The sequence below is a fragment of the Pongo pygmaeus genome, chromosome 19 (genome assembly GCF_028885625.2).
Source record: "Pongo pygmaeus isolate AG05252 chromosome 19, NHGRI_mPonPyg2-v2.0_pri, whole genome shotgun sequence".
Lineage (NCBI taxonomy): Eukaryota > Metazoa > Chordata > Mammalia > Primates > Hominidae > Pongo > Pongo pygmaeus.
The window spans coordinates 73206533-73464605 of record NC_072392.2 but is presented as its reverse complement, the minus strand read 5'-3'; the positions used below and the strand labels follow the sequence as shown (position 1 = coordinate 73464605).

The following is a 258073-nucleotide window of genomic DNA, read 5'->3' as shown; positions in this document are numbered from 1 at the left end:
CTGACCCTTTTTGTTTTTAAGATACAGTGCATCCCACTGTTTCTGCTGCAATGGACTTTTTTTTAATGATTTCTAGCCATTTTTCCTGAAACCCAAACAGAAAAATTTAATTCATTAACTTTTTATTCTTGAGTAATGGATACCTGTTCTTGCCTGTCCAGTAGCCTTTCCTCAGTAATTTAGCTGTGGAAAAATATGTTAAAGTCCAAATGAAAACATTTAAGTCCAAAAGCATTCATTGAAGCATTATTTACACTGGTGAGAAATTGGGAACAACATAGATGTCTCACAATAGAAGAACTGGTTAAACTGGGCCTGGCACAGTGGCTCACGCCTGTAATCCCAGCACTTTGGGAGGCCTAGGCAGGCAGATTGCCTGAGCTTAGGAGACCAGCCTAGGCAACATGTCGAAACCCTGTCTCTACTGAAAATACAAAAATTACCTGAGTGTGGTGGTGCACACCTGTAATCTCAGCTACTTGGGAGGCTGAGACACAAGAATCGCTTGAACCCAGGAAGTGGAGGTTGCAGTGAGCCAAGACTGCGCCACTATATAGTCCAGCCTGGGCGACGGCAAGAGACTCCGTCTCAAAAATAAATAAATAAATAAAAGAAGAATTGGTTAAACTGGAACATCCTTACCTACAATGTATTGTACAGCCATTAGAAGTCATGTTTTTCCAAAACATCTAATACTACAGGAAAGTCCTCATTATGTTGGGTAGAGAGACAAAAGGATGTAAAACTATTTAGTATCATTTTGTCAAAACTCATCAAATTATACATTATAAAATGATGCACTATGGTAAATTCTACCACAATATGGTGGGGGGAGTAACTGTTATATACTATGAGGCTTAAAATATAAACCAATCCTTCTCAAACCTGTGCTTAAAATTTGTTTGTTTGTTTGTTTGTTTTTTGAGATGGAATCTCGCTCTGTCACCTAGGTTGGAATACGGTGGTGCGATCTCGGCTAACTGCAACCTCTGCCTCCCAGGTTCAAGCAGTTCTCTGCCTCAGCCTCCCGAGTAGCTGGGATTACAGGCACCCACCACCACACCTGGCTAATTTTTGTATTTTTAGTAGAGACGGGGTTTTACCATCTTGGCCAGGCTGGTCTTGAACTCCTGACCTCATGATCCACCCGCCTTGGCCTCCCAAAGTGCTGGGATTACAGGCATGAGCCACCGTGCCTGGTGCTTAAAAATTTTTTAGGGATCTTATTAAATTACAGATTATGATTCAGTAGGTCTGGGCTGGGGCCTGAGATTCTGCATTACAAGTTCCCAAAATGATGTCAATGCCTCTGGTTGCAGACCCTACTTGGAACAGCCAAGGTGCACATATCCAGTGTTTCTCAATGTATGATACCTGGACCAACAGTGTCAGGGACACCTGGGAGCTTCTTAGAAATTCAAATTATCAGCTGGATGTGGTGGCTCGTGCCTGTAATCCCAGCACTTTAGGAGGCTGAGATGGGTGGATTGCCTGAGGTCAGGAGTTCAAGACCAGCCTGGCCAACAGTGAAACCCTGTCTCTACTAGAAATACAAAAAAATTAGCTGGGCATGGTGGCGGACACCTGTAATCCCAGCTACTCGAGAGGCTGAGGCAGGAGAATTGCTTGAACCTGGGAGGTGGAGGTTGCAGTGAGCCAAGATTGTGCCATTGCACTCCAGCCTGGGAAACAAGAGCGAAACTCTGTCTCAAAAAGAAAGAAAGAAAGAAAGATTCAAATTATCAGCTCCACTCCAAAACTTCTGACTCAGAAGCACTGTTTTAACAAGCCCTCCAGTTAATTCTGATGCACCCTAAAGTTTCAGAACCACTGTTATCTGAATCCAAAGGCATTTTGCAAGTCGCAGCAAAATGTCAGCTGCTTTTATCTGGAGAATTAGATTTCGATGATTTTTGTTTTCTTCGTGCTTTCCTATAGTTTATAAAAATAAATAGGTGTTTTCTTGGCTGGGTGCGGTAGTTCACACCTGTAATCCCAACATTTTGGGAGGCCAAGACAGGTGGAACACTTGAGGTCAAGAGTTCGAGACCAGCCTGGCCAACGTGGTTAAACCCCGTCTCCACTAAAAATACAAAAATTAGTTGGGTGTGGTGGCACATGGCTGTAATACCAGCTACTCGGGCAGCTGAGACAGGAGAATCATTTGAACCCAGGAGGTGGAGGTTGCAGTGAGCCGAGATCGCACCACTGTACTCCAGCCTGGGTGACAGACAGCGAAACTCCGTCTTAAAAAAAAAAAAAAGTTAATAGGGCATGGTGGCTTGCACCTGTGGTCCCAGCTACTCAGGAGGCTGAGGTGGGAGAATCCCTTAAACCCATGAGGTCCAGGCTGCAATGAGCCATGATCGTGCCACTGCACATCAGCCTGGGTGATAGGGCAAGACCTTGTCTCAAAAATACATAATAAATACAGAGAATTGTTGAGTTTTGCCAGTCTCTTCTGTTGTGAGGAATTAAAATGCTAAAAAATTAGTGGGCACAAACTCACTTCTGGGTACCCGCAGGAAGGCCTCACAAAGCTGCTCTCTGACCTACTGATAGGTGTCCTCAGTAGGACAAGTCATCTGTGGGAAATCAGGACAGTTTGCAAAACAACTGAGCTGCATGGCTAGAGGTCAACACAGAGTTACACCTTCACAATATTTAACTTGAGTTCCCAACCACATCAAACTGATGCTCTTGGGGTGACTAAGAAATGATGATTTTCATTAAAGCATCTTCGGAAGAGCCTTGTTTTTTGTTTTGAGACAGTCTCACTCTGTCGCCCAGGGTGGAGTGCAGTGGCACAATCTCAGCTCACTGCAACCTCCACCTCCCAGGTTCAAGCAATTCTGTCTCAGCCTCCCAAGTAGCTGGGACTACAGGCGAGTGCCACCATGCCCAGCTAATTTTTGTATTTTAGTACAGACGGGGTTTCACCATGCTGGCCATGCTGGTCTCGAACTCCTGGTTTCAAGTGATCCTCCCACCTTGACCTCCCAAAGTGCTGGGATTACAGGCATGAGCGGCCATGCCTGGCCCAACCCTTGTATTCTTTATTTTTCTGTTTGTACAACCCCCAGTGCAAAAAGTTCACAAGCTTTGCAGCCCACCAGCCAATTTGCATAAGATTGGATAATTGTAACTCCTGATAACACTTCTAGAGCTGGTGATCAAGCAGCTCTTTCTGAAAAACACAAATAGGAATCAGTAAAAATAAGCCAAAGTCAAGCTGTCTTCAGATCTGGAATTACTTTTACTGGTCCAATGCACAGCAAAATTTCCAAAGACCCAGATGCTTCTTGTCCACTGGTTTGCTGTTAAGGCTACAACTATCACCTGGAGGAGAGTGTAGGCAGAGAACTCAATCAGAAGACAGCAGAAAGGTATGACACTGAGGAGGGTGAATAGACTGCTTGTGCTCAGCAGTTGCTGGTCCACACTGCAGTTATGTGATAACACTGAGCCTCGTATCACTTTCCAAAGTCTGAAGCGGTGGCCATGAGGCAGATTAGCAGGTCCTTTACTTGGGTTGCAGCTTTTGGTAGTAACACCTTGTACAGTGCATAAGACTCCCTTCTGACACAGTAGATATGGTCTTCAATAATCAAAAAATAACAGTGTGAAGAAAGAAGACTGGCCAGGTGTGGTGGCTCACGCCTGTAATCCCAGCACTTTGGGAGGTAGAGGCGGGCAGATCACGATGTCAAGAGATCGAGACCACCCTGGCTAACATGGTGAAATCCCGTCTCTACTAAAAATACAAAACTTAGCCGGGCATGGTGGCGGGCGCCTGTAGTCCCAGCTATTCAGGAGGCTGAAGCAGCAGAATGGTGTGAAGCCAGGAGGCGGAGCTTGCAGTGAGCTGAGATCACATCACTGCACTCCAGCCTGGACGATAGAGCGAGACTCTGCCTCAAAAAAAAAGAAAGAAAAAAAAAAGAAAGACTGGGAAATGATGGCCAATATTCCTACTAAGTGATACTCTGGCCAGAGGCAGTGGCTCACACCTGTAATCCCAGCACTTTGGGAGGTAGAGGTGGGCAGATCACGAGGTCAGGAGATTGAGACCACCCTGGCTAACATGGTGAAACCTCGTCTCTACTAAAAATACAAAAGTTAGCTGGGCATGGTGGCGCACACCTATAATCCCAGCTACTGGGGAGGCTGAGGCAGAAGAATCGCTTGAACCCAGGAGGCGGAAGTTGCAGTGAGCTGAGATTACGCCACTGCACTCCACTCCAGCCTGGGCAGCAGAGCGAGACTCCATCTCAAAAAAAAAAGAAAAAAGAAAAGAAAAAGGAGTTTTGGCCAGGCACAGTGGTTTACGCCTGTAATCCCAGCACTTTGGAAGGCCAAGGCGGGCGGATCACTTGAGGTCAAAAGTTGGAAACCAGCCTGGCCAAGATGGTGAAACCCTGTCTCTACTAAACATACAAAAACCACCAATGTGACGGGCGCGGTGGCTCACGCCTGTAATCCCAGCACTTCGGGAGGCTGAGGTGGGCAGATCACGAGGTCAGGAGCTCAAGACCAGCCTGGCCAATATGGTGAAACCCCGTCTCTACTAAAAATACAAAAATTAGCCGGGCATGGTGGCACATGCCTGTAGTCCCAGCTACTTGGGAGGCTGAGGCAGAAGAATCGCTTGGACCCGGGAGGTGGAAGTTGCAGTGAGCTGAGATTGCGCCACTGCACTTGAGCCTAGGCAACAGAGGGAGACTCCGTCTCAAAAAAAAAAAAAGAAAGAAAGAAAACCACTAATGTATCTTTTCTTGCTGGATGAAACAGAGGAGTTTGAGCTGGATGGAAAAATGGTTGCCTTACCATCTGTGTGGTTGTAGAATCCAGGGAGTGCAAACTCAAATTATGTGCTTCATAATTGTCTCTGTTAGACAAGAGAGTCTATGAAAAGACTAAAAATGAGAACATAAAAACTCATCTTTGATAAATTACAAAGCGAAAAGGTGGAGCGCTCTGGCAGACACCACATTAACTAAGTGATCAAACTTGGCACACCAGTATTGAGACCAAATGCCATAATGTGCTCCTGATGTGATGCAATGGGAAGCGTACATCATCACTCATGGAGTATCCTTGCCAAAAAGACTTAACTTGAACCTAATCATGAGCGAACAATTAGACAAAGTGACTTATAAAACAAATTCCCACTGAAAGGGGTGAACTTAGGGACTGCTGCTGATAAAACAGACAGGCTCAACTACAAGAAAAGCAGCAACCTGGGCCGGGTGCGGTGGCTCACACCTGTAATCCCAGTGCTTTAGGAGGCTGAGGTGGGCGGATCACGAGGTCAGGAGTCCAAGACCAGCCTGGCCAATATGGTGAAAACTCATCTCTACTGAAAAAAAAATTAGCCAGCCGTGGTGGCGCGCGCCTGTAATCCCAGTTACTCAGGAGGCTGAGGCAGGAGAATCACTTGAACCCAAGAAGCGGAGGTTGCAGTGAACCAAGATCGCACCATTGCACTCCAGCCTGGGCAACAGAGCAAGACTCTTGTCTCAAAAAAAAAAAAAAGCAGCAACCTGGTCCCAAATCTCAGCCTTGAATCACTAACCCTAAATCTCAATCTTCATTTATTTTTCATGTAGAAATCCTCAGTCCACCTGACATGGTCAAACTGTTCAGAGTGGGGTAGATGACTTTACATCCTTGAGGATAAAGAAATAATATGGAAATGATAAGGTAATCAAACCCATAGTATTTATAATTTAGTGTTAAAAGTCATCCGGATAATGTGTCTGTATTGCATATTTTAAATGTCTCTAATGTTTAAGAGAATGTAACATTCTTTCAACCTGTCACATTAGAGAATCTTTCAGATTTGCCTTGTAATTTCAATTTTTTTTTAACAGACAGAGTCTTGCTCTGTCACCCGGGCTGGAATGCAATGGCATGACTATGGCTCACTGCAGCCTCTACTACCTGGGCTCAAATGATCCTCTCATCTAGGCCTCTTGTGTAGCTGGGACTACAGACACTTGCCACCACGCCTACACCCAGCTGTTTGTTTTGGTTTTGGTTTTTACTCTCCCTCAAATCTTGGAACCCAGCTGTTTTTTTCAATTTAAATGCACAATATTTTAGGTATGATTTTACATTGAAAGGCTTAAGGAACTTGATTAAATTTGTAAACATTATAACATTACTGTAAAATTTAAAAGAACCTGAATTAGGGCTGGGTGCGGAGGCTCACGCCTGTAATTCCAGCAGTTCGGGAGGCCAAGGTGGGAGGATTACTTGAGGTCAGGAGTTCGAGACCAGCCTCACCAATACGATGAAACCCTGTCTCTACCAAAATTACAAAAATTAGCTGGGCATGTTGGCACAAGCCTGTAGTCCCAGCTACTCGGGACAATGAGGCAGGAGAACCACTTGAACCTGGGTGGTGGAGGTTGCAGTGAGCTGAGATCATGCCACTGGACTCCAGCCTGGACGACAGAGCAAGACTACTCCAACCCCAAAAAAAAAAAAAAAAAAAAAGCAGCACATGAATTACCACATTTGTAAATTTGGTTTATGCTTACAAGAGTTGTTTTAATGCATAGGAAGATACTATTTTGTTAGAGTTTGTCTGCCCCAGAAGGCATTAGAAGTGTTTAGAAATGTAATCACGTAGGTGTTCATTGCTTAGGCAAATTTGACTTCCCAAAAGTGTGAGATAATTAAAGATCAATACGTGAAAGTGATTATTCTTGTTATTTATTAATATTATTTTGTTGGGAGACAGTCTTGCTCTGTTGCCCAGGCTGGAGCGCAGGGGCACAATCTCAGTTCACTACAACCTCTGCCTCCCCGGTTCAAGCAATTCTCCCACCTCAGCCTCCACCGTAGTTGGGATTACAGGTGGAGGCCGCCATTCCCCGCTAACTTTTTGTATTTTATCAGAGACATGATTTCACCATGTTACCCACGCTGGTCTCGAACTCCTGAGCTCAGGCAATCCGCTGGCTTCGGCTTCCCAAAGTGCTGGTGTGTCCGGAATTGGTGGGTTCTTGGTCTCACTGACTTAAAGAATGAAGCCATGGACCCTCACAGTGAGTGTCACAATTCTTAAATGCGGTGTGTCCGGAGTTCATTCCTTCTGATGTTTGGATGTGTCGGGAGTTTCTTTCTTCTGGTGGGTTCGTGGTCTCGCTGGCTCAGGAATAAAACTACGGACCTTTGCGGTAAATGTTACAGCTTTTAAGGGAGCGCGTGTGGAGTTGTTCATTCCTCCTGGTCAGTTCAAGGTCTCACTGGCTTCAAGAGTGAAGCTGCAAACCTTGGCTGTGAGTGTTACAGCTCATAAACGCAGTGTGGACCCAAACACACACAGCACCAAAACTTACTATAAAGAGTGAAAAAAAACAAATGTCCCACAGCATAGAAACTGACCTGAACGGGTTACCACTGCTGCTTCAGGCAGACTGCTTTTATTCTCTTCTCTGGCCCCACCCACATCCTGCTGATTGGTCCATTTTACAGAGAGCCGATTGGTCCATTTTACAGAGAGCTGATTGGTCCGTTTTTGACAGGGTGCTGATTGGTGCGTTTACAATCCCTGAGCTAGACACAAAAGTTCTCCACGTCCCCACTAGATTAGCTAGATACAGAGTGTCCACACAAAGGTTCTCCAAGTCCCCAGCAGAGTAGCTAGATACAAAGTGTCAATTGGTGCATTCACAAACCCTGAGCTAGACACAGGGTGCTGATTGGTGTGTTTACAAACCTTGAGCTAGATACAGAGTGCCGATTGGTGTATTTACAATCCCTTAGCTAGACATAAAGGTTCTCCAAGTCCCCACCAGAGTAGCTAGATACAGAGTGTTGATTGGTGCATTCACAAACCCTGAGCTAGATACAGAGTGCCGACTGGTGTATTTACAATCCCCTAGCCTAGACATAAAGGTTCTCCAAGTCCCCACCAGACTCAAGAGCCCAGCTGGCTTCACCCAGTGGATACAGCACCGAGGCTGCAGGTGGAGCTGCCTGCCAGTCCTGCACCGTACGCCCGCACTCCTCGGCCCTTGGTTGGTCGATGGGACTGGGCGCCATGGAGCAGGGGGCAGCGCTCGTCGGGGAGGCTCCAGCTGCACAGGAGCCCACAGGAAGGGAGGCTCAGGCATGGTGGGCTGCAGGTCCCGAGCCCTGCCCCGTGGGGAGGCAGCTAAGGCCTGGCGAGAAATCGAGCGCAGTGCCAGTGGGCTGGCACTGCTGGGGGACCCAGCACACCCTCCGCAGCCGCTGGCCCGGGTGCTAAGCCCCTCATTGCCCGGGGCCGGCAGGGCCGGCCGGCCGCTCCCGAGTGTGAGTGCAGGACCTGCCAAGTCCACGCCCACCCGGAACTCCAGCTGGCCCGCAAGCGCCGCACGTGCAGCCCCGGTTCCCGCTCGCGCCTCTCCCTCCACACCTCTCTGCAAGCTGAGGGAGCCGGCTCCGACCTTGGCCAGCCCATAAAGGGGCTCCCACAGTACAGCGGTTGGCTGAAGGGCTCCTCAAGTGCCGCCAAAGTGGGAGCCCAGGCAGAGGAGGCGCCGAGAGCCAGCGAGGGCTGCCAGCACACTGTCACCTCTCACTGGGATTACAGGCGTGAGCCACCGCGCCCAGCCCCAAATTATTAAATGTATAACTAGAATAACAAACTGTGTAAGTTGGACCTGAAGGCTTAAAAGGAAAAAATTAGATTTTTTAAAATTTAAAGTTTTAATCAACTGTAAAAAATTCAAACCCAAGGATACTGATTTTGAGTACAAAATCCCTTTCAAACATTAGAAACTCGCCGGGTGCTGTGGCTCACGCCTGGAATCCCAGTTCTTAGAGAGGCAGAGGCGGGTAGATATCTTGAGCCCAGAAGTTCAGACCTGCCTGGGCAGTATAGCTAGAACCTATTCTCCACAAAAAGGGGGGGAAAATGTGTAACTCAAACATTAGAAACTCAAACTGATAGTAAGGTAGGAGGCGGGACTCGACTCTGCCGGCGGGCCTCGGACACCGGACAAAATTGAGGACTAGCTAAAACAGGGATGAGTGGAAGCAGCTTTCCATCAGCGCCCACCAGGGGGCCCTGTCAGTGTCCCGTTGCCATGGCAACACCCAGGGGCGTTACCGCCCCTTTCCATGGCAACAACCTGACCACCGGGAAGTTACCATCCTTTTCCTAAAAATTTCTGCATAAACCTCCACTTAATTTGCATATAACTAAAAGTGGGTATCATGTGACTGCAGACCTGCCTCTGAGCTGCTTCTCTGGGCACATTGCCTGTGGGGTAGCCCCGCTCCGCATGGAGCAGCACCTCTGCGGCTGCTGTGCACCGGTGCGTCAATAAAAATTGCTAACACCACCAGCTCACCCTTAAATTCTTTCCTGGGCAAAGCCAAAAACTCTCTTGGGCGAGGCCTCACTTTTGGTGCTTGCCTGTCCTGCATCATCAGGAGCAAGCCAGATTACTCTATTTCATAAAGAATAGGGAAAAGACAGGCAACAAAAGAGGAAAGGGTGACCAGTGTGGAGTGTAGGAGGACAAAAAGGAGGAGGAGGGGGAGAAGAAGGAAAGAAGTCCACCGGAGAGGTGAGAGAGAGATGTGTAATGATGACTTAGAGAAAGCCTTACTCTCTGTTTTCATTGTCGCCTCAATGATTTTCAGCACAGATGATATGCGTTGCTTTTTTCTTTTTAATCAACTTTGAGTTGTAATTTACGTACATAAAATGCACCCATTCTTTTTTTTTTTTTTCAGACAGAGTCTCACTCTGTCACCCAGGCTGGAGTGAAGTGGTGCGATCTCGGCTCACTGCAATCTCTGCCTCCTGGGTTGAAGCAATTCTCCTGCTTCAGCCTCCCGAGTAGCTCGGACCACAGGCACCCACCACCACACCTGGCTAATTTTTGTATTTTCAATGGAGATGGGGTTTCACCATGTTGGCCAGGCTGGTCTTGAACTCCTTACCTCAGGTGATTCACCCAATTCAGCCTCCCAAAGTGCTGGGATTACAGGCATGAGCCACCGCGCCCAGCCATAAAATGCACTCATTCCAAGTGTAAAGATTGATGACTTTTTGATAAAGGTAAACTCCTCCCTTCCAAGTGCTAACCAGGCCCAACCCTGCTTAGCTTCCAAGTTCAGGGTGGTATGGCTGTAAATGGTAAATGTATCCACTTGAACAACCACAATCACAATCAAGATATAAAGCATTTCTATCACCCCAAAAAGTTCTTCCGTGCCTCTTCAACCCCTAGCCCCAGAAAAACCCTAATTTGATTTCCAGCATTACAGATTACAGTCACCTATTCTAGAACTTCATATACATGAAATCACAATACGTATGCTTTTGTGTCTGGCTTCTTTCATTCAGCATGTTTTAGAAATGCATCCATGTTGGCCAGGCGCGGTGGCTCATGCCTGTAATCCCAGCACTTTGGGAGGCCGAGGCGGGCGGATGACGAGGTCAGGAGATCAAGACCAAGGGCCCCGGCCCTTGTTTTTTTTAATTGCTGAATATTTTTCCATGGTATCATCTTGTTTCTCCATTCACCTGTTGATGGACATCTGGGCTGTTTCCAGTTTGGGCTCATTATGAATAAAGCTATAATAAGCTTTAGAGTACATATCCTTTTCTAGACATAACTTGTCATTTCTCTTGGGTAGATACGTAGGAGTGGAATTGTCGAGTCACATGTTAAGTGTATGTTTAACTTCATAAGAAACCGAGGAGCTGGTTTTCAAGGCAGTTGCATCATGGTACATTCCCTCTTACTTGCTCTGTACTTTCAGGAGTCAGATTTGTGTTCTCTTGGGTAAGATAATGTATTAGTCACGGTTCTCTAGAGGGACAGAACTAATGGAATAGATATATATAAAGGGAAGTTTATTAAGTATTTACTCACATGATCACAAGTTCTCACAATAGGCCATATCTGCAGGCTGAGGAGCAAGGAGAGCCAGTTCAAGTTCCAAAACTGAAGAATTTGGAGTTGGGGGACAGGAAGCATCCAGCATGGGAGAAAGATGTAGGCTGGGAGGCTAGGCCAATTGCTCTTTTCACATTTTTCTGCCTGCTGATATTCTAGCCGTGCTGGCAGCTAATTAGATTGTGCCCACCCAGATTAAGGGTGGGTCTGCCTTTCCCAGCCCACTGACTCAAATGTTAACCTCCTTTGGCAACACCCTCACAGACACACCCAGGATTGTATCCTTCAATCCAATCAAGTTGACACTCAGTATTAACCATTACAGACGATATCTTCATTGGGCTCAATGAAGGCACGGTGGCTCACCCCTATAATCCCAGCACTCTGGGGGGCCTAGGCAGGTGGATTATTTGAGGTCAGGAGTTCCAGACCAGCCTGGCCAACATGGTGAAACCTCGTCACTACTAAAAATACAAAAATCAGCCAGGCGTGGTGGGTGCCTGTAATCCCAGCTACTCGGGAGGCTGAGGCAGAACTGCCTGAACCTGGGAGGCGGAGGTTGCAGTGAACTGAGATCGTGCCATTGCACTCCAGCTTGGGTGACAGAGCGAGACTCCGTCTCTCTCTCTCTCTCTCTCTCTCTATATATATATATAATATGTGTGTGTGTGTGTGTGTGTGTGTGTGTGTGTGTGTGTGTGTGTGTATAGTTATGTAGTAGTCAATACAAAGGAAATACAGCTGAGAAGGGACAGGAAACAGAGGGGTAAATTTCTGCTAGGGCAGCTGGGGAAACCCTCACGAAAAGACAGCATTTCTGTAAGGGCTTTTTAAAATGTTAGCAGGGCACAGGAGACAAAACAGCAGTGTGATGGCTCAAGGATGTCATTAAATAGAATAAATAAATAAATAACAATAAAAAATAAGTGGCCAGGCGCGGTGGCTCACACTTGTGATCCTAGCACTTTCAGAGGCCAAGGCTGGCGGATCAACTGAGCCCAGGAGTTCCAGGCCAGCCTGGGCAACATGGCAAGACCCTCATCTCTATAAATAATTTTTTTTTCTGAGACAGAGTCTCCCTCTGTCGCCCAGGTTGGCGTGCAGTGGCGCGATCTTGGCTCACTGCAACCTCCACCTCCTGAGTTCAAGCGATTCTCCTGAATAGCTGGGAATACAGGCATGTGCCACCATGCCCAGCTAATTTTTGTATTTTTTAGTAGAGATGGGATTTCACCATGTTGGCCAGGCTGGTCTCGAACTCCTGACCTCAGGTGATCCGCCCACCTCAGCCTCCCAAAGTGCTGGGATTACAGGCATGCGCCACCATGCCAGGCCTTACAAATAATTTATTTTTATTTAGTTAGTTAGTTTTTATTTCATAATCACAAGTTTAATTCTGCAATCCAGTTAGGCATGGAAAGGAACAAGGAAAACAGGGAACTCAAAGGGAACTGAGCGAGAGCACAGAGATTCTAGGATACTGCGAGCAAATGGGGTGGAGGGTGCTCTCCTGAGCTACAGAAGGAATGGGCTGGTGGTTAAGATAAAACACAAGTCAAACTCATTAGAGTCGTCCACAGTCAGCAATGGTGATCTTGCTGGTCTTGCCATTCCTGGACCCAAAGCGCTCCCCGGCCTCTGCAATATTCATGCCTTCTTTCACCTTGCCAAAGACCACACGCTTGCCATCCAATCACTCAGTCTTGGCAATGCAGATGAAAAACTGGGAACCGTTTGCGTTGGGTCCAGTATTTGCCATGGACAAGATGCCAGGACTGTATGCTTCAGGAAGAAGTTCTCATCATCAGATTTCTCCCTGCAGATGGACTTGCCACCAGTGCCATTATGACGTGTGAAGCCACCACCCTGACACATAAACCCTGGAATAATTCTGTGAAAGCAGGAACTCTTATAACCAAACCCTTTCTCTCCAGTGCTCAGAGCACCAAAGTTTTCTGCTGTCTTTGGAAACTTGTCTGCAAACAGCTCGAAGGCGACACAGCCCAAGGGCTCGCTGTCAGTGGCGATGTTGAAGAACATGGTGGGGTTGACCATGGCTGATAGTTACTGGGTACAAACACATACGTGCACCCATGTGTGTCTTACGTGAGCAGTGGCCCCACAATCCGATGGCCAGGGAGAGGTGTCTGGAACAGAGACTGGAGCAAGACAGGATTGTCCTCTCAGCCCAGCCCCAGTTTTTTTTTTGTTTGTTTGTTTTTTTTGAGATGGAGTCTTGCTCTGTTGCCCAGGCTGGAGTGCAGTGGCGCCATCTCGGCTCACTGCAAGCTCCACCTCCCAGGTTCACGCCATTCTCCTGCCTCAGCCTCCCGCATAGCTGGGACTACAGGCACCCGCCACAACGCCCGGCTAATTTTTTGTATTTTTTAGTAGAGACGGGGTTTCACCGTGTTAGCCAGGATGGTCTCGATCTCCTGACCTTGTGATCTGCCTGCCTTGGCCTCCCAAAGTGCTGGAATTACAGGCGTGAGCCACTGCGCCCGGCCCCCGGCCGCCCCCGGCCCCAGTCTTTAAGCATGGCCAAGAATGGGGCCACCAGCTGCCAGATCTAGGCAGCGTCAGCAACACCTCCTCTCAGGCTGGATGGCGCTATCAGGGAAGGAGGACCAGGCCTGAGGTTGTAGAGTCTCTGGGTCTGGCCCTGTGGCATCACAGGCTGCAGACAGCACAGGGTGACCGTGGGCTCTCCACTTCCTGCCCCACCCTGGCCCACTGCCTCAGCTGCTTTCCATTCCCGCAGGTCTGATGGGCTTTTTCCAGGTGGCGCCAATGCCCTGACCCAGCAGGAGCCACGGGACAGGACAGGGTGGGGACCATTCCTGGACAGTCAAGGGAGATGAGGTGTGACCCTGAGCCCCTGTGGCTGGGGGCAGGGGGCCGGTAGCAGCTTTGCCGAGGGCAGAGGGAGGTCGGGAGGGGGAGGCCAGCAGCACCCCCAACCCACATCCTGTTTTCAGAATCTGGGGCTCCAGCATGTGCTTTTTCCCTTGGACTTTCTCCAGGGCAGCATCCCCCACCCAGGCCCACTCCCAAGGGAAGCCTGCACGAGAGCAGGAGGGTTCCCCAACACACACAAGCAGGAGTTCACCTAGAGTTTTTCTGGCGGGGGCTGGGCCCCTGAGCTGGAGGGAGTGGTGGGTAAAGGGTACATGCCTTCCCCTTCCTGAAAGTGGACCTGGGGGTCTGCATCAGCAGATGGAAAACCACACAGGCACCCATGGCTGACAGGGAGAGGAACTGTGGCCAAGGAGGTGAGTCCTGCTACCCTTCCTCAGAGGGACAGGCATGACCTCCCTCCAGTGCCTGCACCCACCAGCCCCACACAAGGCTGGCACAGAGGCAACCCCTGCTGGGGACTGTCAGGCCCTGGGACACCACCTGAGAAGCCCAGCCAGGCTGGATGGAGGACAGTTCCATGAAAGGCTGAAGAACTTGGGCTCAAGAACTAGTTGGGCCTCGCATAGGCCTGGATCTGCTATTTACCGGCTGCACGACAGCAGGCGAGTGGCTTAGACCCTCTGAGTCTCAGTTTCCCCTGGTGTAAATAGTGCCCTCATGCTGCCATTGACAGAGAGTCGAATGAGTTCGTGGCATATGGAGCTAATGGGGTTCCACACGGGGACTGGCCCAGCAGGTGCATAGGTGAAGAGGGTTTTGCTATGCACGCAGGCGGGCCCCTAGGAAGACAAAGCAGACAACCAAACATCTCAGCCTGGAGTGTCCCCTCCCTGACCACTCAGATCACCGTCGGTCACCCTTACTCCCTTCTCTATAAAACGGCTTCCCCCGCCACCCAGGGCAGTAGGAGGGAACTCTCAATTCAGAGCCTTCTGGGGGGAAAGAAGTCTTCTATTTTTCCCATTATAAAATAACATGAGGCCGGGCGCGGTGACTCAAGCCTGTAATCCCAGCACTTTGGGAGGCCGAGGCAGGCGGATCACCTGAGGTCAGGATTTCGAAACCAGCCTAACCAACATGGAGAAATCCCATCTCTACTAAAAATACAAAATTAGCTGGGTGTGGTGGCACATGCCTGTAATCCCAGCTACTCAGGAGGCTGAGGCAGGAGAATCGCTTGAACCCGGGAGGCGGAGGTTGCGGTGAGCTGAGATCACGCCACTGCACTCCAGCCTGGGCAACAAGAGCAAAACTCTGTCTCAATAAATAAATAAATAAATAAATAAATAACATGTTAGGCCGGGCCCAGTAGCTCACGCCTGTAATCCCAGCACTTTGGGAGGCTGAGGTGGGCGGATTGTTTGAGGTCAGGAGCTCGAGATCAGCCTGGCCAACATAGCGAAACCCCACCTCTACTAAAAATACAAAAATTAGCCAGGCTTGGTGGTGCACGCCTGTAATCCCAGCTACTGGGGAGACTGAGGCAGGAGAATCGCTTGAACCTGGGAGGCGGAGGTTGCATTCAGCCAAGATCGTGCCACTGCACTCCAGCCTGGGCGACAGAGCGAGACTCCATCTCAAAACAAACAAATAAATAAAATAAATAAATAAATAACATGTTCATTATAGTAAAGCTGGAAATTACGGAAAAGTGGGAAGGAAACCAAAGATTTTATTTAACTACCAAAGCCAGGCACTTGGGATATTTTATTTAATGGTTTTCCATATGGGATTTTTTTTTTTTTTTTTTTTTTTTGCAGGCACGAGGGTTTTTTTTGGTTCTCTGTAATATGGTTGGGAACTCAATATTAAGAAGTAGAGAATCCCAGCTACTCAGGAGGCTAAGGTGTGAGGATCACTTGAAGCCAGGAGTTCAAGATCAACCTGGGCTACGTAGAGAGACCCCGTTCCAAAAAAGATGTAAAGCTGGAAGGAAACTTGGGGTCAGCTGGACTGGCCGCCTTTGTTGACAAGGCAGGAAAGCCTGGCTCAGTACCGCCGAATGATTTGTCCAAGGTGAGCGGTGGCAGAGCTGGAACCAGAAGCTGTTAGATGTTTGCTGCCCCTTAAACTCCAGCAGCAAACCTCCCTCTGTCCCCGAAGACCATCTTCACAGGGCATGGTTAGTGCATAGTGGATCTAGGCTCCAGACTGAGGGTCTATCTGGGAAGGGCTTCTAGGAAACCCCCAGCTTCCTCGATAAAGGATGTGGCTCTGGTTACACCCCTCCCCCATTTCCAGATGGAAATTTAGCTAAAAAGTGAGGGCCACAGAGCCCAGCAAGGGGCGTGGTCCGTGCCTGTTCCCAAGGGCGGAGCCAGCCAGCAGGGTCACCCTGTTCCTTTAAGAGAAGGGGGAGCGCTAGCCCCTCTCAGCCATCCTGTCCTGTCTTCCATCCCGGCCAAATCCGAAAGGGAAAATGAAAGAGGGAGCAGGAGGCGCCGGTCCCAGCCACCTCCCAAGGTCCCTGGCTCAGCTCTGACACCCCAGTCCCGGCCCCAGGGTGAGTGGGGTTGGGTGGCGGTTTAGGGGCTCCAGGGGCGTGTGGGGACCTGTGTAAGTGTGGGGTGGGGAGGCTCTCAGGAGATGTGGAGGCTGGAAGCACAGGAGGCCGGGGAGGAGGGAGAGGCCTGGCCTCGCATTCCCACCACGCTGGGGTAGGAGGGCAGGGACACCTCCGACAAAGGACCCTGTGACAGTTATGAAAGCGGAGTTGCCTCTGTACCAGCCCCCCACCCTGAGAGGAGTTCACTGCAGTAAAAATGGTGAGAGAAATGGTGGGCCAAGAAAGGAGTGGTCTCGCTGCCTCTGCCACTCCCACTCGTCCCAGGGGCACCAAATTGGGTCTAGAGGCTCGGGTTCGAGGCTCCACTCTTCCCACAGCATCCTTGACAGCTAAGGGCACCACTGGGTTTCCGCTTCCGAAACCAGGCAAGTCAGGGGCTGGCCCAGCTGATCTCCAAGATCCTTCCTAAGAATCTGGGATCTGGAGGATCCCAGGGTCGAACGGAGACGGCTCAGGGGGTGCGGCTAAAATGCAAATGGGGGATCCTCCCCAGCACCCATCGGCCCCAAAGAGAAGGGAACCCATAGCTGAGCGTCGCCTGCTCCCCTCGGGCCCTCCCATGGCCCTCCATTTCATACTGGTTTCATCGCTAAACGCGGGCCTCTCCTACCTCACGACTCACCCTGAAGTCAGAGAAGGTCCAACGGACCCCACCCCGATAGGCTTGGAAAGGGCGGGGGTCCCTGACCTGCCCCATCCCCTGACTCCCCGCCCCGCGTCCCCAGCGCCATGGGGGAGTGGGCGTTCCTGGGCTCGCTGCTGGACGCCGTGCAGCTGCAGTCGCCGCTCGTGGGCCGCCTCTGGCTGGTGGTCATGCTGATCTTCCGCATCCTGGTGCTGGCCACGGTGGGCGGCGCCGTGTTCGAGGACGAGCAAGAGGAGTTCGTGTGCAACACGCTGCAGCCGGGCTGTCGCCAGACCTGCTATGACCGCGCCTTCCCGGTCTCCCACTACCGTTTCTGGCTCTTCCACATCCTGCTGCTCTCAGCGCCCCCGGTGCTGTTCGTCGTCTACTCCATGCACCGGGCAGGCAAGGAGGCGGGCGGCGCTGAGGCGGCGGCGCAGTGCGCCCCCGGACTGCCCGAGGCCCAGTGCGCGCCGTGCGCCCTGCGCGCCCGCCGCGCGCGCCGCTGCTACCTGCTGAGCGTGGCGCTGCGCCTGCTGGCCGAGCTGACCTTCCTGGGAGGCCAGGCGCTGCTCTACGGCTTCCGCGTGGCCCCCCACTTCGCGTGCGCCGGTCCGCCCTGCCCGCACACGGTCGACTGCTTCGTGAGCCGGCCCACCGAGAAGACAGTCTTCGTGCTCTTCTACTTCGCGGTGGGGCTGCTATCCGCGCTGCTCAGCGTAGCCGAGCTGGGCCACCTGCTCTGGAAGGGCCGCCCGCGCGCCGGGGAGTGTGACAACCGCTGCAACCGAGCACACGAAGAGGCGCAGAAGCTGCTCCCGCCGCCGCCGCCGCCACCTCCGCCGCCGGCCCTGCCCTCCCGGCGCTCCGGCCCCGAGCCCTGCGACCCGCCCGCCTATGCGCACCGGGCGCCGGCCAGCCTCCGCGAGGGCGGCAGCGGCCGCGGCAAGGCGTCACCGGCCACCGGCCGCCGAGATCTGGCCATCTAGGGGCGGGCCCCGCCTCGCGTGGGCTGGACAGCGAGGGCTGGACCCCGCCACCTCCGCACGCACCGCAGAAGCCGGAAGCTGCTTCCACCAGAGCTGTCGCGGGACCTGCCCCGGCAGGAGACGCTTTGTGGGGACGGCCCGCGGGCTGCATCGCACTTGCCTCGTACTGCCTCCCAGTGGCTGCCGGCGGCACCTGGGGCAGGCCGGGCTGGGGGCGGAGAATGAACTCAGGCAGGTCCTGGATGCCACCACCCAAGTGGAAAGGAAGGAGACCAGGGCCCTGAGAGAGAGTGGATCCGAGGGGGAGAGCAGAGAGGAAGGTGGAGAGTGGTTGTTTTACTGGGGACAAAAACAACTGTGATGCCAGCATTCTCAGGCACTCTCTGTGTTCAGAGAGAGAGTGGTCCCCGTGTGGGCCCTCTGCGAGTGTGCATACACGGACACATAAGCACTGTGAGCTGTGTGCACGCGCACCTGTACACTCTGTGTGAGCGCTGTGCATGTGCGCGCATGTGTACACCCTGCGTGAGGCCCACTTGTGCACACAGACACACGTAACCCTCCCAGGTGAGCTGTGTGCACATGCACGCAGACACATGTATGCCCCGTGAGAGCTGTGTACTCACATCTTTGTGAGCTTTGTATGAGTGCATTGTGCACACACGCACATGTCCATTCTGCGTGGGCTGCGTGTGCACACCTGTACACAGAAACATCCTTGTGCGGTGTGTGTGCATGTGTACATCCTGCGTGACCTCCGTGTGTGCACGCGTGTGTGCGTGATCTCTGATATGCACTGCGGTGGTGGCCAGGATCCGATGCCAGCAGCAGCCACAGTGGCTCCCTCCCCACCACCCTAACCCAGCCCACCTGCCAGGGCATCACAGGAGGTCTGTCCCCCCTCACATGAGACCCCGCCCAGGGAGGGAAGAGGAGGAGAGGCTCCGTTTTCCCGGGCAGGCCTCAATCCTCGGGAGCCTATGAGCACATCCTCACTGTACGCCTTGTGGCGAGGCGGGGGCTGGGCCCGTTCATGGAGGTGGGGTGGGGGTGGGCGGCGGGCCGGAGGGCAACCCAGTCGTGTGTTATGCCTCCCTCCTCCATCTTCATCCTCCCCGCCGCTACTGCTCCCCCAGGCTATAAACGGGAAAATCCCTTCTGTCCTCAGGAGAAAGCTCCCAAAACACACGCGCTCCCGGCCCTGCCTTCCCTTCCAACCACCCCCTTCTTCCTACTTGCGGGCATTCGAAGAGCTGCTGCCTATGCAGCTCATCCCCCTCCTGTGTCTCCCCTCCCGTCTGCCCTCCCCCTTCACCAGCCAGTGGGCTGCTCTCCATAAGATCACCCAGGACCTAAGTGACAAATCCAGGGGCCGTCATCGGGCTGCACCTTGAGGGCCTCACCGCATCCTGCCTACTAGGCTGTGCGTTCCCCGCCGTCACCCCACCCTGTCCTTCTGAGTTCCTGGCGTCTTTCTCAGCTCTCCTGTGCCCCACACAGCAGTGGGAGGTCTTTCTGAATAACCCCCCTCCCCCCACTTAAACCCGGGGCTGAGGGCAGCACCCCTGCCCTCAGGGTGAGTCAAGTGCCTTCACAAAGCTTCCTTCTGAAGCCCTGCCCCTGTCAGGCCTCCCACCCCACAGCACCGGCTTCCAGGTGTGCTCAGAACCATAGGGATTTTCTGTTCTAACAAGCACCAGACCCGCTTGCTGCCAAGCATTTGAACGTGCTGTTCCTTTGCCCAGAGTAGCCGCTGCTTCCTGCAGCCTTCTCCTCCCCTAGCTAATGCCCACCCACCTATTGTTGTCACTTGGGAAGAAAACAGACACCTTCAAGGAGAGGGCTCCCCTGGTAGCCCCCACCCCAAGACAGAGCTGGATGCCCCTCCCTTCCCTAGGGAGAGCACTTCTCCTGCAGGGTGGCATTGCTGTCTCCCCTTCCATGGCACGTAGTATGTGCTCAGTAAATATGTGTTGGATGAGAAACTGAAGGTGTCCCCAGGCCTACACCACTGCCATGCCCGAACACTATCCATGCTATGGTGGGCACCATCTCTCTGATGACAGTTCTGTGTCCACAACCCAGACCCCTCCACACAAACCCAGATGGGGCTGTGCCACTGTTTTCCAGATGTATTCATTCAACAAATATTTGTAGGGTACCTGCTGTGTGTCAGGTGATGTTCAAGATCAGCATCATCCAATGGAAATAGCATGTGAGCCATGTATGTAGTTTCAAGTTTTTCATTAGCCACATTAAAAAAGTAAAAGGAAACAAGTGAAATTAATTCTAGTCATGTATTTTATTTAACCTAGTATATCCAAAATATTTTCATCTTAATGCCTCATTGATATTAAAAAGTATTAAGGAAATAGTTTACATTCTTTTTTTCATACTAAGTCTTCCAAATCTGCACCCACCTGGCCAATTCTTTCCTCTAGAGATTTAGCAATGAGCCGAGAGAGCGCCCCTGCACTCCAGCCTCGGCTACAGCGGGAGACTCCGTCTCAAAATAAATAAAATTAAATTAAAAAGAGATTTAGCTGAGAGGGCCACCTCTTCCAGAAAGGCTTCTGAGCCGTGCCCCAGGCCTGATTCAGTGCCTCTGCCCTGCACTCCCGTAGGCCTGTCAAGCCTGTTGCAGCTCTGCCCAGGTGGCATCCCGGTCACCTTCCTCTGGCTCAGTCTCCCTGCGGAGGATGGGCCCTGGCTCAGTGCAAAGCACATCAGCCCTGGAGGACCACACTCCACAGCAGTGGATCTCACCTGGGGGTGATTTTGCCCCCCAGGGAGACGTTTAGCAGTGTCTGGAGACATATTTGGTTGTTACAGCTGGGGTGGGGGAGAAGCATCACTAGGGTTTCATGGGCAGAAGGTTGGAGATGTTGCTTAGCATCCTACAATGCACAGGACAGCCCCCACAACCTGGCTCAGATCTTCACATTGGTGCTGAAGCTGAGCAACTCTGCTCGACAGCAGTGAACTGTCGACCACTGAGGACAACCCCAAGACCAGAGGTTCCCAACAGCAAAGGCACTACCCCAAGGGGCACTTTGTAAATGTGGGGGCCACTGCTTTGTTTTCACAATGATGGAGGACCCCGTTGGCATTTAGTGGGCAAGGGCTATGGACGTCAAGATATCCTCCTGAAATAAAAACCTGCTTGGCACAACTTTTTTGTTTTTATTTTTATTATTTGAGACAGGGTCTCCATCTGTTGCCCAGACTAGAGTGCAGTGGTGTTATCACAGCTCACTGGAGCCTCAGCCTCCAGGGATCCAGCAACTCTCCCACCTGAGCCCCCCGCCAAGTAGCTGAGACCACAGATGCACGCTACAAGGCTAGGCTAATTTTTGTATTTTTTTTGTAGAGGCAGGGTTTCACCATGTTGCCCAGGCTGGTCTTGAACTCCTGGACTCAAGTGATCGTTCAGCCTCTGCCTCCCAAAGTTCTGGGATTACAGGCGTGAGCCACCACGCCCGGCCTCAGGCAAAACTTTAGAATGTCCAGCTGGACATTGGCATAAGTGAAAACCCTAGGCCCAAACCCTGTTCTACATATAAAATATTAAGGGTTTTGAGGCCGGGCACGGTGGCTCACACCTGTAATCCCAGCACTTTGGGAGGCCGAGGCGGGCGGATCATGAGGTCAGGAGATCGAGACCATCCTGGCCAACACGGTGAAACCCCGTCTCTACTAAAAATACAAAAATTAGCCGGGCGTGGCGACTTGTGCCTGTAGTCCCAGCTGCTGGGGAGGCTGAGGCAGGAGAATGGCGAGAACCTGGGAGGCGGAGCTTGCAGTGAACCGAGATTGCGCCACTGCCCTCCAGCCTGGGTGACACAGCAAGACTCTGTCTCAAAAAAAAAAAGAAAAAAAGAAAAGAAAAAGAAAAAATCATTAAGGGTTTTGTTTGGGCTTTTTTTGCATAGTTTTATTATAGATCAAACATGCCGATTTTTATTCCAACATCCACCCATGCTCTTTAATGTTCCTGAGCTTCTTGTACAGAATGGCTTCCAACCTTCTTCTTTTAAATCCAAAGGTATTCATTCAAAAGAGGGGCAAGCATTAATGTATTGAAACACATAGCACTGCCCCTCAATTTATCCTTTATAATACGGTTGTGACAACATATTGATCTGTGAAATCACGTGTACAGGTACAGTATGTTAGATTTCATTTCAGACTCGTAAAGATGTTACAAAATATTTACTGGAGGAATAGCGCCTCGGTCCCCACGGTTGCCTCCAGCCTAGCGCGGCCGGTGAGTCAAGCAAGGCGCTGCCGCCACCTGGTGGTTAACGTAGAAATGGCAGGCAGCCTCTAGCAGAAGGAACCCTTTGCCTTACTCCCTCCCAGCTAGGCCCCCACACCACTTGGAGGCAGAGGGCTGAGCTCCTAAGCTTCCATCCCAATCCTGTGCTCTTGTTAAGTTTCTTTCTTCTTTCTTTCTTTCTCTCTTTCTTCCTTTCCTTTCCCTTTCCTTTCTCCTTCTTTCTTTCCTTCCTTCCTTCTTTCTTTTTCTTTCTTTCTTTCTTTTTTGAGACGGAGTCCTGCTCCGTCGCCCAGGCTGGAGTGCAATGGCGCGATCTCGACTCGCTGCAAGCTCCGGCTCCCAGGTTCAAGCGATTCTCTTGCCTCAGCCTCCCTGATAGCTGGGATTACAAGCGCCTGCCACCATGCCCAGCTAATTTTTTTGTATTTTTAGTAGAGACGGGGTTTCACCATGATGGCCAGGCTGGTTTTGAGCTCCTGACCTCAAGTGATCCGCCCACCTCAGCCTCCCAAAGTGCTGGAATTACAGGCGTGAGCCACTGCACCAGGCCTCTTGTTAGGTTTCTATGAGTCCCTGACCCCAGCTCCTGTGCCATCTGTCATTCCTGCTGTGATGGTGAAGGCTGGACCCAGCCTCTGGCTTCCCAAGGACCAGAAATGTCTAGGGGTGGGTCCGGCTTCCTCCCTCAGACTGGGGGTTCCCTGAAGGTGGGCACAGCTTTCCTCCTCTCCTCCCCCACTCCCAGACTGGGGCTCCTTGACATGTACAGTGTGGATCCCCAGACTGAGGGCTTCCCAAGGGGCAGGACTTTCTCCTTCTCAGTATCTCCAAAGACCCCAGAACAAGGTAAGCCTCAGAAGGCAGCTTGGAAGGGTGCCCTGGCCAGCCCCTTGGCCCCAGTGCTCATTCCTGCCCATCACAGGCCCAGAGCACATGATGAAACCCATCCCAAGCCCCCAGCCCAGACGCCAAGAGGGGGTGGAGGCAGCGAGGCTGGAGGCATGTGTAGAATAAATAGAACTTTATTCTTTATCCAGTAGATCTCAGTGGAAAGCCCAACAGTAACAGGTGCACCCACGGGCTCCAGGGGAAGGGGCCCCAACCCCTGGTGGAGGAGGTCAGGGCAGAGCCAGCTCCCCCAGCTGGGGGTGCAGGGGTGAGGGGAGACCCCCCTAGGCCCGTCCTGCGGGGTAAGGAGGGGGCACGGGGGTGGGACAGGTTGGGGGTGGGGGGCAGGCCAGGGAAATGGAGGAACTCAGGCCAAGTGTGTGTCGGCCCATCTACTGTCCAGTGTGTGTGTGTGTGTATGTGTGTGTGTACGTGCGCACGCGCATGTGTGTGGTGTCTGGGGGCCCTATGGGGGTGCTGGTGGCTGAGGCCGGGGGTGGGGGCAGCTCGAGCCCCTGGCCAGCCCCTTCACAGTGGGGGCTGGGGAGCCTAGATGATGTGGGCCCTGACGGGAGGCAGCTCTGCCAAGGAGCCAGGTCTGGGAAAACTCTGTGTCCCGGGGCCCCTGCTCTGCCCCTGCTCCATGCCTCATGGTGGGTGCAGGCAAGTGCCAAGGCCAGGAGCCTGTCCTTTCAGGGGTGCCCCACACCGTCCACACCCAGTGGTCAGGCAGAGGGAGAAAGGGGCTGGCGGCTTCTCCAGTGCGAGGGAGGGGAAGGCAGGCCTTGGAAAGTTAGTACTTCACAGTTTTAAAGAGAAAACTGAGGAGGAAAAGGCTGAGGAGAACTGGGGGGCACAGGGACATGAAAGGAGAGTGGGGGCCCCTTCCGAGCCACTCCCTCCCCCGGACCCACCCCCTCCAGCTCTGGATCCAGCTCCCCCCAATACACAGCACAAATTCCTTCAGTATAAATGTGCTTAAAATGAAAATTCTTATTAAAAAAAAAATCAAAACAAAAAAATTAAAATAAAAACAAAACCAGCGAGAATTAATACCTGGGGTTGGTACGGCAGGGTATGTACAGGGGGAACCCCCGCCCCTGTCCCACCCCCTCTGTCACCAACCAAGGCAGGGGGGAGGTTGAGGTTCCCCAGCTGGGGAGCAATGGCTTGTGAGTTCTGAGGATGGGGGAGCCAAGTCCTGGCGTTTGCTGGTGATGAAGATGTGGTGAGCTGGGCAGAGGGGTGTCTTGATGAACACGAGGCCCCCAGGACCCATCCTGAGACCCAGGACCAGGGGCCTCACTCAGTTCCCGGCCTCGGCCTCTGACGTCAGCCCAGGCTGTGGGAGCAGGCAGTCCACTGAGGGCCCAGGCCTCTGTCCAAGGAGTCGCTGCCTCCTCCCTCCCCGTCCCCCAGGGAAGGTCCCCAGTACTGCCCAGGAGGACAGGTGGGGGCAGGGCTGGTGCGGGGTCACATGGTCGGTAGAAAGGCAGAGAAAAGCCGGGGCGGAGGGCGAGGGCTGTGTCCATATGGCGTGGGCGGTCACGGGGAGTGGGTGGCCGGGCTGCTTCTGTTGGAGCTGGGGCTGAGGCTGGGGCTACAGCTGCCTGGCGGGGGGGCCAGGCCACCCCCGTCCCGCCCCCCACCCCCCGGCTGTCCGCTCAGAGTGTCCAGGCCCTCTGAGTTCTCCAGCATTTCCTGGATGAGAGGCGGCATGGAGCCCGGGATCTCCATCTTCAGCGTGATCACCCGCTCAGCCCCTGCAGGAAAGGAGGGGGCAGAGGTCAGCACGCTGGGCCAGCCCTCCCACCCCCAGCCCCAGCGAGCCTGGCTCGAGGTGGGAAGATCAATACCACTGAATTAGCATCTTTCTTGGGATTCAGTTCTTTGACACGAGCCAGCTCACTTAAGCCCCCAAGTCCAGAGGCTGGGGGCAATGGGGCAAAGTGGTCCCGAACTCTGGCTCCAGGGCCAGACTGCCGGCCTGGGCTTGACACCAAGCCCTTCCTTCCTCTATGCTGTGCGCTAGGGATTATCCTGACTCCTCTGTAAACACTAATGTTATCCCCGCCCCTCAGAAGGGAAACTGCAGCTCGGAGCTGTTAAGTGACCCACACAAGGACACACACCCACGTGTCTGGTTCCAGAGCCACGATCTGAACTACCACACAAAGGTGACACAGGCAGGCCACCTCGGCAAAGTGGAGTCACTAGGGGACCTCGGCCTAGACACAGATGGGGACAGGTGTCGTATTGTCCTGGCACAAAGACACGGGGTGCTGGCTTGGATATGGGGGCCTGGGCCAGGTGTCGGGGGCCGGCACCCCTCCAGGTCTGTGAGCCTCACCCTTGGCACTGATGCTTCGCAGGTCAGTGATCTTCATTAGCATCTTGGGGAACATGTGGGGGCGGCTGGGCCTCCGCTTCCGTACGTAGACCTTTAGCGCCTCCAGCAGCGGCTCCTGCAGCATGTCCACCCGGTCCGGCTGCTCCAGGTCCTGGCGGTCTGAGGAAGCAGAGCCACCCCGTGAGCAGCTGGGAACACAGCTGCACCCCCAGCCTCGGCCACCGGGAGGCGTGCCTGCCCAGGCCATGGAGGACGGCAGCTCGCAGGCACCTCAGGGCATGGGGTCTCTGCTGCTGCAGGGAACAGAGACCCTTAAAAGGGAGCAACGGGGGCTGAGGTTGAGGAGGTGCCCCAAACCCTCCCTGAGCCCAGTTCGTGGGATGGGACCCCAAATGGGCAGTGCCATCCCCAAGCAGGGAGAGGGTTCCCAGGCAGGCTCCCACTCCCACCTGTTATTCTGGAAACCAGATGAAATGGCGGAAATCACAACAATAAAACAGCAACTAACAAGCACTGGAGCTCGCTCTGGGCACCTGCACAGTATCTGTTACCACCGTAATCCTCCCATCAGCCTCATGAGCTAGAGACCGTTACTGCCCCCACTGTATAGAAACGGAGGCCCAGAGAAGTTCAGCAACCTGCTCAGGGTCATGCATCGGCCAGGAGGTGACCCTGGTTGGTCCGACCCTCAAACCCTCACTCTTAACCTCCCTAGAAGGGGTGTTGCCCGGAAATCGGGAACAGGAGTCCAGGCCCCACATGGCCCCCTTGCTGTGTAGTTGCAGACCAGACCCTGCCCTCTAGAGAGGCCTGACAGAGGCGGCCTGAAAGAGCTCCCTGGAAGAGACTCTGGGGCTGCACTCCCATCCCAGCCCAGCCCCCAGACCCAGGCCCCCTGCCCACCTCCGCAGATGAGGCAGATGGCGCTGAGCAACCCCGTCTCCGCATCATCCATCTCCAGGGGCAGCAGCTGGTTGGCGAAGGCAAAGACCAGGTCGGTGAGGGGGCCGAAGCCAGCGTTGTGCATCTGGGTCCGGTTCAGGGTCAGCCCGTCCGAGAAGGTCATGGTGTCCTGCTCGGGCGTGTACCGCGTGCAGATCCGCAGGATCTGGGTGCAGAGGATGCATGGGTTCAGGGACTGAACCCGAACCCACTCTGAGCACTCGGCACCAGCGCTCCCGGAGGACCACCTGGCAGGCGGCCAGAGCAATGCTGTCTGATAGAATTTTCTACAATGATGGAAAGGTTCTACGTCTGCACCATCCAATACCTCAGCCACCAGCCACATGCGTCTATTGAGTACTTGAAATGTTGCTAATGCAACTGAGGAACTGAATTGAGTTTAATTTTAATTAATTTAAATTTAAATAGTCACATGTGGCGAGCAGCTACTGTAATGGACAGTGCAGGTGCAGGTCATCCTGCCTGCATGCAGACAATGTAGAGGGGACCTAGAATTTCTAGGAGCTAAGGAACACTGGGCTGCTGCCTACAGCTCCCAGGATGAGGCACACAACAGGCGCTCAGTAAATGTGTATTGGCTTGAACTCTGTTGCAGGAACCCAGACCGTGCCTCCTGCATCCACGGCGTGGGGATGGAAGCCCCTGCAGGCAGCACAATCTAAACCTCCCACCCATCACCCGCCTCAACATTCAGAGGCACCCATGGAGAAATGACAGTCTGCTGGCTCATGCGGGAGGATCACCTGAGGTCAGGAGTTCGAGACCAGCCTGGCCAACATGGTGAAACCCCGTCTCTACAAAAATACAAAAATTAGCCGGGTGTGGTAGTGGGTGCCTGTAATCCCAGCTACTCAGGAGGCTGAGGCAGGAGAATCGCTTGAACCCGGGAGGCAGCAGTTGCAGGCTGCAGTGAGCCAAAATCATACTACTGCACTCCAGCCTGGGTGACAAGAGTGAAACTCCGTCTCAAAAAAGAAAAAAACAAAAGGAAATTACAGCCTCGTCAAATCCCAGGTTCCCCACCCTGGAGGTGACCAAGAGTTAACAGGTGGACTGAGCCCTTGTCAGGGACAGCAGGAAGGAGAGTGCTCCCTCCAGCCTAGGCTTTGGCAGTTCCCACCGCCTCTTCCTGCCCCCACCCCCTGCATCCAGCCTCCAGCCCAGTCTACCCTCGGGCTCGGCTCCGGCTCACCGAGTGCCCGGCAGTCCCGAGCTCAGCATGGCCTCGCAGCAGCAAGTCTTTCACTTCCTGCTCCTGAGTTAGGGCTACCTTCTCACCACCCCCTCTACAAACCCCTAGATGTCACCTCCTCTGAGACATCATCCTTCAGGCCCAAGCAGTCACAAGCCCTCCCCCAATCTCCAGGAAGCGTTGATCACAGTTTTGCAACTTCTGTTGACTTATCTCTTGCCTCACATGGAAGGTTTTCAAGAGAGAGGATGGTGGTGCATTCACTGCTGGGTTCCTGACACCCAGCTCGAACACTGGCCAGAGGATCCTAGGTGAGTCTTTTTAGTTTTTTGCAGAAATAAGGTCTCACTATGTTGCCCAGGGTGGTCTTGAACTTCCAGCCTCAAGTGATCCTCCTGCCTCGCTCGGCCTCCCAAAGTGCTGGGATTACAGGTATGAGCCACTGCACCTGGCTCCTACGTGAATCTTTATTACTGGCTAAATGGATGGATGGCTGGGTGGCTGGATATGTGTATGGGTGAACAGGTGAGCTCCTGCACATCTGGCTGCTAGGTGGCTGAGTGGACAGGGAGACAAGTGGACAGGTGGACATATGGGGAGAGGAAGGGCAGACATTTGGGCGGTGGACATTTGGACAGGTTGATTGCAGACAGACATTTAGGAGGGTGGCTGTCTGGCTGGAAGGACATCTACCCAGGACACAGGGGCAGTGCCTGGGGGGCAGGGTGCAGACCCTCACCAGGATGTCCAGGCAGGCAGCCTTGAGGAGGGTGATCTGGTCGGCGATGGTGAGGGTGGTGAAGCCGGGCAGCTGCTTGGCGAACTCCACAGTCTTAATGATGCACTTGGTGGAGAGTTCACTGAACTTGTCCCAAAGGTCAATGTCCAGAGAGACACGTTGTTCTGAGCTGTTGTTCTGGGGGAGGAGGGAGAGTGAGGGCCTTCTTCTCCATGGCACCCCTTCTCGGCCTGGCTCCAGCCCCCACAGGCCTGCCCTCTACCCAGCCTTCACTTCCTGGGAGCTCCTTGGGAAGCAGCAGCAGGAGGAGGGGGAAGAGAGGGGAAGGGAAGGACGCAGAGATCCAGCCGGGGGGAGGAGGAAATGCCTGGCACAAGAAGGGGTGCCTGACAGGGGCCCGTCCTGGTCCTGTGGCCCTGGGCACATCCCACCCTTCAGGCTGGGGGAAAGCCATACCGTAGTGTATTTGCCCAGCTGGCAGAGGGCAGGGAAGGTTTCTTGGTGCGCTTTGCGCACCTTCTCAATGAGCTCCCCCACCTCCGGCGTCAGCGTGTAGCTCTCAGAGCACTCGGGCTTGGGCACCTCCTTCTTCTTCTTGTTTCGGTCGTTTCTCACAGCTGTGGAGGGCAGAGGGGGTTAGAGGGCAGCTGCAGGCTGCTCAGGGCCTCGTCCACCCCCAGCCTGACAGAGAGCTGCCAGCTGCTGAGGAGGTCACCCAGGCTTGTAAGCACGCACACACAGCACGCGTTCACGGGCAGGCAAGGCATTGGCACGCACTCCAGCCCTCCATGCCCACCCATCCCACACATCAAGTTCTGCCCCAGAAGCCCCATGAGCACAGCTGTGGCCCTGCACACCGCCCCCCCCCCACCCGCAGCCAGCCGTGTGCTGTCCCCCACGCGTCTACTCCAGCTCACACTCCAGGCGACGGCACCTCCCTCCTAGGTGCTCTGCCTCCTCTTTCCCCAGGAAGGTCCTTCTCCCGCCTCCACTCACCCAGCCCTCCCAGCTGCAGTCTCCCTGGGGGTCCCTTGGGACTGGCTCTGAGCAGCTCCTGGGGCAAGTGGGGAGTAGGGCTCCCCAGCCGGAGAGTGAGGGGCCTGGCGGGGAGAATCTCTTGGCCCATTAGCTGGGGAGCTGACAAATCACCAGGGGCGCTGAGCCGCACACACCACTCGGCTTTAAAGAAGCGATGGGGTCGTTACCAGCCGATTATCCAGACACACAATCACTCACAGGGCTGGTGGTGGTGGCTGCTGACACGGGAGGAAGGGATGGTGGGGGAGGGGCTCAGGGAGGGGGTAGCGAGGTGGGGGTAGCTGGCATAATTTGGAGATCACTCATGTCGATTCTGCAAATTCAATAAAGTGCAGGGGAGAGAAGGGAGAGGGAGAGGGAGAGCGGGGGGATAATTTGGGAAGAGAAAATTGCAGCTGTGACAAGACGTTTATCATTCGGAAGCTTTAATTCTATTGAAATGGCAGCTGCTCAGCTCCGGGGCACAGAGCAGCCGGGAGAGGGGGAGTTGGCCGTGGGAGGGAGAAGGGGAGTTGGCGGTGGGAGGGAGAGGGGGTCCCCTCCCTGGTCCTTCTGCCATGAAAAGAGCAGAAGGTGGCACAAACAGAGAGGAGGAGGTGACAGCCCTTAAGCGAAGGGTTCCAGGCTTGTGGGTCTCGAGTTGTCACCCACTCTTGCAGTGGGACCCACCACTTCCTGGGCTCAGGACAAGGCACCCCCAGCCTCCTGTGGCAGGACACTCCAGTCCCCTCCATTCCTGTCTGGGGCTCTTCGTGCAACAGTCAGAACCATCTCACCCATGCCCCCTCCCCACTACCCTCCCCACAAAGGGCTAGGGGGTCCTGCAGCCCCCTCCCCCATCCCATCCCCCAAGGCTCAGGCTCCATGGCAACGGCCACGCAGACAAGGAGGCGTCTGTCAGCGTCATTTATCTCTGACATCATCAATCACCGGTCACCACGGCAACACCCATGATTCAACACAAGAGGGTCTCCCTGTCCAGCCTTTCCCTCCCTCCCTCCATCAGGCCTCAGCTGAGCCAAAGTGGAAACCCCGTTTCCTCTGGGATCTGAGAAGTCCCAATTCTTTCTTCCAACTCTGGATCCCAGGCTTAACTAGACAATGGCTTTTGGATCCTTGTGCCAGCCCTTCCACCCCTCCATACACACATAAGTCCAGTCAAGCACCCCTCAGAATTCAAGCCCCTCCCCTAAGACTCACAATCAGAAGGGACTGACTATGCCTCTGAGCCCCACCCTAAAGCCAAGCAAGGCCTGGAAGAAAGCCATCCTGGAGCAAGCACACATGCACACATACGCAAGCACACACAGCCAGACATGCAGAAACAGGAACGGTTACACATACACGGTCCCGGAGCACAGACCTGCCCGTGGACACACAGCCAGCCAGACTCGCAAACAGGTCCTTGCAGCTACCCTCAAACCATCCTCAACCGTGAGCCCACACACCACGGCATGTGTGTTCATGGATGTGCACAAACATCCACAGAGCCCTGCTCCCTTGGTCTTTAGGAGCATCTGAGACCCCAGCTCAGGCGGGACTCGGCCCCTGCCCTATGGCACTCACACTCCTTGGACATGCCCACTTCGAAGCACTTCTGCAGTCGGCAGTACTGGCAGCGGTTCCGGGTCACCTTGTTGATGATGCAGTTCTTGTCCCGGTGACACGTGTACACCATGTTCTTCTGGATGCTGCGGCGGAAGAAGCCCTGGGTATGGAGGGGAGGGAGTCAGGTTGTCCACACCCACAGTGGGAGCAGTGCCTGGCTATGGTCTCAGTCTAGGGGAGGAGGGCCAGGCCAGCTGCTGCCCCCAAGCGTTTGCCCATCGCCTACCTGAGCAGGCCAGAAAAGCTGGGGAGAATGATTCACCTAAAAGGATCCTCCTCGGGAGAATCCCAGTACCTGCCTCAACACTGCAGGATGGCCAGAAGTCTTCCCCCAACCCACAGCACACACCTGACTCCTCCCTTCCAGGGAAAAGACCTCAGGGCTGCTGGTGAGTCAGAAATAGGAAGACATGGGGCTAACCGGGCAACAGCCAGGGATCTGGAACCCACACCCCTGAACTCAGAACACAGGAAAAGAAGACGAGCCCGAAGAGGCCAGGAGACAGATACACGGGCTGGCCAGAGAAATGGAGGCGAACACACACATGCACTCAGGAGCAAGGCAGAAAGACGCGAGTTCACCAAGACAGGTGTGCACCGACCCATCACGGACACAGACCCAGGCTGGCCAGGGGCTCCACATACAGGCTGACCAGAGGGACAGGCGGACAGAGGAAGAACAGACCAGGAACAACCAGACACGACAGGCAGACACACAGCCTGAGGCCTTGTGCTTTGCCCTTGACCTCCGTCCCACACCTGGGGATAGCTACTCCAGGCTGAAGAGCAGCCCAGAGCTTCAAGGCCCAAAGCTGTGCAGATTCTGAGCCCCAATCTCTGGAGGAAGAAATGCACACAGAGGCTCAGGCCCCGGGGAAAGGAGGAGAAGCCGGGCGCAAGGCTGCTAAGGACCGGGTATACCTGCACCCTGGCACCTAACATGAGGGTGGGGAAATCCAGCCAGACACTGGGGAGCCCACAGCCCGGGCACCTGAAGCGGAAGCTAAGGCAGGGTGCCTGCTCCTAACTGCCTCTTGCCAGGCTGCCATGGTGAGGTTCAGGCAGGGCCGCCGGGGGAGGCCTCCTGGGTCCCTAGCCAAGAGCCAGTCGGCAGCCAGCTCACCATGGCAACCTGGGCAGCGGTGGCAGAGCAGGCGTACACGCTGCCAGCTGGAGGATGGAGACAGGGAAAGGAGCTGAGGCAGGAGGGGACCTCTGGTTTGAGGGAGCCCTGCACATTTATGGGGGAGGACCTGTGGGGGACCTGTGGTAGGTGTCCCTGCTTGCTGCCAACTTCCACAGAGAAAGAAGAGCAGCAACTTCGGGGACACCCCCCAACTGCACACTCCCAGGACACGGAAGTGGGGACATCCCATTGGCCTCATCAAGCTGTCCTTCCCAATGACCCCTTCAACTCACCTTGCAGCCCTCACAGGCGCTGACCCCATAGTGGTAGCCTGAGGACTTGTCCTGACAGACAAAGCAAGGCTTGTAGATGCGGGGTAGAGGGGGCGGCGAGGGAGGGCTGGGCACTATCTCTTCAGAACTGCTGCTCTGGGTCTCAATGGCTAGAGAGAGAAGAGGGGAGGGGCAGTTAGAGACCTAGGTCACCATCCTTAGTACCAAGCTCCACCCTGCCTCACCGTCCCTCCTAAGAGCCTCTCCCAGCCTCACCACTGCTGGCAGCATTCAAGTCTTAAGAAAACTGGGACTCCCCAGCCAGACTCGGGGAAGGAGGCTGCCAATGAAGCCTCCAGCGCCCCATCACTCCTCTGGACTCCTAGGACCCCCACCTTCAAAACCACAAAGATACAATGATAAACCATCACATTTGTATGTGTGCCGTGACTGTGCTTGGGGAGTAGGGGTGGGGGGTCACCCTGATTCTAAAGCTCTTGCCCCTGGGCGGCCTGGCCCCGTTCTCCCCCCGAGTTAGGAAGGAGTTAAGGCTTGAAGAGGAGGGAGGGAAGAGGACATAAGCTGGGGGCAGAGGAAACTGGGGTCAACAGGATATTCAAAGCCGGCCACTCCCCCGCCCCCTCTGCTTCCGCTCCCCCCTCCACCCCATTCTGCCAGCAGCCACAGCCCCTCCTCCACCCAAACAATCCCAGGGCCAGGGACCCAAGGCAGGGGGTGCAAAGAAAAGTCACAAATGCTGGGCACAGTAGGAGGTGTCTCCCTGAGATAGGCAGGGAGACACCCTGAATACAGGAAGAAGAGTCCCCAGGGCCCCAAAAGCCCATCATTCTGGGTACCCCCCATCTGAGGAGAGATGGCATGACAAAAGGGGTCTGTTCCCATCAATGCTCTGTCTGTCTGGCCTCAATACTATGTCCGGGTTACTAACCCCTCCCCTTCTGTTATTCAGCTCCAAGAGGGCAGCCAGGAAGGGTGACCCAGACAGCAGGGGCAGCCCTCACTGGCCAAATCCTCCCCAGTGTCTGGCTCCATGCCCATCACTGTAGGCAGAACAGGGCTGGGTTAGGTAGGGGCTATCCATGTCCAAAGCCTGGGCAGCTAAGGGTGTTGGGTGCAAGATAAGAACTATGACCAAGACAATCCCAGATTCCCAAGGGGCCACCAGGCATCGTCCTGAGGCCCCTACCACATTCAAGTGCTCTTGTCCAGGGCCAAGGATGGATGAGGATGCCTCCCTAAGAAGACAGATCCCTGCCTCCTCCCATATTTCACAATCCTACCTAGCCCTACCCCAAACTCCGGCACATGAGACTGGCTGGCATTTAAAGGTGCCCACAGCTCCTGGCCCAAGCACCTTACAGACATGAGTCACATAGCCCCAAATCACATGGCCCTAAAATTGGGGCACAGAGGAAGGAAGCATGGGAACACCAGGGGCTGACTATGTGCTACCACCCTCCCCCCTTACCTGCAGACACAGTGGGGGCTGCTAGGTGGCTGATGACACGGAACTAGGCCAACAACCTTGGCAGGGCTTTCCTGGCTCTTAGTAGTGCCTGGGCACCACTCCCCTGGCCAGCCTGGCTGACCAGTACTGCTATGGCCCCCCATCCCCTTCCCTGCCCCGAGACCAGCCTGCAGCAACGGGACAGTTGATGCCCACACCGTCCCCGGCCCAGCAGATTCTCTCCAGACCTCCCCCCGCCGTCTGCTCCTCACTCCAACACCAACTGCCCTGGCCTGGTTTTCTCCCACCTCATTCTCCCCAGGCCAGACAAGCAAATCAGACAGGCTGAGAGGCCTGAGAACAGCTGCTGGGGGGGCGGGGTTGGGGGGCCTGGGTGAGGCCAGGAGGCAGAGGGGGTGAGCCACAAAGGAGCCCTTTGTTGTGCTAACTTTTTCCAAGACGTAAAAGCAGTAACAATAGACAATCCAGACTGGTGGGGGGAGGGGAGATCAAGGGCAAGGGGGTATGTGGAGGGTTGGGGGGGACCATGGCCTAGAATCTTGGTCAGCATTCCGACAAACAGAGGAAGAAGGCACTGACCTCCCCACCCCTCCTAATCCACCGTTTGCCCTGGGCCCCGCCTCTCCCAAGGCCCCACTTCTAAAATGAACCAGACTGGAGAGGGAAAAAGGACTAAGGGAGCTTTGGGGTACAGAGCGGGATGTCACTAGAGGACCTAGGGTATGGGGAGTCATGGGGGATACCAGGATGAGGGGTAAACAGCTCTAAGGCCTGGGACAGACTAGAGGGCAAAGAGCCATAAAAACATGGAGCTAAAGCAAAGTCCAACAGAGGGTGTTTACGGAACTGAGAGAATGTGCTTTTTAAAATTATTTTTTGGCAGAATGGGAGAGATGACCAGAGGCCAGGACTGCAGTTTAGGCTGGGCAAGGCCTCCTTTTAGCCCACCTAACGGCAGCTTGACTGCCTTGGAGGCTGTAACATAGCCTGCCCCCTACCTCCAGCACATCCCCACCTGTCACCCAGGTAACCCAGCTCTGAGGTTTCCCTGCTCTGCCCTTTGAACCCAGAGCTCGAGGCCCCACCTCCCCAGGCCTCCAGCCAGCAGTCCAAGGAGGTGAGGTACAAGGACCAAGGCGGAGGTGTGGGGAACTCCAGAATCCTCACAGCCTCTGCAAGAGTTAGGACACGGCCATAACTCCCTGCACACACAGGTGGAGGCGGGAGGAACACCAATGGGGGAGGGATTGCCCGGGCCTGGCCCCTGCCTGCTAACCTCCCTCCCCAGAGGCCCAGCCCACCAATCTCTCCTCTTCCTGCAGAAGGACTCAGGCTAGAGAAGGACCACACCTTCTCAGCTCAAAGTTCCAGCGCCCAACAGAGGACTGGAACTGACCCAGGAAGCCAGGCGTCCCCTCCCGCCGACGCTGCCAGGCTGCCCCTCTCTCGCTCCCCATCCTGGTAGGGCGGGCGGCGCAGAGCGCTCCACTCCGGATTCCCCACGCCCCCGAGCCGTTCGCAGGCTCGCACAAGGGGCCGGTTTCCTGGAGGAGATCAGCAGGAAATCAGCCGGGCCCCCGGCCAGCGGCTCCCCTCCCAATCCAGCTGGCGCCCGCTCCTCCGCAGCTCCCCTCGCAGCCCCTGGGGACGGTTGGGGAGGGGGCGTAGGGCCCTCTGTACCGCCCTTCCTCCTCCCGGGGAGAGGCGGGGGTAGCTCTGGGTGTACCGCGGCAGCGGAAGAAGGCCCCTAGCCCAGCGGCCGCCTGATAAGCATCTCCCCCTCCCCCAACTACGGGCATCCACGTGCTTCACATTCTTGGACGTCTGGGAGCGGGCGGAGGTGTGAGTGGCGGAGATTGGTGGGAGACAGATGGGGAGCCACATCCTGTGCACCCCCCTTGTCCTCTAATGCACCGAAATGAGGGCTCTGGGGAGGGAGGCAAGGTCCCTAGGGCCCTGCAGAACCCAGGAGGCCACCTCCTCCCACAGCCAACCTGCTCTTCCCACCTTCAGTGGCAGTAAAGGGGAGAGTGGAGAATTCCCCAAGAGGGGGCTGGAGGCGGCTCCAGTCACCAGCGGACTTCCACACACCCAAGGGGTCCCTTCCAAGGTGGTGGCATTGGCCCCACATATTCTAGACTGAGTCTAGTTGCCACCCTCAGACTCCGGGTCCTTCCCGTGCCTCAAGGCAAGCCCCCAACCCCCATCACTCCCAACCTCACAGCCTCAGGACCCGAGTCCATTGATACCTCAACTCACTTCACTTATATGCACACCCACGCTCAGACTACGGGAACTGGAAGCCCAGGCCTCTAGGTTTACTACCCCACCCCAGAATGGGTGTGGGGACAGGTCTCCACTTCCCCATGTCCAGTGGTTTAGGGGAAGGGCTCACCAATACACTGCCTGTCCTACTCTCTGTGATCCTCCTCCCTCTCCAGTTCTGGGCCAGGAAGAGCTGAGCTGTCCCCATTGGCTAAGAAGAGACAGGGGCTGGAGACCAAGGTCTCAGATCCCAGCTTCTCTCCAGCCCTCTGGAGAAGGTGGCCAAGGCAGTGGAAGGGGTCACTCTGGCAGCCCTGCTCCAACTATCCCCCTAGGGGAGGGGGGTCTTGCTCCAGCACTGGGAGAACGAGAAAAAGGGTCCTAGAGTCATCCTCTCACTCTCTCTTCTTCCAACGTCAACGGTGATACCTTCCCTCTTGGGTCTACAGTCACACAGCAGATTCGGCCCTGGAGGGAAAAGGTCAGGGGCAGGACAATAGGAAAAGCTGGGATAGAAGTGGCTCTGGGAAGGCAGAGGTGGGCTGTCTGTCCATCTCAGGTCTCTCTTCTCCCAGCAAGAGGGGTGGGGTAAGTCCTTTGCCCTTCAACCTTCTCCAATCTGCCAGGGCCCTGGCAGGCAGGAGGGAGGCAGCAGGTCCGGGAAGGTGGGAGATCCACCAGGGAAGAGCTTCCCCTCCAGCAAAGAGCCCAAAGCCCAGGAGGGGAAAAAACCTGAGCCATCTAACAATAACCCCCTTGCGCCTGCTCCCGCCCACCCAGTGTACACTGCCTCACAGCTGCGCAGGAAAATGCCCAGGTGTACACCCTGGTGCTCCGAGCTCCTGAGTGTGCACAGAGCCCTTCCTCCCAGAGGAGCTTGCACCCAGGCAGGGGGCAACAAGGAGAGAAAGAAGGTGACCAGGCTGCCAGGATGCTAGGATTCTCATCAGTGCCTCTCTTAGGAAGGCACAGCCCAGGACCTGGCCCTATCCCCAAGTGAAGTCAGGGTAACAAAAGGACTCGGTGGCGGAGGTGGGAAGCGATGCAGTCCTCATTTCCAGAGCAGCCCCAGACCCACAAAAACAAACTCATTCCCCAGAGAACAAACCAGATTAGGATTAGGGGGAGAGGGATTCTTCTCACCAGAGCAGCTTCTCCCCTCCACTCCTGGGGATGAAAGCCTCAAAGATGACAGCCAAGTGTCTGGGGTCAGGACAACACCCCCATAAGGACCCAGTGTTCCTTGCCAAGATGGAAGGTTAGGATGGCAGACGGGTGTCTGATGAAGTTGCCCCTTTCGGCCACACCCCACTGTCAATACCAAAGACACAGTGCTCCCCTGACACCCACTCTAATGACGCAAGAGCAAGGGCTGGGGGCAGCAGCTGTGGAACAGGAAGGGACTCTCCCTCGGGCTTTGGCAAGTGGGATCTGGGGGGGCCTTCCCCCGGGAGCAGACAAACCCACACAGACAGGACCTTTACCCCACCCTCCAGCCTGCTGTGAAGCTGTTGGATTCCAGGCAAGAAGATATAAACTGGGGGCAAGGGGCTTGGGCTTCATTTCTCCTGGAAGAAGTGAAACAAGAGATGAAGGAATGTTTCTTGAAAGAAGGAACCCTCAAAGTTCCTCAGCCCTAATCTAACAGAAATTGCACTCAGGGTTACTGGGGGGAGGGTGCGGCCGGGAGGGTTCAATTGTCCAGCAAGGGCAACACGGGTTAAGTGAAAGGTAGAGACAGGACCTCCACTACACCCCGGGACTCTCACCCCCGAGTAGTAGTGGAAGCCCTACCGCCCACTCCCACCCCCTACAACAGCAGACTGAGAGGCCGGTACGTACAGTGGTTTGAGCCATTCCAAAGCGGAGTCCGGAGCGGGGTGGAGTACGGACCCGGGGCGGGGAGCCCCTTCTCTGGGAGCAAACAGGCCCGGTTCTGGTTATAAAAATCCACCACTAGGAAGGGGTTAGGGGTGGGACCCCCCACTTCTACACTCTCGTACATCTTTCCCCTCGAAGGCAAGAGGTCCGAGATGGGAAGTCCTGCGCGCCGCCCCCGTCACTCAGCCGGCGGCGCCATCCCAGCAGAGCAACTGGGGGCGAGGAGACGTCCCCTCGCCCCGACTGGTGACCCGGGCAGGGGGCGCCCCCTGCCCTGAAGTCCCCGCGTCTAAGTCCGCTGGCCGCTCCGCCAGTCCCGGTGAAAAGCAGGGAAGTTGTGTGTGCTGGGAGCGGGGGGTCCGTCGGCTCCCCCAGGGGAGCCTGGCGGGGCCCAGGAACTCAGCGGCTTCACCTCGAGGGGACTCCCGTGTAGAGTCTCGTGGCGTCCGAGGCAGAGTACCGCGGCTCCCCAAGTCCGCAGGCCGGGGGCGGGATCAGCGCGGGGCGGGGGGTCAACGAGTACTTCCTCCTCCCCGCAGGGGATCCGGGACTTCTCCAGGGATTCTCCGTGGCAAGGATTCCGGGTGGGGGTGGGGATCCCGCGCGGTTCCGCCTCCGCCAGGCCAGGGGCAGCCGGCGACTCGCTCGGTCTCCGGTGGTGCGCGCCACGGCCCCCCAACCCTAGCTCTGCGTGCCCCCTCCCCTCCAGGTACCACCCCCTTTCCGCCGCCCCGCCCCGTCCAGGCACCGCCCCTGGCTTAACCCATTCCCGGCGGGTCCGGCTGCAGCGGGAGAAACGCAGGGAACCGAGAGGGAGAGGCGGCATGTGGACAGGCAAGTGGGGGCAGCCTGGGAAGGGGGAGGAGAGGAAAGGAGAAGGAAGGTGGAAAGGCTCCAGAGGAGGAGTACACAGAGTACAGAGGGAGGCCGAGTACAGGGAGAGGAGGGGGCTGCGAGGGGACAAGGACGGAAGAGGGGCGGGCGTCTTCCCTTGTACCAGTTCCGGCTCCCAGGCTCCCCCAAGGTTTGGTCAGTCCCTGGCCGAGCGAAGCCGTGGTGGAGGAGGTGGTGGGGCGGGGAAGAGGGGGGTGGTCCCGGTGTCCTCCCCTTAACACACACCCCCACCCAGGCCGGGCCTCATTTGCCTAATGCAATGCGGCTGAACTCTCGCTGAACTCGCCTGGCGGCGCCTCACCTCCGAGTGACCCACCCACCGCTGCCCGTGACATCACCCGCTCGCCAGCCCGCCCGTGGGGGCTCGCCCGCCAGCCCCCTGCCCGGCCGAACCGGGCCACCTCCCCCGGAGACGCGGAGAGCGGCGGCGGCAGGAGGCGTAGGGCCGGGGCGCGCGGGGCCAAGTGTTTGGCACCCGGGTGTGACATTGTGCAGCTCGGACGCTGTGTCGGAATGAGACACCGGCTTGTGTCATTGTCTGTGACATCACGTGTGACTCCGGCCGCCAGAACCCGACGCGGCAGCGCGGGTGCCGTTGGCACAAACACAGGCAGAGGGGGCTCTCCTCCCCACGCTCTGCGTGCTTCCGGCGAGCAAAGCCCCGCCCAAGGTGTCTCCCAGCTGGGGAACCAGTATCGGCCCCTGGTGCACTGTCCAGCTCTGGAGAGATAAGAGGAGGAGCTGGTGCCTTCCAGTTGACTACTTCATCCTAGAGGCCCTCGGGATGCACGTTTCACTGGAAGAAAGGCCTAGCTTGGGTAGGTCCCTAGAAAGGGGATACCCCTGGAGGAGGGGGTATCCTATTACCCCCACTCTCTAAAAGGAAGCATGGAAATATACATGCTACCCAAGGATATTCGTCTAGAAGAAGCCTGGCTCTTTATATATGTTGTCATTTTATCCTCACAGCAACTCCAAGAGATGTTTTACAAATAAAACAGGTCTCAGCAAGGCTATGTGGGTTGTCCAAGATCACATTGCTAATAATAAAGAGTAGAGCAGGCATTTGAACTTCCTGCTACCAAAGCCCATGTTCTTACCAAGCTAGGCCGATTCAAGGTATTTTTCTGAGCACCTTCTATGTGGACGCCCTGGGGAACCTACCCTTGTAGACCTTAGGGAGCAACAGCCATTAAGCAAATAATCACTATACACACACACGATTGCAAACTGAGATAAATGGTATTATGCTCTGAAGAATTAACATAGGTACCTAATTTAGGTTTAACTAAATTAGGGAAGAACTCAAATAAAACAGACCTACCATAAGAGAAAGTTTATAAGTTAATCAGGCAAAGAGTAGAAAGGAGTGTAGTTCCAGTTAAAGGGCGAGTCTGTGCAAAGGCCCTGGGGTTACAGAAGTTGGTGAGTTCATTGAAGGAACTGGCAGAAGGCTAGAATGATGGAGCACAAAATTCAAAAGGAAAAGGTACACAAGACCAGGCTGGAGAGGTGGGCTCAGGCCAGACCAGGGGGGCTTATAGGCCTCAATAAGGCTTTTGGATTTTATCCTAAATGCAAGGAAAAGCCATAGAAAGGTTCCAAGCAAAGGAAAGTGTGAAAAGATTTTTCCAGCAGTTGTGTGAAGAATGGATTATAGGAGGGCAAGAGAGACCAGGTAAAAGCTACTGAGCAGTCCAGGCAGCAGACAAGGGTGGCTTGGCCTAGGAAACTGGAAGTGCTGATGGACGGAGGAAGGTGGATTCAATAGATATTTTAAAGGTACAAATAACGGGGGGTGGGAGGGTAAGGGGTACGGGAAAAGAGGTAGCAAAGAGACTTGTGTGTGACTTATGCATCAGTGAAGTTCCTGAGACTGCAAAGCAGAGAAGTCCATTGGGCTGCTGGACAGGTGGATGTGGGGCCCTGAAGTGCAGTCAGGGCTGCAGATGGAATGCTGGGGTCTGGGGGCAGGTATGCAAATCTTGACAGTGGATGAGACTAATGGGGAAGAGGACAGAGTGCTTCCATGCCCTCGGGATCTTTCAAATGATGGAGCAAGGCTCTGTGCTCACAGCTGCAAGGCGCTAAGGGACCTGAGACTCTGTCCCTGCCATCAAAGACCTTGTGGTCAGGAAAAGATGTCCCAAATGGTTACAGCTCACGGCAGGAACAGGGGAGAAGCAACTTCATGGTAGCGAGATGAGTGTTGTTAAAAAATAAATAAGGACCCACAGGCATTCTAAGTAGGGAGGCAGAGTGTGGCAAGGAAGGGGGAACATCTGTGAAGATTTCTGGGAAGAGGCGGCATTCAAGATGTTCCTTGAAGGATAGATAGGATTTCCGGAGCTGGAGAGGAGAAGCTAGGGCAAGAGGCCCGTTCTGGGCAACAGCAAGGTCATGGGGCAGGTCAGAGCAGAACACAGTGTCCTGGGGCAGTGGGAGAAGTGGGAAACAAGGAAGGCTCTGGCCCGCAGCTGGGGCTGGGGGGCCTCCAGTGGCAGCTGTCTGCAGGCCTGGGGCCCCATCCTGCTCAGCCTTATGCCGCCCTCAGCTCCTTCTCAGGGCTTTGCGTTTAGTAAGCCCTCAGCAGGTGTGGGCCGAACTGGCCCCCACTTGTGCCAGGCAGGGCCCCCTCCTGTCCCCAACCCCATCTGGAGGGGACAACAAACAGGAAATCATGAGGCCCAGTGCCAGGTGGACACTGGCTCCCAGTACAGAGTGGCGCCATCCCCCAAGACAGTGCCCAGCGCTACCCTGCCGCTCACTATCACAGCCTTGCTGGGTATGTGAAACTCACCAAGGACCTCAGCAGGAAGCGGGCGACCATGGCCTAACAGCAACTCGCCCAGCCAAGGACAGATTAGAAGTTTTGCTTTATTTTTTTATTTTTATTTATTTATTTGAGACAGAGTCTCGTTCTGTCATCCAGGCTAGAGTGCAGTGGTGTGATCTCAGCCCACTGCAGCCTCCACCTCCCGGATTCAAGCAATTCTCATGCTTCAGCCTCCCAAGTAGCTGGGATTACAGGTGTGCACCAGCATGCCCAGCTAATTTTTGTATATTCTGTAGAGATGGGGTTTCGCTATGTTGCCAAGGCTGGTCTCGAACTCCTGAGGTCAAGCAATCCTCCCACCTCGGCCTCCCAAAGTGCTGGGATTATAGGCATGAGCCACCGTGCCCACCCTTTTTTTTTTTGAGTCCAAATCTTGCTCTGTTACCCGGGCTGGAGTGCAATGGCGCGATCTCGGCTCACTACAACCTCCACCTCTGGGTTCAAGTGATTCTCTTGCCTCAGCCTCCCGAGTAGCTGGGATTATAGGTGTGAGCCGCCGTGCCCAGCCAGAAGTCTTGCTTTAAGGAGGAGGAAACAGATTTGGAGAGAGTGTGACCTGCCCAAGGCCACACAGGAAGAACTGTCCTTTAAGACTCCTGCCCATGGAAGGCCCTTGGTCTGTGGGCTGGTTGAGGTTTCCAGCAACCCAGAAGTCAAAATGGGGAGGGGAGCACCTCTATTTCTGACAGCCAAAGGTTGAGTGGCCTCCAGTCAACCCTGGGGGAGGCCCAATCCCTGGCTGTGCCCCAACTCCACAGAGGAGGAGGAGGAAGAAGGCACTGCCCCAAAATGACTTAGAGATGGAAACCACTTCCTCTTCCCACAGACACTACTCTCTCAAAGGGCAGGCAGGCCTGCACTGGTACAGCCCCATAAGCAACACATCCCTTGGCATGGAGTAGACACAATACCTCGGCCCTGACCTACCTAAAAGGAAGACGGGCGTCCTTCCCTGAGTCCCCTCCCCACGTCCATGCTGGCATCTTGTCCAGAGGGAACCTGTGCATTATCCTTGCTGGGAGATAAAAGGTGAGGGACCCCATTTTCATTAAAAACTCCATGTCATGTTCTTTTGTCTGACTTTACATTTTGGACTCCAAAAAAGGCATTGCTAGGCAGCACTCCCTCCGCCTGGGCTGTCCCTCCACCTGGGCTGTCCCTCCTATTGTCCAGGGAAAGAGTGGGAAGCAGGGAAGGAGGCAGTATGCACAGACTGCAACAGGGAGGAAGTGGCAGAGGATAGGAAGAAGGGAAGGACACAACCTCCTCCTTTCTGCCTTCTGCTGGGGCTCACCCAGACCCTCAGGCATTCCCCAGTCTCTAGGCACACGAAGCAAACATGCAACCACCCTTTTGGGGCTCCCATCCCCGGCTCCTCTGTTGATGGCTTGCAACTTCTTTGCCTCCATCCACAAATTGAAACAAATTAAGAATAAGAACTGTGGCTTTTACACTCTGTTCCTTCAGTGTCTGGAGATCAGAGGGAGGGTGCCCGCTGAGTTCTGCAAACTCCCGTGGGCTACAGCGGGCAGATTTGGGGGTGGGGATGGTGTGAACAGATTGTATCCACAGCTTCCAGGACAGGATGGAGATCTGGCCCAGGCCCCTTATCTTTCTTTCTCTCCAGCCTTCAGGATCCAAAACAGAGAGGAGGGGGTATGGCTTGGGCCTTCCCTACGCCCCCTACCGGGGAAAGGTAGGTTCTAAGGCAGAGAAAGGGCCTCCACAGTGGGGAAGGGGGTTTCAGTCAGCACTAAGCCCCACCCCCCACACTTCCCACACCCAAGAGTGTGCCCCACAATCCCCTCTCAAAGCTGCCTATCTAGATGGTGGAAAACAGCCCAGCTTTACAATCCTACAGTCATGATTCTGCAGTACTTTAACCTCCCCCAGCACTGTGTCCTCTGTGTAAGTGGGGATAATGTCCCTCTTCCAGGATTGCAGGGATTAAAATTTGTAAAACACAGACAAAGCCCCTGACACACAGTAGGTGCTCTATAGATGTTAGCATCCCATTCTCTCCAGCTCCCACCTACAAAGGGTCTGGGTCCCGGCCAGGCACAGTGGCTGATGCCTGTAATCCCAGCACTTTAGGAGGCCGAGGCAGGCGGATCACAAGGTCAAGAGATTGAGACCATCCTGGCCAACCAACATGGTGAAACCCCGCCTCTACTAAAAATACAAAAATTAGCTGGGCGTAGTGGCACACACCTGTAGTCCCAGCTACTTGGGAGGCTGAGGCAGGAGAATCGCTTGAACCCGGGAGGCAAAGGTTGCAGTGAACCGAGATCGAGCCACTGCACTCCAGCCCAGGTGACAGAATGAGACTCCATCTCAAAAACAAAACAAAGAAACAACAACAACAAGCCAGGCGCGGTGGCTCACGCCTGTAATCCCAGCACTTTGGAGGCCAAGGCAGGCGGATTGGGAGGTCAGGAGATCGGGACCATCCTGGTTAACATGGTGAAACCCCATCTCTACTAAAAATACAAAAAATTAGCCGGGCATGGTGGCGGGCTCCTGTAGTTGCAGCTACTTGGGAGGCTGAGGCAGGAGAATGGCATGAAACCGGAGGCGGAGCTTGCAGTGAGCCGAGATCGTGCCACTGCACTCCACCCTGGGCAACAGAGTGAGACTCCGTCTCAAAAAAAAAAAAAAAATTAAACAACAACAACAACAAAAATAAACAAAGGGCCTGGGTCCCATGGCACCAGGTCACATGCAAGGCACAGAGCTAGGGGTATTAGTCGATGATCTTGCCTAATTCACAGCCCTCTGAGGTAGGTTCTGGTAATATTCCTGTTTTACAGATGAAGAAACACGCTCAGGCCAGGCACGGTGGCTCACGCCTGTAGTCCCAGCACTTTGGGAGGTCAAGGAAGGCAGATCCCTTGAGCTCAGGAATTTGGGACCAGCTTAGGCAAATAGGCCACATTTTGAGGCCCTGTCTCAAAAAAAAAAAAAAAAAGGCCAGGCACGATGGCTGATGCCTGTAATCCCAGCACTTTGGGAGGCCAAGGCAGGCGGATCACCTGAGGTCAGGAGTTTGAGACCAGCCTGGCCAATATGGTGAAACCCCGTCTCTACTAAAAATACAAAAAAATTAGTCCAGCGTAGTGGCGGGCGCCTGTAATCCCAGCTACTCAGGAGGCTGTGGCAAGAGGATCGCTTGAACCTGGGAGGCGGAGGGTTTCAGTGAGCTGAGAGATTGCGCCACTGTACTCCAGCCTGGGCAACAGAGCAGGACTCCATCTCAAAACAAACAAACAACAACAACAACAAAGAAACATGCTCAGAGAGGTTATCAGCAAGTCGTACGTGACATAAATGTCCAAGTTGTTGTTGTTTTTGAGACAGGGTCTTGCTCTGTCACCCACCAGGCTGGAGTGTAGTGGTATGATCATAACTCACTGCAGCCTCAACCTCTCAGGCTCCTGCGATCCTCCCACCTCAGCCTCCCGAGTAGCTGAGACTACAGGCACGCGCTACCACACCTGGCTAATTTCTTCTCTTTGGTAGAGGCAGGGTCTCACTATGTTGTCCAGGCTTGTCTCAAATTCCTGGGCTCAAGTCCCTACCTCGGCCTCCGAAAGTGCTGGGATTACAGGCACATGCCACTGCACACAGCCAGTGTCTTAAGTTTTATTTTATTATCTTTTTTTTCGGAGACAGAGGCTCGCTCTGTCCCCCAGGCTGGAGTGCAGTGGCATGATCTCGGTTTACTGCAACCTCTGCCTCCTGGGTTCAAGCGATTATCTAGCCTCAGCCTCCCGAGTAGCTGGGATTACAGACACTAGCCACCTCGCCCGGCTAATTTTTGTATGTTTAGTAGAGATGGGGTTTCACCATGTTGGCCAGGCTGGTCTCAAACTCCTAACCTCAGGTCATCCGCCCGCCTTGGCCTCCCAAAGTGCTAGGATTACAGGCATGAGTCACCACGCCCAGCCCAGTGTCCAAGTTTGAAGCTCAGCACTAAATGCCTACTCCACAGCCCCCAGTCAGACCCCTTTGCCCATGGAATTCCCAGGGTGAACAAAAAGGGCAGATCAGTTCTCCCCTCCGGCCAAGAAAGGTTAAGAACCCAAACTAAAGACCACTCCTCTTTAAACACTCTGTGCCCTAAGTCACGCCCCCTCCCAGCCCCAACACCAACACACAGGCTGACTCTCCCTCCTCAGCTCTGGATTTAATTCTCCCAAAACACACTCAGCTCTCTAACCCTCTCACCCAATACACACAAGTCATTAATCCCCTTCCCAACACACACCCAACCGTGACCCCACCCCCAAAACACACACAGCCCTGACCCGTAGTGCACACAGAATCCCAAACCTCCACAGTAAACACCAGTCTTCAGAGACCAAGCCCCAGGGGCCAGTTTAGGGGGTGGGGAGAATCGCTGGACCATCTCTAGGGCTCCCACGCTGGCTGTAGCATGACAAATACACAGCCCTCCCCACAGTGACCTGGAGAGAATTTCTACTGGTCCCACAGGCTACTAAGTCTCCGAAGGGCACACCCAGGCCACCTAATGTGCTGCCTCCTCCCCACCTGGGGAAAGGGATGAGGGGGAGGAGGGACCCAACACCTTTGTTTGGTGGGGAATGGGAGGAGGAAGCCTCATCAGCAAGAATTCCTACAAAAAGGGTGTGGGCGGACTGGGGCATACCACTGCTCCTGCAGGAATGGAGGACCATGGATTGCCACCTCTCCTGGGAACTGCCTCACCCTCAGCACCAGCCCTAAGGCCAGGCGAGCAGGAAAGGCTAAACTGCCTCCATCTCTGAGGACAGGCATGTGATAATTTTATCTGCCACGCTTTCCTACCCAGAGCTCAGGAGCTCTGTCCACCAGGCAGCCCTGGCTCTGCAGAAGGAGGGAGATGCCAGGCTCCCTCAGACCCATGGCCACACCTTGTCCCAGAGAAGAGGAAGGTCAGCGAGAAGCTCAGAAGCTAAGGGTCTGGGCAGGGAGAGAAGTTGTTGTTGTTTACTAGGGAGAGGGGAGGGGCAGGGAAACCAAAAGGCTCACAGAGGGAGGGGGCAGGAAGGGGCATTGCCTAACCTGGGTGGAGAAAGCCGAAGAAGGCTACACTTGCCTGAAATGTGGGCACCCCACCCACATTTGGGGAGAAGGTTACCAGGATGGGAAGCCTTCCCCACCCACCTCTAAGAAAGAGGAAGAAGCTTGCAACATTGAGGGGAGGGGAGGGCAAAGCATTTGCTCCCTCTGGCCAGGATGGACAAGGATGGGGCCAGGCCCCAGCCCCCACCTCCAACCCTCCAATGAGCCCAGGCTCCAGATGGACAGAGTGTCTGGGAACTCTGTTGCCGTCACCTGGGTTAAGACAAGTTGTCCACAGGCACCAGGTCGCAGGTCCCCAACTCCTCCTCCCTCAAAAATCCTACCCTGAGCTGGGTGCAGTGGTACATGCCCGTATCTCCAGCACTTTGGGAGGCCAAGACAGGAGGACTGCTTGAGCTCAGGAGTTTGAGACCAGCCTGGGCAACATGGTAAGACCTTGTCTCTATGAAAAAATCAAAAAATCAGCCTGGTGTGGTGGCATGCACCTGTAGTCCCAGCTACTCAAGAGGCTGAGGCAGGAGGATGCCGTGAGCCCAAGAGTTCAAGCCTGCAGTGAGCTATGATCATGCCACTGCACTCCAGCCTGGGAGACAGAATGAGACCCTATGAGAAAAAAAAAAAAGAAAGCAAGCCAGGCACAGTGGCTCATGCCTGTAATCCCAACACTTTGGGAGGCTGAGGCGGGCAGATGACTTGAGGCCAGGAGTCCAAGACTGGCCTGGCCAACATGGCAAAACCCCATCTCTACTAAAAATCAAAAAAAATTAGCTAGGTATGGTGACACGCACCTGTAATCACAGCTACTTGGGATGAGGCCTGAGAATCGCTGGGAGGCAGAGACTGCATTAAGCCAAGATGGTGCCACTGCACTCCAGCCTGGGCGGCAGAGGAAGATCCTGTCTTAAAACATAAAAATGGCCAGGCGCGTTGGCTCATGCCTATAATCCTAGCACTTTGGGAGGCCGAGGCGGGCGGATCATGAGGTCAGGAGTTCAAGACCACCCTGGCCAATATGGAGAAACCCCGTCTCTCCTAAAAATACCAAAAGTAGCTGGGCATGGTGGCGTACGCCTGTAGTCCCAGCTACTTGGGAGGCCGAAGTGGGAGAGCTGCTTGATCCCGGAAGGTGGAAGTTGCAGTGAGCCGAGATCACACCACTGCACTCCAGCCTCGGTGACAGAGCAAGACTCTGTCTCAAAAAAATAAATAAATAAATAAAAATAAAACCCTACCCTGTCAGGAAGCAGACACTCTTCTAGTTCCAGTGATCCAAGTCCAGAATATAAATCACAGTCCTTTTAAATGCAGTGAATATTCTACAAAGATACACCAACGCATTCCCTAGTAGCCTCAAACCCCAGAGGCTGGCCTCTCCCCATCACTAACACAGACTATAGGACCAGACCAGAATCAGAGTCCCCAGACTCCATCCATCCCACACTCCTATATGAGGTGGAGAGAAGAGACAGCAGAAACAGAAGACGAAGGTTTGATAAGGGGTGGCAGGAGAAACTGAGGCAGCACCTGCCTGCCCCCTGGCCCCAGGGCATAAAGGGTGGGGAACATAAAGAAACATAGACATAGAGTCCCTGCTCCTGGTGGCTGGTGGAGCCTGGGAGGGAGGGGGCCACAGCTAAGCCAGAGGAGGCGATCTAGGAAGCAGTGGTGGTGGTGGGCACCCAGCCAGTGCGGGCAGTGAGGCGCCCAGCCAGGGCCTGCCCCAGGGACAAAGAGACTCCCTGGCTCCGGGGAGAGAGCGCTGCCCCCACACTGAGAAGGGGGCACTGACCCAGCCCAGCCAGGCACATAGGGCAGTGGTGCCAGGCAGCTTGCCAGCAGCCGTGAGAGGGGTGGTGGGTGCCCAGGGCAGGGTGTGCAGTCCCTGCTGGCCAGGAGGGGTGGGGACACGTTTCCCAGGTCAGCAGCTGACTGGCCAGCCAGCCAGCAGCCGATGGCCCATTCTGCTGCTTCCACCCCCTCCCGTCCCAGGCCAGGCCCCAGCTCCCTCCTCCCCCCAGCCCTGGCCTGGCGCCCAGCTGGGCCCTGGGGGCCAGAGTTACTGTAAGCGGCCTGGCAGGCCCCAGCCCTGGACTCTGCCAGCTGGCCAGAGCTGCCGCCACCTCCCACTACCTGGCTCGGCCAGCCGGCGAAGGGTACTGAGACCCCTGCCCAGCCAACGAGTGACCTCCATGGCAGAGGGTGGAGGCAGAGAAAACACAGGCTCTGCCAAGACCATGCATGCGTCCGAGGCCAGAGTCCAGGCCAAGTGTCCCCTCCTGGGACACTCAGCCTATCCACCCAGCTAGACCGTGGGCCCCTCCCTCTCATCCTCCCCACAAAGGGAAGCACATCCTAGCATGGCCGGGGGTGGAGCTGGCAGGGGGAGAGGTGGGGTTCCAGCCAGCCTTCCTCGGTCTGCTCCTTCAAGCCCTTTCCCTCAGAGGCACTGAGTGGGGGTGGGGCGTAGGTGGTGTGCTGCTCTCACTCTAGGTAGAGCTGCCATTTCCATCAAATGTCAAGAGGTTTGTTTACCCACCTCCAGCCTGTGTGTCCAGTCCTTGGCGCTATTTATAAGGCCCCAACAGCAGAGCACAGAAGAGGGGTGCGAGAGTCACTGCAGGCCCGAACAGCATGGTTTCATCTCCCCCTCTGCCACCCCCAACTTCAAACACAACCACCATGATCAGCCTAGAGGCCATAGGGCTTTCATTTTTAAGACCTCAAATGATGGTCACCCCAACTGGAGAAGACCTTGCCGCTCACCGTGCCTTCCACTCACAGCAGAACAGATGTGCCCAGAGCCCAAGCTCTGAGGCCTGCCACCCTCCACAGTCCCCTCCCACCCCACCCCCAACACCCAGACTTACTGGCTGGGGATGGTGTGCTATATCCACTAACTGGAAGCTGGTGCTGGAGAGTGGTCAGAGCGCCTGGCGGGGAGAGTCCACCCAGCATAGGGGGGAAGAAGAAGGCGTAGGGAGGCACCGGGTACCCATTGAGGTGCCCGCCCCCAGGTGTCGGGCAGGAGCTGCTGTTGCTGGCCATGCCAAGCGGCCACAGTCAGAAGGGAGGCAGACAGTCTAGCAGGGGGCTCTGGTGGGCTTCAGACCACCCCTCCTCGGGGCATGGGGCCTGGGCCCAGATGGGGTTTGGGTGGTCAGCCCACCCACCCTGTCCTGGAGCTGCTGTCCAAAGAGGGCAGGCTAATCTCAGTCTCCTGGAGCCCCCACCCTAGCTGGGGGCCAGGCGGGTTGGGGGTTGTCTCAAGAGCCGGTCCTTTGGTCAAGCAGTTCTGTGAGCTGGCACTTTTCCTGGGAAGGTCCAGAGCTGGCCTTCAGGGCACCAAAAAGATGCCACTCCTAGATGGGCCCCAGCTAGGTGGCTGAGGGGGCCATGTCCTGTGATGCTGCAGAAAAAAGAAAGACAGGTGAGTGGGCACTGAAGAACAGGCACACAGGCATTCCCCATGGAGCTCCCCAACCTGGGCTGCCGGAGATTCTCCCATGGCACCCAGCTGAGCAGACAGCTGGCACCATGCCTGGCTGGCAGAGATGACCTGGAAGCAAGGCCCAGACACCGCTGGGGGTGGCAGATAGCACAGCCAGGCTGGGGAGACAGGGACAGAGCCCAGAGCCTTGGAGGGCCTCTCACCCACAATCCTGAGGGGAAAGGGTCCACAGTGCCACCTCAAGGGATCACTGCAGCAGAAGCGGGCAGCTGGCCCTCCTTCCCCCAGTGAGGGTTACCTGAGGTCAAGATGCAGAGAACGTGTGCTGGGGGGGAAGAGGGAGGGGGAGGAAAAGCCGCTTCCCTAAAGCATTGGCACTTCTCAGAAAAATGACTCCTAAGCCAGGGGGCCCCTCTTACACCACTTCCCCCCCAGATCCAAGCCCCAGCACCCCAGACGGGTTTGTCCCACAGGCCCTGGGAGGAGGCCCATTTACATACACACTAATAGGAAAATGGGAACCAAGGACTCCTAGGTATCACCTCCAATGCTTAACAGCATGGATGGTCCAGGGGTAGGCGATGTGTAGGAGGGCAAGGACTGCCCAGGAAGCCTCCTACCCCCAGGCAATGAAGGAGAGATTGATCTCAAGGTTCACCCACATACTTCTGTCTGCAAAAGCAAAACACATGAAGTGGGGTGGGAGGTGGGCAGAAGATGAAAGGCCAGATGCCCCCTTCACCAGTGTGAATACAGATCCACACCCTGTTTGAACAGCTGGCACCAGAGAATATGCACAGATAATACCATGGGGTAGAGACAGAGACAGAGATGAACCCAGAGATTCCATAACACAGTGAGACAGATAGGCAGCAACAAGAGCAAAGACAGAGAACACGAAGAACATATCCATACAAGGACAAGAGGATGTTTCAAATCCATTTTGGGTACAGGTTATACATAAATACATATGCATGTATTTATATATGAAAAATACATATATGAAAGACAAAAGAAAAGAGACAGACAAAAAGAAACATGGCCAATCAAAAGCACAATGAGGCTGGGGGCGGTGGCTCACGCCTGTAATCCCACCACTTTGGGAGGCTGAGGCAGGTAGATCACCTAAGTCAGGAGTTCAAGACCAGCCTGGCCAACATGGCAAAATCCTGTCTCTACTAAAAATACGAAAGACAGCCGGGTGCGGTGGCTCACACCTATAATCCCAACACTTTGGGAGGCTGAGGCAGGTGGATCACCTGAGGTCAAGAGTTTGAGACCAGCCTGACCAACATGGTGAAACCCCATCTCTACTAAAAAATACAAAAATCTACTAAAAAATTAGCTGGGCATGGTGGCAGGTGCCTGTAATCCCAGCTACTTGGGAGGCTGAGGCAGGAGAATCGCTTGAACCAGGGAGGTGGAGGTTGCAGTGAGCTGAGATCACACCATTGCACTCCAGTATGGGTAACAGAGCAAGACTACGTCTCAAAAAAAAAAAAAAAAAAAAACACAAATACAAAAGTTATCCAGGCGTGGTGGCACATGCCTGTAATCCCAGCTACTCAGGAGGCTGATGCACGAGAATTGCTTGAACCTGGGAGACAGTGAGCCAAGATTGCGCCACTGCACTTCAGCCTGGGCAACAGAGTGAGACTCCATCTCAAAAAAAAAAAAAGCACAATGAGATACCACTTCATACCCACTAGGCTAGCTCTAATAAGAAAGACAGATAATAACAAGTACTGGCGAGGATGTGGAGAAATTGGAATCCTCATATATTGCTGGTGGGAATGTAAAATAGAATAGCTGTTTTGGAAAACAGGTTGGCAGTTCCTCAAAAGGTTAAACACAGCGGTAGCATATGACCCAGCAATTCTACTCCTAGGTATCTACCCAAGAGATATGACAACGTAAGTCCACAGAAAGACTATAAGTGAACATTCACAGCAGCGTTATTCCTAATAGTCAAAAAGTGGAACCAACCCAAAAGTCCTTCAACTGACGAATAAATAAAATGTTGTATGTCCCTACAATGGAATGTTATTCTGCCAAAAAAAAAATGAAGTACTGATACTACGATATGGATATTCCTTGAAAACATTATACCAGTTACAAAGACCATATATTGTAGGATTCCATTTATATGAAATATCCAGGATAGGCACATTTATAGAGACAGAAAGCAGACTTGTGGTTACCAGGAGCTGGGGTGTGGATTTGAGGAAGATGGGAAGTGACTGTTGCTGGGTATGGGGGCTCTTTTTGGGGTGATGAAAATGTTCTAAAATTGATTGTGGTGGTAGTTGCACAACTCTGAATATACTAAAACCACTGAATTGTACACTTTAATGGGTAAATTTTATGGTATGTGAATTATATCTCAATAAAGCTGTTTTAAAAAGAAGAGGAAAGAAAGAAAAGAAACGGCCACAGAGACTCAAAATAAGGACTGTCCCTTTCCAACACCCCCTATACCTTGCCACTCCACCCCAAGCTCAGGCTACACTAGGTTCCAAGCTCTGAACTCCAGACTCTAGCCTCAAACCTGGAGTCCAGGGGACAAGCACATGGCCAGCATTTGGTTGAAGACCAGGCCTGGGAAGGGGGAGTTCCTGCCAAGGCCACGGTGGAAGAGGCCAGGAATTCTGGCCCAGCTGAGCCAGCCAGCCTGTGTGGAACTGAGGGAGAGAGGGTGGGAGGGGACAGGTACTGGGCTAGGGAGGGAAGGCTGCCCCAGGAGTAAAATCTGGACCATGATTTTTACTGTTACTCATTATGACAATCACAGGGCCTCTCTCCTCACTCCTGAATAAAGAGCCCCCTTCCTACCCGAGGTCCCTGCCAATTCCCTCCTAGGCTGAGAGGGCTGATGTCAGAGGAACAGGGGCCCCACCCACTGGACCAGCTGCCGCCCTGGCCCCCTCCCAACTCCTGTGGGGCCCCACACAACGGGAACTGGAGCTAGGGGAGCCATGCAAGGGAAGAAGAGGCTGGCGGAACCTCATCAGTTCCTACAGTTGGACCCTCACACACAAATACACATACAAACTCATGCATGCAGGTCTACAGAAAACATCTGGGTGGGCAAGAGCACGCCTGCAGCCCCAGCCTGTGTGTGTGAGGAGAGGGAACCTGGAGATACCATCTCTCCACACCTGGGCTCCACCACACAATGAACACAGCTCAGAAACTGCATGCATGGGCCCCAGTACACAGCTCCCCAAAGACACAACCACAGCCCCACAGTCTCCCAAACTATACATTCTCCGGACCTCACACAGCCAGGGTGGCCCTTGTACCTGCTGCTTCTGCCAGAAGATGCTCTGAGGTCCTCCCTGTGGGCCCAGCCCATGCACTGGGTCCACAAACACTCAGGTGAATTCACATCCACAGAGGCCTGCCTCTCTCAAGGTGAGGCCCAAGGGGCAGCTAACCCAAAGTGAGGCCTCCGTAACCCAGGCTGAGGCCCAGAAAGCCATCACTCCAGACCCCAGGCATCCTGACCCAGCCTTTGGGGGTTGGGAGGCCAGTTTTCTCAGTCCAGCCTGGACCCTCTGGAACCCACCCTTGCTCCCAGAGAAGAGAAAACCACAGCCACCTCAACTCTGCCCCGGAGGAGTTTGAAATTGAATCAAACTTCAATCCCCACTGCCCCCACCTCACCCCCAGCCCACCACCCACACACACTACAGGGCAAGGCTGGAAGGCCTCCCCAGACCCCTATCAGAGCCTCCAAAAAGCCTAACCCAGCTCTGCCTGCAAATTTCAGTGCAAATTTACTCAGCTCCCTGGGGAGGGCCTTGAGCCGCAGGAGGGGCTAAAGGTCACAGAAATAGGCCAAGGGCCAGAAAGACCAGAGAACAGGGATGGGCAAGGGCAGGGATGACCAGGGTGGGCCTGAAAGGGCACAGACTCTGCCTCAGAAGGTCCATCAGAAGCTATGACCCTCAGAGAGACACCTGAGCCCCAGCCCCCTACCCCCCAGGGGTGGAGAAGTCCTCGGCAGAGAATCGAAACCAGTACCAAAGAGAGGGAAAACAAACTACCCACATCCAACCTCCACCCTATGCCAGCCACCTCCACTGCCCACGGGCACCCTCCCCTGAGAGAGAGAAAACCACAGGCCCATACCTCCAATATACCGAGCCTAGCCTAAGCACAGCAGAAAAAGGGGTAGGGGGCTGGAGCACCTGCAACCAGCCCCATACCCCTGCCCACTGGAGCTGCTCTCACCCTCAGAAGGTGCCAGGATCCCTTCCCCAGCATCAGCGTCCCTGGCTGCCCACGCGTTACACCCCAGAGTCACACACCTAGAGAAAAAGGTGAGAGCTTTCTGAGCCACGAAGATGCGAGAAAGAACCAGAAGTCGGAAGGGTCAAATCTCAGCTCTGCCACTCTGGGTGACCTTACGCAAGTCACTTAACCTCTCTAAGCATCTGTTTACTCGCCTGTGAACTGCCTACCTCAACAACGAGCTGTGCGATTTCAGACAGGAAGTCCTGGAAAGCACCCAGACCAGAGCTTGGCACAGGGGAGGCCCGGGCAACTGGAGCCCTCCATCCCCACGCCTCTTGCCACCACCTTGGTGCCCCTCAGCAGTCGGCCTGCTTTCCCTTGCCTCACCCCACCCAGGGCAACATCTGTTGACAGGGCCGGGAGGGAGAATTAGCCATTTCCCAGGGTCTGCTTCCCTCAGACGGAGGAGAGGGATGTGGGGAAAGGGATATTCGGGGTGTGGGTGGAGGCCTGACCACAATCCATTCCCAAATTCCCTTCTTTCATTTCACAAACCAAAAAAGGGAAACCTTTGGATTTAGGGAGGGGAGAAGGGGAAGAGAAATAGACCGTTTCCTCCCGTATACTCAAGACAGAAGAGCAGGGGACCCCAAACCCAGCCGGGCCTGGCCCCAACCTCCCTTCCTCATTCACTCTCTCTGTTGTCCAGTCTCCCCCAAAACAATGGTTCCCAAGAAACAGAGGTCAGGTAGTCTCAGAGGGGCTGAGAGAAGGGGAAAAGGATTGGGGAGCTTAAAAGAAGGGGAGACTGGGGGTTTCCTAAGCATTCTAGACAGTGAATCATATGCAAATGACACCCAGAGCTCAAGCTCAACTTGGGCAGCAGGGACTCTAGCCCTGGCAGAAACAAAGCCCTGCCGCCTTTGGACCCCTATCCCACCAGGAGCTGGCCAAGCAAGGCAGAACAGAGTAGATTCAAAACTAGAACCATTTACAAACTTTCCAGGAAAACACACTCCCATACATACAAAGCCACAACCTCTCCCCTCCCCAGCGCCCCTCATATCTGCAGACAGGGGTTGGGGAGCAGCAATGACTACTCCCCGCTTTTTCAAGGGTCCCCTCTGGCCAAGGCTCTCACCCCTCTCCTCCCTGGCAAGCCTACAATCCGGCCACTCGGGTCCTCTGTTTCCTGTCTGTTCACCAGGGTCTGGGCTGCAGGAAGCCAAGTTAGCCCAGCCTCTTTTTTTTTATTTATTTATTTATTTTTTATTTGTTTTTGAGATGGAGTCTCACCCTGTCACCCAGGCTGGAGTGCAATGGTGCAATCTTGGCTCACTGCAACCTCAGCCTCCCGGGTTCAAGCGATTCTCCTGCCTCATCCTCCCGAGTAGCTGGGGTTACAGGCACCTGCCACCACGCCCAGCTAATTTTTGTATTTTTAGTAGAGACGGGGTTTCACCATGTTCGCCAGGCTGGTCTCAAACTCCTGATATTGTGATCTGCTCGCCTCGGCCTCCCAAAGTGCTGGGATTACAGGCATGAGCCACCATGCCCGGCCAGCCCAGCCTCATTTTAAAAGAGGCTACCCTAGGAGGGCTGGAAAAGGATCACCTGAGGGTGGCTGGGATAGCTGGAGGGTGCCTCTTCCCCACCAACCCCACAGAACCCCAGGCCAGCCTTGCTAGAGCTAGGACTGGTTTGAAAATCTGCCCTAGTCGGTGCAGGACATAAGCATGTCCTCTTGGGAGTCAGGGGAAGGAGGAAGCCTAGTGTCTCACTTCCGGGTGCTACCACTGCCCATTGCCTCAAGACACAGTGCCTTGTCCCAAAAGAATAGGTCCAATGTCTCCACAGCTTGTACTCCACTCAGCCCAGGGTTTTTCCCCAGCTACACAGAGCTGCAGGACCCCCACACACCATAATCTCACCAGTGACTGGATACCAGGCAGAAAGGGTGACTGGACAACCCAAGCTCGCGGCAGTCCAGGTTCTAGGAGGAGGAAGTGGGGGTCTCTGCTGGTCAGGGCTGTGCTCCCAACTCCTCCATCCCCAGATCCCCCGGGGGACATGCTCAGGACCTCTGAAGCCCAGGGTGTCTGAGAGGTCCACCTAGAACCAGAACTGAAGCCTCCCTACTCCAAGCAGCGAGTAGGTGAAAGGGCAGGGGGTAATTCAGGCCTCAAGAGAGGGACCAACCCACAGGGAAGGAAAAAAAAAATGGGAAGAGGAAGAGATGAGCCTACTGAGGCCGCAGCCAGACCACAGAAATGTGTGGACCATACACAGGCAGCTCTGTTGGGTGAGGGACCAAACGTGCACAGACAAAAAGGGACCCCCTAGCTTGGAAACCACCGACCTCACATCCAGCCTGGCACGGGGCTTTCCCCACCCTCACCTTGGCAGCTGTCCCCCTCACCACTACCTCCCCTCCATGCTACCAAGCAGGAAGCGCAGCTCTCTCACAATGAGGGGACAGCTGACAGCGATACAGGCAGGGCCAGGGTGGGGAGATAGGCTGCAGCAGCCCTCACCCCTCCCCTCAGCTCAGCCCAACCCTGCATATGCCATATTCTGAGTCCCAGGGAAAACTGCCAGCAGGACTAGATGGTACCAGCCCCCTCTCAGCATCCCACCCTGGGGACCCACGCTGCAGGGAATCCAGGAATACACCCCCCGCCCAAGTCCTGCCTCAGGATATCCTTTTGGCTCTGACCCCAGACCAGGCCTGAGTCAGACTGTGCCCTGCCCCATACCCCCGCTCCGACCCATTGACCCCCCCCAGCAACTTCCTACTCCACACCCGCCTACTCAGTTAGGGCTAGAACTAGGGGGAATCTCTTTCCCTCACCATCCCCAGCTGAACAGGGAAGCCCACAGGGGGGTAGGGATAATAGGTCACAGAGCCCCATGGCCTTCCCCTTAGAGAAGAGGGCCTGCCGGAAAAGGGAGAAGCAGGTGCAGGTTGTGTGTGCAGGGGAAGGCATAGTCTGCAGAGCCCCCACCTCCCCAGCCCCAAACACATGCAACCAGGGACGCTGCCCCACAGCCCCTTGACACTCCAGCCTGGAGTCCAGGAAGCCTCAGAAACTCCCTGGGGAAGGTGGTTTCCATCAGAACACAGGATGGGAGCAGGCTCCAGAACTGTATATGAGGACAGATAGGGAGCACAGAGGTTCCCTGAATGGGCATCTCTATGAGCGAGAGGAACCCCGGCCAGTGGGGACAAGGGCTGCAAAATCAGTCAGACTCACAAAGTCACAGCCACAGTCAGGCACAGCCAGATGCGGTCACAGTCTCCCCAGCACTCAGTCTGAGTAGGTGGCAGTGACTCCTCCCCACAGACAGAAGTCTGGGGGGTCCTGGAGAATCTGGGGCATCAGAGACCACACACACTCAGCCTGAAAGGACCCCCTAGTCAAGTCCCCCAAGTACCCCCCCAGCCTGGTGGGGAGGGGTAGCTCCTTCCCCACAAGAACCAGGGGTAGTGCCCACGGCAGACATCACCATGGCAACCAACAACAAACATCCCAGGAACCACAGTGGGACAGGAAGTGACAGCCACGTGACAGGAAGACATTTTTTTTCTTAGTGTTGGGGGGGTGATGAAGATTGTTTGCAGCCCCTGGGGAATCAGCTGTCCCCCAGGTTTCTCCTACCTGGAGCTGGAGGGAAGGGAGACCACTAGGAAGGGGGCCAACCCCCACCTTGCTCTGCACAATGGGTCACAGGACTGACAGGGCTCTCCCTCCCTGCCTGCCACTCATGGGTCCCCCCCTTAACCCCCCTCTTTTCCACTTCCTGCCGTGACTGGAGATCAGAGAACTCCCCACCGCAGCTTCCCCTTCTCAAGTCTCGATTCCTGGGCTGAAGGTTTCACTGTGGGGCGAGGGACAGAGGGAAGGAGGGCTGAGGACCTGCGGTAGGACCCAGGGGACAGAGGCTCTGGGGGGAGGGCCAGGATAAAACCACTCCAAGGTAGGTGTGTACACACAGACACACAGTGAGTGGGTCACGGTGACACTGCCTGCAGGGTACAGTGACACATGGAGACTGCCTGTCCTCAAGTAACTCTGTGGGGAGAGGGAACAGCCAGAGGACCCAGCCCCGGCGTGCCCCACTCTTGCCCTGTCCTGAGCCTCCAGGTTCATCTCCGGCATCTACTGGCCTCCAGGCAAGCAAGGTCCCAACTGTGCCTAGCCCCTGCCACCTCTCCCCTGCCACCTCTCCCCTGCCTTTTGTGCTGAGGAATCCCCCTCACTGCTCCAAGGTGCCCGCCCAGATGAGGGCACCTTGGCTGAAGGTGGGGGAATGGAACCTCCCTCCACCCCCCTCCCCTTCTCTGCAGATGTCCCAGACTATATTTAGCTCAAACCGGGCGGCCAGCCAGACCCAGACTCCCCACTGGCCCAGAGCTGAGCTCCCAGTTTTTAGGCAATTAAAACATTAACAGAGAACCACCCCCATCTACACACCCCCACACCCCCAGCCCTGCCAGGGCAGCACAGCTCTGAAAACTTGAAGGAGGGCAGCCCAGCTCTGCAGCCAGGGATGGGGGTGGGGCTCATCAGGCAGGACAGGGGCATCATCCATAAGATCAGGTTGACACTTGGAGTGGCGAAGGGGAAGTCTTTCCTTGTTCCGGCAGAAGGGAAAGGCATATCCAGCTGGGGGGGTGGAGTTGACTAGCTGCAGAAATTACACCTGTCATTCTGCAGCCCCCTCCCTAGCAAGCTCCAGTTATAGGGCTGGGGTTGGCAACAGGTGCGGGCCAGCCTGGCAGCAGCCTAATCCCCCCAACGGCTCCCCAGGCTGACAGTGGTGCCTGGAGGTCCAGCAGGGGCCCTTTGGGGCAGGATGTTAAGTAGAAGGAGATGTCACTGGCCAGAGGGGTGGACAGCCCATGGCCTTTCCATAAGAGCTGGCCCCTGGCCCTCATGATGTGTGCTGGAGGGTCTAGGGAAGCCAGGGAAAATGTAGTTCCATAGCACCTATTTCATTTCCCCATGATGCCAGGTGGGCGGGCTAGAGTGTGGGAGGTCTGTCTGCCTGCCTCTTCCTCCTCCTCCTCCTCTCCAAATTCCAGGAACAGGCAAGGGAGGCTCCAGTTGTGGGGAGAGAGGGAGAGCAAGCAGGCGGTCCCAGCTAGCGGGGAGTGAGGGGAGGGCGGGACTGGAGCGGGAGGCAAGATCCAGACGAAGCAAGAGACACCCACACCCGAGACACCCACACCCGAGCCAGACTGGGGACAGACACACCAACGCTGACACATTCTCACACTAGGCCAGGTCCCCACATGCTGCCCACCCTGCGGGGACACCCAGACACCCTCAGCCAATCCTGCCAATTCCGAGAATACTCCCTGGACACACACGGAGATCCAGGCCCTGCCCCCCACCGCGCATCCCCCCACAAACCGTGTGGGCTCCAGACAGCAGCCAGAGGGTGGAGAGGGGAGTAGAGGGAGGAAAGACAGCAGGCGTCAGAGAGAATGTTCAGCCAAAGCCCTGGGAGCCGGGGTATCAGTTGCCATACTCCTTTCCCGAAACCCAGTAAGTCAAGACAACCCTGGTCATCTTGCCAGGGGCCCTGCCAGCTTCCCACACTCCCAAAACTACCGACACAAGATGGGTGTGGGTACTGAGCAAGCAGAGATTACCCCGCTTATTTGTCGCAGGGACAGGATTACCATCCCCAGACGCCTATCACCCCAGATACCAGGCAGTGCTCCCAAATATTAATAGACCCCACAGAGGTCAAAACATACCTACCCCTCCAGCCTAGCCTAAGTCCTGTCCTGCCCATGCTTCCAAAAGGACGGGAAACTGGGCATTGGGGTTTGTATTTTGGGACAGGCCGCACCCTCACATCACACGCTTCTGAGGACCATCCCACCTGAGACTGGAGTCTGAGCAAGGAGTGGCCTGGGAGGAAAGGTCCCAGAGGGCAGAGTCAGCTTCCAAGACTAAATGGTTTAGGGGAAGGGGCACTCATTAGCTGGGGTCTGGGTGAATGTCCCCAAAACAGACCTGAGGGGCCACTCAGACAATGTCCTCTCCCCCATACTTAGACGGGGTGGCAGGAACCACGTCATGGCATGTGTGGGTGACTGTGCCCAGCGGGGGAGGCACATGGGCGATCAGGATGGGGCTGCCCACAGCTGGCTTCCTGCCAGGCTGCCTCAAGGTTGGGAGTAGAAAGGGGACTAAAAAGGTGTCCCAGGGTGGCAGCCGGGGCATTTAGGGTCAGACTGAAGGGATAGAGATTTAGGGGCTATAGGAAGGAGGAGGTGGCCAGGATTAAGCCATTTCAACCCCAGGATCTTCTCAGAACTGCCACTGCGTCTGTGCCACCGTCGCCAGTCTGATGGTGAAACCCCTGCAGTGACACCTCATATACACTCAATCACACCCTCAAAATCCTTGCAAATCCAAGATCCTCAGCTCCCAAGAGCCTACTCCAGTCTGACCCTCCTGACCTCTCTTTCAGGACACCACATGGTCCAGACTCCCAGGCAGTACTGATGTCCCAGCTCCCTCCAGCATACCATCTTTCACAGCCACAAACTCCCTGACTCCACAACCACCCCCTCTTATTCCTCCAGGAAGAAGCATCATACAACCAACTCCAAATATTTTTTCTCTTGTTCCTTCCCCCAGCCTCATCTCCACCCGCCCCCCCGCCCCCTCCAGGGGAAGCCCCAAGGCTCCAAGCCACCCCCACTCCAACCTGGGGCTTCCCCGGCACAGCCTCTTCATAGAGCCCTGTAGGAGAGTTTGGGGCCTGAGGTCCAATTTCCTAGGAAGACCTGGAAGGTCCTTGCAGAACCACTTCCCCCAAAACAATCTTGCCCTATGAAGACTGCAACCAGGGAAGGGTATAAGAGACATCCCAGAATGTCCTGGCCAGGAAACTGAGGAGGGGGAGTGTCAGGGGCAGAAGTGATCCTTGGGGTAAGCAGCAGGGGGTGGCGAGGTCGGGGGGTGTTCTCAGAAACAATCCTTTCCAAGAATATCTACATACACATATGTGCACACAGCCATCAGACAGAAGGCAACCTGGTTACAGAAGACAGAGCCAGAGGGGGCAGGAGGTACCCTTCCAGGCCATCACACTGGGCATCTGATCCAAGACAGGATGGAGGGTGCGGAAACATCTCCAAGGCTGGGGAGCTCTTCTGTCTGGTTTCCGGGTTAGTTGGTCCCCATCCCCACCCTAGCACACTGGAGGCCTGTCTTTCCTTTCGCAAGGAGCAGCCTGACAATAGGGCAGTGCCCAGAGAGGAGACGAGGGGACATAGCCAAGCTCATTTCCCAGCCGTCCCCCCAACCCCACAACAGGCTCACACACACACATCTGGCCAGCAGCTTCCAAGCCTCGTGGGTGGCACCAGGTCCCAGACACCCTCAGCAGAGCAAAGTCGACAAGTCAGTCTATTCCGTCTTCCCCTCACCCCAAAAAGTTCCCACACCCCATGGTGGCACAAGACCCAGGAACACCCCTACACACATACTGCATTGGCTCCCGCACCCAATTCTGACGGTTCCCCTAATTCCACGGGGGACACCAGCTGAACGGGCCCCGCCCCCGGCCGGCTCCCTCTGGTGGGAGTGGGCCCCCTGGCTGATTCTCCCCAAACCACAGGGCAGCTCAGATAACAGGAGGGAAAAAGAGAGGGGGCTAGTCCGTTGAGCATCCGATCTCTCCCCAAACAGGTTTGAATTCAAGTCTTTTTGTTTTGCTTGTTATTAAAGAGAAAAAGAACAGAAGTTCCCAGCGGCGGTTCTGCAACAGCTCGAGCGCGGGGGACACGCGCAGCAGACGGCCCCAGACGCCTCAAGGCTGCGCGCGAAGACACGGCGCAGGCAGACTCACAGACGGGGCTCCCCCACCCTGGACACGGCGGCAGCGAGATGGGAAGCCCAGGAAACCCCGGGTTCCCGTCGGAAGCCTCCTGGTACCCAGTCCCCTCCCGCAGCGCCAATCTGGGGCAGGACATGGGGCCCCGACGCCTGCAGGAACCAGGGGCTCCCCAAAATCCCCGGGGGAGGAATTACCTCGCAGCGGGGGACGCAACCCGTTCAGGGTGCCCGCGAGCACAGCGTCTGCCCTAACCCGGCGCCCTGGTGCTGCTCGGCATCAGGGTGCGGGGTCCCGGGAGAGGAGCCGTCCGGGGGGCCGCGGCTCAGGGGCGCGGGGCGACGGCAGCGGCCATAGCGAGTCACGTGCGGAGGCTGAAACTTTACCCGGAGCCCCAGACTGAAGGGGCGGAGGGTACGGAGCAGAGGTGGGGGGAGGCCCTGTCCCTCAGGCCCGCCCTGCCCGCCCACCGACCAATCACCAGTCAGGGGCGGATCTACAGGATCACGCCCGCCCCCGCCTCTCCTTAATAGACCCCGGGAAGGGCGAGTCTTAAAGGAGCCGCTCCTAGTTGAAGACTGGACCGTGGGAATCTGGGAGAATCCCTCCCTCAGACCCAGAACCGAAGATTCAGAGCAAGAAGGGGGTGAGGTTCTGCGGAAAGAATGAAAATAGCGCTCGGTGGAGAAGACCGCAGCGTGTGGTATCCTACACTCCTTTCCCCTCAACCACACACACACCCACACCTAAACCTGAGAAGTGAGGCGGCGGCATAATATGGAAGTGAGTGCGGTGACTCCTGCCCTAGCTGTCAAGCCCCTGAATCCTATAATTATAATCCTCTTCTAGGGACCAGCTGGAACTGAGAGCTGTGTGACCTTGACCAAGTCACTTCCCTTCCCTGGATCTTAATTATCTCAGCTGCAAGGGGAAAAAAAAAAAAAAAAAAAAAAAAGTCCAGGAGTAGATCTCCCGCAAGTATATCTCTTCTTTCCCCAAACACCTCTCCAGCTCCAGTAGGTCCTAGGAACTCTGGCTCAACCCAACCCTCCCAGCCCCCTTAAAGTACTTTCCTCCTCAAAGGGCAAGACTTTTGGATCTTCCAGTAGGGGCGCCCAGGAGCACCCTTTCGTGCTCAAAGACAACGACTCAAGCTTCTCTCTCTCGAACAAGTCTGGAGAAGCCAGGAAAGCTCTTGTTCATGTTCCAGCTGGACAGGATCTAAATCACCCTCCATCTGAGAGACCCCCAGTCCCCAATACAGTCATGACCCCCCTCCCAGCCTGCTTCTCTGTTTGGGAGGATCCTGTCCCCATCGCTAGCAGTCCACTGGCGGGCTTAGGGGGAAGCAGAATTGCTTAGAATACTCCCCTCTCGCCCTGTTCCCAGGCAGAGAAGTGGCCACAAGTGCCCCCACAGAACTTCCCACTGGAAGGGGAAGTGCTGCACTCCCAGGCCTCCAGCCCAGTGAGGAGAATCTCAGCGTGACCGGGTGGCAGAGCTCTCAGACCCACTGGTCCGACGGACCCCGCTTTACAGACGAGGAAAGAGAGTCCAAGAGCAGGCACTGGGTTTTGTGCACGGTCGCACCGGTTGCAGAGCCGGGTCTAGAACTGAAGTATCTGATTGTCCCTGACTTTAGCCCAAGAGCCATGGTAAGGTAGGACAAGCCAGGATGGCGGGACGCTTTGCTCTGAGGGCCGGCGCACGGGAAACTGCCCCAGCAGTGCTGGGCCGCGCTTCCCCAGGCCCCTTCCCGCCCGCTGGGCCGGAGCTGTCTCCCGCTCCCGTCTGGATTTCCGTCCGCCGGTGCGAACCTCCCGCCCAGCCCCTCCCGCCCTGTCCTGTCCAGATTCATCCGCAAACATGCGCTCAGCCGGCAGGAATGCGCCAATGGCTCCCAGATGTGGACGCCACCGCTTAACCCCTTACCCCCCAGCCGCGCTCCCCCAAGAGCCTTCCAGCCTGAGCCCCGCCAACAGCAGGGAGCTCTGCCCAGGTGAGAACCAGCCCAGGACTGGAGTCAGCGCCAGCCCACCCCCAGTGCCCACAGACACCTCCCAACCTAGATCCTACCGGTCTTCCTTCCTTGAGGCTGGAGGGGAAGGCTCATGGACACAAGAATGCAAGCATGCATGCACACAGCTACACTGCCTCCCAAGTGGGACGACCTTCAGGTACACCTGCCATCATAGGGTCAGGCATCCTGGTACAAATGCATTTCCACGTGCACATTCAGGGCAGGGATGTGTACATCCCCGACGCATGTATGCACATCCATGCATGAACAAGTACATCCAAACACATTTGTGCGCAGACAAGGGCATGAAGCAGAGGGTGGGGCACACTTCTGCACAGACACAGAAGTAGCCCCATGTGTGGATGAGGGAAAAATTCATACACACAAACCCACCCCCAGCAGGGGTCAGACACTCAAACAAGACCAGCACCCGTGTGTACAAACACATAGCATGCACATCTTTGGGGCATTTCCTTCCTGTCCAGGGCAACCAGTACCACCTGTCCAAGGCCCAAGCTTGACTGCAGAAGGCAGGAGAGGTCCCCAGGTGGGGGACCAGGAGTCTTCAATCTGCAGCAGCAGCTGAACTCCAGCTGTGTTGGGCTCATAACAGGGCTTCCACCACCCCCTCCCACCAGGGACCCTGATGCAGGAGGAAAGAAGGGTACCCAGGGAGCAGCAGGAAACTAGCAGAGAGAGAAAAGCCACAGGCTCGGGGCGCCTCACTCTTTAGGAAGGACACTCCTTGGGGCCTACTGTTTCCCTGCACACAGGAGATAGGCTGGGGGAGGAGTCTGAGCCCCATCCCTCTTCAAACTAGAGGAAGTGAAGGAAGAGAGTCTGGACAGGTACCAGGGCCAGTGGCAGTTCTCAGTAATCGAAAGAGATAAAATATAGCTCTGAGACACCCTAGGAGGGCCCACACTTCTAGTACAACAAGGCTGTCTTCTCACGGCCTGTGGAAACTCCTGAAAAACAGCATTAAGTGATAGTCCGAAGAGGATGAGAAGCAATTGGCCCTCCAAGACCATGGTGCAGGAGTTTGTTGGAACCAGCTCCAGCTGACTCCTCTTCCCCTCCCAAGCCTCCTAGCTCATCCCAACAGGAGCTCCTCCCACAAGTACCTTAATAGTCCCACTCCATTTGATTCTCACAGTCCTGAAGGGGCAGGCTCCTGTTGCCATTGTACAGATGAGAAAACTGGGGCTCAGAAAGAAAATTGCCTTCCCCAACGTCATACAGCTTGTCAATGGCAGGGCTGAGATTCAAATCCAGGCCAGGTATGTGGCTCACACCTTTAATTCTAGCACTTTGGGAGGCCAAGATGGGACTCCAGGAGTTGCTTGACTCCAGGAGTTCAAGACCTGTCTGGGCAACATAGCAAGACCCTGTCTCTTTTTTGTTAAAATAAATAAATATATATATGTGTGTGTGTGTATATATATGTATATATATATATAATCCAATCAATGTTCCCTCCTCAACTCTCTCCTCCCTTACTTACTCCAAATCAAACATGTATCACTCCACTCTGTGCCCTGCTACCTCTTCCTTCACCCCTTAGTGGATCACAAGGGAGAAGCGCCATCCTTGCCTGGCTCTGCAGGTTTATGGGTAGGGCCAGGACATGCCAGAGAGAGATCAGAGAAGACACTGGGGGCTGCACACATAGCCCTCCACCCCCACCACAAGCATGGTGCCCACCTGCCTAGCAGGCATGGCTGGGTGACTCAGCTGCATCCGGGGGAGATGCCAGGGCAGTGACTCACCTACCGAGAAGAGCTGAGCCTGGCACCTTGCCAGCCCCAGGACAGAAGTGACTTAGTCACCACCAAGACTGTGATGCCCAGCAGGCACGGCCCAAGGATTGGAGACAGGGGCAGACTGTCCCTCCATGGTTACATGCGCCCCCTGGCGAAGAATGGGCCTCAGCATTCTGGGGCCAGCAATGTCTGTGCCAGCTCCTGCCCCCTCACCACTGCCCACCCCCACCACACCAGGCCCCGCTCCAGTGCCAACAAGTTTTGTGAGACCCCTGGGCTGCCCTGCCCCCACTGCAGCCTGCCCATCACTCACCACCCACTCTCCCACCTGCCCCACCTCCTCATGCCACCCAAGTTGTACCCAGGCTGTGAGTCTCCTTTAACATGTCCTGGCAGCACTCCCTGCCCCCACAGCCCCTCTCACCCTCTCCCCCCATACACACATGCACTCATACACACTTCTGCCAGCCTTGCTTCTGCCAGCAGCTGCTGAAGTTGTTGAGCAGGAGGGAAATTGGGAGGGTGGGGTGCAGGGATTGAGTTACCAGAGCTGATGGGGTGGGCTGTCACCCAATCCCTTCCCCAGCTAGTCCCCACCCCCACCCCACCCCTCTACCCGCCGTATCCCTCACCCACCTGCCTCCCTCCCTACCTCTGGCTGGCAGCCTACTGCCCTTTAAGCCCCTCCACCCAAACTAGAAAATAAGTGTTCAAGAGTATTTGTCATGCTAAGACCAGCCCAGTATATGAGAGAGAGAGAATGAGACAGAGACGAACAGAAAGAATAATTCCTGTGCTCAGTGCTCTGGCTACAACCACTAAATATGCGTATGTTGAGCCAGAAGGGGACTGAGCAACTCCACAAGTCTCAGAAGAGTTGGTGGGGCCCAAGGGGAGGTGACAGGCTAAACAGCCTCAATCCATTTGCACTATTGATTTCTCACACACTGCAGTAGGCCTGATGGGGGGGCATGATAAATCAGACCCCAAGAGACACAGAAACTGAGTGGAGAGAAGGGAAGGGGCTCCTGCACCACAACTGGTGGTGCACCATGACTTGCTTGGTGTGTTGGGGGTGGGCAGCAGAGGAATAGGAGATGTTGAGTGGCATTAGGCAGGGTAGGGGAGAGGGTGTTGGATTAAGGCCTGTCTGGAACACCTCCTTCCAGGTGGGTCTGAACTAATTTGGACAAAGAAGGTGGGAGACAGATGTACCACGTGTGGCTACACAGGCAGGGCCTTGAACAACCCCAGGGGGTGCCATTCACATCATAGTCTATGGAATGGTTCCCCTTGCAGCTGTGCAACATGGTGGCCCGTGGGGAGAGCCTGAGGCAGAAGACAGAAAGCAGACTGAATTCTGAGGGACCACAATTCTCCATTGAGTTTTCTCCCTATACACACCCCAACTTGCCCCAACTTTCCCTGCCTCCAGGCCTCAGAGGGGGCCTCCTTCTGACTAGCGATCAGAAGCCAGTGGTAATCTCCCCACTCCTCAGCCCTGCTCCCTTCTTTTGTTGGGGAGATTGGCAAACAACCACCAAGACCCACAGGTCCTGGGCAGGGCAGGAGGAGGGCTCACAAAAGGCTCTGGGGAGTCTAGATGTCCCTTCTGTAAGGTGTCTCCTAGCCCCACAGCTCACCAGCCTGTGAGCCTGCTGGAGCCTGTCCAGCACCTCCATTCACACCAGTGGCCACAGGCCACCCAAACAAACCCAACTCTGACCTCCTTCCAGCCTGGACACAGACTCTCTCCACATGGAGACTTATAAACAAACCAAGCTGGGATTTTCAGAGACCCTGCACAAACAAGCAGACGGGAAAATGGACCAGGTGTGCCTGGCTCGTGGTCCTCCTTGCTGCAGTAGGGGAGGGAAGCACATTGAGGTGTGGTGAGGAACCATGACAACAGAAAAATGGTGCAAAGGGAGGGCCTGGGTTCAGGTCTCAACACAGCCAATGACTGATTGAGTGTTCTCTCTAGGCCTCAGTTTCCTTCTCTGCAAGCGGAAGGGATTGCCTAGGTAGCCTCTAAAACCCCTTCCAGCTCTGAGTCCAGCTGAATAAAGAAAACCCTGAAGGGTGCCAGGACTCTTCCACCCAGTCCAGCCTGGCCCATCTACCTGGGTCAGGCCCCTCTGGGTAAGATCCTGCCCCTGCTCCCCATGCCTCCTTGCTCTGTCTTCTGCTCCTCTGGCCCTTCCTCACTCCTCTGCCTGCCTGCTTACCCTCACCTTGGCCAGCCCCTCTGCCTGCCCCGTGCTTTTCTGCACGTCCCTCCTGCCAGGGGACTGACCAACTAAAAATAGTCCCTGCAGCCTTTCTCGCCCACAGCTGCCCAAAGAGCAGGAAATGAGGGGGGCAGGGAGGCCCATGCCCTGCCTTACCCCCACTAACTCCCAGGTCAGAATCATGTCCAGCACTCCAGCCTGGGGCTAGTGCCAACTTGGCCATCCTGGGGGCATCCCACACCCCTTCCCTAGGGGGAGGCCTGCCCATAAGTGCCTGCAATCACAGAGCTGCCCCTACCCTGCGGGAGGAGGAGAAAGGAGGCAAGCGGTCTAGAGGGAAACCTTCCCAATTTCTGACAAATCAGTGCCAACCACATTGTGGGCACCCAGAGAGCAGGGCCTGGCTCCACTGACTGGTCTTTTGAGGGCAGAAGGAATTGTCTTGGGGAAGTTTGTGATAGTCTCCTTCATCCTGGCCCAACTGGAGGGAAGACAAAATAGTACCCCAGCCTCAATTATGTTAGTCCCTTGCTCCCCAAAACCAGGGATTTCGACAGCCACCCCCAGATATCATGGGGAAAAAAGCTAAAAAATGAGAGCAGGAGATGTAGGCTTCTGTAAAGACAGAAGCCTGGAGGCAAGAATAGGCCATGCCTGCCAGGCTGGGCATGTGCTGCCCCCAAGCTGAGTCAGAGGCTAGGAGGGAGAAGCTGGGGTGCTACAGTGCCAGAGGCTACTGTGCCCCCACCCCTGTCCCACCTGGGATTCCTGACACCTCCCAGCCCTAGGGGAAGGCCCTCCCCACACGGGAGGAAGGAAACCAGCTAAGCGACTCTCTGGAGCCCTGCAGGGGAGCCCTGCACCACAGGCAGGCGGGAAACCCAGGAGTCCTGGCGCCCAGCCCAGAGAGAGTGAAATACTTTGGAGGGGAGGAAACAATCCAGATTGAGGCAGACATGTGGCACCCCCAGAAGCTCCCAGATGTGACCCACAAGGAGGTACTGGCCAAAGGGGCTAGATGAGGCAAAGTGAACACATTTCTGAACAAGAAGAGAGAAGAAAGCGGGGCTATGGGAATGGGGTGGCGGGGGTCAGCCTGGCTCATCGCTGTCCTTTCCTCCTTGTCAGAGTCAGAGACACTGACATTAAGGTCATCAAATATCAACCAGGTCCTGAGGACCTTGGTGTGTTTCCTGCTCTCCTAGTCTCCAGACCCCAGCCTGTTCATTCCTGAGCTTCCTCTGGCACCCCTTCCTTGGGGCCAAGCCAAGTAAGAAATCAGCAGGCCCAAGGTGGTGCTTGGGAGGCCGGGGCAGTGCCAGGGGCAGTCCTCATACCATCCTCCCACTGGCTTCCCTCCCGCCTGCTCTTAGCCGCCACACATATCTCAGCTGTCGAATCCGATTAGGGCTCCTGCCCAGTGAGCCGGACAAGGAGGCCACTGGGCAGGGGAGAGAGAGACAAGGACGCCAAGCAGGGATGGCAGAAGGAAGGTGGAGACATGGCTCAGGGGAGCAAGTATGGGGCCCCAGAGGAAGAAATGCCTGGTGGAGAGATCTGTACTCTGTGACCACAGGTGCTCTGGTAACAGTTACAACCTGCATTAGCGGAATTCTGCAGTAACCGAGGCAATAGCCCTGCCTAGTTCCTCCATCCCCCAGATGGGCAAAGGATGGGGGAAGAAAACTAAAGGCAGAGAGATTGACCTAGATTTAGGAAGAGGATTCCATCCTAGATCCCCCCAGCCATTACTACCGTTTGCAGTGAGCTTTATGATACATTATCTGTGTGGTTTTAGTGGCAATGTCCCTGCTTGCTACTGATAGCCATTTTTACAAATGGAGAAACTGAGGCTTAGCGAAGGGGAAGACCTATATAAACACACATAGTTAAGTAACCAGGCTAAGTCTCCAGTTCAGGCCTCTGATTCCCAGTCCGCTGCTCACAGTCAGAATCTCTACTTTCCTTGTTGGATCAAGACCAGAACGAAGTCTGAAGCCACTCCATTATCCACCCTGTCCTCCAAAACCAACCTTTAGGGGACCCGGGGAGCCATGGAAGAATGCAGAGCACACCCCACACCTAGACAGAGCTACCAGATGGGGACATGCCACCCACTCCTATTATACATTGAGAGCTAGAGGAGTTCCCTCAGTGTGACCAGTCTCTTCTATCACCCCCCTCCCCAGTCTACTACCCCCAGAAGCAAGACACACACTCACACATGGTAACTCAAAGTGTACACCCTTCCTGTAAACCCACCAAACCAGAATGACATGCCCTAGATCTTCAGAGAGCAGGGCCTTTCTGCCCACCACAGGAGAGAAAAATAAGCCACTGTAAACAGTAGGTGCCATCTAGCCCTCTCCCAGAGAGCCTGTAGTGGGGCAGAAGCTTGGGGACCTTGTAGCTCTAGAGAAACACCAGGAGCCTGAGATTCTGAAAGCCAAGGAGCTCAGGGAGCTGGCAAGGCTGGGTGACCTCCTCAATCTGGTCCACACCCCCTTCCCTAGCCATCTGGACTGAGCCTGTTCTGGCCTGGGCCACACTCTGGTATCCCTCCCCTTCAATGCATGCAGCCACCTCTATCCAAAGCTTCTAGATCTTACAATCACATTGTCCCTACACACACACACACACACACACAGGGGTGGGGTGGGGGCTTCTGCAGCAGGTGTTGAGATGTTGACAGGGATGGGGGCTCTAAGCTGAAAGAACTTTCCTAGAAGAAAAGCTCACCAAAATGCTCACAACCTCCACTACCCTCTAGCAAAGCCTTTAGCCACCCAAGTGTGAGATGAACCTGGAAGGGGACATTAGTTCCCCTACAAGGTGTGTAGGGAGTAGGGGCAAAGTCCTGAGCTCTTTGGGTGAGGAAGCAAGAAAGAAATCCCTCGGGAAAGCTCAGGTCCCTCTCTGGCTCTCTCCTCTCTCTGTTACCTCAGCACTTGCCAATTCTCCAGTCTAGGTGAGGTGGGGGAAGGGGTATTAGGCAATACTGCAAAGGAGGGTGCAAGGGCGTGGGGCCTGGGCAGACCTTCCCCCTACTCCCCACTCTTAGCTAGAGAATGGGAACTGCCTCAGAAGAAATGCAGGAAGGGTGTTGGAGGGTGCAGAGGGCTCTAAGCTTTCAGACACCCCACTGTTCCCAGGCTCCCACCTCCCAGGACTACAGTGAGCGACGGGAGAGGAGGGATGGGGAAAGCCAGAACTGGCGAGAAGGAAACGGCTAGATCAGAAGCAGAGGCCGGGGTCAAAGGCGGCCAAAGAATTGGGAAGGGGTGTGCATGGTCCTACCTGCTCAGGTGTGTGCTGGCAGGGGGGCGATGGGGTTCCCAGGAGAACCGGGGAAGCCCTCTCAGCTCGATTTAGGATTCCCCCCTGCTTCTGGGTTAGGCTGCTGCAAGAGGCACGGGTTCCCGTTGGGTCCTAAAGCCCACTCGCCAAGCAGAAGGCTCTCCCCGCCCTCTTCCACCAGCCCCGACTGGGTCAGCGGGCGCAGAGAGGAGGACTAATGGGGGAGAAATAACCCACTGGAAGAAAGATGGGCGTCTGGTCATCGGCTGGGGACAGGAAGAGTTCCCTGTCTCAAATACACAGCATATGGATAACTCGAGGATAGGATGACCTGAAACAGGAGAAAATGGACATTTCTTCCTGCCTGCCCTGAGCAGATGGATTTAGGTTTTGGTGCTGGAGGTGGGGTTAAGATCGCTTTCCCTGCCACTCCTGCTAAGGCATTCAGCTAGAGATTTTGGAAAGGGAGCATTCATTTTGGTTGGGCGCTCACTTCTGTCCTCTTCCTCATGGACTGCAAGACTCCCTTCATCCCTCCCAATTATTCCCAAGTGCCTAGGAGGCCATCGAGGGTGAAAAAAGATTTTCAGCATGTAAAAAGTGCAGGCTCACTTAGATGGCAGCTGGAAACAGGGGAAACATGTAAGACCAATGCATGTGTATCTGGGAACGTGTGGGGTCTGCAAATATACATATATAGGCAAGAGTATAAACAGGTGGGGTTAGGGAAGGAGAAAAAAACAAAAAAGAACTTTGGGTTACATCTATTACTGGAAATGGTAATTGTCAGTGGAAGAACCGGATGTAGAACCTAGAGGTCAACTGGTGCCCCTACCCAGCCCTCAGTGATGTCCCGAATCTTTATGACCAGAATAAACAAGTTAAAGAGAGAATATTTTCCTAGATACCATTTAGGATAAATATAGGGGCAGAGGGACCTCAATACAACAGATCAACTTCAAGGTCACTGATTCAGTTTAGTATAGCCAGTCTTCTCAGTAGCTCAAAAGGGAGAATTCAGGTTTGGTGGGCTAGATGGGCAAGAGAAAGCTGGATAAGAATTCTGAAGTTGTGGATTGAGAACATTTTGCAAGGAGAGTTGCACATATCTCTAGCAGCAGAGCAGGGAAAACGTCATGAGGGGAAGGGCCAGAGGAAGTCAGGGACAGACTTGAGGGGAGAGGGCATGGCCTCTCCCTAGAAGGGGAGAAGACACCAGCAATGCCTCCACCTCTTTCTGTCTTGCAGGAAGAACTGAGTAAAGGAGCTGGACTAAGGATGGAAGGCCCCAGGGTGGAGTCCATGGGGTGAGTTTAGGTCAAACCTTTCACCCTAATGTGCCTCAGTTCTCTCCCAGCTGTTAAACAGGGCTCTTCGTTCTTCCCAGGCAGTTAATGAGTGTTTACAAAAGGGTTTGGAGATCCTCAGATCTCAGCTGGGCCACCACTACAGTTATAAAGTTCAATAAGAGCTGAGTGTTATTTGGGGAGGAGAGGAGTAGGGGAAGAAGCAAACAGACTACTCTCTTATAAACTAAGGATAAAACTAAGCTCAGAGAGCACAAGGCTAGCTGCCACAGGATATCCTTGTGCCCATGGATGGAGGTCACCCCACCCCCATCAACCACCACCAAAGGCTGGCCTCCAGCTAGCTGTAGGCAGAACCCAGACTAGCAGCTGGTCTTCATTAACTCCAGCTTTTTCACCCCCCACTGTGAACCCACAGCTTCTACAGGCCTAGGCTAGAGGGGGCTGCCCTAGCCCGACCTTGCAGCTGACACTGGGGTGGGGGGCACTGCACCAAAGGCCAAGTTACCAGCTGAAAAGAAAGTTGAAGCAGGAGTCCTTTTTCCCATTGGGAGCAAGAAGAAAGCAGTGTGGGGGTGAGAGGGTGGAGGTGGGGGAATTTAGGGCAAACAGCAGGCAGTGAAGTCAGCTGGATTGAGGCCCAGAAACCCCCACACCCTGGGGCCAAGTCTTACTCTAGCTTTGCTTTCAGCTTAAGTCTTGGCGAGGCCCCAAACTAGGGAAGGCCCTGGTTGCCCCTTTCCGCCGCCCTACCCCCACCCTTATTAAATACACATTTTATCTCTCAGCATCTTCATTATCTTAACTGAAGGAGACAAGCAGTGGATGGCGGCAGCAGAGAGCGTCAGGAGAGGGGGGCGGTGCGGGGAGCAGGCGCACCCTTGTTATAAAGTGCTGATCTAGCTCTTTTAGGCAGTGTGGGAAACAGAGGAGGGATCAAAGGGAGTGAGGCTGATTCAGAACTCAATTAGAGCTTTTTAAAAAACGAAGCTGGCTCTCTCCTTTCACCAGTCTTCAGGCTTTACCCAAGCCCCTTGCACCCAATTAACTTCCACTGCCAGTGCCTTGGGGCTGGGGTTGAAAATCAAGGGGAAGCCAGAGGGCACACCTTCTCCCCTTATGGAACACACCTCTTCTAAGAGGAAGACCTGCACTGTTTGTAGCTTAAGAGAAGGTATCTTAGAAGGTACCTTATCTTTTCAGGAAGAACCTGAGATCACAACTTGCCCCAAGTTAAAAAGTGGGACATCAAAGGTGGGCTCCTCCCTAAACTCTTGCCTAGAGACCCAGCTTCTGGCCAATCTAGCCACACTGAGTAACATCCAGACAGGCAGCCCTCTTCACAGCCTGTAGATAAGACTCTTCCCCTCATAGCCAAAGCGTCCCACCAGCAACATGGAAGTTGCCTCAAGCAAAATGCCACTACATCAGAGGGAGTGATTGGAATGCATCTGTGAGGCTAATAAATGCTCCAAAACTGTGCCAAGACACATTTTGTAAGACAGAGCACCCTTCTTATGCAGGGGCCTGCTCCACCTCTGTGCAAAAGTACCACTAACGTTTACCTTCAGCTTAGAACTGTTCTTACCATGGAGGGAAAGGCAGCATCTTATTTGGCTCATGTATCTGTTAAACAACTATTGAGTACCTACCAGGTATTAGGCACTATACTAATTGCTAGGGACAGATACAAATGTAAATAAAATTTCAATCTTGGCTCTCTTTTGTCCTCCCTCAGCAGTCAAGGTAACACGTCTCAAGATATTTAAAAAATACATAACCGGCCAGGCATGGTGGCTCAAGCCTCTAATCCCAGCACTTTGGGAGGCCGAGGCGGGCGGATCATGAGGTCAAGAGATCGAGATCATCCTGGCTAACACAGTGAAACCCCGTCTTTACTAAAAATACAAAAAAATTAGCTGGGCATGGTGGCGGGTGCCTGTAATCCCAGCTACTCAGGAGGATGAGGCAGGAGAATATGGCGTGAACCCGGGAGGCGGAGCTTGCAATGAGCAGAGATCGCGCCACTGCTCCAGCCTGGGTGACAGAGCGAGACTACATCTAAAAAAAAAAAAAAAAAATCACAACTTATTCCCAACTTCTCATTCTTATTGGTGTATCTGCTTTCTGTCTTTTATTTTTAGAGACAGGGTCTCGCTCTGTCACCCAGGATGTAATGCAGTGGTGTGATCATAGCCCATGCTAAGTTGAACTCCTGGGCTCAAAGCATCCTCCCATCTCAGCTTCCCAAGTAGCTAGGACTACAGGTGCACGCCACCATGCCCAGCTAATTTTTAAGATTTTTTTGGTAGAGAAGGGTAAGGGGGTCTCACTATGTTGCCCAAGCTGGTCTCAAGCTCCTGACTTCAAGTAATCCTTCCGCTGCTGCCTCCTCCCAAAGTGTTGGCATTACAGGCATGAGCCACCACACCTGGCTTGATGTATATTCAAAGAGACACTTAGTAAAGGTAGGGAGCAATGCAAAAGGGGGGGCGCAGAGAGAATAAGGCCCTGCCAACTTTTTGATCTCTGAGTAGCTTAGACCTCACACATTTTTTTTTTTTTTAGACAGAGTCTCACTCTGTCACCCAGGCTGGAGTACAGTGGCATGATCTCATCTCACTACAACCTCCACCTCCCAGGCTCAAGCAATTCTCCTGTCTCAGCCTCCCAAGTAGCTGTGATTATAGGTGTGTACCATGGCACCTGGTGAATTTGTGTACTTTTAGTAGAGATGGGGTTTCGCCATGTTGGCCAGACTGGTCTCGAACTCCTGACCCTTAAGTGATCCGCCCGCCTTGGCCCCACAAAGTGCTGGGATTACAGGTGTGAGCCACCACACCTGGCATTTTTTTTTTTGAAACAGTCTCATTCTGTCGCCAAGCTGGAGTGCAATGGCGCGATCTCGGTTCACTGCAACCTCTGCCTCCCAGTAGCTGGAATTACAGGAACACACCACAATGCCTAGCTAATTTATTTTAGTAGAGACAGGGTTTCGCCATGTTGGCCAGACTGGTCTCAAACTCCTGACCTCAGGTGATCCGCCCGCCTCGGCCTCCCAAAGTGCTGGATTACAGGCGTGAGCCACCACGCCCAGCCTGGACCTCACACATTCTTGCAGAGTTAGCTAGCCACAGGCAAGTCTCCATTGAGCCAGAAATGTCTGTGGCAGCTCTGGGGTTGAAACACACACCAACTTATTTTGTCTATGCTCTTTCCATGGCAATACCCGACACTCTATGGAAGCTTAATCAGCTTCCTTGGGGTGAGGGGGAGAGATAAACCAGGATATAGACACACACTCCATCACCTTCAAAAGGAAGAATGTAGGTCAGCATCTTTGCCACTACTCTAAGTGAAGCAGCCTATGATCCTGGCAAAAACTGCTAACCACAAGCCCATCCCATCCCATCCCACTAAAACTCCTACCACCTTCCTGAAGCTCTCAGCTTCAGGGAGAAAAGCCAGCAAGGAAAGGGCTTTCTTCCTCAGCAGTCTGAATTACACTTAAGACTTTACTGACAAACATACATCAGCTTTTGCTCCCACAAGGGCAGCGGAAGCCAAGCAGGGACACTAAGTCTGCTTCACGCATCACTGACAGAACCAACCCTGTTCCAATTGCTAAAGTCCTAAGAGCAGCAATGACCTAGAAATTGACAGTGAGGGGAGAAGTAAAGAAAAGGAAACTAACAAATCAGTAGACAGAAAACCCTATTTCCAAAACCAGGGGAAAGGGAGAGAAAGATAGAGGGGAAAGAAATTTGGCCCCTTTGAATCTACCAATGTGATTTTGGCTGGAAGCCAGGGAGGATACATAGCAGCCCCACTGCGAGTCAAGCCATGTTCCTGACTCAAGCCCTACAGTTAAGAGGAAGGCGCCAAGCCTCAAACACAACGAGGTGGGGAGGCTGCTCCTTATTGGGCAGGATCCTACTGTGGACACAGAACAGACAGCAGCTGCCCACAGTGTGGAAACAAACTGTAAAGCAGTCACGTCTCTTAAGGCTGCAGCATCCAATAAAATGTAATTTAAATCAAGCTTCGCATCTGTTCTCAATCCCATTCAGTCTCTGCTTTCCATCAGCCTTCGGACAATCTTTGCAATTATGCCTGTTAACCCTTATAGTCCCAGACACTTTCCAACCTTCTAGGTATAGAACTGTGTTTCCATGTTCAAACTACCTTCAGAGGGAACGAATACTCTAGTAAAGGAGTGTAAGAGTGACATTCAGACTCATGCCTACAGACTATCTTGTGCTACACACACCAGTGGGTAGTGTTCATTTCAGAGGGCTCTCTCTGCTTTCCTTGCCTCTATCCCATACCACCTGTTGTAGCTCAGATCACATTACAAGGATACAGTGGTCAGGATGAATGAAACAGTGGCCAACAGATCACTTGTACACATATCAAGTTCCCAAATGGAAGGCCATGTCAGAAAGGTAGAGGCGGCAGCAGGAGAGCTTAGGGAAAAGCAAACTTGGTCACTGGCTCTCAGATCATTCATATCACACATGGTTTACATTTCAAGCATCTGCTTCAGTTATGAAAGGACAGCAATCTCCCAAACAAATCAAAATAGAACTTCCCCCTTTCCCTCAAAACTACCTCAGCCTCAAGCATCCCCTTTCAAAGCAGTCAATGTTATAAGGGTGCCCTCTGGTGTCTCCGTCACAAATTGCCATTTAATGCCACCAAACCAAACCCAGAAGACTCTTGATTAACGAACCATATGGACTAATTTATCTAATAAGACTGGAAAAATGTGTTTAGATGAAAACCCAACCCCAAAATAGTCATCTTAAAACAAGTAGCTTCATCTAAGGGCAGCAAAGACTGTGGGACAGCCTAGGAAGGAATTTTCACATTGACTTCTGAAAGCTTGAGCTCTCTTGAAATCTGATTGCTTAAAAAGACAAAGAATGCAACTTGAAAATAAATATATTCACAATCTGTAGAGTTATAGTCTCCTTATGACCCCAACGCCCTTGGGAGTGCCCAAGAAACTCAGTGAGTCTAAAATGCCACAATGTCGTAGTATCTGCACCATGAACATAGTATACTATAAAAAGAAATAAATTCTTTAACCAGTGTCCTCCAAATCTCCATGTGGACTTGCTTGCATTTTTCTGGATCGTTTTCATTCTTCTTACCCTAACCTTAAAGTTCTTAACAAAATACCTTAATGGCTGGGCATGGTGGCTCACGCCTATAATCCCAGCACTCTGGGAGGCCGAGGTGGGCGGATCACTTGAGGGTCAGGAGTTCAAGACCAGCCTGGCCAACATGGTAAAACCCTGTCTCTACTAAAAATTAAAAAATTAGCTGGGCGCAGTGGTGGGCACCTGTAATCCCAGCTACTCGGGAGGCTGAGGCAAGAGAATCACTTCAACCTGGGAAGTGGGTGCTGTAGTGAGCAGAGAACGCACCATTGCTCTCCAGCCTGGGCAACAGGGTGAGACGCGGCCTCAAAAACAACAACAAAAAAAAACAAACAAAAAAATACCCACTCATGTTTGAGCAAACAAAGAGGTAAATATACACACATTCCACTACACAGATCTGTACACTTGTAAGCACATTGGCTAGAGATACACAAGTGGTAGAAGTAGTGAATGTAATTAAAAAGGGTCTACCTGGTCACTTTTATGGGTAAAAATAGTAAGAACCAAAGATATTATTCTGTGCTAATATTAAAGAATCTATAGATTAAAATTCATTGGCTTCAAGTAAAAAAGGTCATATTTGTTTTCAGGCCCAAATGTGTAAAGCACTAAAATGAAGACTGTAGCTCTCTAAATGCCAGCTGAATACTTTCGGATGGGGTGTAAGAGAATTTAAGGCAATCCAGTAGCTAAGATATTTCCAATTAAAGCTTTATCTTTCAGAGCATGTTCTATTTCTTTCTCTTCAATCTTGAAAAACACCTGGAAAGAAGAGAAAAGGATTTTTCACACTGGAGAACTCACAAAAGCAAAGTTGTCAGTACACAAACTTCTACCATATTAAACTTTTTCTCACAAAAGGCAAGCAAGTTAAACACTTTTTTTTCCAATGGCCTGAAAAAATATTCATATCACACTCCCATCTTTACACACCTTAAACCCTACCTAACAAAAAACGACTTGTTTAACTAATTGTGGTCATCTTGTTTAACAATAAACCTTTACTTTAGCATCACTCTACAAAACAGGACAATTAAAAACAGTCACAAAAAAGCAGTTGTACCTTTGTCAAACGGGTTTCCTTGTTTCTCTTTAATCCTAAAATGCCCCTGGCTTCCAAGAGCCCTGAAAGTGACAAACACTCTGACTGGTCCATAGCCGCCACCTGCTGTTTGCGACAGACTTTACTGTAGGCTTCATATAACTGGTAGGAAACAAGGGAGAACAAATGCTGCTTAAAAGTCACATTGCTTATAGACTTTAATCATTTAAGAAGCCTGAGTCTGGGTTTGAAAAAACTTATCTGAATACCCTATTTCTTCCTCTTTTCAATAAAATCCTTGAACAGGATTCTGTAGATATTCCCGAAAACCTATACAGTAATGTAGGAAAGGGGCTTTAAATATTTCCTAGAGAGATGCAGAAATGAAGGGGAGGATGGGGAAAAAATTAATGGTAAACTCTCAACCACAACCCAAGGGAAATAGGTGCCTTTTATATAGTACCAGTATTAATTCTTACTGTTAAAATCCATTTTAAATTCATTATCAGCTGAAGTATCATAGGCCTTTTGGAAAATACCTGCTCTGCAAAGCAGATTCTGATCTCTACCTCCGTTCCATCTGCTCCATCCCAACTTACCTTCCCCAGAGTGACCTCTTTGATTTTCAACTGCCTGATCAAGAGCATCAAAGAGCAGACCAAGATCTTCTGCTGAAGAGGGAAGAAATCTTGTGCTCCTTCTTGGCTCAAGGTCATCCTGTTACCATCAACTTCTGAGATGACTTGGGATATGTGAATAAGACCAACCCTCTTAGGAATCAGAGGCTCAGAAGGTGATTTACCTATAAAGTAAATAAGCCAAGCTTAATTCGATTTCTAAAATACTGTGTGTGTGTATGTATGATGAGACAGATGATACTAAGTTTGAGCTAAAGGAAATTTAAGTACAGTCACATGGTGGCAAAGCAGAGGTTTTAAATCTCTAACCAGAGGCCAAAGGATGAGAGATAACGCTATTCTCTTAAAGATGTCAAAATAATGTGGGATGACTTGAAAAGTACGGTTACCCTTTCTCTGGGCCAAATAGTGAGCTATTTTGTCCTATGGAATGTAATTTAACGTCAGAGGAACAAAACTCACCTCATGAAAGGACCAGAGAACTACTGTATTTTTTTTGGGACAGGATCTCTGTCACTCAGGCTGGAGTGCAGTGGCACTAGCATGGCTCATTGCAGCCTTGGCTTCCTGGGTTCAAGTGATCCTCCTGCCTCAGCCTCCTGTGTAACTAGGATTACAGGTACGTGCCACCACGCCAGGCTAGTTCCTAGTATCTCAGAGGTATAGAATAACAGAACCTTGAAGCAAAGATGGTGACTGTAATTGGTAATTAAGAAAGGAAAAAAAAGGCCAGGCGCAGTGGCTCATGCCTGTAATCCCAGCAGTTTGGGAGATCAAGGCGGGCAGATCACCTGAGGTCAGGAGTTTGAGACCAGCCTGCCCAACACGGCGAAACTCCGTCTCTACTAAAAATACTAAAAATTAGCTGGGTGTGGAGGCAGGTGCCTGTAATCCCAGCTACTTGGGAGGTTGAGGCAGAAGAATCACTTGAACCCAGGAGGCAGAGGTGCAGTGAGCCAAGATCATGCCACTGCACTCCAGCCTGGGCGACAAGAGTGAAACTCCGTATCCAAAAAAAAAAGAAAGTAAAAAAAAAGTTGGAAAATTACCTAATATTTTGGATCAAATGAGTGGCTAAATGTGGACAGTGAAGTCGCTGCCATATCAGCCCTTCAGATGGCTTCCCCAAATGACCTTTGAGGTTTGGTTCACTTGCCCAAGCTGATTAGCAGTAGAGCAACACTTGAGAAAATGTCATTGGATATGCTAGCAGATAGCACCATCTTTTTTTTTTTTTTTTTTTTTTTTGGTATTTTTTGTAGAGATGGGGTTTCATCATGTTGCCCAGGCTGGTCTTGAACTCCTTAGCTCAAAGCAATCTGCCCTCCTCGGCCTCCCAAAGCGCTGGGATTATGGGCATAAGCCACCATGCCTGGCCAGATATCATCATCTTAATAAAAGCCAGGGGTTGGGAAACTGCCAATAAGCTGCATAAGACTATATCCTTAGCAAACTACTGTAGGAACAGAAAACCAAATACCACATGTTCTCACTTCTAAGTGGGAGCTAAATGATGAGAACACATAGACACATAGTGGGGACAACACACACTGGGGCCTATAGGAGGGTGGAGGGAGAGGATCAGGAAAAATAACTAATGGCTTGAGCTCAGGAATTCATTGACCAGCCTGTGCAACAAGGCGAAACCCCATCGCTACTAAAAATACAAAAAAACAGCCGGGTATGGTGGTGTGTGCCTGTGGTCCCAGCTACTCAGGAGGCTGGGGTGGGAGGATGGCTTGAGCCTGGGAGGAGGAGGTTGCATTGAGCCAAGATCACGCCACTGCACTCCAGCCTGGGTGACAGAGCGAGACCCTGTCTCAAAAAAAAAAAAAAAGACTATGGCCTTATCGTTTGGAGATGCATGAATTCCAAGACAGAGAAATGTGTTCTGTAACAACCTTTGCCTGAAGTTACTTCCTGAAATCACTTGCAGTTGCCCCACAACAATTTACTTCTATAATATTACATTACCACAAAGGGATGCTGCAGAGGACTAATGGAGAAATCGGAGATCACAGATCAAGTAAAAGAATCTTAAAATTGAAAGGAATTTAGAAGTCTATTTTTACTCCCTATCCAGTGGCTGAGTCCTCTCTAAAACAATCTCAAAAAGTGGCATCTATCCAGCTTTTGTCTGAATATCTTCAATGCTGGAGAACCCACTATGTTTCAAGGAAGCCCAGTTAGTTCTAGTTATTATAAATTTTCTTCTTATATTTAGTTGAAGTCATTCTCCCTATAGCTTTCTGGAGCCATTGAAAGCCAATCTCAACCTGGTATGGTGGCTCATGCCTGTAATTCCAAAGCTATGGGAAGCTGAGGCAGGAGAATCACTTTATCCCAGGAGTTTGAGACCAGCCTGGGCAACATAAGGAGACTCCTCCACCCACTGACTCTACAAAAATTTTAAAATTAGCAGTAGCTGGAGCTGGGGAAGCTGAGGTGAGAGGACTGCTTGGGCCTGGGAGTTTGCAGCTGCAGTGAGCCATGATCGCACCAGCCATAATTGCACCACTGGACTCCGGCCTGGGAGACAGAACAAGACCTTGTTTCACACAAAAAGAAAAAAAAAAAAGAAATAAAAAAGCCAATCCCACACAAACCAGAAGTCAAAAGACAGAACTTACAACCTCTTTACCTTTTTGAATTATGTTTGTGTTAGTGGTGCTCACAGGGGCCAGTGACAAGCCTAAATGTTACTGGTGGGGAAAAAGGAGGAAAAGGGGATAATCTGAAAAGCTGAAAAGGAGGAAGAAACCAGTATCTAAGTCTACACATTGGTATATATTGCCTACTATTAGCCTAAGCACTATTTTTGGCTACTTCTGAAATATTTTTAATTATTTTATTTTAGCAAATTGATGAAAAAAAGAATTTCATGCAGAACTATAACGCCAGAAACAATTTTACTAACTCCCAGCCAGTGTAGGAGTGAAAAAGAAACAATCAAATCTTACTATTCTGTTCATAAAGACTAACACTGGATATCAAATACTGTAAGACATGTAGTTCATGGCCATTTTACATTTGCCACAACCAAAACAAGGCTGAGGGAATGGAAAATTAATTTTGTCATTTGTGATAGCATGCAGCTTACTGTAGCAGTATGATCTTTTTACCTCTACCCTCTAGACTTGTTTAAAAGCTTGAGATATCCCAAGTTGAACTTATAATTCTTCTTATTATTATTCTTTTGGGACAGAGTCTCGCTCTGTTGCCCAGGCTGGCAGTGCAGTGGCACCACCTCGGCTCACTGCAACCTCTGCCTCTCCAGCTCAAGTGATTCTCCTGCCTCAGCCTGCCAAGTAGCTAGGACTACAGGCGCACACCATGCTTGTCTAATTTTTTTTAAGTTCTGGGATACATGTGCAGAACATGCAGGTTTGTTACATAGGTATACATGTGCCATGGTGGCTTGCTGCACTCATCAACCCGTCATTTAGGTTTTAAGTCCCTCATGCTCTCCCTCCCTTTGGCCCCCACCCCCAACAGCCTCCGGTGTGTGATGTTCCCCTCCCTGTGTCCATGTGTTCTCATTGTTCAACTCCCACTTGAGTGAGAACATGTGGTGTTTGGTTTTCTGTTCCTGTGTTACTTTGCTGAGAATGATGGTTTCCAGCTTCATCCATGTCCCTAAAAAGGATATGAACTCATATTTTTAATGCTGCAAAATTTTTAAAATTTTTTGTAGAAACAAGGTCTCACTATATTGCCCAGGCTGGTCTCACAATCCTGGGCTCAAGCGATCCTCCCGCCTTGGCCTCCCAAAGTGCTGGGATTACAGGGGTGAACCACCGCACCTGGCTTCACAATTCTTTTACCCAATTCTCCCTTATTTATCAGGCTTTGCTTTCACCTATATTGAGACCTAAAGTGCACACAACAGAAGCACCCAGAGAGCTGATCCAACCTCATTGTCTACAAGTTTCATTTCTAGAGCTTGGAAAGAAAACTTACTCTGTCCCAGCCATTTACGCAATCAATACCCTGGGAACTCATTTCCAGTAATGCATGAACTATAGTACTGGCAGGCAAGATTGAAATAAAGTAGATGAAACGGACTAAAAACACAGACACACATAAAAATGGGTGAGTTTGGATTTAACTATGTTCATTTCATCTTTCTACCTCTTTCCTCAGAAAAGCTAAGCTTCCAGTTACAAAGGAAGACAGGAAGGAGATAAACTACTTACATTCAGACAGTGGTTTGAGAATAGTCTGGCTTTTGACATCTGACTCTACAATTTCAATAGCTCTCCTATAAAAAAAATTTCTAAAATTAATTCAGTCTGAGCCAAACCAAACACACCAAACCACCAGCCTCAAAAGCAGGCACATTAATGACCATTGCTCAAAGACTGCAACTATGAACAATGGTAATGTAGGCTAACATGGTTTAGCCTACACATATCCTATGTGTAACTTTAAAATTATGATGTTTTATAATTTTAAAGCCCCCAAACAAAACTGGGTTATTTCTCAGATAAGGGGACTTAATTGCTTTGAAATAATTCATGGACGTCAGATTTGAGAAACTTCAATGGTTTCCTCCTAACAGATGCCAAGTAGGTCATCATACATTAAGCCAATGATAACATTTTGGATGAGGAGAAAATGTCATGGGTAGGAGAGAGGATATGTAGTGTGGGTGACTGACTAAAGGGAGCCAGCACCACCCATACACACCAAACCTAAAAGGGATATCTTCAGTTATATATACATAGGATATGTGTAGGCTAAACCACGCTAGCCTACATGACTATTGCTCATAGTTGCAGTCTTTACCCAAGTAGTTTGCTGATTAGGGGAAACTTTCAAATTCAGGAACATGCAATCTAGCAATAGGAAGAGCTTACTCTCCCACTGCTCTCTCCAAAGTACTTTGCCCACAGGAAGCCATAAGCCAGACCTGGGTCTTCTGCATGGCAATAGGGGGAGGTTGGACCAGCAGGCCAGCACAGCAAGTATCATTTTAATGGACCCAGTGTCCCTACTGGGAAGGAAGAAATTTCATCAGTCAGCACAGAGGCTTTCCCCAGCAGGAGGGGCAGGAGGATGGGAAGGGAGAAAGAGGTCTGGAGTACAACTGTGGGGGACCACCAACTGGAGGAAAGAAGGGGTGCTCACAAAAGGAAAGGAAGGGGAAAAAGTCTAAAGGCAAAGATGGTTCAGGTCCATAAATAAACCTGCTTGAGACCAGCTAATGGAAAAGTAAACTGGAGTCTTTTTTAATACAAATGTAATTAACCAATCTATAATCACCACAGGGAGTGCCAGCAACATCTCATTTGTTTCTCCCTCTGTAGGTAATGGACTGATAATGTTTCAGACATTAACACGGTGGAAATCCAGAGCTCCCCACTGAGAAACAAGTCCTCCTTTCTGAGCGTAAAAACGTAGCAGAACAGAGCCTCTTAAGCCACATTCACTTGAGTTACATGAGACAATTAACAGCATTTCTTTTTTTTTTTTAATAAAAGAATGCAACAGAGCCGTAACTCACCTGCAAACATCTAGTGCTTTGCGAACATCTCCTGAAACAGCAGAGACTTTGCGGGCACAGAATTGAATTGCAACATTGTCCAGAACCTGATCTCTAGATACCTTCAGACAAGACATAGAAGATGACAGTTTGAACCATAAGATTCTCCCTCTGTAATTTAGGTCCCAAGCATAAATATCTTCACATTTAACCCTAAACTTGATTGGCAACTCTTTAGGGTTAAAAAGATGCCTTTTCTTCTCATAAATAATGGAGACGTTTGAGAGTTTTCACACATTTAAGCATTTTGTACGGATGCGGTAGAAGTTCATAAATGGAAAAAAGCAATCAGAACTGAAATTAGCAAAAATAAAAAATCTATTTAGTCACTTTCAACAGAAAAAGTTTTTCCATAGGCCCTATTTTTTAAAGGGCATTAAAGAAAGCACTTGAGGCCGGGTGCGATGGCTCATGCCTGTAATCCCAGCACTTTGAGAGGCCGAGACAGGCATATCACCTGAGGTTAGGAGTTCGAGACCAGCCTGGCCAACACGGTGAAAGCCCAGCTCTACTAAAAATACAACAATTAGCTAGGCGTGGTGGCAGATGCCTGTAGTCCTAGCTACTCGGGTGGCTGAGGCAGGTGAATCGCTTGAACCCATGAGGCAGAGGCTGTAGAGAGCCGAGATCACGCCATTGCACTCCAGCCTGGGCAACAAGAGCAAAACTCAAAAAAAAAAAAAAAAAAGCACTTGGGTGATTCCTCTAACTGCTGCTTTTATTTCAACACTGAGACACCCAGTAAATGAATGAAGCAGAAATTCACATAAAAATGTTCTCACTGTGGTCCACAGGAACTCCTTGCTCCGTTAATAAAGCAATCAAGGCAAAAATATTTTAGAACTATTGTTAAATTTTCGTAGCACAGGTGATCCAAGGAACACATAATTTGGCAAAATAGTTGGCACTGACCTGATTAAGTCGATCTTGCAAAATAGTGACTATCTGATTTCTGGTATAAGGTGGGAAGTTCAACAGCTGTGGCTTACATTTTTCTCTAGCTTGAAGCCTAGGCAGAATTCTATCTGTGAGATCCAGGGTATTGGCAATACCTAAGGAGGAGATCAACAACATTGATCATTGGTCAAATTATCCTAAAGGGAAAACTAAATCCTCTGAAAGCTAAATAAATTTCCATTTATAGAATCTAGCATTCTAATTGTTGCTTCCCACTTGTCTCCTACCCCATCCCAATAGATAAGATGTATCTATTAGGTAAGATGTACATAGTCATTTAACTTTCTTATTTTGACACGGCAGAAAGCTGGTTTAAGATAAAATAGCTGATAAATAAGCTGAATATATATTTAAAAAAATACTTTAGAAACACCATGTAACATTAACAATTGAGGACTAACCAATCAGCACCAAGCGAGAATTGCTTAGCCATGGCCATTCAAATAGCGTGTACAATACATCTTGGCCTTTGCTGTCCAGTTGATCCATCTCGTCCAATACCAACACACTATAAAAAGAGAAACAGTTAGTATCCATATTCACCTTCTTAACCCTCTAATGTTTGATATAGGCTGACTTCAGGTCACTTTCCTAAAGCTGAGACCAGTTTAAAGATCATAATCTATCCTATCTCTAGTTACTGCTACAAGGATACCCCACATCATCTACAAGTAATCCAATTTAAAATTAGGTGTATCTTCCTTCTCTTCTTTCCCTTTAAGTTTATGTAACTATCCTTCAGAGAGCAAATATACAAAATGTACTTTTTATGGGCAACAGACCTTGCAGATTTTCACAGAGCAACATGAAGCAGAACAATACTTACATCATGGGGCCTTTCTCTGCAGTCATATGTTTTTCCAATTTCCTCACCATGTCCTTCCCAGCTGGCCTGGATACCTCTTCCTGACAAATCTCCTGAGCAATAGCTGGGAATACAGCCTGGGCACTCCTCAAGGACATGCAATTCAGCATGATAGTTTTAAAGCCTTTCAGTTCCTTCTGGAAAAAAAATGCAAATATGGGAGTTATTTTGGCCTCAGAAAATAAAGATCTGATAGAGCCTAAAATGTCTTTGAAGAGCTAACAGCACGTAAGGAAGCTCTACTTTCATTTGGAAAGATTTAAACAATGAAATTACAAATGTTTTATTTTGAAGAAACCCTCAATCTTCTAAACTTCTACTCTTTCTTTCTTTCTTTTTTTTTTCCTTTGAGACGGAGTCTCACTCTGTTGCCCAGGCTGAAATGCAATGCCACAATCTCAACTCATTGCAACCTCTGCCTCCCAGGTTCAAGTGATTCTCCTGCCTCAGCCTCCCAAGTAGCTGTGATTACAAGGATGCACCACCACACCCAGCTAATTTTTGTATTTTTAGTAGAGACGGGGTTTCACCACATTGGCCAAGCTGGTCTTGAACCCCTGACCTCAGGTGATCCACTCACCTCAGCCTTCCAAAGTGTTGGAATTACAGGTATGAGCCACCACACCAGGCCTACTCTTTCTTAACTCTTTTTTTTTTTTTTTTTTTGAGATGGAGTCTTGCTCTGTCGCCCAGGCTGCAGTACAGTGGCGCGATCTCAGCTCACTGCAACCTCTGCTTCCTGAGTTCAAGTGATCCTCCTGCCTCAGCCTCCCGTAGCTGGGATTATAGGCACCTGCCACCATGCCCAGCTAATTTTTTTTTTGTATTATTAGTAGAGACAGGGTTTCACCATGTTGACCAGGGTGGTCTCAAACTCTTGACCTTAGGTGATCCACTCACCTTGGCCTCCCAAAGTGCTGGGATTACAGGTGTGAGCCACTGTGCCTAGCCCTTTCTTAACTAAGTGCCGGCCGGGCACAGTGGCTTACACCTGTAATTCCAGCACTTTGGGAGGCTGAAGCAGGCAGACTGCTTGAGCTCAGGAGTTCAGGACAAGTCTGGGCAACATGGTGAAACCCTGTCTCTACAAAAAATTAGCTGGGTGTAGTGGTGAGTGCCAGTATTCCCAGCTATCCAGGAGGTCGAGGTGGGAGGATCACCTGAGCCCAAGAGGTCAAGGCTGCAGTGAGCTGAGATCACACCACTGCACTCCAGCCTGGACAACAGAGTGAGACTGTTTCAAAAACAAAACAGGCCAGGTGCGGTGGCTCACGCCTGTAATCCCAACACTTTGGGAGGCCAACACGGGCGGATCACGAGGTCAGGAGATCGAGACCATCCTAGCTAACACAGTGAAATCCCGTCTCTACTAAAAATGCAAAAAACATTAGCTGGGCATGGTGGCGGGCGCCTGTAGTCCCAGCTACTCGGGAGGCTGAGGCAGGAGAATGGCGTGAACCTGGGAGGCAGAGCTTGCAGTGAGCCAAGATCACGCCACTGCACTCCAGCCTGGGCGACAGAGCGAGACTCGGTCTCAAAAAACAAAACAAACCAAACCAAACAAACAAACACCCAAGTATCATTTTACCAAGAGTATCATAATTCAGACTCTCAATGTACCTTGAGGTCTTGCAGAATCCGGCTTAAGCAGGCAGTTTTTCCAGTTCCAGGAGCACCAGAAAGGTAAAGGCTTCCAGCTTTTTTCCCACAGATGTGTTCCCTCAGGAAATTCCTGATGACATCCATCTCCCTTTCCCTGGCAGGCAGCCGATCTGGGACAGCTGTGTTCAGGACCAGCTTTGCTTGCTGGTAGCAAGTGCCTGTGCCAGACATAAGAGGTCAATTAGACACAACAGAAGGTGAATGAGAAGACCCACTGGGTGGTTTCATTTGGAGTCATCAGCCTTGGTTACAATGGCTGCACTAAGAGTTGCCATGTAAGAACAAACCTTCTTGCTTGAATAGTCTCACACATGCAGATTCTTTCTCCAGTGGACATCTCTGCTCAGAATTTGTTGTGATCTCTTGACTTTTTCTAACTGAAGAAAGTATTTTGTTTTGGTGAACTTTGGCTAGTTCTCTTTTGCTAGGAGACTTAATTGTCAGCTGATTGTCAAATACCAATCTTCGTCCCTTAAGTGTATGTGAGTGAGGGGGACCATTCTCCTTCTTGCCTTGCTTTGGTGGAGAACAAGGAGGTAAATGGGGAGTGTTGCATAGGTTGTCATCACCTGAAACATAATAAAAATGTAGTCACTCATAGCATTGGATAGTAAAAGGATGTGCAAGACCTCTGCCTCTCCCAGAAAGAGGTGAATTTCTACCTTAGTCAGAACCACCAAAATAAAATGCCTTCTTACTTAGCAGCAAATATTGGCCACCAGATGGCACCACTGATCTTACTACAGTAGTCCCTTTATCCACCGTTCTAGTTACCCTCAGTCTGAAAATACTAAATGGAAAATTCCAGAAATAAACAATTGACAAGTTTTAAATTGCATGCTGTTGAATACCATGATGAAATCCCGCACCATCCTACCCGAGACATGAATCATCCCTTCAGCCAGCATATCCACACTGTATATGCTATCCACCCACTAGTCACTTAGTAGCTGACTTGGTTATCAAATCAAAAACACAGTATATGTAGGGTTTGGTACTATCCTCGATTGCAGGCATCCACTGGGGGTCTTGGAATGTATCCCCCATGGATAAGTGGGGACTACTGCATTTAGTAGAAACCAAATGGGTTTTAGTAGGATGAAACTGTAAAGCTATTTTGAAACAGGTTTTCTCAACCTTGGCACCACTGACATCTTGGACCAAATAATTCTTCATTGTCAAGGAGCTGTCCTGTGCATTGTAATGTCTAGCAGTATCCCTGGCCTCTACCCACTATGCCAGTAGTAACCCCCAGCTGTAACAACCAAAAATGTCTCCAGAAACAACCAAATCACCCCCTATTTAAAAACAAATGTTCCAAAACAAGAAAGAATTACCAATCACTGTCCTAAAGGATGGAAAATATTCATCATGTCACGTTTTTGTTTCTTTTAATTTCACAAATATTGAGGTAAGTTTCATAATACCATGTAACTACAAGGCAACTTAAAACATTGACAGAACTAAGTTCAGTATTAAGGAGTTGAAGATCAGACCTATTAAGTAGTTCAGAAGTGACCTCAGTAAGTGGCTTAACTCTGGAGTTCGGTAAGCACTTAGCAACCATTCTGAAAATAACTAAAATGAAGAGTAGTCTTAGGCCAGGAGCAGTAGCTCATGCCTATAATCCTAGCACTTTGGGAGGCCAAGGCAGCTGGATCACCTGAGGTCAGGAGTTCAGAGACCAGATCGGCCAGTATGGCGAAACCCCGTCTCAACTAAAAAAAAAAAAAATTAGCCGGGCTTGGTGGTGGGCGCCTGTAATCCCAGCTACTTGGGAGGCTGAGGCAGGAGAATGGCTTGAACCCAAGAGGCGGAGGTTGCAGTGAGCCGAGATCGCACTATTGCACTCCAGCCTGGGAGATGGAGCGAGACTCTGTCTCAAAAAAAAAAAAAAGTCTTAACTGAACTTAGAAAGCTCCTTCAAAGGACACACATCTTACCAAGAAAAGAAAGATCACAAGCTGCTAGTGAAAAAGTGATATAATGGATGGTTTACCCAGACGTTTCCTGGGGCTGAGAGGCAGGGCTTTTACACGAGGAGAACCGGTTACAGCTTGGACATTTGTTGATTCTAGTTTGGCATCACTGGAGTTTTTAGTTTTGTTCAATGCCCGAGACAGCTTCTTTTTTGGAAAACTGATTGTAGCCTGTGCCTGGGATCGCGTTTGAGGCATGATGACAGCACAGCTAGATAAAAAAAATAAGAGGACAACTAGTCAATATGTGAAAATGAAGAGAAAATAACTAACATTGAAGTTATTTATGCTGATGATTAACACTTATTTCCTAAGTAAATTATGTTATCACACTTATTTTAGCATTCATTTTTGCTTCACATCCAAATCTATGCAAGAACAGCTGAAATTTGTTGTCTACCTACTACGTGGAAGGCGCTGTTATAAACACCTTAGGTACCAACTCGTTTAACAACGATCTTAGAGGTAGGTACTATTATTAGCCTTTATTTTACACATGAGAAAACTGAGATAAACAGTGGCCCAAAGTCACAGAAAAACAGGAATGTAACCCCAGGCATCTGGTGCCAGAGCCCAAGTTCTTAACCGATTGAGCGATGCAATAACAAGTTACCTGAAATGGGCCGGGCGCGGTGGCTCACGCCTGTAATCCCAGCACTTTGGGAGGCCGAGGCAGGCGGATCACCTGAGGTCAGGAGTTCGAGACCAGCCTGACCAACATGGAGAAACCCCGTCTCTACTAAAAATACAAAAAACGGCCAAGCGCGGTGGCTCACGCCTGTAATCCCAACACTTTGGGAGGCCGAGACGGGCCAAGACCATCCTGGCTAACACGGTGAAACCCTGTCTCTACTAAAAATGCAAAAAATTAGCCGGGCGTGGTGGCGGGAGCCTGTAGTCCCAGCTACTTGGGAGGCTGAGGCAGGAGAATGGCGTGAACCCAGGAGGCGGAGCTTGCAGTGAGCCGAGATCGCGCCAGTGCACTCCAGCCCGGGAGACTGAGCGAGACTCCGTCTCAAAAAAAAAAAAAAAATTAGCCGGACGTGGTGGCGGGCGCCTGTAGTCCCAGCTACATGAAGAGGCTGAGGCAGGAGAATGGCTTGAACCCGGCAGGCAGAGGTTGCAGTGAGCCGAGATCGCGCCACTGCACTCCAGCCTGGGCGACAAGAGCGAGACTCCGTCTCAAAAAAAAAAAAAAAGTTACATGAATTGATTTATATTTAGAACTTCTAGTTTCCTCCCTCCAGACACGCGGGGTGTCTTTATCACCAGTTCAGCCCAGCACCCGCCACATTTAGTCTCTTCTCTCCCAAGCCCTCACACTGCAGCTCAGTCTTCCTTCAGTTCTTTCCGCCCCTGCACTCAGTCCTCATTTTAGGCAGCTCTCAACTCACCCCAGAATATTTCCTTCCTACAACTTGCAGATCCTTCACACCACGCACAACTGCTAGAACTACCCCGAGGGCACCTGCCCTTTCCCTGATCCCGCCCTCAGACCTCCAGCGAGCTCAGCTCTTTTCCCTTCACTTCACCTCGGGCCTCGCCGGAACCCGCAGCCTTCACCCAGCTCCGCTGCCTCACAGACCCCAGGCCTCCTCGAGCAATCCTCTCCTTTCCACCTCCTCAGTGCAGGATCCTTCTCACGTCTCTCACACGCAGTCTCACGGACTCACCACCACAAGCCCCTGAACAAACTGCACAGCTGCAGCAGCAAACTCCAGCCGCGCTCGCGCCAAATCCAAATGGCCACAGCGTTCCCACCTCCCGCCAAAGCCCGGCCTCGACTCTGATTGGCTGTAGTCACAGAGCCTTTCGCCTTGAGCACCGCCTCTTTTTTTGCTACCAATCCAGTGGAAGAGTTACAGCCAATGAGAGAGCCCCAAGTCTTAAGAGTCGCGTGAGGCCACGACCACCGAACGGGGGAGGGAATCTACATCCGGGGCCTCGGTGGAAAGACGCGCGATTGCTGCAGGGCGACTCTGGGTAAGTCGGGCCGGCCCCGCCGCAAAGCACGCTGGGAGGCGTAGTCTTTGCTGCCGCGCAGTCGCGCCCTGCCTTCGACTGGAAGTGTCAAGATGTGGTTCCCCTTCTCACTACCCATTTGCATCATCCTGATGGGCTAGATTTTCAGAACTGCTACATGATACCTACAGTTTTGAGTTCTGTGCTCCAGGTATGATGCTAGGCACTTTCCTTACCTCTCTAATGCTCAACCTCGCAAGATACAAAGCAAACCCATATACAAGGTTAGAGGTCTACAGCATCTTGGTGACAGTGAAGAGCCTAGGATCCAGATCTCCTGATGACTGAACTAGTGATTTTTATGGTAAAGTTCTACACACCTATATAAAGAAAAACTATGCTTCATCATAGTATCTCTTGATTTGTGCTTCAAAGATGAGAAAGAGCCAATTCTTTGCTTTTATTTCGTTCAACGTAAGAATATTATGTTCTGTGTATCTTCTTACCATTAGTCCACACATCCTGGGGAGAGAATTATGACCACTTAATTTTAAAATCTTTTATGGCGAAACAATAGGGTTTCAGGCCAGGGAATACAGCTATATAGAAGAGGCAAGCTGAGTTTTTAATGAAAAATATAAATTAGCGCAGTAATCTGAAGGCCAGCTTCCAAAGCCAATAACTCATCTAAGCCTCAGGTTCCTTTAGAGGCCAGAACCCAATTCTAGGTGATGGTAAACATTTATCTTTTAGCCCTCAGTAACAAACAAAATAGAGCCATAAAGCCTAGAAAGAGGGAAGCAACAATATTACGATCATCAGTGAATTGGTCCTAGTTCATGAAGAGAGCCAATATTGAGTGCTTAAGTGTATGCCAGGGGCTGTGCTCAGTATTTTACCTACATCACCTTATTAATAATCTTCACAAGCACCCCCACGAAGCTGGTGTTATTTCATTTTACAAATGAGGGAACTACAGTAGAGGGGAGTTGAGTAAACTTGCCCAAGGTCACACAACTAGTAAGTGAAGAGCTAGAATTTGAACTCTGAACTCTGACAGAAAATCAAACTCTTGACCACTTTATTATAGGGGGGTGATTAGACAGATTCAGGTTCTAAATAGGAAGAGATGGTGGAGTACATTTCGTGAAGGCTTTTTAGCAGCTGAAAACTACAAAAGTGAAGAGAATGGGCTGCCATGAATGGAGAAGGTTACCACACAATGGAAGCTTTCTTTTCTTTTTTTTTTTTTTTTTGAGACAAGTCTCATTCTATCACCCAGGCTTGAGTGCAGTGGCATGATCTCAGCTCACTGCAATCTCCACCTCCTGGGTTCAAGCCATTCTCCTGCCTCAGCCTCCTGAGTAGCCGGGACTACAGGCACGCGCTACCACGCCTGGCTAATTTTTGAATTTTTAGTAGAGGGGGTTTCACCATGTTGGCCAGGTTGGTCTCAAACTCCTGACTTCGTGATCCACCCACCTCAGCCTCCCACAGTGCTGGGATTACAGGCATGAGCCACCACTCCTGGCCACAACGGAAGCTTTTAAAAGGACTAGATGGTATTTCTGATGTCTTAGGACAGTAGAACTCAGGATGCAACCTTCACTGTTCATATTTTTATAACATGGGCACCTAAGAATTGCCCTTAATAACCTGAAATGGTAACGTGTGCCCAGCCAGCTGTAAGGGGTGGTTATGGTAAACAACCTACCTCGGTTACAAGAAGACAGCAGACGAAGCTATGAGTACTTAGCATGCATATTGGAACCTATGAAAACACCAGGAAATGGCTGGGTGCAGTGGCTCACACCTGTAATCCCAGCACTTTGGGAGGCTGAGGCGGGTGGATCACGAGGTCAGGAAATCGAGACCATCCTGGCTAACACGGTGAAACCCGTCTACTAAAATACAAAAAAATTAGCCAGGCATGGTGGCGGGTGCCTGTAGTCCCAGCTACTTAGGAGGCTGCGGCGGGAGAATGGTGTGAACCCGGGAGGTGGAGCTTGCAGTGAGGGGAGATCATGCCACGCCACTGCACTCTGGCCTGGGCCACAAAGCGAGACTCCCTCTCAAAAAAAAAAAAAAAAAAGAAAAGAAAGAAAACACCAGGAAACATAGCAGTGGCCCAAGAAAAGCCTACAGGTGTAAATGACCACTGTGGAAGCAGGCAAATAATCACAGAATGTCAGGACTGAAAGGTTATCTACTTGAAGCTCTTCCTTTGCACTAATAATGATCCTCCAGTAACGTGATGCGTACACATCATATTGTTACTTGCTTCTGTGCCTTTGTTTTTGCTGTTTCCTCTGTCTGGAATGCCACTAACCATCCATCTTCCCTGGCTAACTCCCATAAAGCCTTTTAATACCCTGCATAGGTTTCTCCTGGTAGCTATCCTGAAGTCTACTAAACTGAGTTCCTCGGAGTCAAAGACAATGTCTTAGCCTTGCACAGTGGCATGCATCTGTAATTCCAGCTACTCAGGAGGCTGAGGTGGGAGGATCCCTTGAGCCCAGTTCGAGGACAGCCTGGACAACATAGGGAGACCCCATTTCCAAGTTGGAAAAAAAAAAAAAAGACTTTTTTTTTTATATGGAGTCTCGCTCTGTCGCCCAGGCGGGAGTGCAGTGGTGCAATCTCAGCTCACTGCAACCTCCACCCCACCGGGTTCAAGCAACTCTCCTGCCTCAGCCTCCTGAGTAGCTGGGATTACAGGCGCCCATAATTTCAGTAGACAGGGTTTCACCATATTGGTAAGGCTGGTCTCAAACTCTTGACCTCAGGTGATCCACCTGCCTCAGCCTCCCAAAGTGCTGGGATTACAGGCGTGAGCCACCGCGCCCGGCAAAAACAGACTTTTCATCTTCATATTGTAGATGCCTGGTACAGAGTAAAGTGTACAATAAGTGCTTGCTGAATGAAGGAATGGAAAGTACATTCTTGCCAAGTGGACATCCACCCTTTGCATAAACACTTGTGGCTGGAGAGCATATACTCCTTTAAGTCTCACACCCCTAAGCCTAGGAATGGAGAATGAATTCAATTATGCGTGAAAATGATCCAGACTGGGCTCCAGTGATGTCAGAGGCAAAGCATTTCCCCAGTTATCCTCTGCGGCGGTCAGAATCCTGAGGTTGACATATTTCTAGTTCTAATTCGTTTTCCATAGCTCCTTTACCTCTCTTTGCAGAGTACTAGGAAGTTGGAGACAGGCAGCTTTCTTCCAGTGGGTCATTTAGTTCATGGTTAGACTGGGTGGGGAAATACTTCAGAGGTACATTCACGGCAAGCAGCTCTGCCTCAGTAATGGAAGGAAAACTAGTGTCCTTATCACCTGCTAACTCATACACAGTATCATGGAGAAGGAATCAAATCACACTGGAAGAACCTGTCTGGTATCCTTTTGTGTGAGTGTAGACACACATACACACACACACATACTAGCAATACCATCACAGTAAGACAGAATGAATTATAGGGTTAGGAAGTCGAAGGTCATTTAGGCAAGCTCCATTTGCAGGCTATTTCAAGTCAGGAGGAACAATTCAATCAATAAATACATAGTTTATTAACCATATTAATAACAATGATGGGTCAAATAATCAGATTCAGCCCATCTGGGAAGTACGGATGAAAATGAAAGGAGTCCTTTTTTTTTTTTCCCCTCCCTCCCTCATCCTCATAGGTTTTTATATCTAAATTATGTGAGAGTGATTCATACACACACCCATTATGAATCAGTAAGAGAAATAACTTCAAGACCTTTGCTAGTGATGAAAGTGCAAGTTAAGCTCATTAAGCCTTAGTGGTTATGATGTCAGCTGACCACGGTAAGGAGAGAATGTCTGGTTGAATTTTTACACCTAAAGTCAAAGTTCAAGAAAACCAGCTAAGATTCAGCTTAAAAAGCAGTGACGAAAAACAGCCAACACCCACATAAAAACAGATACACACGTTCTGTATGCTTTGTCCCCACCCTTCTTTTCTTTAGCCTCAATTTGAGAATCTTCCATGCAACACAGGGAGAAAGAATTATAAGAGATTCAAGGAAAAGGTCACAAGGCCAGGAAGCCTCCTAGGTTCCCTGAAATCGTGGGCAAAGGGGAGTTAGGTGGAAATATAAAATAAGGACTGGCTGGGTGCGGTGGCTCATGCCTGTAATCCCAGCACTTTGAGAAGCTGAGGTGGGACAATCACTTGAGCCCAGGAATTTGAGACCAGTCTGGGCAACATAGGGAGACCCTGTCTTTACAAAAAAATTTTCAAAATTAGCGGGGCATAGTGGTACACACCTGTGGTCCCAGCTACACAGAAGGCTGAGGTGGGAGGATCACTTGAGCTTGAGAGTTGGAGGCTGCGGTGAGCTATGATCACACCACTGCACTCCAGCCTGGACGACAGCAAGATCCTGTCTCAAAAAAAAAGAAATTAAATAATAAAATAAGGACCATCAGAATCTCCCAAGAAGGGTAACTAGAACTCTAGAACTGTAATTTTTTTTTTTTTTTTTTTTTTTTTTTTGAGTGCAGTGGTATCATTTCAGCTCAGTGCAACCTCCGCCTCCTGGGTTCAAGTGATTTTCCTGCCTCAGCCTCCCGAGTAGCTGGGACTATAGGCATGCGCCATGACACCGGTTAATTTTTGTATTTTCAGTAGAGACGGGGTTTTACCATGTTGGCCAAGCTGGTCTTGAACTCCTGACCTCAAATGATCCACCTGCCTTGGCCTCCCAAAGTGCTGGGATTACAGGCGTGAGCCATTGCGCCCGGCCAACTAGAACTGTAATTTTCAAAATACAGCTGGAGAGGAGGAGAGAAGACCCTCAGAAAGCTATAGATGAGTCTGCCCAATTCAGTAGATCTACTTTTTCAAGGGACCTGGAATCAAACCACTACACTTACCCAAATTATGAGGCAAAGGTTTTCTCCCCTCTCTGTGCCACCACTTGAGGCGGTATTCCAGACAAGAGTACACAATTTTCACTTTTTGTTTTTAAGCAAGGTTTAATTAAGCTGCACGGCATCCAGAAGAAAGAAATGTACCAAAGAATCCAACCTGAGACCAGATTATACATTTTAGAGGGGGGAAAAAATCAATGCTATTTGGGAGAGGGAGCACTGCAATCAGAATATAACTCCAAAATAAATCATACAATAAATTATTTTCTAAAAATTGATCCACATGCAGACAGATGAACACACACACGCGCGCACACGCACACGTGTCATTCTAGTCATTTATTCAGTGTTGACTGTGACTTCCATGGAGGGCACCATGAGAAAGGACAAAGATTAGACATGAGAAAAGAAGGCTAGGCCCCATCTTGCCACCAGTGGAATGAGATTTAAGACAACTAGAGAAGGAACCCACTAAATTGCCAGAAACAAGAGTAGAAAGAAACAGCAGTTATCAAGGAAGATTTTAATTGCTTCAAAGAGGGAGAGGAAGAAAGCACAGAAATCTAACGCAAGTAAAGGCACAATGAATGTGGAGTTGAATGGAACCAAACCCTTCCTTCGGTTAAAGTTATCTTTTTTTTTTTTTTTGGCGTGTGGTTTTGATGGTGGTTGTAGTTTTGTTTCGTTTTGTTTTTAAGAGACGAGTCTTGAAGGCAGAATTGTAATGGCCCTCCTCTCTCCCCTCCCATTCCCGAAATTAGGGTAGCTTAACAGAAAGCCACCTTGACCACATGGCCAGGGACTGAGTTTCAATGGGGAAAGAAAGACCATAGCTGGAATGTGAAGAATTTGATTTGCAATTGATTGCAGGTTGGGTTCGTGGAAGGGCAGACAGCTCAGTGTAGTGCCATCATAGGGCCTCAAGATGCCCACACTCCATGCCCAGAGCTTCACAAAAGGGAAGGACCCTGGAGTCACCCTTCTCCCCCACCCCCATAAGCACTCAGCCTACAGATTATTTCAAGTGATCAGGAGAATTAAAACACACCCCTACCCTGAGTTGCTCTTTAGCAAGTCTATTTACAATTTTTTTCTCACCTCTCCCTGGAGGTAAATCTGGGTTTCAAGTTGGGAAGCCATGGGGTGAGGGAGTTCCCCAGTGCAATGGCCGATGACGAGTATCCTTGCCACTGCCAGTTAGCAGGGCTGGGACGAGCTCCTGGAGACAGCAGCCTCACATCCATCAGCTAGGGTAGCCCTAGGTTCTCACTCTGTTGGCCTACGCTGTGAAAATGATGGGGCTCTGCAGTGGAGCAAATCCCATGACAGAGAAAATCACACCTGGAATATCAAAGTGCTTTGGTCCAGGTTCAGTGACCAGAGAAGGGGAAGAGGGGCATCTAGCTCATTTAAAAACCTGGAGGCCACCGCCCTGCTTCCCAGACAGGGCAGTAAGAAACAACTATAAAGTTTTTCCCATTAGGGAAAAACATCACAAAACCAAACCCATACAAGGGCTTTTAACACAGCTTTCTGATGCTTAGCTGGGCAATGTCTCTTCCTTCTGTGGGGGGACAAGGGAGTTAATGGGACTGGGCAACAGCCTCAACATGAGACCACCCAATCTTCCACGAAAGAGACGACATTCCCACAAGCAGATAAAAAGAACAGTTTAAAAGGTGAGGAGTTTTAGTGCTCTTGTAGCCAGCCCACCTTAAACCTAAATTAGAAGCTTTTTACAACATACAAAATAGACTGATAACTATGCAGATCACATTCCCATCTTCAATAGTAAATATACATGATAATAAATCTATTATTAACAGCGGGACCAAATAACATATAAGGCAAAGACATTTAAACAGGTGTTGTATCATCAACATGCTCTGAAAAAAACTCATCTGACTAGATCTAGACCCAGGCCTTTTTGCATGAGGCCAAGACAACAAGTATACAATCAATACCCATGTGACACAGTCCAAGTGCTGGGGAATATGAGGGGGCAGTGGGCCATGGAGAGGAAGATACCAGCCCCAGTGAAAAGCTGGGGTTTGGCTTTACTCGTGATATTCTGATGCTCTATGTCTGAGTAAAGGAGAAAAAAACAACAACAAAAAAAAACACTTTGATAACGTTGTACAAAAGGCATCGACTCCCATTTCAAAAATAAATGGGAAGACTTCACAGTCAAAGTTCAGTCACTTGTCAGTATCTGCCCTGGAACTCTGCTGCAGTATCAACCCTTGTACTCTCTCCTTTTCCCTCCACTAGCATCCCCTCTCTCAGTTGTGTTTGGTTTGTTTGTTTTCTGAGACGGAGTTTCACTCTGTCACCCCGGCTGGAGTGCAGTGGCGCCATCTCCACTCACTGCAACCTCCACCTCCTGGGTTCAAGCGATTCTCCTGCCTCAGCCTCCCCAGTAGCTGGGACTACAGGCACATGCCACCACGCCCAGATAATTTTTGTGTTTTTAGTGGAGACGGGGTTTTGCCATGTTGGACAGGCTGGTCTCGAACTTCTGACCTCAGGTGATCCGCCCGCCTTGGCCTCCCAAATTGCTGAGATTACAGGCGTAAGCCACAGCGCCCGGCAGTTCTGTTTGCTTCAGGATGCTAGGGATACTTCTGGGAGATAACTGCTAACAGATTAGAAAGAAGAATGATACATAAAAAATGATTAGGAATAGTTTGGTGACAGACCTAATCATGGTCTGTCCCAGAGTTAATATGGTCCAGGGGATGGCAAAGGACAGCAGACCCCATACACATTACCCCCGTTGAGCCCTCCCTCACCTAGCACTGGGGGGAGTTGGGTTTCACCTGGCACCATGCACAGATCCCTAGCCTGTGATCCAATCAACTGGAAAGGTCCCTAAGACAGTTTAAGCCTGTGATGTGTGTGATTAAATTTTTAAGCTAATTTTCCCCAACCATTTCAAAGAGTAGCCATGGTCTCCTTGCTCTCATGCCACGCTCTGAGCAGCCTCTACACGTAGCAACAGTTGTAGAAAACCAAAGCATCTGGTGTGTGGAGCCCAAGAGCCCCATCCTGCTGTCGGAAAAAAAGAAGTCCTCGTCCAATCAGCTTCCTACCTAGACTGGGGACCTCCATTTTCTCTGTGCTCTTTAGGACCTGGAAGACAAAGAAACAACCTATGGCTGGCTGCCAAGGAAGATCTACTGAACTGAGGCAAATCTCAACAAAATCTTTGTGCTTCCTGGCATAGAAGAGTATCTGAATATCTTCATAAGCCTCTGCTCACTTCTTCACCCTTCTGTACTCTGCTGTGTTAAACCGTGCAGTCCTGGGAAGGCAAGGGTGGTAGAGAAAGGAACAGGAAGAGTCTGCTCAGTTAGGTGGGCTGTGAACTTCAGTACAGGCAGGACTTAAAAGTCCTTTGCAGCCCCACAAAGCCAGCTCCTTCCACGAGGGGCTTCAACCTGCCCTTCTTTGTTATCCTGGAGCACCTTCCAGGGGCTGAAGGACAGAAAGAGCCACTGACAACTTCAGGGCCAGTCAGAAAAGACTGAGGCAGACTCAAGATTGAGGTTAAGGCCCAGGCCCACGCCCTATCTTCCTATCTCCCACCAGAGGTTTTTGGGGTTTGTGAATCAGGAATGAATGATGCCCTCCACAAAAAGTGACTTTTCTTTCAAGGGCACGGGCAGTAAGGGGGAGGAAAAACATCCCTCAGCCTAGCACCCTGAAGCAGTAGGGTGAGGGGTCCCAGAGGGTTCAAATGGCTCCTGGTCCCTTTGCTGCAGAGAACTGACTAGTTCTAAAACGGTCTTCAGTTTATTTCACCCTTTCTTTTTATTAAATGTTAAGTTCAACTGATTAGTATTTAGTGTTTATATCCAATTTATCCCTGGGGTGGTGGTGGGGGGGGCAGCAGGTGAGAACAAAAACAAAATACCCCTAAAAATAAAGCAGACCCAATTCCTTGCCCTTTCTCCAAATATGACCTTTAAAACAGATCACTTCTTGGCAAACTCCTTTCTTGCTTCACTAAAAATGCTCCCCTCCCACCCATAAGTCCTGGTCATGCCAGCCTCCTAAATGATGAAATATACCTGCCAAGCTTCCCCCACAGTGGACAGGAGAAGGAAGGAGTACCATTCTCCACCCTGCCCTAACAGTGAGTTAATTCATCACAACAAGGCACCTTTCCCCAAGAGGAAAGCAGAAGACACGGAAACTTGTTCCTCATGTGGCTAGCAGGGCTTGCTGGAGGAAGGATGGATGCAGGGTTTGAGATCCTACTGTCAATATAGAGTCTGATCACCAAATCCAGAGATGAGATGCATAGATGGAGGTGAGCTGGGAGGACACTTGGAGTCTAAGGGTTGATTGCATTGGAGAAACATGTTAGGAGCTCTCATGCAGGTTTCAGGGGAATGGAAGGGACCATCTGAGAAGAAGAGAAGGACCATCCTTTTCCTGAGGAACAGGACCAAGCCAGGCTTCACCTGAGAATGGGTGGCAGAGGTGGGGCTCCACGGGCAGCTGAAAAAAAAACAAAATAAAAACCACACACATACAGGTCACCCACCAGAATCTGAACAACCCACACATTCCTAAAATGAGAGATAGGCTCTTTAAGCTAGCCTTTAAAATCTGGGGACTATGTGTTATTATTGTTTTGCCTAAGAAAATGAAGATGAGAGGCCAGGCAAGGTGGCTTACGCCTGTAATCCCAGCACTTTGGGAGGCCAAGGCGGGCGGATCACCTGAGATCAGGAGTTTCAGACCAGCCTGGCCAACCAGGCAAAACCCAGTCTCTACTAAAATTACAAAAATAATCCGGGCATGGTGGCACACGCCTATAATCCTAGATACTTGGGAGGCTTAGGCAGGAGAATCACTTGAACCTGGGAGGCGGAGGTTTGGGGTGAGTCGAGATGGCGCCACTGCACTCCAGCCTGGGTGACGATAGGGAGACCCTATCTCAAAAAAAAAAAAGACAATGAAGATGATGAGAAGCAATTTTTTTTCTTTTTTTTTTTTTTTGAGACGGAGTCTCCCTCTGTCACCCAGGCTGGAGTACAGTAGCGTGATCTTGGCTCACTGCAACCTCCGCCTCCTGGGTTTAAACAGTTCTCCTGCCTCAGCCTCCCGAGTAGCTGGGACTACAGGCACGTGCCACCAAGCCCAGCTAATCTTCTGTATTTTTAGTAGAGACGGGGTTTCACCGTGTTAGCTAGGATGGTCTTGATCTCCTGACCTCATGATCCACCCACCTCAGCCTCCCAAAATGCTGGGATTACAGGTGTGAGCCACCGCGCCCAGCCTAATTTTGTATTTTTAGTAGAGACAGGGTTTCACTATGTTGGTCAGGCTGGTCTCGAACTCCTGACCTCGTGATCCACCCACCTCGGCCGCCCAAAGTGCTGGGATTATAGGTATGAGCCACTGTGCCCGGCAAGAAGCAAATTTTAACCTAAGAAAATGCACAAATTCTACATTCTATGCAATTATGGAAAAACCTTTTTATTATTATTCTCACCTCGGTTTGTTTTGCTGGGATATATCCTCTGAAAGTGTTTATATTCTTCTGGAGCAGGAAAGTCTTCTACTGGATGGAAGGAATACTTGGACTCAAAATCATCTGCGAAAAGAATAGAATATTAATTCCTATCACCCTTGCTTATGCTCCCACAGGCCTCTGATCGCTTCGACCCTCCCCACTTACTAATCTCTCAGGCATTCTGAGGTACTGTGAGGACCTACTGCCCCACCAAACCAACCACCCTGAGAACAGCAGCAGCATCACCCCACGTGCCTTGCATGCACAGAGCATGTATTCAAAACCTCTCTGTACTAAGTAGTGCATCTTTGAGCTCATTCTTTTTTTTTTTTTTTTTGACGGTCTCGCTCTGTCACCCAGGCTGGAGTGCAGTGGTGCCCACCACCTCGCCCAGCTAGTTTTCTGTATTTTTAGTAGAGATGGGGTTTCGCCATCTTGGCCAGGCTAGTCTCAAACTCCTGAGCTCAGGCAATCTGCCCACCTGGCTTCCCAAAGTGCTGGGATTACAGGTATGAGCCACCACGCCTAGCCTGAGCTGATTCTTTAAACCTTTCCACCAAGTCAGGCATAGAACAGGAAAGGAGCCCAGTTGTTTGCATGGTAGCAGAAAGAAATATAATTCTTTTTTTTTTTTTGAGACGGAGTCTCACTCTGTTGCCCAGGCTGGGGTGCGGTGGCATGATCTTGGCTCACTGCAACCTCCACCTCCCAAGTTCAAGCGATTCTCCTGCTCCAGCATCCCTGGGATTATAGGCATGCACCACCACACCTGGCTAATTTTTGTATTTTTAGTAGAGACAGGGTTTCACCACGTTGGCCAGGCTGGTCTTGAACTCCTGACCTCAGGTGATCCACCTGCCTCGGCCTCCCAAAGCGCTGGGATTACAGGCATGAGCCACCAGGCCTAGCCAGTTCTGGGTTTTAATAACATCTTACAGACTGTTACCACGGGAAAACAACTGATCTAAATCCAGAAATTGGTAGGAATTAATTTAAAATGGGACTATTTGTCTATGGCTAGTGAGAGATTTGACCAGATAATTCCCTTTCAGTCCATGTTCCCTTCACTTACATAGTTGGGACAGCCATCTCATGGCTTCTACTCCTACTTTCTACGGCCCTCCATCAGAAGGCTCAAATTTTCTGTAACGGCGGCTTGATCACATCCCAAAGGTTTCTACAGTAAGGATATATCTTTAAAGCAAAAACCCTGGCATACCTACTAGGAATAGACTAGAACATGGAGGACGGGGTAGGTAAGGACAGCAACCATTAAAGAATCTAGAAGCTGGGCATGGTGGCTCATGCCTGTAATCCCAGCACTTTGGGAAGCCAAGGTGGGTGGGTAGCTTGAGCCCAGGAGTTCGAGACCAGTCTGGGCAACATGGCGAAACCTCATCTCTACAAAAAAAATACAAAATTAGCCAGGCATGGTGGTGCACACCTGTGGTCCCAGCTACTTGGAAGGCTGAGAGATGGGAGGATTGCTTGAGCTTGGGAGGTTGAGACTGCAGTGAGCCGCGATTGTGCTACTGCAACTCCAGCCTGGATGACAAAGCAAGACGCCATCTCAAAAAAAAATCTAGAGTGTTAGGGCTGCACGGGACGTTTCAGAGATTTCTTCCAGGGGTCCTCAACAGACGGGTCTAACAATAGCCTATGGACAACCTTTACTTAGGGTTACATCCCAGAACCAAGGAATCAGAATCTCTTAGATAGAGCCCCCCCAACATTTATAATCTTGGAAAAGTTAATCTGATACACTTCTGATCTAGTCAACCTAATTTTACAAATAAGGGAAGTGAGGCCCAGAGAAGTAACATGACTTCCTCAAAATAACACTGCTAGTTAGTGGCTTTGGATTAATGTGTGTAATGTTTTGGGTTTTGGTTTTTTTTTTTTTTTTTTTGAGACAGAGTCTTGCTCTGTCACCCAGGCTGGAGTGCAGTGGCACAATCTTGGCTCACTGCAACCTCCACCTCCTGGGTTCAAGAGATTCTCCTGCCTCAGCCTTCTGAGTAGCTGGGATTATGGCTGCGTGCCACCATGCCCAGCTAATTTTTTTATATTTTTAGTAGAGACGCGGTTTCACTATGTTGGCCAGGCTGGTCTCAAACTCCTGACCTCAGGTGATCTGCCTGCCTCGGCCTCCCAAAGTGCTGCGATTACAGGCACCCAGCCAATTTTTTCTTTTTTCTTTTTTTTTTTTTTTGAGACAGAGTCTCTCTCTGTTGCCCAGGCTGGGGTGCAGTGATGTGATCAATGGTTTGCTGCAGCCTCAACCTCCCTGGACTTAGGCAATCTTCCTGAGTAGCTGGAACCACAGGCGTGTGCCACCACACCCAGTTAATTTTTGTATTTTTTAGAGAGATGAAGTTCCACCATGTTGCCCACGCTGGTCTTGAGTTCCTGGGCTAAAAGCAATCCTCCCACCTTGGCCTCCCAAAGTGCTGGGATTACAGGCACGAGCCATCGCGCCCAATCCTTCTTTAATATTTTTTGTCATTCTTTCTTCTTTTTTCTTTCCAGGCAATGTGTCATGGGACTTTTTTTTTTTTTTTTTTTTTTCCAAGAATTCCAAGGAAAGGCTGGGTGTGATGGCTCACATGTATAATCCCAGCACTTTGGGAGGCCGAGGTTGGAGGACTGCTTGAGACCAGGAGTTTGACAGCAGCCTGGGCAACAGAGACACCAAGTCTCTATAAAAAATAATTAAAAAATAATAATTCCAAGAACAATCAAGTGTTTTGTTTTTGAAGAGCTAGAAAGGAACACTCCTTCCTAGGAGAATACGTAAGTCCTGTCTGAATAATCCTAAAGAAGATACAGAGTCTCTGACCTAAAAGCTAACTACAAAAACTGATCTTTGGAGTGGATTTAGAGTTAGCACAACACTTGCTGATTTTACTTCAATCTATTCCAAAGCATCCATGCTTAGAATTCACATCAAGATAAGGAAGTCAATGAACACAGCCCATACCTCTGAGGATGAAGTCAGGAGGAGAACTACTGTGAACAAAGGATCCCATGTGGCCATTCCCACTCCATGGTGGTCATCTGGCAGCCACCGCACTGGGGTGGGTGAAGTCACCGCAGGAACCATGGGACTACAGATAGCTAGCTACTCACCCAAGAAAGACCGGACAGTGGTGATAGAATCTCTGTGGCCATTCCTCAGGGGCGGCGGCGGAGGAGGGGGTGGCCCAGCTGGCGTCCTTGAGGGGGGAGGTGGGGGCTTTCCTCGGCTCGGGGGTTCTGACCCATGCATTCGGTACGGTGGTGGGGGAGGGGGAGCATCCCTGGCACCATTTCGGATCACAGGTGGTGGGGGTGGAGGAGCTGCAATTAAAATCCAAAGTACTTAGGTTTGGATGTGGAGACGGCAAGGGGTAGAATGACTCGAAACACATGAGCTAAAAGAGTAACACACCCCACAGAGGCTCACAGTGCCTGGTTCCCCTTTGTCCTTATTACTTGAACAGCATCACCATTCTTCCAGATACCAACATTCAGAATAAATGTATGGCCTTTCTACATTTCCTACCAGTCAGTCAAGAACCCTATCTGTTCTTGATTTTTTTTCTGCTTTTCCATGCCTTCCTCCACAATTCTAATTCAGGTCTTCCTTATATTTAGCCTGTTCTACTGCAAAAGCCTTCCGAATGTTCTCCTTGCTTCGTCTCTTACCCCTCCAAATTCATTTTGCATAACACCAGCTCACCAACCTCCCTAAAAACTTGATCCCGTTTTTTCAAAGGCTTTGCACTGCCTAAATCATAAAGTCTCAAACCGTGGCTGGGTGTGATGGCTCATGTCTATAATCCTAGCACTTTGGGAGGCTGAGGCGGGAGGATTGCCTGAGCTCAGCAGTTGGAGACCAGCCTGGGCAACATGATGAAACCCCATCTCTACTAAAAATACAAAAAATTAGCCCAGTGTAGTGGCGTGTGCCTGTAGTCCCAGCTCCTCAGGAGGCTGAGGCACAAGAATCACTTGAACCTGGGAGGTGGAGGTTGCAGTGAGCCCAGATTGTGCCACTGCACTCCAGCCTGGGCAACAGAGAGAGACTCCATCTCAAATACATAAATAAGTAAAAAAATAAAGTCTCAAAGCCTTTGCTTACATAGTAACCTACCACACCAATCAGCCTGAGCTTGGCTTCTCCTCTTCCCTTCTTATTGCTAGGCTAGGTTAGGAGCCCTTCTCTGCACTTCCACTGCAGTTTGTGCGTACCTACCACTTGAATAGACTATTATAATTATTTCTTCTGTGTGCTCTTCCCCCAGTATACTGTGTACCCCTTGATGTCAGAGCAGTTCCTCCTTCTGGGTTCCCAAGTTCAGCCAAATGTACAGCACACAGCAGGTGCTCAATCAATGTTTGCTGAATAAACCGAATTATATGCTTTGCTCTTGTGACTCCCCTCACAATATTCTGATATCCCCCCTTCCCTTACTACCAAATCCTCCCTATCCTTCAAGGTTCAATCCAAGTCCCATCTTCTCAAGGCTTTCCCAAAGCAGTCCATTTTCTTCTGAGTCCCTCCACCTCTGCTCTCCCACAGCATATACAGGCTATGTCACTTAACTCTTAACATCAATGAGCGATTTTCAAAATATATACAGCAGATTCATTGTGGGAAGTTACATATGTCCAGTAACAGTCTCATTGCTCAAACACTGCAAACACCTCTTTTGGAATTGCCTCCAAAGCAAGTTTATCAGTCAGAGCTATAAACACTATTATATGATGGTCACATTTCATTTCTGAGGTTGCCCCACCACCACCACCAATGAAAATATTCATACCTATGCCAGGCGCAGTGGCTCACACCTGTAATCCCAGCACTTTGGGAGGCCGAGGCGGGAGGATCACCTGAGGTCAGGAGTTCGAGACCAGCCTGATCAACATGGAGAAACCCAGTCTCTACTAAAAATACAAAAATTAGCCATATGTGGTGGTGCGCGCCTGTAATCCTAGCTACTCAGAAGGCTGAGGCAGGAGAATTGCTTGAACCCAAGAGGCGGAGGTTGCGGTGATCCAAGATCGTGCCATTGCACTCTAGCTTGGGCAACAAGAACAAAACTCTGCCTCAAAAAAAAAAGAAAATATTCATACCTATGTCTGAATCTGCTTTTTGGTGATTTCCAAAAATCAAATTCACTCTTAGATGAAAATTTGCCACCAAGTAGAAGGTAACGTCAAAAGCATGTGTGAAGAAATGGCAATATGACTGGAATATAACAGATTCTAATGTGTTTAAGTTGTCTTACTCCTATGCTCTGTATTAACTAACAATAATAGCAGCTACCATTTATTGGGTATCTATTATGTTCCCGGCATTTTCAGTGTATTAAATCTTTAAAAAGTCTTATAGCCACACATGCAAAGTATGTAATATTATCCCCATTTCACAAATGAGAAAACTGGGACTCAGGTTATTTGTTTAAGGTCGCAGATCAAATAAAAATAGGCAAGGCACATATCTGCTCTTTCTACTCTCCCACACTGCTTTTTGTAACTCCCAGTATTCTGCATAGTATCTTCCCAACCAGATTTACAATCCAGTGGCTTGGAAGTGCATCTTTTGGTATCTAGGCCATGTTCAATTTTTTTAAGAGACAGGGTCTCACTCTGTCACCCAGGTTAAAGCGCAGCGGTGGGATCATAGCTCAGTGCAGCTTCAAACTCCTGGGCTCAAGCAATGCTCCCGCCTCAGCAAAGGACTGGGATTATAGGCATGTGCCATAGCACATGGCCCAATAAATAGTTGTTACCTAAATAGTACGTGAAAAGACTACTCAGCTTAACAGACAAAACTGTTTTTAGTAGTAAAACGGTATCTTGGCCGGGCATAGTGGCTCACATCTGTAATCCCAACACTCTGGGAGGCTGAGGCAGGCAGATCGCTTGATGCCAGGAGTTCGAGATCAGCCTGGGCAACATGATGAAACCTCACCTCGAATTTAAAAAAAGTACAAAAATGAGCCAAGCGTGGTGGCACACGCCTGCAATCCCAGATATTCTGGAGCCTGAGGTAGGAGGAGCTTGAACCTGGGAGGTGGAGGCTGCAATAAGCCAACATCGCGCCACTGCACTCCAGCCTGGTGACAGAGAAGACTGTCTCAAAGAAAAGAGTATCTTATTATTCCTCCTGATTACTATCAGAATTGCTGTAGTGACTATAGTTAAGCATGTAACACAGTAATAGAATAACGTACACACACACACACACACACACACAATGTGGCACAGTAAGCCCAATAAATGTTTTTGCTTCCCATACGACACACTCAGAATGTCAACTCTTCCTGTTTTCAAGCTTTGTTCAAGTAGAAACAGGGGACACTAGATGCAATAATTAAAGAGAAATCTTGTAACTCCCAGCAGATCTCTGAGCCTTGTTTTGATTCCAAACCTACTCAAACTAAAGCTCTTTAAGAACAGAAGCTTCTTTAAGCCCTCAAAAATATTCCCTAAAACCCAGATTCCTCAAGGCCCTGAGAATTTGTATCTACTCCTAGGCCAGGGCAGCAAGGTAGACAGGGTTAGCCAGGTTCACAACGACACCGACACCAGCTAGACACCAGGCAGGTGACAGCGATGAGACGACCTGGAATGGCAAAATAGAGCAGGGTAAGAGTGATCTGTTTGGCTTCTCCAGCTCCCTCCCTCATCCCAGCCAGGTTCTGCTGTCTCCAATAAGCTTCTGGGCTCTTTGTCAGATCCAGTTATTTTTCATTTTTTTTTTTTTTTTTGAGACGGAGTCTCGCTCTGTCCCCAAGGCTGGAGTACAGTGGCGTGATCTCGGCTTACTGCAAGCTCCGCCTCCCGGGTTCATGCCACTCTCCTGCCTCAGCCTCCCAAGTAGCTGGGACTACAGGCACCCGCCACCACGCCTGGCTCATTTTTGTATTTTTAGTAGAGAGAAGGGTTTCACCGTGTTAGCCAGGATGGTCTCAATCTCCTGACCTCATGATCTGCCCGCCTCAGCCTCCCAAAGTGCTGGGATTACAGGCATGAGCCACCGCGCCCGGCCCCAGATCCAGTTTTAAGACTGTTTCAAGTGACAGAGCCAGAACTCCAGTCCCTAAAAAACAATTTGCAAAAGAAGTCCTGGGATGGGAGACAGGCTCTTGTAATCCAAGATTAACCCTAATTTTGAGAAAAGTATGATGGTTTCAATTTTAAAATTCCCTTAAAAATGGACAGTGTTGGCGGGAGCGGTGGCTCACGCCTGTAATCCCAGCACTTTGGGAGGCCAAGGCGGGCGGATCACAAGGTCAGGAGATCGAGACCATCCTGGCTAACATGGTGAAACTCCATCTCTACTAAAGATACAAAAAAATTAGTCGGGTATGGTAGCGGGTGCCTGTAGTCCCAGCTACTCGGGAGGCTGAGGCAGGAGAATGGCGTGAACCTGGGAGGTGGAGCTTGCAGTGAGCCGAGATCACGCCACTGCACTCCAGCCTGGGCGACAGAGCGAGACTCCATCTCAAAAAAAACACAAAAGGACAGTGTTTTACTCTGCAAAGAAAAAATTCTTGAAACAAACTCTATGAACCAATAATGCTAGTTTTTGGATTTTGGGGGGTGTTTTTTGAGGCAGGGTCTTGCTCTGCTGCCTAGGCTGGAGTGCAGTGGCGTGATCTCAACTCTCTGTAGCCTCTGCCTCCTGGGCTCAAGTAATCCTCCCATCCTAGCCTCCCAAGTAGCTGGGACCACAGGCACACGCTACCACGCCTGGCTAGGTTTTTTAAATTTATTTTTATTTTTTTATTTATTTTTTGAGACAGAGTCTCGCTCAGTCACCCATGCTGGAGTGCAGTGGTGCAATCTCAGCTCACTGCAACCACGATCTCCCAGGTTCAAGCAATTCTCCCGTCTCAGCCTCCCGAGTAGCTGGGATTACAGGCACCTGCCATCATGCCTGGCTAATTTTTGTATTTTAGTAGAGAGACGTGGTTTCACCATGTTGGCCAGGTTGGTCTTGAACTCCTGACCTCAGGTGATCTGCGTGTCTCAGCCTCCTAAAGTGCTAGAATTACAGGCGTGAGCCACTGCACCCAGCCTAGTTTTTTTATTTTTTGTAGAAATGGGGTTTCACCATGTTGCCCAGTCTGGTCTCGAACTCCCTGTCTCAAGCGATCCTCCTGCCTCAGCCTCCCAAAGCACTAGGATTACAGGTGTGAGCCTCTGTCCCTGACCCCCACTGTACTTTTCAAATGTACATTTTACAGGTGAGAAAAGAGAATCAGTGATCTGTCCAAGGTCACACAACAAATCGAGGCAATACTCAAATGATCTCTGACTAAAATATCTCAATTTTTTTCCGGTTTATCACTCTTAAGAATTGCTGCTCTAGCCAGGTACAATTGCTCACATCTGTAATCCTAGGGCTTCGGGAGGCCAAAGTGGGAGGATGGCTTGAGTCAAGAGTTTGAGTCCAGCCTGGGCAACACAGACCTCATCTTAAAAAATAAAAATAAAAAAAAAATTTCATGAGCCAGACATGGTGGCAACATCCCTGTAGTCCTAGCTACCACAGAGAAAGAATGGAAAAATGGGAAGCAAGAAAGCCTGCAGACATTTAAAAGTGCTCAGCTCAACCCACGGAAATTGCATTTTTCTCTTCTTCTATTCCTGGATGAGGTCAGAAAGATATGAGCTTTGCTCAGACAAACAGTCTTTTGTAAAATCCCTAAGTTAAAAAAAAAAAGTCAAACCTGAACTTTACAGAATCAAGGGCCACCTTAGGACCACCTCATTATGGCTAAAGCTAGGGAGATATGGGATCAGGAATGCAGTAGGCCACTGTTTGGCTGCCCTATGTTAGATGGCCAGCTGCTAGAGTACAAATCTGTATGTACCGAACAAAGCTGTCGCACACAGGTTAATGGACTTTTAATGCCTTGCTACTTAATGATATAACCTTTACCTTTTTTTTTGGGACAAGGTCTTGCTGTGTTGCCCAGGCTGAAATGCAGTGGCACTATCACAGCTCACTGCAACCTCCACCTCCCAGGCTCAAGTGGTCTTCCCACCTCAGCCTCTCGAGTAGCTGAGACTATAGGCATGCACCGCCATGCCAGGCTAATTTTTTTAAATTATTTTTTGTAGAGACAGGGTTTTGCCATGTTGCCCAGGCTGGTCTCGAACTCCTGGGCTTAAATGATCTGCTGGCCTCAACCTTCCAAAGTGCTGGGATTAAGGCGTGAGCCATCATGCCCAGACTCCATGACATAACTCCTTAATCAATGTTCTATACCTGTAGAAACTGACTTTAAAATAAAAGCTAAGGGCTGGGCACAGTGGCTCACTTGAGGTCAGGAGTTTGAGACCAGCTTGGCCAACATGACGAAAACCCGTTTCTACTAAAAATACAAAAATTAGCCAGGTGTGGTGGCACGTGCCTGTTAATTCCAGCTAGTCAGGAGGCTGAGACACAACAATCACTTGAACCTGGGAGGAAGAGGTTGCAATGAGCAGAGATTGCACCACTGCACTCCAGCCTAGGCGACAGAGCAAGGCTCTGTCTCAAAACACAAACAAACAAATAAATAAATGAAGGCCAAGAAGCTGTTTGTGGAGGGTATGTCTCAAAGTCTAATGATATAAGGATATGGGAGCCAAAATTCCCACATCCAATAAGGCCCCACAGAGCTGTCATGGTCTCCCTCACTCTAAAATTTCAGTTATGTTAATTATAAGGAGATTACACAACCTCTTCTTTTTCCAGGGTTCCTAAATTCCCTCCTCACCCAGCTTAGGCTCCATTATTGCAATCACTCCCTCACATACACCCTTTCCTTCCTGCCCCACTCTCCCTTAGAGTCGCACATGCCTAAAACATGCTAACGCTGGTTAAATACAGCTCTACTCTTATTTTGTACCTGCAAATCACAACTGAACACACGAGACTAATTAATCTCACATGAAATGTATGGCCCATAATCTCAAGTGGGCCCTTCGCGTGGTTGCCTATCTGAGCACATTTCCCTAGTCCACCCACACTCCCACGCTCCAGATGACCATTTCATGCCTCTTCTCTCTCCTCAACTCTCCTTCTCCTTCTCTCGCCTCAATCACAGCTGATGCTCTTGCTTTCCATTTCACTGAGAAAACAGAAGCAAATTAGAATAAACTTTCCACATGCTTCTACCACTATACCCACCTACCCACTTGCTTCTAAGCCTATATGCTCTGCCTCCCCTCTTGTTACTATGGAAGAACTATGTTCCTATCTAAGGCCAACCCTTTATCTATCGATCACATTCTCTCTCCTCTGGCCTCCTCCAGGTCATTATTCAGGCAATCTGTTCCCTCTTTTCTGATTCAGTTTTTTCCCTCTCTCCTAAGTTTCATGCTACTCATTCCATCAGCATACAAATAGGTCTCCCATCTTGGGACAGGAAAAAAACAACTCTCAACCCCACATCTTCCTCCAACAATCACTTCACTTATCTTCACCCCTCTCTCCTGGACTTTACAGCGAACTCTTTCAGAGATTTCTATATTGCTATCTCCAATTTCTCTCCTCCTATTCCTGCATTCTTGAACCCACTCCAATTAAGCTTTCACTTTCACCCTCCACTACTCCACTGAAACTACTCAAAAGGGTCCCATGATACTAAGACCAATGCCAGTTCTTGGTCTTTAACTTACCTGACCCATCTGCAGCACTGGGCACAGCTGACCACTTACTCTACCTTGGAGTTTTTCTATCACATTCTTGGTTTTTCTCCTTCCATCCTCACTAGAAGCTTTTCTGTTTCCTCTGCTGGGTATTCTTCATCTCTTTTGCCTCTAATGTAGGAGGGCGAGGGCTCAGCCCTCATTTTTTTTTTTTTTTTTTTTTTTTTTTGAGATGGACTGTCACTCTGTCGCCCAGGCTGGAGTGCAGTGGCGTGATCTCGGCTCACTGCAACCTCTGCCTCCTGAGTTCAAGCGATTCTCCTGCCTCAGCCTCCTAGGCCTCTTCTTATCTATACTCACTCCTTAGGTGACTTCATCCAGCATGTGGTTTTCAATACCATTCAAATGTATCTCTCTAGCCGAAACCTCTCCCCTCAACTTTGGAGTCTGATAGCCAATTACCAATTCATTGTCTCTTCCTGAGTACCTAACAGGCATCTCAAACTTGTCTCAAACTGAACACATATCTTCCCACAAATTCACAGTAGTCCTAACCATCTGGCCATTTACTGCAACAGTCCAGTAACTAGTCTCCTTTTGTCACCTTTGTCCTCCTGCAGTCTGTTCTCAACATAGGAGTTAATGATCTTTTTAAAAGGTGAATCAAATCATACTACTTCTCTGTTTAAAACTCTCCAGTGGCTTCCCATCTCACACAGTTAAATCCAAGGTCTTTGCAAAATCCTGCAGTGCTCTCCCCTGCAGCTCTAGCTTTCCAGCCTCCAAGTCCTACCACTCTTCCCTCCCCTCACTCTTTCTAGTCTTGCCACAATGGCCCCCTTGCTGTCCCCAAAATGTTTCAAGAATATTTCTGCCTTATGGCCTCTGCATTTGTTGTTCCACTGCCTGCAACAGCTGTTCTCCTAGATAACTACTAAGCTTACTCGTCACTTTCTTCAGGTCTTTGTCAAATTTTCACTGTATCAGTAAGGACTGTCCTGACTCTCTCCCCACTCCTCCAATTTAAGATATCATCATCCGACCTCCGCCCCAGTATATCTTATTCCTCTCCTCTGCTTTGTAATTCTCTAAAGCATACTGCATACTATGTCTTTATATATTTTCTAGTTTGACTGTCGAATTTTTTTGTCTTTTCTATTTATTGCTATTTGCCTACCAACAGACCTGACACATAAAAAGGTACTCAATAAACCCACTGAATGAATAAACGAATTACTGTCTTCAAGGAGTGCTCTGGGGAAAGATAAAATCAAGTCACAGCATGATAGGGAAAAAGGTGCTTCCAAGCACTTACCTGCTCCCCGACTGGGAGGGTCTCGGGCTGGGGGAGGTGGCCTATTACTCAGTAAAGAGGGGGAGGCTGACGTGGGTGGAGGAGGTGCTAGGCCTCTGACAGGCCCTGGTGTCTTCCTATGCAAAGAATTGTGTCTCTGTGGCAGCTCAGGGGCTGACTCATTAGTGGGGCTAGAGGGTCCATTGGGGACTCCAGGAGGCTGGCGGTAAGGCGGAGGAGGAGGAGCCAGAGACTGGCCACTTGGTCCTGTTCTGATATTCACAGGGGAAGGAGGTGGTTTAACTGGGGGTGGAGCAGGAGGTCCCTCTCGACCAGGGAGAAGCCTTTGTCCAGGCGTCGGTGGCAAGGGTTTCTCTCTGTTGTAGGCAGGGGCTTTGTTGCTGTGTATAGGCAGAGGTGTGGGGGGTGCATTGGCACGCCGCCCTGGGGGTGGCGGGGGAGGGGCAGAGGAGCTGTGCTTCATGCCCGTACTGCTGGTGGTATTAGGCCGAGAAAGGTCCGGTAAAGAGGGTCTCTGCATCCGGGGCAGTTCTGGGAGTGAGGCCCGGCTGCTGTCTGTATCATCCTGAGGACGCCCGCTGGCGGCAGATACTGGAGGCCTTGGGGCAGCAGCTCGAGAACTGGGGACTTGCAGGGCTGGCTTACCAGCTAGGTTCTCTACAAATACATAGACAACACAGGGTCAACAGAGCTGGACAGATATTGGTCAGTATCCCTACTTCACTCAGCTCCTTAGTGCAACCTGCATGGCAGCAGGGAAAGGAGTTGAATAGTTCTGGGTTTTTTGTTTTTTGAGATGAAGTTTCGCTGTTGTTGCCTAGGCTGGAGTGCAATGGTGCGATCTCAGCTCACCGCAACCTCTGCCTCCTGGATTCAAGTGATTCTCCTGCCTCAGCCTCCCAAGCAGCTGGGATTACAGGTGTGCACCACCACACCTGGCTAATTTTTGTATTTTTAGTAGAGATGGGGTTTCACCATGTTGGACAGGCTGGTCTCGAAATCCTAACCTCAGGTGATCCGCCCACCTCGGCTTCCCAAAGTGCTGGGATTACAGGCGTGAGCCACCACGTCCGGCCTAGTTCTGGGTTTTAATACGGTTTCAGGCTCAGGATACATTGTTATTTATTTTTAAATGTTACTTTATTTTTGACAAGTAATAATTTTATGTATTTATCGGGTACAATGTCTTGTTATATGTATACATTGTGGAATGATTAAATCAAACTAACATATCCATCACCTCACATATTTTTTTTTAATGGTGAAAACACTTAAAATCTACTCTACAACAGGCGCAGTGGCTCACGCCTGTAATCCCAGCACTTTGGGAGGCCAAGGTGGACGGATCACTTGAGGTCAGAAGTTTGAGACCAGCCTGGCCAACATGGTGAAACCTGGTCTCTACTAAAACTACAAAATTAGCCAGGTGTGGTGGCCTGTGCCTGTAATCCCAGCTACTTGGGAGGCTAAGGCAGGAGGCTTGAACCCGGGAGGCGGAAGTTGCAGCGAGCCAAGATGGCGCCACTGCACTCCAGCCTCGGCGACAGAGCAAGACTCCATCTCGGGGTTGGCGGCGTGGGGGAAGAATAAAAAAATAAAATAAAATATACTCTTTTAGCAATTTTGAAATATACATTAAGTATAATCAGGGGGTCGCCAATCCCTGGGGGCATGCACCTGTACAGGTCAGTGGCCTGCTAGGAACAGGGCACACAGAAGGTGAGCGAGCAAGCATTACTGCCTGAGCTCCGCCTCCTGTCAGACCAGCAGCAGCATTAGATTCTCATAGGAGGGCAAACCTCATTGTGAACCGTGCATGTGAGGGATCTAGGTAGCATGCCCCTTATGAGAATCTAACTAATGCCTGATGATATAAGGTGAAACAGTTTCATCCTGAAACCATCCCCCGCCCACCATCTATGGAAAAATTGTCTTCCACGAAACCAGTCCCTGGTGCCAAAAAGACTGGGGACTGCTGCAATAGATCACTAAAACTTACCCCTCCTGTCTAACTGAAACTTTGTACCCTTTGACCAACATCTCCCCTTTCCCCATCCCAACGCCTACTGCCCCCAGCCTCTAGTAACCAACATTTCACTCTCTACTTCTATGAGTGAGTTCAACTGTTTCAGATCCCACATATAAATGAGATCATGCAGTATTTGTGTTTTTGTGCCTGGCTTATTTCATTTAGTATAATGTCCTCCAAGTTCATCCGTATTATCAGAAATGACAGAATTTTCCTTCTTGTCTAAGGCTGAATAGTATTCTAGTGTATATATGCCACATTTTCTTTATCCAAGTGCATCCACTTTCATTTAATCCCTCAGCTTTTGCTGTATTCTACTCTTTAACTCCTCCCCTGCTCCCAAGTTTTTCTTCCCCCCACCTCTACCATACTCCTCAACCTGAGATGGCCCACTTGGGACATCAGAAATTAACACACCAGGGAAATACCCTGGGAAAGTACTCATCAGATACCTGAACCATCCTTGGCTCCCACAGGTCGAAGCTTCGGCACTCCTCCTTGGAAGAGACCTCCCTTGGGCTGCAGGGCAGCTCCTCCAGAGCCATAGCCACCACTGCTTCCTTTGGGCTCTGGAAAGCATACCAGTAGGGTTTTCATTTCACATGCTCTCAGCTGGTGACCAAGTCAATCATGAGGGGAAACCACTCCTCTATCTGGGCTATCGCTTGCAAACAAACCAGTCTTGTTTTTGCCCTTTTATTTAAAAAAGCAGGCCTGGTACAGTAGCTTATGCTGCTAATCCCAGCATTTTGGGAGGCCAAGATGGGAGGATCACTTAAGCTCAGGAGTTTGAGAGCAGCCTAGGCAATATAGTAGGACCTGTCTCTACAAAAAATTTCAAAAATTACCCAGGCATGGTGATGCATGCCTATATAGTCCCAGCTACTCGGGAGGCTGAGATGGAAGGCTTGATTGAGCCTGGGAGGTCGAGGCTGCAGTGAACTGTGATCGTACCACTGCACTCCAGCCTGAGCAACAGACAGAGCAAGACCTTGTTTCCAAAAAAAAAAAAAAAAGAGAGAGAGAGCGAAAAGAAAAGAAAGGAAAGCTAGGCCTCTCTGCTCCACAGCTTTGTGTAGGGATGAAACTCTGTTGTGATGAAAGAGAAAGAACAAGTGAAGCCGGGCGCGGTGGCTCACGCCTGTAATCCCAGCACTTTGGGAGGCAGAGGCAGGCAGATCACGAGATCAGGAGATGGAGACCACGGTGAAACCCCGTCTCTACTAAAAATGCAAAAAATTAGCCGGGTGTGGTGGCGGGTGCCTGTAGTCCCAGCTACTTGGCAGGCTGAGGCATGAGAACCACCTGAACCCAGGAGGCGGAGGTTGCAGTGAGTGAGCTGAGACTGTGCCACTGCACTCCAGCCTGGGCAACAAGAGCGAAACTCAGTCTTTAAAAAAAAAAAAAAAAAGAAATGTTCAACATAGTTATCTGGGCTCTTCTCTCCACATCTCAGATGATAGAAGGCTAAAGGATCAGGGACCAATACGTGAGCACTCTCCAGAGGCCTACAGGAATGGACACTTGTAGCAATCATAAAATCAACCTTGGTTTCAGTCAAGAGGATTCCAGGAATGTGACAGTGTCCTCAAAGGACAGTCAAGGATGTGCCCTGATGAGCATTAGTTACAATAAGAGATAGCAGCCTTTTTTTTTCCCCCTTTTTGAGAGACAGGGTCTTGCTCTGTTGCCCAGGCTGGAGTGCAGTGGCGCAGTGACATGATCACAGCTCACTGCAGCCTCGAACTTCTAGGCTCATGCAATCTTTCCACCTTGACCTCCCAAAGTGCTGGGCTTACAGGCATGAGCCACCACGCCCGGTGAGATGGTAACCTTAATCCTGAGATGCTCTCAAGAGTCAAGAAGAAACTTCTAAGGTTCAGAAGAATGAATGAGAAGAGAGCCAAAGCACATCCCAGGACAAAACTCTCCCACTCAAGCCCCAGTAAAAATAACAACCCAGCCAAGTCTCCAAGTCACTCCTGGGATCCTGCCAGTTCACTAGGAAATGAAGCTCAGACTCACTCTCGAGGATGGGAGCACTCCGATCATTAATGTTGGTCACCTTCTTCAGCTTGGTCCCTTTGCAAATGTCCTGTAAGAGGGCACCTCGACCCCGCTGCTCATCTCTATTCAGCTTGGGCTGCTCTGTGTTTGCCTGGAGGATAAAAGAAATATAAGTTCACCCTAAAGAGTTCCCTTTATCGGCCAGGTGCGGTGGCTCACACCTGTAATCCCAACACTTTGGGAGGCCAAGGCAGGTGGATCACTTGAGGTCAGGAGTTCAAGACCATCCTGGCCAACATAGTGAAACCCCATCTCTACTAAAAATACAAAAACTTAGCCAGGCATGGTGGCACATGCTGTAATCCCAGCTACTCAGGAGGCTGAGACAGGAGAATCGCTTGAACCCAGGAGTTGGAGGTTGCAGTGAGCCGAGATCACACCACTGCACTGCAGCCTGGGCAACAGGGAGAGAATGAGCCTGCAAAAAAAAAAAAAAAAAAAAAAAGTTCCCTTTATCACAAGCTTGGGATAAATGACTTAAAGCAAACCGTATTCCATGAGATGTCTGTCTAACCTCATTAGATATACATGCCAAAGAGCAATATCAATGTGCATTATCCTTCTCAGTTTTTTCCCTCCTGTTCTATCTTCTGTGAAGGAACTCCATTTCCTTCTTATTCAGAAGCTTCTGATGGGAGGCCTGCAGTAATACGTAGTTATCTTTGTGCTAGTCTGCATGTTAGACACTATGTATGTTAGACACTTAATGTGTATCATCACCATCAAGGCAAACATTTAGTGAGTCCCTACTATGACTTAGGCACTGTGGTAAGCACAATATTTGCCTTAGCTCATTTAAATCTCGAAACCTTCCCATGAGAAAGGTATTATTATCATTGTCGCCATTTGGAAAGGGTGGGCCAGAAGCTGAATAGCTATCTAAGGTCATGCAACTAGTAAACAATAAAACAAGAGTCCAAACTCCAACAGTGACACTAAAAACTCATATCCTATCTCAACTAACATACCCTACTGTCTCCCTATTACTTCAATTTAACCTCTAAATAAAGTTATAAAGTAAACTATATTATTCCCATTCCAAAGATGAGGAAACAAAGGTTTAGGATAGTTAATATCACATCATTCATAAACAAACAGCCAAGATTTGAATGCTCTGATTGTCTCAAAGCCCCAGGCCTTTTCCACTCTCTGATTGCTTTTTTTGCTTTTTGCTTTTTTTTTTTTAAGACAGAGTCTTAGATTCTATCATCCAGGCTGGAGTACAGTGGTGCGATCTCAGCTCACTGCAAACTCCACCTCCTGGGTTCCCGCCATTCTCCTGCCTCAGCCTCCCCAGTAGCTGGGAAATATTTCAACAACTCCTCATGATCGCCAGAAGAAAAATTTAAACCCTCAGCTTACATCTCCAGCTGCATCTGCTACCACATCCCCTCAAGCAATAATCTAAACCTCTATATGCTTTCTTACAAATCAGCAGGAGGCCGGCACAGTGGCTCACACCTGTAATCCCAGCACTTTGGGAGGCCCAGGCAAGAGGATCACTTGAAGCCAGGAGTTCAAGACCAGTCTAGGCAACAAAGTGAGACTCTGCCTTTACAAAAAAAAAAAAACCAACTTTTTTTTTGAGACAGAGTTTCAAGTGCTGGAATTACAGGTGTGAGCCACTGCACCCGGCCTAAAAAAATTTTTTTTTTTAATTAGCTATATGCAGTGTCATGCACATGTAGTCCCCTCTACTTAGGAGGCTGAGGCAAGCGGATCACTTGATCCCAGGAATTAGAGGCTGCAGTGAGTTATGATCACAACCATTGCACTCCAGCCTGGGTAACAGAGTGAGACCCTGTCTCATTAATTAATTAATTAATACCAAATCAGTATCTTTCCACATTCTGCTTCCTCAACTTCAAGTGCCCTCCCTCCCTCCTCTCTTTCTGGCTAAACTCTACTCATGGCTTAAGACTCAGCTCAAGTATCACCACCTACCTAAAAGTCTTCATTGACTGCCTCCTCTTTCTACCCCCAACATCACCATACAAGCTCTGCTTTATTTTTTTGAGACGGAGTCTCGCTCTGTCATCCAGGCTGGAATGCAGTGGCGTGATCTCGGCTCACTGCAACCTCTGACTCCCTGGTTCAAGCGATTCTCCTGCCTCAGCCTCTCGAGTAGCTGGGATTACAAGCAAGCGCCACCACGCACAGCTAATTTTTGTATTTTTAATAGAGACGGGGTTTCACCATGTTGGCCAGGATGGTCTCAATCTCCTGACCTCATGATCTGCCCTCCTCGGCCTCCCAAAGTGCTGGGTGCAATCTCTGCCTCTGGGGTTCAAGCAATTCACTTGCCTCGGCCTCCCAAGCAGCTGGGATTACTGGCGCTCAACTACCACACCCAGCTAATTTTTGTATTTTTAGTAGAGATGGGGTTTTGCCATGTTGGCCAGACTGGTCTCAAACGCCTGACCTCAGGTGATCCGCCAGCCTCAGCCTCCCAAAGTGCTGGGATTCCAGGCGTGAGCCACCGTGCCCGGCCAAGCTCTGCTTTTATCTACTTCATTTATTGGGCTTCCACACAAAACTTCATCTAAAAGGCAGTTCATACATACTCTTAAAACAAAATGTCTAAAAACTACAGGTTATGAAAACAAACAGAAGTGGGTAGACCTGAACTCTAGTCCTAGTTCTGAAACAAATTAGATAGGCAAGTCACTTTTCCTCTTCAGGGTACAATTTCTCAACTGTTAAACACTTAACATATACATATAAGCACACATACACACCTATGCGCGTACACATACACACACCCATGGCCTATTCTTCTCTGAAGTCACTTTTACTTCCAAATTTTACAAAAATAGAATGCATACAGGTTCCTTTTTTTTTTTTTTTTGAGATGGAGTCTCGCTCTGTCACCCAGGCTGGAGTGTGGCATGATCTCAGCTCACTGCAACCTCGGCTTCCTGGGTTCAAGCAATTCTCCCGCTTCAGCCTCCTGAGTGGCTGGGATTACAGGCGCCTGCCACCACACCTGGCCTCAAGCAATCCGCCCACCTCAGCCTCCCAAAGTGTTGGGATTACAGGCGTGAGCCACCGCGCCTGGCCTCAGGTTCCTTCTTTCTCATGTGACACTAGGTATCACAATCCAGGTATGGCTAAAGTAGCTTCCTCCTTGGTTCAAAAATCACATTGCTTTTTTTCCTATTATTGAATCTTTCAGTCTTCGAACCAATACATTTCAAAAACTCCTTTCCTTCTTGATAAGGTGTTCAACTTGATGGACTTGGCTTTAAAATGAACTGATTTTGAATAGAAGAGATGACGAAGTGGTAGCAAGAAACAACCACTAAGAATCCTCAAGCCGGGCGCGGTGGCTCACGCCTGTAATCCCAGCACTTTGGGAGGCCAAGGCAGGAGGATCACAAGGTCAGGAGTTCAAGACCAGCCTGGCCAACACGGTGAAACCCCAACTCTACTAAAAATATAAAAATTAGCCAGGCGTGGTGGCGCGTGCCTGTAATCCCAGCTACTTGGGAAGCTGAGGCAGGAGAATCGCTTGAACCCAGGAGGCAGAGGTTGCAGTGAGCCAAGACCGTGCCACTGCACTCTAGCCTGGGCAACAGAGTGAGACTCTGTTTCAAAAAAAAAAAAGGAATCCTCACCACTTTTCTCAAAAATGCCAAAGAAACAACATGCTAACTTTTATACAGCAAATAGTTTTAGGGGAAAACACTAGCTCCAACTCCAATGCCACCTGTCCAAATCTCCATTTAGAGTGAACCAGGACAAGGAAACCAGACATGCCATTATAGTCCTCAGAGGACCTCTCAGGAATCAGAACCAGCTGAAAAAGATGGACTTGTTTATCCTCCACCTTCCTATACCACATGTCATTGATTATACACTATGTCTTGTACAAGGAAGCCCTAAGTATCCTTTAATACTAGGAATAACAATCTGGAATGTTAAAAACAGAATTAAAGAATAGGAATGCTACGGGTAGGAAAATCTAGAAATTTTAACCAAAAGGAGTTAAAAAAAAAAGTATGTGAGGACCATCAACCTATTTACTCAAAGGTTTTGAGATAGACTAATGGAAGGACTACCTACCTGATGAAATGTGGGAGGTGGAGGAGGACCAGGTGGGGGTGGCGGGGGAGGAGGAATTGGCATTCTTGCCCTGCTCCCAGTTGGCACTGTTCTCTCTCCGTCTTTATTTGTAGCTTTAGGTCATTCATATACCTGCAAATGAAACAGAAACTCATTAAGAACAGCTTTACCATTAGATACAAGTGCCAAGGAGAACGAGAGAACTGGGCATGGTAACCGAAAGAGACTGAACACCTTATCTTCTAGTTCCACTGTGATACAGTCCAGGGCTTGGTAAATCTGTTTAAATCAATTGTTTTAATTTGCAATTTCCTAATGACTTATGATGCTGAACATCTTTATCTTTTCATATGCTTACTTGTCATCTGTTTATCTTCTCTGGTAAGGTGTCTATTTAGGCCTTGTGTCCTTTTTTTTTTTTTTTTTTTTTTTTTTTTTTTTTTTTTTAAAGAGACTGGGGGTCTCTCTCCATTGCCCAGGCTGGAGCACAGTGGTGCAATCATGGCTCACTGCAGCCTAGAACTCCTGAGCTCCAGCGATCCTCCCACCTCAGCCTCTCGAGTAGCCAGGACTACAGGCACGCATGCCATTACGCCCAGCTAATTTAAAAACAATTTTCGGGCCAGGCGCGGTGGCTCATGCCTGTAATCCCAGCATTTTGGGAGGCCGAGGCAGATGGATCACGAAGTCAGGAGATCGAGACCATCCTGGCTAACATGGTGAAAGCCCGTCTCTACTAAAAATACAAAAAAGTAGCCCGGTGTGGTGGTGGGCACCTGTAGTCCCAGCTACTCGGGAGGCTGAGGCAGGAGAATGGCGTGAAACCGGGAGGTGGAGCTTGCAGTGAGCCAAGATGGCGCCACTGCACTCCAGCCTGGGCGACAGAGTGAGACTCCGTCTCAAAAAAAAAAAAAAAAAAAAAAAAAAAATTTAGGCCGGGCACGGTGGCTCACACCTGTAATCCCAGCATTTTGGGAGGCCAAAGCGAGTGGATCACCTGAGATTGGGAGTTCAAGGCCAGCCTGACCAACATGGAGAAACCCTGTTTCTACTAAAAACACAAAATTAACTGGGCATGGTGGTGCATGCCTGTAATCCCAGCTACTCGGGGGGCTAAGACAGGAGAATCGCTTGAACCTGGGAGGTGGAGGTTGTTGGGGCGAGCCGAGGTCGCACCATTGCACTCCAGCCTGGGCAACAAGAGAGAAATTCTGTCTCAAAAAAAAAAAAAAAAAAAAATTTAAAGATGGGTGCTCACTATATTGCTCAGGCTTGTCTCCAACTCCTGGCCTCAAGCAATCATCTCACTTCAGCCTCACAGCTGGGATTACAGGTGTGAGCCACCATGCCTGGCTGGCCCATATTTTTAATTGGGTTGTTTTTGCTTTTTTATTGTTGAGTTTTAAGAGCTCTTTGTATATTCTGGGTAACAGTCCTTTAACAGATGTCTTCTGCAAGTATTTTTTCCCAGTCTGAGGCTTATCTTCTCATTTTCTTGATTTTTATAACCTCTTAAAAACGCAAAAATCAGGCCGAGCACGGTGGCTCACGCCTGTAATCCTAGCACTTTGGGAGGCCAAGGAGGGCAGGTGAATCACCTGAGGTCAGGAGTTCGAGACCAGCCTGACCAATATGGTGAAACCCCGTGTCTATTAAAAATGCAAAAATTAGCCAGGCGTGATGATGTGTGCCTGTAGTCCCAGCTACTCGGGAGGCTCAGACAGGAGAATTGCTTGAACCCGGGAGGTGGAGGTGCAGTGAGCCGAGAGAGTGCTACTGCCCTCTAGCCTGGGCAACAGAGCGAAACTCTGTCTCAAAAAAAAAAAAAAAAAAGGAAAAATCATTCTTAGTTTATGGGCCATACAAAAACAGGCTGTAGACCAGATCTGACTTATGGGCCACAGTTTACCAACATCTGGTATAGTCACATCCCTGGAATTGGACAGCCATTTATCAGGTCACCAAACACTTAAAACTCAAAAACTATATAGTTGTCCCTCTATTATAGTCTGCAAGTAATCCTCATTTTAAAGATCAGACTAAAACCAGAACTCAAGAACAATACCCTCACAAAGCCATTTTAAGGAAATCCCATTTTTGACCCCCTCCCCCCAAAAAATGGAAGCCAAAATAACATGGCCACCATGAGTACAACTTACAGATGACAAGAAAGGTTCAAGAGGGTAACCAATCTCACCAATCAATCCATGGAAGAACTGCTTCTAAGCAAGGTGATTAATAAGATTAGGAGGCCAGGCATGGTGGCTCATGCCTGTAATCCCAACACTTTGGGAGGCAGAGACAGGAAGATGGCTTGAGCCCAGGAGTTCAAGACCAGTCTGGGCAACATGGTGAAATCCCATCTCTACCAAAAATACAAAAATTAGCCTGGCATGGTTGTGCATGCCTGTAATCCCAGTTACTTGGAAGGCTCAGGCAGGAGAGTTGCTTGAACCCGGGAGGCAGAGGTTGCAGTGAGCCCAGAACGCACCACTGCACTCCAACCTGGATGACAGAGTGAGACTCTGTCTCAAAAAAAAAAAAATCAAACCAGCATGGCAGCCCACTGGGAAGGCCTGGTTCTGAACTCCTTACATGGGTGACCAAAACCTCTCTGTCAATAACGGAGTAATTTAATACTTCTTTCAATGTTCTGGGAATGATGAAAGGAAAGGGAAATTTTTCCAAAAGTTCTATAAAACCAAAAACCACTGCAGGAGAGTAGAATTTGATCAGAAATGAGACAGTAAAAGTCTCCAAAATCCCAACTCCTGCCAGTGTGATGCCACTATAGGCTGGCTGCCCAATAGAGCTATTTCCTCTAACCACAAAAAAATGGACAGTACTCGGGCTAAGTGGTTCCTGTGAGGAATGGAGTCTGTACGCACTTCAAGAAATAAGCCGACAAATTCCCTCCAAGGGACATACCTTTTTATTTCTGCTTTCAAAACTAAGGGCAGTCTTTCTTTGCCAGGCGTTTAACATACGAGGCTTTAAAAATTGATCGAAACAGTAAATCATAAGCAGAGCATCTATCACCAGGTGGGGGAAAGGAATTTAAAATAAAGAAAACACAAGAAGTAGAAAAACAAACAAACAAAACCTTTCTTTTCTTTGAATCCCCTGGGTTTACTGTGACCATTCCACTCTAAAGTGCCCACAGCATTAGCAAAGAAAGCTAGTAGGAAACAAAAGGGAAAACAGGCCGGGCGCGGTGGCTCACGCCTATAATCCCAGCACTTTGGGAGGCCGAGGCGGGCAGATCATGAGGTCAGGAGCTGGAGACCATCCTGGCTAACACGGTAAAACCCTGTCTCTACTAAAAATACAAAAACTTAGCTGGGTGTGGTGGCAGACGCATGTAGTCCCAGCTACTTGGGAGGCTGAGGCAGGAGAATGGCGTGAACCTGGCAGGCGGAGCTTGCAGCGAGCCAAGATCACGCCACTGCACTCCAGCCTGGGCGACAGAGCGAGACTCCGTCTCAAAAAAACAAAAAAAAAAAAAAAAAAAATTCCAGGCACAGTGGCTCATGCCTGTAATCCCAGCCAGCACTTTGGGAGGCTGAGGCAGGCGATCACCTGAGGTCAGGAGTTCGAGACCAGCCTGACCAACATGGAGAAACCCCATCTCTACTAAAAATACAAAATTAGCCGGGCATGGTGGCACATGCCTGTAATCCCAGCTACTAGGGAGGCTGAGGCAGGAGAATCGCTTGAACCTGGGAGGCAGAGGTTGTGGTGAGCCGAGATCATGCCATTGCACTCCAGCCTGGGCAACAAGAGCGAAACTCCGTCTCAAAAAAAAAAACCAGGGAAAATAACAGTTGATTCAGAAACAAACATTTTCAACTAATTCCAGTCACCAGAGGTCCTGCCTTTTTGAGGAGGTTTCTAGTTTTTTGTTTGTTGTTTTTTTTTTTTTTTGTGAGACAGAGTTTCACTCTGTTGCCTAGGCTGGAGTATGGCACCATCTCGGCTCACTGCAACCTCTTCCTCCCAGGTTCAAGCAATTCTCCTGCCTCAGCCTCCCAGATAGCTGGGACTACAGGCACATGCCACCACACCCAGCTAATTTTTGTATTTTTAGTAGAGACGGGGTTTCACCAAGTTAGCCAGTCTGGTCTCAAACTCCTGACCTCAAGTGATCCTCTTGCCTCGGCCTCCCAAAGTGCTGGGATTACAGGCGTGAGCCACCGTGCCCGGCCTGGGTTTCTAGTTCTATCAGCCATTGGTCATTGCCATAATTGAAAGGATCTCCTAGAATGACCCAAAAAAGATTCAGACAAGTCCTTTACTCTTTCCATGACCATAGGTGATCCAATCTACGTGCTACAAGGTGAATAATGACCTAAAGGAACAGTCTTATGCCTGTCAGTGTGCTCCACTTACTTAAGCAAAGCAGGAATTCTCTAGCACGGCAATTTTTTTTTTAAGCAATATATTACACAGTTAAAGATGCCTTCCTAAAATAGACTCAATTCAAACTCTAATTGAAAAATAGATTAATCAGTGGCGCTTGCCTATAATTGCAGCTATTCAGGGAGCCAAGAAGGGAGGATCACTTGAGCCTTTGTTTTTGGATCCAGCCTGGGCAACACAGCAAGACCCCTTAAAAAATTAAGTACATAAAAAAAGTTAAATCAAAGAAACACCACCTTTATCAAGTGACTGACTTTAGTGCTGACTACCAACAGTGGCTCTCAAGCTTTCTTCTGGCTCCACAGGGATTGTATGCATGACACACTCCTATCAATGACATTTATTACATAATGATGTATTATCCTCCCCATTTTATGGTGAGGACACTGAAGTCCCAGGAGTGGGAGTGCCCACATGTACATGAGAAAAACTGACTCATCAAAGGGCAACTGCCCAAGATCACTCAGGAATAAAGTGCAGAGTTAGGCCTCATATCCAGGCCTCCTGACTTCTTCCTTTTCACTAATCACTATGGAGAAAACAAACAAAAAACTCCCCTGGAAATTAGTGTGGTTTAGCAATTTTCTATTTTTCCCCAAATGAAATTTAACTCATTCCAAATTTCTTAGTTATAGAATACAAACAGTTCTCTATATGTTTCCAAGAACAGCCCCATTTAGGTGAATTCAAATTAAAACAACTTTCCTTTCCCTGAAAAATTCCCAAAAGACGCTTTTTGTTTACATCAAATTAGGATTGATACTTATAATCGCTAATCCAATGCAGAGGGTCTGTTTTGAGAACTACTTTGAGTTAAAAAAAAAAAAATGAACCAGAACAATTCATAACATTTGACAACAGAAAGACAAATTTCACTAACCAACTGTGATTAATCAACGGACAAATTTGAGCCTTCTGGAAGCACTGTCTACTGCAATACTAAGAATCTAATAGGCTGGACACAGTGGCTCACGCCTGTAATCCCAGCACTTTGGGAAGCCGAGGAGGGCGGATCACAAGGTCAGGAGACTGAGACCATCCTGGGTAACGCAGTGAAACCCCATCTCTACTAAAAAACACAAAAAATTAGCCAGGCGTGGTGGCGGGCGCCTGTGGTCCCAGCTACTCGGGAGGCTGAGGCAGGAGAATGGCATGAACCCAGGAGGCGGAGCTTGCAGTGAGCTGAGATTGCGGCACTGCACTCCAGGCCTAGGTGACAGAGCGAGACTCCGTCTCAGGAAAAAAAAAAGAATCTAATAGCGTTTTTTGTTTTTTTTTTTTGAGTCAGGGTCTCATTCTGTCTCCCAGGCTAACGTGCACTGGCACCATCATAGCTCACTGTAACCTCAAACTCCTGGGCTCCAGTGATCCTTCTGCCTCAGCCTCCCGAGAAGATAGGACTACAAGTGAGCACCACCATATGCAGCTAAGAATCTAATGGTCTTGAGGTTAAACCTGAGATTAAATTTAGAAAAGAACAAAGAAGGTTCTCTACAGAATTTTAAGTATTTCCTTTCTGATCTATTAAATTAGAACTACAAACCTCACCATCTGTGCTCTTCAGAGACCTTGACTTTCAGAAACATCTTGAGGCTGCCTCAAGTTCGGAAACACAGTAATTCTCATTCCTTTCTTAAGCCCTTCCATCTCAAAAACCAAGATAAAGGCCAGGTGCGGTGACTCACGCCTGGAATCCCAGCACTTTGGGAGGCTGAGGCAGGCGGATCACGAGGTCAGGAGATCGAGACCATCCTGGCCAACACGGTGAAACCCTGTCTCTACTAAAAAAAAAAAAAAAAAAAAAACTAGCCGGGCGTGGCAGCGGGTACTTGTAGTCCCAGCTACTCAGGAGGCTGAGGCAGGAGAATGGCGTGAACCCAGGAGGCAGAGCTTGCAGTGAGCCAAGATTGCGCCACTGCACTCCAGCCTGGGTTGACAGAGCGAGACTCTGTCTCAAAAAAAAAAACAAAGCCATGATAAAATAAGCTTTGCACATCGTCAGGAGTCAATACCTTAAAAATAAACACCAGAGAGTATTATTTAAAATCTTCCTGATGTCCGGCCCAGCAGGGTGGCTTAGGCCTGTAATCCCAGCACTCTGGGGGGCTGAGGCGGGCAGATCACAAGGTCAGGAGATCGAGACCAGCCTGGGCAACATGGTGAAACGCTGTCTCTAGTAAAAATACAAAAAATTAGCCGGGCGTGGTAGCAGGTGCCTGTAGTCCCAGCTACTCCGGAGGCTGAGGCAGGAGAATCGCTTGAACCCGGGAGGCGGAGGCTGCAGTTAGCCAAGGTCACGTCACCGTACTCCAGCCCAGGCGACAGTGCGAGACTCCATCTCAAAAAAAAAAAAAAAAAAAATCTTCCTGATGTCAAATTCATCACGGAATTCAGAAATAAGTCTTGATAAAACTCAAGTAATGCACTTTTAAAAACTGCTTCCTGGCAGGGTGCGGTGGCTCACACCTGTAATCCCAGCACTTTGGGAGGCCGAGGCAGGCGGATCACCCGAGGTCAGGAGTTCAAGACCAGCCTGACCAACATAGAGAAACCCTGTCTCTACTAAACATACAAAATTAGCCGGGCATGGTGATGCATGCCTGTAATCCCAGCTACTCGGGAGGCTGAGGCAGGAGAACCGCTTGAACCCAGGAGGCAGACAGAGGTTGTAGTGAGCCAAGATTGCGCCATTGCACTCTAGCCTGGGCAGCAAGAGCGAAGATCCATCTCAAAAAAACACAAAAAACAAAAAAAACTGCTTCCTTCTATCCATCTTTAAAAAGACAAATCCTATTTTTCTACTCAATTTCCTAATGTTTCACTCCAAGTATTCCTACATTTTAAAAACAGGAGACTTCCTTAATACAAAGACACCAACTACTACCTTTTACATGTGATAAATGAAGAATCCAGTTTAGTTGTTGCTTTTCTCGTACACTTAAAATTATCTAAGAGGTATCCTAGTTACCACTACAATCTGGGGCCTTTATTCAAATGGCATTCTGCTGCTCTAAAACTTAGGTTTCAATTGCAAGTTATTTTAAAAAGACACGAAAATCAAGAAAAATTCTAAATCTTAATGATATCTTCTATTTTCATTCCTCAGGTAACAGTACTTTCCTTTGATCTCAGTTTTGACTACAAAGTAAATTACAGTTTTTGTATCAAAGCACTGAACAAAATCCCACAAGGGAAAAAACTGACCTTAAAAAAGCAGGCCACCTCCCTCATTCAGCAAAATCTTAAGGTCCCAGTCCTTCCTTACAAGAATCAGTCATATGAATAGGAATCTGAGACAACAAAAAGAAAATCATCTTTATTTCTTAAATATATGTTTAATTATTTAATATACTAATAAACCATTTCTCAATACAAAGAAACAGAGATAGGTAAAACAAATTTCAGGATCCTCTCTGAAAAAACCACAATAGCTTTGTCTACTCTATCTCCCAGATAATCCAAGGAGAAGACAGTTGTGTCTTCAAAAGAAAAAGATTCCAGACACTCCTCCCTAATGGAATTCTTCTGATCCCATAGTTCAAATCAAATGAAATCTCTCTAACAGTATCAGAGATGAAACATAAATGTTTGGTAGAAAGACAGTCAGGCAGGGCATTATGGCTCAAGCCTGCAATCCCAGCACTTTGAGAGACTGAGGCAGGAGGATCACCTGTGCTTAGAGACCAGCCTGGGTAACAAAGTGAGACCTTGTCTCTATTTAATAAGAAATATTGTTTAGGCCAGGCACAGTGGCTTACGCCTATAATCCCAGCACTTTGGGAGGCCGAGGCGGACGGATCTCTTGAAGTCAGGAGTTCGAGACCAGCCTGGTCAACATGGCAGAACCCCCATCTCTACTAAAATTATAAAAAAAATTAGCCAGGCACGGTGGCAGGTGCTTATAATCCCAGCTATTCGGGAAGCTGAAGTGCGAGAATCACTCGAACCCGGGAGGCGGAAGTTGCAGTGAGCCAAGATTGTGCAACAGCACTCCAGCCTGGGCAACAGAGAGTCTCAAAAAAAAAAAAAAGAAATAATTTTTAAATTTTTATTTAAAAAAAAAAACTGATGTATCAGCTTTTCACAACCTTTCAATACAACAACCAACCCCAAGAATATTCACATCAAACGAGAAGTTCAAAATGACCAAGTCCACTTTGTATATTTTTCAACCAGGTTTTAGACAAAAACAGAATTAACAGCAAGAAACCAAAGACAATTGCAACAAATGAAAATAAGCAAAAATTGAATGGGTAGGTTTTGTTAAAATTGGATTCTAAATTCGACAGCAATTTCACCCATTCTGATAAGTATTTAACAATCACTAACTCAACCCTGTGCTGGCCCATTAGTATCAATTTAAACATGATCCTGAGGCCGGGTGCACTGGCTCACGCTTGTAATCCCAGCACTTTGGGAGGCCAAGGGGGGTGGATTGCTTGAGGTCAGGAGTTTGAGACCAGCCTGGTCAAGTTGGTGAAACCCCATCTCTATTAAAAATACAAAAATTAGCCAGGCATGGTGGCAAACACCTGTAACTCCAGCTACTCGGGAGGCTGAGGCACGAGAATCACTTGAACCCAGGAGGTGGAGGTTGCAGTGAGCTGAGATTGCACCACTGCACTCCAGCCTGGGTGAAGGAGTGAGACTCTGTCTCAAAAAAAGTAAAAAAAGGCCAGGCGCGTTGGCTCACGCCTGTAATCCCAGCGCTTTGGGAGGCTGAGGCAGGTGGATCACTTGAGGTCAGGAGTTCGAGACTAGCCTGGCCAACATGATGAAACCCCATCTCTACTAAAAATACAAAAATTAGCCATGCTTGGTGGCACGCACCTGTAATCCTAGCTACCTTGGGAGGCTGAAGCAGGAGAATCACTTGAACCCGGGAGCTAGAGGTTGCAGTGAGCTAAGATTGTGCCACTGCACTCTAGCTTGGGCGACAGAGCAAGATCCTGTCTCAAAAAAAAAAAAATAAATAAATAAATAAATAAAATAAAAACCCTGAAATAAGAATTAAATTTTGGAGGAATATTTCATACATCTATGTCCATTTTAACAAGTGAGTTGTTTTTGTTTTTTTGTTTGTTTGTTTTGAGACGGAGTATTGCACTGTCACCCAGGCTGGAGTGCAATGGCACCATCTCAGCTCACTGCAACCTCTACCTCCCAGGTTCACGCGATTCTCCTGCCTCTGCCTCCCAAGTAGCCGGGATTACAGGCGCATACCACCACACCCGGCTAATTTCTTGTATTTTTAGTAGAGACGGGGTTTCACTATGTTGGCCAGACTGGACTCGAACTACTGAGGTCGTGATCCGCCAACCTCGGCCTCCCAAAGTCTGGGATTACAGGCATGAGTCGCCACGCCCAGCCAACAAATGAGTTCTTAAGTACAGACAGTACCATATCTTTCTAGGGTTCTCTCTCATTATTCTACAGCATACTGTAGCTGCTCAGGAGTCACTTGCTGAATTGAACAAAAGTAAATATAAGAGTAGCACAGGCCTAGGCAGGCGCAGTGCTGTAATCCCAGCACTTTGGGAGGCTGAGGCAGGCGGATCATTTGATGTCAGGAGTTCAAGACCAACCTGGCCAACATAGCGAAACTCTTGTCTCTACTAAAAATACAAAAATTGGTTGGGTGTGGTGTCAGGTGCCTGTTATCCCGGCTACTTGGGAGGCTTGAGGCAGGAGAATCGTTGAACCCAGGAGGTGGAGGTTGCAGTGAGCCGAGACTGTGCCATTGCACTCCAGCCTAGGCAACAAGAATGAAAATCAGTCTCAAAAAAAAAAAAAAAAAATGAGCAGCACAGGCAGGGCACAGTGGCTCACGCCTGTAATCCCAGCACTTTGGGAGGCCGAGGCAGACAGATCACTTAAGGTCTGGAGTTCGAGACCAGCCTGGCCTACGTGGTGAAACCCCATCTCTACTAAAATACAAAAATTAGCTGGGTGTGGTGGTGCGCGCCTGTAATCCCAGCTACTCTGGAGGCTGAGGCAGGATAATCGCTTGAACCCGGGAGGAAGGTGTTGCAGTGAGCCGAGATCACGCCACTGCACTTCAGCCTGGGCGACAGTGAGACTCAGGGGAAAAAAAAAAAAAAGAGTAGCATTGTCTGAAAGAGCAAGCAAGTCTGGGTGGAGGAAAATGCAGCAAGGAATGGATCAGCATGCCAGAAACAGAAAACAGACAGAAGAATGGAGATATCTATGAAAAGAGAAAAGGAAGAAACACAAGGCTATACGCGTTGTTCAATGCTCCAAAAATTTTTAATATGCTGAATGCACTCATGCATCCATCATCCAATTAAGTATCCACCACTTAACCACTTAATAAATACTGAAGCACCCACTGAGTGCCAAAGTATTTTTCTAGAACAATGGCTCTCATCCAGGAGGGATTTTGTTCCCCAGAGTCATTGACAATGTCATTGACATATTTGTTACAACTAGGGTAGGGAGTGCTGCTGGCATCTAGTGGATAGAAAACAAGGATGCTGCTCAACATCCTCCAACGCATAAGGGAGCCGCCCACAACAAAGAATTATCTGGTCAGGACAGGTGCAGTGGCTCACACCTGTAATCCCAACACTTTGGGAGGCCGAGGCGGGTAGATCACTTGAGGTCAGGAGTTCGAGACCAACCTGGCCAACACGGTGAAACCCTGTCTCTACTAAAAATACAAAAATCAGCCGAGCATGATGGCGGGCGCCTGTAATCCCAGCTACTCAGGAGGCTGAGGCAGGAGAATCACTTGAACCCGGGAGGTGGAGGTTGCAGTAAGCTGAGATCGTGCCACTGCACTCCAGCCTGGGTGACAGAATGGGACTCCATTTCAAAAAAAAAAGAATTATCTGGTCTACAATGTCAACAGTGCTGAGGGTGCTAAGCCCTGTTCTAGAAGATGAGCAAGATAAGCGTCTGCTGTCTTGGAGCTTACATTCTAGTGTAAGAGGGAAGAAATAAAATCTCAGTATAACAGTTACCGATAAAAGGAGTAAAAAAAACAGAGAATCATAAAGGTAGAGTATAGGAATAGACTGGAATGTTCTTTTGTTTTATTTATTTATTTTTTAGAGACAGATTGTCCAGACTATGTTGCCTAAGCTGGTCTTGAATGTCTGGGCTTAACCAATCCTCCAGCCTTAGCCTCCCCAGTAGCTGGGACTACAGTTGCCCAGGTTAGAGTCTTCCTTTGGATAGGGTTGCAAGCTTCAGGATCTAGGAGAATTTAACCACCACAACAACAAAATAGTAATAATAATGATAAAATAATACAGTCACAGGGAAAGGGCCACTGGGGGAGAGTATCTGGCTCTCCCAAGAAGTCTCTCCATGAGCAGAACATGCCATGTAAACATATGGGAAAAGAGCATTCTGAAAAGAAATAACAGCAAGTGAAAAAACCCTGACATGGGAATGTAGCTGATGTGTTAGAGAACTAGTAAAAAGACCAGGATAGCTAGAACAGAGTGAGAAGAGATGAAATCTGAGGCTTTATATATAGGCCATCCTCCAAATCCAAAAGTAGTCCCCTTCTCTGTCCAATATGCCAACACTGTAAAACCAAAGAAATCTAAACGAACCAATAGCTTCACACTCAAACCAGAAGTTCGATCGGTTATCTCATCAATCCCACAGACTATACTTGATCTCCTGGCTTAACCTCATCCAGAGACTAAGTACTAACTGAAGGCCTTCCGGGGTTAAAAGTCACCTGTTGGTAATCTGCCCACCTGTTCAGCTGTCCTTCAGCTTTGCTCCTGAAAAGCAATCCAGCATGGGAGGTAGGAGCTCATGACTACAATGGCATAATGGCATCCAGTCCCTAGGCCAAAAAACCCCAAAATGAGAAAAGAGCCAGGAGCTGCCTAAGAGTATTCACATGCCACTCCAGGAACCAACAACGGCAGGAGCCAAACAGGTTCCTATAATTACACAGGGAATAATGTCAAGACGAATGAAGAACTTGCCTCCATGTGTTCTAGGACAGACTATAGCAGAGGGTTTCCACTAAAGCGTTTCTGGTTTCTCTAAAGTACAAGGAAACAGACTAGAATAACATTCATGTTACACATATTTTACCACTACCACTCCAAAAAAAGGCTTTTTCTATAGCTCACAGCCCTCTCCTCTCAATGGAGAAAGTGCCACCACTTCTTGAAATTCAATTCAGTCAAACCTCTGGTGAAACAGATTTCTATCACATGTAGAGATGGAATTAATTAAAATTCCAAGGTTACTTAAGGGAAAAAATTTTTTCAACTACAGAAATTTTCATCACAGAAATTCAACTATGCAGCAAATCTGACTGATCCAACAAGTAATAAAAAAAAATCACATAACCATCATGAATATTAAAACTGAAAAATCGGGCCGGGCGTGGTGGCTCACTCCTGTAATCCCAGCACTTTGGGAGGTGGAGGTGGGTGGATCACCTGAGGTCAGGAGTTTTAGACCAGCCTGGCCAATACAGAGAAACCCCATCTCTACTAAAAAAAAAATACAAAATTAGCCGGGTGTGGTGGCGTATGCCTGTAATCCCAGCTACTCAGGAGGCTGAGGCAGGAGAATTGCTTGAACCCGGTAGGCGGAGGTTGCAGTGAGCCGAGATGGCGCCATTGCACTCCAGTCTGGGCAACAGAGCAAGACTCCGTCTAAAAAAAAAAAAAAAAACCTGAAAAATCCTACGACTTCTACAACAAATGAAACCTGGATGTTTTACTCCTCCCTGAAAGAGAAAATGAAGGAGGAAGAAGAAAGATACAACTACTGAATGATGAAATTCTTTTAAACATATTTTTTTTAACAAAAACATAATGCATCCCCAAAATGCAGCTTTCCCCCACTAATGTGACTCTTTCCTCTTCCCCCAGATTTTTTTTAAAGCCAGTCAAATTTAGCAGTGGGGGTTTGTATACCAACTGCAGTGACACTAACGTTAATAAGCTCTGATAACCCACTACCATCAGACCAGCCCCAGATTATTTTTTTAAAGCCCTAAAAATGTAAATTCGGAAGTCTACCTTCATACACTACCTTATGTGGTAAATATTAGATACTATGGGTTATTCCCAGATACAAGGCAGCCCAGGAGCTGAGTCCTCTCATCTAAAATGATGACAAATTAATGAGAAGTCTACTCCTGTGTTCAATTAAATAACCAGAGCTGCAAAGAAAGCTTCATTTAAAAAGATAGACTAGCAATAACTAATGCAAAAGTAATGTAAATTAAATATCTGAAATCATCCAAAACAGATATCAGGGAATGACCTCACGCCCAACCCCTCAAGGCAAAGAAAAAACCTCATTATCCTGAAAGCACTGAAGTACAGCACTGGGAGATAGGGAGACGTGTACAGAAAATAGTCAATCGCAGTAAATCAGTAATAGTTCAAAGTCATGCCTTATAACACAGCCAGTGACCAATAATCAATGAGACAATAACACTTTTGATGTAGGTTTGTTTTTGTGACTTTGTTCAAAACTGTTTCTTGGCCAGGCACAGTGGCTCACACCTGTAATCCCAACACTTTGGAAGGCCAAGGCAGGTGGATTACCTAAGATCAGGAGTTCGAGACCAGCCTGGCCAACATGGCGAAACCCCGTCTGTACTAAAAATACAAAAAAATTAGCCAGGCATGGCGGTGGGTGCCTGTAATCCCAGCTACTCAGGAGGCTGAGCCAAGAGAATCACTTGAACTCGGCAGGCGGAGGTTGCAGCGAGCTGAGATTGTGCCACTGGGTAACAGAGTGAAACTCTGTCTCAAAACACAAACAAACAACAACAATAAAAAAACTGTTTCTTGCTTTTTCTTTCTTTCTTCCTTGAGAAAGGGTCTCACCCCACAGCCCAGGTTGCAGTGCAAGCGGCACAATCACAGCTCACTGCAGCCTTAACCTCCCAGGCTCAAGCAATCTTCCCACCTCAGCCTCCTGAGTAGCTGGGAATACCACATCCAGGTAATCGTTTTATTTTGTTTGCAAAGACAGGCTCTCACTATGTTGCTCAGGCCAGTCTCAAACTCCTGACCTCAAACAATCCTCCTGCCATAGCCTTTCAAAAAACTGTTTCAATGGAAGTTGTAAAATTGTATTACAGCTATTTCTATAGAGCTGCTCATCTTAGAATGCAAATCAACTCTATGTCAGAGCCAACACGACCTCCTCAGCTGTATTTTAGTTAATAACAGCCATAAGATTTCCAAGAACTGAGAACTAGGGTACCACAGTTAGCCTCTGCAACACTGCTAAGACAAGTACTATTTGGCTCTTAACCTCTAAGCAATTCACGACAACCAAGGAGCAGCTGCAAACACATTTCCAGATACTTTACAGACCGGCAGCAAAAGATACAACCCTTTTTCCTTTCTAGGCCTAGGAATCTATAATACAAAAGGGAGAATTGTGTCCTTTTGATTGTAAAGTTAAAAACAAACTTCAAATCACAGTGCTTCAACATCTCCAAAAATGACGCTGCATAAACCCAAGGCAGATGATTAGGACATCCGTTTTCAAAGCCTGAGTCAATTTTCCATTTCACCAAAAACACTGATTCCTTGGACTTAGTAAATCGGTGCAGAGCAGCTCAATGTTCATAACTAGTATTTCCTCTCCTGTAAATCCCAGGAACCAGTGGGTTTAGAGACGCTGACTAAAAAAAATGAAGTCACACAAGCCCAAAGTTATTACCATCAGCCAACATTTAATACTAAAGAGGGGAGTTAATCAGATGAAAGACACACATGCTAATTCAGAAATCCAGACCAAAGCTAGACAGGCTAAAACAGAGTCTGAATACAAAAGCAGTATTAGGGGAAGGCTAAGGAGTTTGCCATGGAGATGTAAGATGGCATTAACGGTTTAAAAAGAATCCTTCTAAAGCAGGGTTTCCAAACTTGCCTGAAGATAAGACACATTTAGGGCATTTGTTTAAAAACAAACACACTTTAAAAAAAAAGATCCCTGGGCGCTAATCTAAACCAACTAAAATCAGAAGTTTTCCAGGAGCATGATCTGGTAATCTGTATATCCAACAAGCACTTTAAGTGATTCTTGGTGTTAGGGGAGTCTAGAAAACACTATTTTAAAGGAGTATTAGTAATCAACTGTAAAGACACTGTGGTGTCTGAATGGATATTGGCAAGGAAAAGCTGATGAATATGTTGAATAACATGTTAAACATAATATATTGCATGCATTAATCAATGTTCCATCATAAAACACCATTAAAATTACAGCAAAGGGATTTTTTTTTTTTTTTTTTGAGACGGAGTCTCGCTCTGTTGCCCAGGCTAGAGTGCAGTGGCACGATCTCAGCTCACTGCAAGCTCCACCTCTCGGGTTCATGCCATTCTCCTGCCTCAGCCTCCCGAGTAGCTGGGACTATAGGCGCTTGCCACCATGCCCGGCTAAATTTTTGGATTTTTAGTAGAGACAGGGTTTCACCATGTTAGCCAGGATGGTCTCGATCTCCTGACCTCGTGATCTGCCCGCCTCAGCCTCCCAAAATGCCGGGATTACAGGCGTGAGATACTGCGCCTAGCCAGGTTTTTTTTTTATAAAGACATAAACCAAACAACAAGCCAAAAAACTGGGAAAGGAGACAGTAGAGAGAGAGATGTCAACAAAGTTTTGGAAGGTAAAAAGCAAATGCACTAGTAATAAATAACTTCACAAAAGTAAAAAAAAATAAACACTGCAGTGGGAAGAAGCAAGCAGATTCCCACCACAGATGAACTTCTGAATCAAAACGTCTCAGAAATTAGAGGCAACTGGTACCTCAGGAAGAGTGGGTGATAGTGTAGAAGGGGCTAAACAGGAGGACTGGCTGAAAGTCTGGGACTGGCGCGGTGGTTCACACCTGTAATCCCAGAAGTTTGGGAGGCCGAGGCAGGTGGATTACTTGAGCTCAAGAGTTCGAGACCAGCCTGGCCAACCTGGCAAAACCCCGTCTCTACTAAACATACAAAAAAATTAGCCGGGTGTAGTGGCTCATGCCTGTAGTTGCCAGCGACTTGGGAGGCTGAGGCAGGAGAATCGCTTGAACCTGGGAGGTGGAGGTTGCAGTGAGCTGAGATCGCACCACTGCACTCCAGCCCGGGTGACAGAGGAAGACTCCATCTTAAAAAAAAAAAAAAAAAAAAAAAAAAAAAAAAGTCTGTGTAGCAAATGGATTCCTCCATCCCTCCCCATGCTGCCAGGCAAATTAGAAAAGTTAAACCAGGCCAGGCTCAGTGGCTCATGCCTGTAATCCCAGCACTTTGGGAGGCCAAGGCGGGTGGAACACCTGAGGTCAGGAGTTCAAGACCAGCCTGGCCAAGATGGTAAAACCCCATCTCTACTAAAAATACAAAAATTAGCCAGGCACAGTGGCAGGCACCTGTAATTCCAGCTACTTGGGAGGCTGAGGCAGGAGAATCCTTTGAATCTGGGTGGAAAGGTTGCAGTGGGCCAAGATAGCGCCACTGCACTCCAGCCTAGATGACAGAGTGAGACTCCATCTCAAAAAAAAAAAAAAAGAAAAGCTGAACCAAAGAGTCCAAAGGAACTAGTCACAGCTAAGGGCAGTGACTGAAATAAGGGTGTCAAGTGAAAAGCCTAATGAGTCAACAGTGAGACCTCTCTTCCCTCCCCAGCTCCTTTCTCTCACTTGGCTCCAAAAACATTGGCAGCCAGACTTATACTCAAACACCTGCCACTGGCTTATACTCTCTAGGCAGAGGACTGGAGGAGTCCTTTTACCAGCCTGCCAGGGTGCCTGTAATCCCAATACCCTATAGTAGTGTCCACCACTTGATGAGCTTCTTAGTGTCACATTCTTAAAAATAAACAGAAGCCAAGGCTGGGCGCAGTGGATCACGCCTGTAATCCCAGCACTTTGGGAGGCTGAAGTGGGTGGATCACGAGGTCAGGAGATCGAGACCATCCTGGCTAACACAGTGAAACCCCGTCTCTACTAAAAATACAAAAAATTAGCCGGGTGTGGTGGCGGGCGCCTGTGGTCCCAGCTACTTGGGAGGCTGAGGCAGGAGAATGGCATGAATGGCGGAGCTTGCAGTGAGCCAAGATCGCACCACTGCACTCCAGCCTGGGCAACAGAGTGAGATTCTGTCTCAAAAAAATAAATAAATAAATAAAATAAAATAAACAGAAGCCAGACACAGTGGCATGAGCCTGTAGTCCCAGCTACTTGGAGGTAGGAGGATAACTTGAGCCCAGGAGTTTGAGTCCAGCCTGGGCCCCACAGCAAAACCCCATCTCTTAAAAAATAAATGGCCGGGCACGGTGGCTCACGTCTGTAATCCCAGCACTTTGGGAGGCCAAGGCGGGCGGATCACGAGGTCAGGAGTTCGAGACCAGCCTGGCCAAGGTGGTGAAACCCCATCTCTACTAAAAATACAAAAATTAGCCACGCGTGATGGCACACGCCTATAATCCCAACTACTCAGAAGGCTGAGGCAGGAGAATCGCTTGAACCCGGGAGGCGGAGGTTTGCAGTGAGCTGAGATTGTGCCACTGCACTCCAGCCTGGGCGACAGAGTGAGATTCTGTCTCAAAAAATAAATAATTAATAAATAAATAAGGGCAGGTGCAGTGGCTCACACCTATAATCCCAGCACTTTAGGAGGCCGAGGCAAGCAGATCACCTGAGGTCAGGAGTTCAAGACTAGCCTGGCCAACATAGTAAAACCCTGTCTCTACAAAACTACAAAAATTAGCCAGGCATGATGGCGGGTGCCTGTAATCCCAGCTATTTGGGAGGCTGAGACAGGAGAATTGCTTGAACCGGGGAGGCAGATGTTGCAGTGAGCCAAGATTGTGCCATTGTACTCCAGCCTGGGCAACAGAGCCAGACTCCATCTCAAATAAATAAATAATAAAAATTGAATAAGCAGCTAAGAATTATCAGACAACTAAAGAAAATCTCTAACATGAAAGAATCAAAGTAACAAAACAGAATTCCTGACAATGTCCAAAAATACATGTAAAATTCAGATAATAAAAAGAGCCCTTGGAGCCGGGGGCGGTGGCTCACGCCTGTAATCCCAGCACGTTGGGAGGCCAAGGCGGGTGGATCACAAGGTCAGGAGCTTTTTTTTTTTTTTCTTTTGAGATGGAGTCTCCCTCTGTTGCCAGGCTGGAGTGCAGTGGCACCATCTTGGCTCACTGCAACCTCCACCTCCTGGGTTTAAGCAATTCTCCTACCTCAGCCTCCTGAGTAGCTGGGATTACAGGCGCACGTCACCAAACCTGGCTAATTTTTTTTTTTTTTTTTTTTTTGTATTTTAGTAGAGACAGGGTTAGGAGTTTGAGACCAGCGTGACCAACAGGGTGAAACCCCATCTTTACTAAAAATACAAAAATTAGCTGGGCGTGGTGGTGCGTGCCTGTAATCCCAGCTACTCATGAGGCTGAGGCAGGAGACTCATTTGAACCCGGGAGGCGGAGGTTGCAGTGAGCCGAGATCACACCACCGCACTCCAGCCTGGGCGACAGAGTGAGACTCTGTCTAAAAAAAAAAAAAAAAACAAAAAGCCCTTGGAAATTAAACAAACTGATAACAGGAATTTAAAAGACAACAGAGAGTTGGAAGAACAGCTAAGGAAATCTCACAAAAATTGAATGAAGGAAAAAAAAATGGAAAATTAGGGTTGGGCATGGTAGCTCACACCTGTTATCTGAAACACTTTGGGAGGCCAACGCAGGCGGATCATTTGAGGTCAGGAGTTTGAGACCAGCCTGGCCAACATGGTAAGACTCTGTCTCTACTAAAAATACAAAAATTAGGCGGGCGTTGTGGCGCACGCCTGTAATCCTAGCTACTTAGGAAGCTGAGGCAGGGGAATCCCTTGAACCCAGGAGGCAGAGATTGCGGTGACCCGAGATAGCACCACTGCACGCCAGCCAGGATGACAAAGTGAGACTCTGTCTCAAAAAGAAAAATTGAATAGGAAAAAAAAATTGAGTACCAACCTAGGAGTTTGGGGTTTCCAGAAAGAGAGAGGAGATAAATAATTATCAAAGTGAGAATACATTATCAATACAAGAAATAATACAAGAAAATTTCCCAGGATAGACTGAAATAAGCTTCCAGACTGAAAAGGTCCACTGAATGCTGAGTATGATGAATTTTTAAATATCCACACCAAGGCACAACATGGTTGCATTTCAGAATGTCAAGAATAAAGGGAAGATCCTAAAGTCTTCCAGAGAAAAAACACAGATCCCATACAAAGAATCTAGAGTCAAAATAGCATCAAACTTCATAATGCCACTATTAAAAGTTAGAAACCTTGGGAGGCCGAGGCGGGTGGATCACGAGATCAGGAGTTCAAGACCAGCCTGGCCAAGATGGTAAAACCCCGTCTCTATTAAAAACACAAAAATTAGCCGGGTGTGATGGTGGGCGCCTGTAATCTCAGCTACCCAGGAGTCTGAGGCAGGGAACTGCTTGAACCCGGGGAGGTGGAGGTTGCAGTGAGCTGAGATCGCACCACTGCACTCCCGCCTGGGCAACAGTGAGACTCCGTCTTAAAAAAAAAAAAAAAAAAAAAAGAGGCTGAGTGGGGTGGCTCATGCCTGTAATCCTAGCACTTTGTGAGGCCAAGCCAGGAGGATCGGTTGAGGCCAGGAGTTCGAGACCAGCCTGGCTAACATGGCAAAACTCCATCTCTACACCCGCCTGTAGTTCCAGCTACTCGGGAGGCTGAGGCAAAAGAACTGGGAGGTGGAGGTTGCAGTGAGCCAAGATTGCACCACTGCACTCCAGCCTGGGCAACAGAGCAATTCTCTGTCTTAAAAGAAAAAAAAGGTTAGAAGACCATAAAGCAATGGCTTATAATTTCCAAAGAAATATAATCTCCAGTAGAAAATTTTATATCTAGGCCGGGCACAGTTGACTCATGCCTATAATCCCAGCACTTTGGGAGGCTGGGGCGGATGGATCACCCTGAGGTCAGGAGTTCTAGACCAGCATGGCCAACATGGTGAATGAAACCCTTTCATTACCAAAAATACAAAAAATCAACCAGGTGTGGTTGCGGATGCCTATAATCCCAGCAACTCGGGGCGGGGCTAAGGCAGGAGAATTGCTTGAATATGGGAGGCGGAGGTTGCAGTGAGCCGAGATCCCATCACTGCACTCTGGCCTGGGTGACAGAGCAAGACTCCATCTCAAAAAAAAAAAAAATTTTTTAATCCTGTCAAACTGCCAAGTGTGAAGGTAGAAAGGAGATAATTCAGATATGCAAGGCCTCAAAAAAGTCCCACTCTCCAGAGGCCAGGCACGGTGGCTCATGCCTGTAATCCCAGCACTTTGGGAGGCCAAGACGGGCAGATCACCTGAGGTCAGGAATTCGAGACCAGCCTGACCAACATGGAAGAAACCTGGTCTCTACTAAAAATACAAAATTAGCGGGGCATGGTGATGCATGCCGGTAATCCCAGCTACTCGGGAGGCTGAGGTAGGAGAATCGCTTGAACCCGGGAGGCGGAGGTTGTGGTGAGCTGAGATCGTGCCATTGTACTCCAGCCTGGGCAACAAGAGCGAAACTCCGTCTCAAAAAAAAAAAAAAAAAAGTCTCACTCTCCAAAGACTCCCTTCATAAAGCCTCTGGAAGAGGTGCTCCACTAATGTGCTTCAATGATGAGAAGAGGTTTATACCTGTCAGAGTTTAGGGATGAATTAGTGACTTTCCGTAAAACAAGCAGAAAACAAAAAAGGGAAGGAAGGAAAAGAATGACAATTACTATGTCTAGGGAAAAACTACACAAGGAAGTAAAGGTAATCGAATGATACAGTCATTATACTGGGCGCTAAATTTTTTTTCTTTTGCAACTTTCGCTTCTACTTCCTTCTGGATTCATCTGGAGGCCTGGGAACTACATTTATCAGAATCCTCCAATCAGTGCCATTGTGGTTTAAATTCTACCAACACTTAAGATTTGCACAATGGGCCGGGCGCGCTGGCTCAAGCCTGTAATCCCAGCACTTTGGGAAGCCGAGGTGGGCAGATCACAAGGCCTGGAGATCGAGACCATCCTGGCTAACACGGTGAAACCCCGCCTCTACTAAAAATACAAAAAATTAGCTGGGAGCGGTGGCGGACGCCTGTAGTCCCAGCTACTAGAGAGGCTGAGGCAGGAGAATGGCGTGAACCCAGCAGGCAGAGCTTGCAGTGAGCTGAGATCGCGCCACTGCACTCCAGCCTGGGTGACAGAGCAAGACTCCATCTCAAAAAAAAAAAAAAAGGAAAAAAAGAAGATTTGCACAATGGAAGAAGGGTAGATGCCATTACTGCTTCTCCAGTAGCAATGAGAGCGTGTGTGGCCTCGGACAGATGGCAGACATGTGGTTTGCAGCCGTTTCTAATTTTCTGCAAACTGCCTGTTTTGGTGCTTAAGGCAGCTAAGATTATTAACGGAAGCAATTTCTTGAAATTCCTGCAACGAGGTTTCCCTGACCTATGCTCTTCCAGCCTTCCAATGGTCTTGTAAGCATCTAAGATATCCTCTTTGAAATAACAAAAATGGTTTTTCTTTTTTTTTTTGAAGAAAGGGTCTCGCTCTTTCACCCAGGCTGGAGTGCAGTGGTGTGATCATGGCTTACTGAATGCAGCCTTGACCTACCCAGCTCAAGTGATCCTCCTACCTCTCAGCCTCCCAAATAGCTGGAACTACAAGCGCGTGCCACCATACCCAGATACTTTCCGGGTTTTTTGTTTTTGTTTTTGTTTTTGAGACAGAGTCTCACTCTGTCACCAGGCTTGAGTGCAGTGGCGTGATCTCAGCTCACTGCAACCTCCGCCTCCCAGGTTCAAGCAGTTCTTCTGCCTCAGCCTCCCGAGTAGCTGGGACTACAGGCGTGCACCTCCTGAGTAGCTGGGACTACAGGCATGCGCCACCACACTCAGCTAATTTTTGTATTTTTAGTAGAGACGGGGTTTCCCCATGTTGGCCAGGATGGTCTCAATCTCTTTACCTTGTGATCCACCTGCCTCAGCCTCCCAAAATGCTGGGATTACAGGCATGAGCCACTGTGCCTGGCCTGTTTTTTTAATTATTTTTTGACATGGAGTTTTGCTCTTGTTGCCCAGGCTGGAGTGCAATGGCACAATCTCAGCTCACCGCAACCTCTGCCTCCCGCATTCAGGCAATTCTCCTGCCTCAGCCTCCCGAGTAGCTGAGATTACAGGCATGCACCACCACGCCTGGCTAATTTTGTATTTTTAGTAGAGATATGGTTTCTCCATGTTGGTCAGGCTGGTCTCAAACCCCCAACCTCAGGTGATCCGCCCGCTTCAGCTTCCCAAAGTGTTGAGACTACAGGCGTGAGCCACAGTGCCCGGCCCAATTTTGTATTTTTAGTAGAGACGGGGTTTCACCATGTTGGCCAGGCTGGTCGCAAACTCCCAATCTCAGGTCTTGACCTCCCCAAAGTGCTGGGATTACAGGCTTGTGCCATCACCTTCAGCCTCAACAGATAATATCTAAGAATGGAAAACTCAAGAAAGAACTGTATAGCCAGCTGCAGTGGTGCACACCTGTACTCCCCACTAACGCAGGAGGACTGCTTGAGCCCAAGAGTTCAAAGCCATCCTGGACAACACAGCAAGACTTCATCTATCAAAAAAAAAAGAAAGAATAAACACCCTAAACATACTATATAGAAATATGGATAATATACATCAGGGAAAAAAAAATTGCAAAAGTGGTTAAAAACAAACAAGCAGAAATAAAGCAGTGTTTTTTTTTTCTAATTATAAGCCTTGTAGTACTATCTGATTCTTTATGTATTCTTACTATTTTGACAAAAAACAATTACCAAAAACCAAAAACCCTAACACTGTATAAGCAAAACCACCATATAAACAAACTGACCAAAATTTCAAAATATAAGGTCAATGTTGGATCTGGTACCAATGCAGTTAAGGAGAATAGAAAATCCCAAACAAAACAAAAAATTTTAAAGACTTAATTAAGCCCAATTCTAGAACCAGTATCTTGACTCAACTCAAATGGCAGCAGGCTGGCTAATGTGACCTGAATCTCTGCCACAGCCTGGGTGTAACCACACAGTGATCAACAATCCCACAGAGGGCAAATATGAGAGCAACTTCCAATCTACCGTAGGAAATCACAACCAAAATTAATTGCAAAGGTACGCACAAAAATAGAGAAATGAGCCAGGTATGGTGGCTCATGCCTGTAATCCCAGCACTTTGGGAGGCCGAGGCGGGCGGATGACCTGAGGTCGGGAGTTCAAGACCAGTCTGACCAACATGGTGAAACCCTGTCTCTACTAAAAATGCAAAATTAGCCGGGCATGATGGCGCATGCCTGTAATTCCAGCTACTCAGGAGGCTGAGGCAGGAGAATCGCTTGAACCGGGAGGCAGAGTTTGCAGTGATCCGAGATCACGCCACTGCATTCCAGCCTGGGCAACATGAGTGAAACTCCACCTCAAAAAAAAAAAAAAAGAGAAATGAATATTAAAATCAATTACTGGCCGGGCACGGTGGCTCATACCTGTAATCCCATCACTTTGGGAGGCCGAGGTGGATCACTTGAGCTCAAGAATTCGAGACCAGCCTGGGCAACATGGCAAAAGCATCTACAAAAATTCAAAAATTAGGCCAGGCATGGTGGTGCTCATGCCTGTAATCCCAGCACTTTGGGAGGCCAAGGCAGGTGGACTGCTTGAGGTCAGGAGTTTGAGACCAGCCTGGCCAACATGGTGAAACCCTGTCTCTACTAAAACTACAAAAATTAGCTGTGTGTGGTGGCGTGCACCTGTGACTCCAGCTACTCCAGAGGCTGAAGCATGAGAATTGCTTGAACCTGGGAGCCAGAGACTGCAGTGAGCTGAGATCACGCCACCGTACTCTGGTCTGGGCAATAGAGCGAGACCCTGTCTCAAAAAAAAAAAAAATTAGCCAGGCGTGGTGGCATGTGCCTGCAATCCCAGCTACTCAGGACGCTGAGGTGGGAAGATTGCTTGAGCCCAGGAGGCAGAGGCTGCAGTGAGCAGAGATCACACCACTGCACTCCAGCCTGGGTGACAAAGCCAGATCCTGTCTCAAAAAAATAAAAGTAAAATCAATTACCTTAACTCTCTTTTTAGGTCTTGTTTTCAATGTAATGCCACTAACTGCTAAAAAAAAAAAATCAAAGAATCTTTAGACATTCTAAGAAACTGTTAATTAGATTTAAAATGCAATTACAAGGCAAGCTGAAACCTAGTCATGGATGACCAAAAAAAACAGCTCTTCTCAGATTGTAAGCTAGCCATATCTCGTATTACTAGCTCCCAACTTCCAAGAGCCAGCCTTCATCTGCACACTCCATATATAAAAGTAGAAAAGCGGCCAGGCGCGGTGGCTCACGCCTGTAATCCCAGCACTTTGAGAGGCCAAGGCGGGTGGATCACAAGGTCAGGAGTTCAAGACCAGTCTGGCCAAGATGGTGAAACCCTGTCTCTACTAAAAATACAAAAAATTAGCTGGGCGTGGTGGCGGGCACCTGTAATCCCAACTACTCGGAGGCTGAGGCAGAGAACTGCTTGAACCCGGGAGGCGGATGTTGCAGTGAGCTGAGATCGTGCCACTGCACTCCAGCTGGGACACGGAGCAAGACTGTCTCAAAAAAAAAAAGCAGAAAAGCACAGAGAACAGTCAGATAGAAGAAAAATCCAGTGATAACAGTCCCCACTAAGAAAAGGCCTGAAAGAACACTTAAACAGATGCTCCAAAAAATGTTGATCCAGACTTCACATGGAGAGAAGTGTCCTGCCTCATTTCAAAGATAATATATTAAGTCCCAACTCATCACAGATAATCTAATAACAAAGCTGTGACTTTCATTGTCAAGGAGTCTCTTCTCTTACATTCTAATACCCTTAAGCCATCAGAAACACAGATGCTCCTGGCTGAAATGCTAGAAAATTTGCACATTTCCATCCCTTGATCACTAGTGATGGGCTGCTAAGTCAAGAGTCTACTTTAAGTTATAAAAACACGGCAAGCTGATCCAATTAAACAAAAAAAGTACTAAATCAAACAGGACCATCTGGGTTTTGAGTACTGTGATTTCTGAACAAGTCAATACACTTGCAGATAAAAACGCTTTCATATATTCAGAATTATAATGGCCCTTGGGCTACCTTGCGTGTCCAACAAGACTTACGTGTCATGCTAAGACATATGGCCTAGATGATGGGTACGACAGAATACTATATTCATCGGTTCAAAATAAGAACATCTGTTCTCTCCCTAGCACCATGAAGATGATTTTTAAAACAGTCAACATTCCTTAACAGTAAATAGGTTTTTTCTTTTTTTAAACACTCCTCCCTGCTCCTCCCACTAAAAGTAAATAGGTTTTCTGTTTCCTAAATAGCAAGTCTGGTAAACTGACAATCCCATCATCCCCCATAATCTAAGAATCGTTCCCCAATAATCCTAATCTCCAAAACAATTTCTAAGATCCTAAAATTTTAAGAGCTAATCCAGCCAACCAAGTTTGATTTGCAGGACCTATGAGAAATCAAGACTAAAAGAATAGGTTTTATCCAGGAAAGTTCTTATAAAAACTGTTTCACTGCACAAGCATCAGACTTCTTTATGACACTGATAGTCTCATCATCAACACTAGTAAAAGAACTGACAGGAAAAAAAAAAAAGCTCTATTGTAGAAGCTGACCTCAAAATTCACTATTCTATTACTCTTTTAGTTGTTGTTTTTTGAAACAGGGTCTCACTCTGTCTCCGAGGCTGGAGTGCAGTGGTGCTGCAACAGCTCACTGCAACCTCCCTCTCCTGGGGCTCAAGTGATCCTCCTACCTCAGCCTCCTGCGCAGCTGGGAACCACAGGTGCTTGTCACCATGCCCAGCTAGTATTTTAATTATATAGAGACTGGGAGTCTCCCTATGTTGCCCAGATTGGTTTTGAACTTCTGGGCTCAAGTGATCCTCCCACCTTGGTCTCCCAAAGTGTTGGTATTACAGGCATGAGCCACCATGCCAGCCTATTTACCCATTTTTTAGGACAGCTCACATTCTGAAGCCTTGCCTCCTACCTCTCTGTTTTTCACTCCCTAAGCTCCAGCCACACTGGAACCTCTTTCAATTCTTCAGAATACAAACATTCTTTCCCTCCTCAGGACGTTCACCTATGCCATCTCCTCTACCTAGATCAGTCTTTTGTCCTCCCTTCATTCTTAGGTTTCACCCTTAAAACTCAATTCCTCAGAGACCTTCTCTGACTGCCCTTCCTCTCAATCAACCTGGGATGGGCTAATCATTAGCTGTCTCCACAGCATTTACAGCAACGGTAATAATTATTTGTTTAATAAATGTCTTTGGGCCAGGCACGGTGGCTCACACCTACAATCCCAGCACTTTAGGAGGCCGAGGCAGGCGGATCATTTGAGGTCAGGAGTTTGAGATCAGCCTGGCCAACATGGTGAAACCCCATCTCTACTAAAAATACAAACAAATTAGCCAGACATGGTGGCATGCACCTGTAGTCCCAGCTACTTGGGAGGCTACAGGAGAATGGCTTCAACCTGGGAGGCAGAGGTTGCGGTGAGCCAAGATCGTGCCACTGCACTCCAGCTTGGCTAACAGAGCTAGACTCTGTCTAAAACAAATAAATGAATAAATGAATAAATGTCTTTGGCCAGGTGCAGTGGCTCACACCTGTTATCCCAGCACCTTGGGACGCCGAGGTGGGCAGCTCACCTGAGGTCAGGAGTTCGAGACCAGCCTAATAAGGAGAAACCCCATCTCTACAAAAAATACAAAATTAGCCAGGCGTGGTGATGCATGCCTGTAATCCCAGCTACTTGGGAAGCTGAAGTAGGAGAATCACTTGAACCCGGGAGGCGGAGGTTGCGGTGAGCTGAGATCGTGCCACTGTACTCCAGCCTGGACAACAAGAACAAAACTTCGTCTAAAAAAAAAAAAAAAAAGACCAGGCTGGGCAACATGGCAAAGCCCCACCTCTACAAAAACTACAAAAATTAGCCACGGTGGCATGCACCTGCAGTCCCAGCTATTTAGGAGGCTAAGGCAAGAGAATCGCTTGAGCCCAGGAGGTGGAGGTCACAGTGAGCCAAGATGGGAATGAAACCTTGTCTAAAAAAAAAAAGTCTTCCACCGTAAGTGGAAGAACAAGTCAGGGCCAGGTGTGGTGGCTCATGCCTGTAATTATAGCACTTTGAGACAGGAGGACTGCTTAAGCCCAGGAGTTCAAGACCAGCCTGGGCAACAAAGTGAGACCTCATGTCTACAAAAAATTTTAAAAATTGTGCACACACCTGTGGTCCCAGCTACACAGGAGGCTGAGGTGGGAGGATTGCTTGAGCCCAGAAGGTCGAGGCTACAAGGAACCATGTTTGCACCACTAAATTCCAGCCTGGGTGACAGAGAGAGACTCTGTCTCAAAAAAAAAAAAAAAAAAAAGACCGAGAAAATTTCTTCACTACCCTATCTGCACCCCCTACATCCCCTACCACAGTACTTGGCACACAGTAGGAACTCAAAAATTCTTGTTGAATAAATGAATAACAAACACCAAAGAAAATCAGCTTCAGCAATTCTAGTTCTAAGAATTTACCCTACAGACAGAGTCACATATGCAAAGAGCCAAATATATATGCTTCTTCACTGGAGCATTGTTTGTAATAGCAAAAGACTGGAAACTGTATATGTCTATCAATGTAAGGTGGGTGCCAAGTATCTTTATTGCTGATAGGGAGTAACAGCCAAAAGAGGTATAAAAACAAGCAAAAGATACAGATAGTATTAACAGTGTGCTACATCTATTAAAAAAAAAAAAAACAAGAAATATATATATTTGCTTTATATGTACCTGGTATCTCTGGAACAAATTTTTTTTTGTTTTTTGTTTTGTTTTGTTTTGAGACAAAGTCTCACTCTGTCACCCAGGCTGGAGTGCAGTGGCACAATTTTAGCTCACCGTTCCGCCTCCCAGGTTCAAGCGATTCTTGTGCCTCAGCTCCTGAGTAACCGGGACTACAGGCACACACCACCATGCCCCGCTAATTTTTATATTCTTAGTAGAGACAGGGTTTCACCATGTTGGCCAGGCTGGTCTCCAACTTCTGACCTCAGGTGATCCGCCCGCCTCGGCCTCCCAAAGTGCTGGGATTACACGTGTGAGCCACCGCAACTGACCTGGAACAGATCTTAAGAAAATAATAATACGAGTCGCCTCTGGGAAGATGAACTGGATTGATAGGAAGACAAACGTAGATGTTTCCAAGGGTATTCACTATATACTTTCTTTTTCTTGGCAGGTGAGTTGATACATACTCCTTAGTGGATTCTGACTTCCATGGCCACCATCCTGCTTATATACTTTTTTATCTTTTAAATTTTGTATTATTTATTTAAAATATAAAATTTGTGGCCAGGAGCAGTGACTCATGCCTGTAATCCTAGCACTTTGGAAAGCTGAGGCAGGCAGATCACGAGGTCAGGAGTTTGAGACCAGCCTGTCCAACACGGTGAAACCCCGTCTCTACTAAAAATACAAAAATTAGCTGGGCGTGGTGGCACACGCCTGTAATCTCAGCTACTTGACAGGGTGAGGCAGGAGAATTGCTTGAGCCTGGGAGGCGGAGCTTGCAATGAGCCTAGATCTTGCCACTGCACTCCAGCCTGGCTGACAAGAGTGAAACTCTGTCTCAAAAAAAATGAATAAATAGGCTGGGCGTGGTGGCTTACGCCGGTAATCCCAGCACTTTGGGAGGCCGAGGCGGGCAGATCACTAGGTCAGGAGTTCAAGACCAGCCTGGTCAACAAGGTGAAACCCCGCCTCTACTAAAAAATACAAAAATTAGCTGGGCATGGTGGCGTGCACCTGTAATCTCAGCTACTCAGGAGGCTAAGGCAGCAGAATCGCTTGAACCCAGGAGGCAGAGGCTGCAGTGAGCCGAGATTGTGCCACTGCACTCCAACCTGGGCAACAGAGCAAGACTCAGTCTCAAAAATAATACTAATAATAAATTTAAAAAATTAAAAAAATAAAATTTGCTAAAAACAGTTCTGTCCTTATTTCTAAGACAGAGAAAGAAACAGTTTAAATGTCTCACATCTGGATCTTAGATGATAAACATCCTCCCTACTGGGTGAGCACTGGGAGGGCAGAAATGGAAGAAGGAAAACTCACTTATCCACAAATCTCAGACATCGCATCTCATACTAGTGTACTACCTTAGAAGAAAATTCCAAAGGCTGGGCACAGCGGCTCATGCCTGTAATCCCAGCACTTTGGGAGGCCAAAGTGGGCGGATCACAAGGTCAGGAGTTCGAGACCAGTCTGGCCAACACAGTGAAATCCCGTCTCTACTAAAAATACAAAAAAAAAAAAATTAAATTAGCCGGGTGTGGTGGTGTGCACCTGTAATCCCAGCTACTTGGGAGGCTGAGGCAGGAGAATCACATGAACCCAGGAGGCGGAGGTTGCAATGAGCTGGGATCACGCCACTGCACTCCAGACTGGCCGACAGAACGAGACTCCATCTCAAAAAAAAAAAAAAAAAGAAAAAAAAAAGAAAATTCCTTTTTTTTTTTTTTTTTTTTTTTTTTTACCAACTATCCCAATCTGAATACATATGGAGAATGTTTTCACAGTCAGAGGGATTATTGGGAGGGGAAAAAAAAAAGGATTATTCAATTCAGCATTTCCAGAAGCACAGAAAGTAGGTCAGTGAATTTGCACTTTAGAAATATCATAATTACTTGCTAAAAACAAGTTATTTCCACTGAGGGGCCTCGAAATCCAAATGGCACTCAATTTGAATTCATGAAGCTTAAGAAACTAAATTTTTTTTGAAAATCAATTATAATGGCTGAGCCTGGTGGCTCACACCTATAATCCCAGCACTTTAGGAGGCCGGCAAAAGTTCAAGACCAGGCTGGGCAACACGGCGAAACCCCATCTCTACAAAAAATAAAAATTAGCGAAGCATAGTGGCGTGTGCCTGTAGTCCCAGCTACACAGGAGGCTGAAGTGGGAAAAACACCTGAGCCTGAGCCTGGGGAGGTCAAGGCTACAGATCACGCCGCCGCGCTCCAGCCTGGGCAAGAGAGAGAGATCCTGTCTCAAAATAAAAAGGGAATGATCTTCACAATCCATCCCAAAACATATTGGAGATAACCCTACCTTTAGCTAACTACCTCCTGAAAAACAAGAGAGTATTTACTAAGTAGAACACATTGTTGGATAGCCATTCCAAATTGCTCTAACTTTGCCAAGCTTAAATGGCAAGGAAGAAACCAATTCCTGGCCCCCCTATTTGATAACTTACATACTTCCGCAGGCTCATAGGCCAAACTGAGCCAAAATCTTAAAGAGTTAAGACTGACATAGACATTAGCAAACATATCACCTTTTTTTCCTATTAACATTGTTGTTCCCCATAAAGGTCTATTCAGCATTTTTTTTAGTAGCCCTCGTAGATATCAAGAAATGCTCATAAATTTAGCCTGTAGTTCCTCAGGCTCAATGGCTTGAGTGAGAAAAGAAAAAAAAAAAAAAGTCGGAAATACTGTCTTCTCTTCCACGATGCCCATGAAGCCAGGCAAAGGCAATGATTCTGCATTTAATCACTAGATGAATAAGAAACAGACTTGAATTTAGAAGAAAGATAAAGGATCACAACAACATTCAGTAAAGAGTACTGCCTCTATTTCTTTGCAAAGCAGCTCTCAGGATCTGCCAATGAACCTCATTTTGACATGGAACGCCCCATCCACTCTAATCCGGGGCATATCCCTCAAGACACAGTCAGTCAACGGGAACTCTGCCAACTTTTGCTTGGGAGTTGTGTGAAGAACAGTAGCAACAAGAGCCTACTTTGAGAAGGAGATCAACAATCACACTCAAGAAGAAAAGAAGTTATTTGGCAAAGGGATGCATGTTGCCAAAATGTTAGTCACAGCTTCAAGGGCCCAGTTTGTGTCTCTACAACTATTCTTTGCTTTGACAGAGTCCATTCTCTGACCCAGGAAACAGCTCAGCTTCTGTCACCCTCCCCATCTGAAGCAGTGAAGAATCCTTTCAATTTGGTAGTATCAAACTGTGACACAGACAAGATGTCCACCAGAGACTAAAAGGGGAGAAAAAATGTGTAATTTGCCACTTTCTACATAGGACTGGCTCAAGCAGAGCAATGGAAAACTGTGACAGGATAGGAAAAATGGAAAATCATTACGTTAAAGAAGCAGGCTGGGCCGGGCGCGGTGGCTCACACCTGTAATTTCAGCACTTTGGGAGGCCGAGGCTGGTGGATCACAAGGTCAGGAGATGGAGACCATCCTGGCTAACACGTTGAAACCCCGTCTCTACTAAAAAATCAGCCGGGCGTGGTGGCAGGCGCCTGTAGTCCCAGCTCCTGGGGAGGCTGAGGCAGGAGAATGGCATGAACCTGGGAGGCGGAGCTTCCAGGGAGCCGAGATTGCGCCACTGCACTCCAGCCTGGGGGACAAAGTGAGACTCCGTCTCTAAAAAAAAAAAAAAGAAAAAAAAGAAAAAAAAGAAGCAGGCTGTACCAAAAGTCTGCCCAGGAGCACCGAGCCTCCATATGTTATCTCAAAATCCCCTTAAAAAACAAACCAAAAAGGTACACTGTAGGTTGCAACAGCATAATATTAAGCAGGTTTTTACTCCCAAATAAATGCATATATTTTGTAGCCTGCAGCTCTTCCTGGGGTTGTAAGAAGACTATGTTTGCTGAAGCTGCCTGAACCAAGAGCCCATGAATTTCAGTTATTTCGGAGCAGGAAAACAGACTAACATATACCAGGTTACTCTCCCGATCAGAGAGCACAAGTAAAGAAAGAACATTTAATAATTTTCTCGGGCCGGGCGCGGTGGCTCACACCTGTAATCCCAGCACTTTGGGAGGCCGAGACGGGCAGATCACAAGGTCAGAAGTTCGAGACCAGCCTGACCAACATGGTGAAACCTCGTCTCTACAAAAATACAAAAATTAGCCGGGCGTGATGGCACCCGGCTACTCAGGAGGCTGAGGCAGAAGAATCACTTGAACCAGGGAGGTGGAGGTTGCAGTGAGCAGAGATCATGCCATTGCACTCCAGCCTGGGCAACTGAGCGAGACTCCATCTCAAAAAAAAAAAAAAAAAAAAAAATTTTCTCTTCAACAGAACAAGACTTCTGTCTCTTGCCTTTTTTTTTTCCTAAAAACACCTAGTGAGTCTGGAATCTCTTCCCTTCATAAAAGCCATCAGTAAAACCTGAAAACTCCAATGTTCACACCTCCCCTGCATTTCACCTTGGTGCTATCACATAACTTATCAGTACCAGCTAGAGTAAACACTACTCTAGTATCAAGTGTGAGGTGGAATTAGTAAATGACCAGCCTGGCCAACATGGCAAAACCCTGTCTCTACTAAAAATACAAAAATTAGCCAGGTGGCACATGCCTGTAATCCCAGCTACTTGGGAGGCTGAGCCAGGAGAATTGCTTGAACCCAGGAGACAGAGGTTGCAGTGAGCCAAGATTGTGCCACTGCACTCCAGCCTGGGCAATATAGCAAGACTCTGTCTCAAAATAAATAAATAAATAAACAAATAAAAAAAAAACCACTACATTCTACTAGTCTTCATCAACTGACTTCATTCATCTCCACCTCCCCCAACTCTTAACCTCCCTATCTTCATCTTGATGGCAACCAATACAATGTAACACAATATGAAATTTTTACTTTTAAAAGTTGACATTAATAAGAGTTAAAAAACTAAACATGTGGCCAGGTGTGGTAGCTCATGCCTGTAATCTCAACACTTTGGGAGGCCGAGGTGAGTCAGGAGTTCGAGACCAGCCTGACCAATGTGGTGAAACCCCATCTCTATCAAAATACAAAAAATTAGCTGGGCGTGGTGGTGGATGCCTATAGTCCCAGTTACTTGGGGGGACTGAGGCAGGAGAAGCGCTTGAATCCGGGAGGCGGAGGTTACAGTGAGCCAAGACTGCGCCATTCCACTCCAGCCTGGGCAGCAGGAGCGAAACTCTGTCTCAAAAAAAAAAAAAAAAACTGAATATGCATCAAATCAAAACCAGTTCTTCCCTGGCTAGCACGCAGACACACACACACACGCACACACACGAGCAAGGCTAAGAGGAAGAAACAGAAAGACATGTTCCCTTTTGTTGTTGTTGTTGTTGTTGTTGAGGTGGAGTTTCGCTCTTGTTGCCCAGGATGGAGTGCAATGGCGCGATCTCAGCTCACTGGAACCTCAGGTGATCCACCACCTTGGCCTCCCAAAGCGTTGGGATTATAGGCGTGAGCCAGCGTGCCCAGCCTTGTTTTTCTTTAAGAGACAGGTCGACCAGGCGCGGTGGCTCACGCCTGTAATCTCAACGCTTTGGGAGGCCAAGACGGGCAGATCACGAGGTCAGGAGTTCGAGACCAGCCTGGCCAATACGGTGAAACTCTGTCTCTACTAAAAATACAAAAATTAGCTGGGTGTGGCAGCACGCGCCTGTAATCCCAGCTACTTGGGAGGCTGAGGCAGAAGAATCGCTTAAACCTGGGAGGCGGAGGTTGCAGGGAGCCGAGATCATGCCACTGCACTCCAGCCTGGGCAAGAGAGTGAGACTCCGTCTTAAAAAAAAAAAAAAGAGAGAGAGAGATGGTGTATTGCTATGTTGCCCAGAATGGTCTCGAACTCTTAGACTCAAGCAATCCTCCTGCCTCAGCCTCCCAAGTAGCTGGGATTACAGGCAGGTACACCATTGTATGTCTTTTAAATATCAATATCTCAATCTCATTTTCAGAGATCACTTCTATGCAACCACTTTAAAGATCCCATGTGTTAAACTTAGAGGCAGGGAGAGAGGAAACCTATATTTCAAAGGGGAAAAAAATGAGAGTTTAATAATTTGCCTTGAAGTTATTTACTAAATCCATAGGTAGGCTAAAACTGTCCTTATTCCCTGTGGTTCTCTTCTGATTTGTAAAAGGAGAACAGAATAGCCAAAAACATTCAGTAAGACAGTCAAAAACTAAAACCGTAAGGCAAAAATAACAGCATGAAAAAGGATGGGGACCCTGGGAGAGCCCAAATCAATAACAGATTATTCAAGTCCTTTAAAAAATATGAATTCTGGACGGGCGCAGAGGCTCACACCTGTAATCCCAGAACTTTGGGAGGCCGAGGCAGGCGGATCACAAGGTCAGGAGATCCAGACCATCCATCCTGGCTAACACAGTGAAACTCTGTCTCTACTAAAAATACAAAAAAAAATTAGCCGGGTGTGGTGGTGCGCGCCTATAGTCGCAGCTACTCGGGAGGCTGAGGCAGAAGAATGGGCGTGAACCCGGGAGGCGGAGCTTGCAGTGAGCCGAGATCGCACCACTACACTCCAGCCTAGGCGACTGAGCGAGACTCCGTCTCAAAAAAAAAAAAAAAAAAAAAACGAATTCTGGGCCAGGCACAGTGCCTCATCCCTGTAATCCCAGCACTTGGGGAGGCCGAGGCAGGAGGATCACTTGAGCCCAGGAATTCCAGACTAGCCTGGACAACAGGGCAAGGCTCTGTCTCCACCAAAAAAAAATATATATATATACATATATATATATACACGTTAGGTGGGAGTAGTGGCCACACCTGCGGTCCCAGCTATTGGCGGGGCTTAGGTGGAAGGACCACTTTAGCCCAGGAGGTCGAGGCTTTAAGGAGCCATGATCATGCCACTGCACTCCAGCCCGGGCGACAGAGTGAGACCACGTCTCTTAAAAGAAAAAAAAAAAAAAAAGAAAAAAGAATTCCATCACATACCAGTTCCTTGCCCCAATGTTATTTTTAAGAACTTTCCTTCCTGATCAAAAATTCGACCATCACACTGCCATGCTGAACACTTTAACATTTCCATCTTGGCCGGGTGCAGTGGCTCACACCTGTAATCCCAGCACTCTGGGAGGCCAAGGTGGGAAGATCGCTTGAGCCCAGGAGTTCAAGACTAGTCTGAGCAACATAGCCAGACCCCACCTTTAAAACAAAAAAAAATTCCATCTTCCCTCACTTCACACCACTTCAACATGAACCCTCAACTCCAGACGTTCCAATGCGCATCTCAACGTTCTCAATCCAACCTTTAACTAAATTCTGATTCCTTTTCAAAGAACGCTCTCAAGATTCCCTCCGTGTAAGCAGTTTCCCAAGCCATCTTCTCAAACACTAGCTTTCACCTAACTCAATCCCCAAAATGTCACACTGGACTCCTCACCCACAGCATCCTGCTAATTAGCTGTTCCCAACAGGTCCTCCGTTCCCGTCTCCCTTTTTGCGCACGATTACCTTCGTCCCTCACCCTGAGTTGCCGCCTTACCTCACCCAACCCTTCAGGAGCCCTTATTACCTGTCTCTCAAAAACCTTCCTCCCAATTTTCCCAGTCCACGCTCGCCCCATACCAATATCCGACCACTCCTCCCCAGATTCCCCACGCCCTCTCTCCTCCAGGTTCTTCCGATCCAGTCCCCCGGCCCCCCCGCCCCTCAGGCCCCGCCCGCAAGACCCCTCTCCCCCTCCGGCCCCTCCTCTAATGCCCCCCCTCTCTTCTCAAGCCCCGCCCCGAGCCCCCCTCCCAGCGACTTTCCCTCCCACTCAGGTCCGCAGGTCATTTCAGCGACTGACCCAGCCGCCCCGGCCTCTTTCCGACCTGGCCGCAGCTGCTCTGGGAGCGAATCCTCTGCCGCCTACACTCCGGCTTCCTCCTGTCCTGCTAGCCCCCCGGCAAGCTCTCTTTCTCGCCGTCGCCGCCGCCGCCGCCGCCCCTTTTGCCAACCCGGAAATGGATCTGCTCCCACCGTCCCCAGCGTCCGCGAACAAAATGGAGGCGGGGGGGAAAAGGAGGAGAGAGCAAGGAGCGGAGAGACGCGAGACGCATGCGCCCCTGGGAAGCCCGCCCCCTGCCGGCCCACGTAAAGGCGGAAGCGGTTGAGTGGCCGCCATCTTGGGAAGGTCACAGGAATTCCGCTTACCAGCTAAAAGCTGGGTTTGCAACTTTAGCTGCAATTGGAATCACCTGGCAAGATTTAAATAACTATGATGCCTGGTTCCCACCCCTGGAAATTATAATTTAATTCTGGGGTGCAGCCTAGGCATCAGGAAATTGTTGCAGGTGAGTCTAACGTGTTGCCAAGGTGGAGAACCACTGAGCTAAACAGTCATTGTTGAATATACTCCTTTCGTCTTTAATCCGCCGCACACACACACACACACCCTCCCCGCTAAATATCCTTCCTTAATCTCGAGTTAACGAAGAACCCGCCTCAGCCAACCTTGCAAAGGCCAAGTAGGCAAGCTCCGGTTGTCATAGCAACAGAGGCAGGCCACTGCTCACAAGTCATCATTTACGTCATCTTACCCACCTAACTCGAACACCTTCTCTTCTTTCTCAGGCTGGGGGGGTTTCCTCCAGCTTCCAGGGCTATAGGATGGTGCTGTGGACCCCTCCAGCTGCTTGGGCCAGAGAGAGAAATCCTGTGCCCTCTTTGATGGAGCTGCTGTTAACCCCTGACATCTGACTAAGTATCTCTCCCTAGTCCACCCAGAAAAGCGCTTTCCATTATAGCTTCAAAATACTCTTGGTTTAATTCCATTCCTAGCACAGAATCCGAAGTAAGGGGGCAAGATTGGGACTTAGTCCCCATTGCTTACAAGCCGTATGCCATTGGGCCTTAGCTGCCCTATCTGTAAAATGGGTCTAATAGTGCCTGTCCCGTCTGTCTCATAGAGTTGTTGCAAAGCTGAAATCAGTTAATGAATGGGAAAACGTGATAGAGCATAAGTTGTTATTATTTTTGTTTTCCTTCTATTCTGCCATGAGTAGTACTAGGCACCACCCACTAGTCAAGTAAATGTCACATTGAGTACCTGCTAAATACCAGGAGATGGCTACAGAGGTGACTAAGACAGAGCCTCTGCCCTCAGGGAACTCACTACGTTGGTGGGCAGACTGGCATAAACAGCTAGCTGAGATACAAGTCAGCGTGTGATTAGTGCTGTGGGACGTCAGACAAGGGAGCAATTAATTCCTGCTAAAGAATGGAAGGAGGTTTCCTAAATGGTTTGGAGCTGGGCCTTGAAGGATGAATGGAATTTTATTATTAATCAGAGAAGGCAGGGAATACAGAGCAGGCATAGGGATCAAGGACACGAGGTAAAGATTTTCAGCTGTCTACATCCTGCATGGCCATACGTGGGGCGATGGAGCCAGGGAGATGGTGAGTCCAAACACCTTACCAGAGCCTCCCAACTCTTCAGCCTCATCCCCTGCCTGTCCCCTCCTCACTCACTCTACATTATAAGGACCTGATTTCTATCACTGCAATGTACCCCATTCAGTAGTTCCCACCTCAGGGATTTTGTACTGGCTATCCTCCGCCTCTTCCTCATTTTTCAAGCCTTACTGCAAATGCTTCGTCCTCAGAGGGCATTCACTGCCCACTGTAGCTAATGTAAACCCCCATGCTCTATAACACACTCTGTGATAAGGGCAGCCGCTGGGATGAATATAGGGACATCTCACCCAGACTTGGGGAAATAGTGATAGAGGCTTCATGAAAAAAGTAAATGGCCCAAGTGCAGTGGCTCACGCCTGTAATCCCAGCACTTTGGGAGGCTGACGGGGGGGATCGCTTGAGCCCAGAAGTTCAAGACCAGCCTGGGAAACATGGTGAAATCTTGTTACTACATAAATTACCCGGATATGGCCAGGCACGGTGGCTCACGCCCGTAATCCCAGCACTTTGGGAGGCCAAGGTGGGCAGATCACCTGAGGTGGGGAGTTCGAGACCAACCTGACCAACATGGTGAAACCCCGTCTCTACTACAAATACAAAATTAGCCAGGTGTGTTGGCACATGCCTGTAATCCCAGCTACTTGGGATGCTGAGGCAGGAGAATCGCTTGAATCCAGGAGGTGGAGGTCGCGGTGAGCCGAGATCATGCCATTGCACTCTAGCCTGGGCAACAAGAGTGAGACTCTGTCTCAAAAAAAAAAAAAATTAGCTGGACACGGTGGCATGAGCCTGTAGTTCCAGCTACTTGGGAGACTGATATGGGAGGATCACTTAAGCCCAGGAGATCAAGGCTGGGCTGAGCCATGATTGTGCCACTGCACTCCAGCCCGAGCAATAGAGTGAAACCCTGTCTAAAGGAAGAAAAAAGAAAGTAACTAAGTGAGGCCATACCCATATTCTAAGTGAGACTTGAGGGACAGGTAGGAATTGACCAGGGAAGAAGTGAGGGAAAAGCATTGTAGGGAGAGTTTGTGCAAAGCAAGAAGAATCATGGCACATTCCAATAACTGAACGCACTTTTTTTTTTTTTTTTTTAAGAGACAGGGTCTTTTAGAGACATGCTGCAGTGCAGTGGCACAGTAATGGCTCACTGCAGTCTTTTTTTTTTTTTGGAGACGGAGTCTCGCTCTGACGCCCAGGCGGGAGTGCAGTGGCGCAATCTCGGCTCACTGCAAGCTCCGCCTCCTGGGTTCACACCATTCTCCTGCCTCAGCCTCCTGAGCAGCTGGGACTACAGGCACCTGCCACCACGCCCGGCTAATTTTTTTTTTTTTTTTTTTTTTGTAGTTTTAGTAGAGACGAGGTTTCACCATGTTACCCATGATGGTCTCAATCTCCTGACCTCGTGATCCGCCCGCCTTGGCCTCCCAAAGTGCTGGGATTACAGGCGTGAGCCACCGCGCCTGGCCTGCAGTCTTTTTATTTTTTCTTTTTTTTTTGAGAATGAGTCTCACTCCATTGCTCAAGCTGGAGTGCAGTGATGTGATCTCAGCTCAATGCAACCTCCATCTCCCGGGTTCAAGCGATTCTCCTGCCTCAGCCTCCCGAGTAGCTGGGACTACAGGCACCCGCCACCATGCCTGTCTAATTTTTGTATTTTTTTTTTTTTTTTTTTGAGACGGAGTTTCTGTCTTGTTGCCCAGGCTGGAGTGCAATGGCGCAATCTCAGCTCGCCTCCCGGGTTCAAGTGATTCTCCTGCCTCAGCCTCCCGAGTAGCTGGGATTACAGGCGCCTGCCAACACGCCCGGCTAATTTTTTGTATTTTTAGTAGAGATGGGGTTTCACCATGCAGGCAAGGTTGGTCTCAAACTCCAGACTTCAGGTGATCCACCTGCCTTGGCCTTCCAAAGTGCTGGGATTAGAGGTGTGAGCCGCTACGCCTGGCCCTAATGTTTGTATTTTTAGTAGAGATGGGGTTTCACCAAGTTGGCCAGGCTGGTCTCAAACTCCTGATCTCAGATGATCCACCCACCTTGGCCTCCCAAAGTGCTGGGATTATAGGCATGAGCCACCGCGCCCGGCCTGTAGTCTTGAACTTCTGGGCTCAAGTGATCCTTCTGCCTCATCCTCCTATTTGGGACTGCAGGCACTGGTGACCACATGCAGCTAATTTTTACATTTTTTTTCTTTTTCTTTTCTTTCTTTTTTTTTTTTTTTTTTTTTTTGAGAAGGAATCTCGCTCTGTCCCCCAGGCTGGAGTACAGCGGTGTGATCTCGGCTCACTGCAAGCTCCGCCTCCAGGGTTCATGCCATTCTCCTGCCTCAGCCTCCCAAGTAGCTGGGACTACAAGCGCCCGCCACCACACCCAGCTAATTTTTTGTATTTTTAGTAGAGACAAGGTTTCACCGTGTTGGCCAGGATGGTCTCAATCTCCTGACCTCGTGATCCACCCGCCTAGGCCTCCCAAAGTGCTAGAATTACAGGCGTGAGCCATGGCGCCCCGCCAGTTTTTTCTTTTCATAGACACAGCATCTCCCTTTGTTGCCCAGGTGGTCTGGAACTCCTGGCCTCAAGTGATCCTCCTACTTCAGCCTCCCAAAGTGCTGGGATTACAGGCATGAGCCACCTCACCTGGTTCAGAAAATATATTGATAAGGTTAGAGTTAGAACTTCTGGGGGAGGCAAGAAATTAGGTTACAGAAGTCATCATAAGTTTGACATTTAGTAACACTTACCATGTGCCAGGCACTGTCAAAACCTCACATACTCATTTAATCCTCTCAATAACTTTCTGAGGCAGGTATTTTTAAGCCCATTTTACAGATGAAGAAACAGACACAGCAAGGTTAATCATCTTGCTCAAAGTCACATACCTATAAGTAGCAAAAGTATCTCCAGAATCTGTGTTGTTTGTTTGTTTGTTTGTTTGAGACAGTCTTGCTCTGTTGCCCAGGCTGAAGTGCAATGGCGTGATCTCAGCTCACTGCAACCTCTGCCTCCCAGGTCCAAGCAATTCTTCTGCCTCAGCCTCCCGAGTAGCTGGGATTGCAGGCACATGCCAGCACGCCCGGCTAATTTTTGTATTTTTAGTAGAAATGGGGTTTCATCATATTTGCCAGGCTGGTCTTGAATTCCTGACCTCAAGTGATCCACCTGCCTCGGCCTCCCAAACTGTTGGGATTACAGGTGTAAGCCACCACACCTGGCCCTTTGTTTTTTTTTTGTTGTTGTTGTTGTTGTTTTGAGATGGAGTCTCGCTCTCTCGCCCAGGCTGGAGTGCAGTGGCGAGATCTCGGCTCACTGCAAGTTCTGCCTCCCAGGTTCACACCATTCTCCTGCCTCAGCCTCCTGAGTAGCTGGGACTACAGGAGCCCGCCACCACACCTGGCTAATTTTTTTTTTTGTATTTTTAGTAGATGGGGTTTCACTGTGTTAGCCAGGATGGTCTCAATCTTCTGACCTCGTGATCCACCCACCTTGGCCTCCCAAAGTGCTGGGATTACAGGCGTGAGCCACCGCGCCCAGCATTTTTTTTTTTTGAGACGGAGTTTCACTCTTGTTGCCCAGGCTAGAGTGCAATGGTGAGATCTCAGCTCACCGCAACCTCCACCTCCTGGGTTCAAACTATTCTCCTGCCTCAGCCTCCCGAGTAGCTAGGATTACAGGCATGTGCCACCATGCCCATCTAATTTTGTATTTTTAGTAGAGACGGGGTTTCTCCATGTTGGTCAGGCTGGTCTTGAACTCCTGACCGCAGGTGATCCACCAGCCTTGGCCTCCCAAAGTGCTGGAATTAGAGGCATGTGCCACTGTGCCCAACCCCTTTTTTTTTTTCGAGACACATCTTGCTCTGTCGCCCAGGCTGGAGAGCAGTGGCATGATTTCAGTTCACTGCAAACTCCGCCTCCTGGGTTCAAGCAATTCTCCTGCATCAGCCTCCTGAGTACCTGGAATTACAGGCGTGCTCCACCACACCTGGCTAATTTTTGTGTTTTTTAGTAGAGAAGGGGTTTCACTATGTTGTCCAGGCTGGTCTGGAACTCCTGACCTTGTGATCCACCCTCCTCGGACTCCCAAAGTGCTGGGATTACAGGCGTGAGCCACCGCACCCCACTGAGCCTGTGTGTGTGTGTGTTTTTTTTTAGATGGAGTCTCATTCTGTCACCCAGGCTTGAGTGCAATGGTGCAACCTCGGCTCACTGCAACCTTCGCCTCCCAGGTTCAAGCGATTCTCCTGCCTCAGCCTCCCAAGTAGCTGGGACTACAGGCGCATGCCACCACACCTGGCTAATTTTTGCATTTTTCTTAGAGACAGGGTTTCACTGTTAGCCAGGCTGGTCTCGAACTCCTGACCTCATGATCTGCCTGCCTCAGCCTCCCAAAGGGCTGGGATTACAGGCATGAGTCACCATGCCTGGCTGAGTCTGCATTCTTAATGTCCTGGCCAGTGACTTTCCACCCTACCAGATCCAATGTCACAGGGTCTTGCTTCATCACCCAGGCTGGAATGCAGTGGCACAATCATAGGTGGCTGCAACCTGGAGCTCCTAAGTTCAAGCAGTCCTCCTGCCACAGCTTTCCAAATAGCTGTGACTACAGGCCCACACCACCATGCCCAGCTAATTTTTTTTCGTTTTGTTTTTAGTAGAGACAAGGTCTCACTGTGTTACCCAGGCTGGTCTGGAACGCCTAGGTTCCAGTGATCCTCCTGCCTTACCCTCCTAGAGTGCCGGGAATACATGTGTAAGCCACCACACCCAGTCCCAATGTTCCTTTCTTATAACAAATATTTTGCAACACTAATATCCCAAAGTGAAATGAACAGATAACATAACCTGCCTGGACACATGATTTCAAAAAACAAATCAATATGATGTCTAGATTATAAATAAGACAAATAGGCCAGGCACGGTGGCTCACACTTGCAATCCCAGCACTTTGGTAGGCCAAGGTGGGTGGATTACCTGAGGTTAGGAGTTCGGGACCAGCCTGGCCAACATGGTGAAATCTCATCTCTACTAAAAATACAAAGAATTATCCAGGCGTGATGGGGGGCACCTTTAATCGCAGCTACTAAGGAGGCTGAGGCAGGAGAATTGCTTGAACCCGGGAAGCAGAGGTTGCAGTGAGCTAAGAGCATGCCATTGCACTCCAGCCTGGGCAACAAGAGTGAAACTCCGTCTCAAAAAAAAAAAAAAAGACAAATAGAAGGATGGCGTTTCAATATGCAAATACCCAGGCATCATTACACTGGAAGATAAAGTAGTCAGATACTTGCACCCATACCTAGAATCACTAAGAATATGGTAGAGATAAATGCAGACTGACCTAAGGGTGTTGTATAGAACAGCATTGCCATTAGGGTTATGATTTTTCAAAATGGTGAACAACTTTTAATAAAGTTCTGAACAATACAAAACAATTTACATAGTAGTTGCATTCTTGGAAAAAAACAGGTCATATTAAATACGTGCAAAAATATTTCATGTTTATGCCTTCCTTGTTTGCCAGACCAAGTACCTGGAAGACTCTGTCTCCCCAAAAAACAACTAAAAATCTCAGATAAAAATTATTATCTTTTTAATTTTTTTTTTAGACGGAGTTTCGCTCTCTCGCCCAGGCTAGAGTGCAGTGGCAGAATCTCAGCTCACTGCAACCTCTGCCTCCTGGGTTCAAGCGATTCTCTTGCCTCAGCCTACCGAGTAGCTGGGATTACAGGTATGCGCCACCACGCCTGGCTAATTTTTTGTATTTTTGTAGAGATAGGGTTTCACCATGTTAGCTAGGATGGTCTCAATCTCCTGACTTCATGATCTGCCACCTTGGCCTCCCAAAGTGCTGGGATTACAAGCATGAGCCACCGTGCCTGGCCTATTTTTTTTTTTTTTTTTTTTGAAATGGAGTCTCATTCTGTTGCCCAGGCTGGAATGTAATGGCGCTATCTTGGCTCACCACAACCTCTGCCTCCCGGGTTCAAGTGATTCTCCTGCCTCAGCCTCCCGAGTAGCTGCGATTACAGGCATGCACCACCATGCCCAGCTAATTTTGTGCTTTTTTTAGTAGAGACGGTGTTTCTCCATGTTGGCCAGGCTGGTCTCGAACTCCCGACCTCAGGTGATCTGCCTGCCTTGGCCTCCCAAAGTGCTGGGATTACAGGCATGAGTCACCACACCCAGCCTAATTTTTTTTAAATTTTAAATGCTTTGATGAGCTGCTGAAAAAGTAAGGAATTTTCAGGGCAAAATAAAATAAGGCAGGGGATGCAGAGAGAGGTCAGTGGAACACTGAAACAAGCTTTTACTCTGAGGGCACTTGACTAACCTGGTGAACTTGAACTTTTGTCATTGTCTCACGGGAAGGGGAAACACCCCAAAACCTCTCCAGAGGGGAATTTTTTTTTTTTTTTTTTGAGATGGAGTCTTGCTCTATCACTAGGCTGGAGTACAGAGGTGCAGTCTCGGCTCACTGAAAGCTCTGCCTCCTGGGTTCAAGCAATTCTCCTGCCTCAGCCTCCCAAGTTGCTGAGACTACAGCACGTGCCACCACGCCCAGCTAAATTTTTTGTATTTTTAGTAGAGATGGGGTTTCACCATGTTGGCCAGGATTGTCTCAATCTCTTGACCTCATGATCTGCCCGCCTCAGCCTCCCAAAGTGTTGGGATTACAGGCGTGAGCCACCGTGCTCAGTCTTCAAAGGGGAATTTAATAGGAGATTCCCCCTCCATAAAGATGGGACCCACTCACGCCTGTAATCCCAGCACTGTGGGAGGCTGAGGCGGGTGGATCACTTGTGACCAGGAGTTCCAGACCAGCCTGGCCAATGTGGTAAAACCCCATCTCTACTAAAAATACAAAAATTAGCCGGGCATGATGGCAGGTACCTGTAATCCCAGCTACTCTGGAGGCTGAGGCATAAGAATGGCTTGAACCCGGGAGGCAGAGGTTGCGGTGAGCCAAGATTGTGCCACTGCACTCCAGCCTGGACAACAAGAGTGAGCCTGTGTCTCAAAAACTATATATATATTAAAAAAATAAAAAATTAGCCAGACGTGGCAAACACCTATAATTCCAGCTACTTGGGAGGCCGAGGCAGGAGAATCGCTTGAACCTGTGAGGCAGAGCTTGCAGTGAGCCAAAATTGTGCCACTGCACTCAAGCCTGGGTGACAGAGCAAGACTCTGGGTTTTTTTTGTCACCCAAAAAAGAAAAAAAGAGTTTTATGGAAACCAAGGATAATTCTTGGTTGGGTGTCCCTTGTATTATAACACTCCAGTATCCCTGAACACTGACCATCAAATGCCAATAGCACGTTCTTACCATTGTGATAGATGGACAAGGACATTTCCAAAATGCTCCCATGAAGAGCCACTGCCTCACGCTATACTGTCAAGCTGACAGGGGCCAATTCGTGAAGGACTTAATTATGTATTGAGAAAAGTTAGATTTTATCTCAAGGGAAACCATTGAAAGGGTTAAGCAGAGAAGACCAAGATGTCTTGGTGTTCTAGAAAGATACCTCTGACTGCAGCATGGAGAATGGATTAGATGGGGCCAGGTTGAAGGCAGGAACGCCAGTTGGGAGACTGCTAGGAAAAGCCAACTGGGAGATGACAGTTGTCTACACTGAATGGCTGCTGGACACCGGCTTGGCACAAAGCCTCTGAAGGCAGGGCTGCCTGTCTGTCTGCAGAACCTAAGGCCTCTTAGTTCTCCCCACTCTTGAATAAGGTGAGACTTTGGGCAAATTATCCAACCTCTACCAGTCTCAGGTTCCTCATCTGCAAAATAAGCAGATAAGCCCAAATGGAATGCATCCCAAGTGTTTACACACATGGAAACCACTCACCAATCTTAGCCATGATTGTGATTAGAGTATCAGCAGCAGAGATGGAGAGGAGTAAGTCTAGAGATATTTAACAAAAGGAATGCGGGACCAAAGAGTGGGAGGATCCAAATATGATTGCTAAATTTCTGGCTTGAACTCCTGCTTGGAGGTGATGTGAACACTTAGCTGGAAACAGTTGCAGAGCAAGAGGAGGGGCTGGGGCACTGGAGGAGCCCGAATAGCACAGTGGAATGACCAAGAAGAGAGATTCCTTAGATCACTTGATATTTGGGTCTGAAACTTAGGAGAATAATCCTAGGAATTTGGGACTCATAAACTGTGGTAGCTAATTTCCAAAGATGGCTCCCAGTGAACCAGGAGTCCTGGAATTTACTGAATGTGGGGCTGGCCTGTGACTGCTCTTAACCAGTGGAATGCAGAAGAATTGAAGCTGTACCAGGTTCAGGACTAAATTGTAAAAAGACTTGACAGCTTCTACTTTTTTGCTTTTGGGAGTCATCTCCCATGTGAGAAATCAGGCACTCTGCTGCAGAGAACACCTGGAGGGAGAGGCCTGGACACGGAGAGAAAGGTCCAGCCGTCCTTGTGGGCCCTTTGTTCCCACCAGGTCTCAGGACACGTGAGCTAGCATCCTAGCTACCTCCAGTGGCTTTTTTTTTTTTTTTTTTTGAGACTGAGTCTTGCTTTGTCAGGCTGGAGTGCAGTGGCACCATCTCGGCCCACTGCCATCTCCGCCTCCCAGGTTCAAGCGATTCTCCTGCCTCAGCCTCCTGAGAAGCTGGGATTACAGGCACCAGCCACCATGCCCGACTAATTTTTGTATGTTTAGTAGAGATGGGGTTTTGACACGCTGGCCAGGCTGGTGTCAAACTCCTGACCTCAGGTGATCCGCCCGCCTCGGCCTCCCAAAGTGCTGGGATTCCAGGCGTAAAACACTGCACCTGGCCCTCCAGTGGCCTTCTGACTGCAGCAAGAGAGACCTCAAGTGAGACCAGAAGAATTATCCAGCTAAGCTCCCATCAGCCCGGAAGATCATGAGAAGTTATAAAATGGTTGTTGTTTTTAGGCTGGGTGCAGTGGCTCACACCTGTAATCCTAGCACTTTGGGATGCCGAGGCAGGCAGATCACCTGAGGTCAGGAGTTCAAAACCAGCCTGGGCAACATAGTAAAACCCTGTCTCTACTAAAAATACAAAAATTAGCCAGGCATGGTGGTGCATGCCTGTAATCCCAACCATTTGGGAGGCTGAGGCACAAGAATCACTTGAACCCAGGAGGCGGAGGTTGCAGTGAGCCAAGATCATGCCACCGCACTCCAGCCTGGGTGACAGAGCAAGACTCTGTCTCAAAAAAAAAATTAAAATAAAACAAAGTTGTTGTTTTTAAGCTACTAAATTTGGAACTGTTTGTTATGCAGCAGTAGATTCCCAAACACAAATATAATGATGAAATCTAAGCCCAGGATTATGGAAGGAAAAAAAAAGGGCTCAAGAGAGAGCTGGGGCACTCCACATACAAGGACCAGGCTGAGGGAGAGGCCAGTGAGGAAGACTGAGAAAGAGAAGACAGGGAAATCCTGAGAACGTAGCATCCTGGAAGCAGCGATAAGTGTTCCAGAAGGAAGAATGGTCAGAAATATCAAATGCCGGCAATAGGAAAATAAGTGTTCTTGGATTTGGTAACATGGGAGTCATCGGTGCTCTTGACCCAGGCAGATTATGTGAGTGATGACAGAGAAAGCCAGATGCACTGGGTTGAGAATCAAAGAGAAACACATAACAGCAAAACCAAACAAACCAAATTATATGTGCTGACCTGGATGAGCCTCACAGGCAGAGTGTTGTGGGTGGGGAGTTGCTGAACACCACATCCAGTATGATAATATTTATATAAAATCTAAAAACATTCAATTGGCCAAGCATGGTGGCTCACACCTGTAATTCCAGCACTTTGTGTGGCTGACCGAGGCAGGCAGATAGCTTGAGGCCAAGAGTTTGAGACCAGCCTGGGCAAAACGACAAAAACCCCGTCTCTACTAAAAATCCAAAAAAATTAGCTGTGCTTGGTGGTGCGCGCGCCTGTGGTCCCAGCTACTCGGTAGGTTGAGGTGGGAGGATCACTTGAGTCCAGGAGGTAGAGGCTGCAGTGAGCTGAGATCGTGACACTGTACTCCAGCCTGGGTGACACAGCAAGACTCTGTCTCAAAAAAAAAAAAAAAAAAGAAAGAAAGAAAAGAAAAAAGAAAGGCCAGGTGCGGTGGCTCACGCCTGTAATCCCAGCAGTTTGGGAGGCCGAGGCATGCAGATCACGAGGTCAGGAGACTGAGACCACAGTGAAACCTCGTCTCTACTAAAAATACAAAAAATTAGCTGGGAGTCGTGGCGGGTCTCTGTAATCCCAGCTATTCAGGAGGCTGAGGCAGTATAATCACTTGAACCTGGGAAGCGGAGGTGGCAGTGAGCCAAGATCATGCCACTGCACTCCAGCCTGGGCGACAAGAGTGAGACTCCATCTCAAAAAAAAAAAAAAAGAAAGAAAGAAGAGAGGACACAGAGAGACACACACAGAGGAGAATGCCTTGTAATGATGGAGGCAGAGATTGGTGTGATGAGTCTACAAGCCAAGCAAATAAAATTCACATAACGTAAAACTCACCATTGTAACCACTTTAAAGCATCCAAGTGAGTATATGGTATATTCACAATGTTGTACAGCCATCACCACTATCTAATTCCAAAACATTTTCATCACCCAAAAAGAAACTCCATACCGATTAGTAGCCTCTCCCCATTCTGCTCTCACCCCAGCCCATGGCAACCAGAAACTATCTACTTTCTGTCTCTATAGATTTGTCTATGCTGGACATTTCATATAAACGGAATCATACAATATGAGGCCTCTTGTGTCTGGTTTTTTAGCACAGTTTTTTCAAGGTTCATCCATGTTGTAGTATATATCAGTACTTCATTCCTTGCTATGGTTTGACTCTGTGTCCCCACCCAAATCTCATGTCAAATTGTAATTTCCAATGTTAGGAGGGACCTGGCAGGAGGTGACTGGATCATGGGAGCAGATTTCCCTCTTGCTGATTCCGTGATAATGAATGAGTTCTCATAAGATCTAGTTGTTTAAAAGTGTGTGGCACTGGCCAGGCACATGGCTGACGCCTGTAATCCCAGCATTTGGGAGGCCAAGGTGGGTGGATCACCTGAGGTCAGGGGTTCAAGACCAACCTGGCCAACATGGTGAAATCTTTTCTCTACCAAAAATACAAAAATTAGCCAGGCGTGGTGATGCATGCCTGTAATCCCAGCTACTCAGGAGGCTGAGGCAGGAGAATCGCTTGAACCCGGAAGGCAGAGATTGCAGTGAGCTGAGATCATGTCACTGTACTCCAGCCTGGGCGACAGAGTGAGTCTCAAAATAAATAAATAAATAAATAAATAAATAAATAAATAAATAAATAAAAGTGTGTGGCACCTCCCCTTCTGCTCTCTCTCTCCTGCCCATGTGAAGATTACTTGCTTCCCCTTTCCCTTTCTGCCATAATTGTAAGTTTCCTGAGGCCTCCCCAGCCATGCCTCATGTACGTCCTGTGGAACTGTGAGTCAATTAAACCTCTTTTTTTTTTTTTTTTTTTAGATGGAGTCTCGCTCTGTTGTCCAGGCTGCAGTGCAATGGCGTGATCTCGGCTCACTGCAACCTCCGCCTCCTAGGTTCAAGCGATTCTCCTGCCTCAGCCTCCAGAGTAGCTGGGATTACAGGCATGCGCCACCACGCCCAGCTAATTTTTCTACTTTTAGTAGAGATGGAGTTTTACCATGTTGGCCAAGATGGTCTCGATCTCTTGACCCTGTGATCCGCCCGCCTCAGGCCTCCCAAAGTGCTGGGATTACAGGCGTGAGCCACCACGCCCGGCCATTTTTTTTTTTGTATTTTTAATAGAGACAACGTTTCACCATGTTGGCCAGGCTGGTCTCAAACTCCTGATCTCAGGTGATCCACCTGCTTCAGCCTTCAAAGTGTTGGGATTACAGGCATGAGCCATTGCGCCCAATCTGGGAGGAGACTTTCAGAGAGATTCAGTTAGACTGCTCCGGAGCAGTGAATACACAGGTGGTGGTGGTTTTGTATGTGCTCAGAAGTTATATTAAATATGTGCTCAGAAGTTACATTAGAGCAAGATCTCATCAAAGTATAGGTGCGAAGATACATCTGGTTATAGATTACAGAGGCATAATCATTAATTCGTCACATTGTTTTACATACAGGAAGAAGCAAAGGCCAGGATCACTGAACTTATCTTTTCGGAAATTGCAGTGACTTTGGCAAGAGACACAGGAAGCTGTGCCCTATCCTGCTTATCATTTTCAGGGCATTCTTCTGGGCTGGGGACTGTGCTCACGCTGAGTCAGGGGCTTTGTGAAATTCTGCTGCCAAGGGAATTGGTGAAATTCTGCTGGCAAGCAGAATTAACAAAAGTGGCTACTTACGTTTGCTACTTTGTGTCACAATACCATACTCAGGAGGGTGTTTGTCTCTGGAAAGAAAGAAAGAGGATGCGACTGGGGACAGGTACCAGGTTCAGCTGGAGGGTAGGGTTTCACTTCTTTTTCTTTTTTTCTTTTCTTTTTTTTTTTTTTTTTTTTCAGACGGAGTCTCTCTGTTGCCCAGGCTGGAGTGCAGTAGCACGATCTCAGCTCACTGCAACCTCCACCTCCCAGGTTCAAGTGATTCTCCTGCCTCAGCCTCCCGAGTAGCTGGGACAACACACCCGGCTAATTCTTTTGTATTTTTAGTAGAGACGGGGTTTCACCATATTAGCCAGGATGCTCTCGATCTCCTGACCTCATGATCTGCCCACCTCGGCCTCCCAAAGTGCTGGGATTACAGAAGTGAGCCACGGCACCCGGCCAAGGTTTCATTTCTTAAGCTGGGAGGTGGAGACTCAAGTGCTCATTATATTAGTCTTTAAACTTTTTGTATGATTGAAATATTACACAACACATTTAAACATAATGTTTTCTCTTTTTTTCCCCAAATATTAAGATTCTTTTTTTTTTTTGAGAGAGTCTCACTTTGTCACCCAGGCTGGAGTGCAATGGCTCAATCTCCACACACTGCAACCTCCACCTCCCGGGTTCAAGCAATTCTCATGCCTCAGCCTTCCGAGTAGCTGGGATTACAGGCATATGCCACTATACCTGGCTTTTTTTTTTTTTTTTTTTTTAGTAGAGATGAGGGTCTCACCATGTTGCCCAGGCTGGTCTCAAACTCCTGAGCTCAAGCAATCCTCCTGCCTCAGCCTCCCAAAGTGCTGGGATTACAGGTGTGAGCCACTGCACATGGCCTATTTATTTTTGAGACAGGTTCTTGGTCTGTTTCCCAGGCTGGCGTGCAGTGCTGTGATCATAGCTCACTACAGCCTCAAACTTCTAGGCTCAAGTGATCCTCCCACTAGGACTACAGAAGCAAAGTGTTTTTAAAAATGGAGACTTAAGAGGGTTTAAACGCTAAAGATGAAAGAGCTCATAGAGAGGGAGAGACTGAAGAAACAAGTTCTTCCGGTCAAATATGACTTATACCTAGGGATAGACCCTCTCAGAAGGATTCAAGATTACCCCAAGAAAGGCCCTATCCTCCTCTGGGTTATGTAGCCTCCTCCCCCATCCCCAGGCAGGTTGAGAAAACAATCTTGGTGGTGACATCTAGTGGATTCAAAGGGCACTGCCTAAATTCTTCACTGCACACAGCACACCTCATGAAGAGGACACCTTATCTATTTATTTTTTGAGACAGAGTCTCGCTCTGTCACCCAGGCTGGAGTGCAGTGTTGGGATCTCGGCTCACTGCACCCTCCGCCTCCTGGGTTCAAGTGATTCTCCTGCCTCAGCCTCCCGAGTACCTGGGACTACAGGTGACTGCCACCACACCCAACTAATTTTTGTTATTTTTAGTAGAGGCAGGCTTTCACCATGTTGGCTAGGCTGGTCTTGAACTCCTGACCTCAAGTGCTCTGCCTGCCTCAGCCTCCCAAAGTCCTGGGATTACAGGCGTGAGCCACCATGCCTGGCCAGGAAGGGAGAAATTTTTATTTTAAATCTGTTATTAAAAACAGTGGACTGTCAGAATCTTAATTGCTTTATGGTGTAATGTAGCTACGATAACACTTACACATTTTACATGACCAACTCAACGAGCCAGATAGACACACTTGTATACCCACCCCTAGGTCACGATATGGAACATTTCTTTTATTTATTTATTTATTCCTCGCTCTGTTGCCCAGGCTGGAGTGCAGTGGCCCGATCTCAGCTCACTGCAACCTCAGCTCACTGCAACCTCCACCTCCCGGCTTTAAGTGATTCTCCTGCCTCAGCCTCCCGAGTAGCTGGGATTACAGGCATGCGCCACCACGCCCAGCTAATTTTTGTATTTTTAATAGAGATGGGGTTTCGCCATGTTGCCCAGGCTAGTTTCGAACTCCCGAGCTCAGGCAATCTGCCCACCTCGGCCTCCCAGAGTGCTGGGATTACAGGCGAGAGCCACCGCGCCCGGCCGATATGGAACATTTCTATCGCCCCACAGGGCTTCTTCATGCCCCTTCACGGTCAATACTTTCCCCTACCCTATTGAGTAGGCACTATTTTTACTTCTTTTTTTTTTTTTTTTGAGACGGAGTCTTGCTCTGTCGCCCAGGCTGGATCTCGGCTCACTGCAAGCTCCGCCTCCCGGGTTCACGTAATTCTCCTGCTTCAGCCTCCGGAGTAGCTGGGACTACAGGCGCCCGCCACCAGGCCCGGCTAAATTTTTTTTGTATTTTTAGTAGAGACGGGGTTTCACCGTGTTAGCCAGGATGGTCTCGATCTCCTGACCTCGTGATTCGCCCGCCTAAGCCTCCCAAAGTGCTGGGATTACAGGCGTGAGCCACCGTGCCCAGCCTATTTTTACTTCTCTCCCCATAGATTAATTTAGCCTGCTCTTGAACTTTTTTTTTTTTTTTCAGACGGAGTCTGGCTCTGTTGCCCAGGCTGGAGTGCAGTGGCGCGATCTCAGCCCACCCACAACCTCTGCCTCCCAGGTTCAAGTGATTCTCCTGCCTCAGCCTCCCGAGTAGCTGGGATTACAGGCATGTGCCACCACGCCCGGCTAATTTTGTATTTTTAATGGAGACAGTTTCTCCATGCTGGTCAGGCTGGTCTCAAACTCCCGATCTCAGGTGATCCACCCACCTCGGCCTCGCAAAGTGCTGGGATTACAGGCATGAGCCACTGCACCTGGCCTATTTTTTATTTTTTTGTAGAGACAAGGTCTCCCTATGTTGCCTGAGCTGGTCTCAAACTCCTGGGCTCAAGGGATTCTCCTGCCTCAACCTCCCAAAGTGCTGGGATTACAGGCGCGAGACACCATGCCCAGCTGCATTTTTTATTTTTTGTAGAGATAGGGTTCTCACTATGTTGGCCAGGCTGGTCTTGAACTCCTGGACTTAAGAGATCCTCCTGTGTCCAGAACTGGTTCCTTCCGGTGGGTTCTTGGTCTTGCTGACTTCAAGAATGAAGCTTCAAGAATGATGCCACGGACCCTCACAGTGAGAGTTAGTTCTTAAAGATGCTGTGTCCGGAGTTTGTTCCTTCAGGTGTTCAGATGTGTCCAGTTTCTTCCTTCTGGTGGGTTAGTCCTCTCGCTGACTTCAGGAATGAAGCCACAGACCTTCAGCAGTGAGTGTTACAGCTCTTAAATGTGGCGCGTCTGGAGTTGTTTGTTCCTCACAGTGGGTTCATAGTCTCGCTGGCTTCAAGAGTGAAGCTGCAGACCTTTGCGGTAAGTGTTACAGCTCATAAAGATAGTGCGGATCAAAAGAGTGAACAGCAGCAAGATTTATTGCAAAGGGCAAAAGAACAAAGTTTCCACAGTGTGGAAGGGGACCCGAGTGGCTTGCCGCTACTGGCTCGGGAGGCCTGGCCCCACCCACATCCTGCTGATTGGTCCATTTTACAGAGAGCTGATTGGTCCATTTTACAGAATGCTGATTGGCCCGTTTTACAGAGTGCTGATTGGTTCATTTTTACAGAGTGCTGATTGGTGCATTTACAAACCTTTAGCTAGACACAGCACTGATTGCTGCATTTACAAACCTTTAGCTAGACACAGAGCGCTGATTGGTGCTTTTATAATCCTTTAGCTAGACAGAAAAGTTCTCCAAGTCCCCACCTGACCCAGAAGCCCAGCCGGCTTCAGCTCTCACTCCTACTTCAGGCCCCCAAAGTGCTGGGATTAGAGGTGTGAGCCAACACACCCAGCCTGTGTCTGGCTTCTTTTATTCAATATTAAGTCTGTGAGATTCATTCATGCAGGTATTAATAGTTTGTTCTTTTTTCTTGCTATATAGTATTCCACCATAAGAATATGCCCCAATGTATTTGTCCATTCATGTGTTGAAAGACACTGGGTTTTTTTTCCTTCCTTCCTTCCTTCCTCCCTTCCTCCCTCCTTCCCTTGCTCTCCTTTCTTTTTTTTTTTTTTTTTTTTTTTGAAACAGGGTCTCACTCTGTTGCTCAGGCTGTAGTGCAGTGGTGCTATCACAGCTCACTGCAGCCTCATTAATTTTTTTATTTTTTGTAGAGACAGGGTTTCACTATGTTGCCCAAGCTGGTCTTGAACTCCTGGGCTCAAGCGATCCTCCTGCCTCAGCCTCCCAAAGTGCTAGGATTATGGGCTTGAGCCACCGTGCCCAGCGTGATTGGTGTTTTTGAAAGAACACCCTGGCTACCATGTGGAAATCAAACTGGTGGCAGGTAGGGGTGGATCAGAGAGAGGAAGCTGACAGACCACGTAGGAGGCTAGAGTAGTCATGCAGGGAAGCTATGAAGGTGGTTTGGACTACTATGGTCATAGGGGAGTCATACAGAATTGGATCACTCAGAAAATGCTCTGGAATTGTAGCTGATGGGACTGGCTGAGATGAATGAAGGGTGGGAGAAAGAGGCACCAATGGTGAGTCCTATATTTTTGCCTTGAAAACTTGGGTAGGTGGCTGGGCAGTGGCTCACAGCTGTAATCCCAGCACTTTGGAAGACTGAGGTGGGTGGATCACTTGAGGTCAGGAGTTTGAGACCAGCCTGGCCAACATGGTGAAACCCCATCTCTACTAAAAATACAAAAATTAGCCGGGCATGGTGGCCTCTGCCTGTAATCCCAGCTACTCAGGAGGCTGAGGCAGGAGGATCGCTTGAACCTGGGAGGCGGAGGTTGCAGTGAGCCAAGATTTCGCCACTGCACTCCAGCTTGGGCAACAGAGCGAGAAAACCTGGGTGGATGAGAGTATCATTTTTCTGAGATGCAGAAGACTGAGGCAGAAACAGACGTGAATGGGGAAGATCAAGGGCCCAGGTATAGCTATCTGAGTGTATGATGTCTCCTGGAACTCAGGCTATCATTTAAGCCTAACGCTAGGCTCTCTGCACCCTATAATCTTAGTAGGACTGGGCCAGGCGCAGTGGCTCAAGCCTGTAATCCCAGCCCTTTGGGAGGCCGAGGCGGGCGGATCACAAGGTCAGGAGATCGAGACCATCTGGCTAACACAGTGAAACCCCATCTCTACTAAAAATATATATTAAAAAATTAGCCTGGCGTGGTGGCGGGCACCTGTAGTCCCAGCTACTTGGGAGGCTGAGGCAGAAGAATGGCATGAACCTGGGAGGCAGAGCTTACAGTGAGCGGAGATCGCGCCACTGCACTCCAGCCTGGGCGACAGAGCAAGACTCCGTCTCAAAAAAAAAAAAAAAAAACTTAGTAGGACTGGTAAATATTGGTTGTGTGAACAGTGCATGCTGTCTGCAGGGGACAGACCTGGGTTAGGGGACCAGTGCCCTCACTAGTCATTATTCTGGGACTGCTCTGCCTCAATCTTCTACCTTAGCATTAGAATTAAATGTGATCTCATATTTATGCGACCTGGAACATGTATGAACTAAAACATCCCCTCTTCTGAGTTCCAGGCATTATGTGACATGTCTTGTGAGGTTGGCGTCTTTTCCTCTCATCCACATTTTCTTTTTTTTTTTGGCGAAGTCTTGCTCTGTTGCCCAGGCTGGAGAGCCACCGCGCCTTGCAACCTCCGCCTCCTGAGTTCAAGCTACTCTCCTGACTCAGCCTCCCAAGTAGCTGGGATTATAGGCGTGCACCACCACGCCTGGCTAATTTTTTTATTTTTAGTACAGACAGGGTTTCACCATATTGGCCAGGCTGGTCTCGAACTCCCGCCCTCAGGTGATCTGCCTGCCTCAGCCTCCCAAAATGCTGGGATTACAAGCATGAGCCACTGTACCCCGCCACCCACATTTTCAAAGTCACTCCAGAACAGCCCTGCTCCTGACAGCACTGGGCGGCCATCCCTTCTCCCCTCCCTCAGCCCTTCCACAGCCTCAAAGAAAACAGAATGGAGAACAACAGGCAGGTTGATTCATAGACTTTATCGGCTTCTTCTCCACCCAGCGGTTTCTGCAATGACAACCGCGCCTGTACAATACACATGGTTCACTCTGTTAAAGCTGCAGGGCAACTGGAGGGGGCTGGGGGTCCCTGGGCAGGCATCAAGGCTAGGCCTGAGCAGCAGCCAAGACTGGGCCAGTGGGTCCCAGTGTTCGACCCAGAGGGTGGTGGCAGCTGGAGTTCCAAGGCTGTTGGAAGGGGTCAGGAGGAAGGCTGGGAAGCTGGGGGCTGGAGGGAGCGGAGAGCGCATCAGCAGTAGCAGGGAGGGGGCAGGGAGCAGAAGGGGGCCCATGGGACACTGTCAGGGCAAGAGGGCATGGGACACAGCGCCTGCCTATGTCCATAGAGGATTTTTCCCGCAGGAACAAGACAGATCACTGTATAAAAGGGTCTGTACAACATTACCTATGATACAATGTTCACATATGATACAAGGCTCTTTCCCTCTTTGAGTTTTAAAAAATAAATGTACAATTCCAGAGCTTTGGGTAAAAAATATATACACCCTCATAGCAGGAGCAGCAGTTGCTTTTGCTACGGCTGTTGCTGTCTCTTCGAAAGGGAAAGAGGTGGTGCCAGAAAGAAGGGTGAGTCTGTGCCAGGAAACCTCACCCAGTAGCTGCCAGGAGCCCCTGCACCCCTCAGGCCTTGAGGCTGGTGATGGGAGAGGGAGGGGAGCAAAGGTAATAAAGGCCTTGCCAGAGTCCAGTGGTGCCTTTACAGTCTCTGCCATCCCCCTCCCCCACTTTGGGGCTGCCTGCCCCAGGTATAGGGATCCACCCCACCCCAGCCCTATGGGGAGGACAAAGGGAGAGTCAAAGAGAGAGGGACAGAGACCATGTTGTTGGTGTCAGACACATGAGCCAGAAGGGGGATGTCAACTCCCTCCTTAGCAGTTAGATATCCCAAAAAGCAGGAGTGTGGGCAGCAGACAACCCTAGCTCCTGATACTGCTCTACCCCAGCCCACTGCAAGGCAGGGGGAGGGTCCTCTAGGCAGCCGAGGCCTGTGTTTCCCTGAGCATCTTTTACCCTCTCATCAGAGCCCATCCCTGGACCTTCCAGAGGCCTGAGTGGGGGACTTGCAAGGGCTGATGGGTAACCCCTCCCACCTGCTGCTACTCCCTGCCCTGAAAAGCAGCTTGGCTCACAAGCCTGGGCGTGCAGGGCAGCACGAGGAGCTAAGCAGGGAGTGTGGGGGTGGAGAAAGCACCCCGCACCATCCAGGGGCAGAGTAGACAAGGGTAGCACCAAACAGAAGGACCCCTCCCCAGCACACACAACATCCACCCTCAATTACCAGATGCACTCCTGCTCCCTAAAAGGAGACACACACACACACACATACATACACACACACACACACACACGACAACATAATATTCCTGGGGGTCCCAGCCCTGACCAGGAAGAAGCTGGACAGGTGGTGGAGAAGAAGGCTGCCAATCCCTCCCACAATCCCACTCTGCAAGACAGAAGGGTGAGCAGCATTCTTTCCTGCTGGAAGAGGAAGTTGGAAGCTCCATCCCCAGAACAGATCTCGATGGGAGGACATAGAGGAAGGAGCTTTCTGCCCCCTTTCTCAGAGGGGACAGGAACCAGCAAAGTGTAGTTTTGGCTTGAAGGAGCAATGGGGAGAGGACTTCAGCAGGATGAACAGACTTATGGGTCCAGGGGTAAATCCATCGACCTCTTTCCCATGGAGCAGGAAGTTGCTCCACAGGAAAGATGTCAGATGTTGGTTGAGACATCGTGCAAAGTGCTTGAGTGCCAGGTGCCCAAGGATCTGGCGGGTCTGACTGGAGCCTCCACTCTCACTGACTGTTCGCCTCCAGCTTGTAGGAGAGCTCAAAGAGGAGGTTCTGGTTGTCGATGACCTGAAACTGGCGCACGTAGGCCTTGGTCTGCAGGTGATGGGGGGATGCCTCCATGTCCAGGCCTAGTGGGTAAAGAGGGAGAGGCAGTCAGGTTCCCAGCCTCCCTTCTTCCTCTACACACACACCGGGCAGAGGATCAGGCTGTGGACTGAGACAGATGTTGGGCAGGAAGGCCTCTGCAGAGGCAAGGAGAGAATGGGGAACCAGCAAGTGTATGGAAATACACATCTGGACAGGGAGTTCTCCCCTGAACCCTCCCGTTCAGCGAAAGCTCTACCTGTACTGCTTTCAGTACCCTGGGTACTCACAAAGGGGCCGGCTCCGGTATTTGCGGATTGTCCTCACTTTTTCGGCCACTGAATGCTGGGAGATGACAAGGAATGAGCCCTGAAAGGGGCACAGAAAGAGGCTCCCCCTCTTATGCTCCCCCTCCGCCATTCTCCAACTCTGCTTTACTCCCTCCAGTCTCCAATTCTGGAGGGTCTCTGAAGGACCAAAGGAGTGGGTGTAACAGAGTGCCACGTGAGGGGGAGGTGGAGTTGCCCCCAAGCTGCCTGTCAGCTCTGCCACCTGTAGGTGGGTTGCCACAGTGACGCCACCAGGGAGACAGTCAAGAGTCTGTTAGGCAAGCTGGGCACTTGGAGGAAGGCTGCTATTTTTGGGAGGTGATGAGAGAGGGAGCGGATGCAAGCCCCTCACTTGTGGGACTAGGGGTTTGCAGTGCCACTCACTCACCAGCTTCTCGATGTTCACCAAACCATCTACAAGGGTCTTACTCCCTTCGTGCAGGAAAGTCAGGTCTAGGGGATGTGGAGAGAATCCAATGTGAGGAAAGGATAAGAGAGGAGGTCGAAAGGGGCCACTGCACCCGAGGACCCCGCTCTTCCCCAGAACCCACTCCGTCTGGGGTGGGGGGCTCCTCTCCAGGTGGGTAATCAGGGCTGAGTCGAGAGGGAGCTGGAAGTCAGAAGCAGGGTATAGGAGAAGGGAAGCATGGCTGGAAGCGGCACAGCTTGGGAGTAACTCTCTCACCTTTGAGGATCAGAGGCACGAAGGGAATCACAGGGGGCTTCATTTTGGAGATCACTTCTCGGTAGCTTTTGTGGTTCCTGCAGGGGTCCTAGTATTCCACAGGAGAGAGATGAAGGGACAGACTGGCCAATGCATCCCAAAGATGTCCTCAGCTTCCTCCCTCACCCCCTGCCCTGTATACATTCCTGATCAGATAGGGGGGGCTGGGGGCTTTCTAATGGTGTGGTGTGGAGGGGCCTGACTACTCCCCCTTTCCTTCAAGAAAAACGGGCGCAATCCTTCCACCCTCCCCCTCCAGCATGGTAAGGAGGGTGGGGGGTCCCACACACTAAACACCTTGAAAGGAAAGCTTGAGGAAGGGGGTTTATGGGAAAGAGGGTTTCTGGGCTCTAAGTCCAAGAGCAGAAGAAAGAGCCAAACCCACTCACCGTCAGGTTCTCAAATTTGCGGAACAAGTTCTTGAATTTCCCTGGCAGCTTCTGCAGTTTGAAGGAAGGAGAAGGGATATCAGAGGGGAGCTCCTTGGGTTACATGGGAGCCTCGGATTAATTCTCCCTGTTGGAGGGCAAAAGGGCCTGCATGGCTTGTAGGGGGCTGGGAAGCTGGTGGGTGGGGAAATGAAGTCAGGCCTTGGCTAAGTCTAGAGGCTTGAAACAGCCCAGAGGAATTCATTATTCTGGGGAAGGCCAGGCCTCTCTTATGCAGGTGCTTTGCATAAAGATGCCCCCACTGAGTGTGGATGAAAATCAGCCCAACTCCCACAACCAAGTCTGCGACCTGACCTGGCCAAGGGCTGCCTGCCGCGACTCAGGCGGGATCCTGGCTTTTCGCTAATTTGCACAAAGACAGGGTCCATTAGCTAAGCTGTGCGCCCTGGGGTTGCGTATGCCAGAAGAAGGCGCCTCCCTCCAACTGGCACAAAGACTCCCTCCAGGCCGGCGGCCGTCCCGAGAGGACGCACTTCGGGAAGCCCGGGATGCCCAGATCCCCAGGTAGGAACGGGAGGGGTCTCATCACCTCCCAGGTGAGTCGAAGGCGGCTGACAGCTGCGTTGTCCAGCCCCATGACCACGGCGTAGAAAGACAGCAGGTCCTGGTTCTGCTTGCAGCTGCGGGGGTGGGAGGCGGGGTCAGGGGCGGGCGGCGGCGCGGGCCTCGGGCCCCCCATCCCGCCGAGTGCCGCACTCACAGGGCCGCGATCTTGATGAACTTCTTGAGCAGCTGCGCGCGCTTGCCCGGGGCCTCGCAGAGCAGCACTTCGGTGGCCACCCAGTGCGTGACCTCGCTGCAGCGCTGCAGCAGCAGCTCCAAGTTGGCCGTCTCCCGGCGGCCGCGCTCCCCGTGGAACACGTAGTCCACGAACTCCAGCTGCACCCACGGCAGCGGAGGGGCGGCCAGGGCGCCGGGGGGTGAGGGGAGTGGGTGGGAAGATGGCAGTGCAAGGCGATGAGGAGCGAAAGGCAGGAGGGCAGGGGCGGAAGGGGTGGAAAATAGAAAAATAGAAAGGACAGGAGGCGGCAAAGATGCGGAAAAAGAAAACAACCAGCATTAATAATAATTCACCAGATACTGAGCACTTACTAGGTGCCAGGCATTCGCTCACGGCTGACATCCTCAAGACAACCATCTGCTAGGCATTATTGTCTCTGCCTTATTTTATTTCTTTAATAGTGAGTATTTTAAAAATACAAATCCTGGGTCAGGTTCTGTGTAAACAGCACTTGGGCCCTGAGCCACTCTGCTCTGGGGTCTCTCTCTGTGCGATTTTTTTCAGATGGGGGAACAAAGAGAGGTTACGGCCATGTGTTGCCCAAGGGCTTGCTGCAAGTGAGCCTTGGAACCAGGACGTTGTGCTGCGAACACCGTCTCCCAGTGGCACATTTCTCCCTCCAGCCCCCCAGCATAGCGCCGGCCTCGGTCCCCACCTCGTGCACACATCGGAACAGCTCCCAGTGGAAGGCAGTTAGGTGGTTGGCAACGTCCTCAGGCTCCACTCGGTGGATCTCTGTGTCTCCAGGAGAGACCTGGATCTCCTCGGGGAGAGGCACCTGGTGGCAGGCAGGGGCATAGGGGCTGGGCTCCTGGTGGCAGGGTGAGGGATTGCTCACAGCCCCCCTCAGCCCTCCATTCCAGTCAAGGCCTTGGGAAGTTCTTACCAGAGCCTCATAGCTGTCCCGAGTACAGGCAAACAGGTGGCTGTTGATGCCCAGTGCGGTGAAAACACAGTCCTCAGTGGGCTGGAGAAGGACCTTCTCTGCAGGAGAAAGAGCTGCTCATCCTCAGCCCCTGCTGCCTGCACCCTCACACAACCCACACTGGCACTGTCCTATCCAAAAACTCCTCACCCCACACTGACACATTCTAGACTAATGGAACTCATATTATCACTAGTTTATGCCATATTTATCTGGAATTTGTCAAATGATGATTTCTTTTGCATTTATAACTTTTTTTCTACTCCCTTTCTTTCACAGCTTTTCTCTTACTCTGTTGTCGTTGTGACACTGGGAAGGCTGAAATTTTTTCCTACTGTAGAGAAAAACAAAGCTTCAGCGACATTGCTGGCTTTCTGCCTTCCCACTCATCCTGTGTCTTTAGCCTGAGAAATGTGGCATCCTTACATACACAGGGAGGTTAAAGGATCAGAATACAATCCATAGGTGAGTGAGGGGCAGCACTCAGATCAGAACCTGAGTCCTAGACCAGTGCCTCCCAAACTTTTTTTTTTTTTTTTGAGACGGAGTTTCGCTCTTGTTGCCCAGATTGGAGCACAGTGTCGTGATCTCAGCTCACTGCAACCTCCGCCTCCACGGTTCAAGTGATTCTCCTGCCTCAGCCTCCCAAGTAGCTGGGATTACAGGTGCACACCACCATGCCCAGCTAGTGCCTCCCAAACTTTAGTAGGCATAGGAGTCCCCTGGGGGGTCTTGTTCAAATGCTGATTTGAACAAGACCAGCAGGTCTGGGGTGGGGTCTCAGATGCTGCATCTCTTTTAGAGACAGAGTCTTGTTATGCTGCCCAGGATAGAGCGCAGTGCCTATTCACAGGTACAATCATAATGTACTACCTTGGATTCCTGGGCTCAAGCAATCCTCCTGCCTCAGCCTCCTGAGTAGCTGGGACTGCAGGTTTGCACCACTGCACCCAGCAAGATGCTGCATCCTAACAAGTTCCCAGGCGATGCACATGAGGCTTGTCCCGGGACCATACTTTGAGTAGCAAGGGCCTAGAATTCAGTCTCTACCCCTCCCCCAGGGCCCTGAGCTTGTGAGTTTCTCCTCTCGGAGCATCAGCCCAGTTCTTCCTGACCCTCACCTCCCGAGGAGGACACAGCTACCAGGATGAGGGAATCCTCACGCCCCGCGGGCTCCTCTGAATATTGAAGTTTCTCCGTCACAGAGCCCAGAATGTCCTGCACAGATGCTGAAAGGCGGCTGCGTATGGTCACATAAGAGTGGTCAGGCATGTATACACGGCAGAAGACTGGACGGAAACAGGAAAATGGCTTTCAACAGAGGGCAGAGTGGCAGCAGCTGGCACGGTCTCCTCCAGGGTGCCTCTGTTCCCCGCCAGAGGCTGGCCTCTGAAGAAGGTCCTGTGAAAGGGGTTGGTTCTACCACCCAGGGAGATGCCACTGAGGGTGCTCAAGACTCAGAGACATGTCCCCCTGAGCCACTCAGGACACCCTGCCCCTCCTAATGCCCACACTCACTCTCATCAGAGCCCCGGAAGGCCACCCGTGTCTGCAGACAGGAGTCTATCCGGCGGAAGTGGCGGAAGAGTGGCTTCACCTGCTTGCTGGGTGGCTGGTTCTCCTCTGGAATCCTGGCATGGACACAGCTGGGCATCAGCACGCCCTGCCAGGCATATGGACAACCAACACCAAGCAGGCAACATCAAGCAAGAATATCAGAATTGGGTCAAGGATGCACCAGCACCAGTTTCAGAAGGTGGTTAAGGGGGTCAGAAGAGAAGACAATGAGCAGTATGGGATAATTATCCAACTAACCCTAATCAAATGCCACCTCTTCCATGAATTCTTCTCTGGTCCACCCCACCCACCAGGAAGGTCACTTTCTTGTCTCAACTACTATAGAACATTGGGATAATGTTTATGTTCACCTCTTATCTCTTCTATGAGATTGAGAGCTCTTGAGGACTGGGATTTTGTTCTTAGTGAATATTTTTTCATCCTCCAGGGCCTAGCACACTGCTTGGCACATGGTAGGTAGTAGGTCAGCAGCTGTTTGCTGAATTTTGCTGAAAAGAACTTCACAGTCTGGGAAGGAGATAGACGGGCATACAGCTACTTCTAATACCAGGCAGGAGGTGTTGATAATATAACAAAGGTACCAGGAGAGTTATGCTGATGTGGGGGAAGAAGAAAGCTATTCCTAAAAGGAAGATCTGGGAAGTTTTCATTGAGAAGACGGCATCTGACCTGGGCCTTGGAGGAAAGCAGGAAGAGAAGGAGGTGGAGGCCAGGTGCAGTGGCTCACGCCTGTAATCCCAGCACTTTGGGAAGCCGAGGTGGGCAGATCGCTTGAGGCCAGGAGTTCAAGACCAGCCTGGCCAACATGGTGAAACCCTGTCTCTACTAAAAATACAAAAATTAGCCAGGCTTGGTGGCGTGCACCTGTAATCCCAGCTACTCGGGAGGCTGAGGCAGGAGAATCGCTTGAACCCGGGAGGGGGGTTGCAGTGAGTTGAAATCACGCCATTGCACTCCAGCCTGGCAACAGAGCAAGACTCCGTCTCAGAAAAAAAAAAAGCCAGGCGCGGTGGCTCATGCTTGTAATCCCAGCACTTTGGGAGGCCAAGGCGGATGGATCACGAGGTCAGGAGATCTAGACCATCCTGGCTAACACGGCGAAACCCCGTCTCTACTAAAAAAAAATATAAAAAATTAGCCGGGCGTGGTGGCAGGCGCCTGTAGTCCCAGCTACTCAGGAGGCTGAAGCAGGAGAATGGTGTGAACCCGGGAGGTGGAGCTTCCAGTGAGCTGAGATCACACCACTGCACTCCAGCCTGGGCGAAAGAGCCAGGCTCCATGTCAAAAAAAAAAGAAAACAGGGTGGGAGGAGGGCATTCTGGGGTGGACAATATAACTGACCATGGGAAGTTAGAGAGTGCAGGAGTTGAGGTGTCATGGATGGAGAGGATGTAGGAGATGAGATGGGAAGGAACAGCAGAAGTCAGAAAGGGAAGGGTATTGAATGCTGGGATGTTTCACTTTCTCTTGGAAGCATGGGGAGCAGGGATGCCTTTGGAACAGGAGCATGAAAGATCTCTCTAGTGTCAGCACAGAGAAGGCAGAGAAGGATGCTAGACCACAAGCTGAGGCCTCCCTAAGGGTTGTGGTGGTGGGGACAAGAGAAGAGAGAAACTAAAAGGGCAGAATGGATTGATGGATGGATGGATGCAGTGGTGTCCTGAAGCTGGTTCACACTGGCTCACAAGAGCATATTGTTAAGTTCTGGGGAATTTTACCAACTGTTTTTTAAAGAGCCATTAAAATATAAACAAATATATCTCCATATATAAATATATATGTTTTATAAACTTATAGTCAGGCCAGGTGTGGTGGCTTACACCTAGAATCCCAACACTTTGGGAGGCCGAGGTGGGAGGATTGCTGGAGCCCAGCATGGACAACATAATGAAACCGTCTCTATTAAAAAATAATAATACAAATTAATAAATAATACATAAAATTTATAATCAAATAAGTTATTACAAAGAAAGCAGTTTCCTTCCTGTTTTCACTACTTTTTTTTTTTTTTTTTGAGACGGAGTCTTGCTCTGTCACCAGGCTGGCGTGCAGTGCCGCAATCTCGGCTCACTGTAACCTCCACCTCCTGGGTTCAAGCAATTGTCCTGCCTCAGCCTCCTGAGTAGCTGGGATTACAGGTGTGCACCACAACGCCCGGCTAATTTTTGTATTTTTAGTACAGACAGGGTTTCACCATGTTGGCCAGGATGGTCTCTATCTCTTGACCTCGTGATCTGCCTGCCTCAGCCTCCCAAAGTGCTGGGATTACAGGCGTGAGCCACCACACCCAGCCCACCTCTTTTTTTTTTTTTTTTTTTTTTCTTGAGACGGAGTCTACTATGTCACCCAGGCTAGAGTGCAGTGATGCAATCTTGGCTCACTGCAACCTCTGCCTCCTGGATTCAAGACATTCTCCTGCCTCAGCCTCTTGAGTAGCTGGGATTACAGGCATGTGCCACCATGCCCGGCTAATTTTTGTATTTTTAGTAGAGATGGGGTTTCACCATGTTGGTCAGGCTGGTCTCAAACTCCTGACCTCATGATCTGCCTCTCATGATCTGCCTGCCTCAGCCTCCCAAAGTGCTGGGATTACAGGCGTGAGCCACTGCACCTGGCCTTTTTTTTTTTTTTTTTTTTTTTTTTTTTTAGAGACGGAGTCCGCTCTGTCACCCAGGCTGGAGTGCAGTAAGGTGATTTCAGCTCACTGCAACCTCCATCTCCTGGGTTCAAGCAATTCTCCTGCCTCAGCCTCCTGAGTAGCTGGGACTACAGGCATGCACCACCACCCCCAGCTAATTTTTCTTTTTTTTTTTTTTTTTTGAGACAGAATCTCACTCTGTCGCCCAGGCTGGAGTGCAGTGGCATGATCTCAGCTCACTGCAACCTCCACCTCCTGGATTCAAGCAATTCTTCTGCCTCAGCCTCCCAAGTAGCTGGGACTACAGGCGCGCACTACCACGCCCAGCTAATTTTTGTATTTTTAGTAGAGACAGGGTTTCGCCATATTGGCCGGGCTGCTCTCAAACTCCTGACCTCATGATCTGCCTGCCTCGGCGCACAGCCATATATATATATATATATATATATATATATTTTTTTTTTTTTTTTTTTTTGTAGTGGAGACAGGGTTTCACCATGTTAGCCAGGCTGGTCTTGAACTCCTGACCTTAAGTGCTCCACCCGTCTTGGCCTCCCAAAGTGCTGGGATTATAGGCATGAGCCACCTTGCCCAGCCGTTTTACTGCCTTTTACTACATCTACTGTATGGTGGAGATACTACATAACGGCCTGTGCTGCATGTCTCTTCCCAACTCCTCCTTCAGTGTTGTCACATTGGTAGCTTGAAATCAGCCATGGTGACAGAGTTTACACTGTAGGAATCAGCAAAAGCTACAAATCAGGGCTCTTTCTCCTGCAGCACTGGTTGTTAAATATTTACCAGTACACCACTGGATTATCAGACAAATGAATGGGAGAATGGACAAAAAAGTGACTGGAGACAGTGCTTTGTGCCACCCTCCAGAAAGAGAAAGGAGCTGGAATAAAACCATATTGGAAGCCAGACACAGTGGCTCACACCTGTAATCCCAGCACTTTGGGAGGCTGAGGCCGGCAGATCACTTGAGGCCAGGAGTTCAAGACCAGCCTGGCCAACATGGTGAAACCCATCTCTACTAAAAGTACAAAAATTAGCTGGGCATGGTGCACCCCTGTAATCCCAGCTACTCAGGAGGCTGAGGCATGAGAATCACTTGAACCCAAGAAGTGGAGGTTGCTGTGAGCCGAGATTGCACCACTGCTCTCCAGCTCAGGTGACAAAGTGAGACTCTGTCTCAAAACAAACAAGCAAATCCATATTGCAGCCAATAGGCCAGAGGCAGCCCCTATAGTAGAGGAACGCAGGGTACCTCTTTCCTGTTCCCACCCCTGCCCCACTCCCCCTCACTTTAGTTCCACCGTCTCCACCAGCTGGTGCAGCCTCAGAGTGTCCTCTCGGAGGCCCTGGTAAAGGGACTCGTCCTTCATAATTAGCAGGTATAGATCCTGGAGAGAGGAGGACAAAGAAGGTGAAGGAAGGGGTCTCATTCCAAGGGCTACTCTCTGCAGGGGCTGGGCAAGGTCTCCATACCTCTGAGTACAGGAGAGCCATATAAGCTAAGGCCCCCTGGCATCTCTTCCTTCCAGGTACCCAGAATGAGAAGTATGGCTCCTTCACAGGGGCCCCCTTCCAGAGCTAATAGCCTGTTTACCCACCTTCTCTTCCCCCAGGCCCACCTTGATGATGTGGCCGGCCCCCTCTTCCTCTTGAAGCAGCCCCTGGTAGGTGTCCAAGAAATGGAGAAGCATGGCTAGACAGGCCTGCTTCCGGCCTAGCCCTTCAGGGCCCTCCATGCCTCCTGCCCGAACAAAGCTGACCCTTAAGTTAAGAAAAATCCCTAGGCAAGCAGACCTGAGGAATTGAGAAGAAAGATGGGAGGCTAGGCTGGGCGCAGTGGCTCATGCCTATAATCCCAGCAGTTTGGGAAGCTGAGGCGGGCGGATCACCTGAGGTCAGGAGTTCAAGACCAAGTCTGGCCAACATGGTGAAACCGTGACCCTACTAAAAATACAAAAATTAGACGGGCATGGTGGTGTGCACCTGTAATCCCAGCTACTCTGGAGGCTGAAGCACAAGAATCATTTGAACCTGGGAGGCAGAGGTTGCAGTGAGCCAAGGTTGCACCATTGCACTCCAGCCTGGGCAACAGAGGATGACTCTGTCTCAAAAAAAAAAAAGGCAAAAAAAAAAAAAAAAAAAAGGCCAGGCACGGTGGCTCACACCTGTAATCCCAGCACTTTGCAAGGCTGAGGCAGGTGGATCACTTAAGGTCAGGAGTTTGAGACCATCCTGGTCAACATGGTGAAAACTCATCTCTACTAAAAATACAAAAAATTAGCCAGGAGTGGTGGCATACGCCTGTAATCCCAGCTACTCGGGAGGCTGAGGCAAGAGAATCACTTGAACCTGGGAGGCGGAGGTTGCAGTGAGCCAAGGTCACGCCATTGCACTCCAGCCTGGGCAATAAGAGCAAAACTCCATCTCAAAAAAAAAAAAAAAAAAAAAGAAAAGAAAGAAAGAAAGATGGGAGGCTAAATTGCCCCCAAGTATTATTCTCTAGATTTGGGGCCACAGAGAAAGGAGTTTCGGTGGTCCTGGAGCCAAGACCTCCTCATGCCCCAGCCCAGGCTTTTGCTTAGAGTAGGTAGCGATGACCACTTGACCACATCCAGCTCCTGCAGGTTAGACAGGTTAGATTTTCACTTGAGGATACCCTGCCCAGACCCATCCAACTTCTGACCAGCCCAGGGCCTGGAGCTCACAGTGCGCCTAATAAACGCCAATGGTGTTTACCACAAACCTGACTATACCTCACTGGAAGGCCTGATGTTTCTAAGACAGCTTGTTTATTTATTTATTTATTTATTTATTTATTTATTTATTTACTTACTTGAGAGGGGGTCTCGCTCTGTTGCCCAGGCTGGAGTGCAATGGCATGATCTCAGCTCACTGCAACCTCTGCCTCCTGGGTTCAAGCGATTCTCCTGCCTCAGGCTCCCAAGTAGCTGAGATTACAGGTGCCTGCCACCAAGCCCGGCTAATTTTTTGTATTTTAGTAGAGACGGAGTTTCACCTTGTTGGCCAGGCTGATCTCGAACTCCTGCCCTCAAGTGATCCACCCGCCCCAGCCTCCCAAAGTGCTGGGATTAAAGGCATGAGCCACCGTGCCTGGCCAGGAGCCTGTAACACTCTACTCAGTGGTCTGACATTTACAATTAGGTCCTAAAATAACTCTGTGAGAGGCCCATGCTTACATGAGACCCTGTGAATAGCCCATCCAGTGGCTCCTCTCCAGCAGACCCTACGGAAGCACAACCATGGCCTGATGTTTACATCAGACCCCATCATAACTCACTGGACAACCAGATGTTTTAGAGCAATAATTCAGTGGGGATAGAGGTGCCCTTAGTAGAGTAATAACACCTTGGCTGGGTGCAGTGGCTCACACCTGTAATCCCGGCACTCTGGGAGGCCAAGGCAGGCGAATCACTTGAGGTCAGGAGTTCGAGACCAGCCTGGGCAACATGGTGAAACTCCATCTCCACCAAAAAATACAAAAAGTAGCCAGGTGTGGTGGTGTGCGCCTGTAGTCCCCAGCTACGGGGGAGGCTGAGGCAGGAGAATCACTTGAACCCAGGAGGCAGAGGCTGCAGTGAGCCAAGGTCGCACCACTGTACTCCAGCCTGGGTGACAGAGCAAGACTCCATCTCAAAATAAATAAATAAATAACACCTTTCATTTGTAACAGGGCTCTGCAGCCTCCAAAGCACTCCCACATCTGCTATCAGACTGATCTTCATAGCAGCTAATAGATAGGCAGGGCAGGTGCTATTTACTTCCATTTTACAGAAAAGGAAACTGAGTCCCCATGAGGTTAGGTAATCTGCACAAGTCACACAGCTGGTGAGTAGAAAAGCTGGGACTGAAACCCAGGTATGTTTTCTTTTCTTTTTTTTTTTGAGACGGAGTCTCACTCTGTCACTCAGGCTGGAGTGTAGTAACGCAATCTTGGCTCACTGCAACCTTCGCCTCCCGGGTTCAAGTGATTCTCCTGCCTCAGCCTCCCAAGTAGCTGAGATTACAGGTGCGTGGCACCATGCCTGGCTAATTTTTTCTATTTTTAGTAGAGATGGGGTTTCACTATGTTGGCCCGGCTGGTCTTAATCTCCTGACCTCAGGTGATCTGCCCTCCTCGGCCTCCCAAAGTACTGGGATTACAGGTGTGAGCCACCGCGCCCGGCCCCAGGTATGTTTCCTAGGGGAGAGTTTAGGCTCTGAGATTGCATGTGGGACGAAGGGAGTGGCTCCCTTCTGACCTCTCCTTTTACATACTCCACAAAAGGATATTACTGGTGTAGCTCCTGCAGAAACTTCTCCGTCGGGAGGAAGAGAGAATGGGTAAGGACAATGTCATCCAGCAGGATATCTGTAAAGATCAGTGGGCACCACAGATGTCAGGTGGGCACTTCCAGAACGAAACTGGAAATGCAGTGCCTCCCTCTCTTGCCCCTAAGGGCAAGTTCTCTTTAGCCAGGCTGGAGCCCCAGCCACCTGCCCCGTCATGCTCTGCACACGCGCACACACACGTGTAAAGGTTCTGGGCAGCCGCTGCGGGGGTGGGTTTGGCAGCTGCCAAGGCAGCTGAAGGGAAAGGGGGGCGTGCCTTTGATGGCCATGTGCACTTCTCTTCAGCGTATGTGAGAAGTTGGTCAGATAACACACCAAGCTTGAGTTCTGCCTGAAAAAAGAAGTAGCCCACAGAAGAGTCTCCAGACAAAGAGTATTTGCAAACACAGAGGTTAGCATCAGTGGGGAGTGTGTGTGTGTGTGTGTGTGTGTGTGTGTGTGTGTGTGTGTATCCCTCTTCCCCTCCCCATTCCCCATCTAACAGCTTTGAGTTCTAACTAGGCAGGTGGGAACCAGCCTGATTAAAAGGGAGATGGAGAGACTGCCATCGCTTTGATCCCAGAACTTTTAAATAGAAATCCTGTGTCCTTTAGGTGCCCAGAGACAGAAGGGTTAATGATGGAATGGTGAAGGGGAGCGGCTCCTCTCACCACGCCTTTCCCCTCCACACCCCCGTCTGGGCCTGGCTCAGCCAGTCAGCTGGGTACAAGGTCGCCCTGACTTGCAGCCAGCCCTGGGGTGGGGCAGGGCCGCCTGGCACACACAGACAAGGTGCAGGGAGGGAGCCAGGTGTCCTCACCAGGACAGGTTAGGGCCAGGTCCCCAGGCACTGTCCCAGGACAAAACCAAGGCTTCTGACTGCCCTTGGTTCACTATCTCCTGTGGTCAGTTCTAGCCATGAAGGCGGAGGAGGAAATCCAACACGAGGTAATTGACTTCAAGGATTTCATTTCGCAAATGTGAAACTGAGGCCCAGAGCTGGGAGGGACTTGCCTGGAGCTGGAATAAGAACCCAGAATCCTGAGTCTTTGTCCTTTTCTCAATATGCCTGAGGCAAGCAGAGTGTTAGGGTAAAACCTAGTGGTCAGAGGGGGCTGCTTGGACGTTGGAGAGGCTTTGGTAGGTTCAGAGTAACTTCTGTAAGTTCTCTCCTCCCACACACCCTGGGAGGAGACCAGGATGACTTGAGAACATTGGTTTTATTGGAGAACATCAGAGTGGCAGGTTAAGCTGATTCTCATTCACCTGGGACTGGTTTGGAATTTCCCAAACTAGTTACTCTGGGGATCCAGGCTGCCAGATAACATAGGTGACATTTCAGGAGTCTTACCCCAAGGGAGAATGAGCAGAGCGTGTGGCACCAGGCCCCTGTAAAAGGGGAAAGACAGCTTCTCCCTTTTCCTCCCTGCCCAGCTACCCTGCTGTGTTCTTACAATGAGTCAGAGAGCCTCCAGCTCTGACCCCCAGCTTCAGGGATGGGGGTGAGGAAACGAGAGGCCTGACATCCTTCATAGACTTTATCTCACAGGATTCCTAAGCTGGAGCAAAGGAAGGGTAAGATGGGGCAGAGTTGGGGAGATGCTGATATGGGGGCCACAGCTGGGCATCTGTCTTTTCCAAAGCAGGCTCTGGGCCAATGTACAGCCTCCCTAGGGAATGTGTTATAGAGACACAGGGTGTGTGGTGTAGGCGGGAAGTTATGGTTAGGAGAGCTGTTATGTGTCTGATATTTTTCTAATTAAATCCAAAAGGTGTCAGCTCCCCAGGGCAACTACAGCCTGCGCCAAAGGAGAGGACCCAGGTCTTGAGAAGGATCTAGGAGAGTGGAGCCCCCCTCCACACATCTAGGTTGGGGTTCACTGCTGAGGGCTGAGGGCAAGTGTGAAAGCCCTCACCATTAGGGCCTCAGCCGGGGCTCCCAAACCTCAGACCCTCTTGGGCTTAGAGTAATGCCTAGAGCTAGACCTAAAGAACCCTCGGTCTTCCACCTCAGAACTAACCAGCCATTTGGGGCCTTGGTTTCCTCAAAGGCCCCTTAGTAGGGGTGCTGAAAGGGAGTGGTGAAATAGTATCATCATTTAGGGAATAAGCTTCTCAGGGTGTGGTGATTATGTTTTAAAGAGGCCGTGTGCCAGGTCCGGTGGCTCACGCCTATAATCCCAGCACTTTGGGAGGCCGTGGGGTGGGGGGTGGGGGGGGTAGATCATAAGGTCAGGAGTTCGAGACCAGCCTGACCAAGTTGGTGAAACCCCAAAATCCCGTCTCTACTAAAACTACAAAAATTAGCCAGGCCGGTGGCTCACGCCTGTAATCCCAGCACTTTGGGAGGCCGAGGCAGGTGGATCACGAGGTCAGGAGTTCGAGACCATCCTGGCTAACACGGTGAAACCCCTGTCTCTACTAAAAATACAAAAATTAGCCAGGCGTGGTGGCACGCGCCTGTAGTCCCAGCTACTCAGGAGGCTGAGGCAGGAGAATCGCTTGAACCTGGGCGGTGGAGGTTGCAGTGAGCTGAGATCGCGCCACTGCACTCCAGCCTGGGTGACAGTGAGACTATGTCTCCAAAAAAAAAAAAAAAAAAAAAACACGCCGTGTGCTGAGGCCTGCCACCGAAGGGTGGAAGCTGGAGGAGGCGCTTGAACACCCTGGATGCTGCAGGGCCATGATGCCGGCCCAGCCACCTCTCCCCTCTCAGACACCCTCTGAGTTCACCCCAAGGAGAATACTATCCCCCCCACCAAACTGCTAAGGACAACGCATCCCTTTGCTGATGCCTAAAAGGCAGCTTGGGGCCTGTGCCTGTCTGGCACTGCCTCCCTGGGTGGGCCAGCCTGCGCTGTGCAGGCCTCTGAACAGTCAGGGACCCCAGGGTTTTCAGGGCTCAAGCACCTCTGGCGGGTGGCATGGCTGCGCTGGGCAGCTTCCATTTTAATGTGTCAGGCCCTAATTTGGGGCCACAGGACGAGGTATTCAACATCAGGGACCCAGGGGAGTCAGTGCCTCCAATGCCCAGGGGAAAGGAAGGGTGGCTGAAGGAGAGTAAGAGGCTCAGCTGCTTCTCCAGACAGGGGTGAGGCTGCTGTAGGGAGGAAGGTGGGTACTGCTCTCCTCTTCCGCGGGAGGGTCTGTACCTCCTCTAGGCCCCTAGCCGGCTTCCGCGGACCACTCAACCCTATAACCAAGCCCAGGCACGGCGCCACCCCCACGCTCCAAGGGCAAGGAAGAGGAGCCGGGGCCAGACCCTGCTCTGGGTGTTCGAGCCCACCGGCTCCTTACCTGAGGCGGCGCTGTCCCTGGTAGCCCCTCCAGCAAGCCGCTCCAGAACCCGGTTCAGAAGATGCTCCGGTCGCTCGGGGGCGCCCAGAGGGGCCCAGGGCGGCGAAGTCAAGGGCTCGCCCGGGGACAGCTCGTCAGATGAGTAGGAGGAAGGGGAGCGCAGGGGCCCCCCTCCCCCGAGCGGCCCGGGCCCCGGCACCTCCTCCAGCTGCAGCCAGCAGGGCCCCCCGCTGCCAGGCTCCTCTGCGACCCCCGCCGGCTCTCCTCCTTCCTCCTCAGGGGGCGGCTCCAGCCCCGGCTCGGCGGGGGGCTCCCGGAGGAAAGCGGGGAGCAGCAGGCGAGACACGCTCTGACGCCGCTGCAACGACCGCTGTCCCCCAGCTGGACCGCCGCCCCCGCCGGGTCCCCCACCCCCTCCAGGCCCACTGCAGCTCCCCGGACCCCCGCCGGGACCTCCCGCCACCGTTCGGCCCGCCAGCTGCGACGTCTGCTTCTTCAGAAATTTCTCCAGCGGCTTCATGCCCCCCCCCCGCCCCTCTCCTAGGGGCCGCCGGGGGACCCAGGTGTCCCAGGCGCGGGCGGGGGGGGCGGCGAAGACACGATGCTCAGAGCTGGTGGAGCAGAGTAGAGGGCCGTGCCAGGCGCCGGACTGGGGGCCAGAGGTGCCGAGCCTCGCTGGCCAGAGTCCAGTGGCCAGTAGCCGGCGGAGGTGCCAGAGGAAAGGAGTGCCCGCTCTCAGCAACCCCCCATGCCGGCTGCAGCCGGCACGCGGCCCGAAGAGTGGGCAGGCTGCGGGGCCGGTGCGCCCGGCTCTGCGCTGCGGCGGCAGAGGCAGCGGGCGGAGCGCAAGGCTGAGAGGACGCGGCGGCGGCGGCGGCGGCTGCGCTCCTGGCCGTGAAGAGGGGGAAGGTGGCAGAGCCGAGACCGCGCCCCCTCCTCCAGTCCCCGCCCAGTCCCCGCCCCTGCCCTTCCTCGGCTCGCCCCCGCGCCGCACGAGGCTTGAACTCGCGCGCTGGGGTTGACCGCGAGGGAAACAGTAAGGGACTTGGGTTCTGAGCAGAAGAAATTAAGGGCAAAGGTAAGGCAGAGAGATTTACCAATGGGGAAGGATTCCTGGCTCAAGGGATAACCGGGTCTCAGCATCATTTCAAAGAGTCAGGACAGGTCTGTGGTCTGGACACCTTCACTCACCTACCTGTGTACCCAAGTCAGGCCTACAGATTGCTGAACCCAAGAGTGTGCACCTTTCCCATACTCACAGAAATATGTGGAGTTTATCTTCCTTCTGTGAGAAGGGCTGGGAAGGCCTCTTGGGTGAATTAGCATTGCCACTGGAGGCAGTGCCCATCTGTCCTCTCCGGTAGGGCACAATAGGTGGTGTGGGCCTGGTCTGTGGGCAGGTACTGGCAGGCAGGTAGGAGCCAGGCAGGGAGCAGCAGGTTGTGGCAGGTCTAGCTGGGTGAGGAGGGGATAGTAGGCAGTGGGGAGGAGAACAGGAGCACAAGGGCACCTGAGCCCAGCTGGCAGCAGAAGGACGCAGGGCCATGGAGACAGGTGACAAACCCCAGAACTGCCGACTATCATCAAGCACAGAGCCCAAGTGTACATGGCCATGGAGTGAGAAAAGTGGTGCCAGTCAGCACTCCAAGTAATCCTTACTCCTGATGCCCACACCAGGAGCATTCTGTCCTTAAGGATATGCTGCCACAGGAGTTGGGGGGGTGGGGGTGGACAGCGTAAAGCCATGCTAAGTGTGAGAACACCCAGGTTAGACTTACAAGGTGTGGGAGTGGCAGCAGGTTCTCGATGGGTTGAGGCTCTCTGGACAATGCCCCACCCCTGTTTACCCAGCACCAACCAGGCAGAGACAGGAATGCTAATGGCTGGGAGTGGTAGTAAAACTGAACAGGGTGTGTATGACATACGTATCAATGTATGTGCATATCTGTTCCCATGTGTGCTAGAGCATGTGTTCACAGAAATAAAGCTTTGCACACCCATCTGTTTGTGGATTTGGAAACAGTAAAAAGAAGACAGTGCACAATTTTGGTTAAGAAGCTGTATTAGAGGTCTGAGTATCAGCTTCCTGGGCTCCCCTTATTGGACACTCCAATATGCCTGGGCTTGAAAGGGGAAAGTGGCTGGAATGGGTTGGAGCTCCCCAGGTAGCATTTTATGAACTGAATAGGAAGAGGGAAGGGCTTCTCTCCCAGCACATGCCACAGTTACCAGATTAAGCTGGTTGCCTTGGTAACCTTCTCTCTGGGCAGGATTTGGGAATTGTTGGTTAGGAAGGGCGAATTGGGGAGTGTGAAGGGTGTAGGGGGTTGACAATAAAACAGACTGAGAGACTTCTGGAAGCTAGAAGCTTGGGACACAGGACCCCAGTACTCCCCCAAATGCTCAAGGATATCAGGCAGAGACTAAGTTCAACATTTTGAATCAGTGAGGAGAGCCAGCATCAAGTCATGGTCCTCCTGGAGTGGCAGTGGTTTTCACCCTGACTACACACTGGAATCACAGGGAAGCTTCTCAGAAATACTGATGCCGGCTGGGCTTGGTGGCTCACGCCTGTAATCTCAACACTTTGGGAAGCCAAGGTGGGCAGATCACTTGAGGTCATGAGTTCAAGACCAGCCTGACCAACATGGTGAAACCCCATTTCTACTAAAAATACAAAAAAAAATTGGCCGGGCATGGTGGCACACACCTGTAATCCTAGCTACTCTGGAGGCTGAGGTAGGATTGCTTGAACCTGGGAGGTGAAGGTTGCAGTGAGCCGTTATCATGCCACTGCACTCCAGCCTGGGTGAGAGACTCCATATTAAAAAAAAAAAATACTGGCCAAGTGCAACAGCTCACGCCTATAATCCCGGTACTTTGGGAGGCCGAGAAGGGTGCATCACGAGGTCAGGAGTTCGAGACCAGTCTGGCCAACATAGTGAAACCCTGTCTTTACTAAAAATACAAACATTTGCTGGGCATGGTGGCTGGTGCCTATAATCCCAGCTACTCAGGAGGCTGAGGCAGGAGAATTGCTTGAACCTGGGAGGAGGAGGCTGCAGTGAGCTGAGATTGTGCCACTGCACTCCAGCCTGGGCAATAAGAGCAAGACTCTGTCTCAAAAAAAAAAAAAAAAAAAAAAAATACTGATGCCTAGGCCACATCTCAGACCAATTAAATCAGATTTCTGAACCAGGGCAAAGGCTTATGGTATTTTTTAAAAAGCTCCTCACATGACACAAATGGCCAGGATTGAAAATCACTGCCCTAGACGGACAGTCAACCCAAGTGGGCTGCAGATGCTGGGAGCTGACTTTGGAATTCCAAGTCTTTGGTGCTCCGAGTTGCCTACAAGGTAGCAGGTCTGTGTGCTGACCCTGAAGGGGAAGAGAGTTGGCAGGGCATTTGCACCCGCTTATGGAAGAAATAAAGAGGAAGGCAGGGTGGTATGAATAACAACTATGAGATGGGGGTGAAAAAGCTTTGAGGGCCCAGCCCATGGGCTTCTACAAGGGGACTGGGCAGGGCCACCTAAGGCTATCTGTCTGCTGCTTACACACCCTCTTCTTTCTGCCCACCCAGAGGCAGGCTGGGAGGATAGAGAGAACCTGGGGGCTTTGCTGAGCTTGAGTTTCTTCTTGCAAAGCTGGTTACCAGGGCAACAGAGAGAGCAATAGGGTCTAACTGAAGGACTAGGGAAGCAAGAGGCAAGGGTAAAGGGGAAGCATCCAACACTCAAACCTCCTGCCAGTAACCCACCCCCAAGGCTGGATGGCATTTTTTCATGACCCTGGGAGATCAAGCCTACAGTCACCCATCACATTGTGGGGAAGAGAAGCAAACTGACATGATTTAAAAAGGAATTAGGGGCCCAGTGCTGTGGCTCACACCTGTAATCCCAGAACTTTGGGAGGCCAAGCTGAGCCAATCACCTGAGGCCAGGAATTTGAGACCAGCCTGGCCAACATGGTGAAACCCCATCTCTACAAAAAATACAGAAAAAAAGTAGCGGGGCATGGTGGCGGGCGCCTGTAATCCCAGCTACTTGGGAGGCTGAGGCGGGAGAATCGCTTGAACCCGGGAGGTGGAGGTTGTGGTGAGCCGAGATCGTGCCACTGCACTCCAGCCTGAGTCGACAAAAAAAAAAAAAAAGGAATTAGGGACGGGGCTCGGAAAAGTCACAGTCCTCTGGCTGTGGCACCAGCACCAAGATATGGGGGAAGTCCCATCTGTCTTTATAAGATGTACAATAGTTGGGCACAGCAGCTCAAGCCTGTAATCCCAGCACTTTGGGAAGCCCAGACAGGGGGATCACTTGAGCCCAGGAATTCAATGACCCTATCTCTACAAAAATAAATTAGCTAGGTGTGGTGGTGCATGCTTGTGGTTTCAGCTACTTGAGAGGCTGAGGTAGGTGGATTGCTTGAGCCCAGGTGGTCAAAGCTGCAGTGAGCCATGATTGTGCCATTGCACTCCAGCCTGGGCAATAGAGCAAGACCAAAAAAAAAAAAAAAAAAAAAAAAAGATGTACTATGACATCCACGCCTCCAGTGTATGGATTTGTGAAACCCAACAAATGCTGCCAGCTCCATATGAAAGTTGCTCTCCCATACCAGAGATAGCTTCTGTAGTAAACTTCCATCCCACCCAGGACCTAGAGGAAAAAGTCACTTCAAAGGTAGGAACTGCCCTCTAAGCATCAAAGGCCAAGTGGACTAGGTAAACTGAATTATGACCCACAGTTGATTTGTTTTTTGAAATCATATGTCCAGACGGTTATGTTATCTGTTCATTTCACTTTGGGATATTAGTGTTGCAAAATATTTGTTATAAGAAAGGAACATTGGGACTGGGTGTAGTGGCTTGCACATGTAATCCCAGCACTCTAGGAGGCTAAGGCAGGAGGATCACTCGAACCAAGGCGTTCCAGACCAGCATGGGTAACACAGTGAGACCTCGTCTCTACTAAAAACAAAACAAAAAAATTAGCTGGGCATGGTGGTGTGGGCCTGTAGTCACAGCTATTTGGGAAGCTGTGGCAGGATTGCTTGAACCTAGGAGCTCCAAGTTGCAGCGACCTATGATTGTGCTACTGCATTCCAGCCTGGGTGACGGGCAAGATCCTGTCTCAGAAAAAAAAAAAAGTGACATTGGATCTGGTAGGGTGGAGAGTCACTGGCAAGGACATTAAGAACAGACTCAGACTTGGCCTTGGGAGGCCAAGGCAGGTAGGTCACCTAAGGTCAGGAGTTCAAGACCAGCCTGGCCAACATGGTGAAACCCCATTGCTACTAAAAATACAAAATTTGTTGTACAAAAAATACAAAAATTTCTACTAAAAAATACAAAAAAAAAAAAAAAATTTCCCTTCCCCTTACCTGAGCTGATAGTCTCCCTACGACTGTGTGGTCCTGAATATTTTAGTGTCAGCATCTTTACTTTTCCTTTTTTTTTTTTTTTGAGATGGAGTCTCACTCTGTCGGCCAGGCTGGAGTGCAGTGGCGCAATCTCGGCTCACTGCAACCTCTACCTCCCAGGTTCCCATCATTCTCCTGCCTCAGCCTCCCAAGTAGCTGGGACTACAGGCACCCGCCACCACGCCCAGCTAATTTTTTTGTATTTTTAGTAGAGACGGGGTTTCACCTTGTTTAGCCAGGATGGTCTCGATCTCCTGACCTCGTGATCCGCCCACCTCGGCCTCCCAAAGTGCTGGGATTACAGGCGTGAGCCACCGCGGCCGGCAGCATCTTTACTTTTCAAGAAAGCTAGCTACCTGTACTTCCTCCCAGCCCAGGACTTGGTATAGTTATATTGACATCTGATGGCATATTACCTTGGGAAACTTACTTGCCAAACACAAAGGAAGCCATAAGCGATACTAGATGCTCATGTGAATAAGCAGCATCTCACTACTTTTCTGTCCCTGACACTTCCAGTCTAAGGGATGGCATGATATCCTGGTGATCTATGCGGTTAAAAAAGATAACTGATGGGGAGTGGAGACACATTTATGGCCTCATAGGGGCTCCTTATCTCTCTGGGCTTCTGTTTCACAACTTGGGCTGACCTGAGTTGTGACCATGACCCTGTGGGGGAATTAGGGAGTCCTCTTCCCTCCCTCCCAAATCAAGACTCATGCAAAACATTGGCAAGGGAGCCAAGTTTATAGTCTAAATTTTATTATCTCCAAGTCACAATGCTGATCACAAATGGGCACCCTTTAAAACAGTAACAAAAAACACCACCACACATGGAAAAATCCTTGCAACTAAACACAGTGGACCAACAGAGACAACTCTCACAGTGTCTTAAGGTCTGGGAATCTGGGCATGCTGCCCACAGGCTTGAGGAGACATCTTCAGGTTTAAGGCAAAGGGAACAGCCTACAAAAGGCACAACCACCAGCTACCCCAGAAGAATCTCTTAGTTATTTCCTCCTTGGGGGTTACAGATTAAGTGCCTCTCCCCCCTCTCCATCCCACACCTGTGACTCAGAGTGATTAGGCCAACTGCTAGATGGAAGGAATAAAAACAGTGACATTACCGGGGAGAGACACAGCCACCATCTTCGCCCTCAGGTTCTGTAGAAGGACAAAGACAGTGGCCAGGTTACCCCTGGCAGATCTACGTACTGCAGTAATAGGAATCTCTTCCACAGAGGCAGCAGAGAAGTGGTTCAGTGCCATGGATAGGGAGGAAAGATAGGAGCCCTTGCCCAGAAGATGACTGGCTTCCTTAGGCCTTAAGCCCAGGAGTTTTTATCTTCTGTTTACAAGGACAAAAATAGAATTCGGGGAAAATAAGGTAGTAACATCTATAACACTTGTAGCAGGAAAGACGTGGAGAAGAGCAATTGCAAAGGACAGGGTAGACTGCTTGCTGGATAATATTTGCCTTTAAAGAGATGCATTGGTCCACAGCAACTGGAAAAGGGGTGTAGCAAGAATAATGGAAAGAAGAGAAGCAAGGCCCTCTAATTCCACTTACCTCAAAAGACTGAGCCCTGAGGACTATGTGAATACACACCCCTAAAGGCAAAGGCTCTCACTCCACCATCCCTTTCTCACAAAAGCATCTGGTTTGCCATCTCTCCCCACAGTAGGGTATTTGCCCTCAGCAGAGAACAGAAGCCCATCATAGTACAGGTATTGATGGATGCTCAGACTCCTAAAAACCTAAGTCAAAGAGAAGGGCTCCTACCCACCTACTCTGAGCTTTTCTGCACAATGGGACCCTCTGTGCAGACAGCCATGCTTCCACAGAGTTAGAGTTAAGGGAATACAAGTACACAAGAGGATAACAAATGCCAACTAAAAGTGAAAGACCAGGTCTTTTTAGACTTGGTGGGGAAGGCTGGCTGATACATTCTCCATTATCTGGGATGCAGGGAAGAGTCAAAAGGGAATCCAGAGGGGCTAGAAAACCAGAATGGACTTGTTTCATTTAAAGGCAGGGAGAGAGAGCAAGAAACAGAAACAAAGAAAAAAAATTAAAATAATATTAAGGATAAGAAGCCAAGCTTTAAAAATGAACATCTTAGAAAACAAAACAAACAGGAAGGAGCTTCCTTGGGAACAGAAGACACTTCAATTTCCCAGAAGAAGTGAAGAACAGCAGAAGACATGGGCTTCTGGATCTAGACTCAGAAGTTTGGGGCTGTCTGGCTCTCTCTGCTCCCCCGAACACAGCCAACTCAAGTGAAGAGTGAAGATGGGACGAGGTCCACTTGTTTCTCCCTCTCTCCAGAGCCTGTCCTCAGAGGAAGGCAGGGGTCCTCCTCTTTCAGCTGTTTGCTGGTAGACACCCTATATCTTTGAAGCCCTTCTGGTAGTAGATAGCCAGCTGTATTTCTCTTCTGAGTTCTCACCTCTGCTGTTCTGACAGGGGTTGGAAAAAGGGAAGAACCACCAAAGTGTTAGTGGGCCTTCTGGGCATTTACAAGCTGTTTTCAAAAAGCCACATTTCTAAATAATGTGTTTTAACTAATGTCCTTAAACAAAAGCAACAAAACCCCCAGTCTTTCTCCTCTATGATCTTTAGAACTGGTTTTTTCTGCTATAACATCTCAAATTTAGATTTCCCTTTTCCTTGACTGCCTTCCTGTATTTTTTCCTTGTAGCTTCCCAATTGAAAATTGTCATGTTAACAATCGTTTCTACTTCAACCCTGCCCAATACACTTGCCAAACAAACTGGCAAATTTCAGGACTCCTTTAAGCCTCCTGAGATATCCCATGATTATTATAACTTAAAGCATTAATTAGAGGCTGGGTGGAGTGGCTCACACCTGTAATCCCAACACTTTGGGAGGCCAAGGCAGGTGGATCACCTGAGGTCAGGAGTTCAAGACCAGCCTGGCCAATATGGTGAAACCCCATTCCCACCAAAAAGACAAAAATTAGCCAGGTGTGGTGGTGCGTGCCTGTAATCCTAACTACTTAGGAGGCTGAGGCAAGGCAAGAGAATCGCTTGAACTCGGGAGATGGAGGTTGCAGTGAGCTGAGATTGCACCACGGCACTCTCCAGCCTGGGTAACAGACTGAGACACTCCATCTCAAAAAAAAAAAAAAAAAGCATTAATTAGGTGATTTTTGTTTGTTAAGCAAGTGTGAGCATTAGTTTTAAGAATATTCACAGTAAGTTGTGCACTTACTTTTATATGATGTTAAGATTTAAAATATTCAGAAACTCGTATTAACTGGAACCCCTGCTTACAACCTGAAATAATAAAGTTGGAATTTGTTATCAGGTCATAACAAAAAGACTGTTTTCCAGAGAAACACACCCAGAAAATGAGGAAAATCCTCTGGGGAGAAGGAAAGCCCACTGACGGAGCATGTGCATTAAGTATAGGAAGGAACTCTCATACCTCAGGTGGAGGGGGCTTGATGGTGACTGGCTGGGGAGTCCTCCGGGGTGGGGAGGGCTTTGGCTGCACCTGCTGCTGGGCGGGGTTATAGTAGGTCACTCCTCCATATACCTGTGATGGGGCCTGGGACCCCACAAGCCAGGAGAAGAAAAAGTTAGGAATGAATTCATCCAACCTATGATGGACAGGAAATATTATTCAGCCACAAGAAAATTGGGGAATTTATAATTTTAAAAATATCTAATCTGCCCACCCTTCAAAATAAAGTGACTGTTCATTTTTGCCTTAATCTGTCATTATTATGCTCTGGTTTTTATTTCTTCAAAGTACTGCCCAGCCTTCTCTAATTCCTACCATCAGCTGACAAATGGAAAAGGCTGAGTTCAGTAGCGACACTACAGATACTATGTCAACGTGGTGGAAGTTAAGCAGGACAGAGGTAGGGGTGATAAGGAGTAGAATACAGCTTCTTTATGCAATAGAGTAAAAAGCAGTTATTGCCACCTATGATGTACCACAACACAGGAAAGAAACACCATTAAAGAAACTGAACGCTGGGTGCGGTGGCTTATGCCTGTAATCCCAGCACTTTCAGAGGCCAAGGCAGGTGGATCGGTTGAGGTCAGGAGTTTGAGACCAGCTTGGCCAACATGGTGAAACCCCATCTCTACTAGAAATACAAAAACTAGCCGGGCATGGTGGCAGGCGCTGTAATCCCAGCTACTCAGGAGGCTGAGGCAGGAGAATCGCTTGAACCCAAGAGGTGGAGGTTACAGTGAACCGAGATCACGCCACTGCACTCCAAGCCTGGGTGACACAGAAAAAAACTGAAAAGAATAAAGACGATGGGCACTACATAAGCTGCATTTCCAGCTCCTGACCACTAAGAGGCGTCTTGGTGTCACATACAAATCAGTGGCACTGAAATGTTCTCTCAAATTCCTTTAGCATTCTCCCCATACCACATTCCTGTCTGAATTAAAGAATGTGTATCTAGAAAAACATGATCATTAGCCATCTCACCTGTGTATTAGGATATAGATGAGGCGGCGGTGGGGGAGGCAGTGCCCCTGGAGCATAAGGGTAACTGGGATTACCAAAGTTCATGACGCCTGGAGCAGAAAAGTAAGTAGGAGCAAGCAACTGCTGAGGTGGTGGCTGTCCTGGAGACATGGACACTGGTGGGGGATAGAGGCCTGGATTGGGCAGAGGAGCTGGTGTCTGGTGGGGATGTAAACCTGGATAAGGAGAAGAAAAAAACTGAAAAATTAACATCATTTTCATAGGATGGCCCGGCTGGACTGCTCAGTATCATCAGGCTCAGAATGGAAGTCCTCAGGATGGACACAAGAGGAATTTGTTGTCCAAGCAGCCAGGATGGCCAGACTCCCAGGCTAGCAGCACAAAGCTCAGGAGGATGGGTTTTGTGGCACTCCCAACATATATCCTCAGGTACTGGAAGCATATAAGCAGAGACACAAAGCTTACCTGGGTGGGGAAGGTGCATTTCTGGCTGCACAAGCATGCCCTGTGGAGGCAGCGGGGCAGGGCTGTCACCATGGGTATAGATTGGTCCCTGGAACTGCACTGTAAGATATCACATTGGGACTCTCATAAACCCTTACTCTTCACATCACATGGACAAGTCTCCTTGTTCCCCAAGCCCTTTAAAAGATGTTCTCAATATTCCATGCGAAGAAAACAGCAACCAGACAATGTTTGATAACCACTATAAGAGGTCAGAAGAGAAATTCAGGAGCCAGGAGCCTGGTATCTTACTTCACTTGACCCTGCCAAGAAAAGTACCCCAACAGTAAGAAAAACTCACGTGGATCATAATAATGTCCTTCCATGATATTGATATGCACTGGAGGGGCGGGGGGCTCTGGCACAGGTCTTTGACGCTGGGATGAATAGCGTTTGGCTCGACCACCCTGGACACCCTGAAACAAAGAAAGAGGCCTAAACAATAAGAATTCTAGAGGGCTCTCATATCAAGTCCTACCTTCCTTTAGGTGTTGAAAAATACTTGGTACATGGCAGGTATTTAATGGGTATTTGCAAAGTGAGCTGAAAAATAATGAAAAGATATCAAGATTTGAACCTAAACCTTCTACCTTACATTTCTGAGATCCAAATTAAAAGAAACATGGATAATCAATGGAAAAACTGACTTTATCTTGGCCGGGTGTGGTGGCTTATGCCTGTAATCCCAACACTTTGGGAGGCCAAGGTGGGTGGATCACGAGGTCAGGAGTCAGGACCAGCCTGGCCAACATGGTGAAACTCTGTCTTTACTAAAAATACAAAAATTAGCTGGGCATGATGGCACATGCCTGTAATGCCAGCCACTTGGGAGGCTGAGGCAGAATTGCTTGAACTGGGACCCAGGAGGCAGAGCTTGCAGTGAGCCGCGATCCCGTCACTGCACTCTAGCCTGGGCAACGGAGTGAGACTCTGTCTCAAAAAAAAAGAAAGAAAGAAAAGAAAAAAAAAAGACCTTATCTTGGTTTAAACAATGAACAAGCTGAGTAACAGGCAGCTCCCTCCCCCATCTACCCCTTTCTCCTTCTGTACCATTTCTTCCATCCGGTTAAACTGAGGTGGAGGTCCTGCTCCCATGTGTATATGGTTGGGCATACCTGTAATACACCAAAAAAGTCACTTCTGCAGATCAGACATATGTGAGTGGGACTCAAAGATACTATCAACAGACAGGTTTAAGTGTCAACATAAGGAATGCCTTTTTTCTTTTAACTAATAAAATTCTCTATAAACTATCTCTGCTTTCTGTCAACACCAGCATTTAGAAATCTGTCCCCACTGTCTGCCATCTTAATATAGCAATAAAGCCCTTGAACATGAAAAATAAAATGACTTCAGTGAAGAAAATCAAGTTCAAATTTTTCCTATCAAATTGTTCCCTGCATAGAATCCCTGGGAGATTATAAATTAGCACATTACATTATCCAACATATTGAAAAATCTCAGCCCAAGAGTTTCCGAGCAATAGCTGGACAAGGGAGGGATGCTTTGTAAATCTACTTGATTATATCCCATTCACAGGGGTATGGGTTGGAAGTTTGAGAGGAGATTCTCCTCTGGCTAAAATGACTCAAGACAAAAAGGAATGTTCTAGAGATTGTCCTCCAATAGTAAGAACGGTGCTGCAACTCCAAATGAGGAGTTCCAATATTTAAGATTTCAGACTAAGGGAAGATCCTTTGATCTATCTGGCTGGAGAAAAACAAACCAGAATAGGCAAAATGGGTAATAGGTAGGTCTTACTCTCTAAAACTATGCTGCCCAATATGATATCCACTAACCAAATGTGGACACTTAAGTTTCAATTAATTAAAAGTTCAATTCCGGCTGGATGCAGTGGCTCATGCTTATAATCCCAGCACTCTGGGTGGCAGAGGTAGGACTGCTTGAGCCCAGGAGTTCAAGACCAGCCTGGAAACATAATGAGACCCCCCATCTTTTCAAAAAATAAAAAAAATAGCCAGGTGTAATGATGTGTGCTTGTGATCCTAGCTACTGAGGAGGCTGAGATGGGAGGATTGCTTGAGCCCTGGAGGTGGAGGTTGCAGTGAACCAAGGTCACGCTACTGCACTCCAGACTCTAGCCTGGGTGACAAAGTGGGACCCATCTTAAAAAAAAAACAAAACTATATCTACATAAACAGTAACAACAACAACAAAAACACAAAAGTACAATCATTACAGAAAGTTCTATTGGGCAATCTGTCTCTAGAAGATTAAGGAAATAAGGGAGGCTTGCCTTTCAATGATATTAGAGAAGATCTTGATCAAAATTCAACTGAATAAATTTCTGCCTTCAAATATTTAACCATTAGTTCAAATAATAACGTCTTCTACTTTTTGTGGAAAAGGATCCTGTACTCAGGAGGTTCAATGATGACTGGGCAGGTGCAGTGTCTTCCATCTGTAATCCCAGCGCTTTAGGAGGATCTCTTGAGCCCAGGAGTTCAAGATCAGCCTGGGCAACATGGCAAGACCCATCACTATAAAAAATTTTTAAAAAATTAGCTGGGGCTGGGCGCAGTGGCTCACACCTGTAATCCCAGCACTTTGGGAGGCCGAGGTGGGTGGATCACTTAAGGTCAGGAGTTCGAGACCAGCCTGGCCAACATAATGAAACCCCATCTCTATGAAAAATACAAAAATTAGGTGTGGGCCAGGCACGGTGGCTCATGCCTGTAATCCCAGCACTCTGGGAGGCCAAGGTGGGCAGATCACGAGGTCAGGAGATTGAGACCATCCTGGCTAACACGGTGAAACCCTGTCTCTACTAAAAATACAAAAAAAAAAAAAATAGCCAGGCATGGTGGTGGGCGCCTGTAATCCCAGCTACTCGGGAGGCTGAGGCAGGAGAATGGCGTGAACCCAGGAGGCGGAGCTTGCAGTGAGCCGAGATCGCACCACTGCACTCCAGCCTGGGCAACAGCGAGACTCTGTCTCAAAAAAAAAAAAAAAATTAGCTAGGTGTGGTGGTGAGAGCCTGTAATCCCCGCTACTCAGGAGGCTGAGGGCAGGAGAATTGTTTGAGCCCTGGAGGCAGAGGTTGTAGTGAGCCGAGAGCGTACCACCGCACTCCAGCCTGGGCAACAGAGCAAGTCTCTGTCACCAAAAAAAAAAAAAAAAAAAAAAGGCCAGGCACGGTGGCTGTGGTTCACGCCTGTAATCCCAGCACTTTGGGAAGCCAAGGTGGGCAGATCACGAGGTCAAGAGATCGAGACCATTCTGGCCAACATGGTGAAACCCTGTCTCTACTAAAAATACAAAAATTAGCCCAGCGTGGTGGTGCCCGCCTATACTCCTAGTTACTCGGGAGGCTGAGGCAGGAGAATCACTTGAACCCGGAGGTAGAGATTACAGTGAGCCAAGATCACGCCACTGCATCTAGCTTAGGCAACAGAGCAAGACTCCATCTCAAAACAAATAAATAAATAAAAATACAAAAAAAAAATTAGGTGGGCATGGTAGTGTGCGCCTGTAACCCCAGCTACTCAGGAGGCTGAGGCAGGAGAATCACTTAAATCTGGGAGGCGAAGGTTGCAGTGAGCCAAAATCGCGCCACTGCACTCCAGCCTGGGCAAAAGAGTGAGACTCTGTCTCAAAAAAAAAAAAGAAAAAGTAGACATTTGTCAGACACCACATTCCCGAGACAGAAGTCCCATGCCCCTAAACCTGATGACGCAAAGGGGAAAAAAGCTAGCCACCAATCCTATGATACCTACCTCGAAGTTCCCGTGGTTGCAGGAAAGAAGGCTGCCCCGGACTCCAACTCTGTTCTGCTATATTTAGTTGTGCCACATCTTGCTCAAGTCCACCTGTAGTAGAATCCACTGGAGCTTCCCAGTTCCCAGTCTTAGTAGGTGGAGTTGGGGTGGTTTCTGGGACTGGAGGTGCTGGAATCAGTCCTTCAGGAGGAGGGGGCACCTCCTCTGCAAGCTTGACTGCATCTCCAACTTTGGTTCGAGTTCTTCTTGCTCGGGAATAGGATTTCTTCTCAATGGGCCTATCAGGGGGTGGTGGTGCAGCATCAGGAGCAGCAGCTGGTGAGGCTGCCTCCTCCTTCTCAGGACTGCCAAGCACTGGAGCATCTGCTTCTGGAGATGGATCCCTCACAGGAGTCTGCTCTAGGTGCCGTGACCGGTAACTAATCTCATGCTTAACAGTCTCACCAGACCGGCCACCATGCTGCCCACCAGCTTCCACAGGCCTAAAACCAGCACGACCTTCCTTGAAGCCCCCAGATCGAGAATAATTCCTGGGTGCAGACATACGGCCAGTACCTGCAGCATTCCTGTTAATAAATGTCCTTGGTGGTAAGGTGCCCCCAAGACCCTGGTGGCGATGAGACTTGTTTAGCCGCTCACCATTCCAGTTTGGATCTCTTTGTGGCGGACTCCCATATCTACAAAAAATGGAATGAAGAAACTGTTAAGAAATTAACATGGCCGGGCGCGATGGCTCACGCCTGTAATCCCAGCACTTTGGGAGGCCGAGGCGGGTGGATCACGAGGTCAGGAGTTCGAGACCAGCCTGACCAACATGGTGAAACCCCATCTCTACTAAAAATACAAAAATTAGCCGGGTGTGTTGGCGGGCGCCTGTAATCCCAAGCTACTCAGGAGGCTGAGACAGGAGAATCCCTTGAACCCGGGAGGCGGAGGTTGCAGTGAGCCGAGATCGTGCCATTGCACTCCAGCCTGGGCCATAGAGCAAGACTCCGTCTCGAAAAAAAAAAAAAAAGAAATTAACAAAAGGAGGCTAGGCACAGTGGCTCAGGCCTGTAATCCCAGCACTTTGGGAGATCGAGACAGGCAGATCACTTGAGGCCAGGAGTTCGAGACCAGCCTGGCCAACATAGCGAAACCCCATTTCTACTAAAAATACAAAAATTAGCCGATCGCGATAGTACGCGCCTGTAATCCCAGCTACTCAGGAGGCTGAAGCAGGAGAATCACTTCAACCCAAGAGGTGGAGGTTGCAGTGAGCCGAGAACATGCCATTGCACTCCAGCCTAGGCAACATAGCGAGACTCTGTCTTAAATAAATAAATAAATAAAAAGAAAAGCAAAGAGAGTTCTTTCTAAAACACATCAATAGTCCACGCTCCATTTTTTTTCCTTTTTTTCTTTTTTTTTGGAGACAGGGTCTCACTATGTTCCCCAGGCTGGTCTTGAACTCCTGGCCTCAAGCAATCTTCCTGCCTCAGCCTCCCAAAGTGCTGGGATTCCAGGTGTAAGCCACCGTAAGCCACCATGCCCAGCCCGGTCTATGTTCTAAAATGTCCTCACCGGGGTTTCCGGATTCTTCGGGGTTTGATGTCATCAGGATTGTGAGCTGAGCGAATGTCATAACCATAAAGAGCAATGAGCTCCTGTCGGGACTTTGGGGCCTGCTCATCTTCCCGGAACTTGTCATGCTCCCAGCGACCCTCATCCTTCCATAGCTTTCGCTGACGCCCCTTGGGTCTGGATAAAATGAAGGAAAAGTGTCTTGGGTCAGCAGAATTCTCCAAGTAGAGATGTTCTTGAACAAAATGGGTCAGGCAGGCAGGGGGACAATAGGAACTTTATGTAGTCTCCTCATCATCCCAAAGAGATTATAAAAAACAGGCCTCCCCGAAGCAAGTGTGAATCACAGAACCTCAGGGGCCTGCTGGGCTCAAATACAACAGACACAGAAATGAGAAAAAGACTTCATTTCATGCCATTCAGTACCTTTGAAACATCTCCTTTCTCCTAAAAGGCAGCCTATGCAAGTATTTCACTTCTCAGAGGGCTTACACCTCAGACTAAGAAAAGCAAAAGTATAATAATTAAGAGAAGATGAGTTCTGGAAACAAACTGCCCTAGGTCTGTATCTTAGCTGCCTCACCAAGAGTTACCAAATATTCTAAGCCTACTTTCCTCATTTGTATGATAAGGATAATCATAATACTTATCTTAAAATGCTGTATTAATGAAATATAGGCAAATCAAAGTACCTGGCCTACATGTCTAAAATACATGTTAGACAGCAGCAACAGCAAGTGGCTTTTACCTGACTTCCTCCTCCTGAGTTTGCCCTCGAAGATCATGCTCAAAGAAGAGCCCCTTCCGAGGTATGTATGCTGGATTCTTCCGATCTTCATCATCATCCAAATGCTTAGGGCCCTTTTTACCCACTTTGTTCTCCACAGGCTCTGTGCTCTCCTAGAGGACAGATAAAGGGATCCTTACTCTTTCAAGCCTCAAGAATCTCTATTCCAGCCTCTAAAATGGAGGACTGTGGAATGTACTAACCTGTCCGTCCCCACTTTGCCTCTCTCCAGTCACAGTGCTTTTGGTGTCAGGTTTTTCTTCTCCCTTCTCTTCTTTTGTTGAAGAATTAACAGCATCATTGGCTTCTGATTTCAGCTCCACTTTGGAGTTTTCCTCTTCACTGTATTCACCTTCTTCACCCTGAAAAAAGTTTCCCTGTCAGCGATGCACATAAGATCTGAATGGTGCATTTTAATTCCCACCACTGCCCCCAACCCCAAAACAGAGTCTCTGTCATCCAGGCTGGAATGCAGTGGTGCAATCTCAGCTCACTGTAACCTCTGCCTCCAGGGGTCAAGCAATTCTCCTGCCTAAGCCTCCTAAGTAGCTGGGATTATAGGCGCCCACTACCGCGCCTGGCTAATTTTTGTATGTTTAGTAGAGACCAGGTTTCACCATGTTAGCCAGGCTGGTCTTGAACTCCTGACTTCGTGATCTGCCCGCCTTGGCCTCCCAAAGTGCTGGGTTTATAGGCGTGAGCCACCGTGCCTGGCTGCATCTCAATTTTCTACTCTTTAGGAATACATTTATCGATAAATTTTTAGTACAACATAGAACTGAAAAGCAAACAAATCGATATTCTTACCCATATTTCTAGAAGATACAGATCCTATTTTGGCCGAGCACAGTGACTCACGCCTGTAATCCCAACATTTTGGGAGGCCGACACAGGCAGATCACCTGCAGTCAGGAGTGCGAGACCAACCTGGCCAGCATGGCAAAACCCCATCTCTACTAGAAATACAAGAATTAGCCGCACGTGGTGGTAGGCACCTGTAATCCCAGCTACTCGGGAGGCTGAGGCAGGAAAATCGTTTGAACCAGGGAGGCAGAGGTTGCAGTGAGCAGAGACCGCGCCACTGCACTTCAGTCTGGGCGACAGAGCAAGGCTCTGTCGCAAAAAATAGTAATAATAAAAAAAAGACACTATTTTAAAAATATCACATTAAAAAAAATACACACATACATACATATATATCCACATAAGTATTCCTGGAACACATGCAAGAATTATTAAAAGTGGCAGGCTGGGCGCAGTGGCTTACACCTGTAATCCCAGCGCTCTGGGAGGCCGAGGCAGGCAGATCACTTGAGGTCAGGAGTTCGAGACCAGCCTGGCCAACATGGTGAAACCCTGTCTCTACTAAAAATACAAAAATTAGCCGGGAGGTGGAGGTTGCAGTGAGCCAAGATTATGCCACTGCACTCCAGCCTGGGTGACAAAAGCAAAACTCCATCTCAAAAAAACAAAAAAACAGCAGCAGCCTCTAATGGGCCCAGAGGATAAGAATGGAAGGGAGACTTACTATACAATACCTAACATATAAGAGGAGCTTAATCTTCCTTGATAATTTCTCTCTCCATGAATTATCTTTTTTTTTTTTCTGTTTTGAGACAGGGTCTTGCTCTGTTGCCCAGGAGTGCAGTGGCACAATCATGGCTTACTGCAATCTCAATCTCCTGGACTCAAGTGATCCTCCCACCTCAGCCTCCCAAGTAGCTGCGACTACAGGCACATGCCACCACAGCCGGCTGACTTTTTTTATTTTTAGTAGAGACGAGGTCTCGCTATGTTGCCTAGGCAGTTCTCAAACTCCTGAGTTCAAGCAATCCTCCTCCTTTGGCCTCCCAAAGGGCTGGGATTACAGGCATGAACACTGTACCTGGCCCATGAATTGCCTCTTAAACATGCAGTGCCTAATAAATATACTTTGACTTAAGTTGTGAACTCTCCCATCTCAAAATGGCTTAGAGCAGAAATTCCCAACCTTTTTGATTATGTGGACCCCTTTTTAGGATCTAAAAATTTTCATGGATCCCCATGAGATATTCACTGAGAAAACATACAATGACAAACAACTGCTAGGCTGGATGTAGTGGTTCACGCCTGTAATCCCAACACTCTGGGAGGCCGAGGTTAGGTGGATCACTCGAGATCCGGAGTTTGAGACCAGCCTGGCCAACATGGTGAAACCCTGTCTCTACTAAAAATACAAAAATCAGCCAGACATGGTGGCATGAATCTGTAATCCCAGCTATTCGGGAGGCTGAGGCAAGAGAATTGCTTAAACCCAGGAGGTGGAGGTTGCAGTGAGCCAAGATTGCACCACTGATACCAGCCTGGGCGAAAGAGTGAGACCCTGTCAAAAAAAAAAAAAAAATTCGCCAGGAATGGTAGCGTGCGCCTATAGTCCCAGCAACTTGGGAGGCTGAGGTGTGAGATCATTTCAGCCCAGGAGGTAGAGGTTGCAGTAAGCCATAATTGTGCCACTGCACTCCAGTCTTAGCAACAGAGCGAGATCCTGTCTCAAAAAAAAAAAAAAAAACACAACAAACTGATGCGTGCGTGCCTGTAGTCCCAGCTACTCAGGAGGCTGAGGCAGGAGAATCACTTTAACCTCGGAGGCAGAGGTTGCAGTGAACCGAGATCGCACCACTGCACTCCAACCTGGACAACAGAGACTGTCTCAAAAACAAACAAAAAACAACGAACTGTTATACATTCAATAACACTTTCAGTTTACATTTTATTAATTTACATATATTCAAAAATAGTAGTACATAAGGGGGGAGATGTATATTTTAGTCTATAGATAATGAGAACTGAATGAGTAGATGTGCAAACTCTTTTTTGAGACAGGGTCTCACTCTGTCGCCCAGGCTGGAGTGCAGTGGTGTGATCTCAACTGACTATAGCCTTGACTTCCTGGGCTCAAGTAATCCTCCCACCTCAGCCCCCACAAGTAGCTGGGACTACAGATGTACACCACTATGCCCAACTAATTTTTGTATTTTTTGTAGAGACAGAGTTTCACCACATTACCCAGGCTGGTCTGAAACTTCTGAGCTCAAGCGAACCTCCTGCCTCAGCCTCCCAAAGTGCTAGGATTACAGGCATGAGCCACTGCGCCCAACCAGATGTGCAAACTCTTGATAATGACTCCATGATTTCCCAATGCACTTATCCTCAAGTTGGAAAATAGTAGCTTACTTTTTTTTATGCCTATGAGTACTAGTTTTCTGCAGCAGAAAATTCCTGCAGCCAGAAACTATCCAGAATCACATAATTACAAAAATTTGACCTAAAAAATATTAAAGGACAACTTGTACAACCATCGCATTTCAGAAATGAAAAAAATTAGTCCAAGTGCTCTCTCTCTCTTTTTACTATCTTCCTCCCTCTTTTACCACATCAAGATTGGATAACACTGTTCATGACAGAGAAAGTGCTGGGTCTACACACAAAGGATTAGGCCATTAGAAAGGGCCAGGAAATGGACGTGTGGCTAGTTCTAGGTAGGAAAAGGCAGCAGCTAAGGTTCATGATAAGGGAACTGGCTTCAGAATAGGGTTACTCTCCTCTCCTTGTCCTCCCCAGATTTGGACCTAAGGAGGCAGAGCTATGGCTAGGGAGGCCTACGAGAACACAGAGAAATGGGTTCAAGGAAAGGTGGTCTAGTCCTCATTGGTGGGTTACATTTGAAACCTGGTAGATGTATGCACACTGGTCTCTCACTCTCCTACTGGGTCTGATACTTGAACTGAACCAGACTGCCCTGTCACTCAAGACCCAGGCTGGCCCCAATAATCTGGTCAAAGAGGCTCAATGTGAGATTCCTGAATTCCTGATTAAGAAACTCTCAAACTCTAAGTTTCTGCCATCTCTTCAAATAGAGCTGAGTCAGCCTGATTGGTCCAGACAAGCCAATTAATCCCTCTTCCTCTTTTTTCCCTGCTCAGCATCTGGGTATAGTTGACGCTGGAACAACGGGTTTGAACTACTCAGGTCCACTTCTACACAAATTTTTTTTTCAATAGAAGTTACAGCGAGTATGCCTGCCTCTCCTTCCACTGCCTCTGTCACCCAAGGCAGCAAGATCAACCCCTCCTCTTCTGAAGTCTACTCAATGCAAAGATGATGAAGACCTTTATGATGATCCACTTCCACTGAATAGTATGTTTCCTTAATAGGGAATGATTTCTTAATAACATTTTCTTTTCTCTAGCTTCATTGTAAGAGTACAGTACGTAATACACATAAAATACAAAATACATATTCACTGACTGTTTATGTTATTGGTAAGGCTTCCAGTTGACTTAGTAGTTAAGTTTTGGGGGAGTCAAAAGTTATACTTGGAATTCTTACTGCAACAGGGATAGGTGTCCTTTATATTTATTATTTATTTATTTTGGAGACAGAGTCTCGCTCTGTCGCCCAGGCTGGAGTGCAATGGCGCGATCTCAGCTCACTGCAACCTCCACCTCCTGGGTTCAAGCAATTCTTATGCCTCAGCCTCCTGAGTAGCAGGAACTACAGGCGTATGCCACCATTCCCGGCTAATTTTTGTACTTTTAGTAGAGATAGGGTTTCACCATGTTGCCCAGGCTGGTCTCAAAGTCCTGAGCTCAGGCAAGCCGCCCACCTCGGCCTCCTGAGTTGCTGGGATTACAGGCATGAGCCACCACGCCCAGCCCCTTTTTATTTATTTATTTATTTATTTATTTATTTGAGACGGAGTCTCGCTGTCGTCCAGGCTGGAGTGTAGTGGTGCAATCTCAGCTCACTGCAAGCTCTGCCTCCCAGGTTCACGCCATTCTCCTGCCTCAGCCTCCCGAGTAGCTGGGACTACACGCGCCCGCCACCACACCTGGCTAATTTTTTGTATTTTTAGTAGAGACAGGGTTTCACCGTGTTAGCCAGGATGGTCTCGATCTCCTGACCTCGTGATCCACCCGCCTCGGCCTCCCAAAGTGCTGGGATTACAGGTGTGAGCCACCATGCCCGGCCAACCCCCTTTTATTTTTTTAACAGATGGGGTCTCGCTGTATCACTCAGGGTAGAGTGTAGTGGTGTGATCATGGCTTGCTGCAGCCTCAGACTCCTGGGCTCGAGTGATCCTCCTGCCTCAGCCTCTTGAGTAGCTGGGACTGCAGGCATGTGCCATCATGCCCAGCTAATTTTTGTCCTTTTTTTTGTAGAGACAAAGTCTTGCTTTCTCGCCCAGGCTAGTCTCAAACTCTTGGACTCAAGTGATCATCCTGCCTTGGCCCACTAAAGTGCTCGGATTAGAAGCATGAGTGACTGTACCCAGACAGGATAGGCACTCTTAACTCCCATGTTGTCCAAAGGTCAACTTTTTTTTTTTTTTTTTTTTTTTTATTGAAACAGAGTCTCACTCTGTCGCCCCAGCTGGAGTGCAATGGCTCGATCTCGGCTCACTGCAAGCTCCGCCTCCCGGGTTCATGCCGTTCTCCTGCCTCAGCCTCCCAAGTAGGTGGGACTACAGGAGCCCGCCACCACGCCCGGCTAATTTTTTTTTGTATTTTTAGTAGAGACGGGGTTTCATCATGTTAGCCAGGATGGTCTCGATCTCCTGACCTCGTGATCCGCCTGTCTCGGCCTCCCAAAATGCTGGGATTACAGGCATGAGCCACCGTGCCCGGCCGTTCAAAGGTCAACTATTTTGGCCTTGAGTGTTTTGGGTTAGAACTCTCAGAAAGGTAACAGAATAGAGGGAGACTGACTATACCCACACTATCAGAATCAAGCCTTTACCTATAGCTTTTTAACAACCGAGCACCATTGATTCTTCCCATTTCCCTTAATTACATGAAGTTTTCCTCCTCAAGACTAGGATGGGTAGGTGGCAATCATTCAGTTCTTTCCTTGATCCTATGTTCCCTGAAGATTTTCAAGCAGAAATTACAATAACTTGGTGTATGTGACTTTAATTCTCCATCTCCCTACACACACGTACTGACTTAATTCAAATACCTTTAAATAGTATTATCACATGATTAATAAGGAAATCTTGTTTTATGCTCCACCCTCTGATCTGTGGTAGGATGTCAAATAAGGCAACTTTATTTTAAGTGAAAAACTAATTTTGTTTCCAGGGCAGAACAGATACAAATAGCATAGTGCTGAGGAGGCTCCAAATTAGTCAAAGCTTAGTCTAACTGAAGCCAAGGTGCTACCACACGGTCACACTGCTTTGGCAAAGGGATGTCATCAAAACCTTTTTCCAGAAGAGACAAACTCCCCTATATCACCCACCACTTCAGTGTACTCTTTCCAATTCTTACTAGCTCTACCCTGAAGGAACTGTTCCTTTGAAAAATTCTAATACAGAAGTTTTAGCTCATTCTTCTACTTCCCACATATTTCAGACTAAGAGATGGAGTTGGTATCCTTATTCTCAATGTCTCTTCCAGATCTAACTCCTCTAGCCTCATTTTAATAAACCCCGGCTCCTCCGAGGCCACAGGCCTGTCGTTGATGGGAAGACTTTAGCACTGAGGTCAGTCTTCACCTGCACTTCAGCCATCCATTTCCATGGCTGCACTCCAAACCAGTCTTACCTAGAACTGCTATGCTTTATTATAAGTAAAACTGCTCCACTTTCAAAACCTTAAATATAATTAGCTGAGCATGGTGGCTCATGCCTGTAATCCTAGCCACCCGGGAGGCTGAGGCAGGAGAATCGCTTGAACCCGGGAGACGGAGGTTGCAGTGAGCCAAGATAGCGCCACTGCATTCCAGCCTGGGTGACAGAATGAGACTCCATCTCAAAACAAAACAAAACAAAACAAAATAAAACCTTACGTATAAATACCCGAGTCCTTGACCAAAATCATCACATGCAAAAGAATGAAGTTGGCCGGGCGCAGTGGCTCACGCCTGTAATTCCAGCATTTTGGGAGGCCAAGACAGGTAGATCACGAGGTCAGGAGATCGAGATCATCCTGGCTAACACGGTGAAACCCAATCTCTACTAAAAATACAAAAAATCAGCTGGGCATGGTGGTGGGCACCTATAGTCCCAGCCACTCGGGAGGCTGAGGCAGAAGAATGGCATGAACCCAGGAGGCAGAGCTTGCAGTGAGCCTAGATAGCGCCACTGCACTCCAGCCTGGGCCAAAGAGCGAGACTCCATCTCAAAAAAAAAAAAAAGAATGAAGTTAGACCCTTACTTTACCCCACATATAAAAACTAACTCAAAATGAAATCAAAGACCTAAATTTAAGGGTTGAAACTACAAAACTCTTAGAAGAAAACATAGGAGTAAATACTCATGACTCTCAGTTTGGCAAATGACTCTTAGATACCTAACACCAAAAGCATCTGCAACAAAAGGAAAAACATAAACCAGGCTTCATCAAAACTAAAACCTTTGTGCTTGAAAGAACACTATAAAGAAAGTGAACAATCCACAGAAAGGGAACACATATTTGCAAATCATATCTGATAAGGGACTTACATCTAGAATACAGAATATATAGAGAACTCTGACATCTCAACTAAAAAAAAAAAAAAAATGGCCAAGCGCGGTGGCTCACACCTGTAATCCCAGCACTTTGGGAGGCTGAAGTGGGCAGATCACCTGAGGTTAGGAGTTCAAGATCAGCCTGGCCAACATGGCAAAACCTCATCTCTACTAAAAATACAAAAATTAGCCGGGCATGGCAGCACACACCTGTAATCCCAGCTACTTGGGGCAAAGATCAAGTGTGGTGGTTGATGCCTATAGTCCCCAACTACTGAGGAGGCTGAGGTGGGAAGACTGCTTGAGCCCAGGAGTTTGAGACCACTCTGTATAATATAGCAAGAACTTGTCTCTAAAAAAATAAAAACAATAATTAAAAATAAATTTTAAAAAAATGGCCTAGGTATCTGAATAGTCATTTCTCCAAGGAAGGTACACAAATGGCCAATAAGCACCAAAAAAAAACGCTCAGCATCATTAGTCATCAGGGAAACGCAAATCAGAATGAGAGAACATCTCATCTCTAATAGGACATCTAGAATCAAATCGGCTCACTGCAACCTCTACCTCCCGGGTTCAAGTGATTCTTATGCCTCAGCCTCCTGAGTAGCTGGGATTACAGGCGCGTGCCACAGTGCCTGGCTAATTTTTGCATTTTTAGCAGAGACAAGGTTTCGCCATGTTAGCAAGGCTGGTCTCGAACTCCTGATCTCAAGTGATCCGTCTGACTCGGCCTCCCAAAGTGCTGGGATTATAGGCGTGAGCCACCGTGCCCGGCCAAAAAAAAAAATTTTAGAGGTCTATGTTGCCCAAGCTGGTCTCGAACTCCTGGGCCCAAGAAATCTTCCTGCCACAGCCTCCTGAGTAGCTCAGAGTACAGGCATGCACCTGGGTAAATAACACAAGTACTGTTAAGGATATGGAGAAACTGGAACCCTCATACACTGCTGTTAGTCACGTAAAATGGTGCAGCACCTTGGAAACAGTATGGCGGTTCTGGTTCCTCAAATGATTACAGAGTTACCACATGACTCAGCAATTCCATTCCTAGGTACATAGTCAAAGAGAAGTGAAAACATATGTCCCCATAAAAACGTGTACACTAATGTTTGTAGAAGAATTATTCATAATAACCAAAAGATGGAAATATGCTATGGAAATAACTCGTGTCTGTTGTTGGGTGAATGGATAAAGAAAATGTGGAACACACAAACAATGGAATCTAATTCTGCCCTAAAAAAAAAATTTTGACATTTGTGACAACAAATGGATGAACCTAGAGGGAACTACACTAAGTAAAATAAGCTAGACACAGAAAGATAACCACCACATGATCTCAAGTCAAACTCACAGAAACAGAGAGTAGGAAGGGGGTTGTCTGGGGCTTAAGGGTAGCGAAAATGAGATCATGGTAAGAGGATATAAAATTTCAGTTATAAGTTCTGGAGACCTAATGTACAGCATGGTAACCATAGTTAATAACGTACTGGTCGGGCGTGGTGGCTCACACCTGTAATCCCAGCACTTTGGGAGGCCGAGGTGGGCAGATCACGAGGTCAGGAGTTCGAGACCAGCCTGGGCTGTCTCTGGGCTGTGAAACCCTGTCTCTACTAAAAATAAAAAAATTAGCCGGGCGTGGTGGTGGGCGCCTGTAATCCCAACTACTCAGGAGGCTGAGGCAGGAGAATTGCTTGAACCTGGGAGGCAAAGATTGCAGTGAGCTGAGATTGTACCACCGCACTCCAGCCTGGGCGACAGAGCAAGACTCCGTCTAAAATAATAATAATAATAGCGTACTGTATACTTGGCCAGGCATGGTGGCTCATGCCTGTAATCCTAATACTTTGGGAAGCTGAGGCTGGAGGATTGCTTGAAGCTGAGTTCAAGACTAGCCTGGGCAATACAGCAATTCTTTGCCTCTACAAAAAATTTGTTTAGAAATTAGCTGGGCGGCCGGGCACAGTGGCTCATCCCTGTAATCCCAGCACTTTGAGAGGCCGAGCAGGTGGATCACCTGAGGTTGGGAGCTCAAGACCAGCCTGACCAACATGGAGAAACCCCATCTCTACTAAAAATACAAAATTAGCTGGGCTTGGTGGCGCATGACTGTAATCCCAGCTACTTGAGAGGCTTAGGCAGGAGAACCGCTTGAACCCAGGAGGCGGAGGCTGCAGTGAGCTGAGATCATGCCACTGCACTCCAGCCTGGGCAACAAGAGCGAAACTCCGTCTCAAAAATAAAAATAAAAATAAAAACAAATCAATAAAATTAGCTGGGCATGGTAGTGCACGCCTGTAGTCCCAGCTATTGAGGAGACTGAGGTGGGAGGATCGCTTAAGCCCAGGAGTTTGAGGTTGCAGTGAGCTATAACTGCATCACTGAACTCCAGCTTGGGTGACAAAGGTTCTGTCTCTTTTTAAACCATGTAAAATAAAAATAAATAACATAGTGTAAACTTGAAATGTGCTGAGAGAGTAGCTCTTCAGTGTTCTCATCACACACATACAAAAAGGTTAACTATGTGAGGTGACAGATATGTTAATTAGCTTAACTGTGGTACTCCACAATGTACACATATAGCAAGACACCACATTGTATGTGTTAAATGTATACAATTTTTATTTGTGAGTTATACCTCAATAAAGCTGGGGTGGGGAGGCAGAAAGAAGGAATGAAGTACTGATACATGCTACAAGTCAGATGAAAACATTATACTGAAAGAGGCCAGACACATAAATCTACATATTACATAATTCCATTCATATGAAAGGCCAGAATAGGAAAATCAACAGAGACAGAAAGTAGATTTGCAGTTGCTTAAGGCTACGGGAAGGATGGGAGAACTGGGTTTCTTCCTTTTTTTTTTTTTTTTTTTTTTTTTTTTTTTGAGATGAAGGTCTCACTCTGTTACTCAAGCTGGAGTGCAGTGGTGTGATCACAGCTCCCTGCAGCCTTGACCTTCTGGGCTCAAACAATTCTCCTGCCTAAGCTTGCCAAGTAGCTGGCACTACAGGTGCACGCCACCACGCCTGGCTAAATTTTTTATTTTTTATAGAGATAAGGTCTTACGGGCCAGGCGTGGTGACTTACGCCTGTAATCCCAGCACTTTGGGAAGCTGAGGTGGGTAGATCACTTGAGGCTAGGAGTTTGAGACCAGCCTGGCCAAAATGACAAAATTCCATCTCTACTAAAAATACTAAAAATTAGGCAGGCATATGGCACATACCTGTAACCTCAGCTACCCGGGAGGCTGACGAATGAGAATCACTTGAACCCCAGAGGGTCAAGTTGCAGTGAGCCAAGAATGTGCCACTGCACTCCAGACTTGGTGACAGAGCAAGACTCTGTCTCAAAAACAAACACACAAACAAATAAAAAGAGATGAGATCTCACTATGTTGCCCAGGCTGGTCTCGAACTCCTGGGCCGACCATTCCTCCTGCCTCAGCCTCCTGAGTAGCTGAGTAGAGGCATGCACCTGGCTAAATTATGCACTTTATAAATAAATGAACTGTACGTTCTGTGAATTGTATCTCAATAAAGCAGTTTTTTTTCTTTTTCTTTTTCTTTTTTTTTTTTGAGAGGGAGTCTCACTCTGTTGCCCAGGCTGGAGTGCAGTGGCGTGATCTCGGCTCACTGCAAGCTCCGCCTCCCAGGTTCACACCATTCTCCTGCCTCAGCCTCCTGAGTGGCTGGGACTACAGGTGCCCGCCACCACACCTGACTAAGTTTTTTGTATTTTTAGTAGAGACGGGGTTTCACCGTGTTAGCCAGGACGATCTCGATCTCCTGACCTCGTGATCCGCCTGCCTTAGCCTCCCAAAGTGCTGGGATTACAGGAATAAGCCTCGGCGCCTTGCCACAATAATGCAGTTTTTAAAAAAATGCCTCTTATTCCTAGTTGTTTCCTTACTGTCTCGTCTCTAATTTCTTAATGCATCCATTCCCTTGATCCTTCTAACTTCTGCCTATCAGTCCTTTCTGACATTCACTTTCTTCTCTCCCTAGACTCCATAGCTCATTCATTTCAATCACTACTAGTAACATCCCAATTCTCTTGCCACTCCCATATGCCTGGAACTGGATCAATTCAAATGTCTGCTTTCTCCAGGCCTACAACAGACTACTCCATTGCCAAAGGGGGTTAAACACACACACACACACACACACACACACACACACACACACTCTCTCTTACTTTTTGAAGCAGATGTCATTATTTTGTTTTTTTTCGAGAGTCTCACACTGTTACCCAGGCTGGAGTGCAGTGGTGCAATCATAGCTTGCTGTGGCCTCGACCTCCTGGGCTCAAGGGATCCTCCCGCTCCAAGCTCCCAAGTAGCTGGGACATAAGCACACATCACTGCGCCAGGTTGATTTTTGGTAGAGAGAGGGTCCCACTTTGTTGCCCAGATTGGTCTCAAATTCCTGGGCTCAAGCAATCCTCCTGCCCTGGCCTCCCAAAGTGCTTGGATTACAGGTGTGAGCCACCGTGCCTGTCCTGCTCTATCCTTCTATTTCACAAAAACAAAACACAGAAGGGAACACTAACTTCCCTTGCACATACCTTTCCTTCCCACTTCTCTGTAATTACAATGGAAGATACTTCTGATCTGGTTCCTACATCTTCTCATGTACTTAGTCAAGAATACCAGTACTTAATATTATTATCTATTCCCTCTTTTTTTTTTTTCCTTTTTTTTTTGAGACGGAGTCTCGCTCTGTCGCCCAGGCTCGAGTGCCCGCCAACATGCCCAGCTAATTTTTTGTATTTTTAGTAGAGATGGGGTTTCACCATGTTAGCCAGGATGGTCTCGATCTCCTGACCTCATGATCCGCCCGCCTCGGCCTCCCAAAGTGCTGGGATTACAGGCGTGAGCCACTGCACCCGGCTTTTCCCTCCTTTCTAATCTTCCTTTGCACATACCTTTCCTTCCCATTTCTCTGTAATTACAATGGAAGATGTTTGCCTTGTCTGGTTCCTACTTTTTCTCATATACTCAGTCAAAAATACCAGTACTCAATATTATTATCTATTCCCTCTCTGTTTTTTCCCCCCTTTCTTATCTTTTCTTCAATCTTTGACCTTATTTGATACTCTCCTAATGTTTTAAAAAACAACAAAATCACCTCTTGATCTCAAAGCTACCCCTCCAACTACCATCTCTTCAGCCTTCCCTCAGTCAAATTTCTTTAACAAGTTTTTTTGGCCAGGCACAGTGGCATGAACCTATTGTCTCAGCTATTCAAGAGGCTGATGAGGATTGTGAGTTCAAGTTCAAGCCCAGCTTGGGCAAAATAAGGAGACCCACTTGCCAAAAAAAAAAAAAGAATTCTTGGAAGACTCTCAGAAAATGGCAGTGGCACAGTTTTATCTCTCTTCCAATCTCCACATGGAATGAGAGCTCTGGACAGCAAAACCGAGACCCAAACCAAAACCCTGGCCAGACACAGTGGCTCACGCCCATAATCCCAACACTTTGGGAAGTCGAGGTGGGTGGATCACCTGAGGTCAGGAGTTCAAGACCAGCCTGGCCAACATGGTAAAACCGCGTCTCTACTAGAAATACAAAAATTAGCCAGGCATGGTGGCACGCATCTGTAATCCCAGCTATGCAAGAGGCTGAGGCACTAGAATAGCTTGAACCTGGAAGGCAAAGCCACTGCACTCCAGCCTGGGCGACAGCAAGACTCTGTCTCAAAAAATAAAAAAGAAACCAAAACCTTCAGACAACACTGCAACAAAGTAAGTTACCAGGTATCCCCCAAGACCCAAAATGTAAGTGCATAACAAAGCACCAACAGCTGTAGGACCTGTACAGTTCTGGTGTCCACACAGGAGAAAGCAGAGAGAAAGCAAATGGACCTGAGAACAGGAGAACACTGAAATAATCAACAGGCAGTCAAGGGAAAGCACAACAGTCAAAACTGAGAACAGCACTTAAAACTAGCAAGGGGGCCAGGCACGGTGGCTCATGCCTGTAATCCCATCACTTTGGGAGGCCAAGGTGTGTGGATTATCTGAGTCAGGAGTTCGAGACCAGCCTGGAAAACATGGTGAAACCTCATCTCTACTAAAAATACAAAAATTAGCTGGGCATGGTGGCACACGAGGTCCCAGCTACTCGGGAGGCTAAGGCAGGAGAATCACTTGAACCCAGGAGACAGAGGTTGTGGTGAGCTGAGATTGCGCCGCTGCACTCCAGTCTGGGCGACAGAGTAAGACTCTGTCTCAAAAAAAAAAAAGGTCTAAAGGGATGAAGCTGACCTGGCTGCCAGGGCTTCCTTCTGGGGACAGGGCCCTACACTGTCCCTAGAAGGGAGTTCCTAGAAGAGAAACTGTTGAGAGCAGGACCAAATTCAGTAGGACAGGGATGGTCCAGAACAAGCTAGGAAAGGGAACAAAAGCAACAAATCTCAGAAAGCAAGCCACCATATTTCTCACCACCACAGAAAAACAACAGAAGAAGCTCTGTGACGTTAGAAAAAGCTACTCTAAATCATGCTTCCTTCTAAAAGACCAGGAAAACTAATTTTACATAAAAATGAACAGAAAATATAGAAGTTAAATCCCATATAAAGGTATAATAACAAAAAATAATAGCATTCCTACAGACAATGAAAGCGTGCCAGAAAGACATCCGCATATCATATCAAAATTGCAACTTCTATTTCAAAATGAGCTAAAAAGACATTAATAAAATTATATAAGGCATGAAAGAACATCAATCAGAATTGGAAAAACTCAAAAATGAAATGAGAACTCAGAAAGCTATGAGCAATTAGGAATCAAAAACTATTTACCAGATATCACCACCTAAAAGTCCCACACCTTCTCGATCTCAAAACATCCAAAACCTAACCCACCACTGTCCTTCCAGAACTCTTCTCCTGGGGTCCCTTCCTTAACAGTTAACACCATTCAACACCGTTCATCAACCTGCACATTCGTTTGACTCCTTTTTCTTTTTCTGAGTCAGGGTCTCACTTTGTTGTCCAGGCTGGAGTGCTGTGGAGTGATCACAGCTCTACAGCTTTGACCTCCCTGGGCTTAGATGATCCTCCTGCCTGAACCTCCTCAGTAGCTGGGACCACAAGCCTGCGCCACCAAGACCGGATAATTTTTTTTTCTACTTTTCTTTTGTAGAGACAGGATTTTTCCATGTTGCCCAGGTGGGTCTCAAGCTCCTGGGCTCAAGCAATCCACCTGCCTCAGCCTCCCAAAGTGCTGTGATTACAGGCATGAGCCACGGTACCTGGCCTCCTTTGACTCTTTAATTCAGGTTCCACATTCAATCAATGAAGGGGTTGTTAGTAACACTAGAATCTCTCTCTAATCTGTCCACATCTTGCCATTCCCACAAGTATGAACCTTCTTTAGGGGCACCATCGTCATGCTCCTTGGACTATCCTAACAACCTCTAAACAGCTCTTCTGCCTCTCGTCTTCCTTTGTGCCTCACCCACAATTCATCCTCCACATTTAAGCCTTCAGTGGTACTTCTTTCCTAGCCATTAGGATAACATCCAAACTCCCTTACATATAGAATGGTAAGCTGCTATAAATTCACAATCCCCAAAACTCAATGAACATTCCATATTGCCTGTCAGTTTTTCCAATGTTTCCATTCTCTAGTGACTACAGATGGTCCCTGATGTATGATGGTTCAACTTATAATTTTGACTTTATGGTGGTATGAAAGCCATAAACGTTCAGTAGAAACTGTACTTCTCAGCTGGGTGCAGTGGCTCACCACACATGTAATCCCAGCACTTTGGGAGGCCAAGGTGGGAGGATCCCTTGAGTCCAGGAGTTCAAGATCAGCCTGGGCAACATAGAGAGACCTCATCTCTATTAGAAATATTTTTTAAAAAATAAAAAAGAGGCCAGGCACTGTGGCTCACGCTTGTAATCCCAGCACTTTGGGAGGCCAAGGCAGGCGGATCACCAGGTCAAGAGTTCAAGACCAGCCTGTCCAACATGATGAATCCCCGTCTCTACTAAAAATACAAAAAAAATCAGCCAGGCATGGTGGCGTGCGCCTGTAATCCCAGCTACTCGGGAGGCTGAGGCACGAGAATCGCTTGAACCCGGGAGGCAGAGGTTGCAGTGAGCTGAGATCATGCCACTGCAGAGTGAGATAGAGTGAGACTCTGTCTTAAAAAAAGAAAAAAAAAAAGAAATCGTACTTCTCGAGATGCTGGATAGCAAGAGAGAGCTGCTGCTCCAAGTTAGCCAAGAAGTTATCTTGAACTTCTGAACTTATGATGGGTTTACCAGGATGGGATGTAACTACACCATAAATCAAAAAGCATCTGTACTGCAGCAAATATTTTCCATCCCAAAACCACTTGTAACTCTGAATTCTGTCCACTTCTATTTTCACTATCACCACTTTATTCCCTGCCACACTCACTACTTAACTAGATTCCTACAATAGCTTTCTTAACTAGCTTTTCTGTCTCTGATCTTGTTCCTCTTCACTGCGGACAAAATAACTGCTGTAAAAGAATCCTCAAATTTTACAGTACATAGCATCAACCTGGGATATTCTTTAATACATAAATGTCTGAGTCCCCAACGCCCCTCCCAAGAGTCTGTTTCAGTAGAGAATGGCTAATTGGATTTTCTGATGCAAGTGTTCTCTGGATCTGAAAAACACTTCTTTAAAATTTAAATCAGACAAAGCATAGTGGCTCCTGCTTGTAATCCCAGCACTTTGAAAGACCAAGACGGGCGGATCACTTGAGGTCAGGAGTTCGAGACCAGCCTTGCCAACATAGTGAAACCCCATCTCTACTAAAAATTAAAAACAAAACAAAAAAAACAGTAAATAAAAAATTTAAAAAATGAATAAATAAATCCAATCACATCACTTTTTTTTTTTGAGACAGGGTCTTGCTCTGTTGCCCAGGCTGGAGTACAGTGATACAATCTTGATTCACTGCAACCTCCACCTCCCAGGCTCAAGCAATCCTCCCACCTCACCAATTAGTGGCCCCTGCTCACCAATTTGTCTTTATTTCTAATACCTATCCTGTCCCAACAATGCTCCAGTCACACCTAACTACTCCCAAGTTCCCAAACGTTCGCTATCTTCTCTATCTGGGCTTTTTCTCTTTTTAAAAAAATTTTGGGCCAGGCGCAGTAGCTCATGCATGTAATCCCAGCACTTTGGGAGGCCGAGGTGGGTGGATCACGACGTCAAGAGATGGAGACCATCCTGGCCAACATGGTGGAACCCCGTCTTTTTGTATTTTTAGTAAAAATACAAAAATTAGCTGAGCGTGGTGGTGTGCACCTGTAGTCCCAGCTACTCATGAGGCTGAGGCAGGAGAAATCACTTGAACCGGGGCGGGCGGAGGCTGCAGTGAGCCGAGATTGCACCACCGCACTCCAGCCTGGCAACGGAGTGAGACTCCGTCTTAAAAAACAAAACAAAAAAAAATGGGTGGCACGGTGGCTCATGCCTGTAATCCCAGCACCTTGGGAGGCCCAGGCGGGTAGGTCACCTGAGGTCAGCAGTTCGAGACCAGCTTGACCAACATGGTGAAACTCCATCTCTACTAAAAACACAAAAATTAGGCGGGCGTGGTGGCATGCACCTATAATCCCGGCTACTCGGGAGGCTGAGGCAGGAGAATCGCTTGAACTCAGGAGGCAGAGGTTGCAGTGAGCCGAGATTGAGCCGTTGCACTCCAGCCTGGGTAACAGAGCAACACTCCATCTCAAAAAAAAAAAAAAAAAAAAAAAAATTTTAATTTTTTTTTTTTTTTGGCTGGGTATGGTGGCTCATGCTTGTAATCTCAGCACTTTGGGAGGTCAAGGCAGGACGACTGGTTGAACCCAGCAGTTGGAGGTTGTAGTGAGCTGTGATCCCACAACTGCACTCCAGCCTAGGTGACTAGGCAACAGAGTGAGACCCTGCCTCTTTTTAAAAAAAAAAAAAAAAAAAAAAAAAGAGGGCTGGGCACAGTGGCTCACACCTGTAATCCACCTGTAATCCCGGTACTTTGGGAAGCTGAGGCGGGCGGATCACCTGAGGTCACGAGTTCATGACCAGCCTGGCCAACATGGTAAAACCCCGTCTCTACTACAAATACAAAAATTAGCTGGGTGTGGTGGTGTGCACCTGTAATCCCAGCTACTTGGGAAGCTGAGACAGGAGAATCGCTTGAACCAGGGAGGCGGAGGTTGCAGTGGGCCAAAATCATGCCACTGCACTCTTGCCTGGGTTACAGAGCAAGACTCCATCTCAAGCAAAAAAAAAGAAAAAGAAAGTTTTAAATTTTTGTTGAGTACACAGTAGGTATATATTTATGCAGTACATGAGATTTTTTTTTTTTTTTAGACAGAGTTTTGCTCTTGTTGCCCGGGATGAAGTGCAATGGCACAATCTTGGCTCACTGCAACCTCCACCTCCTGGGTTCAAGTGATTCTCCTGCCTCAGCCTCCTGAGTCGCTGGGATTACAGGCGCCTGCCACCACGCCTAGCTAATTTTTCTTATTTTCAGTAGAGACTGAAAATGGGTTTTGCCATGTTGGCCAGGCTGGTCTCGAACTCCTGACCGCAGGTGATTCACCCGCCTCGGCCTCCCAAAGTGCTGGGATTACAGGTGTGAGCCACCAAGCCCGGCCCATGAGATATTTTTATATAGATATACAATGTGTAATAATCATGTAAGGGTAAATGGGGTATGGATCGCCTCAAGCATTTATCCTTTGTCACAAACAATTCAATCACATTCTTTTATTAATATATATAATTTTTTTTTGAGATGGAGTCTCACCCTGTCACCAGACTGGAGCGCAGTGGCATGATTTCGGCTCACTGCAACCTCCGCCTCCCGGATTCAAGCGATTCTCCTGCCTCAGCCTCCCGAGTAGCTGGGACTACAAGGGCATGCAACCACACCCGGCCAATTTTTGTATTTTTAGTAGAAATGAGATTTCACCATGTTGGCCAGGATGATCTCGATCTTTTGACCTTGTTATCCACCCACCTCAGCCTACCGAAGTGCTGGGATTACAGGCGTGAGCCACTGTGCCCAGCCAATAGTTATTTTTAAATGTACAATAAATAAGTTACTGGTTGACTGTAGGCACCATGTTGCAAATATGAAATTCTAGATCTTAGTCTTTCTTATTTTTTAAATTTTCTGAGACAAAAGTCTTGCTCTGTTGCCCAGGCTGGAGTACAGCGGTGTGATTATGGCTCACTGCCACCTCCACCTCCCAGGCTCAACGGATTCTCCTGCCTCAGCCACTTGAGTAGCTGGAATTACAGGCATGCGTGACCATGAGCTGCTAATTTTTGTATTTTTAGTAGAGATGGAGTTTTCTCATGTTGACCAGGCTGGTCTTAACCTCCTAGCCTCAAGTGACTGGCCCACCTTGGCCTCCCACAGTGCTGGGATTACAGGTGTGAGTCATCGCGCTGGGTTTAGATCTTATTCATTCTAATTACTATTTTTTTTTGGTACCCCTACGGGCTTTCTTTTATTTATTTATTTATTTTTTTGAGACAGAGTCTCACTCTATCACCCAGGTAGGAGTGCAGTGGCATGACTTCAGCTCACTGCCACCTCCATCTCCTGGGATCAAACGATTTTCATGTCTCAGCCTCCCAAGTAGCTGTGATTACAGGCATCCATCACCACACCCAGCTAATTTTTGTATTTTTTAGTAGAGATTTTTTTTTTTTTTTTTTTTTTTTGAGACAGAGTCTTGCTCTGTCGCCCAGGCTGGAGTGCAGTGGTGCAATCTCGGCTCACTGCAAGCTCCGCCTCCCGGGTTCATGCCATTTTCTTGCCTCAGCCTCCCGAGTAGCTGGGACTACAGGCGCCCGCCACCACGCCCGGCTAATTTTTTTTTTTTGTATTTTTAGTAGGGACGGGATTTCACCATGTTAGCCAGGATGGTTTCGATCTCCTGACCTTGTGATCCACCCGCCTCGGCCTCACGAAGTGCTGGGATTACAGGCGTGAGCCACCGCGCCCGGCCAGAGATGGGGTTTCACCATGTTGGCCAGGCTGGTCTCAAACTCCTGGCCTCAAGTGATCCGTCTGCCTCAGCCTTCCAAAGTGCTCGGATTACAGGCGTGAGCCACTGCTCCCGGCCCCTGTGGGCTTTCTTCACTGTTGTTCTCTCTGCCTAGAACACATTTTACCCAGCCAACTCTTTAATCTTTCCTGACTGCCCAAGATGGATTCAGTACCCAGCTGTAATACACTACTTAGCCCTATCCCAGTGCTATCCCCTATCAGCAAGTGGTACAATTGCTTGAATGTTTGTCTGACTTCCTTATTGAGTTGTGAGATCTCTAAAGATAGGAATTTTGTTATAGTGTTCACTATTCCATCCTCAAGGGCTTAACAGATTCTAAAATGTAATAACAGTTCTAAAAATGTATAGACAAAATCTTTGATCCACCATCCAATTCCCTCTATATATAATCCCATTACCAGAACTCAGGACTCCACTCAACAACCCAGGAAACAAACATTTATTCTGATGGCATCTCTAGTAGTTTATCCAAAAGACAGGAAACTTTCTCCTAAAAACAGTAAAATCCCCACCTATAAAATGATGGATGCTCTTGGCACAAAACATTCCGAATCCTACCCTTTCAAAGTCTTCAGATAGATTTGGAAAAAAATATCCAATTGGCTGGCTTCTCAACCTACACTGCATAAAACAAACTGTCAAACATCTTTCAGAGGACTTCAAGATGTCCTCACTCTCTTATTTAGAACCTCATATTCTTCGGACAGGAAGAGAAGCCAACTAACAGTATAACACCTGTGGCTTGAGACAGCATGCCCCAAGTTTTCCCTAGGTCTAAAGTGAACAAGACCTTCTGTAACACTTTTTCAGAAGTATAAATGAAGAATGCACAAGAGGATAAACACGGAGGTCATGGTACGTTTGCAACGAAGGTGTGTACACGTTTTTAAAATGCATTTCTTATCTATACCATAGGAAAAAACCTGTCATACTCACTTCCGAGTCTTCTGCACTTTCATAATCCGAGAGAACAGCTGAAATAAAACAGAAATATGTGGAAAAAAAGAAACCCAGAAACATTTTTTGGCTACTTATTATAGGTCAGACTAAGAGTCTCATTTAATTCTGACATCAACCTACAACGTGGATAAAATTATAGTCCCCACTTACAGAAGGAGAAACAAGCTCAGAGGGTAACTTGCTCAAGACTATACTGCTAAAACCTATGCTCTTAACCACTATGCTACAAAAAGCCACTCTGTGGCCCTAAATCCGTGACAGTGTGTGAGAATGTCGACTGTTGGAAATAGATGACCTGATTTTATGTTAAAAAAAAACTCTTGTCCTAATGGGGTAAAAGATGCTACTCACCATCACCTTCAATGCCATCTTCACTCTCCTGAAGGAAAGTAGAAGACATGTGTTAGTTCTGTGATTTCCAGAGGTGGGGAGCCCAATAAAGAAATGTGGGTGAAAAGCTGAAGACTCAGCACAAAATGGTTGGAGAGGGAGACAGAGATAGGTAAATCTTTAACAAGTAGTAGCCAAGGCAGGTCTGGTCTCCTTCCCTCCAGCCCCAATTTCTGAATAAAACATTCGCTTTCCATCCCCAGCGGCTCTACCATCCTCCCAGAAACCCCCAATCTTTCCTCTTTCCTTGGAACTCCGGATGCAAACTCGCATTGGGATAACTCCCCTTTTCTCTCAAAAACAAAAAAAAAGTCCCAGTATCTACTATCAACACACAGACACCTAGCATCACCTACACCCCGCCCCCGGCCGGCTCGCCGCCCGGTCTCCACCCCGCCCCGTCTGCGCGCACTCACACACTCCGACTCCTCAGCGCTCTTGGCGCCCCCGCTCTCCACCCGCCGCAGATGAAGGGCCCCGATTCGGCCTCCGCGCTGTGAAGGCAGAGAGCCGCTGCCGCCGCCTCCAGCGCTACCGCTGCAGCTCCCGCCTCCCCGCAACGGGGAGCCGCCGCTGTCGGAGCCCGAAGCACCAGATTCCTCGTCCTCGGTGTCTTGCGAAGCGCGCTGCCGCCGCCGGTCCGCCATCTTACGGAGAACGGCCACCACCGGCGAGGTACTTACGCACCGCGCCCGTCGCAGAGGCTGCTGGGAGGCTGGATAGCTAGTCCCGGCGTGCTACGCGTGCGGCGCTCTGCCATCCCGCTGTGTGTTGGGGCGGGGGGGGGGGGGGGCTGGGGGGGCTGGGGGTGGGGCCTAGGCCTGCGGCACGTTTGCGGCCGAACCGGATTACATCTATCGGTGATGTAAGGGGGCGTGGCGCGGCTTCTGACTTCCCTTGGGCAGGCCTAGGGCGAGGGGAATTGAGACTTCAGCAGCTTCCCGGGTTCCTGGCCCGGCCATCTTGGGCTTCCCGAGTGGAAGGCGTCAACCTGTCACAGCTTCACTGCAACACTGGGGCTGTTTCATGGTTTTCTGTTTCCATTTCTCGCTTCTACCTACGTTTGAAGCAGGTCAATTTACTGCATTCCTTTGCTTGGTAAAATCACGAAACAAGGTAAATCTTAAAAGCTGTAGTGCTGCGTCAGATTTGCTACACCAGCTTGGTTTAAGATAACGGGCGAAGGAGAAACCAGTTATCTGCAGTGAAGCCAGAGGACTTCTTGTTGCAGCGTTTTCTCTGTGTTCTCATTTCCTCTTCAGGTTTCTTCCCACCCCAGCCATCACCTGTCCCAAAGTGCAGGCTGGTATGATGCCAGTATTATCGGTTTTGTTTTGGCTTTTTTGAGGCAGGGTCTCACTCTGTTGCCCAGGGTGGAGTGCAGTGGCGCGGCTCACTGCAGCCTTGACCTCCCAGGCACAGGTGACCTCCTTGCCAGGCACACACTACCACACCCGGCTAATTTTTCTGTTTTTTGTAGAGATGGGGTCTCGCTCTTGCCCAGGCTTGTCTCCTGGCTGGGATCAAGCGATCCTTTCATCTCAGCCTCCCAAAGTGCTGGGACTACAGGCATGAGCTGCTGCCCTTGTCAGGATTTTAGAACCTATTTAAAAATAAATGGTCAGTAGAAACAGATGTTGATTCAAAATCCTGACATTATTTCCGTCTTAAGGTTTATGGAAATTCTTTCATTTTGGCAAGGCATTTGTCACCATTGAAAAGAATCAGTGTGTTTTCTTTGGATCATTATAAGGATATACAAAGTGCATGAGCTACGTTTTTAGTGCAGCTGCAGGAGTGCACGTTAATAATGTATGTATCAAACAAAGGCCGCTATGGCATAGAATTCTTTCCTGAGTAAAAATTTTTTTGTTTTGTTTTGTTTTGAGAGGGAGTCTCACTCTGTCGCCCAGGCTGGAGTGCAGTGGGGTGATCTCGGCTCACTGCAAGCTCCGCCTCCCGGGTTCACGCCATTCTCCTGCCTCAGCCTCCCGAGCAGCTGGGACTACCGGCGCCTGCCACCACGCCCGACTTTTTATATTTTTAGTAGACATGGGGTTTTACCGTGTTAGCCAGGATGGTCTCGATCTCCTGACCTCGTGATCCGCCCGCCTCGGCCTCCCAAAGTGCTGGGATTACAGGCGTGAGCCACCGCGCCCGGCCTTTCCTGAGTAAAATTTTTATAAATGACATGGTTAAGGATCCTGATGTTTATCAAATTTATGGATAACATGAAACTGGAAGTAATTATGAATGCCTTCAGAGATGAAAGGAAAATTCAAGGCCGGGCGCTGTGGCTCACGCCTGTAATCCCAGCACTTTGGGAGGCCGAGGAGGGCGGATCACGAGGTCAGGAGATCGAGACCATCCTGGCTAACACGGTGAAACCCCGTCTCTACTAAAAATAAAAAAACAAATAGCCAGGCGTGGTGGCGGGCGCCTGTAGTCCCAGCTACTCGGGAGGCTGAGGCAGAATGGCGTGAACCCGGGAGGCGGAGCTTGCAGTGAGCCGAAATCGCGCCACTGCACTCCAGCCTGGGAGACAAAGAGACTCTGTCTCAAAAAAAAAGAAAAAAAGAAAATTCAAACAATCTCAGCTAATTAGACAAATGGCGAAACGTGACAACTTATAAGTCCAGCTCCAAAAGCCAACTGCCTGAGTTCAAAATGGAGGATATATGATTTAATAAGTGTTAAAAAAAGACCTGGAGGATCTTATCGATCACAGGCTAAATTGGTGCAAATAAGGCTGCCAAGTTTAGTGTCTAAATAAGGAAAGCGATAGTCTGCCACTTTGTCTTTCAGTTGTTTAGTCTGGGTCCAATTTTTTTTTTTTTTTTTTTTTTTTTGGGGACGGAGTCTCGCACTGTCGCCCAGGCTGGAGTGCAGTGGTGCGATCTGGGCTCACTGCAACCTCCGCTTTTCAGGTTCAAGCGATTCTCCTGCCTCAGCCTCCTGTGTAGCTGGGATTACAGGCGCGCACCACCACGCCCAGCTAATTTTTATATTTTTAGTAGAGACGGAGTTTCACCATGTTGGTCAGGCTGCTCTTGAACTCCTGACCTCGTGATCCACCCGCCTTGGCCTCCCAAAGTGCTGGGATTACAGGCTTGAGCCACCGCGCCTGGCCTGGGTCCAATTTTTAAATGGAGATGGGTAAATTGTTCACTCATCCAGAGGGAACTGAAAAATAAGAATATTTTCTTTCAAGGAGCAATTGTAAGATCTCTGAATGTTTAGCATGAAGAGAAGACTTGGGATAGCCACAGCATCTTTTAGTGAGCGCGATCTTTGTAGTGAGCATCTTTGTAGTGAGCGCGATCTCCGCTCACTACAAGCTCCGCCCCCCGTGTTCATGCCATTCTCCTGCCTCAGCCTCCCGAGTAGCTGGGACTACCGGCGCCCGCCACCACGCCTGGCTAATTTTTTTTTATTTTTAGTAGAGACTGGGTTTCACCGTGTTGGCCAGGATGGTCTCGATCTCCTGACCTCGTGATCCGCCCGCCTCGGCCTCCCAAAGTGCTAGGATTACAGGCGTGAGCCACAGCGCCGGGCCTGGAGCCCACAACAATCTTTAACTAGGGACTATGAAGAAAAGGAGGGATTGGTCTGTCTTTCATCATCCTAGAAGGCAAAGCAAAACCCAATGAGTTTAAGTTACAAGAAGCTAGATTTTTGTCAACAAGCAAGAATTTTCACTTAGGGGGAAAAATGTATGTAGAAAAAGTGTTGAAGCAGAACCTGGAATTCGCTTGTCTGGAATGTTATCAAGGGTAAATCACATATCAGGGTCACACTAGATGACCTCTAAGGTCTTTCCAACTATAAGATTTTGTTAACTTAGACACCAGGGACCAAGTATCCTATAATCTCGTTTCTAAAATTGCTAATTATACTTTTTTTTTTTTTGGAGTTGGAGTCTCCCTCTATCACCCAGGCTGGAGTGCAATGGCACGATCTCGGCTCACTGCAACCTCCGCCTCCTGGGTTCAAGCAATTCTCCTGCCTCAGCCTCCCGAGTAGCTGGGATTACAGGTGCCTGTCACCAAGCCTGGCTAATTTATTGTATTTTTAGTAGAGACAGGGTTTCACCGTGTTGGCCAGGCTGGTTTTGAACTTCTGACCTCAGGTGATCTACCCGCCTCAGTCTCCCAAAGTGCTGGGATTACAAATGTTAAGCCACCACGCCCGACCCTTTTTTTTGTGGGGGTGGTGGGATGGAGTCTCGCTGTCACCCAGGCTGAAGTGCAGTAGCTTGATCTTGGCTTATTGCAACTTCCACTTCCCAGGTTCAAGAGATTTTCCTGCCTCAGCCTCCCAAGTAACTGGGATAATAGGTGCAGGCCACCACACCTGGATAATTTTTGTATTTTTAGTAGATGGGGTTTTACCATGTTTTACTCTGTTGGCCAGGCTGGTCTTGAACCTCTGACCACAAGTGATCTGCCCACCTCAGCCACCAAAGTGCTGGGATCACAGGTGTGAGCCACTGCGCCCAGCCAAGTTGCTGATTATACTTAAGGAAGCACACTGGACAAAGAAGGATGAAACATACATTCTACTTACACACAAATGGAAGTGAGTACCTTATATAAAGGGGAAAATAATGTGTTATTCTTTTTTATTGTGAAAATGGATTTCTTTTTCCAATGTGTCAAATATACAAGCAGAATTGTTTGTTTGCCAATAAATATAATAAATTGAAGCAGAAGTTCAAAAATTAACAGCCACAATAGTTTATTTACAATTGAACTCTTTATAAGATATTTACAAGACAACCAATTTTACACATCAGAAATGGTATCAAAAGTTATGAATTACAACACAGACAACAATATGAAATGGGCATAAAACAAAGCTGAAGTAGACAGACAAGCAATTTTTTTTAATTTATTAACACTAGCTTAAACCTTGTTAAAGAAAAACAAACAACTATGTTTTAGGAGAACTGCAGGGCCTTAAGTTGAAGATTGAATTCACAGTGTTGTATCCCATGTAGGGAAAAATAAGACTAATTTTCCCCCCACACTCTAACACACTGTAATTTTGCACTTGGAACTTTGCTAATCTACTGTCCAACCTCCTTCTCAAAAAGTCAAATCAAAGGAGAATTAACCTAGAAGAGGGGACAACAAAATAAGAGGTCCTCAGAGAGAGGGAGAACCAAGGAAACAGAATCTACTTAAGTCTGGCCAGATAGCACCTCGTGGATTCTTCTCAGTCTACTTCAAGTCAGAAACTGGGGAGTCCCCTGGGTAGGGCACAAACATAATGGTTACATTTGCTAACTCATACCCAAAATTAGGAATCCGACACATGCTGAAATCAAGAAGAAACTGAGAGGGATCAAAGAACAAAGTCAAGAGACACTGATTGGGTCTTTTTTCTTTTTGGACACGTTATGAAGAAATATAACATAGGTAAGAGTAAGAAAACTGAACAGCCTGCCACGTTAAAATGATGGATAACAAAGAAAATCTGGCCCAGTTTTTCTAGAAATCTCCTTCTCCTTAAGGTGTGAGATGAGAGCCCCTAGTGGAATTAAGTCCTATTTCTCTCTACATCCTTGCTGCAATGAAGTTTACAGCAGGTTCCCTTATAGAGAGCCCACTCTCCTAAGCAGATGGAGTTACAAATGAAAACCCATAGCCACACACACACACACACACACACAAAAGGAGAAATAAGAGCAGCAAGATCATCCAAGAATACTACATGTGCTGCCAGAATAATTCCTTTAAAAGTCAAATCCAGGAAGCACAGATCAACATCTCACAAAAAGCTTTAGCAGTGGGAGGCCCCTGAGGAACTTTTCTTCTCTTCCCACAATGGTGTCCCATTCTCTCTTCGTGCTCCACTGATGGGCCAGCCACACACCCTACATACCTTGGCTTCTCCTCTAAAAGTGCTAATAATCTGGGGACATATTCTCTTTAAGGATAAAAGCCCCTACCTTCTAGGAGATTAGACCCCTACTTGTTTTCACACAATAGTCCTGAAGACTAAAGAAAGGCAATTCCTATATATTTGAGACCAGAGGTCTTGGCTCTATTTTCCTTTCAGATAGTTAATAGGGATCTTACACTGAGACCAAAGTGGCCTGGGAGTGCTATCCTGATTTTTAACAAAACAGGGAAGGGGAGAGGACCAAGATGGTACACATACAAATTATTTTTACAAAGTGAATGGAGAAGCTCATTAGGTACATCTGTTTGTTTCAAGATGTAGACATTTGCCAGCCAAAGGAAGCACCTATTTCCACACTCTCCCCCTACCCTCCCTAAGTCTCTATCCCACCACCAAGAGCTCTGCTAAAAGGATGAAGCCCAATGAAGGAATACTTAAGAAGTGATGTGATACAAGGACATTTATACAGGTTTTGGCATGCCATCCCAAATGCTAACTGCTTTTGTTTACAGCTGTAACTTGTTTTGAAATTAACCATACCCACTTTTTTTCCCAAAGATTTTGTTTTTTGAGGGGTAAAGAAATTCAGTTACCCATTAACTGAAAAAATAATCACAGCCAAACATCCCTTCCCACATGACTGTATCACAGAATAGTTTCAAGAGAACAACTATCTTTTCAGACAGTTATCTACCAACTCTCCGATGTCTTTTCTACTCTGTGAAGATGGCTTGCTTCATCGCTTCACCTGTCATTCCTCTTCTGGTCCTAAAGCTCATGGTGAGGTTGTTTGTTTTATTTTAGGGTTAAAAATCACTATACCCACTATAAGAAGGAGGGTGTACCAGGGTAAGAAGCGTGCCATGCAGGCACAGCTCTAAAGGAAGGGGTTGCTTCATCTTCCACATGTCTAATGAAGAGAGCCCTTTTACCCCTTTAACATAGGCAAATGTATAGAAACAGACCCCTGAAACTTCTGAATCTGCCATCCTATAGCTTTAGCTTGAGAGCTCATTTCCCAAAAAAGGGAAAAGAAATCCCAATCACCCTCCATAACTCACAATTAGCCGAATGAAAGAGTTTTTGTGAAATCAGAGTGATGAAAACAAAGTCAAGGGAGTATGAAAGGGTATTATCAGCGAGTGATAACATATGTGAGGACAAAGGTCACATATACAGGTCTCTGCCACTCTCGGGAATGGCATGCTACAACTATCTGAAGACAGGGTTCTTGCCAGCACAGCTATTTCCTACACGTCCGGTGAGGTGTTTGCTTCTTCTGGATCTCCAATCTGCATCGGCTACGCTCATCCAACCAGGGTAGCTCAAAATTCCTGGCAAAAAAGGATGAAGAAATCAACTTTCAAGACTAGAAGGGATTCAGTGTGGACATGATAGCAACTACAAAAAAGTCACTATGTCCCTTACCACTCCTATCCCTGACTAGTTTGTAGTGTCTTTCCTGCCTCAAAGCCAGAGCAACTGTGTACCACTGAAGTGATGGAATCATCTATTTCTAACTCAAAAAGCAATCCTTCTAATTATTGGCTTGGGACTCTTATTACAAAAGCTAGTTGCCCAGGTAGCCTCATTTCTGTCAAAGACCCATGGCTTTCCCTAAGCCACCTGGTTCCACCTCATATCTAGGCTTCCATGAAGTCTGAAAGGGATGTGCAAGTTACCTGGAAGGGGAGAAAAAAATGTATACTTACTGTGGAGTTAATTTTGGTAATGGTCGTCCAAATGCTACAACAGGCAAGAAGGGGGTAATCATCAAACTTTCAACTATGGGAGAAAGTCAAATGGGAGCATATTAGTAATACAGATGGGAAATGTCTAGAAGCTATATCTGCTCCAAAATATACTTCATTCATTCAGAGCAAGTTGTACCCTGGAGCCTTGCACCCTCCTCCTTCTTTGAAAAACCTACTCTTTTAGATGGACACAACTTACCATCATCTGGCTCAGGGAAAAATGAGGTAACCTCAGGCTCAGATTCCTGAATTCCTTTCTTTTTATACATTCTGAGCTGCAGTCGCTGTAAAATTCTTTGTTCCCTGATCCTCTGAATATCCCATCTGGGAAAAACAAACCAAACAAAACAAACAAACCCAACATTACTGTTTACCCAAAACCTGCTCTATAAAAGCAACTCACACAATCCAGATGCTAGGAAGACCCTTGCTGACTCCTCTAGACAGGGTAAAGAGAAATGACTGCCTGGTTAAGGGAGAGCTGTTTAGGTCTACCGTCTAGATCATGTGTTGGTGTTCCACAGAAAGTAGAATTGAGGAAGGTCATACACAAAAAGAGGCCAAACATGTTTACCTACAACAACTACCATTTCCAACTAAGACATTCAACCAACTGGGAAGCCAGTAATGTAAGAGTGTTAAGCACTCCAAGATTCTCCACAGCATGAAAAAGGGAGGTCAGGTTCCCTGATCCTCTGTCCTAGGTCCTAGGGCTCAGTTGTTTCCAGGATGGACATCTCTGGCCTCACCTTTTCCTTCTCTTCTCATCCAGCTCCAGTTTTGCATGCCGCTTTGAAAACACACTGTCGTCCAGGTTCTGTGTAAAGAAAAGCAGCTGATAAGCTATTTATCACCATATATTAGTTACACACGTATACTAACTCATTTCCAGCTTCCAGGAATGTAAAATCTTTCACCTTCCGGTTCTACCTGAGTCTGTGGGTTCCATGGACACTATGGGAACCTCCTGGTAACAGAATGAACAAAACACATGCTCCTTTCCCCATCCACATCCTTTTAGAATCTCCAAATTTCAAAATCATTTCCATAACTTTCCAAGGTAAACATCACATGAAACTAAAACCGCCTCCATACTTTGTAAGAGTCTGACTTTAAAATAATCAAAACTTTAAGAGTCAAATGAGCTTGGAATATATAATTTTATGGCTGAGGCTTACATGCCTTTTTTTGTTTGTTTGTTTGTTTTTGATGGGAGTCTCACTCCGTCACCCAGGCTGGAGTGCAGTGGCGCGATCTTGGCTCACTGCAACCTCTGCCTCCTGGGTTCAAGCAATTCTCCTTGTCTCAGCCTCCCGAGTAGCTGGGATTACAGGCGTGCGCCACCACGCCCGGCTAATTTTTGTATTTTTAGTGGAGATGGGGTTTCACCACATTGGCCAGGATGATCTCTAACTCCTGACCCTCAGGTGATCCACCTGTCTCAGCCTCCCAAAGTGCTGGGATTATAGGCGTGAGCCACCACACCCAGCCCTAACTTTTCTACTTAGCATAAAATCTACCTTTGTTTTGAACATTACCTAGCTATTTATTTTTTAATAAATCACTTAACTACTCTAGACCTGTTTTTTTATCTATAAAATGAAGGAGCTGGACTAGATAATTTCTCAAGTTTCTGTCTGGCCTTAAAATTATTTAATTCATCCATAGTACTATGACATTTTCCAGTTATACCCTCACGGTCTATTTAATCTCTTACTGTCTTCAATTGAGTGCTCTTGGTTACCTACCTCCAAAAGGTCTGAAGGATTTGGGTCCCTTAGAGGCTCTACTGAGTGGTCCCTCCAAGAAGGAACTGAAAAAAAAGAGAGAGAAAAAGAAAGGGAGGAGGGGTGGAACCACCCTTAAATCCAAAGTCACACAACTATTCACTAGGATAAGAGGTCTCTCCCCAGAAGAGACAAAGTTACCAAGTGATAGGAATCCATTCTATGGCCTCCCTGAAGCCATATTCAGTGTCCTTGCTATGGTATAAAAGAACCTAAAATGCCATTGCAGTCTGCCAAACTCAGGATCACAAAAACCCTAAACCAATACCTGACAATTCATATAATGATGCTATAGCAGTTCCTGAAAAACAACTGAAATTTATTGTCATTTTGAAGTCTATAGTAGTGTAATCAATCATACACCAAGAAATCTCACTCTCCCACATCCAGTGGATGGGGAATGCAGCTCCCAACCATCCACCATCCCACCAACCCCCACCCCAGGCCCAGCCAGCACAATTCCTATTCTACTCACCAGCCAAGACTGAAGTTTCTCCTGCAACACTTGATGGCATCAGACACCCTAAATAATGCAGGAAAGAAGAATAATCTCAGTGTAAAAAGAAAAAAAGCCCATACCCCAAATGGAGGAAAGGATCATCACTGAAGTTCTCACTAGGAAGCCATTTTGTTTTTTGAGTTGTTCTTTTGAGAATTTCTCTCTGGGGGAGGGGAAGAGGGAACAACAGACAAAAGAAAAGAAAATAAGCCCACCACTTTTTTTTTTTACACTGAGACGACTTCTTTTCTTCATTATTTAGGGTGGTTTCCCTGCAACAGTTGATGGCCAAGGATATCAAACCTTAAACTCAGAACATGGCAGGTGAGTAAAAGTTGACCCTATTTTTCAAATAAAAGATCAGTGTTCTCAAAACTTACATATGTAGTCTTCTTAAACAGCTCCCTCCTCCCTCCAAACAAACTACCTTGCTGGTCCAGCCTGAACAACATACACAAAGACTTTGGCTCCCCTAGAACAAGCCATTGAGCCTTCCTCTTGAGATAGGGGCATCAGGAATAAGGATTCACATGTTTATTCACACCTCAGGCTCCTCAAGGGGCTGGGATCTCCCCAATCAGACTCCTTTGTTTCACTATGCCCACAATCTCAGAGGTGTTTGAAATTGTCTGTACTAGGGAAGACAGGATTTTCAAAAATAGCCAGTCACACAGAACAGCTCTGGACCAAGCCATTACCCAATCCCGGATGGGAAGTTGCTTCACGTTTCTCTTAAGTTGTTACGCAGCATTGCCATGGCAGCAAAAGAGGTTAACCATTAAGGAAGAACCTGTTCAACTGACTGAACCAACAAAAATCTGAACCTAGATCAGGATCCTGATCTATCTCATGTACTCAAGTGTGAGGCCTAATAGAGGTTAGATCATTAAGACGACTAATCTAGCTTTCCCACTTAATTTTGTCACCAGAACAGCCAAACAAAGCCTGGAGAACGCTCTTGTCTCACTGGAATGGATTTCTATCCCCATCCTGCTAGGCAAGACACAGTGGTAGAAACTTGGGACTGCGGCTCTATCCTAGAAGGCCTCCCCAACCATTACCCCAGAGTAACCGCAGTGACTGACATAGACTAATATTACACGATTGAAGGCACATTCCAGTTACTGGTTGATGTAGAAGATAGGGGAGCATCTCTGTGTGGAAGCCATAAAGAAAAAAAAAAGGGAATGAAGACCAAGGTCCCACACCCCACACCCTCCCCAAGCAGCTCAGATATCCCAAGATAGTCCTTATTGTTTGAAAAATAGTTTGTAGACCATTTTATTTAAATATATGAACAACCAATGGGCTACTGCAATCCAAGTAAACTCTTCACATTTTAGAACCTTTGTGAAGTATAGTAAGATAAAGTAAGACTGTTGGTCTTTGGCAGATTCCTCCTGCCCCCCAGACAGGGACATAGATATACAGATAAATGTTTATATAGTTAAAGAGCGGAGGCCCAGGTGAAAATTCCCCACCCCAAGCTGGCTCCCCAACCCAAAAATTACCATTGGCCCCTGAGAACACCCAAAGACCACCCTCCCAGATTTCACACAATATCAATTGCAGGAACAGTCGTGCATGGCAAAGTATAGTTCTATGCATTTCACAGCACAGAAAACCCTTCTTTCAGAGGGCATGCAAGTTGCCGGAGATTACACCCCCAAGTCTGGTGCTCTTGTGATGAGCAACTTACTGGCAAACACATCTCCCAGTGTTGTAAGCAGGCAAATACATTGAGCACATTTTGCTGTAATTCCATCTATTTGCAATGCCTGCACAGTGTCTGTCTCTGGCTGTTAACTTACTCATTCTTGACAGAACTCTGCTTTATTGATTGCACTTTTTTAAAAATGCCAAAGGCATTTTCACACTTGTTAGCTTGACCGCCACCACTAGGGTATAAGAGCAAGTGTTCTCTATGCCTTACTTGCTACAGTCTCCTCCTTCTTTGGAGAGGATTCCCGTAATGGTAACGGTGATGGGGGAGGCTGGTGCCAACGACACAAATACATTTCTGTGGTGGAAAGGTACGGCAAATCTTCTATCTCACTTGAGAAGGCTTTCTCCTTGGGATGGGTGCTGGGTCCCTTTTGGGGAGTGGAGAGTCTTGGTGGGGTGTCCACTGAAGACCGGGGCTTTTCTGGGGTTTCTTGGCTCCTCAATTCACGTTTACAAACAGTTTCAGATAAGGAACCACAGGGTTCCTCTTTAATAGGAGAGTGCTTAGGAGTTTTTGTTTTGACTTTTGAAAATTCAGGAGCCAGCTTTTTAACAGGAGTCTTTCTTTCTGTACTTCCAAATGGGGATTTCCTATTAGATAGGGAAGAAAACATTATAAAATTTATTGACACTTGAATAAAATCTAATTTGAACACATCCTGGAGCAAAAGAATAAGCTGGTTCTTTTGCCCCAAAATGACAAGTATTCAGGTACCTAAATGTCTGGTGCTCATTTAGCAGTCATGAGCAGGAACAGCCCAGGCTTAGCAGTATATAAAATAGGCCCATAGTAAATGTTTTTTTTGTTTTGTTTTGTTTTGTTTTTGAGACACAGTCTTGCTCTGTCACCCAGGCTGGAGTGCAGTGGCATGATCTCGGCTCACTGCAATCTCTGCCTCCCGGGTTCAAGCAATTCTCCTATCTCAGCCTCCTGAGTAACTGGGATTACAGGCATACACCACCATGCCTGGTTAATTTTTTTTGTATTTTTAGTAAAGGCAGGGTTTCACCATATTGGTCAGGCTGGTCTCAAATACCTGACCTCAGGTGATCCATCCACCTAGGCCTCCCAAAGTGCTGGGATTACCGGCATGAGCCACTGCACCTGGCCAGTAAATATTGAACAAGGAGTTTCCATGCTTAAGAATATTCAAGGTCCACCAGGTGCAGTGGCTCACGCCTGTAATCCCAGCACTTTGGAAGGCCAATGCAGGCAGATCACTTGAGGTCAGGAGTTCGAGACCAGCCTGATCAATATGGTGAAACCCCGTCCCTACTAAAAAAAAAAAATACAAAAATTAGTCAGGCGTGATGGCACATGCCTGTAATCCTAGCTACTTGAGAGGCCAAGGCAGGAGAATCGCTTGACCCTGGGAGGCAGAGGTTGCAGTGAGCTGAGATCACACCACTGCACTCCAGCCTGGGCGACAGAGTGAGACTCCGTCTCAAAAAAAAAAAAAAAAAAAAAAAAAGAATATTCAAGGTCCTTTAGCCAACGTTAGGTACCACTACAACCCACATTAGGTGCATCTATTTCTTGTAACCCAGAGATCAGTCTCTTTCCTTTTCCCCCCAACCCTGTACCACATTAATTGTAACCTCTATTTCCTTTTTCTTACTGTCTGCTGGCATTCTCTAGCCTCTTTCTTCTTCCCTTCTTCCCCTACCACATCCCAAGAAAGTCGTCTCCCTTCCTCTTTACCAACTTAAATTTTAATACTTTTTTGGAGTCTCACTCTGTCACCCAGGGTGGAATGCAGTGGCGCGATCTCCGCTTACTGCAACCTCCACCTCCTGGGTTCAAGCAATTCTCCTGCCTCAGCCTCCTGAGTAGCTGGGACTACAGGTGTGTGCCACCACACCCGGCTAATTTTTCTATTTTTAGTAGAGACAAGGTTTCACCGTGTTAGCCAGGATGGTCTTGATCTCCTGACCTCGTGATCCACCCGCCTCAGCCTCCCAAAGTGCTGGGATTACAGGCGTGAGCCACCGCACCCGGCTATACTTCTTTTGCAAGACTGATTTCTACTTAAAGTTTCACAATTCTAACCCAGAATCATTTTTAATATCCCTGAATCTTACAAAACTTAGTTTAATGTCTGTAATCCCACCACTTCGGGAGGCCGAGGTGGGAGGATCACTTGAGCCCAGGAGTTCGAGATCAGCCTGGGAAACAAAGTGAGAACCTGTCTCTACAAAAACTAAAAAAAGTTAGCCAAGCATGGTGGTGAGTGCCTATGGTCCTAGCTACATGGGAAGCTGAAGTAAGAGGTGGAATGAGCCCAAGAGGTGGAAGATGAAGTAAGCCATGTTGGCGACACTTGCACCCCAGCCTGGGTGACAGAGAGAGACCCTATCTCAAACAAACAAAAAACCTTAGTTTATATCAGGTGTTGTACATCTACGGATTTTACTGCATTTGAATTCTGAGTTTTCAAAATGTATGCCCATCCTTACAGTTGGGCTAATTTCTTTAAGTCCAAGGACAGTTCCATTTTACCTTTTTTTTTTTTTTTTTTGAGACAGGGTATCACTCCGTCACCCAGGCTGGAGTGCAGTGGTGCAGTAACAGCTCACTGTAGCCTCAACCTCCTGAGTAGCTGGGACTACAGGTGCATACCTCCAGGCCCGGCTAATTTTTGGATTTTTTGTAAAAATGAGGTCTCACTATGTTGCCCAGGCTGGTCTCAAACTCCTGGGCGCAAGCGATCCCTCCTTCCCCACTTTCCATACGTTCCATACTCCTTCCCCACCTTGCCCTCTCAAAGGGATTACAAGCATGAGCCACCACGCCTGGCCTGTATTTTACTTTTCTATGTCTACCAGTGCACAACACAATGAAGGAATTTAACACTTCCTAACTTGAACTGCTATAGTTTTAAGAAACTCAGCTGTCACACTTGTTGCCCATTCTCTTTATGATGTAAGCTGCATTCAATAATTATTATTGTGACCAAAATACTCCTAAACAGACTTTCACAGTCTGCATAAGAATGTTTCAAGATAGCTTCTCAGCATAGAAGACTTCTTTTTTTTTTTTGATGGAGTCTCGCTCTGTTGCCAGGCTGGAGTGCAGTGGAGCAATCTCGGCTCACTGCAACCTCTGCCTCCCGGGTTCAAGTGATTCTCCTGCCTCAGCCTCCCGAGTAGCTGGGACTACAGGCACCTGCCACCACGCCCGGCTAATTTTTTGTATTTTTAGTAGAGATGGGGTTTCACCATGTTGGCCAGGATGGTCTCTATCTCTTGACCTTGTGATCCACCCGCCTTGGCCTCCCAAAGTGCTGGGATTACAGGTGTGAGCCACCACACCCGGCCCTCCGCATAGAAGACTTCTAAAGCAAGTTATGATTGCTATAAAACCAATTCATAAATCCCAATCTCCTACTCTCAATCACTGGTAACAAGGGTCCTCATCAAACAAAGTTATCAGCACACCTTTTATGTCCCTTTCCACTCCGCCCACATGAGAAAGGCTTGGGAGGCAGAGTCTGGGATGTCTCGGAAAGCTCCGGCTGGCACTCCAGTTTAATTTTCTCAGATAGCTCTGTTTCCTCTCTCTCTTCAGTTTCATAGCCCTGAAACAGCTTGTGCCTTTCTTTCTCGTTATCCTTCTTTACCAGCTGCATCCGCCTTTCCATACGTTCAATCCGAGCAAGGAGCTAAAAGAGAGAGTAGCAAAATGCAGACTTAACACATAAAAAATTAAACACACAGATACTTAGCCCCATTTAGGAATCAGTATAGTCTTCTGCCTCTTTCTATGGACCACATCAACTCAACTTTTTAAATAAGCAGACATTAATCTGAACAGTTTTTCTTAAACAAAATAGAGAAGACAAGGTATACTGTTAAATTTTAAGGGCTAACCTGGATGGGAAGAGGCATGGGGGAATTTGTAGTTCATTCTTCTGTAGGGAGATCCTCTCCACTGGGAGGGGCCATAACATGCCTTTTAATGGCATGGTCTCTGCTACTGCTACCTGTGTGGCTCCAAGTTGGTTTGGGAGTTTCCAGAATTAATTGTATACATTTTTGTTTGTTTGTTTTTGTTTTTGTTTTGAGACGGAGTTTTGCTCTTGTTGCCCAGGCTGGATTGCAATGGCTCACTGCAACCTCCGCCTCCCTGCCTCAGCCTCCCGAGTAGCTGGTATTTCAGGCGCCCGCCACCACACCAGGTAATTTTTGTATTTGTAGTAGAGACAGGGTTTCACCATGTTGGCCAGGATGGTCTCTATCTCTTGACCTCGTGATCCACCTGCCTAGGCCTCCCAAAGTGCTAGGATTACAGGCGTGAGCCACCGCGCCCAGCCTACATGATCTTTTAAGAGGCCCTAAGAGTCTCCAAATTCTATACTCTCTACTTCTACTCCAAAACTCTATAAACAACAGCAAAGTGCAAACAGTACATTGAGAAGGAATTAAGAGCTCATACAGTGCCACCAGGAATGGCAGTGTTATTTGAAAGGGGTATGTGTGGGAGGGGGTACTTTTAAAACAATGAACATTTCATTTAGAAAATAGAAATCAGTACCCATAAATTCCAACAATCATGACATAAACACATTGCTTTGTATTTGAGGTAACACAAAAAATTATACCTATTTATCTAAATATTTATTAAAATCAAAGTTCATTTAGTTTTAGTTAAAAGGAAGGACTAAAAAACTAAACAGAAAATGGAACTCTATTCATATTGAAAACTTTGTGTTTAGTTTTGAGAAAAGGTGTTGTGCTACTAATACTCTATTACAATAATTTTATCTGGGTTAGACAGTGATGTTAATGCTGCCTTCATTACGTTCATTGCATAGATTTCAGACAAGGCCAAACAACAACTGGAATAAGTGAAACAAGCTTAAGCAATATTAAGATTGCAATACACAACAGAAGCAGTGAGTACCAAGTTCAGACTGACACTCTATCCTTAACTCACCCCACTTTTCCTGACTAGGAAAGCCTGCAAAGGGGCCATTACCTCAGGAACTGAGCAGAAACCTCCACAATCAGCAGAGAACCCCCCTATCAGCCATACTCTCATTTCATCTCCTTGTATATGTTTTGATTCACAGCCCTTAACCACCGTTTGTGGGTGACATTTCCTTGATTTTTTCTCCTTCACTGGTCCTTCTCTTCCCACTCCCCCCATACAAGGATATGATGTGTTGTAATTACGGTACCATCACACCCCTAGACTGCAGTACAGTCTGAGCAGTGCCACCTCCATGTTGAGTAACTTCCACAAATCAACACCATGAGATATTTTAATGAGACCTGCCCCAGCTCCCAATCCACCTTGCAGAATGCATTCTCCAATAAAACAGCCACCCGATGCGATTCATTTGGAAAGCAAACAAAATGAATAGCCGCCTGCTCCCTTGCTCAGCTCTTAGCGCACACGACGCCAGAGAGAAAGAGGAGAGAGGGAGAGATGAGGACGGCGGGGAGGGAGGGAGAGAGAGAGACAGACAGAGAGAGAGAGAAAGGGAAAGAGAGAGGGAGGGAGGAAGAGGGAGGGAGAGAGGGAGAGAGAGACTGCTGCAGCCTGAACACAACAATTGTAGAAACCATGTTTATTTTTAGGCAGCTGTAAGGTATGCTAGCACAGTAATACCCCCAAACCCCAGCTTCCCTCATATCTGAAGGAATATGTTTTAACGCAGAGATGCCCTTAACTACTGCTGCAGTAAAAACAAGCCTGTGTCGTCCAAGCTCCTCAGAAGTAAAGAAATAATAAACGACTTTCCTACTCCTTAAGATTCTAAAATAAGGATGGAGAGGTCTATTTAATACATTTAATAAGCTTACTTTCCCCTGATGCCCTAAAATCTTCCAACTTCAAACACCATGCTTATAAAAGGGACCTGGTCAGTGGGTCATGTATTAGAACTCAGGTTCCTATTAAAAGCTGTCTGAAATCAAAGGCAGTGATTCTCTTAATATCATTGAAGAAAACTAAAATAGGATTCCATGTAAATCACCTCTACCCCGGTGCCCACTAAAAGGCCTACTGCCCTCCTATCTAAAGATGCTGCAGCAGTGGTGGAAGCAACAGCTGCTTGGTACAGCCCTCTCCTCCACCGTGCATTTCTAACGCAATAGCTCTTTAATTTAACCCTTCCATAAGGCCACAACACCTACACCCCACCCTTTCATTTTTAACCCCTCACAGATCACGTCTTTTCCCACTAAACGTCTTTCCCACACGTCTGGGGCTGTCATTTTAAATTAACCCTTTGGCACCTGAAACCCCTCCCCCTCCCCCTGGGAGGTTGCCCTTTAACCCTTCCTTCCAACCCAACGTGTCTGTGAGCCTGGCTCCCAGAGACCCAGCGCCTAAGATACTCCTTTGCCGGTGGCCAACCTCCTTTACCCCTAACCCGGGGGTGCCTTAACCTCCTACAGCCCCCTTCCCCCGAGCATGCGCACAACTGGCTCCTCGGGCCGAATGCAGATTAACCCGTCCCGTACCGTGTCTCTCTCTGACTTCAGCTCCTCGATCTCCTTTTCCTTGGCCTGCAGCTGCTGCTGCTGCTGTTCGATGAGGTCCAATTGCAGCAGAAGGATCTGTTTGAGGCAGGCGGCCTGACTGGAGGCTCCCGAGCCGCCACCACCCCCGAGAGGGCTCTTCCTCATACTCTTCCATCTGCCCTCGCTGGCCGCCAGGGTCCCGGCGGTGGTGGTGGGCGCGAGGGGTGGCGGCCCGGGCAGAGGTAGTGGTGGGGGTCCCGCCGGGTCCGAGGCGGTGGCAGCGGGGGAGGCCGCCCCACCCTTGTCCCCAGCCCAGGGCGTAGGCTCTTTGGCCGCCGCCACGAGAGAGCCCGTCTGAATGGGCAGCACCGCCTGATACTTGGGCCGGGGGCTGCAGCCGGCTCCGGCTGCGGCGGGCTCCCCCCCAATGCCGGCTTGCTTGGTGGCCGGGGGCGGACAGGGCAAGGGCACCGAACCGCCCCAGCTCTCTTCCTGCTGCCCGGGGGCCGCCCCGGCCGGGAGTAACAAGCCCCGGCCCTTGCCGCCGCAGCCGGCTGGGGAAGGCGCGGGGCTCCCGCCCTGGGAGGAGGCCAGCGGGGGCCCCGGCTCCTTGAGCTTACGGTGCCGGGGGAGGAAGTGGGCTTCGGCCGCCCCAGGCTCGTCCTCGGGCCCGCCCAGCGCTGCAGCCCGCTCGTAGTCCAGTCGCTGCTCAGGGTTGCCGCCGGCAGGGGCCGCGGCCGCCTTGAACACCGCGGATCTCATGGTCATAGTGGTCCGGAGCAGCGCCGGGCACCGAGGCGGAGGAGGGGGGTGGGGAAGAGGCGAGGTGCGGGGGGTCGAGGACGGAGGGGGGGAGGGGAGTTTGGCGGGCTCGCCTCAGCAGCGCGGCAGCAGGCCTCCGCTAGCGCGGCTCCTCCGGGGCCCGGGCGCCATCCCGCCGGCGTGCGGAGACGTGGAGGCCGCGGCTGAGGCCCGCCGCCGGCCCATGGGGGCCTCGCCGCCGCCTCTGCTGCCGCCGCCGCCGCCTTCGCCTCAGAGGCAGGAGCTCGCACCCAGCCGCCCCCGAGCTCATCCCCGGAGCTCGCTTCGGCCCCCCCTGGCCCGGCCGGGCCCGCCTCGTCTCCCCACCCCGCACCCCCCCTTCCCCGCCCCGGCCCCCCGCCCCGGAGCTCGCCTCAGCCGCCCCGAGCCTCCATTTCCCCCCCCTCCTCCTCAGGAGGGGGTGGAGGGCTGGGTCCGCCCAAAGCCCTCCTACTCCGGGAGAGGGGGTCTGTCGCCTCTCCCGGGGGTCTCCGCGGCTCGGGGTCCCCCTCCCCCACAGTCACCCCCGGCGCCTCAGCGTTTCCCTTTAAAAAAACGGAGCCGCTCGTAGCCGCCACCGCCGCAGCCGCCGCCGACCGGAGGACGCATGCGCGGGGAGGGGAGCGGGCGGGAGTGCACCGGGAGCCGAGAGGAGGGAGGCGGGCCGCGCTATTGTGAAAGGGGCCGCCGCCGCCTCGAGGGGGGCAGGGAGGGGACCGCGGGGGCCGGGGGCCGGCGAGGGGAGGCCGGGGCTGAGGGGCGAGGACCGAGGAGCGCGCGGAGGAGCGGGGTGAAGGTGGGCTGCCGAGGGAGGGGCGAGCCGGGGGAGGGTCAGGAGGGGGAAGAAGGGCGAGGGCGGCTGCGGGGAGAAGGGGAAAGCGGAGGCTCCCCGGGAAAAAGAAGCGCGAGAGAATGCAGTTGAGAGGAAGGAAGGATGGTACAGGCGGCCTATGTGTGGCCTACGTGGGAGCGCCCGGAGCGCTCCACGTCCCCGGCCTGCGCCAGGCGGCCCCTTCCCCGGGCACCTTGGCAACGCGCCTGGTCCAAGCCGGAGGGGCCCCGCGGCCCCGCACGCCTCCTGGACCAGTCAGGATCCAGGCTCCTCTTTGAGCCCGCGGGTGTTTCATGGGGGTAGAAGTCTAACCCCTCCACCCCCTCTCCTCCCCAGCAGTCCCACGCGGGTATGGGAGAGAATGAAGTTCTTTGTCTCTAAGGGATTCAAACCAGAAACGGAGGGATCTCTGGTTCCCAGAGGGAGGAAAATCCATGATGTCTGCTGCCCAGGGAGCTATTGCCACCGCCTCTTTGGGATGAAGTATTGCCAGCTACCAACAGTTCCTTCCCAACGGCCATCTTCCAGCCTTCTTAAACGACTCCTAGCATCTTCAGGAGGCTCCTGAAGGACTGAAGCAAAGGAAATCTCTGAAGGGATTTAGTCCTTGAAAGGGAGTAGGGATACTTAGGGTGTTCTGTGTTAAGCGCTTCTTCCTATCTCTCCAGCTTCATGTATGTGTGTCTTTATGTTCAAGCAATTGAGCCAACAAGTCCTCAGAATTCCTTGTGAAAAAAAACTTTTTTTTTTTTTTGAGACGGATTCTCACTCTGTCGCCCAGGCTGGAGTGCAATGGTGCAATCTCAGCTCACTGCAACCTCTGCCTCCCGAGTTCAAGCGATTCTCCTGCCTCAGCCTCCGGAGTAGCTGGGATTACAGTCACGCGCCACCACGCCCAGCTAATTTTGTATTTTTAGTAGAGACAGGGTTTCTCCTTGGTCAGGCTGGTCTGGAACTCCCGACTTCAGGTGATCCGCCCGCCTCGGCCTCCCAAAGTGGTGGGATTACAGGTGTGAGCCACCGTGCCCAGCCCTGAAATAGTCTTAATTGCTTGTTTTTCTTTTCTGTCTGAGATGTGCTTTTTAAAATATCTATGGAGATGGAGAAGACTGACATTCTCTGGCCTGATGTGAAAACCTCTCATTAAAACTGTGTCTGTGCTTTGTGGGCTGAAAGCATGAAACACTGGAAATTTTAAACAAATGGGTGTGAATGTGTTAAGAAGCCAAGAGAGTCCAGCCCTCTTTCACCAGACTGTATGGCCTCAGATCAGCAAGGGAAGTATTAAGCTTAGGGACACCAAGTAATGGAGTGAAAAGGGATGAGAGGGCACATAGAATGTGGTGATCTCTTTCCATGTCAAGGCTTGTGTGTTTGTGGCACTGGGGTCTCGCTGTGTCCCCAAGGCTAGAGTATAGTGGCACAATTATGGTTCACTGCAGCCTCAACCTCCTGGGCTCAAGTGATCCTCCCACCTCAGTCTCCTAAGTAGCTGGGACAACAGGCTTGGGCTGCCACACCTGGCTAACTTTTTATTTTTTTGTAGAGACGGGGTCTCCTTTGTTGCCCAGGCTGGTATTGAACTTGCTCAAGCAATCCTCCCACCTGGGCCTCCCAAAGTGCTGGGATTACAGGAGTGAGCCACTGTGCCCAGCCTTCAGTGTCAAGACTTTCTGCACCATCTCTACGCTGACAGCTCCGTAATTTATATTTCTTTCTGGACTCATCCCCTAACTCCAGAATCATATATCCAACTGTCTAGTATACATACCCAGTTGGATGTCTAATAGGTATTTTTTCTTTTTTTTTTTTGAGATGGAGTCTTGCTCTGTCGCCCAGGCTGGAGTGCTGGAGTGCAGTGGCACGATCTCGGCTCACTGCAAGCTCCTCCTCCTGGATTCACACCATTCTGCCTCAGCCTCCCGAGTAGCTGGGACTACAGGCACCTGCCACTACGCCCGGCTAATTTTTTGTATTTTTTAGTAGAGACGGTGTTTCACTGTGTTAGCCAGGATGGTCTCATCTCCTGACCTCGTGATCCGCCCGCCTCGGCCTCCCAGAGTGCTGGGATTACAGGCGTGAGTCACTGCACCCGGCCTAGGTATTTCAAACTTACATCTAAAAATCAAGCTCCCAAATTCCTCCCACCCAAATACCACTTCTACAGTCTTCCTCTTTTTTTTTTTTTTTTTGAGATGGAGTCTTGCTCTGTTGCCTAGGCTGGAGTGCAGTGGCGCAATCTCAGCCCACTGCAACCTCTCCACCTCCCAGGTTCAAGTGATTCTCCTGCCTCAGCCTCCAGCGTAGCTGGGATTACAGGCATGCACCACCATGCCCAGCTAATTTTTGTATTTTTAGTAGAGACGGGGTTTCACCATGTTGGTCAGGCTGGTCGCAAACTCCTGACCTCACGATCCGCTCACCTCAGCCTCCCAAAGCTGGGATTACAGGCGTAAGCCACCGCGCCCAGCCTAGTCTTCCTCTCTTTGTCACCCCATATCTGATTAGCAAATCCTATTGCATTTCAAAATGTATGTCCAAGGCTGGACGTCGTGGCTCGCACCTGTTATCCCAGCACTTTGGGAGGCCGAGGCGGGCGGATCACAAGGTCAGGAGATCGAGACCATCCTGGCTAACATGGCAAAACCGTTTCTCTACTGAAAATACAAAAAATTAGCCAGGCGTGGTGGCGGGAGCTTGTAGTCCCAGCTACTCGGGAGACTGAGGCAGGAGAATGGCGTGAACCCAGGAGGCGGAGCTTGCAGTGAGCCGAGATCGCGCCACTGCACTCCAGCCTGGCGTCAGAGTGAGACTCCGTTTCAAAAAAAAAAAATTTAGCTGGGTGTGGTGGCGGGTGCCTGTAGTCCCAGCTACTCGGGAGGCTGAGGCAGGAGAATGGCGTGAACCCGGGAAGCAGAGTAGTGAGCCGAGATCCCGCCACTGCCCTCCAGCCTGGGTGACAGAGGGAGACTCCATCTCAAAAAAATATATATATATACACGTATATATACGTACATATATATGTATATATACGTGTGTGTATATATATACGTGTGTGTATATATATACGTGTGTGTATATATATACGTGTGTATATATATACGTGTGTATATATATACGTGTGTATATATATACGTGTGTGTATATATATATATACGTGTATATATATGTCCAAAATCCCACAGTTTCTCAACACCTCCACAACTTCCACCCTGGCCTATGCCACACAATCCTATCTCACTTGTTTTAATTGCAGTAACTGTAATTGGTCTCTCAGTTTCAACCTTTGCCTTCCATCACTTAAGTCTGCTCAGCAGCCACAGTGGTCCTGGTAAGACGAGAGTGAGATCATGATCTTTCTCCACTCAGAACCCTCTCATGGCTTCCCATCTCACTTGGAGTAAAAGTAAAATCATTAAGGCTTGTAGGATCTGGCTCCCTGGTACTGCTCTCTGACTTTAGCTCCTACTGTTATTCACTCCTTTCTGTTGCCCTTCAGGCCCCTGCAGTTGCTGTTCCCTCTACCTAGATCCCTCTTCCTTCAGATGTTCACATGACTTCCTCCCTCACCTCCTTCAGCTCTTTACTGTATGTCAGCTGAGACCTTTGGCCCCCCCATGTATACTCACAGCCTTCTCCAAACCGCCTCTTCCCTCTTTTTGCTTAATTTTTCTCCTTAGCATGTATTACCTCTAATTTACCTTATTACCTTATCCTCCCCCACTACAATGTAAACTTCATGGTTTTGGGGGTTTGTTTGTTTTTTGAGACGGAGTCTCACTCTTACCCAGGCTGGAGTGCAGTGGTGCAATCTCGGCTCACCGTAACCTCTGCCTCCCAGGTTCAAGTGACTCTCCTGCCTCGGCCGCCCGAGTAGCTGGGATTACAGGCATGCACCACCACGCCTGGCTAATTTTTGTGTTTTTAGTAGAGACGGGGTTTCGCCATGTTGACCAGGCTGGTATCAAACTCTTGACCTCAAGAGATCCAACTGCCTCAGCCTCCCGAAGTGCTGGGATTGTAGGTGTGAGCCACAGCGCTGGGCTACTTCATGTTTTGTTACTGCCGTATCCTCAGCACCTAGAACCATACCTGCCACAAAGTAGGCATTTAATAAATATTGGTTAAATGATTAAATGAGCTGTTTAGATATATTAAGAGAAAGCATCTATCTACCTTTGACCTTTAGCTTGACTGAGGGTGGCAGTTCTATTAAAAAATAGGGCCGGGTGTGGTGGCTCACGCCTGTAATCTCAACACTTTGGGAGGCCAAGGCATGAGGATCACCTGAAGCCAGGAGTTTGGGACAAGCCTGGGCAACATAGTGAGACCCTGTCTCTACAAAAAAATTTAAAAATTATGGCTGGGTGTGGTGGCTCACACCTGTAATCCTAGCACTTTGGGAGGCCGAGGCAGGCAGATCACTTGAGGTCAGGAGTTTGAGACCAGCC

The 258073-nt window shown here is 49.2% G+C and overlaps 8 protein-coding genes and 1 long non-coding RNA gene across 24 annotated transcripts; 3 read left to right on the top strand and 6 right to left on the bottom strand.

Moving 5' to 3' along the window:
- The first annotated feature begins 15488 nt into the window (after nt 1-15488).
- Nucleotides 15489-20499, top strand: GJD3 (gap junction protein delta 3). The gene has a single exon (XM_063655378.1). It carries the CDS (start codon nt 17125-17127, stop codon nt 18007-18009), a length of 885 nt encoding a protein of 294 aa, XP_063511448.1. The 5' UTR covers nt 15489-17124; the 3' UTR covers nt 18010-20499.
- A 2795-nt stretch (nt 20500-23294) lies between these two features.
- On the bottom strand, nt 23295-71890 carry RARA (retinoic acid receptor alpha). 6 transcript variants are annotated; one of them, XM_054457896.2, is made up of 9 exons: nt 71773-71890; nt 49782-50320; nt 32486-32634; nt 31025-31166; nt 28877-29037; nt 28421-28597; nt 26430-26634; nt 25527-25685; nt 23295-24939 (listed from the first exon to the last, which is right to left on the bottom strand). In XM_054457896.2, the coding sequence occupies exons 2-9, from the start codon at nt 49957-49959 to the stop codon at nt 24722-24724; spliced, it is 1389 nt and encodes a 462-aa protein (XP_054313871.1). In that variant the 5' UTR covers nt 49960-50320; nt 71773-71890; the 3' UTR covers nt 23295-24721. The 6 variants fall into 6 exon arrangements, with proteins under 6 accessions (XP_054313871.1, XP_063512897.1, XP_054313870.1 ...); XM_063656827.1 differs by having other exon boundaries at nt 26430-26664; nt 71773-71885; XM_054457895.2 differs by lacking the exon at nt 71773-71890 and adding an exon at nt 62659-62882.
- Nucleotides 58592-65903, top strand: LOC134738743 (uncharacterized). 2 transcript variants are annotated; one of them, XM_063656830.1, is made up of 2 exons: nt 58592-58775; nt 62356-65903. In XM_063656830.1, the coding sequence occupies exons 1-2, from the start codon at nt 58648-58650 to the stop codon at nt 62816-62818; spliced, it is 591 nt and encodes a 196-aa protein (XP_063512900.1). In that variant the 5' UTR covers nt 58592-58647; the 3' UTR covers nt 62819-65903. The 2 variants fall into 2 exon arrangements, with proteins under 2 accessions (XP_063512900.1, XP_063512899.1); XM_063656829.1 differs by having other exon boundaries at nt 58592-58784.
- A 6117-nt stretch (nt 71891-78007) lies between the features above and the next one.
- CDC6 (cell division cycle 6) lies at nt 78008-97401 on the bottom strand. 4 transcript variants are annotated; one of them, XM_063656427.1, is made up of 12 exons: nt 97193-97401; nt 90956-91146; nt 89244-89525; nt 88915-89114; nt 87256-87431; nt 86831-86937; nt 86385-86524; nt 85434-85534; nt 84124-84188; nt 79889-80091; nt 79311-79451; nt 78008-79009 (listed from the first exon to the last, which is right to left on the bottom strand). In XM_063656427.1, exons 2-12 carry the CDS (start codon nt 91131-91133, stop codon nt 78920-78922), a joined length of 1683 nt encoding a protein of 560 aa, XP_063512497.1. In that variant the 5' UTR covers nt 91134-91146; nt 97193-97401; the 3' UTR covers nt 78008-78919. The 4 variants fall into 4 exon arrangements, with proteins under 4 accessions (XP_063512497.1, XP_054313144.1, XP_054313143.1 ...); XM_054457169.2 differs by lacking the exon at nt 97193-97401 and adding an exon at nt 92609-92749; XM_054457168.2 differs by lacking the exon at nt 97193-97401 and adding an exon at nt 92468-92711.
- A 482-nt stretch (nt 97402-97883) lies between these two features.
- Nucleotides 97884-159741, bottom strand: WIPF2 (WAS/WASL interacting protein family member 2). Of its 5 annotated transcripts, XM_063656430.1 has the most exons (10): nt 159568-159730; nt 131060-131145; nt 127957-128044; nt 123437-123568; nt 119330-119462; nt 117757-117873; nt 115276-115932; nt 106455-106664; nt 103305-103406; nt 97884-102304 (listed from the first exon to the last, which is right to left on the bottom strand). In XM_063656430.1, the coding sequence occupies exons 4-10, from the start codon at nt 123497-123499 to the stop codon at nt 102264-102266; spliced, it is 1323 nt and encodes a 440-aa protein (XP_063512500.1). In that variant the 5' UTR covers nt 123500-123568; nt 127957-128044; nt 131060-131145; nt 159568-159730; the 3' UTR covers nt 97884-102263. The 5 variants fall into 5 exon arrangements, with proteins under 5 accessions (XP_063512500.1, XP_054313141.1, XP_063512499.1 ...); XM_054457166.2 differs by lacking the exon at nt 127957-128044 and having other exon boundaries at nt 159568-159740; XM_063656429.1 differs by lacking the exons at nt 127957-128044; nt 159568-159730 and adding an exon at nt 159267-159291.
- A 19713-nt stretch (nt 159742-179454) lies between these two features.
- On the bottom strand, nt 179455-197338 carry RAPGEFL1 (Rap guanine nucleotide exchange factor like 1). Its single transcript, XM_054458120.2, has 15 exons — nt 196454-197338; nt 193118-193196; nt 190447-190582; nt 190118-190215; nt 186112-186224; nt 185715-185882; nt 184555-184652; nt 184324-184446; nt 183588-183766; nt 183417-183507; nt 182828-182878; nt 182400-182487; nt 182103-182167; nt 181676-181730; nt 179455-181429 (listed from the first exon to the last, which is right to left on the bottom strand). Exons 1-15 carry the CDS (start codon nt 196971-196973, stop codon nt 181305-181307), a joined length of 1989 nt encoding a protein of 662 aa, XP_054314095.1. The 5' UTR covers nt 196974-197338; the 3' UTR covers nt 179455-181304.
- Nucleotides 197339-202618: 5280 nt separating this feature from the next.
- Nucleotides 202619-234619, bottom strand: CASC3 (CASC3 exon junction complex subunit). 2 transcript variants are annotated; one of them, XM_054459821.2, is made up of 14 exons: nt 234263-234619; nt 233808-233835; nt 233433-233470; nt 213145-213303; nt 212903-213054; nt 212155-212331; nt 210589-211268; nt 207902-207966; nt 207153-207267; nt 206813-206911; nt 206348-206562; nt 205325-205447; nt 205109-205173; nt 202619-204333 (listed from the first exon to the last, which is right to left on the bottom strand). In XM_054459821.2, exons 1-13 carry the CDS (start codon nt 234491-234493, stop codon nt 205150-205152), a joined length of 2106 nt encoding a protein of 701 aa, XP_054315796.1. In that variant the 5' UTR covers nt 234494-234619; the 3' UTR covers nt 202619-204333; nt 205109-205149. The 2 variants fall into 2 exon arrangements, with proteins under 2 accessions (XP_054315796.1, XP_054315797.1); XM_054459822.2 differs by having other exon boundaries at nt 202619-204328; nt 234263-234572.
- Nucleotides 234263-239496, top strand: LOC134738746 (uncharacterized). Its single transcript, XR_010124737.1, has 2 exons — nt 234263-234521; nt 238260-239496. It is a non-coding gene; the product is annotated as an uncharacterized LOC134738746 (long non-coding RNA).
- Nucleotides 238563-253404, bottom strand: MSL1 (MSL complex subunit 1). 2 transcript variants are annotated; one of them, XM_054459826.2, is made up of 9 exons: nt 251990-253404; nt 248957-249180; nt 245727-246109; nt 243770-243817; nt 243256-243320; nt 242257-242324; nt 241707-241831; nt 241466-241538; nt 238563-241087 (listed from the first exon to the last, which is right to left on the bottom strand). In XM_054459826.2, exons 1-9 carry the CDS (start codon nt 252755-252757, stop codon nt 240997-240999), a joined length of 1845 nt encoding a protein of 614 aa, XP_054315801.1. In that variant the 5' UTR covers nt 252758-253404; the 3' UTR covers nt 238563-240996. The 2 variants fall into 2 exon arrangements, with proteins under 2 accessions (XP_054315801.1, XP_054315802.1); XM_054459827.2 differs by lacking the exon at nt 243770-243817.
- Between the last annotated feature and the right edge of the window lie 4669 nt (nt 253405-258073).

Coding starts and splice junctions, on each gene's coding strand:
- LOC134738743 (XM_063656829.1), top strand. CDS start 58,648: ATGGAGACTGCCTGTCCTCAAGTAACTCTGTGGGGAGAGGGAACAGCC. Junction 58,785..62,355: donor CTGGCCTCCAGGCAAGCAAG/GTCCCAACTGTG, acceptor TTGTTATTAAAG/AGAAAAAGAACAGAAGTTCC.
- CASC3 (XM_054459821.2), bottom strand. CDS start 234,493: ATGGCGGACCGGCGGCGGCAGCGCGCTTCGCAAGACACCGAGGACGAG. Junction 212,332..212,902: donor ACTCAGGAGGAGGAAGTCAG/GTAAAAGCCACT, acceptor CATTTTATCCAG/ACCCAAGGGGCGTCAGCGAA. Junction 211,269..212,154: donor CGAAGAATCCGGAAACCCCG/GTGAGGACATTT, acceptor CATTTTTTGTAG/ATATGGGAGTCCGCCACAAA.
- CDC6 (XM_063656427.1), bottom strand. CDS start 91,133: ATGCCTCAAACGCGATCCCAGGCACAGGCTACAATCAGTTTTCCAAAA. Junction 87,432..88,914: donor GGATTCTGCAAGACCTCAAG/GTACATTGAGAG, acceptor TTTTTTTTCCAG/AAGGAACTGAAAGGCTTTAA. Junction 79,452..79,888: donor AAGAGGTCACTCTGGGGAAG/GTAAGTTGGGAT, acceptor GTTTCCTACCAG/TTATATGAAGCCTACAGTAA.
- MSL1 (XM_054459826.2), bottom strand. CDS start 252,757: ATGACCATGAGATCCGCGGTGTTCAAGGCGGCCGCGGCCCCTGCCGGC. Junction 249,181..251,989: donor TGAAGTCAGAGAGAGACACG/GTACGGGACGGG, acceptor TCTCTCTTTTAG/CTCCTTGCTCGGATTGAACG. Junction 243,818..245,726: donor GAAGGAGGAGACTGTAGCAA/GTAAGGCATAGA, acceptor TGCATTATTTAG/GGTGTCTGATGCCATCAAGT.
- RARA (XM_063656827.1), bottom strand. CDS start 49,959: ATGGCCAGCAACAGCAGCTCCTGCCCGACACCTGGGGGCGGGCACCTC. Junction 31,167..32,485: donor GCGCCTGTGAGGGCTGCAAG/GTGAGTTGAAGG, acceptor CTCCATACCCAG/GGCTTCTTCCGCCGCAGCAT. Junction 28,598..28,876: donor AGCTGGGCAAATACACTACG/GTATGGCTTTCC, acceptor CTCCTCCCCCAG/AACAACAGCTCAGAACAACG.
- GJD3 (XM_063655378.1), top strand. CDS start 17,125: ATGGGGGAGTGGGCGTTCCTGGGCTCGCTGCTGGACGCCGTGCAGCTG.
- WIPF2 (XM_054457165.2), bottom strand. CDS start 123,499: ATGCCAATTCCTCCTCCCCCGCCACCCCCACCTGGTCCTCCTCCACCT. Junction 103,407..106,454: donor CACTGTCCGGTCTTTCTTGG/GTGAGTAGCTAG, acceptor TTCTTTTCGCAG/ATGATTTTGAGTCCAAGTAT. Junction 102,305..103,304: donor TCCCAGCAAAACAAACCGAG/GTGAGAATAATA, acceptor TTTTTTTTTCAG/CTGCCCGTGGAGCCCCACCT.
- RAPGEFL1 (XM_054458120.2), bottom strand. CDS start 196,973: ATGAAGCCGCTGGAGAAATTTCTGAAGAAGCAGACGTCGCAGCTGGCG. Junction 184,653..185,714: donor AGCTGTGTCCTCCTCGGGAG/GTGAGGGTCAGG, acceptor TTTCTCCTGCAG/AGAAGGTCCTTCTCCAGCCC. Junction 182,168..182,399: donor CGTGCCTCTGATCCTCAAAG/GTGAGAGAGTTA, acceptor CACATCCCCTAG/ACCTGACTTTCCTGCACGAA.